At 43.4% G+C, this 280,344-nt stretch overlaps 2 protein-coding genes and 1 pseudogene across 2 annotated transcripts; 2 read left to right on the top strand and 1 right to left on the bottom strand.

Moving 5' to 3' along the window:
* Window positions 1–69,336: 69,336 nt before the first annotated feature.
* On the top strand, window positions 69,337–121,522 carry LMNB1 (lamin B1). The gene is made up of 11 exons (XM_032425206.1): window positions 69,337–70,060; window positions 94,699–94,855; window positions 95,485–95,610; window positions 98,268–98,438; window positions 99,860–99,985; window positions 106,645–106,865; window positions 107,730–107,955; window positions 109,767–109,871; window positions 112,998–113,117; window positions 117,939–118,046; window positions 120,790–121,522. Exons 1-11 carry the CDS (start codon window positions 69,702–69,704, stop codon window positions 120,829–120,831), a joined length of 1,761 nt encoding a protein of 586 aa, XP_032281097.1. The 5' UTR covers window positions 69,337–69,701; the 3' UTR covers window positions 120,832–121,522.
* LOC116645333 lies at window positions 105,511–105,595 on the top strand (annotated as a pseudogene).
* A 23,277-nt stretch (window positions 121,523–144,799) lies between the features above and the next one.
* On the bottom strand, window positions 144,800–274,949 carry MARCHF3 (membrane associated ring-CH-type finger 3). Its single transcript, XM_032425046.1, has 5 exons — window positions 274,719–274,949; window positions 179,451–179,694; window positions 176,439–176,643; window positions 152,076–152,285; window positions 144,800–145,746 (listed from the first exon to the last, which is right to left on the bottom strand). Exons 2-5 carry the CDS (start codon window positions 179,636–179,638, stop codon window positions 145,588–145,590), a joined length of 762 nt encoding a protein of 253 aa, XP_032280937.1. The 5' UTR covers window positions 179,639–179,694; window positions 274,719–274,949; the 3' UTR covers window positions 144,800–145,587.
* Between the last annotated feature and the right edge of the window lie 5,395 nt (window positions 274,950–280,344).

The following is a 280,344-nucleotide window of genomic DNA, read 5'->3' as shown; positions in this document are numbered from 1 at the left end:
ACTGTCCTTTGGCTTGCATGAAGAGTCCCCAGGACCACCTCCAAGTTCAGTAATTCATTAGGAAGACTCATAAAACAGTGTATAGTTATACTCATGGTTGTAATTTATTACAACAGAATACAGAGCAAAATCAGTGAAGGGAAACGGCACATGGGGTGAAGTCCAGGGATAGTGGGCACAAGTTTCCAAGAGTCTTCTTGCTGTGGAGTCACATAGGACATGCTTAATTCCCCCAGCAATGAATTGTGACAACTCTGCTCTTTCTTTACTCAGGATAACAAACTTGTTAACTCCTGGGGAGTTAAAAGAATTCTTTGCAAGTACAGCAAGGCTCGTTGCCATCCTGATATTGGAAGACAAAGATCATGGTCTTGTTCTATGTTTCTCAAACAATTACATGTGCGTTGTATCCTAAGTGATTGCTAGGTGACCAGTCCTTGACTGGTGCCACCTATCAGAGGAGTGATAAGTTTTATAGAGTGAAAGAAATCAGGACAAATTCCAGGACTGTTACCCAAAACTGGGTTTGCCTCTTGGTGCGTGTAGAGCCAAAAGATAGAACCATGCCAAAGAAGAGGAAAAGGAAGGATTTTAGTTGCAACAAGTAAAGGAGAACACCAGAGATCTTTCCCAAAGCAGGGTCTCTCCAAACAACAAAATCAGGGAAGTTTTAAGCTGAGGGTGCATACATATTCATGAAGGAACTTGCACAATGGGGAATGCAGCATGGATTTGGGGCAAAAGTCATCTTAAGGTGACTGAGTCCAAGTCAAGGTCACGGTTCTTACATTCTTTCACAAGATGGCTGGTGGCCTAAAATGACTTTTCTTATGTCAAAAAAGCTTCTTTTTTTCTGGGGACCCCTAACTCTCTCTGCTTACAGGAGTTGCAAGGTTTGAATAATGGGTGAGGTGTGAGCAGAGAAGAACCAGAGAGAACTTTCCACATGCGGGGAATGTATGAACAGAGGCAGCGAGGAAAGAAAAAGCTATTGTGTTTACAGGATGGTGAGAATGTCCTGGGCAGAGCAATATTCTGTTAGGGAATTTAAAAAAAGGGAATCTTAGGAAAAGGGATTCAGCTTATTGAGGACTTTAAATGCTAAAACAAATGATTAAAATAGATAACTCTGGAGAGTTATGTTAATGATCAAAATAGGGTTTCAGAAAAATGTATCTGTCAATAATTCAAATGATGGATTGGAGATTAAGAGATGGGGACGCTTGTTTGGAAAAACATCCAGGTGAGAAGGCCCAGATTAGGATCAAAGCCATGCGAATGGAGACTAGGGAGCTGCCTCTCCACAGTTTATATTGGAGTAGATGAGGTGCACAAGAGAGGCCATGCATGCAGAGACAGGATCTACCTGTACTGGAAAAGAACTTCGTTGTACTTGGTAGTTACCTTTATAAATGAGGTCAGTAACGCACTATTAGAGAGAGAGCCATCATAACCTCCAAGAAAAGTTATAAAACTAAAAAACGTGATAATACAGAGAGGGAAAAGAAAATCAATGTGCCGTAGAGAAAGTAGCAAGAGGTGCGGTGCTTTTTTTAATTTTTATGGTGAAGTATTTTAAGAAAGCCATTTAGTGTGACTATAATCTATTTTCCCTTTCAGAGATGGTTCATTTAAGTACAGCCTAATTAGGAAGGAATAGATAAGGCACCCAAGGTCAAGATCGGACCTGCTTGGTTACCTTATGAAAATGCCTGAATGCGGCGATACCTCAGATCTGATGCGTTCCGAACAGGCTCCGAGGCAATGTGTGGCTGCGTGCTTTTCATGGAAGCAGGAGTAACATTGTTAACCGTGTCACTAACTCACATTTCCTCATGGTGAATCACTCCAGTTCCTGTTTCTCCAATGATTAAAAAGAAAGTCATTCCTGGAGTGCACTATTTATTTATTTAGAAAACAACGTTATCGCCAAGCTTTAAAGATAGGGTGTCTTAAGGAAGCGGTAATCAGAGTGAAAACCTTTGTCCTGCTGCGCTGGCTGAATCCCAAACACCGTCTCTCGCCTCCCCTCCTCTGTCATCACCTTCCACTCACGTGGGGCTTCTTTCTGTACTTCAAACATGCTGCCCCGTCTCACAACTACCTGGGATGCTCTTCCCAAGAGCTGCACACGGTTCACTCCTTCTCCTCATTCAGTTTTTTAAAGTGACTGTCTGTCTTCTCAGGGAGGTGCAGTGGATGCTGTTGGGAGCCCTGCCCACATCCCCCTTAAGAGGCTGTGTGTTCAGCGCCCCCCTTCCGGTGCTGTGGGTGTTTGGCTGCTCAAGGCTCAGGACTTTGTCCTTTTATGGAGGATTGCCCTTGGCTGACCAGAACCTCCTTGATTGGCGGTGGTCCTAGAGACAGTGGCTGACGGTTATGTCCTCCACCCAGGGGAGGGCCATGGCCAAAGACTAAGTGATGAGGGAATCTAGCAGCCTCCTCTCCTCTGGGTGGGACAACTTCTTGGTGCAATTTATTTATTTATTTATTTTTAGTTTTTATTGTTATGTTAATCACCATACATTACATCCTTAGTTTTTGATGTAGTGTTCCATGATTCATTGTTTGTGCATAACACCCAGTGCTCCATGCAGAGCGTGCCCTCTTTAATACCCATCACCAGGCTAACCCATCCCCCCACCCCCTTCCCCTCTAGAACCCTCAGTTTATTTCTCAGAGTCCATAGTCTCTCATGGTTCGTCTCCCCCTCCGATATCCCCCCCTTCATTCTTCCCCTCCTGCTATCTTCTTTTTTTTAAAAACATATATTCTATTATTTGTTTCAGAGGTACAGATCTGTGATTCAACAGTCTTGCACAATTCACAGTGCTCACCATAGCACATACCCTCCCCAATGTCTATCACCCCAGCCACCCCATCCCTCCCACCCCCCACCATTCCAGCAACCCTCAGTTTGTTTTCTGAGATTAATTTTTAAGGATTTATTTATTCATTTAAGGGAGGAGAGGCAGAGGGAGAGGGCGAGTTCTGAAGCAGACTCCCTGCTGAATGTGGAGTCTGACGCAAGGCTTGATCCCAGGACCCCGAGATCATGACCCAAGCTGAAACCAAGAGTCGGCCACTCAACCAACTGAGCCACCCAGGTGCCCCCTTGGTGCAATTTATGATTCAGGGCTTCCCATGGGATCAGGCTGAGACTAGACTTCTAAGGAGTATAATTGCCAGACTTCATCCCCTGCTGTCTGCTACTTTTTTTTTTTTTTAAGACTTTATTTATTTAGAGAGCACATGTACGAGTGGAGGAGGGGCAGAGGTAGAGGGAGAGAGAGAGAGAATCTCAAGCAGACTCCCTGCTGAGTGGGGAGCCTGATGCAGGGCTTAGTCTTATGACCCTGAGACTGTGACCTGAGACCGTGACCTGAGACAAAACCAAGAGTCGGTTGCTCAACCGACTGAGCCACCCAGGCATCCCTGTCTGCTACCTTTTTCACTCTCCTTAAGATCACTGAAGCAGGGGGCACCTGGGTGGCTCAGTCGTTAGGCATCTGCCTTCGGCTCAGATCATGATCCCAGGGTCCTGGGATCGAGCCCTGCATTGGGCTCCCTGCTCAGTGGGAAGCCTGCTTCTGCCTCTCCCACTCCCCCTGCTTGTGCTCTCTCTCTCACTGTGTCTTGCTCTGTCAAACAGATAAATAAAATCTTTAAAAAAATAAAATAAAAGATTTTATTTATTCATTTAGAGAGCACATGCACAAGTGGGGGAGGGGCAGAGGGAGAGAGAGAGAGAGAATCTCAAGCAGACTCCGCGCTGAGCGGGGAGCCTGATGCAGGGCTCAGGCTTATGACCCTGAGACCATAACCTGAGACCATGACCTGAGACAAAACCAAGAGTCGGTCACTCAACAGACTGAGCCACGCAGGCGTCCCTGTCTGCTTTTTTCACTCTCCTTAAGATCACGGAAGCAGGGATTTCCTCCTGAGGCTCTGTTCACAGGGAGCATATTGTAAGATAGTTGGTGCAGCAGTGGTCCTAGGAAGCCGAGTAGATCTAGAATTCGGGATTGGATAAATCAACCACTAGATGGCAATGTGAACCTCATCATTGTCAGACGGTAAAATGTTGGTCTGACTTCCTGGAGGGATGCGCTCGCTGAGATTGTCACCTGTGGTGACTGGGACAAAATACAGGTAGAAGAGACTGCGTTAAGGGGCACCTGGGTGGCTCAGTCGTTAAGTGTCTGCCTTCGGCTCAGGTCATGATCCCAGCTCAGGTCATGATCCCAGGGTCCTGGGATCGAGCCCCACGTCGGGCTCCCTGCTCCGCGGGAAGCCTGCTTCTCCCTCTCCCATGCCCCCCTCTCTCGCTGTGTCTCTCTCTCTGTCAAATAAATAAATAAAATCTTAAAAAAATAAAAAAGAGAGCAAGACTGCGTTAAATCATGCAATGACTCTGGCATTTCACACGTTTCGGGCAAACAGGAAGCTTGGTACACAGGACTGCTTGTACTATTTTTGCAATTTCTTGTGTCTGTAGTTACTTCAAAATAAAAACTTAAAAATAAAGACAAGCAAATGAACAGCCATAGTGTGAAAACATTATATCCTAGGGGAAATGGTAGGCATTAGCAGCATCCTCAAGGACTTACGGATTCAGAGAATAGTTCCCACGTAGTTGCCATTTAATTCAATAGCTTGTCCTTTGCAAAAACTAGATGAATTGTGGCAGATGATAGGGACTCCCAGAAACTCAAGCAATTAGGAGCCCCAACCAAAGTTGCTTGCCTGAGCGTGGTATCGTCACTAAAACAGATTCATATAGCCTTTGGAATGTAGCATGCAGCTGTAACTGGCAAGCACTGCTTTTCTAGACCCATCGGAAAGGTGAATCAGAAACAGCTGGCTTTCACATGGAAGGGATAATAGAACATATTCACGACTTGGCCCCAGGGCTACTTTACTTGTCCTCTGCTCTATCATAATGTAGTCCAAAGGGACCTGGATTGTGTGAACGTTCCACAGAACTTCACACTAGTCAACTGTATCGATGTGACCCTAAGTGAATCTGGGAAGGAGGAACTGGCAAGTGCTGTGGGAGGCTGGCAAGACACACGCCCTTCAGAAGGTGGAAGATAATACTGAAAAGATGAAGGAGCCTGCCACCATGTAAACATTTTTAGGGGCACAGTGTTCTGGGACATGCCAGGACATCTCTTCTCTGCCAAAGGACAAGTAACTGTGCCTTGGGTCTCCTGCCATTAAAAAAGGCACAGAGCCCGCAAGCACTTCGGAGGTAGTATTTATCACATTTGCGAAACCCTGCTCTGACCTGCTTATGGGGGATGAGGAAGGATGAGACTCAGAGCAGAAGAGGGCTCTGTCATGAATCTGGGTGACCGTACAAGAGACACTGCTGTTTGGGTCATATGACTTGAAGGTTTCTAGGGTACCAGACTGATCTGTGGTGGATAAAAATGCTGTGTGAAATATTCAGAATGCCCAAATGGGACAGTTGCAGGATAGACTCGTAGGGTACTTGGGCAAGGCCATGCCATCTGCAGCCGAGAACTATACACCATTCACATAAGAGCTTCTGACACACTCTTGGGACCTGGGAGGGACTCTCTGAGTATGAGACATCAAGCAGTTACGCAATTAGAGCTGCCCACCATGAGCTGGGCTTGTTCAGACACACCTCGTCGTAAGACTGGGAACACCAGCAGCATTCCATCATCAGATGGAAACAGTATGTCAGAGACTGGGCTCACGCAGGTCCCCCGGTTGTGAGTAAGCTGTACAAACAAGTACTTCCAGTGATATGTCTCTCACATCTCTTTCATGAACTTTTCCTTGAACTCATAGCTTCTTGAGGGTTCCCTAAGACCAGCTGATGGAGGAGGGCGAATCCTCAGGTTAATAGGCTGCTACCACACTACAGCCCACTTGGGCTCAAAGATGGTGGTGGAAACAAATTCTGCCAGTGGGTATCTACTTTGGTGCTCCTGGGTATCTACTCTGTGTGGAGAGAAAATGGTCCCCCCCCAGAAAGGTTACGTGGAGATTCATGGGCAGTGGCAAATGGCCTGACTGGTCAGGTAGTGTGCTGGCAAAGAGCAAGATTAGAAATCATGAAGAAGTAGGTCTAGAGAAGCATGTGAGCAGATTAGTGGATGTGGGCAAGAGCATTTGTTAACGTCTGCCAGATCCTATCTGTTACAGACAAGGCACTGACCAGCCAGGGGACAGGAAGAGTCACTGAGCAGATGCCAGCTAGTTTCCGTCCTCAGCCACACCAGCCCTTGCACAACTGGCTTCTGAACAGAGTAGCTGTGGTGGCCGCGATGGGGATTATGGGTGAGTTCAATAGTACGCGCTACCTCTCCTCAAAGCTGATCTAGCTACTGCTGCCGCCACATTTCCAACCACCAGGAATGAAGAGCAATGGAGGTCTCCAGACACAACCCCTTGAGAAAACCAACCAGCTACTTGGTGGCTAAGTGATTATATCAGACCCCCTTCATGCTGGAAAGAGCAACAATTCATCCTGGGCATAACTGTATTTATCATAACCTCAGGAACCCCCTGTTACAGTCAGGGTTGTAGTTTGTTCCAGAAACCCTCCTCTTATAAGAAATTGCACCAGCCAGAATCCTGGAGGACCTGCAACCAGATGGATTGACGGGAACATGAGGAACCATCGGCTCTGAGTGGTACAAAGGGTACAGACTGGAGCAGATGCTTTTGATGTCTTGCTACATCCCCATTATAGGCTGCCAATGGTTCACACCTATGCTATTCCCCAGAGGCTTGCATTTGGCTGAGGGAAACTGCCTAAGTCACAGATGGCTGGGAGGTGAAGCCACTTCCCACCCGAGGTGTTGCCTGGGATCAGCGACCGACTGACTGGTGCAGGAATATAGACCCAGCCCTTTTGCTTCAGAGAGAGTTCACTAAACATTTGTACTCCTTTCTTTATAGTGTCCAGCCCCTGACTGCATTTCTCAGCCTGTCTTGCAACTAGAGGGGGCCATGGGAACAGTGCTCACCAATGGAATGTGAGAGGAGATAAGGTATATTCTCTTAAGGCCAAGATTAAGAAGTCTGTTCTACTTCTTTCTTTCCCCCATCCTCCTTCTGCACATAGATGACCCTACAACACGGTGGGCCATCAGATGAAAGGAGCCTGGGCTCTGAGTTACCTCGTGAAAGGCTACCCATCAGTAATACTTGTATTGGTAAATGACTGAGAAGTAAACTTTAATTGTGTTTAGTCATTAAAGTTTGGGGTTTGTTTTCTTACAGCGTCTGGCATTCTCTAATATACTCTCTGCCTGTGAACTCTAAGGGGATTTCTGAAATACTAGGAAGTTGAGCAGGATGTTTCCAAAGGTCCCTTCTGATAGATTCTCTGGTGCTTTTCCTCTGAAAAATGGCTGAATGATGAATTATTGTGCTTGTAGTTTATTCTGTTAAACAGTGTAAATTATTCTGTTGTAAACATGGTAAAGGTCAAAACCACTGGATCAGATGAACTGGATTCCAGTTCCAGGCTCCTCTCCAGCCTGTTATAGAGTCCTATAAAATATGACCTTATCTCTGTGTGTCTCAGTCTCACCATCTGAAAAATGCAAATAAAATGGACAATAGGACCTCTTAGGTCCTTTCTAGCTTTTGTATTTAGTGATACTCTGTATTGTATTAAAATCAAATCTCTTCACGGGAATATACAGCATTAACTCTTTATAAGCTGGGAGAAGTGGGAGCACAGGACTCTAGTGCTTTAAATAGTTCACTAAACTTAACCTATAATAAACCCTTTAATCGGGGTGCTGGGTGGCTCAGTCATTAAGCGTCTGCCTTGGGCTCAGGTCATGATCCCAGGGTCCTGGGATCGAGCCCCGCATCGGGCTCCCTGCTTGGCGGGAAGCCTGCTTCTCCCTCTCCCACTCCCCCTGCTTGTGTTCCCTCTCTCGCTGTGTCTCTCTCTCTCAAATAAATAAAATCTTTAAAAAAATTAAAATAAACGCTTTAATCATAGAGTGTCTTTTATTATTGGACTTCAAAATTTGGAGATGAGTCAAAGACACTAAGTTCTTTGCTTTTGGCTCTAGATACAGTCAAGTTGTCTCAAACAGCTCAAATATTCCATTCAATTAAGGCATAATTGGGGATGATTTGTTTCAGAGGAGTGGGAGAAGGGGCCAAGTGAGTCCAGTGGGAAATGGCTGTTTTGGCAATGCCCAGAAACACTCCGGGGTACCGGGCTATGACCATGACAGTGATACAGCCCATGCGGAGAAGGAATCCAACATTAAGCTATAGGCTGAATTAAGTTTGGTTTCCTTTATAAACAAATAGGCATGGCTATGTTCCAACAAGATTTTGCTTACTGGTTTTGGTAATCTTTTTGAAAAAGTTAACACACCTAAAGAAAGTCATTTAGAAGGTACAAAATTATTAAAGAAATATTTCCATAAGCTACTACAGATAAATCTTTTATCCTGGTAAATATAAAGTCGACTGACATTCTGTGTCTCTGAATCACATAGATTTTCTTTTTCTTTCTTTCTCTCTCTTTTTTGGGGAGGGGCTGGGCAGGGCGTTTAATTAATCTCTTGATGTTTGCATAGGAAACCTAGGTGAAGCGTAGATAACGAAGGTGTCAGAAAGTTTCTGGGACTTCGACCTTTTACGGGCTACCTTTGACCCATTGTACAATATGCAAATTCAACCTGGGCTGATTTTCCCACAGGTGAGGATGATGACCAATCCTCGGAGGCTAAAGAACTGCCGGATTCAATTCAGGCAGCCTGCAGTTCGCTTTCCTGAAGAGCCATGCAAATTTTTGTCAAATTCGAGGGGTTAGCTGCAGCTTGAGCAATGACATTCCATAGAACACTTCAAGGGAGAGAAAAGGCAGGTGATCTTCTCAGCCTCTTTACCCAGGTTTTGGCTCCATTCAGCTCCCCACAAACCTGTCTCCCTGGGGTTGTGCTGTTTATTCCTTGTACTCCTGTTACTAGTGTAAAGGGCACAAGTACTTCCTTAAGCAGCTAGAGCCAAGGCATTGCTGGCTTTCTCTGGGTCTATGGAGTAATCACAAGTCTCCTTACACACAAATACATCAAAGCACCAGAGGACGTGTTGAAGGATCCAAGACCCAGTTACATAAGGCGTCTTTATGCTTTAAGGGCCACCTACACTTCAAATTTTAGCACCATCTGACCCCCCGCCCCCTTTTGCCTTCTTTTTTTTTTTTTTTAAAGATTTTATTTATTTATTTGACAGAGAAAGACACAGTGAGAGAGGGAACTCAAGCAGGGGGAGTGGGAGAGGGAGAAGCAGGCCTCCCGCTGAGCAGGGAGCCCAATGCGGGGCTCGATCCCAGGACCCTGGGATCATGACCTGAGCCGAAGGCAGACGCTTAACGACTGAGCCACCCAGGCGCCCCCCGCCTTTTACCTTCTATAGCCAATCATATGCTAGCTTATGTTTATTCAACATACACGGGATTTTTCATGTGACTCCTTTCTAAGGCCACTATCACTGACCTCAAGCTCTCTCGCTGACCCGGTAAGCATTAGGCTCTAAGCTGCCTTTCCAGCCCCACTGCCTCCTAGACACACTGGGAGATGAAGCATTTAAAACTCATTTCCCACCATATCAAGTTCTGCTCAAGTCTTGTCCTGGTTTCCTACTGCATGTATAATTTGGTGTAACCTAACCCCAGAATCTCTTAAAACTAAGAAAATTTGCATTTTCCAGGTTTAATTTCCTAGTATCTATTTCATACATCCACCTCTAATATAACTACCTGGAAAAGCTTAAGCTTTCCTACATATGTGCTTTGAAAAAAAAAAAAAAAGAGTTTATTTATTTATTTATTTGAGAGAGAGAGAGAGAGAAAGCAGGGGTAGGAACAGGGAGGGGGACAAGCAGACTCCATGCTGAGCATGGAGCCCAATACCTGGCTCAATCTCATGACCCTGAGATCACGACCTGAGCCAAAATCAAGGGTCGGAGGCTTAACTGACTGAGTCACCCAGGCATCCCATGTGTGTCTTTTTTAATACTCTGCCTCAGTTCTTCTTTGAAACTTTTTCCATATGAAAAATATGTCTGGTGGGTTTTTTCCCCCCTCCTAGTGCTCCAAGTGCAGAGCCATCCACAGCTACTTTTCAGTACACTGTTGTGGAATCAAATTAAGAACTGAAATCCCTCAGGTAAAATTCAAAATCCATTCCATCCTAGTTATCTGACAGGCACTGTTCTAGGGCTAAGGATATAAAAGTGAACACAACAGGAATAGATTTCTGCCCTCATGGAACTTAAATGAGTGGTGGCAGGGCTAGGGTATGAAGATATTAAATAAATAAGCAACATATTCAGAATGTCATATGATATGTGAGCTATAGAGTAGGAAGGGGGACAAGGAGTACCAGAAAATGTTGACATGGGGGGTGGAGTTCTAAATATGGTGATCACAGAGGGACCCACTGAAAAAGTGACATTTGAGCAAAATACTAAAAGGGGGGAGAAAATGAGCTGTGGCTACTGAGCTTCTAAAGATAGGCACCAGACTTGCAAAGGCCCTGAGGCAGAAACTTTTAGCATTCTAGGAGTAAATAGCAAAGACAACAGAGTGAGCCAGGCAGTGTGTGGTAAGAGATGAGGTTGGAGGAACTTAGTGGACCCTAAGCCATTGGGAAGACTTTGGCTTTTACCCTAAACCAAATAGCTGGAGACTTTGCAGGTTGCTGAGTAGAGGAGTTCAGTGATCTGTATTATATTTTCAAAGGATCTCTCTAACTGCTTGAAAGTAAACTGTATAGGCCAGAGTAGAAGCAGGGAAACCATTTAGGTGCCTCTATGATAATCCATGATGGTGACCTGGACTAGGGTAATAGTGAAAGTTTTGGAAAGAGGTCAGATTGTACGGATGTTTTAATAATAGAGCTGATAAGAAGTGCTGATGGGTTGAATGTGAGATGTGAGAGAAAGAGAGAGCCAAGGAGAATTCCTAGGCCATCCTTGAGCAAATAGAAGGATAAAGTTGGCACTTACTGAAATGGGGCAGACTATGAGAGGACTGAGTTTTAGAGGGTGAGGTAGAGGGAAGATCAAGATTTTTATTAGGTTATTGGTGATAATTTGTTTTGTTTTGTTTTATGTTTTTATTTTAATTCCAGTTAGTAGACATACAGTGTAATATTAGTTTCAGGCGTACAATATAGTGATTCAACAACTCCATACATCACCCAATGCTCATCACAATAAGTGCTCTCCTCAATCCCCATCACCTATTTCACCCATCCCCCCTTCTCCTCCCCCCTGGTAACCATCAGTGTGTTCTCTATAGTTCAGAGTCTCTCTCTCTCTCTTTTTCCCTTTGCTAATTTGTTTTGTTTCTTAAATTCCACATGAGTGAAATCATACGGTATTTGTCTTTCTCTAACTTACTTCTCTTAGGATTATACTCTCTAGCTCCATCCATGTCATTGCAAATGGCAAGATTTCATTATTTTTTATGGCTGAGTAATATTCTATTGTATACATGTCACATCTTCTTTATCCATTCATCTATTAATGGACACTTGGGTTGCTTCCATAGTTTGGCTATTGTAGATAATGCTGCTATAAACATCGGGGTGCGTGTATCCCTTAGAATTAGTATTTTGTGTTCTTTGGGTAAATACCTGGTAGTGCAATTGCAGGATTATTGGGTAGCTCTATTTTTAACTTCTTTTTTTTTAATGGGATTTTTAAAAAAGATTTTATTTATTTTTTTATTTATTTGAGAGAGCGAGAGGGCGAGAGAGAGAGAGAGAGCATGAGCAGATGCGGGGCTCGATCCCAGGACCCTGGGATCATGACCTGAGCCAAAGGTAGATGCTTAACAGACTGAGCCACCCAGGCACCCCCATTTTTAACCTTTTGAAGAAACTCCATACCATTTTCCACAGTGGCTGCCCCAGTTTGCATTCCCACCAACAGTGCACAAGTGTTCCTTTTTCTCCACATCCTGGCCAACACCTGTTTCTTCTTGTGTTGTTGATTTTAGCCTTTCTGACAGGTTTGAGGTGATGCCTCATTGCAGTTTTGATTTGCATTTCCCTGATGGTAAGAAATGATGATCATCTTTTCATGTGTCTGTTGGCCATCTGCATGTCTTCTTTGGAGAAATATCAGTGATAATTGCAAATAGTTTTGGTCTTATCCACAGTTTTAATTAGAATGTTCCTTTCTAGCACATCCTGGGTTTTATCTCAAAGTCTTTTTCTCCTAGTACTCTTTAACGCAAATCTCAGAAACCAGAGACAAGTGATAAATTAAACTACATTTTAAAAATTAGCATGACAGAAACTACCAAAAGCGAAGTCTAAATACAAATGACAAACCATGAAACAGTATTTGTAGCTCATACTATAATATTGCATTTCCTAATACATAAAGAGCTTCTACAAAAAGATAAGAAAACAATAAAAACCCAATAGAAAAATCAACAATGGATATGAACAGACGGTTCATGAAAAAAAGCTCATTATAAATGTTTTTTAAACACAAGACCCTCACTATGACTCAGTAGAAAGTTAACGCTATCATTAGATGATTTCCTCCTTATCAGATTGATAAAGATAAAAAATATGAATAACTCAGGCCATTGGCTAGGATATAGCATGATACACGTTCTCATCAACTTCCATGAAGGGCAAATTTGGCAATATCAAGTGTTATTTTATTTATTTATTTATTTATGAGAGAGAGAGACATGGGTCGGGGAGGGGGGGCAGAAGCAGAGGGAGAGGAGAATCTTAAGCAGGCTCCACACCTAGAGCAGAGCTCAACGTGGGGCTGGATCTCACGACCCCGAGATCATGACCTGAGCTGAAATCAAGAGTCAGCCACTTAACCGACTGAGCCACGCGGGCGCCCCAACATCAATCCGCATTTTAAATGCATATTCTCTGACCCAGCAATTTGACTTCTAGCTCTGTGTGTTAGAGATGTAATCATGTATTTATGAAGAGATACATGCCCAGGGTGATATCTTACAGCATGGCATGTAATAAAAAAAAAATCAGATGCAATTTATATATGCAATAATAATAGAGTAATGGTTAAATAAATTGTGGTAACGCCATAGTGAACATCCAACAAAAATAATAAGGCAGTCTTGCAAAGCATACTATTAAGAGATAAATATATTATTAAAAGAATAAAGCAGAGCAAAGAATGGTTGAAAGCTGGTGTATGTTTAAAAAACATATGCGAAGGGGGCGCCTGGGTGGCTCAGTCGTTAAGCGTCTGCCTTCGGCTGGGGTCATGATCCCAGGGTCGTGGGATCGAGCCCCGCATCGGGCTCCCTGCTCCACGGGAAGCCTGCTTCTCCCTCTCCCACTCCCCCTGCTTGTGTTCCCTCTCTCGCTGTCTCTCTCTCTGTCAAATAAATAAATCTTAAAAAAAAAAAAAATTAAAAAAAAAAAACATGCGAGGGACAGAATATGTACATGTCTGTTTAGAACCACATGAAATGTCTCTGCAAGTATGTATGACGAACTGATACATACGATTGCCTCTGGAAAGCAATCAAGTGGCTGAAGAATAACTGTGGGAAGAAGCTTCTTTAACCAACCATTTTAGACAGGGTTTGCTGGAAACAGACCAAGACAAAAATGAGTACAGAAGGTTTATTAGGGAGTGCTCTCAGGAGAGCACCTCTCTCAGGAGATTCACCTGCCGGGGATGAAGAAGGCGGTGCTGGGCAGAGGGAGAGGTTGACCTACGATGTAAGTTGCTGCTGAGGCCTTGGGCTGTCCTCCAGTCAGTGGTGGACTCCAGAGCTGGTTGGGTCCTTCAGCATTGGCCCCAGCTGAAGCAAGGAAACCAGGACTTTGTATCCCGGCCTCCACTGGTAATTGGCCTGGGGCTGCCCTCTGGGAGGGATGTAATTTTGGGAGAGGCAGCTCCCAGTGGCTGATGCCAATTGCCACCAATGTTCCCAACAGCAGGACTGTGGGGTTCTCAGCCCTGAAGGGGGAATCAGGGCAGAATACCTTTGAATTTGTTCCAAAATAACTAAATAGAACAGTTCGAGTGGGGTAAGCAAGGAGCCAGTACTCTATTCTGACAGTACTGGAGGCTGGGACCAAAAGCAGCCTCGTCTGAAGCTGTCTTTGGAGGCCGGAAGCACTCTAAGTAGACGACTCTGACATTGGTTTGACCTCCTGGAGCTCCTGTCTCATCCCAGAGGGTCCTTGCATTCCCTCAGCACCCCCATTCTCCTTCAGGCAACAGAGGAAGAAAGAGAACCAAGCAAAGTAACTATGACTTGAGGAAGTAATTTGCCACTCTATTTTAAATGAAAAAGAGCCATATCTCATCCCCCCCTAATTTTAGTTAAAGATTGTTAGCTATATCAAATTTGAATTAATTACATTTTTTAAAAGATTTTATTTATTTATTTATTTATTCATTTACCAGAGAGAGAGAGAGAGAGAGCACAAGCAGGGGGAGGGGCAGGCAGAGGGAGGAGCAGGCTGCCCGCTGAGCCAGGAGCCCGATGCGGGGCTCGATCCCAGGACCCTGGGATCATGACCTGAGCCAAGGTAGACGCTTAACAACTGAGCCACCCAGGCATCCCTTGAATTAATTACATTTAAAAAAATATTTTATTTATTTATTTGAGTGAGAGAAGGAGAGAGCGAGAGAGCACGAGTAGCGGAGGGCCAGAGGGAGAAGCAGACTCCCCGCTGAGCCAGGAGCCCGATGAGGGGCTCCATCCCAGGACCCTGGGATCATGACCTGAGTGGAAGGCAGACACTTAACTGACTGAGCCACCCAGGTGCCCCTTTGTGCCTCTCTACTTAATGATGAAATTAAAATATTTATTTTAATTACCTGGATTCTTCAACAAACAAATGAGATTGAGAGAGATTTAAGAGACAAAGAAAATCAGGGGAACTGATTTGAATCTCAAGGAAAAAGGGGTGGGGGGAGGCCACTGCGATTGAAAGTTTTGAGATAATCAGGGAAATTTGCACATGGACTAGGTATTAGATTACTGTGTACCAAGAAAGTATTGACCATTTTATTAGATAGAATTTTAAAAGTCTTTATTACCAAGTCATGTTGAATTATTTATGAGTGAAATAGTATAATGTCTGGGATTTTTAAAATTGAAGTATGGTTGACATAAATTACATTAGTTTCAAGTGTACAACATAGCGATTTGATGTTTATACACCTTACAAAGTGCTCACCATGATAAGTGTAGTTACCATCTGTCACCATACAACGTTATTACAATAACATTGACTATGTTTCCCAGGCTGAACTGGGATTTGTTTTAAATACTGCCGCTAAAAAGTGGGGTTGTGGGGTGATGGATAGATAAGACAACATTGATAAAACTGTTAGTGACTGCTGAAACAGAGGATGGACACACAGGATGTAATGTACTATGCTCTCGTCTTTGTTGTATTTAATTTTCATAATGAAAATGTCAAAAATTCATGTATCTGAATGCATCTATTAACTGTGTCATCTCCCTAAATTGTATCATTAAAAAAAGGAAAAAAAAGAAAACCAACACTTGTTCAAATGAGAATTTTCCTTTGGCTTGATATAGTTGGTGGATCATCAGACCTTTGAGTGTTCACGCACATTGGCTGTATTGTACCCTTCTTGACATTCTATCATTGCAATTTCCTGCACACAAGCATTTCATAGATGACAGTCCAGGCTAACGATTGTAGCTATGAAAAAAAAGAATAAGTTTCGTGTTTCCCAGTACTTGTCAGAGTGAAGCCACATGATAGACTTTTTATTTGGTGGCAGAGTCCTATGTGTTGGCATATAAACTGTCCTACTAAATTATTTTATGAATTAATTTGGGCAAGTTGAGGCCGCAGGAATGTGTGCCCATGTTATACTGGTCTGTTTCTTCCATGAGCAAAACAAAACACTTCCTGAAGCCCATTTCCAACAATAATTATGTTCACATGTTAAGCCCTCTGTGCTTTCTGAGTTCGGATCGATTATACCATATGAAATGGTGCTTCTCAAGCTTTTTGGTCTGTAGAACCCATTACGTTCTTTTTTGGTTTGTCTGTTTAAGTTTTTATCTAAATTCCAATTAGTTAACATACAGTGTATTAGTTTCAGGAGTAGAATTTAGTGATTCATCACTTACATACAACACCGGTGCTCATCACAGCAAGTGCCCTCCTTAATCTCCATTATCGATTTAACCCATCCCCCACCCACGTCCCCCCTGGTAACCATCAGTTTGTTTTCTAGAGGTAAGAGTCTTTTTCTCGGTTTTTCTCTTTCCCCCCCCCAATTTGTTTTTTCTTAAATTCCCAATATGAGTGAAATCATGTGGTATTTGTCTTTCTCTGACTAACTTATTTCTCTTAGCATTATACTCTCTAGTTCCATCCACATTGTTGTGAACGGCAAGATATCATTCCATTGTGTATATATTACCACCTCTTCTTTATGCATTCACCAGTTGGTGGATATCTGGGCTCTTTCCACAATTTGGCTATTATAAATAATGCTGCTATAAACATAGGGTGCCTGCATCCCTTGGAATTGGTATTTTTTGTATCCTTTGCGTAAATACTTAGGAGTGCAATTGCTGGATGATAGGGTAGTTCTATTTTTAACTTTTTGAGGAACCTCCATACTGTCGTTCAGAGTGGCTGCATCAGTTTGCATTTCCACCAACAGTGTAAGAGGTAGAACCCTTTACATTCTTGGGGCACCTGAGTGGCTCAGTCGTTGAATGTCTGCCTTCGGCTCAGGTCATGATCCCAGGGTCCTGGGATCGAGCCCCGCATCGGGCTCCCTGCTCCGTGGGAAGCCTGCTTCTCCCTCTCCCACTCCCTCTGCTTGTGTTCCCTCTCTCGCTGTGTCTCTCTGTGTCAAAAAAAAAAACCAAAACCAAAAACCCTTTACATTCTTAAAAATTATTGAAGACCTTAAAAGAGTTTTTGTTTATGTGGGTTCTGCTGATACTATATTAGACATTAAAACCAAAATGAAAAATTAATTTATTTGAGAGAGAGAGTGCATGAGTTGGGGGAAGGGGGAGGGGGAGAGAGAGAATCCCAAGCAGACACCCCGCTGAGTGGGGAGCCCCACACGGGGCTCGATCCCATAACGCATGAAATCATAACTGGACCTGAAACCAAGAGTTGGATGCTCAACCGACTGAGCCACATAGGCACCCCTGAAAATGCAAGATTAATTAATAATAAACTCACACGCTAACATAATGTTTAAAAACATTATAGTTAAGAAAAATAACTATTTGCCAAAACAAAAAGCAATTTCATGAGTGACAGAATCCGTGACTCTCTCTTTCTCTCTTTTTTTTTTTTTTTTTTACAGATTTTATTTATTTATTTGTCAGGGAGAGAGCACAAGCAGGGGGAGCGACAGAGAGAGGGAGAAGCAGGCTCCCCGATGCGGGGCTCGATCCCAGGACCCTGGGATCATGACCTGAGCTGAAGGCAGATGCTTAACGACTGAGCCACCCAGGCGCCCCCGTGCATCTCTTCCATGTCTTGTTTAATTGAAGGCAGCTGGAGTCTCCTAGCTGCTTCTGCTTTCCCTCTGCTCTGGTACTTCCTGTTATGGGGAGTTTTCAGCAAATGCCATTGTAGGCTAGTGTAAGAACAGGGACGAAAAGGCCAGATAATTGTTTGTATTGCAAATAGTTTTGACCTTATAGACCCTCCCCGAAAGGTCTCTAGGAACCTCAGGCATCCCCGGATCACACTTGGAGAACCACTGCTGGACAACATGTGTGTATTTAGAAGAGTTTGCCCACCTGGGAGTTTTATAAAGGGAGCAGACCTCTGAGGCCACTGAGACCCCACAATCTTGGGCTGGTGGCCACCACAACCCAGAACTTTCACAACTACTGCAAAAAGAATTCCTCAGGAAAGGAGCTAAATAGAAAAACTTTACCCTTGCTCTCCTAGTCTGTTTGGGCCGCTATGACAGACCAAGTGTGTGGCTGATAAACGTGAGAAATGTATTTCTCACAGTCTGGAGGTAGGGAAGTCCAAGATGGCGGTGCAAGCAGATAGGGTGTCTGGTGAGGGCTCGTTCCTGGTTCATGTCAGAGTCTTTTCTTTCTGCTGTGTCCTTACACTGAGGAAGGGGCAGGGAGCTCGGTGGGGTCCCTTTCATTAAGGCACTAATGCAGCACTCCCCAAAGTCCCGCCCACCAATACCCTCCATATTGGGTAATTCACATTTAATACATGAATTTGGGGGGAGGAGGGAAAACGAGGGGACACAAACATTCAGTCGATAGACCTTGAAAAATACTGTAACTGAAAAATTTTTAAAGCTTTTTAAAGTTTATTCATCTAAAGATTTTATTTTTAAGCAATCTATCTCTACACCCAATGTGGGGCTCGAACCCACAACCCTAAGATCAAGAGTCGCATGCTCTTCGGACTGAGAGAGCCAGACATCCCTAAAAAGGTTTTTTTTTTTTTTAAGATTTTATTTATTTATTTGAGAGAGAGAATGAGAGGGAGAGACAGAGAGAGCACATGAGAGGGGGGAGGGTCAGAGGGAGAAGCAGACTCCCCGCTGAGCAGGGAGCCCGATGTGGGACTTGATCTGGGGACTCCAGGATCATGACCTGAGCTGAAGGCAGTCGCTCAACCAACTGAGCCACCCAGGCACCCTCTAAAAAGGTTTTTAAACAGAGATTTAAAGTGCACTCATGACACAAAGTGTTTCGAAAGGAAAGGAAATTAGCTTTAAACTTAATTCTTCATAGAAAAGTTTTTGTTTATACACTGCATTATGACTTTTATTGCCAGATATTTTATTTGCCCGACAACTAAAACCTTCGTTTTCCCAGGTAATGCTTGGCACCATTGGTGGTTTTGATCTTTCCAGTGCATTATCTTCTCTGCACTTCTTTTTGTAGGGTGCTATTTATTTCCATTCAGGAAGACATGTTTAAACAATATGTTTTGGTCAACATTCTGCTAGTAATGCATTATATTTTTAAAAATAACTTATTCATTTATTTCTGATTATAAAAGTAAAATATACTTAGTGAAAAAATTTCAGAAAAAAACTCAGCAAGGGGCACTTGTGTGGTTCAGTCAACTGAGCGACAGACTCTTTGGTTTCAGCTCAGGTCACGATCTCAGGGTTGTGAGATCGAGCTCCATTTCGGATTCCTTCCTGGGCATGGAGCCTGTTTAAGATCTTCTCTCTCTCCCTCTCCCTCTGCCCCTCCCTCACCCCTCTACTTGCATACACACACTCTCTCTCTCTAAAAAAAAAACAGAAAAAAAGAAAAGAAAAAAACCCAGCAAAATATAAAGAAGAAAATAAAGATTATATATAATCCCAGCTTCTAGAGACAAGCACCAGCAATGTATTGTGGCTTAGTCCCCCAGATTCTTTTTTTAAGATTTTATTTATTTATTTGAGAGAGAGAGAGAGTGAGCAAGAGAGAAAGAGAGAGAGAGAGCACAAGCAGAGGGAGCAGCAGGAAGAGAGAGAGGGAGAAGCAAACTCCCCATTGAGCAGGGAGCCCGATGTGGGGCTCGATCCCAGGACCCTGGGATCATGACCTGAGCCGAAGGCAGATGCTTAACTGACTGAGCCACCCAGGTGCCCCAGTGCTCCAGATTTTATTCTACATACACGGTGGACAGGTAGATATCTTACAGTCAGAGGTAGCAAACAATTAAAATGTGACCCATTTCCTTTAACGTCTGGAGTAAACTGAAGCCTGTGAGTGACAGCCATTGCAAAAACACATGGCTTTGACTTTTATTTTTATTTTTTTTTTTTTTTTTAGATTTTTATTTATTTATGGCTTTGACTTTTATTAAAAGAGCATTTTATGAATCTAGGAAGTTACTGTTAAACTATTTTTTTCATAATTTACTAAGGCTGTGAAGGGTTAATTTATTAATGCTACTAATCCATCTAGATTTTGAGCTCAGGGGCAAATAAGCCAGAGTTTACCAATTTGTTGGCAAGACTATAACTTTGCAAATGATAGGGCCTGATACACACATCACATAATTTTATACAGATGCTATGCTAAGAGAAGTGTCTGATGAAATCTTGCAAATGAACCAAATATGGTTTTGTAGGTTTTCTTGTTGTTTAGCTTATCACATTAATTATCCTTTCACATATTTTCTCTCAAGTGTTCATCCAGTTATTTTCTGAACAGATGGTCCCCTGAAGTCACCTCATTAAGGGTAGGGTAATTAAGCATGAAAATTATGATATGAAATATGGCCCTGTCTTCCATAAGAGACGCTACAAAGTTTTGCAGGTGGGGTGAATTTAAACAGTGTCTTCAGGTATTTTGTGTTTGAACAGAGTGAAAGAGGCTCATACTTGGCGTAAAACAGGTTATAAAAACAATAGAAGCAGTTGTTCCTGTATTTCCGGTTAGTAAGGGAAGAACTTTCAGAGCTCATTGGCTATCCAACCACCTGTGGTTTTCCGCAACAAATCCTGAGTGAGTATGTCAGATTTTTCTAGGGCTTGACCTTTCTGCATGGAACTTTTGGATTATAAAACAGTTGTGAAGCATTTACTGTTTTGGTATATTTACTATCTTGGTTCTTTATTTTATTTTTTAAGATTTTATTTATTATTTGACAGAGAGAGAGAGAGGGAGTGCAAGCAGAGGGAGAAGCAGACTCCCCACTGAGCAGGGAGCCTGATGCGGGACTCGATCCCAGGACCCTGGGATCATGACCTGAGCCGAAGGCAGACCCTTAACTGACTTAACCTCCCAGGTGCCCCAATGATCTTGGTTTTTAAGTCAGGCATTTGCAAGTTGCATTGAATCTTCAAGATGGAAAGTTTAGTCTAGTCTAGTTGACGATCTGTGCAGGGATGGTCAACATCCTAAAGTGTATTTTGGTATTTGTAGGGATCTTTTTATGCCTCATAAGGATTGGGGGCTGCAGTACTAGTATTTAATGAGTGGGAACCAGGAATGCTAAACCACCTGCAGGGTGTGGAAATGTCTCACACAAGAAAGAATGACCCTCATTTTGTACAATTTCCTGTGTTCCATCAGAGTTAACCCACTATAAATATAAATTAATGGTAATTTGGTAGATTTTAATAATGCAGAGTTTATTGTTGTTTTACAGGAAGTTACCAAAAAACCCTGTAATTTAGGGGAAGATGGTATGGACAAGGAAACCCAAATGAATTAAAGACATAGTCTTTGGGGAGCGCCTGGGTGGCTCAGTTGGTTAAGCCTTCTGCTCAGGTCGTGATCTCAGAGTCCTGGGATCAAGCTCCTCATAGGGCTCCCTGCTCAGCAGAGAGTCTGCTTCTCCCTCTACCCCTCCCCCTACTCCTGCGTGTGTGCGCTCTCTCTCTCTCTCTCAAATAAATAAGATCTTTAAAAAAAAAAGACATAGTCTTTGAATAATTTACTAAATCTGAGTTTCTTCCTTATGTGATGTATGATTATAATACTAAAAAAAATTGGCAGTAAATAAACTGGAAAGGGGGCTATTAGTGCTGATTGAATCATTTCCCATTTTAAAAACACCGTATTTGCTATCACTGAGGATACATGGTGGGCATCCCATTGTGTCACCTGTAACAGTGTTGAAATTATGCAGTGGCATGAAAAAGTATTTTGCAAATTTGCAGTTTGGAAAATGCGACAGCGCTGGTGGGGTAAATTAACGCTCTTCACTTACTCACTTTGGGTGGTGGGATGTGCTACCTCGTCATTTTCTCCACTAAGATGGTATGTTGTCTTGGCATGGTATCCTTACTTCATTTGAATTTCTTTCTCTTATCATTTACAAGTATGAATCACATTTGTTCCCCTGCTGTTTCATTTTTCTGTTTTTCTTGTGTGGAATATCTTCTGATGCAGTTATTTTTCAAATCCAAACCTTTCAATGACAAGCAGGTGCAAGGATCGGACTACTTCATATCTTGTTGTGCTTCACTACTACCTAGAATGGGGTCCCCGGGGGCAGAGCCTCAGCCTTGCTTGGAGCTGGGTAGTCATACAGAATCCACGGCCCTCCCAGAACTACTGAATCACAATCTGCATTTTTGACAAGATCCGAAGGGTATTCATAAGTGCATCTAAAGCTGGAGAAGCACTGTGATAATGTAGCCATGCCCGACGGTTCCTATATGGAAATATTGAAAAATTACATAATATATTTTTATTTTATTTAAATTCAATTAATTAACATATACTGTATCATTAGTTTCAGAAGTAGAGTTTAGTGATTGATCAGTTGCATAGAACACCCAGTGCTCATCATATCACATGCCCTCCGTAATGCCCATCAGCCACCCCTCTCCCCTCCCCTCCAGCAACCCTCAGTTTGTTTCCTAAGAGTCTCTTACGGTTTGTCTCCCATATAATATTTTAGTATAAATTTTGTTACAGGCTGAATTGTGTCCCGTCGAAATTCATATATTGAAGCCCGGATGCCCTGGACCCCAGAATTTGACTGTATTTGGAGACAGAACCTTTACAGAGGTGATTAAGTTAAAATGAGGCCCTTAGGGTGAGACTTAATCCAATCTGGGAACAAAACAGTCGTATTGGCAAAAAAACCCCAAAACAAAAACAAAAAAACAGACACATCTATCATTGGAACAGAATAGAGAGCCCAGAAATAAGCCTACACTTATATGGCTAATTAATCTATGACAAGGGAGCCAAGAATCTACAATGGGGAAGGGACAGTCTGTTCAATAAACGGTGTTGGGAAAACTGGACAGCCACATACGGAAGAATGAAACTGAAACCCTAACCTACACCATACACAGAAATAAACTCAAACTGGATTAAAGACGCAAACCTAAGACTTGAAACCATAAAACTCCTAGAAGAAAACATAGGAGGTAAGCTCTTTGTCATTGGTCCTTATTGCTCCTTTCCCTTGTACTGTTTTAGAAAGTAGAACTGCTATTTATTTTTCTCACTGGTAATCCCTAAAATGTAAATATTTATTTATTATTTGACAAAATAAAAAATTGATGATTTTGACTGACGCACAATTCAAGAACATGGGTGGTTGCCTAGTATTCCAGTATATCCCTCTTGATCCAAGATATAAGAGAATTTGTTTTCTGTACATGTTTGGGTAGAAAGGCCTTTATTTTGTGATAATGTTAGTAAGTCTTGCTTTATTGTATTGTGATTAAAGAATGTGGTCTGGGGCGCCTGGGTGGCTCAGTCGTTAAGCGTCTGCCTTCGGCTCAGGTCATGATCCCAAGGTCCTGGGGTCGAGTCCCACATCGGGCTCCCTGCTCAGCGGGAAGCCTGCTTCTGCCTCTCCCACTCCCCCTGCTTGTGTTCCCTTTCTCACTGTCTGTCTCTCTCTCTGTTAAAAAATAAATGAAATCTTTAAAAAAAAAAAAAAGAATGTGGTCTGTATTATGTCTACTGCTGGAAATGTGTTCAGGTTCTTTTGTGGACTCGTATATGGTCAGGTTTCAATGGGCACTTGAAATGCAGATGTATTACCAACTCTGAGGGAACAAAATATACCACGTTTTATTGAACCTAAGTCACAATGTCTTAATTTTACATTTTAAAATCCCTGATTGAGATTCATCTTTCCATTTTGGCATCTTCTAATTACTCTTGGCCAGATGGCACTCAAGTGTGGTTGTGACTGCTGGCGCATGGACAGACTTGGTCCCAGCTGTGTATGCCATTGACTCTTCGACTGAGTTATGTTTGCTTTGCTGGCTCTGTACATGTTGGGTTTAATTACCATTTTGAATGTGGGTGAAAAGATTATAGTATGTTTTGGCACTGAAACTAAAAGTTGCTGGGCACAGAGAAAAGCTTGGAAATAAAGGCAGAAAGGTATAAACTTGAGGTTGGTAAGGCAAATATTGTCGATGGAAGAATTGCTGTAATTCTACATTTTCTTGCAAAAACAACCAAAGACTTTCTAGAACCTTAAAACAATAAAGGATGGTAACTATGAGTAGATGGATCTGTGTGGCGTTTCATTCTTGAGATACATACAGGAGTATACTTATTGTACACCAAACAGAGCGACCGATTTTAGGAGAAATTGCCAAATCCCTCAAAAGAGGTGAAAGAGATTTCACAATGAGCAGAGGATAGTGAGACTTGTTCATGTATTTTGCAGGTCTACAATTAAGGCATTGTGCCATACTTTGATAGCATTTATTCTCTCCGTGCTACTTAAAAAGTGTTATGTTTCACAATTGATGGCATCTTACATTTAAAGAAATGTGATGCATTGACCAGTCCTACCTTATCATGTTATTTACATCCTCATATCCTTTTTAAAAAATCTATTTGATCCGCTTTCGACTTACAGGTGCAACTAAAGTCTCCTAAGGTAGGTGTGTCTAATTCTGTCTGTATCTCCTATAGTATCTGCTCTTTGTAGATATTACCACATTTTTGCGGCATCTCTATCCATGACTGTTATATCATCATCGTAGATTCCATCAATTAATATTGTCAGTAGCCCTACTTGGTCTCATTTCATGTGTTTTTGGCATAAATTCCTATTCCCTGACATTAAGATTGCAATTCCTGCTTTCTTTTACTTTGCATTTGCCTAGTTTACTTTTGCCCATCCTTTTATTTTCAACCTTGGTGAATCACTTTGTTTCAGGTGTGTTTCTCATACAAACTACAGAGTTTGGTTTTTGCTTTGTGATCTAATCTGAAAATCTGTTTATTTGTAAAAGGTGAGTAAGCACATTTGCATTTTTTTTATGTGACAGGCATATTTTATTTTTCAATGTCCTTTTTTATATTTTCTGTTTTTGGAATTTTAAAATTCTTTTGTGATGTAATTTGTTTTCTTCGCTGTTTTGATAATTCTGATATTTGGTGAAGTTTGCATTTTTGGTGAATTTTCTTTTTTTAAGATTTTTTTTTAAAGATTTTATTTATTTATTTGATAGAGAGATAGAGAGCACAAGTAGGCAGAGAGGCAGGCAGAGGCAGAGGGAGAAGCAGGCTCCCCGCCGAGCAGGGAGCCCGATGCGGGACTCGATCCCAGGACCCTGGGATCATGACCTGAGCCGAAGGCAGCCGCTTAACCGACTGAGCCACCCAGGTGCCCCTAAGATTTTATTTTTAGGTAATCTCTACACCCAACATGGGTCTCAAACTTAGATCCGTGAGATCAAGAGTCGTGTGTTCTACTGTTGGGCCTAGCAGGTGCCTCCATTTTTTCATGACTTTTATAATTTAAAATGTTTAGTTTAGAAAATATATGATTTAGCAAATCATATATCTGATAAAGGAATTATATCCAGAATATATAAAAAACTCTCACAATTCAATTATAGAAGACAAAAACCCAATTTAAAAATGGACAAAGGATTTGAATAAACATATCCCTAAAAAAGATACATGAATGGATAATAAAACACATGAAAAGATGCTCAAGTAATTACTATCAGACAAATGCAAATCAAACCCACAATGAGATACTACTTTGTATTTTCTATGTTATGGACTAAATGTTTGCCTCCTTCCAAAATTCATGTGTTGAAGCCCTAACCTCCTATGAGACTGTATTTGGAGACAGTGGCTTTATGGAAGTAATTAAGTTAAATGAAGTCGTAAGGGCAGGGCCCTAATCTAATAGGATTAGTGTCCTTATAAGGAGAGGAGAGACCATAGCTCACTCTCTTTACACACACAAAGAAGTCATGTGAGCACACAGCAGGATGGTGCCCACCTACATGCCAGAAATAGAGTCTCACCAGGAACCAAATTGGCCACCACCTTGATCTTGGACTTCCCACCCTCTAGAACTATGAGAAATCTTTCTGGTATTTAAGCCATTCGGTCTGTGGTATTGCATATGGCAGCCCAACCTCATACATCCTTGAATAGCTATAGTCACAAAGATAAATCATTGCATGTGTTGTTGAAGATGTAGAGGAATTAGAATTCTCATACAGTGCTGGTGGGACTGCAAAATGATGCAAGCTGCTTAGAGAACAGTTCATCTGTTCCTCAAAATGTTAAATCTACACTTCCTTTAAGACTCAGCAATTCCCTTCCTAGGCATCTACCCAAAAGAAACGTACATGTGGAAAGCACATGTCCATACAAAACTTGCTCATGAATGTTCATAACGGCATTATTCACAATAACTAAAAAATGGAAGTCACCCAGACGTCCATCACCTGACGAATGTATAAACAAATGTGGTATGTGCAGACAATGAAATATTCATCAGTGGAAAGGAATGAAGTATGTATTACAACCTTGAAAATATTACGCTAAGTGAAATGAGCCAGACCCCAAAGGACAAATACCATATGATTCCATTTATGTGAGATCCCTGGGAGAGTCAAATTCATAGAGAAGGAAAGTAGATTATTGGTTACCAGCGTCTGCGGGAGGGAGGGGGGGACAGGCAGAAAATGCGGAGTGATTGCTGATGTGTGTGGTCTTTTGGAGTGACAAAAATGTTCTAATATTGTGGTGATGGTAGCACAACTCTGTGAAGACCACTGAATTGTATACTTTGAGTGGGTGGCCTTCATGGTATATAAATTGTATCTCAATAAAACTGTTAAAAACCAGGGGCCTCTGGGTGGCTCAGTCAGTTAAGCGTCTGACTCTGGATTTTGGCTCAGGTCATGAAATCGGGGTTGTAAAATTGAGCCCCGAGTCGAGCTCCATGCTGGGTGTGGAGCCTGATTGGGATTCTCTCTCTCCCTCTGCCCCTCCCCCACTGCTCACATGCATGTCCACACATGTGTACACGTATGCTTTCTCTCTCTCTCAAAAACATAATAAAACAAAACTGTCAAAAATCAAAAAGAAAAGTTTTTTCTTTATATATATGTATGTATGTTTAGTGTTAGGGTTAGCATATATACATATGTTATACACATACATATATATGTGCATGTGTATGTTTTTTTTTTAAGTAAACTCGAGCCCCAGTGTGGGGCTCGAAATCACAACCCTGATATCAAGAGTCACATGTTCTAGTGACTGAGCCAGCCAGCCACCCCGAAAATTTTTTTCCAATAAAAGACATGATGACGTAATTTAAAGTTCCATGCATTTCAAACATGGGAAAAATATATACAAATAATATGTAGAAGAGAGAAAGGCATAGTAGTATCAGGCTATAGGAATAAGCTATAAGGGAAAACAACATTACTAGAGTTAAAAAGGATCACTACATATTAATATAAGGCTCAATTCAGATAGAAGATATACAAATTCTAAAGTTTTATCCATTTACTAACATAGCAACAAATATAGAAAGCAAAATTTATTAGCACTTTGAGAGGAAATGGGATAATTCCCTATGCAAGAAGGAGATTTTATTTAGTTAGTTATTTTTAAGATTTTATTTATTTATTTGACAGAGAGAGAGAGTGAAAGAGGGAACACAAGCAGGGGGAGTGGGAGAGGGAGAAGCAGGCTTCCCGCGGAGCAGAGAGCCCGATGCGGGGCTCCATCCCAGGACCCTGGGATCCTGACCCAAGCCGAAGGCAGATGCTTAACAACTGAGCCACCCAGGCACCCCAAGAAGGAGATTTTAATATATCTCTCACTAAATGATCTTTCAAGCAGAAAAAAATCATCGGGGTATTAAAGACTTAAACAACATGATTAATAAGCTAGATCTAAAGGATGTATAATCAGATACATTCTTGTCAAGCACATATGGAATTTTTAAGATTTGCTTATGTGGTAGCCACAAAATAAAACACACCCAAAACTATCCAAAAAAAGGTCACAATCTCTGTAACACATATAAATTTTACTGCAATATTTTAAAAACTAACAAATTTCTAAGCTTAAAAGTTAAATCTTGAAGACAGTTCTTTGGAAGGAACAAAAATTTGACTACCATCTACAAGATCAAGAAAGAAAAGGAAGACAATATTATGAATGACAAGGGGGACCTCAGTATAGATGCAGGACAGATTAATAAGAAAGGACAAATTAGGGATGATATTATCCTAATATATTTGAAAACTTTCATGAAATAGATAAATTTATGTAAAATATGACTTAATAAAATAGTTCAAGGTGAAAGAAAGAATCCATATAGTCTTCTATTAAATAAATTGAGTTAGTAAGTTTAAAAGCTTTCCCTACAGGGCGCCTGGGTGGCTCAGTCGATTAGGTGTCTGCCTTTAGCTCAGGTCATGATTCCAGGGTCCTCGGATTGAGTCCCGCATCGGGCTCCCTGTTCAGCGGGAAGCCTGCCTCTCCCTCACCTCCCCACTCATGCTCTCCCTTGCTATCTCTGTCTCTCTCTCTCAAATAAATAAATAACAACTTAAAAAAAAAAAACTTTCCCTACAAAATAAACCTAATAATTTGGTTCAAATAATTTGATAAGCAAGTTTTACCATAAATTCAAATGCCAGATAGTTGTAATCTTATTACTGAGCATAGAAAAAGAATAAACCCTTCCCAAATCATTTTAATAAACTGGTATAACCTTGATACCAAAAAGAAGTATAAGAGAAAAATACAATTTAGCCTCACTCATTAACATAAAGATAATAAAAATTCCAAGCAAAATATTTACAAATTGAATTCAGCAGTATATAACAAATATCTCACAGTGGATTTGGGCTGGACTCCAGATATGCAAGGATGAGCCAACAGGAGACAATGTGTTAGAGTACTTCACCATGCTGAAACATTTGAACATGTGCAGAAAATTTTTTCCAGATGCAATTCCAGATGAAAAGTAAAACAATAAAGCTTTTAGAGGAAAACATATGAGAATATCTTCTTGACCTTGGAAGAGGGCAAGATTTCTTAAACAGGACATAAAATACACTAACCATAAAAGAAAAAATTATAAAATGGACTATATTAATATCTGAAATTTTAGTTCATCAGTAGATATCGTTAAGAGATGATGAAAGCACTTCACAGAGAGAAGATATTTAGTAAACATATATCTGATAAAGGACTTATATCTAGAATATATAATAACTCCTACAAATCAATAGGAAAAGGACAAACAATCCTAGTAGAAAAAATAGGGACATGATGTAAACGGTGACACCACATAGGAGGATGTCCAAATAGACAACAAGCATAGAAAAGACATTCAACTTTATTAGTAGTCAGGAAAATGCAAACTCAAACCATAGTAAGATACCATTACAAACCCACAAAAAAGGCTGATATTAACGAGGCAGAAAACACCAAATGTTGGCAAGGCTGTAGAAGGACAGGGATTCTCAGACATTCCTGGCAAGACTATGTAAGTCAGGGAGCCTGGGTGGCTCAGTTGGTTAAGCGACTGCCTTCGGCTCAGGTCATGTTCCCGGGGTCCTGGGATCAAGTCCCACATCGGGCTCCCCGCTCAGTGGGGAGCCTGCTTCTCCCTCTCCCTCTGACTGCCACTCTCCCTGCTTGTGCTCTCTCTGTCAAATAAATAAACAAAATCTTAAAAAAAAAAAAAAAGACTATGTAAGTCAGTCCAACAAATACTGGAAAATGTTTTGATGATACCTATTTTCTCTGAACACACTGCATCTCCTATACCAGAAATTTCACCCCGAAGTGTATATGCAACAAAGATTCTTATATAAGTCACCAAAAACCATGCACTAGAATTTTCATGGCAGTGCTATTTGTAATAGTCCCCAGCTGGAAGTAATCCAAAAGCCTGTCAACAGTAAAATGAAAAAACAAACTGTGATATGTTTACACAGTAGATGACCATACAGCGCTAAAAAAGATGAATCACTCACATACCTTTTCTCAGGAGGCTACCAGACAATGTGGCTCTAATTAAGGGAGTAAACCAAGATAAAGATATGGCTCCGAGAAAACAAGGATCCAAAGCAATGGACAGATGAAAGGATTCTCCAGAAAAATGTTGACGAGACATCCCAGAGCAAGGGCCGTTCGGCAGACCTGGAGAGCCCCCTACCCTGACTGGAGCCCACTGGGACACTCCAGGAAGTAGTGCTACACAGAGGACGGACTGAATACCTTATATATCTGAACTTATTGAGAAAAGAATTTCAAAACTGAGGGAAAGTTTAGGGTTTGCTGTGACCTGAATATATGTGTTCCCCCCCCCCACCCCGAGTTTGAAATTTCCTTGTTGAAATCCTAACTCCCAAAGGTGATGGTATCAGTAGGTTCGGGCTTTGGAAGTGATTAGGTTATGAAGGTGGAACCCTCACGAATGGGATTAGTGCCTTTATGAGGAGAGACCCCACAGAGCTTCCCAGCTTCTTCACCATGAGAGGATGCGACGAGAAGTCTACAGTCCAGAAGGGGGCCCCACCAGGCTGGTGCTCCGGTCTTGGACTTCCAGTCTCCAGAACTATGAGAAATACGTATCTGTGGTTTATAAGCTGCCCAGTCTGTGGTATTTTGTGATAGCAGCCTAAATGCACTGAGACAGGGTTGAACTAGTAAGAAGCTCTACACAGAGAAGATTGAGCAAATGGGGGGTAAGTAGTTATTAAATCTAGGTAGGGTAGGGAAATAGAGATGAGGCAGGGAGATATGATATACAGAAAAGAGGGAATATTTAAGTATACCACGTGGCTAGCGTTTACATAGTAATAACAAGGAAATACTGGATATTTAAGTACTTTTTTAAAAAGGATTTTATTTATTTGAGAGAGAGAGAGAGCGCGCACGTGAGAGAGCACAGGCAGGGGGAGGGGCAGAGGGAGAAGGAGAAGCAGGCTCCTCGTTGAGCAGGGAGCCCGATGCAGGGCTCAATCTCAGGACCCTGGGATCATGACCTGAGCTGAAGGCAGATGCTTAGCCAACTGAGCTACCCAGGTGTCCCTTAAGTACTTTTATAATATAACTCTATTTGGAGTCAAGGGGATGAGAAGTATGCTTATTGCCAAGTGCAGTGTATATGGGGTTTGTGTGTGTGTGTGTGTGTGTGTGTGTAAGAGAGAGGATAGACAAACTGACAGACTTACCAAATCCATATTAATTCCTCATCACCCATAGCGTGAAATCAGTAGATAGTGTCTAAAATGGGAAATTCAAGAAGAGGTGTTATATGCACATTAGAGACTTGGAGCTCAGTATCAAAAGAATGAGCAAAAATAGTTCAAAGCTCTGGGAAATGGGAAATGGAGGCAGTATGTGAGTGGGGTGACAGGTTGGGAGGTAGGCAGAGCAGGGATTGAAAAAAAAATTTTTAATTTGAATTCAATTAGCCAACATATATTCCTCATTAGTTTCAGATGTAGAGTTCAATAATTCATCAGTTGCATATAACACCCAGTGCTCATCACATCACGTGCCCTCCTTAATGCCCATCACCCAATTAGCCCATCCCCCCACCCACCGTCCCTGAAAAAAATTTTTTAATTTAACTTTAAAAATAAACCTTATGGAATCATTTGACTCTTTATACCATGTATATATCATTTTTGGTAAAAAACAAAACAAAACGTGTGGTCAGCTGTGTTGAATGCCCCCTCACGCACACAGAAAACAGAAAAGAAGTGATTTTTTTGGCAACATGGGTTCATTGATGACCCCTGGAAAGAACAATTTAATTTTACTACAGAAATTAAGGACAGATCTGGGTGCCTGGCTGGCTCAGTCAGTGAGCACGTGGCTCCTGATCTCAGGGTTGTGAGTTTGAGCCCCACGGTGGGGGTAGAGGTTACTTAAAAATAAAATCTTTTAAACCGTAGGTAATGATAAACATTGAAAATACTTAGTCAACATTACTTTTCCGAAGAATGGCACATATTCTCATTAGGGATGTTATTTTTATTTTTATGGGTTTTCTCTCATCTCACTTACGTGCAGAACCTAGAGGAATTACCCACATAAATTACCCACATACTTTTAGTTTGTTATTAATTACAGGTTATCCATTGCCTTTCTCTCTAAAGTCATTTGGTTGTAGAAAACTTCAAAGGATAAATCATGTGTAACCTTCACGTCTTCCCGCCCACCCCGTGCTCACCATAATTCTTTCCTTGCACCTGAGGGCTTCTCCCAGGTGAACTAGTTATGAGTCATTCTTTGCTTTCCGGGATGGGTTCCACTATTGGCCTGTGGAAGTTATGAAGGCCACTGGTCTAGGTGAAGGCTGAATAATTAAGATACACAGTTACAGTTTCCTGCCCTCTTCTCTGCACCAAACCCTTCTTACCTTCCAACCAAGTTAGAATTCCACTGGAGAAGAGGAGAGAAGGAGGGGAGAGACCACACAGGGAGAAGTGGGTGGAAAAAGGCCTCGGTGTTCAGCCTGAGCAAGGAGGGCCAGTGTCTTGGCAGGTCGGCTCCTAGAGGCCCTCCAGGCTCCAGCCAAGTGAGGATGCTTCACTGCTCTGCTGCGTGGTTCACAGGGCACCATCTAAATGCAATCTCCACCTCTGGAAATTCCATCCAGAGCCCTGGACTCTGGGGATGGTGGAGAGGGAGGGCCAGTCCTGAAGGTAACTTTGTCCATCTGCACGCCGGGGAGTAAAACACTTACCCTTTTGTAGGGTGACTACATTAATGTCAATAGTTTTATTCTTTTATTCAGCATTTTTTCAATGAGTTTGCAAATGAAACCCATTATTTTTCTCTGCTTTTAGAAAAATGAAATATTTCCAGAATATCAACACCAAAGTTCGCCAAAAATATTTCGTACTCTTCTCTTTACGGCATTACACGTTGGATAAGGTCGTGAATGGCACGAGGCCAAATGTGATTTAAAATACATACAATTCCAAGGAATGATGAAGTATGAAGTAATTTATTTTGAACTAATAAACTAGTTTCAGCTGAAGTATTTGTAAGATTTTTTTTAAATGACCCAAATATTGTTTTTGAAAAACCTGGAAATGCGCATACTTATAAAGAACTTGGCAAACTCCACGTGCTCGGCTAGACAGATATGAAGACCTGGCAGTTCCAAGCACCGTAATCTTGCACTGACACTCTGCTTGTGTAAAAATGATTTCTGAGGTTTTAAGTACTTACCTAAGCTAACCGTAGATAAAAGGGGCAACAATCTTGTGTTGAAAAATCCTGTAAGGTTTCCTAAGTATTGCTAACACTGACTTTCATTTTAATCTTTTTTCTAACCCTTGGAGAGACTAAAAAGTGAATTCTCATTTTACATTTCAAAGAGTTCGGCTTTATGATGATAAAAGTCGCCATTTCCCTGACAGTCTGAAAGATGGGTCTCTAAGCTTCATCCAAACGCTGTACATTTTCCTAAGACTCCATTGTTTCAGAACTGAAAGAGTAAAGATATTTCTAAATTAAACCTACATTTTATCTGGAAACCAAAAAATGCCTATCATCCTTAGGCCGTTTCCACATTTGCATAGCGAAGCGTAATGGCTAAAACATTAGGGAATCAGGCACCCTCTCCGGCATTTTAAAAGATGCTAAATCATTTTTTTAGAAGAAGATACGAAATGTGACTGAATGCATGAGATTGTCTTGCATCTGGAAACACAGATTTAGTAATATTGGATGGACTCTTCCTTCTGTTGCTGGAACATACCCCTGAGGGCATTTGAGTGTCCCAAGAGTACAGCAGTTGCCTACAGCAAAGCAAAAGCAGGGTTTAGAAACAACTCATGAGAGCATGATTTAGGGATTGTGGCCAGCAGTTATATCAATTTCCACCCATTTTGAGGTTTCCACCAAAAAAAAAAAAAAAAAGAAGAAGAAGAAGAAGAAGCCGGCATGCTCTTGGTCTGCATTAATAGCAGAGCGTAGTGGACAGTTGCTCCCTACTTCAGAAACGTGACATTTAATTCTGGATGTTGTGTTTTGGAAGAAAAAGACACAACTGCCAAGTCCTCGTGGAGAGAGATCAGGAGCATGAAGCGCCTGGACCCGTGTCACACAAGGAAGAGTGAAACAAATTAACCTGAGCGTGGTTAGCTTTGAAAAATGTTATCTCCCTTCTGTTGGCTGCCTTCACGTTTTTGAAAGGTGTTTTGTGGAAGATTGATTAGACCTAGCCCATATTGCCTCCGGGTGTAGAACCCAGACCAAAGAATGAATGTTACAGGAAGACGGATTTTGGCAAAATCTTCAAAAAACCATTTTTATTAATGTTTTCCAAACACGGGAGGAGGTGCTTCAAAAAATACTGAATTGCAGTCTTGAGATCTGTCGAAATAGGCCGGACAACTCTTGGCAAGGAGATTCAAATATTGGGGGGGTTGCTAATGAGGCCGTCTTTAAAGCCAATCAGTGCCCAATATAAGATTTCAGAACTTGGAGCAACAGTGCAGATGTTCTGTTCTCTTCAAGATGTAACTGCGGTATCCCGTATGATAATTTGCAGCGCAATGTTTCCCCTGTGCACATCCTCAGATGATCCCGCACCCCCACACCCGATGTGATTAGGACTCTCTCAAGGCGCTTCTTCATTCCAAGGAGTGGTCCTCGTTCGTGTCTCACCACTGGAGCCAAAAATCAGAGGCGCAACCTCCACCCTTCTCACTCCTGCCTTAGGGACATCCACGTCTAAAGACATGGCTCTAGATTAGAAGGAACTTCCATACTGTTATTGCTGCAGCCAGAAGGAGGGAGTCTGGAATCCAGCTGAAACCGGGAAAATCAAAGCAATTCTCGACTCTCATCTGTTGCTGTCACGTGGCTTTGCTCATCCTGTCCAAGGCTCCGAGGCTGAAACTGTGTCACTAACACAGACCCATCTCTCACTCTGGGCAGTTCTGCAAGATGTTTCAAAGAGCCATGAAGAGCAGTACCTGTCCTGGTCAGTCACAGGGCCTGGACTCCCAGTGGGACAACCTTTCAGACTCAGTCACGCAGCCAGCCCGCCAGGATGCAGGCTAAGTTCTTGTCTATTGTCCCCAGAGCTTACCCTCTATGCATGACACTGGGTAGCCAGGAGAAAGAGATAGAGTTCGGAAATGTGGGAAGACTTGATGCATCCCCATGAAGTTCGGCCAGTAAAAAGGACAAGGATTTCCATATCATATTACCAAACCAAGTTAGGAGAATGGGAGCCACTTTGACCCAAATAACTAGTTTTTAAGTGTCCTCTAGATTTCCTAGCCAACTGGGATATTGCCACTTAGTGGTTAGGGGGGTGGGGGCTTCTGGTTCCCGTCTGCCTGGATTCACATCCCAGTCATGACTTCTTGAAGCCTCTGCTCCTTATCTTCCTATTCAGGATCATAGGAGCATCTGTCTCATTGAGCAGTTGTGCAAATTAAATCAAGTGATCCACATAAGAAAAAGATTTTAGAAAATAATGAGCATTCAGTAAATTCTGGCTATAAGCCAGATGCCTCTCACCAAGGTCCAGGGTGCTAAAAACCCTAAGATTCCCAGGTGCAACGGGGAACACCTGCACAGAGGGCTTTATGCTAAAATCACATAATAAGTTAGTATAAGTTAGTATAAATCCAGTGATTTAGGGGCTAGTTTTCCATAGCATCTAGTTATCTCCTTTTTCTTTCTTTTTTTTAAGATTTTACTTTTTTATTTGAGAGAGAGAGAAGTCACAAGGAGGGGGGAAGGAGCAGAGGAAGAGGGAGAAGCAGACTCCCCGCTGAACAGGGAGCCCCACACGGGGCTGGATCCCAGGACCCTGGGATCATGACCTGAGCTGAAGGCAGACGCTTAACCAACTGAGCCACCCAGGTGCCCCTCCTTTTCCTTTATAAATATCTTTAGGATTCTATTTTTTTTTTTCTCATACTTCAGTGTATCTGTCCTCAGAAGCACTAAGCCTCCTTTTTTTTTTCCAACCTACTCCTTTCGACTGGCCCAGTACCTTCTCTCTTATGACTGAGAGGCACATGAAGGTACGAGGAAGTTAAGGAGAGACAGAAAGGAGGAGAGGGAGGAGGAAGAGGAAAAAGAACTGGAGGGGTCAGAGGGCGAAGGTGGAGGAGAAGAAAGTAGAAAGGAGGGAGAAGAGGAGTGAGGAGGGGAAGAAGAAAAAGAAAGCAGTTTCCTACTTAAAAGAGAGACTGCTTGTCATCTGTCGTGGCCAGGTGCAAATTTTCTGCCTTCACACACAAGTCTTTGTTCCCAGCCCTGATTATTTTCTTAGGCTGAATCCCCAGAAGTAAACTGCTGAGAGAGTGAATGAACACGTTAAGCTTTTTCGGACATATTATCAAGTTCCCCTGCCGCAACTCCTTTGGCCTGGCTTCTGGAAATCTCTCCTTGACTGGATTTAGGCATTCTACTGGCCACTCAGCTTGCCTTGCCCACACTTGTGTTTGCAAGGTTTGGGTGGTATAAAAGTTGTTCCCTGCCACCCACTACTTAAACTTTAAAAAAATCTAGAGACTTCTACGGTGGATGATCATAGAGATCACATTTGCTTATTGCTGGCGTGTGGGGGTTTCTGGTGTTTCACCATTAAATATAATGTTGGCATTTGGCTTAAGGTAGACACTCTTAAAATCAGGTCAAGAAAATATTCATCTTGCACTAGTCAAAATTCTTGGTTTCAAGGTTCTTTCCCATCAGAAACAGAATCTGGATGACTTACTGGAAGAAAATTTCGCAAGGCTATTTGATCACTCATGGACTCTCTGGGAAGATCCAAACTCAACCTATAAAAACAAGAAAGGCTGGGAATCATGAAATTAGGGATTCCCTTGAAGTTTGGGAGTTTTGCTTATTCCTTGAATATCCTATGGGAAGTGTCCATTAATAAATATCAGGCTTGCAAATCAAATCACCTGAAATCATCTAGTTTAAGGACACATCTGATATTTGCACTTGATCTTAGCCAAAAGGCCGAGAAGCGATGACGCATCTGATATTTGAGTCTTTGATGCAACATTCTCACCAAGTGGTGACCCATCCATCTCTGCAAATGCCAGTCATGGTCTTGCCAAGTTTCTTTGACTTCCTATAGCATTTACCCATTGTTTCTCTTTTTATCCCTTAGGTCATCAGAAAAAATCTAATGCATTCTGTTTCCTCTGCCTACAATGCTTTTTTACTGCTTTTATAAGATGCAATCTTACTGATCTTTTAAAAGTAAATTCAAATTTTATCTCTTATAAAAGATAAAAAGCTGGGAAGCTTGATTGCAGCCCAAACCGTTCCCCAAAACTAGTTAGGTTTAGATGCCTCTGCCACCCTTTGCAGATTCTACCATCTCTGCTGTCCCCAGAGGAAGTTCTAACTCACCCCTGCTTCTTTGCATTACCCACTTCTGACTCAGAGTCCTGGGTGAGGGTCTCTGGTTGATCAGGTTTGGTTGGTGTTTGTCCTGTGGATCCCAGGGTCAGGAAAACAAGTGACTGGCTTTTTAAGTGGTTCCCCTTATCCCACCAAGATTCACGAAACTCCATACCCCATAATAGGATGCTGACGCCGGATAGTCAAAAACAGAAATGTCAAAGTCTGCTACCCATCTATTCTGACTTTACTAAACTATTTTACCTGGAGTCAATAATGATTAGCCTTCCAGCACTTGAAATGACCATATGATTTTTTGCTTCAGACCTATTGCTGCAGTAACTATATTTGTAGATTTAGTTGAATCATCTTCCCATTCTTGGAATAAAAGCCACTTGGTTTTGACATTGTATACTTTGAATGTACAGCTGGATTCTATTTGCTACTATTTTATTTAGGGTTTTCATGGTTGGTTAATTCATCGGTGACATAGGTGTGCATGATCCTTTTTAGGGTTTGATACTGATATTTTGATTCCATTATAAAATACTTTGGATGATTTCCCTCTCTATTTCTTGGAGCAGTTTAAACACTTGCAAACACTTCTATATTGCGTATTATGTACTTCTAAGTGTAATGTAGTGTATGTATGCAGTGTAGTGTATTATGTATATTAATTAACTCATTTGATCTCCGCAACAACCATATGAAGTTAGTACCATTATTTTCCATTTTACACAAGAAAAAATTGGCAAAGTGGTTAAGTAACTTGCCCAAGGCCACAATGTTAATCAGCATCAGAATGATATGTTCCTGAACATTAGAAAACTTACCTGTGAAATATATCCAGGAATGGTATTTATTTGGATAAGATGCTCTTTGACAATTAAAAAATAAAATCCCAGAACAGTGGTTCTCAAAGTATGGTCTTCCGACCAGCAACAGCAGCATCACTTGGAAAAAGACCTAGTGAATCAGAAACTCTGGGGTGGGTCCCAGCAATCTGTGTTTTAGATGTTTCTGATGCTAGCTGAAGTTGAAGAACCACGAAGCCAGAAATATAACCATATTAGTCAAACATTCAATGGAACACTGCTGAACCAAGAGGTAAGGGCAGATTCAAAGTTTAGGATTGGAATCTTCAAGAATGTCTTTTGATGTTGTTTGCATAGCTCATCTTCCTTTGGGGAACTGGCTCTCCCCTACAGCAATGCAATTGTGTGATTTTTGGTGGGGTTGCTCAACCAGGACTCTGCTCCGTGGGCACAGAACATTCCAGACATTCCTAATATCCTATTTATCTGGCATTGGTAGGCAAAGGCATGCAACCCAAGTCAGGCCAACGAAAATCCCTTCTGGGCTTTACATTTAGAGCTGTTTTGCTTTTTGCATTATGGAGGTGAGGGCAGATGATAAGTGGGGGATATTGTCTGATGATTCCCTGTCATGTGGAGAAGGTCCACCTGCATAGAAAAGAATAGCTTCAGAACAGTGGGAAAATAAAAAAGTTGAGAGAGAAACCTGACAAGCTTATCTGAGACCCTGGATGTGTCATCCTGAAACCAGCCCTACCCTGCATTTACCAGTTACACAAGCCAACAAACTCTCATACGCTCGGGCTAATTTGAGTTGGGTTTCTGTCATTTGCAACAAACGGAAAACTTGCTGGCACTAGAAGTTAGGAAGTATAGAGAGAGTGTGAACCTATTTCATCACGGCAATATGTTAACTTTCAAATCGACTAGGATTTTGACAACACCAAAGGGCTTACCTAAATTATACTTTTGTACTCCTTCGTACCTTACACATTGTACAGCCGGTTAAAGTAATTTGGCCTTTTTATGCTATTGGCCCATAAACTTGCATTTTGTTTGAACCCAAACCATTGCTTCCATCTGTCCCCAGTCATCTATGACACTTTTGTTCCCCCCACAGCAGGTAGCTGCCACAGAAAATATCAATTCTAACCTGCAGACTCCTTTGGGAATTTGCTCACTTGGGAAAAAACTCAAAAGGGCAAACCTTGGTGGCTCTCTTTCCTCTGTTTGGCTTAACCGTAAGGGAAACCCTAACACATAGGAAGCACTCAATAAATATTTGTTGAATACATGAAATGAAACCCAGGAGAAAATTTTATTAAAATAGTAACTTTTAGAAAATCGAGGATTTTATTTCAGCAGCTCAATTCAGCCTCCATGCATCAACGTGGGGAATGTATTCACTTTGGCAAATCTTAAGTATTTTTGCACTTGGGACCGAGTGCAACTTTGGTAACAGAGGCTGGATCACGGAGCATTTAAGCCTTAGGCCCGCACCACCAGGGCACCTGCGCCTCACGGCCCTGGGCCTGTGGGCTTTGTCAGGTGGTAGGTGAGCTGAGAGCCTTCAGCCAGGGCTACTGATCTCTGACCCAACTTTACCTCCTCAGCTGTCCAAGTGGATTACTGTATTGTCTTGGCTCCTAGCCAAAGCTGGCTTAGATGTGTATTTCTGAAACGTTTATGGCCAGTGAGATTCCTGCCTGAGTTGTGCTCAGCACGTTATTCTGCTGAGATATCCCTAATGGGATGTAAATTCCAATGAAAAATAACCTCAGGGAGACCTGTTCATTCCAGTTGGAGTACTGGAAGAATCCCTGCAAACATTGTTGTGGTTTTCTTTGTGATTCTGGCTTTTTTTTTTTTTTTTTTTTTTAATTGGCCTTGTTAAGAAGAAAACAATTAGGTCTCCCGGTAGATCATTTTTATTTTTTTTTCCAAAAGCAAATTTGTTTAACCTCCAAACGTAAGTATCCTTTGGCTACCCGAGTCCAAAAAGTATATACTTTAAAGAATGAACTCGATGGTTTTTTAATTTTTTTTTTTTATCATTTTAAAAAAGATTTTATTTATTTATTTGAGAGAGAGAGAGCACAAGCAGGAGGGGCAGCAGAGGGAGAGGGAGAAACAGGCTTCTCACTGAACAGGGAGCCCCACGTGGGGCTTGATCCCAGGACCCCAGGATCATGGGCAGAAGGCAGACACCCAACCGACTGAGCCACCTAGGTGCCCCCAGAATGAATTCTTTGAAAAAAATCCATAGAATTGCAAATTTCATATATTCCAGCTATAGTTCACTAATCCTTTCTGGGTATTCTCGACATTCATAGAACAGAAAAATATGTCTCATGTTTAAAATCAATAGTCTAGGGGCGCCTGGGTGGCTCAGATGGTTAAGCATCTGCCTTCGGCTCAGGTCGTGATCCCAGGGTCCTGGGATGGAGCCCCGCATCGGGCTCTTGGCTCAGTGGAGAGCCTGCTTCTGCCTCTCCCCCTACTCATGCTCTCTCTCTGTATCTCTCTGTCTCAAATGAATACAATCTTCAAAAAAAAAAAAAAGTCTGTTTTAAAAAAAAATCAATAGTCTATTTTTTAAAAGATTTATTTGAGAGACAGAGAGCATGTGAGTGGGGGGAGGGGCAGAGGCAGAGAGAGAAGGGCAGACTCCCCACTGAACGTGGAATCTGATGAGGGGCTGGATCTCACAACCTTGAGATCTTGACCTAAGCTGAAATCAAGAGTCCAGTGCTTAACTGACTGAGCCACCCAGGCTCCCCTTTGTTTGAGTTTTGAAAGGACACAATTCCACCTCCCTTGAGTGGTTGAGAAATAAACAGAATCACATTGTTTAATATGGAAATATACAAGTTCCAGTTTGCCAAAATAAAGTGTCTGACACATACCTGGGAGGTTTTGGCATGCCCTAAAGATGCGGTTTCTCTTGTCATTATACATTTACCAAATGATTGTGGGTTTTGATTAATGCAGCAGACACTCCCATTTGGGCATGGAAAGCTTTGAGAATGTAAACTAAAAAAATTAAAACAGCACCTTCTCTTAGAGAGTATTTTATACGGGTATGGACTTTTACGAAATAGAAGTCAGTTCCTTTAAAAACCCAAAGTCATGTAATACCAAGGATGATGATGATGAAAAAAATTCAAAGATGTTTAAGAGCAAAAAAATATATACTTTAAATACAAACATCCCAATATCCTTACTTCTTTACTCCTGTAAACCAGCTGTCAAGCAAAATTCAAGAGTTTAAAACCACATAAACAATATTTTCCAAAACTTGCTGACCCAATTAGCTCTCCCAAGTAGTTGAATCTAATTTGGGGGGTGGGGGATTGTCAGAGCCACCTGGCTCCCTCTGCTCAATCATATCCTATGTTTTGTGACATTGACCTAAACCCTCGTTTGAACTTTCTTGTTCCTTCCATGCGCTCCATTCTGGAAGAGTCCAAAGCATCCAGCCTGATGAAGCAACATTCTATTAATAAAATGGAAAGCTCAACTTTAGGCAATAACTAAAACCTCCGAAATTGCTGTTCTTCTGCTCTCTTGGACGTTCTTTATTCTTATCTTCTCTGGCTCTGCACCTTCTCCTATTATTTGCCTCGGGACACTTGCACACTCTGATCATTCATTTTGGACACACCTCCCTGGTTGATGCTCTCTAGGAGAGATTGGATCTGTGCACTCTCTCTGAGGATGAAAGATGCTCCAGTCCCCAACCTGACCCCAGGAACCCGCAGAACCAGAAAGCCAACCACTCGTGGTCAGCAGGCCAGGCCTGCCCAGCTCTTTCGGGGTCTCCACCTCTGCTCTTAGTCGTGTCTAATTAACCCTTTCAGGCTTTCCATGAGTGACAGACTCCGATCCTCCCCTTTAAAAAGTAAGGCTGAGGCGCCTGGATGGCTTAGTCAGTTCAGAGTCTGACTCTTGGTTTTGGCTCAGGTGTGATCTCGGGGTTGTGATCTCAGGGTCTTGGGATTGAGCCCCATGTGGGGCTCTGTGCTCATGGTGGATTCTACTTGGGTTTCTCCCTCTCCCTCTGCCCCCCCACACCATGTGTGCGCGTGGGTCTCTCTCTCTCAAATAAATAAATCTTAAAAACAAAAACAAGGCCAAAGAAATCACTGTATTTAACGCAAAAAATAACAATTTAAATATAGATTTCCTTAAAATACTTTTTACTGTGTCAAAAAGAGCTAAACGCTATTCCAAAAGGTGTTTAGTGTATGTTGATGACACTAACGTAAAAAAATTTTAATCTCCGAATTTCTTTAGATTTTTTTTATTCACCAGGCTCTTATAAAGCACCAAATGGCAAAAGGGACTCTCTGTCCTGTGCACACACATCTCCATTATGCCTCTCCCCCAATTTTTTTAACATGATATGACCCTAGAAGTTATGTCATCAAAAGCAAACCATTTTAGCAAGAGAAAAAGGTAGTTTTCTGCTTGGGGAGCCATCTGCAAGCCAAGGAGAGAGGTCTCCGAAGAAACCAGACTTGCCAACACCTTGATTTTGGCCTCCTAGTCTCCAACACTATGAGAAAATAAATTTCTGTTGGTTAAGCCACTGGATCTCTGGTATTTTGCTATGGCGACAGTTGCAAGCTAATACAGTATGTGTTCCAGCAATTTCACTCCTAGTCATGTCACCAAGAGAATTAAAAGCATATGACCAGGGGCGCCTGGGTGGCTCAGATGGTTGAGCGTCTGCCTTCGGCTCAGGTCATGATCCCAGGGTCCTGGGATCGAGTCCCGCATCGGGCTCCCTGCTAGGCGGGGAGCCTGCTTCTCCCTCTGCCTCTGCCTCTCTCTCTCTCTCTCTCTCTGACTCTCATGAATAAATAAATAAAACATTAAAAAAAAAAGAAAAGCATATGACCACACAAAAAATTTGTAAATAAATGTTCACAACATTATTCATAATCATCCAAACCCCAAATATCCATCAAATGATAAATAGATAAAACGTGGCATATCCATACAGTGAAATATTATTCAGTAATTAAACAGAATGAATTACTGATAAATGTTACAACACAGGTGAATCTTAAAAATATTAGGCTAAATGAAAGCAGCCAGACACAAAAGGCTACCTATTACATGATTCCATTTATTTTTTATTTTTTTAATTAAAAAAAATTTTTTTTTTTATTAGAGGGAGAGACAGACAGAGAGAGGGAGGCAGATGGAAAGGGAAAGAGAATCTTAAGCAGGTTCCATGCCCAGACTGGAGCCAGACCTGGGGCTCGATCTCATGACCCTGAGATCCTGACCTGAGCTAAAACCGAGAGTGGGATGCTCAAGTGACTGAGTCACCCAGGTGTCCCTATATAATTCCATTTAAATGCAATGTCCAGAATAGGCACATTTATAGTGACAGAAAGTCATTGCCAAGGGGCGCCTGGGTGGCTCAGTCGGTTAAGCATCTGACTCTTGATTTTGACTAAGATGATGATCTCAGGGTCTTGAGATCAAGCCTCGTGTTGGTCTCTGCACTGGCTATGGAGGCTGCTTAAGGTTGTCTCTCTTCCTCTCCTTCTGCCTCTCCCCTGCCACACATGTACTCTCTCTCTAAAAAAAAAAAAAAAAAAAAAAAAAAGCCCTTGCCAAAGATTGGAGATAGGAGGGAATGGTGGCTGATGAGTAGGTTTCTTTTAGGGGGGATGAAAATGTTTTGGAATTAGTGGTGATGGTTGCATAACTAAAAACCACTGAATTGTACATTTAAAAAGACAATTTTATAGTATGTAAGTTATACTCAGTAAGAAATCCAATCTGTCCCATCTTATTATAAATATTATTTATTATTCATCCAATATGTCACCTAGAGAGGAGGTAAATAGCCAATGGTCAAACACATGGTCAGACAAATTTGGGTTTGTATTTTAGCATCAGGAGGCTCAAATTCCTTTTTTTTTTTCCACTTTTTATTTTGGTATAAAATCAGAATTACAAGTAAGTTTCAGCAATAGCACACAAAATCCCCAAATATCTTTCACCCAGATTTCACAAATGTTAACATTTTTATCACATTTGTTTTATCCCTTTTTCTTTGCATTTGTATATGTACTAGTATAACATAATACATAATATAGATTAAAATATAACATAATATGGATATACACACACTTTTTCTAAATTTTTTGAGAATAAGTTGCAGATATGATGCCCCTTTATTTATTTATTTATTTTTTAAAGATTTTATTCATTTGAGACACAGATACAGAAAGAGAGAGAGAGCATGAGCAGGGGGAGAGGCAGAGGGAGAGGGAAAAGCAGACTCCCCGCCGAGCAGGGAGCCTGACGCGGGGCTCGATCCCAGGACCCCGGGATCATGACCCGAGCCGAAGGCAGACACCCAACCATCTGAGCCACCCAGGCGCCCCGATGTCCCTTTATTCTTAAGTACTCCAGTGTCTACTTCCTAAAAATAAGAGCATTCCTTTACAAAACCACAAAATCAGGAAATTGTCATTGATACAATACTACTTTTTAACCTGCAGATCTTATTCAGATCTTTCCAATTATCTGCATAATGTCCTTTATAGCAAGAGAAGATCCTAGAACAAATGCTACATTCAGTTTTCTGTCTCTTTAGTCTCAGTCGGTGGGGAACAGTTCCTCTGTCTTTTTCGTGTTTCCTTATGGTTAAATTGAGATTAGGCATTTGTGGCAGAAATTCCACAGAATTCTCAGTGCATTATATCAAGAAGCACTTTATATCAATTCGTTATTTATCTGGTGACTTTGGCTTTGACCCTTGGATGAGGAGGTCTACCCATTTCCTCCCTAGGAGGGTAACTATTTTTCTCTTGGTAGTTAAGAACATTGTGAGGAGCTGCATGTCAAAAGCCGCCTCATCTGCCCAGTGATGCTAAGGGTGCCAAGGGACTGTTCCCGCCGATGCCAGCTCCCCTTCTCATCTGCCGTGCCCCAGGCTTTGCCTGAGCTCTCTGCCCAGCTGGTGGGTCTGCCCCACTTGCCCCATCCTCTGGATCCAGTTCCTTCCTAGCCCTGATCACTAGGGACATTTTCTGGGCTGTGTTGTGATTTGCCCTTTAGTAAGTGCTTACCTAATGGTCAGTAGACTGCATACTTCTTGGGGGCAAGATTGGGTTTCATTCACAGTTGTGTCTTGGAAGGTGGTAAATTGTGGGTTTTTTCAATGAATAAGTTCTGGGTAAGGAAACACCCAGTGAAAATGATTTGCTTGGGGTTTAATGTTTTTGTCCCTTCCCTGGGCCTTTAGACTTAACTCATATGGAAAAAAGCCCTTTTGAAAGATAAAAATAAAGATGTAAATCCCTCTTGCTTCAAAATCAAACAGTTTGCTTTGGGAAGAGACCTGGGTGACCACATATTCCAATCTTGGTAATTTATAAAAGAAATTGTAAAGATTCCCCGAGATGAACCCGAGCTGGGACCAAAATTCAGGTCCCTGTCCAGGATTTCTTCACAGGGCTAAATTACCTTTAGTCTTGGTGCAATGCTTATATACACGAAGTAGCGTGGACAAATTTCATGACCTTGGCAAATTAAGGTGGCAAAGTAAGTTTGCTCCATTCCTTTTTTTTTTTAATCGAGGTAAAATTCATATAACATAAAATTAACTGTTAACCATTTTAAAGTGTACAATTCAATGGCATTTGTTGCATTAGATTTTTATTTCTTCCTTCCTTGTTAAAAAAATGTTTTAATCTCACATGTGATGTTCCATTAGACCCCTGTTCCACTTAAACTCCAGATAAAGTTATTTTCAGAGGCAGGATGGGTGAAAGTTTGAGCAGAGAAGGGATGAAATCAGTCCTTCTCCCCACCCCCCACTTCCTACCCCATATACTCCAGCAAGGGAGATGCTTAGTTAACCTTTTAGTGGACACTTATAAAGAAAATAAATAAGTCACTCCTCCTTCAAGTGCACTATTTTATTTATTATAGGTTTTCGTTGCCTTTTTATTTTCCCTGTTATGCTTTGGGTACAAAAAAAAAAAAAAAAAAAAAAAACGGGTGGGGGAAGGCCTAGCTGCTTTGATGACAACGTTGGTTTGACTCATCATCCAACTGAAAAGAGCAGGGTGGTGACTATTTAGGAACCCCTGCGGAGGTGGGAGTGGTGGCTTTGTCTCTTTGTCTCTCACCCAGTCTTTGCAGCCCAAATGGGCTCCACCTCTCACATGAGTCTTTCCCCCAGTTTCCAGCCCACTATGGTTCCCCCACTCTGGAGCTTGCTTTTGGGGCTACTCATCTGCTTCCAAGAGCAAAGCCCTGAGTTTTTTGAGTGGTCTTTCGATATATCTTGCTCAGTCTCTACAGTTTGACTGAAGACTCTTTATATTTGAAATCTCTTTGTATTTACTGCTTTGCTTTAATTGGATAAATATGTATTAAGATATAACTGAAGTTCTTTGCCCGTGCATGCAATTTGTCAGACTTGTGTGGCACCTAAAGTTTAAATCCACATGGCTCTTACTCTCTCTGAGAACTAAATTCGAATAGGAAAGATAAATAAGATATGCTTATTTGACAAAGGTTTTTGGAGCTTGCATGATGGTAGGTGCTAAGGATGCAAAGATGAATTGGACAAGGTTTTGGCACTCAGGGACTTACAGTGTCGTGAGAATTGTTACTGTGGGCTCACACGAACACTCATTCACTGAACTCCACCGAGAGACCCCTAGGAAATGTTTTAAATTCTCATTTAGATCAGGGGAAGTTGGTCTTATAAGACATCCTTAGGAAAAGGTAAGCCTATGAATTCTTTTTTCTTTTTTTTTTAATTTATTTTTGAGAGAGAGAGGGAGAGAGAGAGCACAAGCAGGGGGAGAGGCTGAGGGAGAAGCAGGCTTCCCGCTGAGCAGGGAGCCAGTTCGGACTCAATCCCAGGACCCCGGGATCATGACCTGAGCCAAAGGCAGATGCTTAACCAACTGAGCCACCCAGGCGCCCCCTATGAATTCTTTTAATATCTTCTCTTGTAAATAATTCCTTGAAGGATAAAGAACACTAATTAATTGGTGGGAGGGGGTAAGAATCAATAAAAGGATGTTCTAGTTTGGTACAGATTGGAACTCTAACCAAGTCAACACATTTAATCTTCCCCAACACTGCCCCCGGTTTTAGGCCATTTCTTTTGGGGCACAGAAAAGATCAGACACATTCTACCCGTGCCCTGGATGGAGATTTTCAGGTACAGCTAGATATTGCTGTTTCCAGAAGAAAAGGAGGGGCAAAACCTTCAATTCATTTTCATGAGAGAGATCATGAAGAAAACACCACAGGTGCTTACTAGGATTTTAGTTTAATGGGAAACACACCCTGAGTGTTAGACAAAAACAAGATCGCTGCTTTCATCTGAACTTGAGAAGCTGGAGAGTCTCTGGGTATAATGACGCTGCCCTGCCTCACACTAGACAATATGCACCTGTTGAGTTCTTCCAGCGGTAACGGGGTCTATGAGACAACTCAGCCAGCCCAGTGAGGGTGGTACAACAGGATACCGCATACCCTCTGGCTTCTGCCGCAGTCTGCATGTGTTGCTGAGAGTTCTGCTCCATTTCCTGCCGTCTACATTTTTTTGAAATCTCACTACCATCTAATGACTTAGGACTTTTACATCCTGAGTAGGTCAGCATGAGCATTCGTATCTGGCGCTCAACTGGAGAGAAGTCTCTCATTTGGTTATGAGAAACTGAATGGTAACTTTTAGGGACAGTTCACAAACAGTTTCCTGTGTGATGTTGGGATTCTGAAAGGAAGTCGAACAGACATTCTTTTTTTTTTTTTTTTTTTAGCCATTCTTTACTCAAAAAAAAAAAAAAAAGTTTAGTGTTTAAGTTAACAGGCCCCACGTTTTCCTGCAAATTCCTTAAATCATTTTCTAACAGACAGCTTTAACTTACCTTCAAATTCCAAGCACATCAGTTGTGGCTATTTAGAGTTCTTGTACTCCAGCAAGGACAGAATTAGCCAGAACATTGACCCTGTGATCTTCAGTTAACCAGAAACCATAAATTCCATGTTAGCACTGAAGTAACATCCTATTAGACATGTGTATCCTTTTATGTTAAATTGAGTTTCCTCTGGTTACAGGTGACAAAAAAAAGGGGGGGGGAGAAAAAGAATAAAAAGAAGATATATATATAGAGAGAGAGTTTAAGCCAAAAACCAAGGGGTTGAGGCACTGTGGGAGAACTTTGGAGCATCTCCTCAGTACAGGGAAGAGGGGCCCCAGGCCTTGAGAAGGCAGAAGCAAGGTGTCTCTGTTGACCTCGCTGAGCATGAACACATTCAGAGACTTTCTCCATAGAGTGCTTGCTGCCTCAAACATTTCTAGATCAAAATGTCTGCTTCCTGGGAGAGAGACACTGACTGTTCTTTGCTCAGGATTCAGCTCTGGACCAGTCAGTCTTGATGATGGGGTAGAACCAGACAACAGAAGCAAGACTTAGCAGAATCAAGAATCCACTCTTGTGGGCTCCGTGGAAGCTCTCAGAGAGAAGGGGCAGTTCACTGCCACCCACACACCAACTTTAATACTATAACCACATATTACGGTTTAAAGGCAAACTTTGGTTATTTTCCATTGTAGAGTGATGAATGCATTAAATGATACATCCTTTCCTAATATTTTATTTTTGTGACTTTCTTCTTTTTTTTTTTTTTTGCATTAAATGAGGACTGGTGCAGTAATAAGAGGCAGAGGTGTGACCAGTGCAAAATCCAGGATGAATCTGGCATCTCGGTATGTAATGGGAGATATGTGAGAGGCAAAAAACTGGCAATTATTATGAACACACAGTCAAGGACAAATCTCTTATTTAGTTAGCTTTTTAAGTAGAATTTAACTTTTGGGGCACCTGGGCAGCTTAACTGACTGACTCTTGGTTTTGGCTCAGGTTGTGATCTCAGGGTCATGGGATTGAGGCCTGTGTTGGGCTCCGTGCTCAGCGGGGAGTTTGCTTGAGATTCTCTCTCTCCCTCCCCTCCCCCCGCTTGCACATGCCCTCTCTCTCTTTCTAAAATAAAAATAAAGAAAATCTTAAATAGAATTTAACTTTTTAAAAAGGTCCAAAAATATATCATTATTGTGATATGTCACAGGTGTTAATTGGCTTCTAGTCTTAAATGTGTGTATAAACACAGGCACAGATTTGTTTGATATCATCATACTTCATCCCATCCAAACGTTATGCTCTCTACAGTCTTTCTAAATATGTAGATGGAAAACCATAATTAACTATGTCTAAGTTATGTACATGTAATTATAACTGTTGGAGTCACTATTTTGGTAGTCTGTCTTTATTTGAAGTCCCATTTCTTTGTCTCCTACTAATGTCCTAAGTCTCTTCCCCATGGTATATTGGACCTCCTACAGCTAATGCAAGACCCAAGCTGGAAAGATGGTGGAAATGCTTTTCTGGAAGTCCACAGGACAACTCAGTATGCCCGCGGTGACCCCAGAGTGGACAAACACTCCATTACCAGGAAGGAGTTTATGTCAGTCCCTCCCTGTCCTCAGCTCATGGTGTTGTCGGAAAACTACGAAATGCAGACCAAGCATGCACAGATCAGTTTTCTGCCTGGTTAATATATTATGTTCATCTCTAGAGAAGCATATGAGCAAATGTTTCTTCCTCTTCCAGAACTTGATATATATGGAAATCCTGAAAATTCTCATTCTAGACTGCAGCAAACATTGACATTTCCTATGAATCAATGAAGATGTCATCTCTTGAATTATTTATCTCCTTATCATCCCATAAGCTGGTTTTTTTTTTTTTTTTAACAGTTCTCTAAAAAATAAACTCTTGGGGATATTTTCCTTCTTTTCATTATTCAGGAATGGAAAAGATGCCTATTTTACTCCCTCTGTCAACCTCAGCCCACAGACTGTGAAAACACATTAGTCACTCAATTTACACTTCTGAAGGAAAACAAAACAGCAAAAAAAAAAGCACAACACAAAAAAACAAACCCTAACAAAGCAAGCTCTATGGTTCTCAGATCATCAGATGTTTCCAAATAAAGTTTATCAGTTTGCATCTCAACTGCCACACTGAAATTCCTAAAAACCCAAGGTAACAAAGCAAAAGAAAGGGACTTCTGCTCCCGTTGGAATCCTGGTGACGTTCCTGGGGGCAGCCTGGGCGTGCAGCCCTTAGCTCAGCTCTTCCGAGTTCCCCCAAGGAAGCAAGGCTAGTATCTTGTGCAGCCTTTCTTTCTGCCCCTTGTTCTTGAAATACTTTCTGGGAAAGCATAGAAGGAGATCATGGTTTGCAGTCAAGCCGTTCCGGATTCCACTTACTCCTCAGACCCTCGGTTGTGAGGCCTTGACCAGTTCTGTCCTCATTTGCTTCTTCCTTAAGTGGAAAGAAGCAGTATTTGCTCCCAGGACTGTGGCAGAATGGTCCGCAATAGCTACTGTTCCTGGTGGAAGAGAGATTACAAAAGGGACACCCTGCGAAATTGACCGGCGCTCTCCCTGGTTCCACACACACCTGAGACTTGAGTCGTTTTTTCAGAGGATAGTAGCCGTGGGGAGGGGGTCCTACTCCGGCATTCCTTCTCTGTGTTGTGACACAGAGAAATGCCTTGGGATGTGAGCTTACATTCTGCTTCTGGGAGGCTGGAGGACCTGAGGCTGCCAGAATCCAGGGCCTGTTTTCCTTATCTTTTCACCCTGATGTGCTGTACAAATATTCTCATCTCCATGCCAAGTGTGAGGGTGGTTGTTGGCCTGTCGGAAAACTTATGCACAGCGTTTAGACTAGTGTAGGCAGCAGCCCGGGGAGCAGTGGCTGGTACTTCTTCACGATAAATGTCTGATCTCCTATGATCTAACAGATCCTTCTCAGGTCCAAGAGGGGGCACGTACAAGGGTGTTCACCATGGTGGCCAATGCAGAGGCAGGCACTGGTGGGTGCCAGACACGCGTGTCCACCATGAAGTCCTGCGTAATAGACTAGATGTAGACACAGCAAGACCTTGCTCAGGGAATAAAGGAAGAAAGTGAATGAGATCTACAACATGATATCACTTATACAAGTGTATCAATGTATACAAAATGTTTACAATTTATAATTACACAGTAGACCAAATAATATACATTAAATATTCAAAATGGTTGCCTATGGGAACTGGAAATAAGAGTGGAGAATGGAAGGTACAAGGAATGGATGAATGGGTAGATAGATAAATGAATGAAAATAAACGAGTGGATGGATGAATGAATGAATGAATGAATGAGCTGGGGATATGCTACAGAGGAATTGGGGTTATGATTGACCTAGCCCAGGGGCGCCTGGGTGGTTCAGTCGATTAAGCATCCGATTCTTGATTTCGGCTCAGATCATGATCTCGGGATCGTGAGATTGAGCCCCATGACGGCTCTGCACTCAGCACAGAGTCTGCTTGGGGTTCTCCCTCCCTCTCTCTCTTGCCCTTCCCCCCACTCAGGCATGCACGGACTCTCTCTCTCTCTCAAATAAATAAATGAAATCTTTTAAAAAAATGATTCACTTAGCGCGTTGCTTCTGTATTCCTAAATGAAAAATAATTATCATTTTTTTCTGTGTGTGACTTTTAAAAAATTGGGAGGCAACTGTTCTGGGCAATGCAAACATTTCCTTGGAAGCCACCAAAAGTGGGAATGAATAGCAATTTAACAAAAGTTAAATGTCAAACCAGGAGAGAAAAAATATGTATGTAGCCTGTTTTTCCCATAATAATTATAGAAGGCTGATTTTTGTAAAGAGAGACCATTACTTTGAATTAAGATGTTAAAATCACTAGGTGTATTACATTAATAGTTTTAAAGAAATGCGTTCTTCCATATTGTAAGAAGATCACTGGGTGATCTAGGAGGTCTAAACTTGTAGTTTCCACGCGGGTTCGTGAGAATGGTAGGGGTTAGTAGGGAGGATATTTTCCCTTAGCCAATTCTGTTTTGCTTGCCTTACCCCTGCCAACAATGAGAGCCTGTTAGACCCTTCTGATTTCCATCCCCTATTCTCTTCCTGGTCAAAAATATCCGAGAATGGTGTCTACAGTCATTCTGATAACAGTTTGGCTTGTCTTGAAGGTGGCTTTCCAGCGGGGCACTAGGAACCTTGAGGGCTAGGTGGGATTCCGACATGTGCTGACAAGTGGAAAGGACATTGCAGGTGGAGGGAGCAGCATGACTGACGGCCTGGGGATAGAAATGTGCGGGACAAATTCAGGCACCTGTCTAGAAATGAAGAGACCGTACCCTGCCCAGCTGCGGGCTTGACCAGGCTCCCAGGACAGCTCAGATCCTGCGGCTGCTGGTGATGGAGCGCGGGGAGGGCGCTGTCTTACACGGGGAGGGCCCGGAGCCCGCAGCTTCTCACTGAAATCGCATAGATTAAAACAAAAGCCCATTATAGCCAAGCACGGTTTTCATTTTCACTAGATAATTCTTAACTTCCTTCTGGCAGGGCTGCCAATTTCTAGGTGAGGGTGTCCATCTCTGCCAGGTTCTTCTTACTTGTTGCCTTCTGTTTCTTTTCAATGATGAACCTCTGATGGATTTCAAAACCGGGGGGTGTTTCTGTTTCTATTGTCCCTGATATACCTGTCTAATGTGCTATGAAAGGAGGTGGCTAGTTATCCATTAGACAAGAAGAATAATTTCTCGGTTCCCAAAAGGTTGTATTGTTTAGCACCAAGTGCCAAATTCTTAAAAGCGAAAATCCTAAATGCTTTGAAAAATTTGTAACAGTTTTGTTGAAATATCAGTCACATACAATTCACCTATCCAAAGTGTATACACTTCCAAAGGGTTTTGGTATATTACATTCTTAATATATTTTTTTTAAGATTTTATTCATTTATTTGACAGAGAGAGACACAGCGAGAGAGGGAACACAAGCAGGGGGAGTGGGAGAGGGAGAAGCAGACTCCCCGCGGAGCAGGGAACCCGATGCGGGGCTCTATCCCAGGATCCTGAGATCATGACCTGAGCCGAAGGCAGACGCTTAATGACTGAGCCACCCAGGCGCCCCAACATTGTTAATATTTTTAATTGTGATAAAATATATATAAAAAACCTTGGCATTTTTCCCCATTTTTATTAAAATTCAAGTTAGTTAACATACACTGTAATATTAGTTTCAGGTGTAGAATTTAGTGATTCAACACTTACATATAACACCAGTGCTCATCACAAGTGCCCTCCTTACTACCCATCACCTATTTAATCCATGCCCCCACCTACCTCCCCTCTGGTAACCATCAGCTTGTTCTCTACAGTTAAGTATCTGTTTCTTGGTTTGCCTCTTCCCCCCCCCCCATATTCATTTATTTTGTTTCTTAAACTCTACATAGGAGTGGGGTGTCTAGGGGGCTCAGTCGGTTAAATGTCCGACTCTTGATCTCAGCTCAGGTCTTGACCTCAGCTCAGGTCTTGATTTCAGGGTCGTAAGTTCAAGCCCCTCACTGGGCTCCATGTTGGGCGTGGAGCCTACTTAAAAAAAAAAATTCCACATATGAGTGAAATAATATGCTATTTGTCTTTCTCTGACTGACTTATTTCGCTTAGCATAATACTCTCTAGCTCCATCTACATCATTGCAAATGGCAAGATTTCATTTTTATGGCTGAGTAATATTCCATTGTGTATACCTGTGTATACACACACACACACACACACACACACACACACACACACACACCATATCTTCTTTATCCATTCATCAGTCATGGACATTTGGGCTCTTTCCATAATTTGGCTATTGTTGATAATGCTGCTATAAATATCGGGGTGCATGTGTCCTTTGGAATCAATCTTTTTGTATCCTCTGTTAGGTAAATACCTAGTAGTGCAATTGCTAGATCATAGGATAGTTCTATTTTTAACTTTTTGAGGAACTGCCATGCTGACAAACCTTGGCATTTTATGTGTACAATTCAGTGCTGTTAGTTACTTTCATGATTTTGGGCAATCATCACCACAATCTATTACCAACTCTTTCATCACCCCCAAACATGATGCTGAGAATATGGTTATGCTATAATTAGGCCTAGATGGAGAGAGTTTTGTTTATAAAAGAGGGTGTTTAACATCATCATCCTTTGCCCATGGATCCCCATTGCAGGTAATCTGCCAACCCCCTGCTGTCTATCTACACCTGGGCTGGGGGCAGCATCCTGGGAGTCAGTCCCTACCTGCAGGCTGCTTTCTGCTTTGCTCATCTCCACGCCCGAAGGTTGGACAGCTGGAGAGTTTCTTTCTCTTCTGGAGATCACAGGGGTGGAGGAAATGTCACCAGGCACAAGGGCCAGAGGCCTTAAGATACAAGCCCTGCATTTTGCACCCGAGTTGGGGCAACCATTCCCTCCATCTCTGTCCCCCCGTTCCTATTCCCAACTCCCCCACTTACCCATTTTCATGTGTTTAATGTACTTTATTTTGTTTTATCTGTTTTGTCTTACAGAATTGTGAGATGCATCAGTTAATTTGTACTCCTGCCATTTTAACTATATAAGTCATCTTTACCTGGACCCAGATAAAAGGATAGGGTTTCCCTTCCTTGTTTCTAGATTATCACTGAAACTGGCCTTTTCCCCATATATCCCCCTGGATACACCTCTCTGACTTACCTTAAGGAAAAATACACACATGGCTTTTTACTAATGCTCTTCCCTTCAACTACATGTCTTTCGTGAGCAGTATGTAGTTTATAAGAGAAACTGTATTCCCTGGTTCCTCTTTTTTTAATTCTAAGTCACTTTTCCAGAGGCTCTGTATCCCTTAGTGTTCCTGGTTGCAAGTACAGAAGCCGATTCTGACTTACGTAGAAAAGGAAGGGACTGACGACTACCAGGTAGCTCACAGGATCATGGGACGGCTAGAGCCCTAGATCAAAAGAAGCTACCTGCCGAGGGTCCCAGAACCTCTCTGGGAAGGTCATTGTTGCTGCCAAGGAAGGGAAGATTCTGTAGCTGCCACCCCCACCAACACTGCATCTAGGCTGGTGCTCTGTCCCAGCTGCCTTTGGAAACCGGATGTAGCTACAGGAACAAATCTGCTACTCTTCCATGGCTTTGAGTCGAGTTCTGGGGCTGGTGCCTCTGCTTGGCCAAACTTGGCCTACAAAAGAAATGGCTGGTTGGTTGGCTTTTTTGGCATCTAGAGCAGGAGGCAGACCCTGTCTCTTTGCTAAGACTCCTAGGGTGAGGAATTCCCCAAACGGAGGAAGACAGTTCAGAGGGTGAGCAGCCAAAAAAGTCACAGGTGTCCCCTACAGGTAGGAAGCATCTGGAGTTTTGTACGGGTCTGAGTCATAGCTTAATTTTATCTACTTCAGGAGAATTCTCTAAATGGAAGTTTGTTGGTCTCCCTTTCCTCCGGTTAGGAAAATGAAAAGATACACTTGGGTAATTTCTTTCAGCAAGTTTGTTTAGTAAGGCAAAAATTCTGACATCGAAACCTCACGGTATTTTTTTTTTTTTTCAAATTTACACTGCTGTGTTTGAAATACAGTTCTGGAGCAAGTCTTTTTCATAGTAAGCTTAACTGAAGCTTATCTCCAATATTCTAATCATCTTCTTATTCTGAGCCAGTGTTCACAGTTTTATAATTTTCAAAGTTTGTTTTCTACCGCCTTTCATCCTTTAAGTGGGCACTGTTAGATTTTCTTTAAAAAAGTATATTGCTTATATTACTATAAGGTAGGAAGAAAGAAAAAATAAGTCAGAGCAAGAACAAAATACAGAAAAAAGGACTGTTGTATTTGCAACCAAATCCAAGTAACCTAGTAACAAAGATTTTTGTTAGTGAAACATCAGTTTATCCACATTGCATTATTTTTCAGGTACATAGGAAAGTCATAATTCTTGTCTGTTAATAGCTGGTCTGTGTTTGTTTACTAGTTAGAAGTTTCACTCTTTTTATTCCATGAAGTCTCAAAATCTTAATCTGCTTCACTGATGTCCTATTTTTCTGACATCTTTAGTAAGTGACGACATTTGAGTTGTCATTGCTGCCTCATATCAAAGGTACTTCTCACCATTTCCTGTGGCTTTATGCTGAAATGTACTATATTTACTTAATGATCTTATATCCCACTGCTGTCCCCAAAACCCCAGTCAAAGTGGTGGCAGAGACTCCGTGCAGGAACTAGGTGCTTGCCTATCCTTAGACAATTGTCAATTACAAAACAAATTGGATTCCAGACCTAACGATTTTCCTGGGCAGAGATGTTTCCAGTAAGATAACAGGCACCAGTGACAGAGAGCATTGCTGGTGGGAGGGGAGGGGAAGTGATTTGTGCAATTTCCTTCAAAATTTTAGAAATGCGTGGTCCAGGCTCCTGCTGAAGCCTGTTCTTATCTCCTGCTAGGAGAGGCAAAGGATTCTGACCTCCCCAAGCCATAGGATGCAGAAAGAAGCTGGTGCAGTAGAGGAAAGGGAGGCCAGCCAGATGGTGGAGGCACGGAGAGCAGGGAGGAGCTAAGGGTGAGGGTTGGGGTGCTAATTAGCTTTTCTTGTCTCACCAGCCGTCTGTGGCAAGCAGATGGCTACACCCTTAATACTACCCTTTTCCTGGCCAGCACGCAGTAGTGGTTGATCCTGTGGTCATGCAGAGAGTGTGCATTTTTTTTTTCCCCTCTTCAAAACGTGGAAGTGGTAGAGGGACACAAAAAGCCAAAATCTAGGTTTAAGCATTATATGATCTAAGAAAAATAGATCTTATCTCCTTCTATCTTTTGCAAGATGCCCATTAACTAGGTGCCAATTGATGTTTTGATAACATTAGCTGAAAAAACATGTATTCTTTCTATTATAAAAATCAATCCAAACCAATCAAACTATGCCTGAATATCTAAACAATAATCAATAAAATGATGAAAGCCGGCTAAGAAGTCTAAACTCAACAGAAATAGCATGTTGTGTTTGGAGAGAGGTTGGCTTAGAGATAATTATAAAAAGATTCAGGGGCGCACATGTCAGAGGGCCTAACATTGGCTTTTCCTTACATACTCTGTCACTTTCTGTGGGGTGGGAACTGTGTCTTGATTACTTCGTAATTTCTCTAGAGCTGGCCATACTGGTACTCACTGAAAGTTTGTGAAATGGAATCAAATTCTAGTAAGTCGATCGCTACACGTACTATGCAATATTTGTATAGGTATTGACGCTCTACCAAGATAAACATTAGTGAGCATGACAAAGTAAAACAGTTAACATTTTGAAAATGCAGTAAGAGGCACCGATTTTTCTCAGTACTGGTATAATGTTCTAATATGCTAAGTGGAATAGAAGCTTTTAAAATTGGGAAGTAAAAATTCTAATATCTCTTTTTGTAGAGGAAAGGAATAAGTACTTACTTAGCCCTGAATAGGTACCACATACACTGTGTGTACATTAATGTTTTCAATCCTATCAACATCCCTGTGAGGCAGTTCTTCCTCTGGTTTTTACAAATGAGGAAATGGAGCTTTACAGATGTTAAGTAACTTGCTAGGGGTCACACAGCGTGTGACTATGCAAGGTTCACACTTGGATATTCCTTTTTTTTTTTTTTTTTTTTTTTTTTTTTAAAGATTTTATTTATTTATTTGAGAGAGAGAGAATGAGAGACAGAGAGCATGAGAGGGAGGAGGATCAGAGGGAGAAGCAGACTCCCTGCCGAGCAGGGAGCCCGATGCGGGACTCGATCCCAAGACTCCAGGATCATGACCTGAGCCAAAGGCAGTCGCTTAACCAACTGAGCCACCCAGGCGCCCCACACTTGGATATTCCTGATTCTAAAGCTTGTACTGTCCTTCCTTTATCCTACCTGAACCCTAACATATCTCCATTGGTTTCCCCAAATATTCTCAGTTTTCTTTGTCAAGCGATCGGTCAAATCAGCCTCTGAAGTGTTCTCGGTGTTCTTTCTCTTTGCCTGTCCCAATGGCAGAAAGAGATCGGGCATCCAGCTCTTCGACTGCTTAATCTCCTAACTCAAATCATTTGGGGAGTTTAAGAGACAAATGGGAGGAGAAATAGTGTATTTCTGGTGATCCAGAACAGAGCACTAATTCTGATCCTAACATGCAATTCTGTAACTCCCTTCCACCGAATTTCCAAGCTTTCACATTCACTTATGCTTGCTAATACATGATACATGTATCTTATTGTTGTATGTGATATTTATCCTATTGGTTGAACATCTTTTAGATGTCCCAGCATATCTGATGTTAACCAGATTCCATTTGGGGTGGATGATATATCTATGGTTTGCTTTCTCATTGCTTTAGCATGCACATTCAATTTTTAAAATATGCATTTTTTTAAAAAATATGCATTTTTAAACAAGTGGTTCATTTCCTGAAATTTCTTCATCAACAATCGTGACCAAATTTGGAAGAAACATGTGAGATGACATAGTAAACCTGAAACTGAAATAGGCTATTTGTATTTAAGGAGAAAAACCTTTCCATTATATCTTATTATTTATGACTCTTAGTACTATTTTATCAATAATAGGGACTAAAATAAATGTTACAGATCACATTCTTACTTTCAGACAAGAATAATAAAAAAATAAGTTTTCCAAATGGAATTCTTACAAAGTCTTTAAATCATTGTTTTGAGACGTTTTAAGTGTATCTCTTGACTCATGACTACCAGAGTCCTTTGCTCAAAGGAAGTATGCAGAAGTATCGCTTAGATAAGGCAGACTCATGAAAAATGAGAGATTGCTGAAGGCCAGGATACTTAGATCATCCCTTGTTGTATATTGCTCTACTCAAATAAGGGGGCCCATGAACAGAAAAGTAACTGTATTTCATCATCTGCAGTGTCTCCCAAGGACATTCTTATGATTTGGTTGAAATGACAGACCCAAAAGCAATATACTAGGTTCCAAATGACTGCTCTAGATGATAATGCCATAGGAGTTCATAGGAGGAATGACATTTTAAATATTTGGGGGTGAAGCCCACATTTTGGATCCCTTTTACTTTTGAAAAGAAAAGAGCTGGGCTCACTCCTGTGACTTCCCTATGACAATTGAGACCTCTTTTCTCCATTGCTCACTTAGAGTTCAGCCCAATTTAAATCTCTTTCAGGAAGTATATAGTAAATGACAAAAAACTCAGAGGTTAAGCTTAGAGAAATGAAACCAGTTTCTTTTAAATGACAAAGGGTTTCTGAAAACCTCGTGAAGGAGGGGATTCAAGTCACCGCAGGGTGATTTTTCCAAGGGGATGTCACCGCGGAACTTTTCTGCAGTCATTGCTGACATGGTGGGCTGTCTGACCCAGTTACTTCTAGTAGGTAATTGTATACTCGCTTATATGGTTCTGGCTGTAACTCAAGAGCCCCAGCGAGACCAAGGGCAGGAGCCGTGTGCTCTACTTCCTGTCTGTTCTCCACGGCAGCGTCTCCTAACGTTGTCAATCCGTGAGCTCCTGTGATAAACACAAAATTCTCATCTGCCCCCTCAAATCGAAAAAAGCCCCTTAGAGGCAGGAGGATTTCTGTCTTCCCCCACCACAGCCAGTTTAAAAAAAAAACAATTATTTTCAAACAAAGCCTGTTTGGCTGAGAAAATTTAGTCAAAGATTTAAAATAGGTATTATTGAAATGACAGGTACTTTTTTGGCTTTTTAAATATAAAATATAAAATTATAATATTAAATATCCTTTAGAAGTCTCCCTTCTCCTCATCCCCCTCTTAAAAAGTACTTCTTCACTCTTACTGAATTAAACTTACAGTGTGCCTTCAGTTGTTTAGAAAGTTATGATATTAAAAGAATTCAAGTCCCTGGATTGCTAGAGATTGGTATTTGTATGTGATCAATAGAATGATCAGTGTCCAAATATGTAATCTTACAAAGTAAAATGAATATAATAGTGAAAAGCAGAATTTCATAGGTAGAAACTGCTTTTTTAGATTTCTTTCTTTTTTCTTTATGAAGTTCTCAGTTTTGTAGTATTCATATTCCCACATATTCCAATCTTTCCAAGACCAAAATGGGAAAGTTCTCTTTAAGTCACTGGTTTCAGCCTGAACACCTGTGTCTTCATTGCTCAAATACATCTCATATTATTTTCTTATTTAAAAACTTTTTAAAAGATTTTATTTATTTGTTTATTTGAGAGAGAGAGAAAATACAAGTGGGGGGAGGGGCAGAGGCAAATAATCTCAAGCAGACTCTCTGCTGAGCGCTAAACCCGACATGGGGTTTGATCTCATGACCCTGAGATCACGACCTGAACTGAAATCAAGAGTGAGATGCTTAATTGACTGAGCTGCCCAGGCACCCCTTATTTAAAAATTTTTTAATTGAAAAAATAATAAAAAATTTAATTGAAGTATAATTAACATACAGCGTTATATTAGTTTAAATTCATCTTTTAAATCTGACCAAGTCACTTCTTAAAAAAATGACTGTGTACAATTTCTGTCTCCTGAAGAAATCCCACAGGTATTAGAGTCCACAGAATATTTAGAACTCAAGCAACAAGTAAAGTGGAAACTCGTCTATTTACAAAAAATTTACAAAGTACATCTCAGGAGTTTTACAATCTAATCTATAAGAGACCAGAATATGTTTATTTTTACTGTGGTAAAATTTACATATAGTGAAATGCACATGTTAAGTGTATAATCTAGTGAGCTCTGATAATTTTGTCCATATACCCATGAACTTATCATTCCAGAAAGTTCTTTAATGCCCCCTTCCAATCAATTCTCCCTCCTTGGACATCCACTGTTCTGATTTCTTTTACAAAGATTATACTTATTTGTTCTTGAATTTCATGTAAATGAATCATATAAAATGTACTTTTTTCTATTGCTCAATATAATGTTCATGAGATTTATCCACATTGTTGAAGTTATCTGTAACTCATTCTTTTTAATTGCTGAGTGGTACTTATACCATGATTTATTTGTCTATTCTCTTGATGGGCATTTGGATTGTTTCCAGTTTGGGCTATTATAAATAATGCTAGTACAAACTTCTGCAAGTCTTTCAGTAGCCATGTGCTTTCATTTGTCTTGGGAGCAGAATTGCTGGCCTGCAGGGTAGGTGCATTTTTAACTAACAGTTCCTGAAGTGGTTGTACTCTCATAAGCAATATAGGAGAGTTTTAGTTGCTCCTTTACTCAACATATATGCAAATCAGAGAGGTCTCTAATTACTTTTCTATGTCTTGTCTTTCAGAGACTTTAACAGAATACTTTTGGTAGCATTAAATCCCAGGTGTGCCTACTCAACATTCATTAATACATATACTTTATACAAAATATAGAGTCATCTAGTTCTATCGCTGAAAAATTGGGTGTGTAAAGCTAATTTTTTGGTAAATCAGATCACTTCCTGAAGTAAGTCTTCCCCTACTTTGATGTCTAGTTCAAATTCTCTTTTTCCACAACATCCTCTCATGCTGCCCTGGACTATGGGGATTTATTCATTCTCCAGATTTGAGCAGCCCCAGTGATTTGAACTTGTCATCAACGTCACTCCTTTGGACCTACATCATTCATAGCTTGATTGATTCACCTACTTATTCTGTGTATATATTTCATTTCTTTTTTTTTTTCAAGATTTTATTTATTTATTTGAGAGAGAGAGAGCATGTGCGGGGGAATGGGCAGAGGGAGAGGGAGAAGCAGACTCCCCGCTGAGCAGGGAGCCCCACATGGGGCTGGATCCCAGGACCCTGGGATCATGACCTGAGCTGAAGGCAGACACTTAACCGACTGAGCCAACCATGCACCCCTACATATTTCATTTTTACACACATAATACCTTTATTGAGGGAACGAATCACATTTCACACTTAAAAAAATATTTCTTTCATAGGCTACAGTGTAATGCCTTGCATACAGGAATTACTCAACAAAATTTCCTGCTTAATTGGTTTTCTACCTTAGGTTTGCCTTAGGCAAGGCATCAACGCAGTTTAAGTAATTCACTTGTTTTAATTGTATGACAATTTCCTTAATTCTCCATTTTTCTTGACCACCGGAAGCTGGGCCTAAAGTTAATTGTTGATGAAAATCTGCCTCCTTTACCACTTTACTAATTCCTAGTTTAAAGCACCCTCTCCACAGCGTGGTCTGAAATAAAAAGCACACCATAGGAGATTAGGGAGTCCGTCTGGGGTTTCCCTCTAATTCTCCCTGGGGCCTGTGGTTTGCCATTTACAGGTCTGCACAAAGTACCGGATTCATCTTCCAGTCCCTGGAGGCTGAAATTCTTCCAAGCCCAGCTCAGAGATCATCTGTTTCCAAGTGGGGTCTTCCTTCTCTGGTACAGAGGCCTGTCTGGTCCTTGATGCACCTGCATCTCTTTGTTCACACCTCCTTTTTCGTACCTGGCACTTTGAGGCAGAATTTATTTATGTTTGCCCGTCCTCAACTGGACTGTTGGGCTCCTCAGAGCAGGGATCATGTACCTCCGTCACCCGTACTCTGCATGTAGTAAATCCTCCACAAATGTTCGATGAATAAATGCACAGATTCATGAGTAGACGAATATGATTTTTTAGGTATCTTAAACCTTTAAGAAGTTATATTTTAACTTTATGTATGTATGTATATATGTATGTAAGTAAGCTCTATGCCCAATGTGGGGCTTGAACGGATAAACTCAAGATCATGAGTTGCATGTTCTACTCGCTGAGCCAGCCAGGCACCCCTGTATTTTAACATTTTAAATTTTTTTATTTTTTATTTTTTATTTTTTTAAAAGGATTTTATTTTAGAGCTGGGGGAGGAGCAGAGGGACAAGGAAACTCCATGCTGAGCACAGAGCTGGACGCAGGGCTCCATCCCACGACCCTGAGATCATGACCTGAGCTGAAACCAAGAATTGGCTGCTCAACCAACTGAGCCACCCGGGCTTTTAAAAATATGCAAATCTCTGGAGAATTTTAGGTAAGAAAGGGACTGCTTAGGTTAATTCTCTCACTCTCTTTTCATGAGTTAGACACATACTGTTTTTGTTTGTCCAGCATCTGTTCATCACTTTTTGGGATGCATTCCTCATTCTTTATGGAACCCATCCCATGTGGTTTGGTGATAATAGCCTTGACTCCCAATCTCCCTGCCCCCTGCCTATCAACGTGCTGGATTTTGGCCTCGGCCTGGCCAAGGAGGACATAGTAATTGGTTCAGGGCTGAGCACACGACCAGAACAAGCAATCAAATCAGTTTTCCTGAGATTTGTTCTATTGTGAGCTACTAGGAGAACTTAGGCTTGCGGTGCCCAGAAGCCAGCTTTTCTAACTTGTGGAGAAGAGCTTGTATTGGAAAAAAAGTTACTGGTGGAGAAAAGCAGTGTAAAGAGATGTAGGGGACTATTTGATGATGGGGATTTCAATCTCCTAGTGGCCTGGACCAGTTTAGATTTATATTTCAATCACGTTCAAGTTTAATACCCCTCAGATTTTTCATCCTTCCTGAGATTGAGTCTAAGTCCAGGGAGATTTTTTTTTTTAAGTGTCTAATTCCTTTTTTTTTTTTTTATAAGATTTTATTTATTTATTTGACAGAGAGAGAGAGAGAGATCACAAGCAGGGGTAGTAGCAGGCAGAGGGAGGGGGAGAAGCAGGCTCCCCACCGAGCAAGAAGCCCGATGCAGGGCTTGATCCCAGCACCCCAGGATCATGACCTGAGCTGAAAGCAGACGTTTAACTCAATGAGCCACCCAGGCGCCCCAGTCCAGGGAGATTCTTTTTTTTTTTTTTTTTTAAAGATTTTATTTATTTATTTGATAGAGACACAGCGAGAGAGGGAACACAATCAGGGGGAGTGGGAGAGGGAGAAGCAGGCTTCCCGCCGAGCAGGGAGCCCGATGTGGGGCTCTATCCCAGGACCCTGGGATCATGACCTGAGCCGAAGGCAGACGCTTAACGACTGAGCCACCCAGGCGCCCCAATCCAGGGAGATTCTTAACAGCTGTAGGGAGAGCCATCTGCTTTTTGGTTTTGCTCAGTCTCTACTCTGTATTGGCCTTTTCTAGATGTGGTTCTTGTGGTTCCTGAGCTCGTTGGCCTCTGTCACTTCTGTCCACGGTGCTTCTGCTGAATTGTGTACGGCTCCACCATGCCTTGGGTGGGCCTGTTCACCCAGGTCAGTCTGTATCGTCCTTCTCCCACTGATTCATTTCAATCTGTTGGCTTTTTTTTTTTTTAACCTCTTCTACATCTTATGGACATAGGGAAGGTATCTTAGGATTCTCCAAAGAAACAGATTCAACAGGATATGTATATATAGACAAAGAAATTTAAGGAATTGGTTCATGTGAATAGGGAGGTGAGCAAGTCTAAAATCTGCAGGCGAGGTTGGCAGTCTGGAGACCCAGGAAAAGACACTGTTGCAGTTCAAGGCTGAAGGCTGTCTGCAGTTAGAATTTCATCTTCCTTGGGGGAGGTCAGTCTTTTGTTCTTTTCAGGCCTTCAACGGATTGGACCAGGCCCACCCACATTACGGAGGGCAATCTGCTTTACTCAAAGCCCACTGATCTAAATATTAATTTCATGCAAAACACCCTCACAGAAACATCCAGATAATGTGTGCCCACATATCTGGGCACTGTCACCCAGCTCAGTTCAACACACAAAATTAACCATCACAGAAGGTTAGACTATTCGACATTTCTTTTATTGCTCCTATACCCCTTGCTGCCATTTTTTTTTTGAGGCTGCTACCATGGTTCTAGAGAAGGCTGCTCTTGGATTCTGCTCTGCCGCAGCAAGAAGGAAGACAACAGGGAACTTTGTTGTGAGGCACAAACCATCTCTATTCTTGGATCTTCAACTCCTACCCTCAGCTCAGCCCAGGGGTGGGACAAGAGACGGTGACTCCCACAAACTCTCCTTCCTTCCCCAGTCAGGAGGCTCTTATTGGAGAAGAGATGGTAGGGATGTGAAAATGGAATGGAGGGAACTCGTTCAGCCAGACCACCTTTATTTTCAAATCTTTTCCTCTACCTGTATCAAAGCTATTAAGCTTAAAAACTGAGAATGGTGTGATTGTCTTTAGTCCTGGTTTTACAATGCCATCCTGAGAAGAATGGTACTCCAAAATTGTGGTAATGAAGAACACGTGGACATCTGGTTGAAAATTCATTCTTTTATTTTAGTACATCAATTATGGGAGTATCATATTTTCCTTTTTCATCTGCTTTCTTGAACTCAGCTGTAGGGTCAGGAAACAAAGATATTTTAGGTGAGAAAAGTCTCACCTCTGTAGTTTAAATTTAAATGAATACATTTAAATGTTATTGGGTAGGGATAAAACCATCCATCAAAGACTAAAGACTTGATCACGAAAAAGGAAAGCCCTTAACTTTTGAGTAGGGTCAGTTCCAATCAGAGTAGAAACGGCTGAATTATGTATAAATAAACCTTACACTTTGACTTCAGTCTTTTTTATTTTTACCACTCTAAAGGTAAAGATGCATAATATAGGGGGAAGGGGCATACCTTTGTAGGATTTAAAAAAAAAACTGTTAAAAACCAGATGCATAAATACTAATTTAAGAAATGCTTTAAAGACAACCTAGAGGGGAGGTAGGTAGGGGGATGGGTTAGCCCAGCGATGGGTATTAAGGAGGGCACGTATTGCATGGAGCACTGGGTGTTATACGCAAACAATGAATCATGGAACGCTACATTAAAAAAAAAAAAAAGAAAAAGAGAACCTTCATAAGTAAAGCAGCATTATGACCATAATTTGGCATAAAATAAAACTGAAATGCAAGAATGTAAATTGGTTTCTCTTTTCAACTAAATCCTAAGTTATCACTAAGACGGAATCACTGGGTTAAAAGAACTCTGCCAATTCTACTTTTGCCAAATATCCAGATCTCAACAAGCAATTTGGAAAATGACTTTGAGCAGTATGTAAATTTCATGCAGCTTTGCTAAGAGAACAATGCTTTTGAAGATGATAAAGACAGCTTTAAAACTCTTTGGCTCTTTTTAAAACACAAAAATAAAAATCAGAGTTTGAAGGGATGCTGGATAGTCACTCAACCTTTTGAAACATGATTTATTGTTATGCTTTCATGAGAACTGGAAACAGTATTAACTTTGCAAAGTGTATTAAATAGAAACAATGTGGCCTAGTAAAAGACCATGTATTGATTTATTTCTTCTTGCATTTATTCAGCGATCTATTCAGTGATCGTATATATCGAGGAGATACCATTTAGCAATATTTTTCATTTTGTACTTGAGCCCTTGCTAGCCCATTTGTTTGCACTGCATGCTCCGCTCTCTGCCACCTGTCTCTCTCCCTGTACAAATTGGGTTACTGTGAGCTTTCGCTATCTCCTTCCATTCTTCCTGCCTCCCCACCCCCCATCCTAGTCGGGGCGCCTTCCATCCAGGTATGATAGGCATCTTGTATTTTGCTGTCTCAGATCCAAATGATATACAGAAAGTAGGGCAAATGTCCAATAAGTTGTCTCTATGTCATGAGGTAGCTCTGTGCCGTGGGAAGAGTGTTGAAGAGGGAAACAATGTCATGGCAAGTTGAGGCTTGGTGGGTATATATATATATATATATATATAGGCCATATATACATGGCCTAACCAATAATCAGAACATGTGCCCTGACAAGAAAGGGACAGTTTATTTATTTTATTTTTTAAAGATCTATTTATTTGACAGAGAGAGACACAGTAAGAGAGAGCACAAGCAGAGGGAGTGGCAGGTAGAGGGAGAAGCAGGCTTCCCGCCGAGCAGGGAGCCCGATAAGGGGCTTGATCCCAGGACTCTGGGATCATGACCTGAGCCAAAGGCAGATGCTTAATGACTGAGCCACCCAGGCGCCCCGAAATGGACAGTTTAAAGGAAAAACAGGGCAGCATATTTGAAATCATGATTGCCCTTGTAAATGAAGCAGCACTGTCCCCAAACTTACATAGTTACCTCTCTTCTAATTAATTGGGGAAAACATTGGCAGTGATGGGATCACAGGATTTATATAAATGAAGAGGGCTGGACAAACTTATTATGAAAGAACAGGGGGAAAATACTCCAGGTACAGGGTTAGGCATGAGAACAGCCAAGAGAATAAGGGAAGTGTATGTTTAGTCAAGTACCTGACCAAATGTTTGCATGATTTCTTAGTTCTATGGCTAAGAGATTTTCCATTTTCCCCCCATTTTTTAAAATTGCTTTTGATTGGAGACATAGAATTACTACTAGGAAGAATTACTAGGGGTGCCTGGGTGGCTCAGTCAGTTAAGTGTCTTCTTTGGGGTTAGGTCATGATCTCGGGGTCCTGGGATTGAGCCCTGCATCTGGCTCCCTGCTCAGCGGGGAGTCTGCTTCTCCCTCTCCCTCTGCCCACCACTCGTGTGCTCTCTCTCAAATAAATAAAATCTTAAAAAAAAAAAAAAAAGAATTACTAGCCATCCCATATTATATGTCTAAAATTTAATCTTTACAAACCCCCTGCAAGGTAGGAATCATCCCCATTTTCCTATGAGGAAACCAAGGAATAACTTCCATAGTTACACAGCTAGCAATAGCAAATCCTTAACTGTCTGACTCCAGCGTCTTTGTTGTTTCAGATGAGAGGACATAACCTGAGTCTCCTAAACACAATCGGAAATTGAGGGATTCTATCAAGAGAAAGCTTCATGGGCTTGAGAGTAACAGAGATCATGCCTGAAATCACTTCACATCCAGTTTGGACACTTCAAAGGTGGAAAGAAAATACTTAAAAATATTTTTTAAAAGGCTGAGGCAAAGGGGAGACGGCGTGAAAACCAAACCATCCAGGTAGTGGAAAGGGCCTCCAGGAGGTGGGCTTACGTTCCAGGGCTAGGTTCTACCACCTTGGATCAGCGCTCACATTCCTTAGTAATTTGGATTTTCACCAGTAATTTGGATTTTCAAGACCTTCTTAAGTTATTAAAACTGTCTGAGTATTTACTTTTAAACTAACACCCACTTCAAGATGCAAGCCTTTCAAGTCTTTCTCAGGGAGGTATTTTAGGTAACAGGCCAGAAAGGAGAACGATTAATGAGATCATCCTCGCTCAGGGTGCCCAGAAATCCCTCCAGGGCGATATGCAGCCTGGTGCCCTTCACTAATTCTTATGTACACGACTTGATTAATATTTAAAGAACATCCTGGTCTTCATTTCTACCATTATTAAGGTAGCTAACCTGTCATTACTCTACCGATGGGTTCCCACTAGATTATGAGGTGGCCTTCTAGGTTATAGTTAAGGGCGAGGCTCGAGTCGACTGAAACTGTCCGGGTTCAAATGTCGTCCTGTCCCTCCCGGGCAGCCTTAAGGAAATTCGTCTATTAAATGGGCGAATTTTCAAAGGGAAATAATACAGTTCCCCCACCACAGAGCGGCCGCGTGGACGGATAACCCACGAAAAGCCCGGCGCAGGGCACAGTAAATTCCAGCAAACGTTCGCCTGAAAGTGAAAACTCTTCAAAGCGATTAATGGACATTCTACTAGAATTAGTTGTCAGTTACATTTTGGGGGATCATTTTTTTTTAAGCAAGAAGTCATTTCTACTTAAATTTGCACACGTTTAGATTTTGATGCACTGGATTTTAGTGAAGCAAGACAATTTGGCAGCTTGTGCGGGTTCCTTCACACGTTAATGTCACTTGTGACCCCAAGTCAGGGTTTCTGGCTTTTCTGCGGGCTCGGTCGCTTCAAGATACGCACGCGTACGTCAATTTGACAGCGAGGAGGTGCTGGGATACGCCGTTTTCCCTCCGAGAGAAAAATAAAGGATTGCATTTGGCACCGGCACGCGGCGGGTTTTGAACCCCGAACACCAGAGCCCATGACGTAACTCCACAGCGCCCGGGCCTCCAGGCCCTTTTCCGAGCCCCGTCCGCCCGGGCGGGGATAAGGTTACAACGTCCGCGGTCGTCCCGGCCTCTAGGAGCTTTGCGTGTGGCTGTTACGGCCGTTGATGTTTGAATTTCCCTGAACCGCTGGGTGTGGGCGGCGGCGCGGACCCGCCCCGGAAAACCTCGGGGCTCCTTCCCGCCACTCGCAGGCCCGGCCCCTCCGGGGGTCCTCGCGGGGTGGCGGGAAGGCCCGGCCGCCGCTGGGCCCTGGGCCGCCGGGCGATCAGTCCCCGGCGCCCCACTCCGCCGCCCTCAGCGTTTCCCCAGCCACGCCCAGCCCAGCGCGCCAGGCCGACGGTTGCCCGAGGCCCCGATTTTGAATTTACAGGCCCGGCCCCCGAGCCCCGGAGCGCGCCGCCGGCTCTCCATTGGCCGGCGACGGTCACGTGGAGGTGCCGGAGCGCGCCGGCCATGTTGGAGAGTGCGGCGCCACTGCCCGCGCCACCTCCGCCCCCCGCCGCCCTGCTCCCTCCCCCTCCCCCCCCCCCCCCCCCCCCGTCGCTCCGCGCCGCCTGAGAGGAAACAAAGTGCTGCGGGCGGGAGACTCGGCGGCGGCGGCGGCGGCGGCGCGCGGACCTTGCTCGGCCTTCCCGGTCACCCTCGCCCCGAATCTTCCTGAGTGTGTGTGTGAGTGTGTGTGCATATTTTCTTACAAAGGGCAGTTTACGATTGATTGATTGGCAGTCTTCCCCCTTTGCCCTTTGTGCTGTAACCCGGCTCCCGCCGACCCAGGTGCTTCTCCCTTCCCACGCCGGCTTCTCCGCGGGCGCGGGTCGTCGGTGTGTGCCTTCGGTCCCCCGCTTCGCCCTCTGCAGCCCCCTCCGTGTCCCGTGCTGCCCGCGGCCTCCCAGCTCTGCTCAGCCCGCCAGTCGCCCCGCCGCCCGCCATGGCGACCGCGACCCCCGTGCCGCCGCGGTCGGGCAGCCGCGCCAGCGCCCCCGCTACGCCGCTGAGCCCCACGCGGCTGTCGCGGCTGCAGGAGAAGGAGGAGCTGCGCGAGCTCAACGACCGGCTGGCCGTGTACATCGACAAGGTGCGCAGCCTGGAGACGGAGAACAGCGCGCTGCAGCTGCAGGTGACGGAGCGTGAGGAGGTGCGCGGCCGCGAGCTCACCGGCCTCAAGGCGCTGTACGAGACCGAGCTGGCCGACGCGCGACGCGCACTCGACGACACGGCCCGCGAGCGCGCCAAGCTGCAGATCGAGCTGGGCAAGTTCAAAGCCGAGCACGACCAGCTGGTCCTCAAGTGAGTGCCCGCCTGGCGGCCGCGTTAGCTCACATAGAAGGCGGGGGACTCAAGCTCGGGGGGCAGGAGAGCCGGGCCAGGTGCCCACGCCCTTCGGAAGGAGAATCGAGTGTTTCTTAGCGGGGACAGGGGTCGCGGAGGGGGCTCGAATTGTAGCGACGTTCGACCGGGATGCACATTTCCGTCTCCCGGCTACCGAGCAGGACAGAGCGAAGCGCGCACCTGAGGCCGCCAAGGAGGAGCGGCCGGCTTTGGGCCTCGCACCCCGAGATTTAGAAGGATTCTCCGGCGGGCCCCAGGTGCGGGGTGGTGGCGTCTGGGCGCGCGCTCGAGTGCGCGCTCCGGTTTCCGGCCGGACGGGAGACAAAGCGGCTGGCCGGTTTGCGGTGCAGGGATAGCCGGCCGGGGAAGATGGGCTGCCCTCTTCAAGAATGAATGAGCTCTGCGCGGGCGGAGAGAGGAAGGGGAGGGACCTGCCTCCCGCTTCCCGGTCTCCCGGGGGTGGGTCCCGCTTTGGCGCGCTCAGTCTGGGCCCTGTGACATTTTGCAATCCTTCTACGCCTGTCTTGGGCGGGGAGGGAGGGGCGGGGTCTGAACTGCGCGCCTCTGCCCGCCTGGGGCAAGTTGGGTGTTTAAGCTCTTTAGCTTTCTTCGGGGAAGGGTGTCCTTCCTTTCTGCAAAGTCAGGCGCAGGTTCCCTTGGGTGCTTTTGTGGACCTGACGACGAAAGCTGGGTTTTTGCATGTCATGGCCACCGTTCTCTGATCCGCGGACTTCCTACCCCCCCAGCAGCAGTCTCCTCCCCGAGCTTGTGCACCCCTTTAATGTAGTCACTTGGGTCTTTGGGGTACTGGCGACACCTTTTCAGCCCCCGCGTCTGTCATTGTAATTAACGACCGGCCAGGGCAGGGGAAAGGGTTGTTGGAGTGTGAAGTGTTATGGAGAGGTTGAGTTTGTAATTATTACACCTAAGGGGGTCTGAGTTTTCAGTCCGGAGCATAAGGATAAACTTGAAAGGCTTTGCTGAGCCTACCTTGACTTTCGGATGAGCAAAATGGCATAATTATAATCAGTACGCAACTAGTGTTGATGTCATGCTTTAGATATTTGTTAAATTTGCTTCCGGAACTCATGGTCTCCATCCTGCATTGTCCGTTGAAATTTCTGGATATGTTTGACTCTTGACTTTGACTCTGCCCATGAATGTCTGTCTGTATCTATGTGAATGCCCCTGTCTCAATCTCTATGATTTTGTATGTGTGCATCTTTACTTCCCCACCTTATTAATATTTCAAAAATGGTTCATAAATAGTAAGTGCACTTGATAAAAAAATAATTGTAGATTGGCTTATAGTGAAAGACGGGTGACATTCTGCTTTTTCCAGGAGGCAATTGTGTTTAGCCCTCTTTGTTTTTATTTATTTGGGTGTTTAGTTTCATAACTCAGTAGTAAGCTTATTTTTCTATTTCTTGGATTTACCAACCTTTGGAGTCATCTTTTGAAGTGGGTCATTTCACTCAGTCCACTGTCCATTTTTTTTGTACTGTCCAATTTTTGTATTTTTTTGTCACTGAATTTTTTCATATCCTAGATGCCATTGCATGTAATGACTTGCCATTACTGTATGTACCACTAAGAAAAAAACATTAGAACCACCTGTGTAGGATCCATCCTGTTGGACTCATTTCTGTTTCAGAGATGTTAAATGTGACAGATTAAGTATCTGTTATGTGCCAGTCACTGTTTTATGTGCAGAGATTACAGAGATTTTTAAATAAATTTAAATAAATTACTGATCTTATGTTGCTGAGTACAGCTGGGCGATACCCAGCAAATGGATAAAGGTCCTGTTTCATCTAATCTGAAGCATTTTGGTGCTGATGCTTTTATAATCTTTTCAAAAGTTAACTGAGTGTTTTTCACGCCATAACAAGACTGCCACCTGGCTGACTGTAGTTATAAAATGGTATGTATGGAGGGGGAGGGGGAAATGGAGGAAGGGAGTCAAAGCATACACACAGTTACAAGATAAATAAGTACGAGATATGTAATGTATAACACACTGTCTATAGGTCATCATGCCATACAATATATAGGGAAGTTAAGAGGCTAAATCCTAATGGTTCTCATCACAAGGAGAATTTTTTCCCCTTTTTTCTTCTTTTTGTATCTACATGAGAAGATGGATGTTAGTTGAACCTATTGTGTTAATCATTTCTCGGTGTATTTTAATCAGACCATCATGCTGTATGCCTTAAACTTACACAGTGATGTGTGTCTATTTGTCAATTAAAGTGGAAAAAGTGCTATGTATGGGTTGTAAGATGCATGCTAGTTTCAGCAAGATAAAAAGTGAAGAATATGTGTATTAGAATCGATAAAATAATGTCTGTGGTATAATATTAGGTAATAACAGGTATTAGAGGAATAAAAATAAAGCATGGTGGGGCGCCTGGATGGCGCAGTCAGTTAAGTGTCTGACCCTTGGTTTTGTCTCACATGATCTGGTAGTGAGATCTAGTCCTGCTCTGTGAAGAGTCTGCTTGGGACTCTCCTTCTCCCTCTGCTCCTCCCCTTCACATGTGCAGGTGAGCTCTCTCTCTAAAATAAATAAATCTTTAAAAAAAAAGTAAAGGAGGGTGAAGGGATGGTTTGGTTAAGGAAGGCCTGTTTAGGGATTGAAAATTGAAAATAATATCGCCTGAGATATATCCTTTAGTGTGCTGGGATTAAAAAAAATTTTTTTAAATCTGTATGTATATTCCTTTTGTCCGCATCAGATGCATTTTCTTTTCTAACATGCCATCAATTGCTCAAAATATGCCACGTTTTACTTCGTTTGAGGTTTCAACCCTGATATTAAAAAAAAATTTTTTTTAAATATTTTATTTATGTATTTGAGAGAGAGAGCTTATGCGTGAGGGGGAGGTAGGAGAGGGGAGGGGCAGAGGGACAAGCAGACTTCCCACTGAGTGTGAAGCTTGGGATCAGGACCTGAGCCGAAGTCAAACGCTTAACTGACTGAGCCACCCCGGTGCCCCAACCCTGATTTTTTGGGTACAATTTTGTCCCTAAAATGGCCTTTTCATTTGTCTTGTTGACTAAAGAAGACTTTTTAAAGATATGTAATTGTAATATCTTTTACATAACTTTTCTTTTTTCCCCTGAGCCTTTCTGCACTTAAGACATGCTGTGCAGCTGACATCCTAGGAATCAACCCGATTTAGACCCAGTTTCCCCCTAGATCACATATTTTCCTTTCCTTGGTGTCTTCCCTCATTTTGTTGGAGAGCATCTTAAGTAACTTAGAAAAATTGGCAGGATGTAAACTCTCTGAGTCCTGTGTGTCTGAAAGTAACTGTTTTGTCTCATGATTGATTGATAGTTGGGTTAGGTATAGAATACTGGTTCAACGTTTTTTCCTCAGAACTTGGGAATTATCATATTGCTTCATTGTCTTCTAGCATCCAGTGTTGTAATCTCTGTCTGATGCCAGTCACAGTTACTTTTTTTTTTTTAAGATTTTATTTATTTATTTGACAGAAAGATAGTGGGAGCAGGAACACAAGCAGGGGGAGTGGGAGAGGGAGAAGCAAGCTCTCTGTTGAGCAGGGAGCCCAATGTGGGGCTTGATCCCAGGACCCTGGGATCATGACCTGAGCTGAAGGCAGACTCTTAACAACTGAGCCACCCAGGCGCCCCACAGTTACTTTCTTTCGGTAATTGCTTTTGCCTTTCCTCTGTGTAAGCTCTGAAATTTTCTTTTGTCCCGATTTTCTGAAATTGCATGGTGGTGAGCCTAGGAATGGATATTTCCATTATGCATTCTTACTGTTGCCAATAGTTTCTTTTTATTTAAAGCCTTGATCTTTATTTAGCTCTGGGAAACTTACTTTATTCCATACTTTCTGTGCTTTGTTTTCTTTGTTCTCTGGTGGAGATGTTGAACACTTCTGTCTCATAATTTTTTTTCCCATTCTCAGAAATTATTTTGACTCTTCTCTAGCTCAATAGTGACATTGTAAAGGCTGAAGTCATACTTTTAATTCCAAGAAATCTTTTTGTACAGGTATTTCTCTTTCATTCACTTTGTTTCTGTTTTAAGGATGCATTATTTTCTTTATTCTGTCTGAGGATAATACTTAGGATTTTCTTTTTTTTAAATTCTTTTCTGTTTACTGGATTATCTCTTTTTCCCTCCCTGGTCACTTGTTCCTTTTGTTTGGTTTAGTTTTTTTTGCAAGCGATTTTTGTCATGTGCATGATTCTTGGTTGTCACCATTTATAAATGAATGGGTGAGCATCACTGCTTTAGTTGTTCAGGTAGCTCCTTCCCTGCCTTTTCTGATGCAAGGACAAATTAGGACCTCTATGTATGAATGGGCTGTGCCCTGGGCTAACTTGTTGGAAAGCCTGTAGTTAGGGTAAGATAAGCTGAGGAGGATCAGGTGCAAAGCTGTTCCATGAGTTAATGGCCTCATTTTGAGTCTCCCTCACTTTCCCCTGTAGTCCTTCTATGCATGTTTTGTGATATGTACTTTTATATACTCTTCATCTTCTAGAAATTTTTTGGAATGTCTGCTGATGATCCCTTCCCAATTCACTTTGATGCTATAGGTTTATTTCATGTGGCATACTTAACTGCCTTTTTATTAGGGTATAGTGGGGCGGCTAATGCCTATATGTAGAAATCTTGCAAATCGTTTAATTTTGACCAATAATTGAAGTATAATTTGTAAGATGAAAAGGAAGAAATTTTTTGTCTGTTTGGGTCCATTTAATTCTTTTGTTTGATAATTATTTTCTGTTTTTAGTTTTTTATTTAGAGTCTTTATAATTAGTGTATCATGTAGGTGGGTTAAGAAAAGTATACATTCCAGGAGCGCCTGGGTAGCTCATTCCGTTAAGTGTCTGCCTTTGGCTCAGGTCATGATCTCAGGCTCCTGGGATTGAGCACCACCTAGGGCTCCCTGCTCAGTGGGGAGTCTGCTTGTCCCTTTCTCTGTGCACCCCCTTCATGCTCTCTCTCTCTTGTTTTTTCTCTCTCAAATAAATAAAATCTTAAAAAAAAATACAGATTCTAAAATTACTTGGTCCCTTTTTGGTTCCTCAGCACACAAAGCACCTCAAAGACAGAAGAATTCGTGTGGAGACGCTTGGTCCTGCTGGAGAGAATTTGACAATAGCTTCCATACACTTGGTCTATCACAGAAAAACATCTCAGATCTAAGATATAGCTACTCTGATTCAGTCCAAACCTGCTTATATTGATTGGAAACTTTTTTGGGCAACAATTTCTAAGAATGGCGATGAGTGCTATCAGTCAACACTTTAAACAAAAAGGGAAGATTGACATTCAAAATTTCAGTATTAACTAATTATACAGGGAAGCTAGATAAAAGAGAATTAAATTTGTTGGTAGGTAGTTCAGTAACTAATTTTGTGGGTACATTTTTTTTTTTTTCAGTGATACAGGTTCCCAGTTTTTTGTGTAAAATCCTTAAGGCCAGGTGTGTTCTGAAAGTAAAAACACTTTGAATTTTAAAGAAGGTAATGTGCATGTACTGTATAGGATATCCCCAGTGGGGTCTGGGGGGTAGCACTCCATTGTGAAACAGATATTTCTGCAAGGAAAGATATTAATAGTTATACTAAGTGGAGAAAGATGACTAAAAATAGCCTCATGTCCATTTAGGTCAGGTTTTATCGGCAAATGAATTAATGAAAATTTTAGGTTTTAGAAACTCTGGAAGTGCATATAGGAGAATATGGATTTGTGTTTTTATTTTTTATTTTTTTAAAGATATTATTTATTTATATATTTTAGAGGGAGAGCACATGAGTGGGAGTGGTGGGAGGGGCAGACTGGGAGGGAGGGAGAGAGCTTGATCCCATGACCCCGAGATCGTGATCTCAGCCAAAAACAAAAGCTGGACACTCAACTGATTGGCCACCCAGGTGTCCCTGGATTTGTGTTTTTAAACTGATTGCTTTTTATTAAGTTCACTGGATTCATCAGGTTCTAGAAGTTGTCTTTTATTCCTCATTTGTTTTGTGGTAGATTTTAAAACTTGAAAAGGTGCAAAATTAACTCTAAAGTAAAGTTTCTCTTTTGGAGAGTTATGAATTAATTAGGAAAGTGGTGATGGGGGCTTACTGGTATATAACATAATGGATGCTGTAGGGTTGTTTAAGATGCTGAGCCAGTTTTACTGTCCATTTAAAAAAACTAAAAAGAATGTCTCATGAAATAGTTTCATGTTTTATAGGTATTAGGCCTCAAAGCCACTGTTTTCGAATTAATCTTTGAGATAATGTACAAAATCTAATGATTTAAAGCATAATTTCTTGCCTTTTCAAAACAAATGGTGCTTCTTTTTAAATATAATTAAATGAAAATAAAAGTTTATTTTTTGTCCAAAGAGTATCATGTTGACTGTGTTTCTTCATGGTATATATACACCTGAAGATTTGTTGACTTTCTGTCTCCAGTCCCAAGCACCATTGCTTTGAAGAAGATGGATTTGCGGTTGAGGGATTAAACCTATTTGTATATTTCTTTGGGCAAAATAACATTCTTTTGATTTTGCTCTGTTACTACATTTGGATTTGTGTGTTTTCATTTAAAAGTGCATACTGGTACTTACTTGCTGCTAACAAATATATTTGGTACGCTGTCAGTCACAATAGCATGAGATTGGGTGGTATCAAGCAGGAGTACTACATGAAGTTGCAGCTTATTTTTTGTGACTTGGGGCAGGTACTTTAATTCTTTGAGTCTGCATTTCCTCATCTGTATAATTAGGATTAGGAGTGAGTAATAGTTTTCAGAGTCTCAGGAAGAATTAAGAAACTTAAACCATTTTTTAGCCTGTTATTTACTTGTGTCATAATAATGGATGAATTTTTATCCAGCAGTATTTGTATAAAATATTGCTAATATTTTAGCAAGGAATATTGCTAAAATTGTAGCCATTTTAAAGAGTACTGAAATGTAAATATAAAATAATTTTTCCTATTTAGTGGGGAGGGGCATTGGAATTTACTATATATTTGGACTTAGTACATGTATATACTTCCTTTGTTGGCTTTCTACGTATTTTAGTCACTGATGGAATTAAATTGAGGAAATGTCATAGGGTAAACAACTCTGTAGGCTTGTTTTAACATTCTTGTTCATTTTCAAACCTAAAATACTAAATGCTAATCTGCTTTAGGGAATTTTCCTTTGTACATAGGATGATTAGTTGAAAAAGAGAAACCTTCATGTTTTACTTGTCTTTTGTTCATGTCCTTATTTTGCTCTGGTAGAAACAAGTTGACAGTAACACCTGGCCTTAATACAAGAGCTATAAACCTGCATGCTAAAGTTAATTTTCAGGGGAATAAATGGAAGGATGAAACCCCTAGAATTGGTGTTAAAGTCTAGGAAGCAAATCCTAAGTAATTAAACTGTCATAACACTTCCTTCCTGTGCTTTCAAAGGATGTTTGGTAGAGCAAGATACCTGTTGGAGTTGTTGGAATTTAATCCCTAGGTTTAATCCCTTCAACTAGATAATCTTTTAGTGTACCCAGATTCAAGAAAATAAACATGGAATAAAAGATAAAGCATTATAAAAATATGCTGCTGATTCTTTTTTTTTCCCCTTTGCACAGTCTGTTAATATTTGTTCTTTAATTTGTCCAGATGACATCACCTCTGGTATGTCTGAGTTAGAGATCTTTAGAATTTTATATCATAAGTGTGGGTCTGTTTTCATTCACAAATAGTGAGATTGAGGCTGAGGCGTCAAGTGAGTGATGGGAGCCTAACTGAAGTTCCCAGTTATTACTGGGATCTAAGGAAGTTTCCTAATCAGGGTTTTTAACTTCTTTTTTTCACTGTACTTCTGTGGGAAGGGGATTGTGTGTTGGCTGTTATATTTGGGGAAATTAAAAAAAAAGAGCTTTTTTATTATACAAAAATTATGTTTTATGGAAAATTAGAAAAGACAGGTGAACACCAAGAGGAAAATTAAAATCACCCTTAGTTCCGTAAAAAAGCTCTGAAGTTTTCCTGTTAATATCCATATCATTAACAAAAAATGTTTTTTTTTAACAAAATCGTTCTTGATAAATACTGATATGTAACCTTTTTTCATGCAGCACTATTTTGTGAATATCTTTACATGTCAGTAAATATACTGTACTATCATTTAACACATTTTAAAGATATATTGGTAACTTTATTGGTCACTTAGCTTACAGTGATCAAGGATGTACGCTTCACAGTGACTATGTATCTACCCAATTTCTCAGAGGCCATTAGAGCACCACGATTATCCTCTTCTCTCTTGCTGACAGTATAACAGGTTTTTTCTTTTGGTTAACTTAATGGTTAAATGTTAACTAGTTTACTGGTTAAATGTTAACCACTGGGTAAACTAATTACCATTTTGCCAATTCTTGATGCCATCAGCAGCAGATGAGGGTCCATTTCCTGTTTAGAGGAATTTAATTTTAATTTTGGAAATTTTTTCTAGTTCTTGATTTTTTTTTTTTTAAGAGAGGCGTGGGGTGGGAGAGGCAGAGAGAAAGAGAGAGAGAGAGAATCCCAAGCAGGTTCCACACCTAGCACAGAGACTGACATGGGGCTTGATCTCAGGACCCGGAGGTCATGACTTGAGCTGAAATCAAGAGACGTACCCTTAACCAACAGCCACCCAGATGTCCCAAGTTCTTGATCATTTTTATATCATAATGCTAATGTTGTTGGCATAAAGGGGTCAAACAATCAAAACTCACGTTATAATCTTAGGTTTTTGCTGATATTTTTGGTGTAGGCCTAGATGATAAATACTGTTTTCCTTAGCTAATCTGTTTACTTGGTCCTTTTACATTTTAACTGTTTGCCTTCACTGCATTTGGATTTATTGAACACAGAATTAGAACCCTTTTGCTGCTAGAAGAGGTCTTGGATCGTGCAATCTAACCAACTCATTTTGTGGATACAGAAATTGAGACCTACGGAGATTAAAGTACTTGTGCAAGATACAGGACAGAAAGTGCTAACATTGACTTCGTGCTTACCGTGTTCGCCAGGCACGATGCTAGATGCTTCATGGACACTGTCTTTTAAGCCTTATGATAACCCTGTTTGATGAGTGAGGAAACTTGAGGTTCAGAGAACTTAGCACATAAATGGTAGAGCTAGAATAAGTCCTAGCTCTGTCTTCTAGCATTGCCAGAGAGTTTTTACATGGATCATTTCAGTTTTTTTTTAAAGTAAGCTCTGTGCTCAACATGGGCCTTGAACTCATGACCTGGAGATCGAGAGTCACATGCTGCACCAACTGAGCCAGCCAGGTGCCCCCCTGTGCCATTTCATGTAATCCCTACATCAGTGCTGTTCTACGGGTTTACCAACCTGAAGCAGGCTCACCACGCACTGTCATTGCATTGGGACTTGAACCCTTACATGGGACAGTTGATTTTCAGGTCTGTTTGGTTATTTTTGCAAATGGTACTGGATGTGCGTTTTTCTCAGTGATAGTTCATAGTCCCCAGGAGGTAATTTTGGATTTGTCAGTAGAGTGCAGAAATGGAAACAGCTGTTTGAAATACTAATGGACGGCTTCACTTGCTAATAAGGAAAGGGTGAAGATGAATTACTGAAGGTGAATTTACCTTCTTTCTTAAAAAGCTCCTTTCTTTCTTTACTCTCTGCCTTAATAGTAATTTTAAGAGGAATTAAAAGCTCTAAGTCTTTAATACTCATGAAAGAACTGATTTTTTTAAATTTAAATTTAAAAAAGTGTTTTTTTTGAGAAATGTTCTTTTCCTTTTTTATTCAGCACACATTTGTGGAATGGTACTATATGCCAGGCCTTGACCCAGATGCTGGGAATAGATGGGACACTCAGTCCTTGTTATTAAGTTGCTTACAGTCTTGTGGGCAAGGCAGAAAACAAACACTGTGCTATTGTGATAACGTAAATGCAGGACGTTAGTACAGTGTAATAAGTGTTGTGATGGTAGGTATCCACATGGTGCTGTGGAGGAAAAGACTACCACTTAAGGCAAACTAGGAGCCTTTTGAAGTTTTGAAAGATATCCCAAGGGGACTGGGGAGGCATTGAAGTCTGAGCTAAGTGTTGGGAGCTAAGTAAGTACGATTTGGCTGGAAAACATTAGGAGAGGGTGTTTTCCTGAATGGCAAGTAGTTTCATCTAATTAGAGCAATATATATGTATGTATGTGGTAGAGGACAGTTGAATTTTAAGAAATGAGGAGCTTCAAGAAAAAAGTGACATGAATGGATGAATGGTCTGGCCATTCTGTGGAGGAAACAAAGAATAGAGGTAAAACGTCCATAAGGACACTTGGGAAGTTATGAGGTGGCTCCTGAATTCAGGTAGGCAGTGGGAAAGGACAGAAAGTGCATTTAAGAGATGCTAAGCCTGGGAGATTGGGGAGAAGAGTCTAGGCTGACTCTGCTCCTCTGCTTGGGTGCCTGGGGAAAGTGTTGCTCTTAGGGCTTGATGGATAAGGAACTGGTTTAGAGGACCTACTCAGGGTTAGTGGTGAATTAGTGTTGCTTGTTGGACTTCTAGGTGGAGATCTTAGCTGGCAATCTAGAGTACTTTCCTGGAGCTCTGAGAAGAGACTTTGATTGGAGGTATAGTTTTAGGAGCATGGGTGATATTTGCGGATAAAGACAAAAGAGAAGGGGGCAAAGACATGGAAAACATCTACATGGGAGGACTAGGTAGAGAAAGGAAAAACCCACAGTGGAGATGGTAAGTAATAGAGAAGTAGAACAAGGTTGAGTCATAGGACAAGGAGATTTATGAAGGAATGCTAGTGTAGTTTTGGTATGATAAGGCCTAAAAGTATCTATTAACTTTGGTGGCTGGAAGGTTATTGTTGATTGTGAGGAGTGCCTAATGCTAGTAAAGGGAGGTAGGATCAAAGGAAGTGGGGTAATTAAGGAAGGAGTGGGAAGAAAGAGATTGTGAGATCACTTGTTCAAGAATGTTGGCTCTGAAGAGGAGACATTCTTAGAGGTTTATTCAAAGTAGATTCTCAGTTGAACTTTATATCATAAAACATTGGGTAGGGGACCAGAGCACTTATCCGTCTGATAATGCACTTCACCTCTTTTGCCTAAAACACTTTAGTAGCTTCTAGGATAAAGACTGAAACTCTCAGTATTACCCAATTGCAGGGTGACTATGTAAGTTAGTATCCAAATAGGGATACTTATGTGTGTGAAAGAGGAAGCCATAAATTATGCTGGGACAACTGGCATGAATGGAAATTGTCCTGGGCAAACTGGGACATAGTGGTCATCCTACCTCAGAGTTCTTCCCTGCATGAGCTGGCTCCTTTCTGATTCCAGCTTCATCTCTCACTATACTTGGTCTTGCTCTCTCCCCTCACCGTGAAGTCCTTTATTCAACCCTGTTTACCATGCTCCCTCTTAATAGCAACTTCGCAAAAGCGCTTTCCTTTGTTTGGACTTCTCTCATCCTTGGGTTAACTTCTCATCTCTCAGATGTCCACTGTACCCATTTTTTAGGGAAGTCTTCCCTGACTATCAGATGTTTTTAATATGAGCCTTGAAAAACAAACTAACCAACCTAGGACTACCCAGCAGTGTTTATGTGTGTACATAATTTAAGGACTCTTATCAGTTCTCCCAAGGCTTCTCATGAGAAAAGGTTACCTTCATTTATTTTCACTGCTCGTTTGGTATTTATTTCTGTATCTAAATGACATTATTGACTTTGTGCTATGGAAGATGGGGAATTGAGTTCTTCATTCTATTATCCATAATATATTTTCTTCCTGTTATCCTCCTAGTACATTACATTTTAGTTTAGATTGGTTTAGATCAGTTTTTGGTTTTTTTAAAGTATTAATTCAGTGTGTTGCTACAAATCCTTCTTTAACACCAGTTAGCTCAAATGTGGCTTTTAAATATAGAAATGATATTATCGTAATTGCAGGTTGTACTGATTTATATATGACTTTATCTAGTAAAGGGGAACCAGAATATCAGGAGTAGAGTTCAGAGGTAAAGAAAGCCTTCAGTTCCACTTTCAACTCTATTTTGTTATTTTATTTTATTTTAAAGATTTTTTTATTTATTCATTTGAGAGAGAGAGGGCACGAGTGAGAGGATGGGGGGGTGGGGAGGGGCAGAGGCAGAGGGAGAAGCAGACTCCCCACTGAGCAGGGAGCCTGTGCGGGGCTCGATCCCAGGACCCTGGGATCATGACCTGAGCCGAAGGCAGACGCTTAACGGACTGAGCCACCCAGGGGCCCCTTACTATTTTTTATTTTTTAATTGAAGTATACTTGACGTACAATCTTACATTAGTTTCAGGTGTATGACATAGTGATTTCACAGCTCTGTACATAATGCTGTGTTCACTACAAGTGTAGCCACCATCTGTTACCGTGTAACTCCATTTTAATACCATTGTACAACTGTTACAGTACCAGTGCTGTATTCCCTATACTGTACCTTTCATCTCTGACTCATTCATTCCGTGACTGGGAGCCTGTATCCCCTTTCCGCTCAGCCATTTTGTCCATCCCCGCCCCATGCCCCACCCCTCTGGCAACCTTCCGTTTGTTCTCCATATTTATGGGTCTGTTTCTGCTTTTCAACTTTATTTTAAGAAAATCAAAAGTGAGTGCCTGCTCCTGGGGTTCCCTCTCCCAGAGAGGTGATTCCCTTTGCTTTTCTAGTTGGTGGTCTGTTCAGAGCTCTCCGTCTGTCTCTGTTGTCTCAGTTCCTGCAAGCCAGCATGCCTGCTCCTGTGCACTTACAAGCATCTCTCGAGGTAGTTGTAGCCACACTACACTCCTTACCAGGGTTGTCCAAGTCATCTCCTGAGGTACTGATTATTAATTATTTATGTTATTGCTGGTGTTCTGGCTAGAAAACTGCATAGGTTTTGAGAGGGTTGTTCCAACTTTATTTTCCCATTTGATCTGTTACTCTAGTGTCTATAGATGTTAAGAGTTTTCAGGAACACATATATTTATTGTGTTAACGGCAGCCATGCCTGTGTGTGCTATGAACATAATCTCCAACAGAACTCCTTAGAGTTCTGTCCTTAGTTTTTCTTCCCTGTACCCAGTCTTTTGATTACCTATGAAGATAGCATTTTTATCCCCACTTAGTTTTGTCTAATTTATATAGAAAGACTTGATACTGTAAAAATATCAAGTCATTTAGAATCACTTTTTGTTTTGTTTTGTTTTTAATTTTATGTTACTGAAGAAATAGCATTCAGAGCCTTGTGCGCTTCTCTAGGCTAGTAGTGTTGCCTAAACATTGACAGTTTGAATATAGAATTCTAAGTTGTAAAGGATATTTCCTAAGGATTTTGAAAGCATGCTTTATAGTTTTCTAGCTTTTATTGTTGCTAAGAAGTACTAATGAGTGAAAAATTAGAAAGCTTGTAGCATCTTTTTTTTTGGGTCCAATTCTGAAATTTTCTTTTTCTTTTTTTTTTTTTAAGATTTACTTATTTGGGCACCTGGGTGGCTCAGTTGGTTAAGTGTCTGCCTTTGGCTAAGGTCATGATCTCAGGGTCCTGGGATCAAGTCCCCCTGTTGGGCTCCCTGCTCAGTGGGGAGTCTGCTTCTCCCTCTCCCTGTGCCCCTCCCCCCCGCTCATACTCTCTCTCAAATAAATAAAACCTGTATTTACTTATTTATTTGAGAGAGAGAGAAAGCATGCACAAGCAGAGGAGAGAGAATCTCGAGCAGACTCGGCGCCCAGTGTGGAGCTGGATGCAGGGCTCAGTCTCATGACTCCAAGATCATGACCTGTGCAGAAACCAAGAATTGGACACTTAACTGACTTCACCACCCAGGTGCCCCCAGTTCGGAAATTTCTTAAGGACGTTTCTTGGTGTGGATCTCTTTTTCTTCCATTTTGCTGGTCACATGGTGGTAGTTTTCAGTCTGGAAATTCATGTCCATCAGTACTTGGAAACTTTAAAAAATTATTTTATTCATGATTTTCTCCTATTTTATTACTGTCTGAGACTCTTGTTATTTAGATGTTGGACTTCTTAAATTGATTCTTTAGCGTTCTTATTTAAAAAATTTTTTCTCTCCTGGATGTTCTCAATTTTATCTTCCAGTTTTTGCTGCCCTGTTAAAAATTTTTCATAGCTTCTTTGTACTCTCTTGATGTTTCTTTATACTGTCTTGATCTTGTTTAAATTTCATGGATGCTGTACTTCCTCTTACCTTTTCAGAAGTCTTTATTTCCTTCCCAGTTCCTTTGTGCTCCAAGTTAATTTCTTTTTCTATTTATTTAGGTCTTTGCATGTGTCAGTGCAGGGAATGGAAACCACTAGATATCTTAAGCAGAGAAGAAAACGATATGGGATGCAGGTGCTTAGAAAAAATTATTAGAAGGGGTAGAGGTGCTGGAATGATGCCTGGAATGCTGTAGATTTTGGGAGCTTTTATGTCTGAGGCCACCAGTGGAGCCACTGATTTAAAAAAAAAACTGTATAGCTCCAGCTCAGGACCAGGAAGCTGCCCCTGCGGTTGCTACAGACACCTGCTCATGACACCCAGCAAACTGGAGAATGGACACTGGACCACTCCTTTGGAGAGACTTCAGACCACAGAAGTGTCACATAGCAGTGTCCCTTAGGAGTATAGGTGTAAAAATTCCCAAAACGGAATAGTAGCCAACCAAACCTACCACCTTGTGAAAGGACTACATTCTATCACCAAGCGGGTTATATCTTGGGAATACAGGGTTGGTTCAGTCTGTGAGAGTCAGTACTGCAGTAAACCATATTAATAGAACGAAGGGCAACAACCATCTCAATAGATGCATAAAAAACATATGACAGAGTGTACTGTTCTTTCATGATACAAATACTCAAATGAGGGATAAAAGGAAGCTTCTTAACCTGATGAAGAGTATCTATAAAAAATTTATGGCTAATATCATACTTAATGGTAAAGACTGGCTGCTTTCTTCCTAATACCAGGAGCAAGACAAGGATGCCCAATCACACCACTTAGCATTCAACATTGTACTGGAGGTTCTTCTAGCCGGGGCAGTTAGGCAAGAAAAAGAAATAAAAGGGGGCGCCTGGTTGCCTTAGTCGTTGGGCGTCTGCCTTCAGCTCAGGTTATGATCCTGGGGTCCTGGGATCGAGTCCCACATCGGGCTCCTTGCTCAGCGGGGAGCCTGCTTCTCCCTATGCCGCTCCCTGCCGCTCTGCCTACTTGTGATTCCTCTCTCTCTCTCTGTGTCAAATAAATAAATAAAATCTTTAAAAAAAAAAAGAAAGAAAGAAAAAGAAATAAAAGACATCCAGACTAGGAAAGAAGTGGTAAAACTATCTCTGCAGATGCCATGATTTCATAGGAAATCCTCAGGAATCTAAAAAAAACAAAAACAAAACTTCTTCAGTATCACTTACAGATGCATTAGAGTACCTAATTTTTCTCCAAAATCCTACCTGCAAGAAATTCTGGAAAATGGCATTTTTAGCTTTCCAGTTTAGGAAAGCAGAACTGGGAGGGTGGAATGGACGTTGGGTGAGTTAATCCACAGTGAGAGTTTTTCTCAAATGTTTGATGACTGTTGGATGTACCTTTATATTCAGGAATGGCTGTCAGAATCTGATGGAAAGCCATGTGCATGAGTGGGGCTTCTTGACCAAGCTTCACTGTGGGTGCAATGGCAGGATCATTTCATTGCGAACCCCCACTGTCAGTGTTTTTGTCTTTATGGGGTTTAGCTGCCCAGCTTACTGTAAGCTCAGGGAGGGTGAGAGGAGATATCAGCACCTGTACAAGTCCTCCGAGTTCCCCTGTTTTGGGGTGTGTCATGTAACTGCCAGGTCTAAGATTCTGCTTACTTTCCTTAGAGAGTAAACCTTTCATCTTTTGCCATGGTGGATGAGGGTCTTTTGGCCCAGGAGCATGGTATGGAGTAGTTGTCTGCTTCTTAATAGATTTTCAGCTAGTTCTACTTAGGAGTTACCAAGGTATCTCTTGTTATCAACAGTATCTGTAGTATAAAGTAGGTTACTTCTCAGGTATCCCTGTGTCTGGCTTAGGATTCAGCACTCTTGTGTTGGCCAAGCTCATTTTCACTCATTCATCCATGCTCAGCTTCCACAGTTTTGTTATTTCCTCTTCACTTTTTTCATTATGGATTTGTGCCTTTGCTGTTTTAGTTGGGTTTCTAGAAGGGGTAAAAATGGAGTTGTGTTTAATGTGACATTTTTATCCAGAAGTTGTATCACGTACTCTTGCAGCACTCTGTACTTTCTTCTCTTTCCTAGCACTCATTGAGAAAGTTGCTGACAAATTTAATGTGTTGATTAAGATAATTCTTAATGATTGGTTTCCTTATGAGAGTGGAATCTCTTTGTGGGTGGGGTTAGTGTCTGACTTTGTTTCCTTTTGTATCAGTACATTTTTCTAGCACTCTCTAGGCTCTGCTAAGATAATTATTGACTTAGTAATTACCATTTTTGTAGGAGGCTATTTTCCTATGAGATTGGGTTGCATGAAACCCATGGAGGAGCAGTAAAATAACTAATCATACTATTAATTTCTAACTCATTATTCTGGTTTAATTTTCTTCGAAGTATTGATTACCTCTTCCATATATTAGTTTGTTTATTGTGTGCCTCTACCCACCAGAAAGTACCTTCCATAAAAGCAGGGACACCCAGCATTCAAAATTAACATGCCTTTTATTATCTAGCCATGGTCCAGACTTAAAAAAAAAAAATAAACTTTCAATTTTGTTCAGTGCTGGTTTCCAAGCCCTCAGATCAATGTTCTGGCACAGAGTTGTGGTTATTGGTTGTTTTTTTTCCCCTAATAAGTCATTTTTTATTAGGATTTAAGCTCTAAGCGTGCCCTGTAAGCAAACACAGAGGTAACTATATATGAGAATCTCTTTTGTTCAAATAAATGGTTCTGTGGTCCATTTTAAGTCTTATTTAGTATTTTTCCTCATTATAATCTGATTTCAGTTAGGGTTTGCCTGATTCTGATTAGGTTGTTGCTAATTTGTTGACTGCTCAGTTTATTAAATGGGTAGCAGAATTTTTTACCACCAGAAATTATCCATTGCAGCTTTTGAGTTTGTGCAAAAGCATCTTAGTCTTTTTACTAGTGCCAGAGGAGACCCTTGTTAGTAGAAATTGTGATCATAGGACTTTCTAGAAATTTTGTGTGTTATATTTATCTTAATTGCAGGGAAATTCATTAAATTTCCTCAGTAAAAATATTGTGGATCACATTCCTTTTTCCTTTGAAAGGGAAGATACTTTGGGGACAGAATTGAAGCTGGTGAATGAATGTTGGAGCAGATGCATATGTAATATGCATTTTGCATCCATTATTATGAAATAGTTTAGTTTTAAGACAGAAGGTTTGTGTTTGGGCTTATTAATAATCCTTACCTTAAATTCAAAGTGAAGTTTATTTATTTATTTTTTTAAAGTCTGGACCATGGCTAGATAATAAAAGGCATGTTAATTTTGAATGCTGGGTGTGAAGAGAGCCTCAGAAGCTGGATTGATAGTCACTGGAATAATTGCTGTAGTGTTGAGTGGTGTTGAGCTGCCACCAGACAGCTGTTCAGAAGAACCTTATGGGACCTTGAAGCACAGAGCTCAAACAGCTGGGTCTGATCGGCTCGGCTCTCCACATAGAGTGGGTCTCTGCAGAGGGATTTAAAAATCACTTGTTTTGTGGTTATGATTAGAAATAACAGTTTCATATAGAGTGATTTCTGTTATGTTATCTGATTGCAGGTGAAGAACTAAATGGCTTTTCCCTTTCACCGCCTGTAATTTATTTGTTTTTTCTAAATAAGAATGGTCCTGAAATGAAATGTTAGTGCTGAGTTAAGAAAGGCAGCTAGACAAAGAAAGGGTGTTGTTGGCATGGGGTTCTTGTGTTCCTTTTTCATTTTTCTTTATCGTCTCCTTTCCATCTAGGATATTACAATATGTGCATTAGGGAAAAGTCTCAATCTGTATTTCTTGAGAGTCTATTCTTTTATAAGATGAACGTGACAATGTATAATAGCTTCTAGCAATTGCTAGGAAGTGATCTAAACAAGCAGAGGGTTGCATAGTATTTTGCTATAGAATATTACGAGTGGAATTTAAAACTGACTTGAGAGTGGTTTGTTTTTGGTTTCCTTAGGCTGTTCTTTTGCCTAACATGTTAAAGCAGTAATAAAAAACCCCACATACTTGTATTTCTATTTTTGATCTCTAGAAACATGAATATTCCTTTGTCTAGTTTATTTTTTTTCAAATTTACAGCTTTTAAAAAAATTCTATATTCTTAAGTCTATCAGTATTATAACTTGGATGGATTTCTCTAAGAACACACCTTTCCAACAGATTTTAGCAGGCATTTATTGAACTCTTGTCTGCTCTTTGATATATGCAGTATAATAATTGGTAAATTTCATGGAAATGACATTTAATATCCAGAAACGACTTTTATATACCTTTTTCTTAGAAGGTCATTATTAGACCAACTAAGAGGTCATCTATAATTTAGGTCTTTTATTTTGAATTGCTTAATATAACTCTTCGTACTTCTATTTCTGTAATATTTCAATCAAGGAACAAGGACAAAATTACTTGAGAAAATACTGAAAATTATGGCAGTTGTGAAAGAAGGAAACCAAACCCAAGCATGTGATAGATAGTTCCTGTCCTGAAAATGAATACAGATGCTTTGTAGGTGATACAGAGAAGCTGAGCTCCAGGATTTCTTCTGTAGTTACGCTACTGGCCAATCTAGACAGTTCATTCAGCTGAGCATTTGTGATATAAACTGACCTGTGTGACCAACGAAATATTAACAGAAGGGCAGTAATTTGCCATTACTTAAGTAAACTATTTTGTAATAAGTTTCAGATTATGTTCCAAGTATGTGTCCCTCTAAGTTTACTTTTTGATTTCTGTTCCATACTAGTTACTTGTTCCCTGTTTAAGTGGCTCATCTGTTTTTTCAAGTGTTTCTACAATAACAATATACTTACTAATTCATTTTTAAGTAGTTACTTAAATCATATGCTTACTAGGTCTTGAGTGGTTTTCTCTGTGTTATGTATATGTAGTATGACTTTATTTAAAATGTGCTCTAGGGGTGCCTGCCGCTCAGGTCTTGATCCTGGGGTTGTGGTATCAGCCCGGTATCGTGCTCCCTGCTCAGCGGGCAGCCTGCTTCTCCCTCTGTCTTTGCCACTCTCTCGCTTTCTCTCAAATAAATAAATAATAAAATCTTAATAAAATAACATATGCTCTACATTTATTACCTAGTAATGTGATGTGTTTCCCCTAAGAGCTACATTGAGCATTCATTTTCTAGTGATTCTGTAATCGAGTACATTTTTGTATCTCCCATTTCTTTATTGGTGGGGCTTTTCGGCATTGGGTACACTTAGGCAAATGAAGGATACTCAAGGAATAGGAGACTTGTCCAAATGGAAGGGGTAGTGCAGACATCTAAGCAAGTTCCAGTACTGAGTTCCAGAGCCAGGTAGTTCAGTGCAGAACCCAGGGTTGAAATTATAATCCTTAAGACAAATCAAGGTCAAAGAGGTGGTAGGCTGGAACACCAAGATGACGAAAGCAGTGAAGTACAGTGGTGTTGCTGGTTGTAGGGGGTGGTCGGGAGTAATTCAAAAAGTGGCAGTTAAGCAGTTGTATTTAGGTTAGCCCTGTAGGCCTCTGGAGGTTCTAGGTATGGGTCCCAAAGGTTAATGGTACTAGGTTCTTTTGGGAAAGTACATCCATGTTCTATCCTCCAAGCTATGGCTGTTACTCTTGAGTCACTACTATAGAATGTTAACAGAAATGTAAGTATATCCTCTCAGGCTGATTATTTTTTTAATGGTCAGATATTTGGGGGCGCCTGGGTGGCTCAGTCGTTAAGTGTCTGCCTTCGGCTCAGGTCATGATCCCGGGGTCCTGGGATTCAGCCCCGCATCTGGCTCCTTGCTCGGTGGGGAGCCTGCTTCTCCCTCTCCCACTCCCCCTGCTTGTGTTCCCTCTCTCGCTGTGTCTCTCTCTGTCAAATAAATAAATAAAATCTTTATAAAAAATATAATGGTCAGATATTTGATTAGATCTGGTTACTTGTTATGACTGGTGAAATTTAAGTTTTCTTGAAATGAAAGCTAATTATTTTTATTAAGGGAGGCAATTCTCGATTAGAATGGAGTGTCAGTTACATTTTATAAAAGTTTTCTTGGCCGCATTTGGAGTTTCGGTTCTTCTGTAAGCATCTACTGTAAATGGGTATGTTTTCTGACTTAAATTCAGCAGTGTGAATATTTCTAGCGTTAGATTCACATGGTGAATAAAAATGAAAACACAGGTAGGTCTCTTTATCTGGAGGTGTGGGAATAGCTTAGGGTAGGTAGGTCAGCAACACTGAGCAAATCCAGTTAAGAAATACTGTCCAAGAAAAATGCCACCAACCCCTTAAGCGATAGCTTCTGATAACTTTGGATTCCTAAGTTGCGCCTTCTTCCAGGACATTGTCAAATGTGACTGTGTGCTTAGGTGGTGGCTGCAGCCAATTAGTGTGTTGTGTATGTTTTAGGATGTCATTTCTGCAGGTGTCTGTACTTTGACCAAGTGCTGAAATTAAATCAAGACTTCCTGTGTCATATGTAATGAATGAACAATAATAATACAGTTAGGAAACTGTGACAAGATTATGTAACTTTCTGCATGGCCCCAGGTGTCCTTGGTATTGGCAACTTATGTGCCATATAAAACTCATTGATTCATAGCTTATCAGATGGAGACTTGCATGTAGTCTTAATTTTTTTATGGTAATTGGTAAGGTGATAAGGAGGGCATCTAGGTATGTGAATTTTAGAGATTATAGAAGTATCACAGTTATTTTTTTTTCCTCTAGAAAAAAACATATTTTATATAGCATAAAAAAGTGGAGTAACTTTCTGGGGAGTGTATGGGGGAATTTCTTTTAAGAATTTCTAAAATAGGGCGCCTGGGTGGCCTAAGCCGGTTAAGCGTCTGCCTTTGGCTCAGGTCATAATCCCAGGGCAGGGAGTCTGCTTCTCCCTCTGCCTGCCGCTCCCCCTGCTTGTGCTCTCTCTCTGACAAATAGATAAATAAAATCTTAAAAAAACAAACAAAAAAACAATTTCCAAAATAGTCATTATCTACAGGTTGTCTGTGTGGAAGATTGAGGATAATAATACATGGTCCTTGCCCTGAAACAGTTCTGTCACTTGAGGTAGCTCAGTACATCCACAAATGTGGGTTTGTATGAAAAGTGTAAGAGAAGTATGTGCAAGGTGCAGAGGTAGTAATTTAACTCTCTTCCTCTTCCTTTCCCTCTTGAGCCAGGGCAGATAAAGTTAGCAATTTTTTTTTTTTTTTTTTTTTTAAAGATTTTATTTATTTGACAGAGAGAGACACAGCGAGAGAGGGAACACAAGCAGGGGGAGTGGGAGAGGGAGAAGCAGGCTTCCCGCCGAGCAGGGAGCCCGATGCGGGGCTCGATCCCAGGACCCTAGGATCATGACCTGAGCCGAAGGCAGACGCTTAACGACTGAGCCACCCAGGCGCCCCTAAAGTTAGCAATTTTAAGCACATTTTCAACTTCTGATTTATATCTGCCTACTTTGTTTGCTGTGTGATGTGAAAGAGCTCTAAGAAAGAATTTATAATAGAATAATTTATATTTTTACAGATTAACAGTTGCATAAGCAGCTAAGAACTTGACATCAAGTTTCAACTGGTACCATTGGGTGGCTCAAGGTACCACAAATTAATAGCATATCCTACTCTCATCCCCTTTACTCCATCACTTCTTAGTCTTTTTTTTTTTTTTTAAGAAGGCGCCATGACCACTGTGGGGCTTAAAGCCATTACCCTGATATCAAGAGTCTGATGCTCTACCGACTAAGCCAGCCAGGCACCCCCACCACTCCTTGGTCTTATTTGGTCTTTGTTGTTGTTGTTGAAGAAATAACCATGTTCTAGTTATGTAGGTGCACCCTCTTAATTTTGGCTTCTTGTATTTCCTGTATTCTTCAAGATGTTGCACGGTATCTTTTGCTTGCATTGTGACATTCTGAATTTTGAAATGTGCATGTTTTATTATCCATTAAATCAGTGATACCAAATAGAATATGCAGTAGCCTCTAAAATTGATGTGGTTTTTAAAATTCTGTATTCTTCCTGGTGGGCTGTTTGGTTTCTGGGAAGCACAGGTTGACCTTCTTGCCAGGAGGTACCACATTTGGAAGCACCACATTATGATCTGAGATTTAAATATTGGATAGTGGTGTAGTAGAATTTTTTTTTTTAAAGGTTTTATTTATTTATTTGACAGAGACACAGCGAGAGAGGGAACACAAGCTGGGGGAGTAGGAGAGGGAGAAGCAGGCTTCCTGCGGAGCAGGGAGCCCGATGCGGGGCTCGATCCCAGGACTCGGATCATGACCTGAGCTGAAGGCAGACACTTAATGACTGAGCCACCCAGGTGCCCCTAGTAGAATTTTTTGTACTTAACTTTTGTTAAGTAATTTTAAGCCAGTAGCTTTTGTGAATATTGTGTAATACTCTGTGAAATAAGATTTTGTTTTAAATCATATGTTTTATGACATGTATTCCTGCCCAGCTCTGCTCATTTATGTAGTGGGACAAAATTATTCCTCACAAGCATTGATTCTGTTCTAATGAGTTCCCAGCTTTAGAAGCCAGCCCTCGTATGAACTGGACATTATCGTTATAAATTAATGACTCTATGGGATTGCTTTTTTTTTTTAACAGCTCATTTCTCCCCGCCTCCTAAACCATCTCCAGTGAAAGGATGCCATCTTGTGGTTTTGAAAAATACGGGATTTAAGAAAAAAAATTACTGATAGGACTGCTGAGATTTTATGTATATTATATAGTTGTTTTATGATGCCAAAACGAGTAAGAGATGAATACTATTAATTCTTGTCTTTAAATTATATGTGCTTATCCTTTAGACAGTATTTTTCTTCATTTTATTTGGATAGTAAAAGATTATTTTGAAAATTTCTGTTAACTGAGAGTTCCTCTTCTAGCACATTCTCAGTCATCAGTTGTAGAAATGCTCTTCTACAATAGCAGTTTTAATTAAGAATTGTCAGAATTTTGGTATTAAGGCTCTCCCAGTGCCACTAATTAATGATAACAGTTGTTTGGAATGAAAAAAATACTGTCCTTTAAACAATTATTTGTTTAAAGAATTATTTGACAAAATATATCCAAAGGAAACTTCATTCTATAATACAGAACTACATTTAATAATAAGGGATATTTTATTTTTCTGTTTGTTTATTTAAAGATTTATTTATTTGAGAGAGCTTGCTCGCATGTACGAGTTGGGCGAGGGGCAGAGGGAGAGAGAAAGAATTTCCAGCAGACTCCCTGCTAAGTGCAGAGCTCGCCACAGGGCTCCATCTCACAAGCCTGAGATCATGACCTGAGCCGAAATCAAGAGTCGGATGCTTAACTGACTGAGTCACCCAGAGGCCCCCAAAAGTGGTATTTTAGAAGACAAAGAAACCTCAATTCACACCTCATTTTTGTAGTTAATAGTATAAACTGAAATGATTCTTCCTCAAGATATTAGGAAGGCCCTTATTTGTAAGTTGGAGAAATCTTAAAATAACTTCTTATGTAAGAAATAGAACGTATTTTGCAAGCTTGGGATCAGTGAGTTCTTATGTAATATTAAGGGAGCTTATATAAAATAAAACAGAAACAGACTCAAATACACAGAACAAATATGGTTGCCAGAGGGGTTCTGGTTGGGTACAGTAGGTGAAGGGGATTAAGAGGTACAAACTTCCAGTTATAGGTAAGTCACAGGGATATAAAGTACAGCACAGGGAATATGCTCAATAATATTGTAATACCTTTGTAGGGTGACAGATGCTAACTGTATTTATCATGGTAATAACCATTTTGTAAATGTATATAAATGTCAGATTGCTAGGTTGTACACTGAAAACTAATATAATACTGTATATGAACTATACATCAAGTAATTCTACATGATAGAACTTTACATTCTATACGAAGAAGAATACTAAATTTTTCAAGAATTTCTACATGATACATCAAGTCATAAAATTGCTTTTTAAAATAACTTCATTTTCATTTATTTAATCTCATTTTGTATCTTGATTTATGTCTTCTGTACATCTTGGTTTATAATATTAATTGTATTTTAAAATAATAAATTTCCATTTCTTCAAAAACATTTCTTACTGAAACATGTAGTGAGTGTCTCTTTATAGAACCGAGAAGGGCTTATGTTCTTACTCAGAGACGACCAGAATTCTGGAACATTGGCCCAGTAGACGTCTTTGATCTAGATTCATTAGTAATCATGAAAGGGAAATCATTGAAGGATACGGTTGTTATCCACCAAAACTCTAGATTTAATGCTCCCAAATTGCTCCTCTAATTTTAGTAGATTATGGCAGCCTTTATTTAAACTGCATCTTCTTTTGTTTCTCCTTCGGCAGGGAGGGAGAAGGCTTCAAGTCAGGGGTATAATTTGATGTCTTGCACTTTTTCAAATGTCTCACAGTTATGCTAAGAAAGAATCAGATCTTAATGGGGCCCAGATGAAGCTTCGAGAATATGAAGCCGCACTGAATTCTAAAGATGCAGCTCTGGCCACTGCCCTTGGTGACAAAAAAAGTTTAGAGGGAGATTTGGAGGATCTGAAGGATCAGATTGCCCAGGTAAGGCAAACTCTGGTATTGAGCCGTGTTGGGAGGTTAATTGCCCCATCTAACTGGGTCGATTGATTGGATTTTTGAATTAATTTTAAAAATATTTTTTATTTAAAAAATTTTTAAAAATTTTTTATAGCTTCCCTGAAGGATAGTCTTGAGGCAGTAACATGCAAAGCATCTTCACCTCTCAGTCATTTTATCTGGGTCATGCAGATCTTACTGCTGCTCTTCCTTTCTCTTGTGTTTACGCTCATTCTGTCTTCCTCTCAAAACCTATTTCTTTACTGTACCAAAATGTAAGAAAAGAAAGGAAAAGAAAAAGTCATACCATTGCTCTACATACAGGAAAAAATGAAAGTGGTAGCTAAAATCCTTGGTGGGTCTTTGTTCATTACCTGTTGCCATTTACCAGATCTGAGAGGTGTTTTCGTATGGCACTCTTGGTGGGACCAGCATTTGGACACACAGTTCTGTGATAGAGATTGTAATAAGAGACTCTCATACACTGATAAAAGAAACAAGATAAAAGATACCGAAATTTTAATTCTTGATTTGATTCAGTCCATAGGTGTCTCTTAAATTCATTACTAAATAACTGCTATGTGATTTTTATCAATTCTTTCTCCGCATATTAGTTGGAAGCCTCCTTAGCTGCTGCCAAAAAACAGTTAGCAGACGAAACTTTACTTAAAGTGGATTTAGAGAATCGCTGTCAGAGCCTTACCGAGGACCTGGAGTTCCGTAAAAACATGTATGAGGAGGTAACTATATAATTTTACTTTTTTAAGGAGTGGAGGGATCCTAAATGCTTTGTTATAACTATGTATGTAAAAAATGGGAGAAATTTTATAGGTAAATTATTCAAGGTACTGCTGCTAAAAGGTTGTATATAGGAACTCAGGCTCTTAAAAAGATATGATTTCACTTTATCTGATTCGTAAGGGCTTGGTCATAGCAGTTAATTACTCTCAACCTGCTTGAGCATTTGTATTAGTTGTCTATTGCTGCCTAATAAATTACTCTAAAATTTACCAGCTTAAAACCACAAATCTTTTATTATCTCACAATTTCTGAAGGTCGGGAATCTGAGAGCTGCCTAACTGCATGGATATGTTTTAGGGTCTCTCATGAGGTTGCAGTCAGGCTTTCGACCTGGGCTGGAGGAACTGCCTCTGAGCCCATTCACAGGTTGTTGGTATGAAGACTCAGTTCATCGTAGGCTTCTCCATGGGGCTGCTCATGGTACGGTTTTCCCGAAGAAGGAGTGATGAGAGAGAGAGAACACAAGACAGAAGCTTCATTACCTTCTCTAACCTTTCTAACCCCAGAAGGGGTGTACTGGCACTCTGTCACACAGACCAGCCATGATGCACTGTGGGAGGGGATTCTACAAGGGCGTGGCTGTCAGGAGGCAGCCATCACTGAGGCCACCTTGAAGGCAGGCTGCCCACAGCACTTCTGGTTACATGTGTATATTTTAAAATATCGTTCACATGCCTTAGCCTCTGTGGTCAAGCCTTGGCAGGTAGCAACTGTTGCCAAAAAACAAGTAATAAAATTGAAGAAAGGGGAATGTATATCTTCTCAAGATTGAAGAGGATTGGAATTAACCCAGGGTATGGAACCTGCAGTTAAATACTTAATGATTTTAGAAGTAATATAATTTTGAAAACAGCAACTAACAATGATTTAAAAAATGGGGAATTATTATAGAACTTAAAATTTTTTTTGTTAATTGGAGAAAAAAATAATAAAATAGAAATTTGCCTATTTTTATAACTACATGCTATTAAAACATGTAGGTATTGGGGCATAGTGCACTCACTGGACAAACAGACTTTGGACAACTCTCGAGTCATTTATTTAAAAATGAAATAACCAATACCTGCTCTTTGCTCTTGGAGGAGTGGTGATGATCAAAGTGGAATATTTTGTGCAGAAGTTCCTTGCAGTGTAGTGAATGGTATCACATAATTGTTAACTACAGTTTTGCTTTATAAATGGAGACATTTTTATATTAAGTTGACTTACATTTTTGTTTTGTTTTGATAAAATTGCCTGTGATATATCATTACTTAGTTTTTATGCTATGTGTGGACTCCTGTATCTTTAAACCAAGTGTAGGGTATTTTTTTGTTTGCAAGTCACTGATTCTATATAAAGTAATAAAAATGGCACCAACAAAAAGTAATTGAATATTTTTAGGTTGCGTAGCATCTTTGAATATTTTGGTGTTTGCCTTTTTGAGAATGAACTTAAAATATTCCTCTTTTTTTTTTTTAACATAGAGGATATGATTCTCTTCAATAAATATACTTCAATTCCTTAATATGAACAGTTAAGGGGGTGAGAAAGAGGAAGAAGAAAAACAGGAAGAGGAGGAAAAGAGGTAGACAAAGGGCAAAATCATTAGTAGGTGCTCAGTATTTGTTGAAATAAACCTTTTATTTGCATGATTTACATGTCATTTGCTTCATTAAATATCTGTGAGCCCTGGGAGGTTAGTAACAGAACTGGAATTTGAACCCTGGTTTTTGGATTCTGTCAAGTGCGTTTTCCTCTGCAATGAGCAGTTAAAAGAAAGATGAAGGAATGCCTAGGGAGCCATATGCAGGAAGAGGACGCAGAAACAAACATCAGTGGGTTATATCCCCCTCTTGTGGGCTCTTTAATTATTGCCATTAAAGACAGATGTATTTTCAGAGCTAGAAGCTGGAATGGAAATTTTACTCTTGGACTTGTGTTCCTAGCCATTTTAGTTTGGGTAGTTTCTTAAAACATAAATTGAAGGATTATGCCTACTATTTCTGTTCTTTAATAGTGAATAGTCATATGTACTTAAGAGAGTAGAGTAATATTGGTAATAAGTTTTCATATCAATTGATATTGATACCTTAGCACCAGCTGTTAAAATACTGCACATAAATTAGCTTGCCTTGCCTTTTGCATCTTAGTATGTTTAAGAAAATAGTTTTATTAAGCATAAATCTTCTAGTTAGTTGTCCTGAGTGGCAAGTTTAACTTTTCATGGGCATTTTTTTCCAGAGACATCCTTGGGATCATCGTTACACCAGTTTAGAAAAATGACGACTGTTCAGTGTACATAGTTATCCATGATTTCATGGTACTTCTGTGAGGCTTCCAGACCTTGTCTTGTCTTGGGAGAAATACGTAGCTATGCCGCTGATAAGAAACAAAAATCTTAGGGCTTTAGGTGCTACCCCCACTTCTGTCCTTGGTTCCATCTCAGAAACCTTCTCATTTGAAAACAAAGGCAAAAATTGGTCTGTTCACATGCCTGCTCTGGGACAGACCCGGGGAGGTGAGTTAGAACACTTCACGTGGCCCTGATGTCATGCAGACTTGTACTAGGGCAGCCACGATAGGTAACTTGGTTTTCTGTTATTTGTCCCCCCAGGAGATCAATGAGACCAGAAGGAAGCATGAAACCCGCTTGGTAGAGGTGGATTCTGGACGTCAGATTGAGTACGAGTACAAGCTGGCTCAGGCCCTGCATGAGATGCGAGAACAGCATGATGCCCAAGTGAAGCTGTACAAGGAGGAGCTAGAACAGACTTACCATGCCAAAGTGAGCGGTCTCCCTGAGCGCCGGGAACCCTTACTGCGCTCACCCGCAAGCGTGTGACTCGATGTCCGCCTGCTCCCAGTTTTCTTTAATGAGTCCCCCTAGAGTCTCTGAAAATAGAAAATGGACTTAAAAAAAATTTTTTTTCTGTAAAGTAAATGTTACTAGAAATTATTCAAAGAAAGTAGGGTTATTTCACTCTTATCAGAGGTAAGGGTTTCCTTTTTTGTCTGATTGATCGCTTGTGTCATGTCATAGTAGTTAAACCCAAGCCTCTGAAAACACTTCTTCCCATGGCACGTTGTAGTCACGCTGTCCTGCACATCCAGTTAACGGTGAGTGCCAGACCGCGCCTCATCTGACTTCGTGGTGTCATTGTACAGAGCTTGTGAGCGCCACACTTTAGGCTTCTTCGAACAGAGGCCAAGTGGCAAGTCTCTGATATTTCTTCCTCTGCCACTGTTATTCACTTAAAAAATATTCTAGAGACTTCCCACGTGTGTACATGCAGATCATGCAAAAATCTAACACCGAGTATAGGCTTTCCTAGTAAACGATTTTATCCCAGTGTATTAAATGTGGCATGATTTGATTAAAAAGAGTTTATCAGTGGAAGACTTAGAAAAATTAAGGTCATAGAGGTGTTGAAAATAATTTCTATTGAATGGCCCCAGACTATTGATATTGCGTTTAATCTTAACACTTTATGAATTAATTGGCTAGTGAAAGGGAGGGATCTTTGAAACCCTACCCTGAATTGTCTAGCACTTACTCAGTGCTAGGCATTGTGCTGGGCAGTGAAGGAGCTAAAGTCTAAGGGAGGATTGGTCAGTCACGTAGACTGTGGCCCCACAGAGAGCCAACAAATGCGCCTTGGACACACGCAGAACGGAATGTTAGGGGCATTTGGAGAAATAGGATGTTTCTATCTAAGGGGCTGTTCTTTGCTTCTGGAAAGAAGTGTTTCTATCTGGTGGGACATAATCTAAAATCTAACAGTACTTTCTGTTTTTGGCTTTATCTTCTGTAATTAGATTTGTTGGGTTAGAGATATGTGATGTTTATTTTCCTACAGACGTCACCCACAATTAAGTTGCTGCTACCCATTCTCCTTAGTTGCAGAATTATCTGACACATTAGAGATATAATGGGTGCAATATTTAAGTAATCAACTTTGGAGAAAGACCCAGGTGTAGTACCATTGTTAAGCTCATGTATTGGGAATTGAGCCTCAAGTCAAAGACTTTAAAGAGAATCTGTACCACGTCAGCAAACTTCATGATGCTTTTCCTGTTTCATCAGCCAGTTACCATACCAGGAAGGCTTAGGTTTGAGATGAAATGCCTTGAAATGAATCACACTTCCTTTTTCATTTGTTTGAAGTCACTAGATACGACTGACTATTGGTTTGTTTCTTCTTTTAGCTGGAGAACGCCAGGCTGTCATCAGAGATGAATACTTCTACTGTCAACAGTGCCCGGGAAGAACTGATGGAAAGTCGTATGAGAATTGAGAGCCTTTCATCTCAGCTTTCGAATCTACAGAAGGAGGTAAGTAAGCATCTTCCTTTAGGAAGAGTCTAAGTTGCACGTGAAGGCCACCTTCCTCACTGTCGTCTCCCTGCTTTGCTCTGCTGATGTCACTTTTCAGAGAGCACAGTATTTTCCTGCACTCTGGTTGCCCGGTGTTTTCCTGATGTTTTCAGTTTGCGTTGTATAAACGTTCTTTGAGCGCAACTGTTATTCCTAAATTAATAGATTACCCAGAGCTCAGGAGGTTTCCCTTGGGAAGTAACATGCTGGCTTATTTCTGGGGCTTACCCCTGGACCCAGATTTCCTGACCCATCTTGCAGGCTCATCTGCACACGGCGCTGTTCCTGACATACTCCTTTTTCATCACATTTGGAAACCATAATAAGAAAAACATGCAAAAATTATTTGTGAGTGGTAAATGCTTTGCTATTCTAGACAAATTCTCTTAGTGTTTGAATTCCTTACTAATCATAGGGTCATGGGAAGGTAGCATTGATTGCATATTAAGAATTTAGTAACTACTTCGGTCATCAGTACACCCGAGTGACAAATGATTGCATCGCTGGATGTGCCGACCGAGTGTCTGTAAGTATTTGATGGTGCAGTCTAGGTGCAGCTTGGGCAGGTGTGGACGCTGCTTGATACCGGTTTAAGTCTATTGGTAGTGGTGATGTGGACACAAAGTACACAGACACCACCTAAGTACTCAGAAGGCTTTCCTAATCTACTGCTCACCTTAATTACTTGGGAAGAATCTCCAGCTTCCTTTTCCCTTCAGGGAGATTTTTGTTGTTCTAAATTTTCTGTGTAAGAATAAACTTTACTGTTGGATCCTATTGGCTAGTATTTTGTTGAGAATTTTTGCATCCATTTCATCAGGGATATTGGTCTGTAATTCTCCTTTTTTTTTTTTTTTTTTTTTTAAAGATTTTTTTTATTTATTTGAGAGAGAGAGAATGAGAGCACATGAGATGGGGGAGGGTCAGAGGGAGAAGCAGGCTCCCTGCCGAGCAGGGAGCCCGATGCGGGACTCGATCCAGGGACTCCAGGATCATGACCTGAGCCGAAGGCAGTCGCTTAACCAACTGAGCCACCCAGGCGCCCCGTAATTCTCCTTTTTGATAGGGTCTTTGTCTGATTTTGGGATCAAGGTAATGCTGGCTTCATAAAGTGAGTTTGGAAGTTTTCCTTCCATTTCTATTTTTTGGAACAGTTTCAGAAGAATAGGTATTAATTCTTCTTTAAATGTATGGTAGAATTCCCCTGGGAAGCGATCTGGCCCTGGGCTCTTTGTTTTTTGGGAGATTTTTGATTACTGCCTCAATTTCCTTAATGGTTATGGGTCTGTCCACGTTTTCTATTTCTTCCTGGTTCAGTTTTGGTAGTTGATACATCTCTAGGAATGCATCCATTTCTTCCAGATTATTTAATTTGCTGGCATAGAGTTGCTCATAATATGTTCTTATAATTGTTTGTATTTCTTTGGTGTTGGTTGTGATCTCTCCTCTTTCATTCATGATTTTATTTATTTGGGTCATTTCTCTTTTCTTTTTGAATGAGCACCGGGTGTTATACACAAACAATGAATCATGGAACACTACATCAAAAACTAATGATGTAATGTATGGTGATTAACATAACATAATAAAATAAAATTAGAAAAAAAAAGAATAAACTTTATTCTTTTTTTTTTTTAAAGATTTTATTTATTTATTTGACAGAGAGAGCGAGACAGGGAACACAAGCAGGGGGAGTGGGAGAGGGAGAAGCAGGCCTCCCACAGGGCAGAGAGCCCGATGCGGGGCTCGATCCCAGGACCCTGGGATCATGACCTGAGCCGAAGGCAGATGCTTATTAACCCACTGAGCCACCCATGCGCCCCTAAACTTTACTCTATTCTTGATTAAGCTCTTCTTTTTGATTTTTCTTTCTCTTTTATTTTTAGTAAAATGTTTTTCTGATTATAAAACTGAAGACATTGTAGGAATTTAGAAAACAAGGCAGACAGTGAAGTGCATAAAATAGGGTAATGTAAACAAAATTAAAATAGAAGCTTTTACATTGCCTACCACGTATACTTTATTATTTGTAACATAATTTAAAAGATTATTTTAGATGTATTTTGTCCTGATAGTATTGTGAAGTTTTCATGTAGCACTAGAGCTGGAAGGACCTTTTGAGTTCACTCACTCAGACACAGACCTAGGTGAGTATAATTACTTGCCGAGAAGCTGCAAGGTGATAGATGGGTTTCTCTCTTAGTTGCCAGTTTTTCCCTTTACCCCTCACTCTCTTCAAAGATAATCTTTTTTCCATTGCACCTTTCTAAAAAATAGGCCCCTGTGTTCTTACTCTGAGTTGACATTTACTATTCTCCATTTAATAAATCATACTCTAGTTATCTCCTTTCCTTCAATTTCCCTTGTCCCTACTTTTTTTTTTTTTTTTTTTCTTTCTTGGCTGCTGCACATTCCCCTTGATGATGCTAGCTATAGAGGTTTTACAGACTGGGGCGGGGGTGCGGTCTGAGACTTGCCTGCAGTTAGATAGTGAGAGGCTGGGAAACTTGGTAGCCACGTTTCCTGACTCAGGTTCAGGGCTGTTTCCCTGTTGCCTTGTAGGTTCTCTTCCCATCCTTGCAAGTTTTTTTGGTTAACTTCTGGTTAGTGGTATTTAAGCGATGTTAGGCAGGGCCTTGGGGGTTTCCAGGAGCTAAGACCTTACGAAATAGGAGAAGCACCTTCTTCAGCCAGAATAGTTTTAAATTTCTCTGTCTTTGGGGAGCTGGGGGGAGGGGAGAGGGGATGTCCTTTCCTCTATTCATTACTGATATCAGATTTTATGATAAATAATATATCTTGAGGAGTATCTTCATTAGTTGGTAAACTTCGGCCTCTTAGATCATGAGAAAGAAAAAAGCCACCCCTCTCGATATTATCCCATTGTATATCTTAATAGCATTTGGTGTTGGGTCATACCAGTTTCATCATGCTGCCTCTTAGGACATACAGTTTCCTTTTGGTTATGTGACTCACGTTAGTGAAGTGCTTCTTAAACTTTATTTAAAATAGACATAACCTTGGGGCACCTGGCTGGCTCAGTCGGTAGAGCGTGTGACTCTTGATCTCAGGGTTGGAAGTTCGAGCCCCATGTTGGGTATAGAGTTTACTTTAAAAATAAAAAAATCTTAAATAAATAAAAAATTAAAAAAATAAAATTGGCATAGTCTTTAAAATGCTGACTCCAGAAAACATTTTTTAATAGTATAGAGATGGTAGCAGTATAATGTTTTGGAGTTAGGAATTTCATATATTGCTTATAGCATTTCTGTTGTTTCTGTCTGGATTTCTGACTGGCCAAATTAATTGGTTGGTCACAGTCTGTTTGGCTTGCGGAAGACTCTTCATAGGCACTTTGAAAGCACCTCTAAGTTTTGTTTTTCTAACACCCAAACTGGAAACTTCTATCGTAGCTAGACCATAATAAACTAGTACAATTATGTTACTTACTATAAAATAAGAAAACCAGGACTGTCAAGTTAGTTATAAGATACTTCAGAGTGAGAGGTGGGATCTTACAGATAACTAGTTAGACCTCTTCATTTTTCAGGTGTGCTACTGGCTTAGTGAGGTTAGTTACAGTCTGCCCAGAGTCTCAGAGGTACTTGTTGGCAGACTCGGGAAGAAGGGTCTAGGTCTGTCTCTCACGTCCTATTCTTTGTATTTTCGCTACATAACAGGTGTATTGAATTGTACTGAAAGTACAATTCAGATATTTCTAAATGAGTTACAGTAACTTTAAAACTTTTTTTATACCTAAATTTTGTTTTTCGCCACTTACAGAACTCTGTAACATCAGAGGTAGACAGAGACGTTTTGGGGTCTACAAATCTAGGCTCAGATGTTACCTCTGAATCTTGGGTCCTTCATGCCTTTCATCAACTCTCCTTTAGATTCCACCTTGTTGCTCCTTCTGTCTACCTCCCACATCAGAAATACAGTGAAGAGGTTGATTGAAGGAGAGGCATTTGAACTTAAATTTTAGTAGAAGCCTGTGAGAAAAAAAAATGGATTTCTTAGTTTATAGCATGGTTTTTGCAAATGCAGTTTAAGTGTAAGTTCTCGAGGCAGGAATTATGTTTAGGATCACTCTTAAGATGAATGCCTGCTTCCGATACAGAGTGTCAGATGCTACTCTGTTTTTAATTGAGTGATTATTATTCTTTTTTAAAGATTTATTTATTTATTTATTTGACAGAGAGAGAGACAGCGAGAGAGGGAACACAAGCAGGGAGAGTGGGAGAGGGAGAAGCAGGCTTCCCGCTGAGCAGGGAGCCTGATGCGGGGCTCGATCCCAGGACCTTGGGATCATGACCTGAGCCAAAGGCAGATGCTTAACGACCGAGCCACCCAGGCGCCCCTGAGTGATTATTTTTAAATAACCTTTTTACTTTGACATAATTCTGGATTTACAGGAACATTAGAAAGACAGTACGGCAGGTCCCCTCCGTCCCTCCCGTAGTTTTCCCCCATTTTAACCATCTTATGTTCTCATGGTGTATTTGTCAACACAAAGACACTACTTTTGGTACATTACTATTAACTAGACTCTAGACTGTTGGGATTTTACCACATGTTCAGTTGCTCTTGTTTTTCTTTTCCAGGGTGCCACATGTCTTCTCTAGTCTCCCCTGGTCTGTGACAGTTTCTCAGGCTTTCCTTGTTTTTTTATGACCTTGGGAGTCTTGAGAACTGGCCACTTATCTGTGTATTGTCCCTCAGTCTGGGTTTGTCTGGTGCTTTTCCCATGAGACTGGGGTTATGGGTTTTAACTAAGTGCCCTTCTTGACACATTGTATCAGGGATCACATGACACCCACAGGACATCACTGGTGATACTCACCTTCATCACTGGTGAAGGTAGTGTTTGCCAGGTTTTTCCATTGTCACATCACCCTTTCTCTCTTTCCGTACTCTGTTCTTGGAAAGCAGGTCACTGTGTCCAGCTCACTCTTGAGGGTTGAGGACAGGAAGTAAGCTCCACATCCTGAAGGGAGTATCTACATTTATTAAGTGGAATTCTCTGAAAGACTTGTCTCTTCTTTCTTACTTAGTTATATTTTATTCGTCCATTTGTTTATATTAGTATGGACTCATGGATATTTATTTTATACTTTGGGTTATAATTCAATACTACCTTCCTTTATTGGCTTAGGTGGCTCTGTCAGAATGCCTATTATGTCCCCCCTTTTTTGAGCACTTCTTTATTTATAGTACTATAAGATGCTCCAGGCTCATCCTCTGTTTTCCCTGCTACAGCCCTGGAATCAGCCATTTCTCCACGGAGCCCTGGTTCTCTTTACTGGAGAGTGGTCCATAGCATTTAAGGTCTGGACGCCCAGTGCCTCGCCGGTGCTGGGGTGTCATTGCTTCTAGGCCCTCTTGTGGGTGGAGCTAGGTAATACATGTGGTGTGCCAAACCGTGTTTACACACACTCTGTAATTCTATCTGTGTCCACTTGTATTTATATTAAACTAAACCCATCGCTTCTCGGCCTTTTGGCTAAGATCAAGTGTAGTATATTAAACTAAACCCACGTTCATACAGGTGTTTCTGACTAACCCCATACCACAGGGTTCATTTTTGGCTTTCTTGCTTGCTTATCTATCACTTTTTGAGAGTGAAAAACCTGTTTTCTACCATCCTGTTTACTTATTTGTTCATCCCCAGTATAGATGTAAAGCACTTTCAAAATTTTAAAGCCATACCCCTGTGAGAAATACGTGTACTAACTAGAGTGTAGTGTATCCGCACAGTGCAGATTCTCCTTTTGATGTCTAGTCTTCCAGGTTTAATTTTTGCGTTGTACATGCCCTTTCTCTCCTGCTCTGATGCTGCTACTTGTGATTCTAAGGGCCTGAGCTATCCGTCAGTCTTTTTGAGTTGATTACTTTTCTGAGGCTACTGAGATGAATTCAGTCTTGGGAGAAACATGGAAGAATAATTACCTAGCGAGACACAGGGTTTCTCAGATGAACTTTCTGGCGCAGGTTGTGGATTTCTCATTTTTTAAATACCAAATACAAAGTTTCTAATTTACAGTGATATCTTACTGTAAACATAGAACAGTGTGTTGTATATAGTCTCTGCATGCTGACTGAGCATGAGCGCACAGCATTCTACAGGGGACGCTATGCCTGAGTTACTAGAACCCGTTCCTGTGCTTTCTGAAGAGTCCCAGCAGTTCTCCACAGCATACTTTCACCTGCCCTTAGGTTTCTTTAGTCAGCGTGTTTCATTTTTAGTTAATTTATACTTTTGAGTGAAATGGCTTGTAGGGGGCTAGACTTGACTGTTACTAAAACTATAGCTTTTAAAATTTTGTTTTATTTGGCCAAATACAGAAAAATTATATGTACATTTATGACACTTGCATTTGATAAATTTATCTCTTTCTAAAGTCTTTTTATAAGCCAAAGCTTTCCTGAAGTTGTATTTTGTATTGGAGAGATTTTGGTTTTTAATTTCTTAAAATCTAAGTCTCTTTTGCGTTCTAAAGTTAGAGATTCCTTCAGGTTCTGTTTGTTTTCCCGTCCAGGAAATGGTTTAAAAATAGCTGCTTTGTATTAGTGCTGGAATGTTCCTAGAAAGTAAATGTGTTCCCTTGACTCTGAAGTCTAGAGCATGTTTGGAGAGGATTCAGGAGCTGGAGGACTTGCTTGCTAAAGAAAGAGACAACTCTCGGCGCATGCTGTCTGACAAAGAGCGGGAGATGGCAGAAATAAGGGATCAGATGCAGCAACAGCTGAACGATTATGAACAACTTCTCGATGTAAAGTTAGCCCTGGACATGGAAATCAGTGCGTACAGGAAGCTCCTAGAGGGCGAAGAGGAGAGGTAAGCGCCTCAGGTGTCCCTCTACCTCACAGTCTGCTTCTTGCCCCCACCCTTTTTATTTCAAGAGTAATAACTAGGATTGGGCCTTTGCAAAAATTTTATTTTAACATTTAAGGCAATTTCAGGCAATTTCAGGCAAAATAAAGTATTTTCTCTGTTATTTTTTAACATCTAGGTGTAGAGGTAAATAGATATGGATCATATTTCTACCAAAACAACAAAAAATATTGTTTAAGGAATCTTATTAACATTATTTTAAATGCTGGACTGTTGTAAGATATGGAGTATTTTTCTTGAGCTTTTGATTATTTAATATTTTGTAAAATACTTGGTTTTCTGAAAGAGACGTTATAGTCACTTTTCAAATCTGGTTAGTGTATAAATCCTTTGACACCTGTTCTTAGAAAAAGTTTCTAAGGGAAAGTGTCTGATTTAGAATGAGAAGCCATTCAGTTTCATTGTTACATACATTGTGATTGTAGTTTTATGAAAAGAAAACACAGGTATGAAAAAATTAGGAAAAGTATACTAAACATAACAGTGGTTGTGGTAGGGTGGTGGTAGGTGGGTTGGTTCCTGCCCCCGTGTTTTCCACAATTCCTGCATAGTGATTATATTCTGTTCCTAGGGAAAACATTCAAATTATTACTTTTTTAAAGAATAGTGTGACGCACATGCTAGCACAAATAAGCTTATCTTAGTTAAGAAGTATATTGGCCTCGTCCAGCAGATCTTCAGTAATGTTTTGCTTTAGAAATGCACGTGCAGGAAAAGAAACGCATGTGCAGGATATTAATGTCCTTTTTTCTAAAGTAGGAAGGGCATAAGTGTCTTATAAATGGAATGTTTGTTTTTCCCATGTAGATTGAAACTCTCTCCAAGCCCTTCTTCTCGTGTGACAGTATCCCGAGCATCCTCAAGTCGGAGTGTGCGCACAACTAGAGGAAAGCGGAAGAGAGTCGATGTGGAAGAGTCAGAGGCGAGCAGTAGCGTTAGCATTTCCCACTCGGCCTCAGCCACCGGGAACGTCTGCATTGAAGAGATAGATGTTGATGGGAAATTTATCCGCCTGAAGAATACTTCCGAACAGGTGAGAAACAGACCCCCCTTTTCTCCAGGAAGGCTTTGCTGACTGGTAGATGATTTCGCAATTGCCTTAATGCCTCAGACTTTATTTGGATTCGTAGTCTTCACAAGAATGAAGTAAATTATATTCGTGAAGTAAAGTATACCTTAAAATAGGAGGCAGAGGAGATGGTACACTTAGTGGTTTAAAGGTTTTCTTCCTTAACGTTTCTTTACAGAGCCAGAGCTTTCTTCCACACTTGGTCATTCTTGCACAGTGACCTTCCTAAGGATGAGTTACTATTAGTGCCCGCCGTAGCCAGACTTGTGGGAAAGTTGGAGTTGTGAGTATAAATGGGAGGTACTCTTCCACAGCTGTTAACCTCGGCAAAGGAAGGGAATGCGAGCCCAGACTCAGATATGTGCAGGGAGTATTTTTCTCTCTGAATAAATGAGTGAATACTAATGATTTAATTTGTATGAAGAATAGTATGGAGCCCTATCTTGAAATTATTTGTTTAAAAGTAAACAAAATATTCATAGGGCATTCTGAGGTTTCGAGCTGGGGTCTTTGAGAGTTCAGTAGTGAAGGTCCTCCCTGGCTAGGCATCATGGAGCTGGAGGTCGTGGAGGGGGGTGTGAGATGATGCTGGAAGTCAGGTCTGGGGGTTTGTGGAGGTGCAGTGGGATGGATGTCACTTTCTGAAGCATGTGTTCAGGATTTGTCACATGTTGTTTGTGAAAAGCATTCCTTTTCTCCTCTGTCTTGTGTTTGGATGAGTAAATAATTTGGATGGGCAAAGGAAAGCTAGCAGTTCACGTACTAAAGAGAATAGGCTCCAAGCCCTCTTAGTCACGGACTTTAAAAGCCGAAGAACAGCAGTAGCCTCTGCTGCTCCATTGTTGTAGTTTGGCTGTTTTCAAAAGGCATAACAGCCCTGTGCTGAGTAATTCTAAAGCTGGCTTTCAGCCTGGTTTATTCTTGTCTTTGAGTTAGAGGTGGGTATAGATTAGTGCAGCTAGTTGCTTTAAGTACCCTGCACCTTTCCTCAGGTGCCCGGCAGCCCTTGGCAGCTTGGGGACCAGAAGTGATAGCCATCACTTGGGACTGGTCATTGCATCACTGACCCTTTTTCAGCCCCTTATGCTTTGAGGTAAGGGAGTTAAGTGTGGGCAGAAGTGGGATAGGTGCAGAAGAAAAGGGTTATATTTTCTTCCATCGGTTTTTAAGCTTATTTGCCTGTATTTTTTTTTTTTAAGATTTTATTTATTTATTTGAGAGAGAGCGAGAAAGAGAGACAGCACGAGCAGGGTGAGGGGCAGGGAGAGAAGCAGGCCCTCCACTGAGCAGGGAGCCCGAAGCGGGGCTCGATCCCGAGACTCCGTGCTGGGACTCCAGGATCATGACCTGACCTGAAGGCAGACGCTTAACCAACTGAGCCACCCAGGCGTCCCTTTTGTGTCTGTGTTTTTAAAGCTTAAAGTAATCAAATATTAGATGTTTATAATTGTGATTATGACTGCTAGATTGTATTGTAAATATCATAGACCCACCCAATCTAGCAGTGAATATGGACCATTTAGTTTGGTTCACATCCCTTTTCTTCCAGTTTTGTCTTTTTTAAAATTAAGTACCTTAATATTAACACTGCAGCATGTTGAAGATACTGTTTTGCTGAATGACAAAACCATGTTTTCTTTTTATGGTAGGAAAATAGGAATCCGGGAAAGACAGCCACAGAGCTGTCTTAGCTTAACCGCCTGTGTAAATTCATTTGATTAGCCATCAGTTTCTGTGTACTCGATGTGACCTTGTTTTACTCTGTTTATGAATAGGATCAGCCAATGGGAGGCTGGGAAATGATCAGAAAAATTGGAGACACATCAGTCAGCTACAAATATACCTCAAGATATGTGCTGAAGGCAGGCCAGACTGTTACAGTAAGTGAATTTAATCATCATTTAATTTAACTTCGCTGTCTTAACAAACAGTTAAAGTGATTCAAGAAAATTTTTGGCTTAAAGAGAAGCATTTTAGAAATGGGCATTAAAACATCTTTGACATGATTAGGGAATTACAAGTGCTATTAAAGATTTTAAAAATTCTGTCTTATTGAGAGCGGTAATGGACTATTAAAAGTGAAAGTATTGACCTTTGAATTCTTTTTATTTTGTCTACTCCAGTAGATATAAAACAGCTGTTTCTTGACTGATAATTGTAGCCCAGTCTGATTCAGGAGATACTGCTTGGCATAAAGAGCTGTTAGGAGGATAATCTATTAATGCTAAGGTATGCCTTAACACAACAGTCGTCAGCCTTGGGTGACCCTCAGCATCATCTGGGTAGTGTTTTGTTGTCCAGGTCCCACCTCACCCTTAGTCACCATCTCTGGTGTTGGATTAGGGACTTAACGTTTTGAATGAAAATTATTAAGTGATAGGTCCTGATGTAATGAATCACTTTTTAAAACATACTATTTTAGAGAGGGTAACATGGTTTTTACATAGTGTTTAAGTTTCTAGATTTAAAAAGAGATGGGCTTTGTGGCACTCTGACTCTATTTTGAGTTCTAAATGGTTCACTGTTGCTGTGTTCTGAAATGCCACGTCTTTAATAGTCACTAAATATCATAGCATACTTTTTAGAGAAGTAGCTGCATTGAGCAAATACAAAATTCCTTTACTTTTACTTATTAGTAAATAGATTTTGCAAACAATGTGTTGACTTTGATATAGATGTGAAAGAAGTCCACATTTTTATTCCTGAAGGATATAGAAGTGACGGTCTCTTTTTATCAGTTCCTTTTAAAAAATATTAAACACATATTTTAAAGTTTATGATTGATACACATCTTATTTAGTGTTTAAGATCAAAGGCTCAAACTGGTTAGGACTTCTCTTTTAAATAGTGTGTCATAGAGCTTGATACCACATTGTGAAAATATCAGATGCTAATTTTGTAATGGTAAAAAATGGGAACAAATGTCCTAACCACGCTGTTCTTTCTTCTCTTTAGTAATTATTACGGTGAGAGAAAATTGTTCAGTCCTATTATGTGTCTTATGGAAGCTGCATAATGTGGTGGAAAGAATCTGACATTTTAATTCAGAAGATTCAGATTTGAGTGTGCTCTCTCTCTCTCTCTAAAGTAATGTGAAACCATTATGCCAATCATCTGCTTTTTCCACTAGATATAGTTCCTCAGGGACCAAATAGATATATATACTATAGGTCTAGTGGAGAACTCAATTACCATGTGAAATGTAATCCTTTTTTTTTTTTTTTTTTTTTTTTTTAGTAGCTAACATTAAATGTGATAAGCTCTTTGGAACATGGTAGTGATAAGTAATCTTACTATAAAATTGTACCAGGCAATAGCAAAGATCAGTTTAAAACTCTAGAACACAAATAAGAGAAATATATGTATATATTTAAAATTTTCTTGCAGGGGCGCCTGGGTGGCTCAGTTGTTGGGCGTCTGCCTTCGGCTCGGGTCATGATCCCAGGGTCTTGGGATGGAGCCCCGCATCGCCTCCCACTCCGCCTGCTTGTGTTCCCTCTCTCACTGTCTCTCTCTGTCAAATAAATAAATCTTTAAAAAAAATAAATAAAATAAAATTTTCTTGTAGCTGCATTAAAGAGAAGTAAAAAGAAAGGTATGAAATTAACTTTAGTACTATATCTTATTTAATGCAATGTATCCAAAATACTATTCTTTCAACATGTGATCATTATAAAAAATTGTCAGGTATTTTACCTTTTTTTTTTCGGACTAAGTGTTCAGCCTTACGGCTGTGCTCACAGCACAGTCTCACTCTTGGCTAGCCGTATGTCAGATGCTCAGGGGCCACGTACGGCTGGCATATTGAATAGGATAACTCTGGAGCATAATAGTTTTAGATTAAATTACCCAGTAAGGTTACCGACATTTTATGATTATTATTAACACTAAACCAATTCTGTGATTCCCTATGAACCATGGTGAAAAAGTGTTGCTTGAAATTAGGAAAACACTAACATTCCACATGACCTAACAGCCTGGATCCAGTTGCTTTTTGTTTTATCCCAGTAAACGCTCCCTGTCCCTTTCTAGTTGTAATGCTATTTCTAGTCTTCCTGTTGCCATCATGTGGCCATTTATATTGTAAAATAATTTATGGGGTGTAAAACTTTTCTATTTTCATATGGTCTTTTAGAAACCTCAAGACTGGTGGTAGTACCCTATACATGAGGACACTGAGGTTGGTAGAGCTGGAGTGATTTGTCCAGGGTTCACACCTAGGTTTCCTGACTCACATTTTCTCCACTCCGCCAGTACTCTTTTGCTAATAAAATGCATTAAAAATATAGCAGAATTTCCTTGCTTATGAGAAGGGAAAAGTAATTATTTGTTGGCCTATTTCAGTAGTAGTCCTGTTTATCATTAATTAATGGGTTATTTGTTCATTCCCTGCATGCGTTCTGGAGTTCAGTCTCAGACACTCCTGGGGTATTGTGACACTGCCCCTCGTTGGAGACATACCAGTTTCTATAAGAATGTTCTAGATGGGCTGTCTGCTGCAGATTTTTTGAGAGGAATTAGTAGGATCGCCTCACTGACTGCTGTTGGCCGCTGGAAGATACCTTTGGAAGAACGGCCCATAAAAGCCCTAACAGGGTGCTGACAGGGAGAGCTAATCCTTGCTCAGTGAGCCAGCCCCGCTGTGCGGCTAATCCCCTGTTCTTCACAGCAATCCTGTTTCTGTCCCATTTCATGGATAATGAGAATAAGGCCACTTGCACACGTTCAGCTGACATGTCGAGGGGCTAGGAGGTGAATGTAGATAATGTCACCTCAGATCCCTAGGCATCAGCATTCCCATTTATCGGATGGGGAAGCTGAGGCCTCGGTAGGTTCTCCTGGACACACGGCTAGTTCGTACAGCAGGTCTGAAGCTGGGACACAGTTCTGAGACTTAGAATCAGGGGTTCAAGTCTCTTCGTTACGTTGCCATCACTAGGATATGGGAGGGCTGGGATATGGGAGGGCTGGGTTCTGGGTGAACTGATGTCCTTTCTTTTTTCTAGATCTGGGCTGCAAATGCTGGTGTCACAGCCAGTCCTCCCACCGACCTCATCTGGAAGAACCAGAACTCGTGGGGCACTGGTGAAGATGTGAAGGTTATATTGAAAAATTCTCAGGGAGAGGTAAGGCCGTTTTGTCAGGACCACTCCAGTGTCTGTTCCACTCGAAATTTCCTTGTGCAAGTGTGATTTCTTTTCAGAAGTCACATTGAAATGTGAAGTGACTGATGGCTTACACCAGACCAAGGCTGCTGAGTAAATCAAAGTGAAGCCGACTTCACGTTTTAGGAGTGAAATGGGAGGGTATCGTGGAGCCCTGAACGTGAGCACAGGCTTCGGTTTCTGCCTCCCCTGCCCGCTGGCTTTGTCATTTCTGGCAAGTTCCTTCACCTCTCTTAGTCTTCTCATTTTAAAATGGAGGATAATAATAAGACAAGTCACAGAGCTGTGATAATACTAATGTAATGAGTATAATATAAATGAGATACCCATTGGGAAACGCTTGGAATGTATCTATCTGGCCTCTGGTAACTGTGTTATTAGCTATTAGCTATGGTCCTAGCTCTCAGAATGTTTGTGAAACTCTTGAGTTTGAAGATTTTGGAGTGTACATCTGCTTGATGGTTTTGTTTTCAACCTATCAGTCCTAGATTCTTATCAAAGAACCTTCCCTACCCTCACCGTCACGTAAAGACAACCCGTGCCCTGTGCACACCAGCCCCCCCTCACCCCCCCCCCCCGAAATGGGGCTCTGTGAAGGGGGGAGTGGATGCAGGCCAACTTGCAGCTGCCCCTTCAGGTTTCCTTCTCTGCTGCCGTGGTGCCAACTGCAGACCTCTTACCCTGTCTGGTGTCTGGCCCATCGGCCTCTCTCACTAGAGTCCTAAGCACATCAAGGGCAAGGATCTATTCTGATTTTCCCTGGCACATAATAGGCATTCAGTAAGAATTTCCCTGGCTAAAAAAATGTTAAAAATTAAACACAGACCTTCCCTTAAGTTCAGAGAAATAAAGTAACTAACAGGATTTGCCGTGGGGGTCCGAGGTGTTTGTGTTCCCAGTCCTCTGCCTGGCGGCCTTCCCATCCGTCCCTCACTGGACGCATCTGCTGGTCCTTGGACTGCTCTTCATTCGGAGTCCTTGTCCACCGGTGAGGAGTTCCCTTGATCTCAGGCCGAGCCAGGAAGGGAAACGGCCTGTGATTCTTTCACCGTAGACCTCGGCACAGTTGTGTGAGACTAGGGGGCAGCTCTGGGGAATTCACCCCCGATACCTGGCCTGGCTCTCGGGTGGGGGCGTCGTTGACGCATGCCGTCAGTCACTCGCAGGCTTCAAGCTGTTGGGTCTTCCTCCGCTCTCTCTGCGGAAGCCCTTGCTTGTTTCTTGTGTTGGGCGCATTGGGGTCCTTCCCCATCGCTGCTGCCCCCTGCACCGACCGCAGCTCTGGTGCTGGACGCCCCCCGACGTCGGCATTGGTGGGATACGGGGCTCCGGGCACGGCCTGTGATGAGGGGCTGTGTAGACGCAGCAGGCTTTTGTGCGCCCTGGGATCAGTCCTCATCTCGCCCTTTGTTTCTCTGGGGAAACGTATGCAGGTTACGAGTGATCTTGTAGGAGGGGTTTGCAATGTAGCAGGTTGAAAAGCCCCCAAAACATCTTAGATGGAGTGGCCTGTGAACAAGCAGATACCACGAACGGGATGGAGCTTGAGGTGGTGGTACACTGACGTCTCCACAGAGCCGACTAAAGCTCAGGTTTCCCTTCATAATGTAAACCCTTGAATATTAGATTATTTGGTTGGTTGGTTTGTCCGTTGTTTTTAACCAACTTCTGTCTTCTGCTTGCTGGGCTCTATTAAGTGACTTCGGTCAGAAATGAGGAAAGTATCAGGAATACAGTTTTTATGTCTGTGGTTGTCAGACAAGTCACATTTGGTATTTAGTCCTTTAATTCTGAAACCATGTTCCTTAGTAGGTCCCAGGCCATATTTGCAAAAATCCAGAATCACCACCATAAAGACCATTGTTCTGTAAGATTGTAGATAATTGGCTTAAGTCAGTTTCATTTTTTACGTATATTTTCCTCTTGCTGAGGCATTGGGAATGTCAGAAAATGCACTTAAGCTGTCTATAATGGGAATATATGGGCTCACACAACCAAAAATCCAGAGATAGTGGACTTGATCCAGTGGCTCACCCAGTGTCCCCAAGGTTCTTCTGTGTGTCTGTTTTCTGAGTGTCTTCCTTGGTCGATGCAGGATGGGTGCTGGATGCTCCTGGAGGTGCATCGTTCGAGGTTGGCTTTTTGTGGGCAAGAGCCTGGTTCCCTGTGAGTTTCCCATCCTGGACTTTACTTGTAGGTACCAGCTTGGGTCACAGGCTCACCTCTAAACCAGTCCCTGGGAGGGTTTAGAGGACAGAGTTAGCTTGAGCTGCCTTCTCCCCTCCAACAGCTGGATCCTACTCTGCTCCTGTGACTCATGTGTCCCATCTCCATGGGAGAGAGGGGGACCCAGCTAAAACTGGGGGCTTTGACAAATGAGGATGGGGATAGTGGACGACTAAAAACAGCAAATGTTGACTTGCTAAAATAGAATGTTTTTCTTTTTTTCTTTTTTTTTTTAAGATTTTATTTATTTATTTGCCAGAAAGAGAGAGAGGGCGAGTGTGAGCACAAGCAGGGGGAGTGGCAGGCAGAGGAAGAAGCAGATTGATGTCCTGCTGAGCAGAGAGCCTGACGCGGGGCTCGATCCCAGGACCCTCAGGTCATGACCCGAGCCAAAGGCAGACGCCTAACCGACTGAACCACCCAGGCGCCCCTAGAATATTTTTCTGTGCGGGAAATAAGAAAGCAGTCTCTCTGTACCTTCTGAAATATAGTCATAAATGAAACTTTTGTATATGTGAATGACTACTTAGGTGTACAGAGATATCATAGTTTAATGGTCGGCTCCTCCACCCACAAAAAGCTCTGATCTGTAGGTAACAATTTGCTGATTTCTGTGGCGTAGGTATCCCGCACTCCCCCCGTGGGGACTTCAGGCTGTCAGCATGTCGTGACTGAGCAGAGTTGGAAGAGGTGAACTCATCAGCTGGTGCTGGCTGGCCTCGGTGTTCTCCTGAATCCTGTCCCTTTATGTGCGCAAGGCCTTAACAGGGACCCACAGATAATACATTTTGTAGACAGATCATTTATGTGGGTCTTTTAGGGCACTTGATAGGGCTGGATATCTTGCTGAGAGGAATTTTTTTGATAAAGACATTTATCTACTAGCGCCTTGACTAATAACAATTTCCTGGGCCTCAAACTCCCAACAGTTTTTGGATCTAAATTGGTTTTATGATTTTTCTATCAATTTCTAGACATTATTTAGCGTACTTGTTTTTCTGTACAGGCTTTCTGCATTAGATTAATTGGTTTTTAAGTGTCATCAAATGAAAAGTGCTTAACAACATGCTTACATTAAAAGTAGTTAAATGGAATTAATTTATGATTAACTTTGTTGGGCAAATTGCTTTTTCTGAGTTTTGCATTTGAGGACAATGTTCTTAAGTCACATGCTTTAAGAACCCGCATTTCCAGATGAGGTGTATACACTTGTCACCAGCTGCCCGAGCTGGAATGTAAGATTCTCTAGCAGGTTTTCTTTGACTTTTCTTGCCTCATTTTAGGATGAATTATGGAAAGCTGGGTACTCTGAGATCTTTATGAGAATTCCTTTTTCTGTTTTGTGTGCCGCCATCCCCCAATCGATCTCTTACTTCAAAGCATTATAATTGAACTAAGGATTCACATGCTTTTTTGTCAGTGTGGGTTTGGTCACAGCAGGCTGGTATTTGTGAAATGGCTGTTTGTGTGTGTAACCACTGACTGAGCTCCCAGAGTTGAAGTTTCTGGCTAATGGAAACTCTCAGAATGGTCCATCTTCTTTGGCCATGCAACAGTAATCAAAATTCCCCAGAAAATACTAGTGTACATCTTGCTTCCTTTGTAAAATATATCCTTGGACATATTTTAAAATGGAGCTCTCATTTGTACGACACGGTGTTTTTGGTTTTCTTTCTATGCCATTTTAAACTGGCTGGTTGTGTGTTAGATTCCAGATAAGCTTTTACTGATGCAATTTTAGCATCTTTGTTGGTGGAGTTCTCTTTCTTGAGTGACCCTAGGATTTGGTACAGAATAAGGTGAGCAGCTCTGTGGCAATCTGCAGGACGCACTCATTTACTTGCTGCCAGGTCATCAGGTCAGCCTTCTGCTCACACAGAGACTGTTCTGCTGCATTGTGTAAGTCCAGGAGCATCACCTGCATGTGAGCCTTTCAGCAGGGGATGGAACTGGTTACGTTCTCTCGTGCCTCCAGTGAGTGATGGGACTGTTTGCTGCGTGGAATACACGGGAGCTGCTTCACTAGCGTGTTGGTAGTAGGGAGTGCTCATCTGTCTTGATTCCATTTCCCAAGAGGAACCAGTCGCTGAGGGTGGACTGTTGTCACCATGGTCCCCAAGATCACAGCACTTGGCCTTCACCTTCATTTTATTCAGCATTTATTTAGTGCCTTCTTTCTGCTAGGAGCCAGGATCTTGAAGCTGAATTCATGCTGAGTGTTATAAAGAATCCGGTGTGCTATATGGTTCAGAGAGTTCTCAGGAGCAGAATGGGATCAAAAGCTGGGGAAACGTCACAGCAGGTGTTTCACGCAGGACACCAGTAGTTCCCCTGCCGGGAATATTGAAAATCTAAGAGCTGCTACCAGTTATGCAAAATTTCCTGCTCAGTAGCTACAGCTATCGATGAACCACTTTTTTCTTTTTAAAAAAATAATCCCTAATGTAGGAAAGGTGCGGTTTCTAAAAGCTAAGCAAAGAAAAGTTCCCTCTCCCCGACTGCCTTTGTGATTTTTAAGTGTGGTTTTAACTTGAGATCGAGCCACTCTTGTTTTAGGAGGTTGCTCAGAGAAGTACAGTCTTTAAAACCACCATCCCCGAAGAGGAGGAGGATGAGGAAGACGCGCCTGAAGTGCTGGCAGAGGAAGAACTTTTCCACCAGCAGGTATTACTCTAATATTTTTTTTTTCTTTTTTTTTTTTTTTAAAGATTTTATTTATTTATCTGACAGAGAGACAGCAAGAGAGGGAACACAAGCAGGAGTGGGAGAGGGAGAAGCAGGCTTCCCGCCGAGCAGGGAGCCCGATGCGGGGCTCGATCCCATGACCCTGGGATCATGACCTGAGCCGAAGGCAGACGCTTAACGACTGAGCCACCCAGGCGCCCTTACTCTAATATTTTTAAGTTTTATTGACAGAATTACATAAAAACCAAAATCAGTAGTGAGTTTGGTTTTTTCCCCCTGTTACTTGATGAACCACGTAAGTGATTGGCCAGGTGGGTTTAGTTCGTTTTTCCTGAGGGGATATTCAAGATAGCGCAGTAGAATACTGGAAGAAAACGTTAGCACTTCTTTTAAAACATTTGTTTTCTTATGTCACATTTTAGTTTTGTTTTATAATGTACCTAGGACTTGTACATCTCTTATAAATAAGTATATATGGGCTGGAATGCATGCTTAAAATTATTGAAGAGTTCTGTGATAGAGAAGTTTAGATCACTAAATTAGAGTATCTGCATATAAACTTTAAAAACCAGAGTAATGTTCAACTGCAGTGGGAAACAAAATTCTTGCTATATTAGGTTCCTAATCATCTAATTACAAGATAGATTTTAGCTGATGCTTGGGCTTTTGAGAGCCCTTGAAATAAACTCCAAATTTGATTTTAATTAATTAAATTGGAATTATTAATAAGTAATAAGCCTTCAGTTTATGTTCTCAAGCTGTTTGAGTCAGATGGTTAATCAGAATTCCTACCCTTATCCTTCTAAGACTTTGTCTGTGTGTCTGCAGATTTATAAATCTCTTCGTTTTGCTTCATTGGCCCCAGTCCTACTCCCAAAAACATTCTCGTATGTGGTTAGCCGCCAGGGTTGAGAACCACCTGAAGTGGGTTGTATGAGGTAGAATGAATTTTTGGATACTTCCTCATACATTTTGGAGGACTATTTAAGAACAGATACTTTAGGCTTAGCTTGAACAAGAAAACAAGGACAAGATCCATTTCCTGCCCTTACTGGGAAGCATCATAATGCCCGAAAGTGAAGTAACAGTGTAAGAGATACCTCAGGGTACAAGTGGCTCAGAGTAGGGGCTGGAGTGGGCAGATGCTGGAGAGCTAAGGCCGCCAGGAGAGCTGACAGGATCTCTGGGAAGTATGCTTGCCCAGTGTTTGGAAGGACTGGCAGTTGCTTGGGTAGCGGGAGACAGCCCGTGGTGTTCTGCGGGTGTTCGACTTACCTGTTGGCTGCCTTAACACACACCCCGAGCCTTAGTGCCTTTGAACAAGTAGTTCTCACTTGCCGTGAGCGGTGGTCTGACTGGGCTCAGCTGGGCACTTAGCTCTTTTGCTCCACGTGATGGAGAGTGAAGTTAATGATGCGCTTGCCCCCAGCTGCGATCGTGGCTGGGGCTGGAAGGTTCTCCTTGTTTCTCTCCATGTTGCTTTATCTTTCGGTAGTTTAGCCCAAGCTTAATTACAACATGGCGGCTGGCTTCCAGGAGGGTGAAAGAGAGCACCAGATCTCTTAAAGGTTAGGCCCATGTTCTCTTAGCCAAAGTGAGTCTCGAGGCCATCTCCGGTCCTAGTGAGGGTAGACAGTCGTCAGCTCTTGACGGGAGGAGAGGCAGAGAATCTGTGGTGATCTTCCATTCACCGCAGGGGATGTGTCGGGACTTACGCACCAAGCATAGGTGTCCAGTTGTATTGGAGGGTGCGTGTCAGGCATCCCGGAAATGGGGAGCTCGGGGTTAAGTGTGCAGTCGGGACGCCTGGGCAGAGAGCTCCTGCACACTGGAGCCGAGGAGGCGCCGACGCCGAATCCGCAGTTGACTCTAGCAGGGAGCCTGCAGAGACACGGAGGGACTGTGTGAATGGAGGTTCATAAGGACGTAGTGACAGAACTTGAGCGGGGCGAGAAGGAAACGAAGTCAGATGTGTGAGGCTTTTAGCTTTTGTGATCAGAGTAGGTAATGATTTCAAGGTTTGAAAGAGGGAGGACAAAAGGGTAGATATTTTGACTTTGCATTAGAGAATGGGTCCAGTGGCCTTTCGAATTGATTAGAAGGTTTTTTTTGTGACCTTCAACAAGCCAGTTTCAGTCCAGTCCGGTGGTAGGTAGGTCACAAGTCAGACCGTGAGGCTTTAAGGAATTAGTGGTAAAAGAGAAGAACGGAGGGAGCCATTTTGACTTCACATTTGAGGACGAAGCCAGAACATGTGCTTTGGGCTGCGTAAGCGGAGGACGCAGCCAGCTGGAGTCCCTGATGTGGTTCAGAATGGAACCCGCTGACCTCCTGTTTCCCAAGTTATAAAAGGAGGTTATTTATTGAACAGCCTCTTTCAACTTCAGCTGCATATTATAATTACTTAGGGAGCTTTAAAATTACATATAAATAGATACCACTTCCCCATTTAAATGAGAAATTCTCATTTAGTTGATCTAGGGACCTAGATCAGATTTTTTTTTTTAAGCTCCTCCGGATCTGAATATGCAGCTGGGGTTCAGTGTCACTGTTCTGGAATTTGTTGGAAGCAGTCTGTAAGAGAAGGTTACAAAGGGTAAGTGGGAATGATAAGGGTTCATTTGAAGTCAGGTAATACAGATTTGTCCTGTCTCTGCCTTAGTTGAAAGTACTGTCATCTACTTTCATAGCACCGATTTTTCTTTCTACTTTTCCTCATCAGGGAACCACAAGAGCATCCAATAGAAGCTGTGCAATTATGTAAACTTCTCAAGTCAACGGTCTTCCTCAAAATAAAGAAGTATGGTAATCCTTACCAACATGCAGTGCAGAGCCTTCTCAGAAGCACAGAATATTTTTGTATTTCCTTTATGTGAATTTTTAAGCTGCGAATCTGATGGCCTTAATTTCCTTTTTTGACACTGAAAGTTTTGTAAAAGAAACCATATCCATATACTTTGTTGCAAGATGTGAATTATTGACACTGAACTAACTGTGTACTGTTTGGAAAGGGTTCCTCAAATTTTTTGACATTTTTTTGTATGTGTGTGTTTTTTTAAGTTCTTACGAGAAGGGGACGGGAGGGTAAATAAACCACTGTGTGTCTGGGCATAATCTGAAGATTGCTCCATCTAGATTAGCAATCTGCTCTTGATTACTCTCTGCTATATATAATGGTGCTGTGAGGGGGGTCATTTTTCAATATATCATACTTTTGTACTGAATTTTTTTGTAATAAACAATCAAGCCTACAAAAATTTTTTTTAATAGAAAAGAGAAATTTTGTAAGAAGGCAATATTAACCTAATCATCATGTAAGCACTCTTGGATGAAGGATTCCACAAAACTTTGTTTTATGGTTACTTCTTCTCTTAGATTCTGAATTCATGCGGGGATGGGGGGGTGGGAGGGAAGGGTTTCTCTTAAAACGCATTAGCTGTGTTTTTAAAGATAGTGTAACTTGCTTTAATTTCCTATGTTACATTAACAAATAAACGCTTTTTTAATATTAATCTGCTGTCTTTTTTAACTTTAAAAGCCCGATTTTGGGGGGAGAAAAATACTGTTTTTGCTTTTCATAAAAATAATTTGGCTTCTTGTTTAAGCTAGTTGTTTCTTTAAGCTTTGGTAACGAGGGAGATAAATAGAGAAATACACTGTTCTGGTGTCTTCCCCCCCACCCTTTTCAGTACTGTTGTCATTAATAATGGTAGTAACAATAATAAAAGCAGTGATAATAGCTAATGTTTTGGAGCCAGGCATTGTGCTCAGTGCTTTATATTTTTGAGCTTATTAACAATAAGACCTTTCAAAATCTCTTTAAATAGGAAAGCCAAATGGGAACAGGGACAGTGGCAGAGGACACTGAGGAAGACATTCCTCTTAAAGGAAGAAGATGGAGATAATACCTAGAATCTAGTTTTACTGTCTTGTAAAGTAGAGAAGAGATCCTGAGTAACAGGTACCTTCTAGAGGTTGAAGGTTTGAGGGCTCTGACCTAGGTAGGTGTGTGCTGTGGGGTGGTGTGGTTATGTATGGCAGTAATTAGGGTGTCATTTGTTAGGGGTTTAGGGCATTTTTGTCTTGTGATTGCTTTAGCCCAAGTGTGTTCATCTTGTAGAAAGTGGGAATGTCTGGACCATCCCTAGAACGGACAGATGATCAATTTCGGAAGCCAACCCAGAGTCAGTGTTTGGTTTTCCCTTAAAATATTCCTGCAGGAAGCGGCGTAAAGACTGCCAGCTTTCTCCTGAAAATAACCCCCAAAGTCTCAGAATTCCTGTGCTCTGCAGATTTACTGCAGACTCTGGTGCCATCCCAGACACAAGATAAATGCCGGGGAAGATATTCTGTCTGGTGAAGCAGATAAAATGATAACTTCTCAACCCAGATTTATCTTCGAATGAGAATAGCACTGCAGCGTATGGCCAGACTCGGCTTTGAACCGTTTTGCCACAAGATGGGGTTCTTGCCATCAGAATACACTCGGGGTACTTTATCGCTGGGTAAATTAGGTTCTGGAATTGGACGCTTGCAGGCGGTAGGCATTAGGAAGCATTGGCAGCTGTACTCGGGAGGAGCGGTGCACGCTCTCTAGCCACCCAGATGGCCAGCTAGTGAGGGAGGGCGAAAACCCAGGACCCTGGTAGCACGACGTGTGGCGTCCCTGCACGTGTAGCAGGCCGGAGGTTGTTGCGTTTACTCAGTCTGACCAAGTTTAGACTAAATTGAGGTTTTCGGAAAGCGAGCAGTACTTGCACGTGCGTCCCCCGCCCCCGCCCCAACATGAGTGGCAGAGGGTCAGAGCCCCTGCCGCCTCCTGCATCCTCGCTGTCGCCACATCCATGGAGCTTACGGGTACATTTCTGGATTATTCAACTATTTTACAAGCACGAAATTTCCCCTTATTTTATCTTTGGTGTTCTGGTTTCACCACTATTTAGACAGGGATTTCTTTTTTTTTTTTTTTTTTAAGTAGGCTCCATGCACAGCATAGAACCTACTGTGGGGCTTGAACTCAGGACCCTGCGATTAAGACCTGAGCTGAGATCAAGAGTCGGGTGCTTAACCGACTGAGCCGCCCAGACGCCCCTAGATGTAGGATTTTTTTTTTTAATTCCTCTTGTGTGTAGGTCTAGATATCTGAGTTCTTCATTAAGAAAATTTGGGGTGTTCTTAATTTGTTGAATATTATCTCTTTCCTGTTTGCTGTTCTTCCCTTTGGTGATTTCTTTTAGATTTATATTGAACCTACTCTCTTTCCTATCGTTTAGATTTCTCTGTGTTGTATTCTCAGGAACTTCTTTGTATTTATCTCACTAATCTTGTTCTCAGTCTCAATTTTTTTTTTTTTTTTTATCCTTCTCATTGAGTTTGTAATTTCATTGACTATACTTTTCATTTCTGGAATTATCTTTGATTCTTTTTCAAATTTGTCCTTATTTTCAACTCTTTGTTTTTCTTCCTTTTAAAGAGCCATTTTAATCACACTAGTTTTATGGTTTCTCATCTATGTTCCTGAATCCTTGTGGAGATCCTAATTTTCCTGTTAGCTGCAGAAAAAGGGATGGTTTGCTCTTTCATGGGGTTTTTAGGATTGCGAACTTTTCTTCAGCAAGGTGGTTTATTTTGTGAGTGGTTTGTGTACCTACCGTACAGAGTAATTTGGGAGTTTCCTGTGCCAACTCCCCAGTGATTCTAGTGGATTGGACTATGTTGCTGTTCTCTCACCTTGTGGTGGTGAAAAATGCTCTCGGCTGCTGGTGCATGGGTCTCCTTGCTTTCTCACAGGTCACTTGCACCTGCTGCCCCCAGTCCCCATCAGAAGTTTGCCTTCGCTCTGCATCGGCGGGCTTGCCGTAGTGGGAGGTGTGGGGGACGGTGCTGAGCCTTTTGCAGCCGGCTCCATTCTGCGTCCTGCCTGCGCATGGAGATAGTGCCGTGTTTCCTACCCCGACCTCCACCCCCACTCTGAATTCTTGCTTCTTTATGGCACCTGGGCAATTTTTGTTCTTATTTTAAGCTTGGCTCTATATTACAACAAAGATTTAGTTACAGTTTATCAGTTTTGCAGTGAAAGAAGGGGTCCTCCTTGCCTGGCTTATTTCCGCATCACACATCAGTACAAACATAGACACACTTACTTGCATATGTGTACGTGTATGTATTTTAAGAGAGATCATTATTCTAAATCATGTTCCTTTTGGTTTCAGTTTCTCACCCACCATCCCTTTCACGAAATCTTAAATTACAAAGAAAGTTCTTTGAATGCCCTTTCTTTTCCTGGCCAAATCACATGTTAAAAACAAAATGGGAAATTAAAAAGCGTCTTTAAATAACCTGCTTGTGAATCACTGGCTTCTAAACAAAACGCAGATCTTTTTAGTTCTGTTGCGTGAAGGAGCAGCGTGGATGTGAATTCTAGGAGGTACCACCAGAGGAGAATGACTTAAGCCTCTGAAACCGGGTTCTGGTATTTCCATGATAGTTACCTGGGAAAACCCAGAATTCTGAAATGGGGAAGACTCCTTCCGTCTCCTGCCAGAAAGAAAAAGGCACAGAAGGACGCGATACTTAATATTCTGTGTTTCTGCCATTTGCCTGTCTCACTCATGAGACACTCAGAACCACAAAAAGGAAGATATTTAGGCAAAATACATGTACAACTCGCAGAAGTTGTATTTCAAGGTGTTGCTGGGAGAGCTTCTTGAGAACATGCAATTGGGGAGAATCCGGAATCAGTGGGGAGCAGTACGGGGGGTGGACGAGGCTTTGCTGTTCCGGAGGGGCAGGCAGAGCGAGGGTGGAGGACGCTCACAGAGGCTGACCAGTGGCCGGTGTGCCCTGGAGGCTGGCCCCACACTGAGAGCACGAAATCCCCGCCCGCCCTCCCTCCTACTATTCTGTATTTTCCTTCACTTTTAACGGCACAGTAAATCCTGTCTTTTGCTGACTTTTCTCCAGAGGCACAAATGCACCTCTCAGTGTAAGGAGACAGCCTGTTCAGTAGGTTAATTACAACGATAAAGCACATACTCGCCAGACTTACACGTGAGTGCTTCCTCCACCAATCTGAATTGGAATTCTCCGCTCGGATGCCGGCCAAGCTTGCTCTTAGAAAAACGCAGCTCTTTTTTTTTTTTAAGATTTTATTTATTTATTTGACAAAGACACAGCGAGAGAGGGAACACAAGCAGGGGGAGTGGGAGAGGGAGAAGCAGGCTTCCTGCCGAGCAGGGAGCCCGATGCGGGGCTCCATCCCAGGACCCTGGGACCATGACCTGAGCCGAAGGCAGATGCTTAACGACTGAGCTATCCAGGCGCCCCGAGAAACGCAGCTCTTGTTCGGTGCGATAGCTTTCATCCCTCCTTTGGCTGTGTATTGCTTCCAATGGGCCCTGTTCGGTGGGTCCTACAGATTTCTCTGCAGTTTTTAATGCCATTTTCTTAATCATTGGTGTTGATTTCTTTGATTTAGAATAAGAAAATCCTCACTTGCCTTTTAAGCCTTCCTTCATGGGGTGCTGAGCCCACAGTGTGGGTACCCTCATCCTCTCGGCCCCCACAGCCTCCTCCAGGCTTCTGGATTTCCCCACACGTCCTGCGTGGGGGGCACAACCCCCCACAGAACTGTACTAGCACGAGATACCTTCACTGGTATATTTTTTTCCCCCTCAGTGTTTGTGACACAATCTGGATAATTCTTTTCAAATGGCCTAGTTTGTTGAATGCGCTGGAGTGTTTCTGTGACCGCCTTCCACACAGGCCTGTGTGCTATGACTTAACTTTCGCTCCCACAGTTAGCTGGAGTGTCCACTGTGTCCCCAGAGGGACGTGGGTGACCTGTGCTCAGTAGGTCCCATCTGGCAGAAGGTGGCTGTCTAGCCTAGGGGCTGAGAGCGGTCTTCAGAGGACGTGTTCATTGTCTCGTTTCCCCAACTCTGAGTCCCAGAACCCTTGTCTTCTTCTTCCCTTCTTTTCCCCCTCCCTCTACATCTGAGCCAGGGAGATGACCGGCTCACTCCACCCTTCACCAAATGCTACTTTTTGAGTTAGCCTCTGACGGCTGGAACATTCTCTTCCAAAGCCTGGGATTGTGACACGCCCCAGCCTTCCCGCACCGCGTGCAGCCAGCTTAGGCCGCCTTCCAGTCAGTGTCAAGAGGGAACTGAACCCAGGCTGTCTGTGTGGGGCCAAAACTTTCCTATGATTCATTTTCCCAGTTGCCAGTTTCTTTTACGCTCTTGTCCTGCTGAGAGAAAAACTGGGCAAGTGAACCTTAGAAAAAACGAATAGAAAGCGATGCATGCGTTGAGAGCCCGTTGCATCACCATCATCAGTCCCCGCCACAGAGGCAGCCAGGGGCTTGGCCTGCACTCAGGGCTGCAGGGGGTCCCCAGAACAGTGCTGCTGCGTACAAATCTGGGAGGGGGTCCTTCTGTGCAGAAGGAAGGCGTTGGGCACAGAGGGGGATGTTTGGGTGACTCATGGTGGCCTCAGGCTGGAAGTTGCTGCCAGACCCTGCAGCAGGGCCCCTGGCTGGGGGAGGCCTGGGGACTTGGGGGGCCCGGGTAAGAGAGAGCGGCAGGCACGGGCTTCTGGAAGTGCAGTGCTGCCCCTCGAAGGTTACCTCACTTAAAGTTCGTGGGACCGCACCGGCTAAGTGGTACCCTCGTGCTGCGGAGGGGCGCACTGGCCCAGAGGTCAGCTCGTCCATTCCCTGGGGGATTCGGTTTTGCCCCGGCGCGGCCTGAACTACGAGAGGAGAGATCCAGTTGTTCTCAGGGGAACTCAGTCGTTCACCCAGGTCTGTCTCTGACGGCTCTGCCTATTTTGTCCCTGGCGGCTGTCAGAAAATAACTTACAGAACTAGTTTACAAATGAAAACGGTGTGATTCATTGTCCAAAATGGATGGGAACAGTTCCAACTGTCAGATAATCCCCAAATCCCTATTTCCAATCTGTTGTTTCGAATGATCCGCAAACGAACGGCGGGTGTAATGCGTACTATTTGCACGGTGCCATTTATTTTTTTATTTTATTTTAATTTTATTTTATTATGTTACGTTAGTCACCATACAATACATCATTAGTTTTTGATGTAGTGATCCATGATTCATTGTTTGTGCATAACACCTAGTGCTCCACTCACTACGTGCCCTCTTTAATACCCATCACCAGGCTAACCCATCCCCCCACCCCCCTCCCCTCTAGAACCCTCAGTTTGTTTCTCAGAGTCCAGTCTCTCATGGTTCGTCTCTACCTCCGATTCCGCCCCCTTCATTTTTCCCTTCCTACTCCTAATGTCCTCTGTGCTATTCCTTATGTTCCACAAATAAGTGAAACCATATGATAATTGACGTTCTCTGCTTGACTTATTTCACTTAGCATAATCTCCTCCAGTCCCAACCATGTTGATGCAAAAGTTGGGTATTCATCCTTTCTGATGGCTGAGTCATATTCCATTGTATATATGGACCACATCTTCTTTACCCATTCATCTGTTGAAGGGCATCTGGGCTCTTTCCACAGTTTGGCTATTGCGGACACTGCTGCTATGAACATCGGGGTGCATATGGCCCTTCTTTTCACAGTGCCGTTTAGAAAACGCTTCCATGCAGATGAGCTGACTTAGTGAGGACCCCACTTCCCACAGCTCCCCGCTCGGGCGCCAGGGCCCTTCCCGGAGCTGGCTGCGCCACAGGACACATTTTTCCTGATGTCAGGGAGGTAATGAAGTGTTGGGATGTCAAAGTCTCCCCTGGGGGAGAGTCACCACTAGGTAAGCTAAACAGAGGTGGTGGAGACTCAGCAAGTAGTGGAAAGCAGGCTGGGCCTCAGGGAGGCAACCTGTTCACAGCGTATCTGGGGACAGGGGAAAGTGTCCCGGGGCGGGTCAAGTAGCCCCACTTTTCCTCGGGCGGTGGGGGCAGGCTCTGAATAACAGGAATGATGATTGGAACTGGTGATTGAGCTCTGATAAGAAAGGAGGTTAAAAAAAAATTTTTTTTTTTTTTAAGAGAATTAACCATTCTGTGAAACATGCCAACTGTAGTTCTGGGCCATGTTCCAAGTTTGTACTTCCCCACATGGGGCGGGGGTGGGGGGCAGACAGGCTGGGAAGAGAGGAGGAAGCATTGCTGTCACCTTGGATCTAGCTTTGTGAGCGGGAACCCCTGGAGAGAGCAGCGTTCGGGGACCACGAGTGTGGTCCTGAGAAAGCTGATGTTCCTGCTTCTCCGTTTCCCAATCTGCACCCTGAGACTCAAAGTTCCATTACAGGGTGTTGATGGGAGAATTAAGTTAGATCGTGTAGGCAGATCACACCAAGTTAGTAGGTCTAAATAAATAAATAATAATTTAAAACTAATGATTACTTCAGAATTTTTTTTTTTTTTGAAGATTCACTTATTTGAGAGAGAGAGAGCAGGGAGGAGGGGAAGAGGGAGAGAGCATCTCAAGCAGACTCCTGTTGAGCGTGGATTCCCCATGCGGGGCTCGATCCCACGACCCTGAGATCATGACCTGAGCTGAAACCAAGAGTCGGATGCTCAATCAACGGGGCCACCCAGGTGCCCCCAGAATTTATGACTCGGGGTATTGGGAAGGAGGGTGAGATTTTCTTTACGAAACGGCAGGGCCATCCGTGGTTCTTAGTGTTGGAAATCCACACGTGGGAACAGCGCTGGTCAGAGTTAACATTTCTCCCCGTCAGCTCAGTAGTTAAGCGAGGAAAGCCATTGAGAACGCTGGACGCACCAGATTTTACTCATTTCGTGAATAAATACTAATTTCACCAGACGTTTCTTGAGCGCTTACTGGGTGCTGTGCTGTGTCTAGGCCCCGGGAAGACCGGGTTGGGTAATCTTGTCCTGACGCTGATGGAGCTCACGGCTCCGCCCGGGCATCAACCAAATACTCACACAGGTACATGAACCCACAGCTGTGGGACGGAATCACACAGCAGGCCCGGCGCCACTGGTCTCCTATGGGGAAATGGCCATTGGGAAGTGTGTCTAGTTGGAAGCTGTGTTCCAAAGACAAGCTCTCACCCTGGGAGAACTCAGCTGCACAGACCTTCACGATCATGATGGGTGTGATTTTCACTGTGTTCAAATTCTTTTACTTCCTCGTGGGATTATTGGAGTTTATTTGGAAACCGTGGCCAGCACCTCTCACAGGATTAGCCAAGGGGACCTCAGGTGGTACTGAAGGGCCATGTCGCTCTAGCCCTGGGTCAGTCCGGTCGCCAGCCCAGGGCTCCCCTGGGCAGGTGGAGGCAGAACGGTGAAGAGTGATCACATCTCCAGGCGGCTTATCGCACCAGCAGCGGCCCGCAGCCGGGCCCCTTTCCCTGGTCTCCCTGATGGTCTTGGACCTGAAATTTACAGGCACCCGATTCGTTCCAGATCATTCGCGTGTCCCGACCTGCGGCTTGCCTCCCCCGCGCGGAGGTGCCGCCTCCCTGTCAGGTCCCTACCCGTTTCCCCGGGGGAGCTCTGTTGGTACCTGTCACAGGCTGGCCTCCTCCGCGCCTCTGCCCCTGCTGCTCCAAACCAGAGAAGACGGTGACAGTCAAGGTGCCCCACGTGCTCAGCGCTCCAGCGGGACAGGGTGAGGATTTTTGGAACACGTCTGGCAACCACTTCCAAGTTTTCCGTCGAGACCCAGACACTGAGAAAATCCGAGCCAGTTGGCCGACGCCCTCCCTCGGTGCTCTCCCAGTGCCCGGGGCGTGTGCGCTGCGTGGACGCGGACGCGGAATGCCCACCTGCTGTGCTTCATTCCCCGCCCCCCCCGACCGGGGGGGCTGGGATGGCAAGGTCTCGCCAGTCCTTGAGGTTGGCTGTGGTTGAATGCAGGTTTTCATTTAAATAAAGGACAGTTTGAGCCTTCAGCTGGGGAAGGGGATTGAAGCCTTTGGCGGACTAATGCGGAGTGTGGACCCCGCCCTGCACCCCGCCTAGCCGTCCCCTCCCCTCAGCACCCAGGGGCCAGAAGTAACTGTGCATCTTTGGCCATTCTACGCCAAGATGCTGGGGGGGGGGGGGCGGTGGGGGTGGGAAGCACTGAATTATGAAATAAAGCGAGGCAGGTGGGGCGCTCTTGTCCTTGGCACGCGCATCCTGAGTTACAGTCATGAGAGCAGACCTCATGTACGGGGGGCCGGCGGGGGAGGGCTGCAGGGCACCCTCCTCTTCTTGGGCAGTTTGTTGTCCGGGCTCGGCAGGCGGCAGCTGACCTCATGCGAACGGCGTTGGGTGCTTTCTGCCGGAAGAGAAGTGAATAATGTTCCCTGATGCTGTTTCTGTCGGGGAAGCGAGGAGCCTGACGGGATTCCAGAAGGCTCTGTGTGAAGGGGCCGGCTCGGTTCCAAAAAGCGCCGGGCGGAGCAGGAAATGTGCACATGTGTGCGACGCATTCATTGACTTGTTCCCGTGGCAGATTGTCCCCGTCTGGGGGCGCATGAGCCCTCTTGTGCTCAGAAGAGCCACCAGGAGGTTGTGGGGACAGATGTATCCTCTCCTTATCTCTGCTCCCCTGACCCCGCTGGGGCACACGGCCACTTCTCCCCTGAATCCTCCCTGGGTCCACTGTGGATTCTCATCCCTGCTGCCTCCTTCTTTTTCCTCCGCAAGCAACCTTCTTCCAGGCACCTCTTCCTTGAGTGATGCTGCCCCCAGCCACAGGGAGCTGTCTTTGGGAGTGTGGGAGGGGAGAGGGGACGATGCGGTTTCAGAGGACTTCACCTCGATTTGGACCATGAAAGGAGCTGCTTTGTCCCAGATTCTTGAAATGCTGTGTGTGTGACAGGAATTTTTTAATGTGCTTGTGTGCACACGTGTGTGTATGTGGGCGTGTATTTTCTGGTTCAGAATAACTTCTTAAATTGGTAAGTTGTCTGCTGAGAGAACTCGTTTTGGTCCTCTGTCTAGGTGTTCTTTTTTTTCTTTTTAAAAAGATTGTATTTATTTTAGAGAGAGAGAGAGAGAGAGAACATGAGTTGGGGGAGGGACAGAGGGAGAGGGAGAGAGATCCTCAAGCCGACTCCATGCCGAGTGTGGAGCCCCACTTGGGGGCTCGATCTCTTGACCCTGAGATCGTGACCCGAGCCAGAATCAAGAGCTGGATGCTTCACCGACTGGCCACCCAGGCGCCCCTGTCTAGGTGTCCTTAATTCATTTTGGACCTTCGAGAGGTTTGATGCACAAAGCTTTCTCCTTTTGGCCTTTGGGTGGCAAGTGTCTGTCGTGCCCTGGGGCACAAGGCACATCCTCTTGGTCCCCTGTTGGGATGGACCCCCAGGGTGGCCCCTCCGCCGGCCTGCCAGGGCTCTCGGCCGCGCGCGAACCATCGGGAGGACCGTTGCCGGCCCGAGGCTGGGGAAGCCTGGCTCGGGGCGGACGCGGCTGCCCGCAGGCAGCTGCCCTTGGCGGTCGGCGCATCTCCCGGGTTTCCGGCCCCGACCTTGCGCTGCGCCCGGAGAACACAAGAGCAAGCTAACGGACACCAGCCCTCTCACCCCCAGGCCGAAGCAAGCCAGGCGTGTGCACGCGCACCGCGGCCACGCGCTTTAGTAAAGCCGAATCCGGGCTTCGGGGGACCCGTGGCCCTGTCTGTGTTTGCAGAGTGCGGTGGGCTGGCTCGGGGCCGCAGCACTCGGTGCCCCGGGGCAGCCTCGCTGCACCCTCCTGGCTCGGCGGGCCGCGCGGTTTCTAAACCAGAGGCTCGTCCGCGACGGGAAGGCAAGCATCCATCCGGCCCAGAAGCGGACGCGTCCTTGTCTGACCTCCTGCCGGTCCGTGCGGTCTGCCCACGGCCCGCGCTGGACCACCTGCCTCTGCTGCGGCGTGGCGGACACCAGCACGGTCGGCCGTGGCCACATACTGAGGACAGTGACTGACTCTGAACCTACGGCCTCTGGTTCACACGCGTCCCTGGTGTCCCGCGGGCAGGGGAGCCTCTGACCCCCGCTCGGCTGGCTGCAGCCGCCCCCTCCCGGCTGCCTGGTCTCAGCTTTCAGACAGCGCTTGGGTCGGGCAGCTGGGCCCAGCTTCTACTTTTTTTTTTTATTTTTAGATTTTATTTATTTATTTGACAGAGAGTGAATGAGAAAGCAGGAGCAGGGGGCAGCGGCAGGCAGAGGGAAAAGCAGACTTTCGGCAGAGCAGGGAGCCCGACGAGGACTCGATCCCAGGACTCTGGGATCATGAACTGAGCCGAAGGCAGACGCTTAACCAACTGAGCCACCCAGGCGCTCCCCAACTTCTACTTTTTATTTATTTAATTTAATTTAATTTATTTATTTGACAGAGAGAGACACAGTGAGAGAGGGAGCACCAGCAGGGGGAGTGGGAGAGGGAGAAGCAGGCTTCCGCCGAGCAGGGAGCCCGACCGGGGGCTCGATCCCAGGACCCTGAGATCATGGCCTGAGCCGAAGACAGACACTTAACCGACTGAGCCACCCAGGCGCCCCTAAAACAATTTCTTAATAAGATCAAATATCCAGGGTTCACACTTCCGTGTCTCGTGATGTTTCTTCCCTTCCCTTTGGTTTTCTGAATCAGGATCCAAACCCGGTGCACATGTTACATGTTTTGATAGATGTTGTAAGCCTTCTAGAGGAATTATCTGGCCCCCAGTGTCAGTAGAACCGCTGTTGAGAACCCCTGCTGTTGGTGGAATTAACGGTTTCTTTAATCCCTCTCGTTCCTGTAAATCTGTGGCTAGATAGCAGGGCTTGATCAGATTCAGGTTCGGTGATTTCGCAAGACCATCTCGTGGATGTTTCTGGAATTCCTGTTGCATCCCGTCAGGGGGATGTGTGAGGTCAGCTTTTCTCTTCTGTGAGATGTGAAGGTTGATCTGTGGGTTTTGTTGACGGTCTGATGCTTTCATTCTCAAGTTCCCCATCAGTCAGTGGTTTTAGCGTCTCTTAATGATCATCAGGCAGATTGATTATTTCGTTTAGATTTTGTCATCATTTTTACATTTGTTCGGTGGAAATTTTCTCTAAAGAACTTTGCTTCATCATTTATACCCCAAGGTACAGTACACACAAGATACATTTTAAAAAAGCACTTATGAGAACAATGATTCTGTTCTTCAGTATGCTCCAGAGGTGACTTGTGTGTAAGTATCATTATAAACTCGTGGATTTTACTGTAGATGATGTGTAACATTTCCTGAGTCGTTCTTCCTTTTTGTGCCTTCCTTTCCTTGTGCCTCCTCGGAGATCTGCTTCCTTTTAGTAGGAGAATGGTATTCAGAGACCATAAGCAGGTATGCCCAGTTTTTGAAGACCTCGCAGGAATAGTGATGAACCTAGAAGAGACGCAGGTGCACGCAGAGGGACCCATGTCTTCCCCGTGGGGGTGATCACCTGCCCCTGCATTTTTACCAGGTGCATGAAACAAATTAAATCCCAACTCTTCCCTCTCCCACAGTGCATGCTTGAGGGTCCCTTCCCCCTCACAGACCTCACCCAAGTCTCATTCCTCATCCTTCTCATCTGGGATGAAGGAGACCTCCCACCCCTGTTGAATTCTTCCCTCTGCCCCTGCAGCTGGCCCAGCCTTCTGAAGGAGGCGTCTCAGGCCGAGGACTTGGCGGCAGAGGGTTCTGCAGGGCTTCCGAGGTTGCTCTGGCCAGAGCTGCCCCTTAGTGTTTGTCCTGTGACCCCGACGGGGTCATGCCACCCCTTCTAGAAGGATGCGTGCCTCTGGGGAATGTCTGCTCACGCACAGACCCCGAACTCAGGGTTGCTAATTTTGTGGTAAGATGTTGCCCACAAAGACAGAGTCCTGTGCTCTCACCCAGACAGCAGGATAGATGGAGAACAAAGAGACCCATATGACAGAATCTTAGACCCCTTATCATAGACCCCTCTCCCCCTAATCTATCTCTGTGGTCTGGGGCCAGGCTTACCAGTAGCCCCTAGCTGCTGAGAGGCCCTGCAGAGGGTGGGGGGGCTCTGAGTGGTGTCTGTGGACGTCACTGAGCCGCCTTGCACCGCTCAGCTGCTGAACTCGAGGCCTCAAATATAGCCGGCCCTACATTTACTAGGCAGGGGAGGGGAAAGGAAAGTAAGTGGTGGGAAAAGCCCAGTGACATTTCTGAGCTCAAAATGGATGTTTATATGATAGCAAAGTTAATTGCAAATTGCCCAAAAGCCAGCCTGAGCTTCTAGACTGTTCCAGTCTTTTTAAAGGGCAGGAAAACATAGCCCGGGTTGTGACACGGTACGAGTACTACCCTCGGCATCACTGGGGGTGTCCTCGTGCCTCGACGGATGGCGCTCCCTGGGCGGTGATGGGTGCTCCGCGGAGGCCCCCTCACAGCAGCGCCCACGCATTTTCTCACCCAAATCTCAAGACTGACTTCGAAAAAATCCTAACGTCAGCAGCCGTTAAGCCCTGTCTGAGAATAAACTGCACTTCTTATGTCTACTCAGTGTTTCTTATTTGCAGCTGCGTTGAGAGTCCCAGCTGCCTCCTTTCTGTGAATGGAGGGGGGAGCAGGGAGCCTGTGGGTAGCCCGCGGGGCCCTGTCCTGTCCCGCCGAGCCCATCCCTGCTGGGGCAAACACGGGGTCCCTAGGAGTCAGGGAGCCAGACAGGGTGACCCCGAACGCTGGAGCAAGAGAAAACCTAATTTCAACATCATTGTTTTTCTTGCCAGTGGCATCTAGCCCAGCTCCCCGCTCTACAGAGCAGAGGTAAAGTAGCTGAATGGAGCTGGGGCACCAGAGCCAAGGGTGGGGGGCTCCTTCCACGCCCTGTGCCCACAGCAATGCCAGGGCTCTAAGAAGGACTTTTCGAGAGGCGCTGGTGGCAGACAGTATGGTGGCCTTGCCCTGACTTGGCCCCCTCGCCGCCTTCCCCGCTCCACCCCAGAAGTGCTGAAGCAGTGGGAGGGTGGCTGGCGAATCTGAGGAAAGAAGGCACAAACCAAGGAAAGGTGTGGGGGCAAGGAGCTCGTCGCCACAGCTGGGGGACAGCTGGGGGACAGCTGGGGGTGTCGTGTCCTCTCCCGTATGGTACTTCTAGATGGATCACGGCCTGCTTCGTCACCTCCCAGAAGGCAGAGAGCAGTGCCAGCCCAGTGCCACCAGCTTGGTGGGGTGACGTCAGGGCGGCCTCGCGTCCGTGCTGGCCCGGTAGCTGCGTGTGACTTCCGTGCAGGCCGCTCTGCCAGCCACACGGAGGTTCCCCCGCTCTGTGCTCAGAAGGCACGCGGCTCGCAATCCAGGCCGCTCAAAACGGTCAAAATGCAGGCATGAGAACACGGTGGTCGGGACGGGGGTGTGGGATGCTCCCCGCGGGGCACGGTCACTTGCTGAGGTGGGGCAGGGGGACAGTTGCGAGTCCAGTGGCGGCGCAGAGCGTCTCCCACCCTCTCCGCTCCCCTCACTGTGGGTGCACACCAGTGGCCTAGGGTGTAGGTGCCCGGGGGAACGTGAGGTCGCAGGAAAAAATAATGAGCGGTGAAATAAGGTGGTAGAATTCTGACACAAGGTTACCGTAAAATAAATATAAATGGATAGGGGTGCCTGGGTGGCTCAGTCGGTTAAGTGTCTGCCTTCGGCTCAGGGCATGATCTCAGGGTCCTGGGATCGAGTCCCACATTGGGCTCCCTGCTCAGCGGGGAGCCTGCTTCTCGCTCTCCCTCTGCTCCTCCCTCCTCTTGTGCTCTCTCTCTCTCTAATAAATAAATAAAATGTTAAAAAATTGCAAATGGAGAAACCCACTAATTCAAAGATAAGAGATTTTCAGGTTAAAAAAAATATTTAGCAGTATATTATCTACAGGAGACATAAAGGAATAGAGAAATGTTTAATATTAATTCAGACAAAAAAGAATTTTAAAATGTCAAGATGGACAAACACAATATTAGAATACTATACTTTGGTAAGAGGAACAATCTATTAAGAAGAGATAATGATAAAGATAAGTCTGTAAATATTGCCGCAGATACCTAACGCAGCTATCAACAGGATTAAGAGGAGAAATAAATAAATCAGCAATTGTAATCAGACCTTCTCAGAAACTGACAGACCAAGCATGAGAAAAGGAAAAGTTAGGAAGACAGATGTAAACAATTATTACACTGTAGATTATTTATTTATATATAGGTATATGTATACACATTTACAAAAATCAACCATGTACTAAGCCACAAAAAATGCCACAATTTCAAAGAATCCATATCATTGAAGCCATAGTTCTTTGGCCATAATGTAATAGTACCTGAAATACAAAAACAAAAGAAGAACACTCCTCACCCCATGCTTGTTTGCTGAAAAGTCATTTAGTAGTGACTGTTACATCATTTAGTAGTGACTATCTGGGGATAAAGAAAGGAACATAAGAGAAATTAAAAAATACTTATAACTGGGGGCGTCTGGGTGGCTCAGTCGGTTAAGCGTCTGCCTTCGGCTCAGGTTATGATCTCGGGGTCCTGGGATCGAGTCCCCCATCGGGCTCCCTGCTCAGTGGGGAGTCTGCTTCTCCTTCTCCCACTCCCCCTGCTTGCGCTCTCTCTCTCTCTCTTGCTCACTCTCTCAAATAAATAAATATAATCTTTAAAAAAAGACAAATTTATCTTCTAAAAAAATACTTAGAACTGACATTTAAACATTGAAAATGTACAAAAATTGTGGTAAAGAAAGTAGTACCTCCAGGAGAATTTATAGCTTTAAATCATTTATCCAGAAACAAAGACAAAAAAAGACTGAAACAAGAAGGAATTAAAACACAGAAACACAAAAGAAGGAAGGCCTTAATAATGGTAAGGCTAAATTCAAGGAAGCTGAGGACAAAGAGGATGAGAGAAAGAGAAGATTAAGAAAATTCTGAACTTATTCTTTAAAAAGATGAATGAAATGCACTATTAATTCAGACTGGTTAGGGGGCGCCTGGGTGGCTCAGTCGGTTAAGCGTCTGACTCTTGATCTTGGCTCAGGCCTTGATATTAGGGTCGTGAGTTCAAGCCCTGGGTCGGGCTCCATGTTAGGTGCAGAGCCTACTTTAAAACAACAATAACAACAACAAAGTCAGACTGGCTAGACAAAAGAATAAAAAAGAAGGTGGAAATAAAACACACTAGGTGAAGAAGGAAATCAGTAGTGAGTGAGTGAAGGTGAGGACCATCCACGGGCTGCACCAGAGTCTGACTGGCATGAGGCAGTGTCCCCACAGAGGGGTGGCCTGGCGTGGTGTGTCAGAGCCGGAGAAAGGTGAAGGGGACGTCTCCACAGGGGAGGGGATGTCTGTAGAGACAAGAGACTGGTTGCCTGCAGAGAGATTGATAACATAGGTAAATAAAGGGCAAAAGAAGCCAGGTTTCTCATGGTAGGGGAGGAAGCTATAAATATGGCAATGGAAAAACAATGTTGAACTCTGTGCCATTGGATTGGAATTGGTGCTGTTGGTGTGAACGCTTGATTTTATATATATATATATAAATATATATATATATGGAGAGGGATAAACAAAATCTTAAGTAAGGATCCAGGATTGAAAGGACAGTTTAACAGTAGCATCTCTTACTGCACGGATGAAAGTAGAAATTCACACAAATTTCTCAATTTCATTACTGGTAATTATATTTAATTATTATTACTAATTCAGTTTGGTGTATTTTTAAAAAATATTTATTTATTTATTTTAGAGAGAGAGAAAGAGAACGAGAGAGCACACACACATGAGGGGGAGGGTCAGAGGGAGAGAATCTTAAGCAGACTCTGTGCTGAGCATGGAGCTGACATGGGGCTCGATCTTACGACCCTGAGATCGTGACTTGAGCAGAAATCAAGAGTCAACGCTTAACGGACTGAGCCACCTAGGCACCCCTCAATTTGGTATTTAAAATAATGATGTAAAAACTCACAAAGTCCTAGAAATAGAAAGGAAACAGAATAACTCAACAAAATTATATAAGGAAAACATATAGCGAATATCGGTGGTGGAGAAACTCTGACCCCTTGTTTTTTTTTTTTTTTAAAGATTTTATTTATTTATTTGAGAGGGAGAATGAGATAGAGAGAGCATGAGAGGGGGGAGGGTCAGAGGGAGAAGCAGACTCCCTGCTGAGCAGGGAGCCCGATGCGGGACTCGATCCCAGGACTCCAGGATCATGACCTGAGCCGAAGGCAGTCGCTTAACCAACTGAGCCACCCAGGCGCCCTCTGACCCCTTGTTAAGATGAACCCAGCAAGTGCGCGTACTCTCGTCGATGCTGTGGGAAAGTCAAAAAGGCCTGGCATTGCACCTGGCCAGGAAAGAGCAGGCTTAGAAAGGAATCAGCAACCTTTAAGAACTAACACAGGGTTCAGCAAAGGTGTTAGTGCAGGATAGCAAGTGTTCTTATACCAGCGCTAGCCAATGAGAAAACAGAATAGAAAATAAGATACCATTTACAATAGCAACACAACTATAAGATATTTAGGAATTAAAATAGCAAGGGACACAAGAATTTTATTGACAATGACTCAAACTCTATTTCAGGACACCGAGAACACTTAAATAAATGGTGTTATGCTATTTTCATCATATGGGATGGCTACAAATTATAAAGAGGGCAATTTTCGTGAAATTAATGTATAAGTTCCCTATAGTTCCAATCAGAATTCCATCAGGACCTTTTAAACGAGTTAACAAAAACCGTTCTAAAATTTATGCACAAGAATTAAAAGCTTGTCTATAAATAACTGAGTCAGTTTTGAAAAAAAAAAAAAGTAGAGTGAAATTGGCAGGGGATAGGGTTGCTCATTCCACTACATCCCGAACGTCGGGATGAAGCCTCAGTGAGAAAAACAGCGAGGTGATGCCGGGACACAGATGGGGACTGCAGAAACAGACCCGTGTCTACAGGGAGCTGGGTGTAGGACAGAGGTGACAGCCCAAGCGAATGACGGAAGGGGAGATTGTTTCGTAGACGGCGATCGAAAACTTAGGGAGCTGAGGGTGGATCCCTGTCTTATGTCAGGGGCACAGGTGAACTCCAGATAGATCAGAAACCTAAGGGTGGTACATGAAACTATAGAGGCAGAAACTCTGGGAGACTGTCTTTGTGGTTTGGGAATGAAAAAGGACTTCTTATATTTCAATAAGACCCCCCCATCAGAGCACCTGACAGCAACCAGATTTGGTGAAGTCCAGCTGAAGGATTTCTGTTCAACGAAGGACACCAGGGACACAGTTAGGAGGGTGTTGATCCAATGACAAATGGCAGCTCGTCAAGTGGACGAGGGAGACTAAGGAGGGAAAGATGGCCGACCCAGGAGGAAAAATGAGAAGTGTACATTTGCACAGATACAAGTAATGTCAGATTGGCCAAAAATGAGCAAATAAAGAAGAGCTAATGGAGAAAGGGCAAAACTCAGCCACCAAGGGGAGTGTCTAGCATGCTGTAGTCCTTCTGGAGAACCACACAAACTTAGTGAAGTTCACTATATCACCGTCCTATAGTCCAGCATTCTTTCCCACTCATGGATACCAGTCCAGATGACCCCTCCAGCGGGAGGGTGCCCGTCAGGGTCCTGTTGGCTGGGTCAGAGAGTTGGAGGTAACATGAAGGGAACAGAGAAGTGAAATGGAATCCCAAGCACCGTTAGGAGCACGGACCCAGACACAGGCAGCAACATAGATCTTAAAAATGTAGCGTTATGTGGGCTGTGAAGTGGGGAAAGAATGAGATTTATGGCATAATCACTTTTAAGAAACAATTTATTTATTTTTTATTTATTTGAGAAAGAGAGCGAGCGAGCACGTGCATGCACAGGGGGGAGGGGCAGAGGGAGAGGAAGAGAGAAACTGAAGCCGACTCTGCCCTGAGCGAGGAGCCTGAGGAAGGGCTGGATCCCATGACCCTGAGACCAGGAACTGAGCCAAAACCAAGAGTCCCACGTGCTTAACTGACTGCGCCACCCCGGCGCCCCTAGCATCATCACTTTTATGTAAATTAAGACATCTGCTCACAAAACAGTATGTTTTGCAAATATATATATATATATATATATATATTCAGTTTATGTATCAAGCCTATTAGAGTGGGTGCCTCATGAAGGGCCACGATGAGAGTGGAGAGCAGGGATGAAGGGGGGACTACTCAAACTAGAAGCTGAGAGGCATCGTAGTGTAGTGGTCGAGGGCATGGACTCCAGAGCCTGGGTCCGAATCCCAGGTCTGCCCCTTACTAGCTCTGTTACTTTGGGCAAGTCACTTAACCTCTCAGGTTAAGTTTCCCCATCTATTAAAAGGGTTTTGGTAGCTAATCTGCAAAGACGGCCCCATACAATTCTGCCCCTCCCATCAGGGGGCGGGGACGTGTCACTGCTTTGACCAATAGGATGCAAGGAAGGGACCACCGGCCCTTCCCAGCCCAGGCGTGACGCAGGACAGAAGCTTCTTCCCTCTTGGAGTCCTGAGCTGCCATGGGAAGAGAGGGGCCCTCGAAGCCGAGATGCCAGGTGGAGACACAAGGCCACGGGAGGAGCACTCGACCCATCTGAGTGTCTGAGACGGCCAAGTGCGCCCAGAAGACGCCCTGCCCACGGACTGCCCAGCTGAGCCCTAGCCAACCCAGGGAACAGCGAAATGTAATGAAATGGTTGCTTTTGGGGTGGTTTGTTAGGCAGCAATAGATGAGGTCGTTTTCAAAGTGCTGCCTAGCGCATGGCTCATGGGAGGGGTCTGGCTCTATGTATGTACTCGTGGAATAAAACAGAAGGACCCATAGAGGCTGACGGTGATAGAAGTTGTCAGGGATCAGATGCAGGATTAACTCAGTTCTTTGCATATGATAAAATAAAACCTCTGACGGGGTCCATATATTCCTTTCCTAAATAGGGTGACTTTGGACCCGGTAGGTGAAAAGCATGTCCGAAAAGGAGAGTTTCTCAAAAGCAGCAGGGCTCTGTGGCTGGTCTCCTTGTATTGTCTTTGTGCACAGACTTCAGAGCCTCTGAGAAGGCACTAGATGTATGAGCTCCGTGACTCATGAGTCCCTCATTTCTGGGAATACAGACAACTGATAGACTATATTTGTTTTCCTCTGTAGCACTAGATCCAGAACTGGCAAAAAAAAAAAAAAAAAAAGTTTTTTTTTTTTTTCTTAATCTGGGATGAATTCTCAATTAGCCATAGCTCCAGTGTCAGGAAATGCAAGGGTAACTGAAATCTACGCATGATTCAAAGATCTCAATCAAGTCAGTAATTTCAACCTCCAGAAGGATCTCTTGCTGTTCTTTTTATTCCAAGCACAGTGTGCTCAATAAATATCTGTTGATTATTTAAAATCAGTCCCTCTTCTTTCTGAAAAGGATTTTAAACTATCTGTGTATGGTCCTTCAGATCATTTATGAAAGTCCTTTGTCAGGCCCCAAGCTGGGGCAGAATAACGTAGATATCGGCCACGGTGAGTGGAAGGAAGGGGAGGGAGGGTCCCTGTCATTCGTGCATCCACTCCTGGGAGCTGAACCTTACAAATCTTACAGGGATTGTCCGAGGTAGGCATTGCCCCCATTTTACAGAGGCAAAAAACTGAGGCTTGGATAGGTGGGCTCCCTTGTCCAGGGCAGAGCCGGGCTGGTTCTCTCCCATGCCACTGCACTGGGAAGCAGAGAGACGGAATCACCCCATAACAGCTGAACAACAGGGGGAAGGCGGTAAACTCCTGGGCGCTGAGAGCTTTGTAAAGCCAAGAAAGGTGGACTGTAGGACATACTGGCCCATGCATTTCTGCCCGTGCATTCCGACACATTTTGGCGAGGGCGTGCAACTGCCCAGCCATTGCTTTGGAGTGCCCATTTCTCCTCATTCCAAACCTCTGCGGCCCCAGGCCTCTTGTGGCAGCCTGCCGGCCTGTAGACCCTCCCTGGGCCTGGCCAAGGCCAGGTGATGTCCAGCCAGGTGCATCCCGGTCCCCACCTCTGGTCCTAAAACGATCCTGAGCCCTGTCCCTACCCACAGGCCCACCTGCTCTCCTACGAATGGCTCCAGAATCACAACCTACATATCTCCTCCAGCCCGAGGGCTTAGAGCTGTGTGGCTCATCTTCCGGTAGCTTCTGGGAACATTCTGGATCAGAGAGGAAAGGAAGCATGTGCTGATTTCCTTTCCCAGGTCTCTCCTCCCTGGTGAGAGCAGACTGAGGGTGAAGTTTCAGGTCGCGCTGCTCCGTCAGCTGGGCAGCGTGTCAGGGAAGGGAGAGACAGCCCCGGGCGGCCGAGCCGGGGCCAGGAGGGGAACAAAGAGGCCCGGGGAGGACATGGAACCTCCAGCTGGCCACTGGCCAAAGTGCGGGGAGGCAGGCTGCTGTTTTACTCCCATTTCCTCCTTCGGCTCCTCCGTGCCCGCAGATGAGCTACTTCCACTAAAGATGACATAACTGTGAGGACAGCCCAGCCGAGAGGGACAGACCACGGACGGTGCTCAGGCACGGGGAAGTGGGGCCGGGCCACGAAAGACAAATACAAGTCACTTCCAAGTCGTGCCATTCATTTCTCCTTTATTGGATTTTCCAGCTCATCTGAGCTTCTGCTCAGTCCTCTGAGCTGTAGAATTTGTGCGAACGTTCCGGGTTCTCTGGAACCCCCAGAGGAGAACACAGAAGCACGTGGGGGCACACACACCCACACACACGGGGCAGGCAAGAGCTCGCTGGGCTTGTTCCAGTTGTCCCTCTCCCCCTCCGGCTTCACCGTGACATGTGTTTGTCTCTACCGAATATCCGCAAGGGAAATGGTTGGGTTAGGATACGGCCCGGAGCGGGGGAGAGCAGGCCGCGGAAGGAGTCGATGGAAGGGAAGCGGCGAACCCCCAGCGTCCTTCACCCGCCCCTCCTCGTTCCTTTCCCTGCTTCCTTCTCGAGTTTGAAGCAGAGGTTCAAGCGTGGCCGAGCCGCTGGTGAGGGCTCGGCGCCTCTGCACGGGTTAGCAAGAGGCACCCTTCTTCTAGGGCGAGTGCAGCCTGGCTTGGCGACAGACACAAGGCCTGGACTGTGGCCCCCGCCTGCCCCTGCCTCTTGGCTGGTGCCTCGTGGTGCACGTATTGTTGTTCCTTGCACTCCCTAGCCTTGAACGACATCAGGGTTCAAGCGCCAAGAAGGGATGAAGAACTTCATCAACATCTCAGATGCGTCCTGGTGCTGATGGAGCTCAGAGTCTCGCATGAGGAGGACCCGAGCTGGTGGCCTGGGACGGGTGGCACCGAGGCTACTCTTAGCTGCCAGGAGCGTCCTGCCCCCTCCCCCCCCCCCACCGCCGCAACTGACTCCTTGCATGTGGACTCTGCTTTATTTCCCAGGGTGGGGATGCAAATATGGGGGAAAGAGGTATGGCACAGACCCAGTACCCACGTGCCCCTTCCCAGCGCAGGGGCCCCAGCAAGCTGCTGGGCACCTGTCTGCCTTTGTTATTTTGAGTCCCTATGTCTCGTCTCATGAACCAAGAAAGCAGGCATTCCCTTGCAGCCGACTCAACAGGAAATGATCCCGGGGATCTCCCACTTCCTTCATTCATGGAAGAAGCCGGGAGGATAAAGGCTACGGTCCTCCCATGAATGCTTGTGCCCTTCCACTGAGAGGTGTCCCCGGTTAACCTGACGGCTCAGGGACCCAGGCTGGGGGGGATGTTATTTCTCCACTCTACTCGTGAATGTCACTCACGAGCCACGAAGTGGACCCCCCCCCCCCCGCCCCGGCTTTGGAAATTTAATGTGTGAGAGCTGCATGCAGCCAGTGGTGTCCACATTTTAAAAAGGTTGACTGAGAAACGGTGGATGGTGGTGCAGCTAACGGCAGCCTGGAGGGTGAAGGGGGCGGAGGAAACAGAGGGGCTGAGGCGTCTATTAGGGGAATGGAGCACCGAAGGGAAGCGCGGTGGGGAGGGCATCTATTGTCACCAGCCATAAAGCACATCTGAGTTTCATCTGTTTCCCTCCGCCTGCTGCATGGGGAGCAGTCTGTGAATGGGGGGCTCGGCAGGCAGAGCTGATACCGCATCAGCTTGATCAACCTGCAGCCGAGAACCCTCACCCTCCTCGCTGCCTGGACCTTTGCACTTTCCGCTCTCCCGCTTGGGGAGCAGAAGGCAGACGCTGGAGTGATATTCAGAATGTGGGTCATGTTCTAGAAATCTCTATTTGAAGCATTCCCCAACGCTGGGCTCCGCCTTCTCCTCCCGGGGCGTGTGGGTGGGCGGCAGGCGGGCGGACAGGGGAGCCAGCAAGTCCTTTCCTGGGGTGACCCATGTGCCCCCTGGTTTCAGCGGGACGCAAACGCGGGGTGCAGGCTAGACCCTTTCCACTGTGATGGATAAAAGAGGGACATGAAGCCCTTAGGAAAGGTCTCGTTCAGCCTGTGACAGAATTGGCTCGTGGTTCCGGGAAGGCACTGTGTGGGACTCATTTTTTTTTTTTTTTTTAAACCAGACAAAGGGGCTGTAGTCTGCTAGGACACGCTTCTTGCCACATCTACCTGTCAAGCTAGAAATCCAATAGAGCAATGGGACTGCTAATTGATATGCAAAACAGGTCCAGGGTTCCTAGAAATGTCTAATGATCCTCTGAGGTTCCTTGCAAATGCAGAATTAAGACATGAATTACACGGGATGGGAGTAAGAACACCAACCTTTTTACTTGCTCTTTTTTTTTTTTCTTTTAAAAATCTTTGGGGAAACTTCACCGGTTTTATAATTTCAAAAAAAAAAAAAGAATATTGCAATCAATGGGGTTTGTCTTTCACACACTGGATATTTATTATTAGAAAATAGTTTTTATCAGCCGGCAGTACCAAACAAGTTGAAAGGAGCGTGCTTCTCACCATAATTTTTTTTTTCTCCTCAATGAAATTTAAATAAACAGCTCACTGTCGGAGAGTCGCCACGCCTTTTTTTTTTCCCCTTTAAAAACGGAATAAATGAAGTTTAGTACAAAACGTCCTTCAGATATGCCTTGTTCTGCAGTTGTTACGCTGTCCCCTTGAGTAAGAGAGAAGAAGGAGATGAAAAAAGACCACTCAGGTTATCAAATTACCCCAAAGAATCTACAGTAGAAACCGGGAAACAAATACACTCACCCAAAACCAAACCCGTCCAAACCAAGAAACCAGTTTTAACATTGGCTTTTCCATGGTGATTATCATCTGACTTTAATATATATCTATATCTATATATATATTTGAAATAGTAATAAAAAAGGAAGCATTGAATTGCATCTTTAGCAGGACAACCTTCCTCATCTGTCAAAGAGGTGTTCGGGAAACTCCGTATAGTATCTGCTCAGTAAGCACGTTTGGCAGCCCAGCAAGTATCACGTGATTGCAGCATCCATGATTCCAAGTGAAACGGCGTTTGCTTTCTTTGGGGTCGAGTCCGTTGCTCGGGGCGCGGTGCTCCCACAGCTCTGGATGTCCCGAGACCCACGGCTTCAGGAAGGGCTTGGGGGTGGCTCAGTGCATGGCCCCAGTGCAGAAACGTCCGGAACCCCGAACAACGAGTCAGCCAACCAGCCACACGGACGTCAGACAATGGTCTCCTTTGAGTTCCTCTTGACAGAGTGGAGGCCCAGCAGGGACTGCTGGTTAGAAGGGACGCTGACAGACTTTGGGACGAGGAGAATCACTCTCTGATTGGTCCGACGCCATTCGTTGTACAATCGACAGTGGTACCTAAATGACACCTGGGGTCAGGAGAGGAAACAGAAGGGAGGGTTTCAGGTCAGCGGAAGCCGATAATCAATCCAAGAAACAAACAGGTCATTGAAAACAGCTCCGAATAGCTGGCGGCAGGAAAATGAGGCAAGGCCCCCCCGCCCCCCGCCCCGGCCACACCTTGCCGGCCGGCAGCTGAGTGGTGGGAGAGAGGCACCGACCAGAGAACACCCCTGTCTGAACAGGGGCAGGGCTCCTGGGTGGCTTCCTTTCTTCCCCCTCAGAGTGGAAACAATTAGGATATGACTAGGAAATGAGATTCCTTCAGAGGCTGGATTTAGTTTGGGGATAGTAGCGTTTGGGCCCCAAAGCATCAGTTGTGAAGCAGGTTGGCTACAGACAGCCAGGCAGAGTGGGTACGGCGCTAACCTCGGCCATGTGTCTTTCTGGTCCTCAGCTTCCTCTCTGTTAAATGAGAGGGATGCTTGGGCGTCATGTCCCCTCCTGCAGGTTGGACACTGCACAATTCAACATTCAGGAAGGGTACCCTTCGAATTGTGCCATGCACAACTCTTACAACTGTACCAGCGGAGCCCCGATAGGTGATCCCCGACTGCCCGCAGCTCCGGCGTTCTATGGCTTCCAGTGGGATAAGCTTCGGCATGGGCACCAAGTCCCTGGATAAATTCTTCCTGAGCCTCAGCCTGGGGTAGGATCCACTTCCCTGGGCACCTGCAGTGCCTCGTGCCTAGCTCAGCATGGCATCAAGTGCTCCGTACGTCAGTGTATTTGTGTCTCTCTCTCCCTGCTCCAGAAGCATCTCGACAGCAGGGCTTGGGTTGTATTCATCACTGCATGCCCAGCGCCTATCATGTGCCTGGCGCTTAAGAAGTTGCTCAGTAGAGTTTGCTGAGTGAATAAATATCCTCCGCTTTCTGATTGCAACCCTGTTTCAGATTTAAGCCTCTCTTATATAATCTACATTATGAGCAGTAAACTGATGGCCAATGGTGGCTTAACTATGCCGAAAAGTACTTGCTTCTCCTGTAAATATCCTGGAATGAGATACATCTGTCGTTCGTTTTCGAGAAGGCTGGCGTACGGCCTGGGTGGACTGCCCGGAAAGTTCAGTCTGTACTTCTGAAGATGCGCGGACTGTCTTGAAAAATGGGGAAAGGTTCCAGTTTGAAAGCATGCAGATGACTAGGTAGGTACTGGGAAGGAAGGTGCCTATGAGCTTAGGCTGACAGATGACCCGGCATGAGCTGTTTAATCATCTGGGGTGGGTGCATTGGGCTGACCCCAGGACAGGGTCCCTGGTGGTCAGAGAGAGAGGGCTGACTCCATGGTTGGAACTCAGCATTTCTGGAAGCAGAAGAGACCACAGGCCCTGGATCAGAAAGGGCTTATTGGTCCTCTGGCAGGATCGCGCAATTCAAGGCCGCTAGCTTAAATTTCCGAGGCTAGAGAGCAGATGCCACAGGCCGAGTGCCAGAGAGATTTGGGTATGAAAATATAAGCTTTTAAACTCACACAGATGTGCTTTTCTCCACAAGGCCCTGAACATGCCAAAGTGGATCAGGTTTGGGTTGTATTTTTTTTTCGCCAAGCTTGATTCTCATGTATCGATTCTGTCACGCTACTGCTTGGTCTCCTCACCGAATGTGGGCGAGGCAGCCGGGAAGGCCTGCCGCTCGGGGCCAAGAGCGGGTAAAAGAGTGGAAGGCAGACTCGTACTAATGAGGAGCTTTGGCAGTCCAAGAAGACCGGAATCTGGAGATCTTCTAGGAAGGCTGGGTTTCAAATCAAGAGACGCTTTGTCTGTGTGTTAAGGAGCTGTGCATGCTGGACCTCCGGGTAGGCCTAGAAGTGGCCGCGGGTGCATGCAGGGTGCGCCTTTTCCAGTGCTCTCGGGCCTGGCACCCCAGGCCTGGGTCCCCATCCTCTGCCTAGTGGCTCCGTGACGCCGGGAGGGTTGCTTGCCACGCCCAAGCATCCGTTTCCTTGTCGGCAAAACGTGAAGAGTGGTGTCTGAGAGCGCACAGAAAGCACTCAGCACCGTGCCTCACACACGGTAGTGTTCTCGGCCTGTTATTTTTGATGCGTTAAATACGGAAAAGAAGACAGTTTTGTGGATGCTCCTTCTTAGACACAGAGGAAGTGGGGGGACAAGGAAAAAAAAGCGCTATTTCGCTTGCTCTCAGCGTGGCTGTGGGTCACCCGGGAGCTTGTTAGAACATCAGCATTCTGGGCTCCGCCCAGACCTAAGGAATCAGAGCGTGCATTTTAACAAGATCCCCAGGTGATTCGCAGATCCTTGCAAGCCTGAGAAGGCTGCTGCAGGCAACCCGGGGAGTCAACGACTTAGGGGTCTCCTGGTTCCTTGGCCAGGAGGCGCGAAAATCAGCCCGCTTGTTCAGACAAACAAATGAGGTCTTATTATGCATTCATCTATCTTAATTGCCGTTAACCATCACAGTCTGCAGGCAAATTCAATCAATGAGAAGAAAGCATCAGATGAAGATGACTCCTTATTGGGGAAAATCAAGGAACTTGGGCCTAATGCAGACGGGACCTCAGGTTTGCAAATGCCCTGGGCTAATGCTGAGCCTGGGCCAGGAGCTCCAAGACACTCCCTTACCGCAGTGGAACAGAATAGGAAAAAAGAAGGGTTGACTTAGAGGAGTAAAGAGGCAGTGAGGGAAGAATAAACAACGAAACAAAAAGAAGCTAGGACAATTGTAACGTTGGGAACTTGGTTTAGATATTTCTTAGATGTCCCCAGGAGGAGAGGCAGAGGGAGGGAGAGGGAGAGAGAGAATCTGAAGCAGACTCCATGCCTAGCACGGGAGCCCGACACGGGGCTCGATCTCATGACCCTGAGATCAAGACCTGAGCCGAAATCAGGAGTTGGACGCCTAACGGACTGAGCCACCCAGGCGCTCCTTAAATGTCTGTGTTATGGAGAGAAGAGGAAGAAAGAGCACAGGGCCACTATTCTAAAAATGTTTCTTTTGGGATGGTTTTCTTGAGGTGTATTCATTTCTTCATCCAAAGGATATTAACGTGGGCAAGATCCACAAAGAGCTGTAGCCACGTGGACGGGGCAAGGAAGGATTACATTAGCATCCACCTGTCCCTGGCAGGGAGGTGACGGGCTGTGGCCTAAGGTCTGCTGTAAAGTCACAGCAGGGGGTGGGAAATCGCATTACCTATTTTTTATTCTGCCCTTTCTCTCCGGAGGTTATGGTGTGATTGAGGCCTACTGATGGGGCCAGGGCCTTGTCTTCCCAGAAATGGCCCAGCTCCCCGATCTCCGGCTGCACCGAGCAGGCGGGCTGTGTGAGAGCAAATGGGCCTCAGAGAAGGACCGGACACGGGGTCACCCTCAACACCCTCAGGCCACCGTGGGCCGTGTGGGCTGTGGCTCAGCCAGCGTGCACACGGTGACCCTCGTTGGGCAGCGTCCTCCCGGAGGTCTCCCGACTTTATAAGGAGACGTCAGACGACTACCCCATGGGGCTGGGAGTCAGCCAGAGGAAACAGGTCGCTCATTCATTCCATTCCGGGCCTTAACCAGTTTCCGTGCTGGGCGCCGCTTGTTGCCTCGGTGATGTAGTGAACGCAGGGTCTCCCTGCAGCACGGCATCCCGGTCCCCCCACCTGTCAGCGTGGGGCTAATTATAAGTGCCACCAACTTAGGTGACGACTTAGTGCCGAGTGTGGACTCAGATGATGTCTGTCCCTGGACCTCAAATGGTTTGTGATGTAGGCAGGGATGTTTCCAGGGCACCCCTCCCTGGGCTCGCGGGTCCCAGATGCAGGCTTCCACACGGCAGGTTCCAGAAGGCCCAGTTCCCTGGGGGGCAGCAGGGCCGGGCACGGACTGCAGAGGTGCGATGAGGCGGGGCTGTGGGTCCCCCTTCCCAGCGCTGGCGGCAGGGGCCCTGCCAGGAAGGCTGGGACTGACACGGTGTTTGTTTATCTAAGACATTTTCACAGCATATTCTCCGGGAGCCTGACAGCTTGTTTACAATGGGTTTCTGCCGGAGGGCACTTTCCAAGTGCTGTCAGCTCCTGAGTTACGGCTCTTGCCAGGGCGGCTCAGTACAGCATTTATCTGGGAGGGACTTAGCCCGGATTCAGGAACCTCTGGCTCAGGGGCTCTGCAGTGCGGTGTCCACACCCATCAGAGGGGAGAATGCCTTCCCTCCCCTCCAGCGGCTTTGCCTCTTGTAGCCGGCTGGGCGTCCAGAGGAAGAAAGCCCCATGCCTATTTTGGGTGCTCTGATAAACGTTCCTGAAGGTACCCCACCTAGTCCTTACGGTAGCCCAGTGACCCAGGGGCTGTCACCATTCCTCCACTTTCTGCATAAGGGGAAGGCTGATCAGAGAGGTGAAGTACCCTGTTTAGAGTGACACAGCTCTTAGGATGCTAAATCTTGGGTCCGACCGCAGGGCCTTTGGATTCTAATGCATGTGCTTTCCACTACGCGGCCCTGCCTCTTGGAAATGTTTCTGGAATGAAGTATGTTCTCAGTCTCCTGAAAGAGCCCACTCCAGGCACCCCTCCCGCCCAAGCCCCCTTTCATCTGAGATGGGAGATGAAACGGTCACATCCGCTTTCCCCGACGAAATCTTTCCCTTTCTTCCTCCCCCGGCCGCCTTTTCCTCTTTCGTAATAGGTGAACGTATGCTTTACAAAGCAGGTTTTCCTTTTAAAAGGCCTTGAATTGGTTTGAAAGCCCAACACTTAGGTTTACATCTTCAACCATCCTTCATCCTCCATACACGTCTAAGAAAAATCGTAGACTAGCAAACCTGTAAACATGGTAAGAACTGACAGTTATTTTCCAGAGAACTTTCCTCGGGTGTTCTCTCCTTTCGGTCCCTAAGCAGCCGGGAGGCTGGCGGGATGGGCATTGCTGTCATCCTCACTTTACGGATGAGGATGCTGAGGCTCAGAGCCCTGGACTGACTTTTCCAAGCTGGTGCAGCTGACCGGGAGTTAGTGCTAAAGGTGATTTGATTTCTTATTCTAACCCTCTTCCCATTCCCACCGCCTTGTGACGTGTGAGTCTGCTTCATTGCTTGATTCACAGTGAATCAGGACCCACTTGGGCAGCAGACTTTTAAAGGAGGCAGTCATACTTCTGCTGGTGGTGGGGTGTCATAAGGCTGGGAGCAGAATGCCTAAATCCACCAGGGGACTCGGAGAGAGTTCGAAGCATCAGAACGCCCCGTCTTTACCAAGGCTGGAGCCACGTCCCTCTTACTGAGACTGAGGTGTGCCTCTACTTACCCCCCTGACCCCTCCCCCCCGCCCCGGCCGAGGGGAGGTACAGAGCTGAAGAGTCACAGGACTAACAAGAGGGAAATGAGCTGGCGGGGGAGGGTTACGGTCGGCCGGGCAGGAGTGGCCCTTGCTGGGACAGGGTTTGGAAGACAGAGCGAAGGGGCACGTGTGAGTGAGCGCTAGAAGCTTCCACATGCTGACACCGTGCTACGGGGTAAGAGAATGGTACGCTCTGGACAGGAAACATATATTAAGTAACCATGCCACGTGCTCAGATTAGAAATGAGCAGGCACAGCAGAGTCATGCCAGGAAGCAGGGCGCCCGGTTTCTGAAACGAGTCTAGAGGGGGGTGACGTTCTTCCCCGCAGCTCCTGGAGGGAAACAGAAAGAGTGAGATCAATGCTGTGCCAACCGCTGCCCAAGCACTCAACTCTCTTCAGGAGTTAAGAATGAAAAAAACAGACGGGTTTAAGAATCCTGCCTCGTATACAGCAGGCACGCTTATTGGGAAATGGGTTTCTTTGGTGGAGGCTTCTCAGCTAGATAAATTGGCGTTTTTATGGGCAGCGGAGTCAATATCCCAGCACACAGAATAATCATCCGGCAAAACGCCGCTCCACGTCCAGCCGAGACTTTAGGCTGGGTCCGGGAGTAAGAAGAAAAGAAGCAGCAGCAGGACAGTGACAGCCACAGCGGCCAAGTGCATCCTTCCTAATCCGCTACCATCCCAGCAAAAGTGGGGAACACACACTAGAGAAAGAAAACGCCGTGCCTCGTCGCGGATCGCGTCCCAGAACCCTGGAGGAGGGAAATGGCTTTGATTGACGGGCTCTCAGGCGCTGGGGCTTTTTCTTTCCTTCACCTGCTCTTCCCAGCAGCACGCCCGCACACCCACGCGCACGCACGCGCGGGCATCACCCCGTCCCGCGCTCCGGCCAGCACCCGCAGATCTGCCTTCCGCGGGGCAAGCGGGCCGGGCTACAACCCGGGGGAAGGCTGCACCAGCTGGGAGGCTGCCGGCTCCAGTTACCCCGAGCCCCCGGCCCCGGGGCCATACTTACTAGTGTCCAAAAGAGGTAAATAGTGAAGAGTGCCACAGTGAGTGCAATCAGTCCGACGGCCTCCAGCCGACTACTAAAGTGCAGGTGGTCCACGGCGCCCCGCAGGCAGAGCCAGCCCGAGATGGTGGCCAGCGGCGTAATGAACAAGAAGCACACCATGTCTCCAAACAGGGTCCGCTTCTCATGCTGGGGGCCCGGGTTTCGGAGCCACTGCCGGGGGGGAGAGGGGGAGACGGAGAAAAGCAAGGTCACGGTTAGAGGCCGGCGTGGAGCGGAGACACAGCACTCTCGAGGGTGCCTCTGTCTTCCGAAACGGGACACGGGCGCTTCGGACCTTTCTGAGATCACAGGGAAGCATTAAGGGCTCATTTCCATATCCCGCCTCCCCGGATAACAGTGATTATTGATAATACTTTAACATGACGACAGTGACGATGATGATAAAAATCGTGATTTTAAAGTGTCTTTGCTGTTTTTGAAAACAGTTCAGAGGTTATTATTTTGAACACTGGCCCTACGGGAAGATAGAGAGGATATTATTTCCAGAAGGTAAGAGTTGAGATACGAGAAGTGCTGTCGTGTGGCCAAAGGCTTCCAGTGTCTTGACCCTGGGAATGTCTGCAGGAAGGGGTTAACTCAGCAGGCCTGGGTTGCTCAAATCGTGCATGTTCCCCAGAAAGACCCGTTTTCAAGATGGGCTCTTTGGAGATGAGCTCTGAGTCCTTGCAATATTTTGCTTTTATGAGTGTCTCTGTATGCCTGAGGCCCTGGGCCGTATGCTAAGAGTATAATGAAATCATTTATGCCAACAATGTGATTTATGCTGAACACCTATGTTCACCGTGGGGGGCTGGAGTCTGAGGAGCTGAGGGCAGACAGGCAGGCGCTGCATGCCTATGTGACTGACCCCAATAAACACCCTAGACCCCAAGGCTTGGGGTGGTAACACTTGGTATGTGTTGTCACAAATTGTTGCTGGAAAAATTAAGCAGATTTGTGTGACATTACTGGAAGGGGACACCTGGGAGCTTGCGCCTGGTTTCTCCTGAACTTTACCCCCTGGACCCTTTCCCTCTGCTGATTTTAATTGGTATCCTTTTGCTGTTATAAACTGTAACCATGAGGAAAAGAACTTTTCTGATTCCTGTGAGGCCTTCTAGTCAATCATAGGAGCCCAAGGGTGGTTTTGGGGATCCCCCACAGACTGAGACTCATGTGACTCTATGAACTCAGTAATGCCCCTCCCTGTGTTAGGACCCTGACATCCTAACTGTACTGCCCAATTTTGGGGCTGAACCAGCCCCAAAAAGGGTAGTGAAAACTTTGTGCTTGTTGAAAGACCGGTCATGAGAATTCCTACAGGATGGGAAACAGAGTTGCTGTGCTCCCACTTAGGGAATTGCTGAACGCCTGCTGAAATGTTTTCCATAATCCACTCTGGGAAAAGTCATGCTTACATATTGGTGTTGGTGCATAATGGTAATGAGGCCTGGGGGCTTTTCTTCAGATTAGCACTGGAGCATGTCTCCCAATACTCCCATCTCACTACCCCGTGTAGTACTAGCCGAGGCCAAAGGGTTCAGAGGAGGGGCTCAAGCACAGTTGATGGGGTAGGAAAAGACGCGGGCTAAGTGTCTTCCATCTCGTCCCATAAGCAAATGGGGGCTTTGCGGTGCCACGGCTGGCCCCCGGATGGGAGCATTACGGGCTGCTGAGCAGACACTCCCGGTGGCCAGGGCTGAGTTTCCCACACAAGCATTGGTGGGAGGGAAATGAGCGTGACAGGGGACACAGGACGGGGTGGTGCACAGTGGAGGGTGAAGGGGAGACCATGTTCCAGGGCGGGAGGAAGAGACAGAAAGAAGAGCTGAGGAAAGGGCAAGCGAGGTGAGAACAGAGTGGCGTGAGGGCCAGCAGAAGCCTCAGGGAGTGAGCAGAAGAGACAGGAGGGAAAAGGCAGGGAAGAGGTTTTCCGGGAGGTGCCTGGTCTTGAGTGTTTGGCTGAGGCAAACGCTAAGTGACCCGCAGTGCCCAGCACACCACTTTCCAGGGACCACCCACCTTACAAGTGTGCGGAGAGGCTGAAGGAAGTCAACCTCAGCTCAAAAATGGACCCGAGTAAATAGATCATGGGGAGATGACGTGTTCTCTGAATAGAAATACAGCAATAGAAAAATTTCACAGAAATACCTAAGTGACCAAGTGCAAAGGACAGTGACCCTGCCACGCATTGTCATGTTACCCCACACATCTCAGCAGCTTCAAAGAAATTCAACAAGCTCTTATTAATTTACATTTTCTTGCCTAAATACTGGGACTATCGCTATGACGTGGAGAGTAGAAATCGGGCGTGATTCTCCTAACTTTATGGAGCAAGGTTAAATGATTGCTTCATGTGATTTAGGGGTCAAAGTGAGGAGAAGACTCAGATTTCTCTACTTTTGCTCAGATGTTCTATCTGTAAAATATTTGAAAAATATTAAAATTATAAGACATTCAGAAATCCAGATCCTTAAACAATGTTCCCCAAATTGCAGCAACCTGATTCCTCTTGCAGATTTTCCCTGGAAACAGATCTGGAAGCCTGGCCTACTTTTCTCTGTGTCCTCACTTGCTGAAACATAGTAGATTCTCAATAAGTATGCAACAGATGTAAGCAGACAAGCTGAACTTCCTGGCAAAGACTTTCCCCAATTCCTTCTGCTGGAGAATTCTGAATACATTTTATGAAAATTAATTTAGTATTTTATTTATCTATGTGGCCGTTGACATTACCCAATGAAATGACTCAGGTGTGGAAGGAAGTAATTACAAATCATTGGTTATCTCCGTCTGGTGTAAGATAAATCACAAAGGCGAGATTAGCATTACTACTGGTTCCCAGTTTCTCATTTTCTAATTGTTCTTTGATTTTCTATATTCCTGAAAAATTTCTAGGCCTTTTTATATGTACATGATCATCTAATATCTGGATTCTGCACATTATTAACTATATATATATGTATCTTTTTGGCTTAGCTTACTCTTTATGTTATTTACTCCTGGGTCATATTTATGTATGAAATCATTTGTGTTTTTTGTTTGTTTGTTTGTTTTTAAAGTAAGCTCTAAGCCCAGTGTGGGGCTTGAACTCACAACTCTGAGATCACTAGTTGCATCTCTACTGACTGAGCCAGCCAGGTGCCCCAGGTATGAAGCTCTTTAAATAGGTAGTATTATGTTAAAATCTGTGACTTCTTCAGAACCCCAAATGTTATTTATCTCTTACACAAATGCAGGTCCCATGAACAAGACCACTGGCAATATCTGTTGATGAATAAAAAAAATTGCTCTTTGCCAAAGTATCCAAATAAGTTGATATGGGATATTTACACAAGCAGAGTTTATAACAGAGAAAATCTGATTACACCTCAAATTTCTAGTGAAAGGGGACTGTCTAAATATATTACAGAATTTATTTAGAATACCATAGAGTAATTTCAAATGATAATGTACATTTTATATTTACTGCCGTGATATATTGCTGAGCAGGAGGAGAGTTCTACTGGACAGAATGTATTGTACGACCCTGTATAGGTAATGATGTATTTACAAGCACATAGACATTTACACCTACGTAGATGGAGTGGATTTACATAGACAAAGACCAGAAGGATTCCTAGCAAAATAGCGGCTACTCTTGGTGGTGGAATCATGAGTCGTCTTTAATTTTTTTTGCTTTGTATGTATTTTCTTGCTTTTCTCAAATGAACATGGATTACCCATGTAAATAAATATGTATTTATTAGTTGTGTACAAAACATCGGGAGAGAGAGTGAGGGACACTGAGAGATAAGGAGAGAAGAGGGAATTGGGGAGGGAGGTGTCCAGCTAGTGCTTTGTGAACTACAGCAGGAAAAACAAAAAACAAAAAACAACAGTACTGAGCTATGGCTGGGACAAGCTCAGGGCTAGAAAGTTGAGTTTATTATGCACCATCTCATTGAGGCCTTGCAATAATGCTGTGAAGCACGTGCTCACATTATCCCCATTTTACAGATTCGGACACAGGGGAGAAGAGAGTTTACTAATTCACCTAAGGATAGACGGCAAGTGGGTGGTAGAGGTGGGATTCAAGCCAGCCTCACTTTGCTGTTTCTTGCTTTCCATATTTACATTTTCTTTCTGCACCAAATGGCACTTGTGTGTGTGTGTGTGTGTGTGTGTGTGTGTGTGCGCGTGCACTAGATTTCTGGCAAATTTTCAGCTAGGTGGGATACAGTAAGTCCTGCTGTTTTACTGGTTCAGCAGACAGCTGAAGGATTGGCTGGCCAGGATGTTATGGTAATTTTAAAAAATATTCTTAGGCTACTAGTCTGTTGTATGTTAATTCTTTTACCACATCACAATGAGGTCTAATGTCTGGGCTTTAATCTCAGAGACATTGTGGCCTAATTCATAATAGACAAAAGATTGATCTCAATTATTGTTCAATTTGATTTTTTGCTGTTATGCCTTGTGCCTCTCTAATCAGTTATACTTATTATACACAGAGTATTAGACCTATTCTTTAGTAGCATCTTCATTTCTCATATTTGTAATACAGAGGAGGCCGGGGCAGAATGGCAGGTTGATTTGTGTGTCCGTCTTGCCACCTGACCTGAGGTGGACGCTTTATATCACTCGAATCTCACACATCCGGCATTTACAATGTTCAATCAATGACAGTAGCTTATGTTTACTCACACGTTATGATATGCAAAGCACTATCTTTATGCTACGTGAAGTAACTGATTTACTCTGCAATAACCTTTGAAAGAGGTACTACTATTATCACCAGCATTTTATAGATAGGGAAACTGAGGCACAGAGCAGTGAAACGACTTATAAAAGATTGGCCTTGGCTTTGATCCATGTTGTCTAGCTCCAAAGACGGTGCTCCAAAATAATCTATTCTATCATCATTCTTAGTTAAAAAAAAAAAGAAGGCGGCAGCAGTGGGTGGTGAGGGGATGAAGTGGGTAGAAGGAGGCGCATACCTTCAATGTGTTTATTGGTGTACGAAGTTCCCCTGGGTGCCTGATACTAATTTATCCTGCCACTTGTGGACAGCTTTTGCAACTAGAATATCGTTCTTGAAGGCGCTTTAGTTTAACATTAGTCTTCTGCTTAGACTTGGTGGTTAGCTGTGCTTTAAAAGCCAAGGTTGATGCTTGAGAGTACTAATTTGTATGGCATCGCTCACCTGGCCAGCTCACCCACGCGGCGGCCAGGGGATCTGTCGGCAAGCCGGGCACCCTTCCTGCCTTCTGTTCTCTGGTTCCATCAGAAACATAAAGCACAGAGACTGTGCCATTGAGAGCCCTGGCAGTGAGCTGCCTATTTCTCTGTGGTGATCTCATTCCAATCACTAACCCATTCCCGAACCAGGAGACTGATCTGATGTTGCAAATAGGTACAAAAACCAGCCCAACAGTCTAAACAAAACAGACCCCCCCCCCCACCCCACCATGGCGATCAGCACCATAGGGCCAGAGACAGCAGAGGGAATGTAAGCAGCATTCCTCCAGCGACAGAGTCATTCACCGGCCCTAAGTGTAACATCCAAGGTGAGCCGGGCACAAGTGATGCCTTCCAAGGTGGGCTAACTGTGGGTTCAGATATAATTACAGTGTCAATTTGTTAAGTCCCTTACTTAGGGGGTAGGGGTGAAGGGGGTGCAGAGTTCTAGGACATTAGATTCTGTCTCCCAGGCTTCGAGCTAATTGGCTTAAATCCTCAAGGTAGACAGGACCGTGTGCAGGTCAGTTTGTACTGGAGCCAGATTAGACTCTGGTGGCTAATAGTTCTGACTGATTACAACCTTCCCCATGAATCTCCTTAATGAGAAACCATCATGAGAATGGAAGAAACTTACAGAAGGGATGACAACTGATAGAACCATCACAAATTTATGGAGAGGAAAAGGAAAAAGAAGGCAAGGTTGCACCATGGTTTCTCAATGGGTTTATCTGCTTGAGTGTCTCCTGTTAATCTGGCACTTGGCAGAGTTATTAACCAAGGGCTTACCTTCCTTGGCATGGGTCTTATTTTCGAAGCCCAACTCATTTCACACTAAGCTGTCCGCTTGCCTGGGGAACTGAAAGGTCAAAGGGGCAGTGCAGTGATCAGACGGGTATGTGACGGGTCCTTTGCATGATCTAGAGATTACGATGAAACATGAAAATCATGCATTTCCATTCACTTGAGACACAACAGAGAACAAAACCAAACAAAGTCCTACCGATATTTTAAATCCCTGAACTCCAGTCTGTCAGTGAATTTCCAGGACAGCTGAAGTCGCCCAGAAAGAAATTCTGATTCTGGGGGAGCTGAAGGAGATGCTTGCTCTGGATATCCATTTAACCAGGATTGCAGAAACGCATCTCAAATGAAAACTTCACAGAGGATTTGCTCGTGATCCTAAAATGTCCTTCTCCAGCCTTGGCCTCCCTCCAAAGCTCCAGATGTGCGTATTCAACAGCCCACTCAACATCTCCACTTAGATGACTAACAGACGACTTAAACTCAGTCTGTCCGAAACAGAACTCTTGATTTAGCACATACTTTTTTCCACGTCTCCTCCATCTCAGTGAATGACATCACCACCCACCCAGTTGCTCAGCCGGCCCTTTCCTTTCTGTCTTACACTCCATACCTCGCCTATCGGCACCACCTTCAGTTGGTATCTGGAATCTCTGTGCTTCCTTCCACATCCCTGGCTGCCATCCCTGCGCCATGATCATCTCGTCCGTGGGAGGCAATAGCCTCCCTGCTTCCACTCTGGCTTCCCAATGGTCTGGCTCCAAAATCAGTTGGGTTAATTTGAACATCCATCCATCAGAGCATGTTGCTCCTTTGCTTAAGGCTCTCTAATGGTCAGAATCAAGTCCGTACTCTTCACCTAGGACTACAAGACCAGACCTCACACCTGCCTACCTCTCTGACCATGTCTTCTACTCTCTCTCCCACTTCATGTCCAACCTTTACCTATGCCTGTTCCCATACGGGGGGGAGGGGGCAGGCTTTGCCCAGATTCTTGCACAGTTGGCTCCTTCCGATCATTTAGGTCTCAGCTCAAATGGTACCTTTGAATTGCAAACACTCCTTGCGCCTACAAACAGTGCTTGGCTACATTTTCTACAGAGCCCAAGACACTCTGAAAAGATGCTCTTTGTTCACTTGCTTATATTTTGCTCCCTACTTCATTGAGAGCTCTGTGATGACAGGGACTTCATTTCCATTCATCCTTGTATGCCTCCATCTAAGAGCAGGGCTGGAGCACAGTCAATGCGTTTAATGAAAATGAATGAATAAACATCTGGATGCCACTAGCCCTGACCGGAAAATTGGTGAGGAGACACTTTTGTTGGTGGGTAGACATCAGGTCCTGAAGTTCACTGCGTTTAGCCTTCTGGAGTAGAGATCCTTATGTATCTGTCTTTTAAGGTTTCGAAGAGAAATATCTACACGTTATTTTGTTGCTACAAGGTGAAAAACCTGTAGTTTCTGTTCAAGTGTTTTTGTTTTTTTTTAAGATGTAAATAATTGTGGAATGCCATCTGTTTTTCCACAGGTCATGAAACAGCATGAGAAATCCAGTAAATTATTCAAGGTCCTTTGTACTGTTTTTGTCACAATTCCAATCTGTTTTTTTCTACCTGAAAACTACGTTGAACTACACGAGAAAGGGATATTGTCACATGTCCATTTAAAAATTATACAACTCAGTTTCAACCAAAAATATGCACTGAGTGCCTGTTATATGCCAGATATTTTCACGGCATTTCATAACAGCAGGTGGTGTTATTATTCCCATTTTGAATTAGGATCTTAAGCCCCAGTGAGGTTAAGCTATTTGTTCAAGGTTATGTGGTAGAGGAGCCAGGGTTTGAGATCTCCAGCCTACTGTTCTTTCAACTCTTTCCCTCAGCTTGCTTTTGCACTACATAGAATCCTACAAAATTTTTTTTTCCTTAAAAAAATTTTTTTTAATTGAAGTGTAATGGACATAGAGTGTTCTACTGTATTATATTAGTTTCATGTATAACTCCATGAAATCTTGATCCTAATTTCTGTTTGCTCCCACAGTGGGTAAGGTTGGGGAAGTAGCACCATGCAGGGGCTAAAATGAGAGCAGAGAGGCTGCTTCCAGTGGCCCCCCGTTAGCTCCCCTAAATGCTCATCAAGTTTTTTCACCTCTTTGGGGGAGTAAAAAAAACAGGAGTCTCCCTCACAGGAGTGAGGATGGTATGGCTTTGAGGGGAGTGGTGAAGGACCCTCTCTCTCTGCCTCAAGTTCCCACTTTTGTTCAAGACATCAGGTTCAACTAGAAAGCGTGTGCCTCATCTTTCAGCCCAGAGCTCTTCTGAGCCCAGGCTGGGCATTCACTGCTTCCTAGACATCTCTCCGTCTGTGCAGCAATGTGTCAAACTCGACTAGGTCCACCACGGGGCCCTGGGTTCACTGGCATCACCCAGCTCCCACCCATGTTGTCCCACAGCACCTGCTGGCTCCTGTCAATACCCTCCACCCCATCCTGATTGTGCCTCTCCTCATCCCCGTGCCCCACAGGCAAGCGAGCCATGCGTCCTGTTGGTTCTTCTGGAATACATCTTGAACACGTTCACGTCTCTCTCTCCAGGGCCACTATGCTTCCAAGCCAGCCTCGCCTCTCACCTGCAATTGCCTCCTCACCCTCCTGTTCCTGGTATCCTCGAATCCAGTTTCTCTAAAGCAGCAAGACTACCCTACTTCTCTCGCTTCAAATTCCCCGGTGGCTCCCCACGGCACAGAGTCTAACACCTCGCCGTGGCCCACGAGCCCTGCGTGATGTGGCCCAGGTTGTTTGGGGTCCAAGGGTAGGATTCGTGGGATCTGTGATTTGGGGATGGGGATTTTCACAACCTCTAATTGAAATCTAGCATCTCATTGAGTTATGGCGAAAATCTTACTGGTATGAGCAGTACCTGTGGCTTTGTAATCAATGAAAATCACAGATATTTCACATCCCGTTACATTGTGGCAGACATCGTGACATATTGCTACCTCAGAGTTGGTTATCAGATCTGCCACAAAATGTGTTAAAGAAGCACTTAGATTTTACATCACAACTTTGGTGTTTTCAATACTTTGATAGCTGTATTAGAGTGTAATGGGTTATCGTTGCATTCCAAATGGGCCATCCATGCATTCCATGATTCTGAAGGGATCCACAGGCTTCAACAGAGCACCAGTGGGTCCGTGAGGCAAAAGTTTAGGCACCTGGAATCTGGCTCCTTTGACCTCTCAAGCCATGCACCTTCTTGGTGTTTCTTCCTGATTTGGGAAATGCTGAGCTGGTTCCTGCCTGAGGGCCTCTGTGGGGGTTGGTCCTTCTCCCTGGTACACTTTTTCCCACGTCTGGCTCCTTTTTGGGTCACTTCTCTGCTCCAAGGTCACCTCTTCCGAGAAGCCTTCACAAACCACCACACCTTCTCTCACCAAGTTATTCTTTACGACAACTTGGTTCTTCCTTTATAAGTTTTATCACTATCAGAAATAACCTTTTCATTTATTGACTTATTTATCCCATGTCTGTCTCCCTAGCAGGCAAGCTCTATTAAGATACAACATTAAGAACATTCTGGCCTGTTCGCAGTTATATTCCCATTTACTAAAATACTTAATCTGTGCTTGATAAATATGAGCCAAGGAAGAATATGAATCCTTCTGACTGGAGGATCACTTGGAGCAGAAACAGGATGAGTTTAACTGAGATACATACATACATACATAAGACCACTCGCCCTGACTCTGCTGGTCAAATACAGTACAGCAATTTCTGCCACAGACACATGCTTACCAGTGGTGCTGGCATTCACAGCTGTGATTTGGCTGAAGCGTACGTTCAAGGGCACCCTGGAGATTTGTGATGGTCCCTGGAGGATTTAGGCCAGTAAGCCAATTAATGGGCTATAATGCTCCATAAATACCATATTTGTGTCGGAGACATTATAATTTGGCGGTGGCATTATTTAAACAAATGCGACGCACACCCACACCAACGGTTTGAAGTTTTCCAAAGATAAGATTGGCGGCACAGCAGGACTAGATGGCAAAATAATTTTATACATTATCACAACCTCAGATATAAGCAAAATGGGAATCATTTTGCTCTAATTATTTTAGATCATCACCGTGCAGACATGATCACAGCCAAATGGAGATTGCTTATCCAAAATATGGAAGGATGCTGCAGAATTATGTGGCATATGTGATCAGTGGAAAGCCAGAGACATAAGAAGAGGAGATGAAGAAGGGAGGCTAGAGGGCAAGGAAACAGAAATTTCCAGAAGAAATTGATAATTGGCATGCATCGTGCCAAAAATAGAAATGATTTGCTCTGGGAGGTAATGGCATCATACTGTGTAGTTTGTTATCAACAGGATGCCACCAGCAGCCCCAGGTCCCTGAGCCCTGCTTCATTTGGCTCTTATGGGGCCCCCGGCTGGCACCTGACACCCCCTCGCTGGCCTGCTGTTGGACCCCAGGTTTCTGAAGCTTTGAATAATTACTTCCAGCAGAAGGCCAGGATCACGGGGCAAAAGGTGCCAGGACAGTGTACCAAGTAAGAGCCCCAATTGGAACCCTGGACCAAAGAGGAGATTCTGATGAATAATAGGAATAAGGATAATAAATCTCTGTTTTGATCATTGGGGATGTTTAAAGGAATATATATAGAGAGAAATCAAATTCACAGCCAGGTCCTCAAAATGGGATATTTAAAAACCGGTGTCCCTCAGAGGTAGAGTAACGATATGAGTGTGAGCACCCCCCTCCCACCCGTCCCTCCTCCTCGAGCGGAGTGTGGGGTAAGGGTTGCAATGAAACATGGAGCACGTGCAGGATGGAGGACAGAAGAGACAGTCTCACCAGGGCCACCTACTGCCAAAAAGGATCCCAAATAGACAAGATGGCCCCGCTGACCTTGCTGACATGAGGTACCTCCTAGCAATGACTGGATCTGGAATCTCTCAAGGCTCCACTTCAGGCAGTGGCCTAAGTCCCTGTGCTGCAGTATTTGCTGATACCTTTTTATTTTTAAATCTCCCTGTCCTCAAATTTCAATGGTAGCCCCCTAGCCTGTAAGCCATTTGGATGGTGCTACCCACTCCATGGGCTCACTGTCGAAGCCGTTCATGATTTTCAAGATTTCGGACGTGTCCTTCCCAAGCCTCCTCACATCTAGATTAGAGAGTCTCCGTCTTTCTGTCCAGGCCAACTCAACCACCTGTCTTTATTGCTCCCCTGGACTTTTGGGACACCCTTCGTTGGGTACAGGGCCCTGAGTATCAGAATGCTAGGCAGAACTATGCCGTGGTGGTATTTGATGGCATTGCTTCTCTTGATTAGGGTCACTGTTTAGGGACCATTTTGCTACAAGGCTCACAGAGCTGTCTTCAGGGAAGACATTCTTAAGGGGCAGTTCAAATGACATGGGTCACGACATCAAGGACTGGCATTTATAACAGGGCAAGCAGGAGTCCGGCTGGATGAACACAGGTGCTGTCTGTGGGAAAGCTCCAGTCCAGCTGGGAGACACACGGACATTTTTAGCTTGAGTGATCCAGAGACATGTGCCCCCAGTAGGTCGCCATGCAGAACCAAGCCAAGCATGGAAGAAGCTGAGTTAATAACTAGCCCAGTCCCGTATACGTGCGTAACTAAATCACTAGCTCTCCCTTCAAGACTAGCAAACCATATGCACGACTGTGGCACCCGCAGAATTATAATGCGGCCTCCTCAGGGAAGAGGGAATTTGCCGCGAAGTGTTGAGAAATTTCCCTTACTTCTCATGTGCAAAACATTGTAAGGGGGCAGGAGACACTTTTGGAAAACTTAACATGTTCCCTCGCCGTTTACATAACTGTCTTTCCAGATCAGGGGTCCTTGACTAAGGTGCAGAGCTCTGGAAAACCTGAGAGCCCTTGGAGACTGTATTTGAACACCAGATGTCTGCGCCTTTCAGGGGAGAGAGTTCAAGCTTTTATCAGCTTCTCAAACAGATCTGAGGGGAATAAACACTCTTCTAGAGTATTTCCTTAAATTGTCTTGAGACACTGCTTGGTTCAGGTCACCTTTCTGAGCTTTGAAAAATTTAAGAATGGGGGCAGTAGTAGGATTTGACTGTGTCCGAGAATCCTTAATTTCTCCTTAGATGCTGGTTTTAAAAAAAATTAACCTAGGGCACAAAATGTGATATTTAAAAAATTAATTGTATGGCTGCTGGACAGCAGAGCCACGAAAGCAACCAAATTAAATTAATGGGCTTAAAGGAAGAAAAGGACTCACACTGAGCAAATATGGAAAGCATTCAGACAATATAAAAAAAATCAATGTGCATATGATTTCCATACAATAAAATAGAAAAAAAATGAAAAGGGTTTCAGCTCATAAACTGTGATAGGGAAGGGGCAACACTTGAAGAGGAAAAAGAGCCCCTGACATCTCTGTACCAGTGTCCTCCTTTCTAAAATGGAGACACAAATAGAATGTCGAGTGTCCAGAACAGGGGCACAGGGCAAGCACTCAGTCCATGATAACTAGTAGGAGTTGTATATTAAGGAGGGTATTGGGAAGGGATCAAGAATACATAAAATAATAGCCAGGAAGATTAAGATACGTTTTCTGCAAAATCTGAGACTAGACCTTGCAAACGTTACACTAAGTGAAGCAAGCCGATCACAAAGGACCACGTATTGTACGGTTCCATTTATAGGCAAATCCATAGAGATATAAAACAGATTAGTGGTTGCCCAGGGCTGGAGGTAGCAGCGGGGGGAGGACCAGGGAGTGAAGGCTGAAGTAGGAGATTTCTTTTTTCAGTGATGAAAATGTCCTACAGGAGATGGTGGTGATGATCACACACCTCTGTGAATGCGCTAGGTGTCACCAAACCGTACACTTTAAGTGGGGGAACTGTATGATACATGAATTAAATCTCAATAAAGCCGCTTAACAAATCTGAGACTGGAAAAGCCCGTTGGTAAAAACACTTCGAAGTGTCTTGTAGATTCCGCTAAAGAACCCTTCCACCCAGCGTGAATTTTGATTGGTGTTCCTTTTGCCTGGCCACATCTTCATCTAACTGGGTTATTTCTCAGGTATGTATCTGCAGGTATGTCTCCCAAAGAGCTGAAAGTGTGTATATTTTGGTGTATGGATGACTTCTGGGTTTCAACATTAGAGTCGGAGACTTTAAGCAGATAGGTCGGTGTTCAGAAAAACATTAGAGCGATTTTATTCCTCCCGTCTCTCATGCCTTTTCTCCCGGAATCTCCCACTTTTCATGCAAAGATCAAGCCTTTGGATATAGGAAAATAGGAGTGGAGGCATTGTTTTCTAGGACGGTGGATATTTTCCCTTCATCTCCCAATTTCTGCTTTTACTAATTCTTCCCAGATAAAAGTCCTTAAATGCCTATAAATCCTATTTTTTTTTAAAGATTTTATTTATTTATTTGACAGAGAGAGACACAGAGAGAAGGAACACAAGCAGCAGGGGTGGGAGAGGGAGAAGCAGGCTTCCCGCTGAGCAGGGAGCCCGATGCGGGGCTCGATCCCAGGACCCTGGGACCATGACCCGAGCCGAAGGCAGACGCTTAACGACTGAGCCACCCAGGCGCCCCATCCTATAAATCCTATTTTACAATGTTCCTGCTGCAGCCACTTGCCAGCATTTCATATATGCTGTATTAGCCATTTTCCCTCCGCACCCCAGAAGATTTTGAATCTCACTGTCTATTCCAACCTCCTGTTTCTAATAGCATTGCTGGAGGTGAAGTAATGGTCAAGTAATGAGTAGAAAATATTTCCTTTTCTTCTTTTAATCTGAACTCAATCTTCACAAGCAGATTTTTATACATTTTCCTAAGTGGTGTACCTAAGAATTAAACCCATTTTTCAGTGAACTAGAAGCTTCAGATGAGTTTTCTCTCTCCCTCACATTATACACATACAATCTAACTTTCCTCTCGCACGTCCGTTGTGGTGTAAATCTATCCCTCTAACTCTGTAATAATGGATTGCAAAGAAATTTCATCAGATGATATCACAGGGTCCTGTCTGAGAGCATGCAGGCAGGCAGTTGATGAGGGACAGAAAGACACAGTTAGTGAAAGATGAAGGAGGGAGAAGCCAAGGCACCAGAACCGACAGGGTCTTTCTTATCTTTCCCCAAATCTGCTGCACCTGTCACGAAAGGGAAGCAAGGGAAGCAAAGAAATGAGGCAGTTATGCCAGTAATTCAAGAGAAAAGCCAGTGTTTTCCTTCGTGCGTTGCAAAACCAGTTTTACCAACCTGAAAGATCTAGAGGACAGTCCTTAAAGAAGTTTACATCACAAATGCGGACAGCCACATTATGAGTGATTAGCCTTCACAGCCGTTCATGAAAGGAGGGAAAAGGCTCTTAACACTATTGCGTTCATGGGGCTTTCTAATGATCTCTCTCCCTGAGGGGAAATCTTGGAAGAAATTGGGGACCAAATGACTCAGTAAAATGAAGACTCAAATGTGGAGAAGGAGTAACTAGATGAGAAGAAACAAAGAAAGGGTGTGTAACGTCCTTGGAAATGAACGATCTCTTCAGCTCCTACCAGGTCAAGAGCTTGGGCTACCTTGGACTTGGGGTGGGGGTGGGGCGGGAAGGGGCACAGAGAAGCAATGCCAGTCCACTATCCCACTCTCAATCTGACCCAGCTCAGGTCTGTGTGGTTTCTTTCAACACTTTATCTTTAATTTTTTAGACTATTTATTTGAGAGAGAGAGTGAGTGCGAGAGAGAGCGAACATGAGCTGGGGGAGGAGGGGCAAAAGAAGAGGGAGAAGGAGAAGCAGACTCCCTACTGAGCAGGGAGCCCGACACAGGGCTCGATCCCAGGACCCTGGGATCAAGACCAGAGCTGAAGGCAGATGCTTGACAGATGGAGCCACCCAGGCGCCCCAGACAGACTTTATTTTTAAGAGCAATTTTAGGTTCATAGCAAAATTGAGTTCCCATATGCCCCCTACCCGCACAGCTGCAGAGACTCCCCCATTCTCAACATCCCCACCAGAGTGGTGCATTTGTTATAGTCGATGCACCTCTACTGACACGTCATTAGTGGCCAGGGTCCAGAGTTTATGTTAGGGTTCGCTCTTAATATTGTAATTTTATGGGCTTGCACAAATGCAAAATGACATGTATCCACCATTGTTCAGAGTAGGTTCACTGCCTTAAAAATCCTGTGCTCTGCCCATTCATTCTCCCACCCCCTTACTAGCAGCTTTAGGTTTAACAGGCGAATTCAGTGTTAAGAGGAGATCAGGGCTTTAATCATCAGTACATCTAGTCTCTTAGGAAGGCTGGCTATGGGTGGAGAAGCCCTTGGCTCAGTGAGTGCTTGTGTGCGTCCATGTCAATGAACAAGTGAAAACAAGTACTTCTGGGGCGCCTGGGTGGCTCAGTCGGTTAAGCGTCTGCCTTTGGCTCAGGTCATGATCCTGGGATCGAGTCCCACATCAGGCTCCCTGCTCCGTGGGTAGTCTGCTTCTCTCTCTCCTTCTGCCTGCCTCTCCCCCTGCTTGTGCGTGTTCTCTCTCCCTCCCTCTCTGTCAAATAAATAAATAAAATCTTAACAAAAGAAAAAGAAAAAGAAAAGAAGTACTTTCGAGCCAGGATGGAAGAAGCCAGGTATGGTTGGGAACATCAAGGACTAAGGGGGTCATGGAGACCTGGGTTCTTCTGCCTTCTCCACCTACTAGCCCTGTGGCTGAAAGTACTTGAGATCTCTGAAGAGTGACTTACCATCTCAAAGTCTCAGCTTCTTTACCTACAAAATGGGATAGTATCCATATGAGGATAGAGGCATGGGAATCAGATGGTTATATGAGCACTACAGCATGCTCATCTAAGTTCTCTTTTGCCTAGGAAATGGGTAAACAACTTAAGAAGAAAAACCCTTTGGGATGTGAAATCTTGAGGCTACAAATAGGTGGACGCAAAGTGAAATTAAGCATTTGCCCCTGGATTTGGGTGTCACGTCAAGATCTGTGCCTCTTCTGGAAAACGAAGTTTCTCCCGTAAACAGGCATATAGCGAATCACTCTGCGACTGAACAGCCACTGATTTCCCACTGCCTAAGTGAAGACACTTCTCGGCTTTGCTCATTCGAATACAACTGTTCATTAGGCAGCGTTTAACTATAATCATGTACTGCTTGCAATATTTCACACCATTATTTGTTTAATAATGTGTATTCTTTCTCTGGAGTTAAAAGTGCCGGCTATTGACACAAAACTGAAGAGGCAAGGGGAAGGGTGGCGGAAGCCCCCAGTGGGGGGCCGTATGCAGAGTCTGTAACGCTGCATCTGAAATCTGTAATCAATGTCTCCCTTCTTTTCAACCTGAAACGTTGTACCTGCACAGGGCAGTTCCCGTGGCAGGACTTAGGGAAAGACGATTTCCAGATTTAGTCATTCGGTGACACAGCAACGCTCCTCTCTCAGACTCCGCTTTACAAAGCTCTCCTGCCAGTTGCCCAGGGACAGTTTCACCTCCACTATCGCCACCCCTAACTCCCACATAATGGCTTCTAATTGCCTGCCTTTCAAAGAAGTGGACCTCTCGGTGGCCATGCTCGCTGTCCTATTTGTTCTTACACTGGGAGTTAGCTAAAAGGGTCCGGAATCTTGCAGGATTATTGGTCTCATTTTGTTTACTGCCTCTTATTCTTGGCCCAGATGGGCTTAAGGAAAACCCGGCTCAGTTTTCTCCTGTATGAGAGAACATCTGTGGGTGAATTAGTGAAGACTACAGCCGTTTTCTGTCTGTCTCCACAAAGACATTGTTCCTTGGAAAGGTCTGTCGCTCACAAGATGCTAAGGTTTGTTAATTCTAGGTGGTGGAGATGCACCTGTTTGAGACATTATTCTTCATCCTCCTTTGTATTTTTAATTTATTTTATTGTTTTTGAGAGAGAGCAAGCGTGGGGGGAGGGGAGGAGCTGAGGGACAGCGGAAAAGCAGACTACGTTGAGCACAGAGCCCGATGCGGGGCTCGATCCCACGACCCTGAGATCATGACCTGAGCCTAAATCAAGAGTCGGACACTTAACTGGCTAAGCCACCCAGGCGCCCCCTCCTTTGTATTTTTTTTTTTTTTTTTTTAAGATTTTATTTATTTATTTATTGGAGAGCGAGCGAGAGAGAAACAGCATGAGAGAGGAGAGGGTCAGAGGGAGAAGCAGGCTCCCCGCTGAGCCGGGAGCCCGATGTGGGACTCGATCCCAGGACCCTGGGATCATGACCTGAGCCGAAGGCAGTCGCTTAACCAACTGAGCCACCCAGGCGCCCTCCTTTGTATTTTTTAAAATACAGAATGAAATTTAAAAAGTTGGGTGAAGCAACTCTTGGCGTTTTGTGTCTTTGCATCCTCAGCGAGCCAGTGGAAGGGAGCCCTGCTAGAATGCCAAAGGTCCTCTTCCGAACATGGATTCTAATTTGTATTTCAACCCAAGTTCAGTACAATTTAAAATAATAGAATCTGGTCATGTAATTCTTTTTATGCATGGAACTGGATTTTCCCTCCAAATTAATCCTGTACCAGCAGTGGATGGGCTGAAAACACAGGCAACAAGCAGTGAGCTCCCTTCCATCTGGCACGGCCACGGGAACACTTCGGTTGGCTTGCTTTTTTAATGAAGTGATTTTTAATGAAGCAAGCTGTGAATTTAATAGACACCTTAAAACACCTTCTATGTAACTAAGCTTTAAGTAACGGAGCAACTGCCAAATTAGCCACCAGAACCAAGACGAAAATTCAAGACAGAACAACTACGGGTGGAGGATCTCAGGACTTAGGGCAGCAGGGATGTCATCTCGCCGGCTGGCTGCAAAGATGGTGCGGCTAGCCCAGGTGCAGGCTGGCAGCCTGTCCAGAGGCCTTACCAGAGGTTAAGGAAGTGTCTGGGCAACACTAAAGGGGGGGCTGGAAGTGCAAGGTACCGGAACTGCTGTTGTTCTGACCCCGTCCATGCTGATGCACCGTCTCTTCGTGTTTCATCTGCCTTGTGATTCTGAACCAGGCATCTCAGCTCACTTACCATGTGGGAACAATAGGAGGGAGATGCATAGGTCCAGACTATACTACCCTGAAAGAAAGATGCTGGGAGGAAAAAAAAAATGCTTGTAGTATCAGAAAACTCTGACAGGTGGGAGAAATCACCCAATTTTGCAATCTCAAATGTAAATGGCAGGCAGGTAATGCAAGAAGGTGAAGAGCGCTGGGTGGATGGAAGCAAGAGGCAAGGTCTGGATGAACTGGGAGTGCTTATCCTACCTACAGGCATTCAAATTCCTTTGGAGAAAAAAAAAGTGTGGGGGCGCCTGGGTGGCTCAGTCGGTTAAGCGTCTGCCTTCAGCTCAGGTCATGATCCCAGGGTCCTGGGATCGAGTCCCACGTCGGGCTCCCTGCTCAGCGAGGAGTCTGCTTCTCCTCTGCCCCCCCCCCCATGCTCTCTCTTTCTCTCTCTCTAATAAAATTGGATAAAATCTTTAAAAATTAAAAAAAAATTTAAAAAAGTGTTGAAGCAAAAAGCACACCTGTGTGCATGAGTGAGCAAGCCAGTTTGTGAGCTCTGCTTTACTTGGCTGGTGAGGAGCTAACGCATAAAGAGAAGTGACTCGTCCAAGCTCTCACTGCAGGCCGTGGGCGGCCAGCCCAATGTGGGATATACTACAGTTACAAGCCAGTGGCCAGAGTTGGCATGTTAAGCCCTGCTTGGCAAAGTCACCGGCAAGGATTTCACTCAGCCGGAGGCTGTGCTATCCACAACTTAGACGTGCAAGCTTCCTCAACACACTCCCCTCTCTTTGTCTTTCATGCTGCAAGTCCTTCCTCTGCTTTGTGAGGCTGTAGCCTCGCCTGGAGCGGGTCAGAGGGCTGCCTCCGGTTGGGAGGGACCAGGGAGCCTGGGGGCAGAGCGAGAGGAACCTGTGCTCACCGGCCCTGAGCTCAGGTGGTGGCAGTCAGCCTGGGTGTGAGAGGGAGAAGTGGGAGCTCCTGGTGGTTTCAGCCAAAGCCCTCCCACCCTACTCTACAGACGCCAGGGGGTGACCTTTTCCATTTCGTCCCTCCGGAACAGGACCCGGAATAGGAGGGAGAAGCCGAGAGCAGCGCATGAGACTTTCTTACTTCTTTCTCACCGAGGGAGTCTGGCCTCACGGAACCGTGGTAAACCTGTGTCTTCATCTACCGAATGTTCAATATGAGCTTTTCTACCCAGAACTACGGTGCCCTGTTTGTATAGTGCCTGGATTCCTCCTAAAAGCTTGGCAGAGGCTAGCTGGGCCCGAATCTTTCCGATTCGGCCCCATCTGCGCTACTCCCAACCACACTTTTCTAACTCGGGCCAGAGGTTTCCTACGGAGTCCTGGAGTGTGTGTTTTCTCCTCACTGCTTGGTGTGCCCACAGGGCTGCAATCCCCTGCCTTTCTGACAAACCTGACGGAGGACCGGCGAGTGAGTACTTAATAAGTACTCCTTTGTGCTGTGTGGCTCAAAGCTGGGTCACTGGTGTGTCTCCTGGAAGACCTCGTCTAGCCGTGTCTGGCTTGAACCGTAAGGCCATGGTGTCGGCTTCTTAGATTTATAGCCACAGGCCCAAAGTACGATATACAGTTTGCAGCTGGGGGAAGGGAGGATGTCCATTCATGCACTGACTTAATGAGCAGGTGCTTCTGGATTGCCTATCCCATGCTGGGATCATGGTCCCGCTCCCTTCCTTACTAGGCTGCGCTCATGAGTTGGCGTGAAGTGGGGGAGCTTGCCTGCCCGCCTTCGAGGAACGGAATACGTGATACGCACGCCTGGGAAGCTCCTTGAATCCCTTTATGTCAATACCCTGATGCTACAGGGGTTTGCTGAGAGGAATTTGCCTGCTCCGAAACCAAAAAACCATGTTTTTACTTAAATGGATATATGAAAAATCAAAGCCAAACCAAACCCACTATAATAAGAGTCAAGCAATGTCGCTACCTAAGCCTGATACATACTTATTAAGAGGGTTTGAGGGAAGTCTTAAATCTATTAAATAGCAAATGCCAAGGTACAAAGTGGTTTCCCCACAGCAGTTCAGCTCGGCTTCCTGCTGTGTAGCTGGAGATTACACTGAATCCAGGGCACACTTTAGAAACATTTTCCTCTAGTGACTTAAAATATATATATATATATATATGTATCATAAATAAAAAGTCTAGGAAAAAAAAACCTTAATCCTCCTCTCTCTCGCTTTACATCCCATTATTCTGAGTAACTGATATGTGTGAAAACATTCTCAGTTTCAGTTTAGCTAAACCTCTGAGTCACAGGGAACAGCTTTTAAATTGTTCCTACCATTCTTATCAATCAGCTGGGTCTGTGTAAAGGAACTAGGAATGTGGAAACCTAATCACTCCCTCTGTGAAAAATCACCATGTCTCCCCGATCAGAGGAAGAGCAGATCTTAGGAAGATCTCCCCCCAGTTTTGCACCATTTCCTGGCTATTTCATTTTAATCAGGATGGTGCTGAGCTGATCTATTACTTCATAAGTCTCCCGGGCCAGGGTGGGTGTTACTGATACATGTCTTAGGAAAGCCCAGTGCCAGATACTCCCATCAGTGGAAACTCATGTTGCAAGCACGATGTTTGCACATAATAAGATGCGTTTCCTTGGCAAACTGCTCCATCAGATATGCAATCACCGCGGTAGGCGGGAGTCAAGGCACACATTTTGGGGAACGCATCATGCTACTTTTATTGGTTTTCTGTGTTTTTCCCTTTGTTATAAAAGAATGGTATCAGAGTTCAATTTACAGAGAGAGATGAGGAAAACTGAAAATGAGCAGGAAGGAGCCCATAAAACCACCCAGGCTGGTCATTCAGCGAATCCTTTTATGGTTAGTGGATGTCTATTTACTGCGTTCTACCAGGTCATTATTCTTGGGGATAATTTATCTGACAAATTGCTACTGGGTAAATTTTCCATCATCAATGAAAAAGACATCGGCTTCAGAGGAGAGAAGTGCTGTCCGTGGAGGTGTGAGATGTATGTGTGTTGTATCCGCTCTTCCTTTTTGCTACATACGGTGTGAATACTTCTCTGTCAAGCTTTGCCTGACTGACACAGACCTTAAGAGATTTACATAAGCTGGACTAGAGGAAATTCACCCACATCTGAATAAACCGATGATCACAAAGTAGCTCTCTTGGGTTGAAACTAGCCCTTGTTACACTGGCTTACTGAGCAGCAAAAAAAAAAAAAAAAAAAAAATTTAGGATATAAAATTGCCAATTAATTTACCAGAGGACACTAAATGATTTAGTGTGCCCATGGAGGCAGGTAGGTTCGTAGACAGGCACACACAAAATCATATTATTGAGGTATAAATCACATATTGAGAATGTCCTCATTTTAAGTGTGGAACGTATTTTTTGCAAGTATTTATAGAGACTAAGGATATCATGGAGAGCCCCTAGCTCACTCTCCCCCTGTTGCAGCTCTGAGAAACTGAGCTATGTCTCACAGATGGGCATTGGTTAAGTGAGGACGTGGTGTCCATGTTGGAGGTGCTAATACAAACTGGTCCACTGATTGGGCCATTATGAGTAGAAACTTGTAGACAGAAACTCTGGGTTTCTGATCTATGAAAAATGAACACCCAGCTGCTGGCCGCAGAGAGTGCAAGAAAGGAAGGAACGGGGCAGTGTCTTCCCAACGGTGGTGATCAGGAGGATTAGGGCTATGTTGGATGAAGGACTGGGGGTTTCCTGAACAGAGGGAATTTGAGGTGTGGCAGTGATTCTGACCAATGTTAACATCTGGGTGCTGATAAATAACATTTATAAATGACTTTTTCAACCACTTCCTCTGGCAAACAAGAAGCTATTATTGTCATATTGATTTTGAAATTCAAAGTTATAGAATTTTAATGAGAAGGCAGATCCAACTGGTAGATACAGTAATGATTAAAGCAACTGAAAGAGTACAAATGAGAAATAAAGTAACAATACTCTCAATGCTTAACCCAAATAGGCGGGTTTTGCTGATTTTCCAAAAAATGCTTGGTTATCTCGAGATAAAAATATGAAGCAAAGCTCAGTGTGAATAAACCTGCCTTTTGGTAAGAGTAGAAAAGTCAATTAGTAATGTCATTTGTTGAAAAATCTGCCTGCACCTGGTTCTCATTTGTCCTCCAGCTGAGAAACCAAACACAACTTCTTTTTATTGCTTGTGGTCAAACAGCAAGTTCATTTCGCCATGGGATGATCAAATGGCCAGCCTCCCCCGGCTTGAGAAGGTTTGCCTTTCACTTTCAACTTGTTCAATCATCATTAACTCTGAAAAATGTCACATTCCATTTGTGCAATGAAAATTTCACCACCGGTGACCGTTTGGGTGAAGTTTTTGTAGGCGAGGCCCTAAATCTTACAGAGCGCCTCACACATTCTCAAGGTCATTTGCCTCAATTCCTTGTGTAATGTTGGCTGCCTAAGATCCCAGAGTCTGTGGCCAAGCATAGGCGACTTTGAACCTCTGTGTGTGGGTGTGTTTTCCTCTCCACGATGGAAGGGGTTCACTGGATGATTCGACACAGGCGAGTTAGTTGGATAAAACCGACATGTGCATGTGAGCACACACATGTGCGCGCGCACGCACACACACACACTGGGATTTTTACCAAGCAAAAATAAGAGTCTTCTTTACTGGGGAGATACCAGTAGAGACCACTGGATTGTAGCCCTTTTAAAGCAGAGTTGTGTTTTTGTTTTTTTGTTTTGTTTTGTTTTTACTCCGGGAAGCTAGCTTCCCTGGAGAAGGTGCAATATCAACTTGGGGAGGTTCCAGAAATTTCTGGAGAGGAGAAATAGGCTTCTTTTTCACTTTTGCCTTTGGGCTTGAGAAATCTTCGCCTCCCTTGTTTATTGTTTAATTATACTCACCCTGCCCCCAGCCCCCACCTCTGCAGAGAAGTTCTGAAATGTAAATCCCAGGGAATGTGGCGTGGGGCCAGATTAAAATAGGAATTTCTGATAGTGGACGTCAAGCAGCAAGACTGCTAAATTAAGAGGTCACTCGATCCAGAGTCTTAAAGCAGAAGGTGTACTGAGGCAAGTCAAATAAATCTCGTGCCATTTGGCAAGTATGTCATAGCTAAAACAGGCCCCAGTTTACAGGTCCTGATTAAATTTTCAAGGTCCAACAGGAGAGCAGGTATATGCAGAGCTCTCTAGAGCCGTAAGTGCCAAGGTGCTAACGTCCTGTTTTAAAGTCTCCAAGAAGGGCGTCTTGATTTCTAGCTTTAGTTTAATGCCAAAGTTCTGCTGGGTCAGCTGCTGAAAGAAGGGGGAGGTTATCAGTGGGTCTGGATTAGAGGCCCATAATCTTGGTCTCGGTCTCTTTCAAAGGTTAGCTCTGGCTCATAATATATTAGAATATTTATTGTTGCTAACATCCAATTTTTAATTGACTAGTAGAAATTGAGGGTAGGAGAGAGGGCAAAATAGTCTAATGATATTTTCGGCTGCTTCTAGCTAATACAGGACTAGACCTTTGGTCTAAAGGAGAAATGTGTGGCTCCTAAAATATGAAAGAGTGTCCTGCCATTTTAATGGCTGGGTTGAAATGCCTGCATTTTAAAGAAAAGAGATTCCAATGCTAGGTTATTAGCTGAAAAAAGCTTGTGTATAATTTCCTAAGAGAGATTTTTTTTTTTTTAATTCAAACACTTGGATATGTACTTGGTATTCTAAGTGCTTTAGAAATCTTACCTCATTTAAGCTTCATAGTAATTTCAAGAGGTAAAATTACTTACCTAAGGTCATGGAACTTACTCAGACCCCAGAAGAGTAAGTCAGCATCCATTATCCTGTGCACCTCTATTTTTTCATAGAGACCTCTCAGGCTACGCAACCCAAATGCCCACTTACCTGTTGCTTCAAATTGGGCAGATGGTGTGCAAAGAGAGAGTGTTGGATCTCTTTGTTCCATTTCGTAGGGATGGAAAAAGGGGAAGCAGCTCTGTCAACTTCCCCACTCTCCTGTCTCCTCATGGAGATCACCTTTCTACTGCTGGCTTCGGAGCGAGCGTGTGAACTGTTTCTGTGTCTCTCACATACACACACGCACACTCATGCACCCACACACACTCACGCACACTCACTCACACTCACGCACACTGCTATTGCTGTGCTTCACTGAGCTGCACCAGGTTTGTGATCCGGGCATAAAAGGAGACATCATTTGCTCATTAGAGCTAAGTTTTCAGGACGTGCCCCAGTGACTGACCTCCACTAACGGCCTGGGTTTGCGCTCGACTGCAAACCTGAAGTGGCAGAGTTCACAGTAGCTGGTGTTTGAGGACGACAGCCAGTGCTCCAGGCAGCTCCGATGAATTGTCCCCAAGGTCCCCGTGCATTCGCAGGGGGAGAGCAAGTCCTCTTGGCTGCTGCCCTCGTGGCAGATCCTGCACATTGGCCGGTCATTGAAGGGGCTGCAAGAGAAGGAGGGGCATCTGCTGGTCACCAGGCCCGAAACCGTCACCACGAGGATGGTTCTCTGGCTCTGTGTCCTTCAGACCTTCCTCAGGCAGACACCTGCTTTAACACCCTGGATGGACACTCCGTGTACACGGTAGTGGAGGGCGGGGCGGGCCGGGGTCCTCAGGCACCTCCTTTTGACAATATAAAGAAGGAGGGGTGGCCCAGGGCCGAAAGTGGGTGAAAGTGAGCAGCATGTTATTGTTGTCTTGGACATGGATGTTGTTCAGGCAAACTACCAATCAAGAAATAAGAATGATTCCTCACCATTAAAAACGGAAATTGTTTTGAAATGACATCACCTGCAGTTTCTAGGCAAATTGTGCCTTTTGAACCAAACCAGGACACTTTCAAATACTCAGAGGTTCTTTTCATTTCTCCTTTCATTAGGGGGGGACAGTGAGGGGAGGCAAGTTAACTGGCAGCCAACTCTCGAGCCATAACACGGAAGTGTTGTCTGAGCCAGAGTACCGAGCTGAGGGGCAGGTGATCCTGTGAACTTCCCGAGGACGCTAAGGATACTATGCTGAATGCAAGTAATGACTATGTCCTAGGGAGGCAGCCTCAGTCCAGAGCTCTGCCATTAATCTGGAAAGAAAAGCCAGCCCTGCACGTTCCGTGAGGCACACGGCGTAGTAGTTGATGAGGCAGGCTCTGAACCCCAGGTCTGCTGCCTCCCATTTGGCTAACTTGGTTCAAGTAACGTCATCCCTCTGTACTTTAGTTTTGTCCTCTCTAAAACAGGGGCAAAGAATGGTGCCTTCCTCAAAGGTGACATAAGGATGAGAAAAGATGGTCCAAATCCGAAGCTTAGAATAAGGACCAGCATGTAGTAAATGTGTCGTTAATGGTGACTATTTTCACTTACAGGAAAACTCAGGTCAGGGAAAGTCAAATGATGTAGCGCTCATCAGGGAAGTTAGTGGACAAGGAAGGGCTCAGACTAAGATGGCCTCAGCTCCCCGTGCATCCTGTGTCTCGGGAAAGGACCACTCCTTTCTGATCGACATTATCGTGTATCGCTTCTCATATTGTCCTTTATTGGGCACTCAGTTTTAAACTATGTTATCACTGTATGTGCCCACCTGGGGACAGCCCCTCTACCTGGCATGGAAGCACTGCTGTTTCCCAAGGGCCTTTCTGGGATGATCCTGGGAATGAGTGAAGGCTAAAGGGGGATTAAAAGAGGAAAAGACTTCCTTCCTACTTGCCCAGAAGGGGGACCCACTCAGGGCTGGGAGAAGAAAGTTGAAGGAGTTGACTTTTTTTCTCTGATTATTCCTGGCTCCTTCATTCCCACTGAGCCAAATGCATGTGAAAGTCGAAAATCATCTGGTTTACATGACCACGTAAACATGTGAAAACCCCTGATGCATGTGCGTGTGAGCACGTGCACACGCACACACACACACACGCCCCGGCTCACAGGTCTAAGTCATCTTAGCTCTGTAGCCTGTTCTTCCTGATTAAACAAGGTGTGTGAAGGGCTGCCAGGGTGACGGGTGCACGCACAGTGACCTGTCTCAGTTCACAGATGAGCAATGATGCTCATCGCCGTGTCGTATTCTGAGTCTTAACCAATTGTTAGAAGCTTTTCGAGAGGTGGGAAAATACATATTGACTTTTTTCTACTCGATCCCTTAGCGAGAGCTGCACTGATCGGCAGCAGAAGATGCGTGGGCAGCGTTCACAAGATGCACGAGGGTGTGAGTCCATGTCTGGTGGCCACCATGTCCAGGCTGGGGCGACAGAAAATGTTGTGGTGCTGCCAACAGTCCTGCTGCAGGTGCGTGTGGGCCTGGATCTCTCCCGCAGGGTTTGGTTGAGTTGCTCAGACCAAGGTAAGCAGTCAGTGTGCGAGTGACTGGTCTAAAGCTTCTGGGTCAGAAGTGGTGCTGGTATCAGAGGACAGGTCCAGTGTTGATAGGCATTGTACATTAATTGATCAGAGTTGTCCCTACCTATCCTGACAGAAAGCTGGAGAAGCCAAAGAGCATGTATTGGCCGGGCAGCCCGTGGCTCTCAATCTGCCATTGGACAGCAACAGCGCAAGAGAGACCTCCAGGGACAAAGAGCCAGCCTGGACGAGCCATCTCTGGGCTGGTCGGAGCCTTTGGCCTTGCTTTGGTTCCTCATTTTGGGGAGACAAACTGTCGCAGTTTGAACAATTGTAGGGCAGGGTGTGTTGGGAAGGATCAGGAGTTGGGGGGCCCATGGGGCACAAAGGAGGGGGCCACAAAAGAGGCCCCCAAGTGGGGACGTGCCAGAGAAGAGACTCACCCGGGATGAAGCCCCAGACGATCTCCCATCAGGCAGTGCTGATTGGCACAAGCACCAGGAATGTCCCTTCAGAAGTTGTGCCCACAAGTCCAATCACTTCTGGCTCTGTCACCTGAAATCAGGTGCCTCCTTCCTCCCATGCTCACAAAGGACCACCTTTGTTAGCGCCTGGCAACAAGAGTGTAATTACCATAGCAATGTCCACATAACAAATGCAAGGAAAGACACCCTGTGTCTTGTGGGATCTTTCCCTGCCTGGCTCTCTCTGCACGTGTGACCTGAAGTGGAAAACTCAACAACGGGAGTTTTAGCTTTATGCCCCATCGCTATAGAAATGGCGAGGATGAGAGAACTCGGGTAGCACCTCGGCTCACCTGACACAAAAGACCTGAGCGCTAATTACGTTCCCTCTGGCAGTTTCCATCTGACCGAGAGTCTTCCGGATCAATTACAGATTCAATTATTTTAATAGCGGTACTACCTCTGGGTGGCGAGAGTCCGCACCACCGTTGACAGCAGCTGCCCGTCCTTGGCCGAAACTTGCATGACATACTGCGGCTGCCCAGTCACTAGGCTGCCACAGTCCTCCACGGTCTTCACCACGGGCGCAGCCGAGCTGGTGCAGTCTGGCAACACTTCGGGCAGGTGACTGCAGCGGCTGGTTGTCATGGTAACAGACAGCAATTACTCGGCTAATGGCTTCCACATTCATACAGGATTTCCATCTAGGAGAGATCAGAAAACAGTTTACTTGGGCAGGGTGGTTAACAGAAAACGGGGGAATTACAGGCCACCCACCTCATCGTGTCATTATTTAATATAAATAACAAGGGGAGCCTAGACGTGGCACATTATCTGGTTACCATGTCATGCACACACGCGCGCGTGCACACAGAGCCCGCGGGAAACAGCGGATGTGCTTATGAGCCAGGTAGCGAGCGTGTCGGTGTACATAAACATTTCGGAGCCCTGCTCTTGGAGAGGGGAGGGCGCGATGGCTCTGGAGCCTGATCTGAAGAGGAGATAAGCAGTTCTCCTGCTCTGTTGCCAGAGAAGCAATAAGTCTTTGTTGACACTCTCTCAAAGTTACTAGAATCATTATTAAAACCATTCGCAACTCTTTTTTCTTGTAAGCAATTTATTCTCCATTCAGCTTCATTCTGAGATGCTAAGATTAAAAACAGAGAGAAAGAGGGGGAAAAAAAGACTCTGGCCAAGTAGCAGCTTCTAGGACAATATTGGCCAGAATGAATCAATTAATGTCCACCTTTCTGACTGCTGCCATATCTGCGTCCCATAATACAATTATCTACTTAATATATCTTGACAATTAACTTCCTTTAAAAACTTAACCTATTTTGGCCTTGTCTTAAATGGTTATTCATGGGAAGTGATTAGTTGGATGAGCTTGTTACATTTTTTCTTAATGGACATCACAATCAAAACATTAGAATTGAGTCTTTGTTAGTGGAATACTGCATCATCATAGAGGATCACACAGGAGAATGCAAGAAATGAGGATGGACGAGACCTCCACACCCTGTTAAAAATAATCCATTCCCTGACATACAGCCTGTCACAGAGCCTGCAAGGAATTCTGTCCCCGATCGGGGTGGTGTGGGCTTGAACTGGACCTCAGATTCAAAGCATTCAGACCCACTGGTGTGTGGACCCACTGCATCCAGTAGTAAGTCTGTTGGTGATGCATGAAAAATAGAGGTCTTTATAGAAACTCATAGGAGTTGCATCTCACTTTTAGAAATAGAGTTGTTTCTGCCCAGCCTGCTCACCTCAAGCTCCACGGAGCCCAAGACGGCCTGGGCTCTGTAGGGAGACACAGGACTGGCTGATGGGCTGAATTCACATCAATAAGCAGACTGGATGCTAAAGGCCCCAAATTAAAGTAAATCCATCCCACAACCCCAGGAGGATTTTTGGAATTCCTCAAAGGATTGTTTTCTTCTAGCTCTTTCTCCCAGTTATTATTGGGAGTCAACAGTACTTGACTCCTCCGGGTCTGGCAAACAGGATCTCCCCGACTTCCAGAACAATGTGCATCAACTGGACATTCTTAGAATGAGAACACAGTGTTTGCAGATGAACTTGAACTGACGCCCTCCCTCCCAACACGCGCATGTCAGGGAGGCCTGACCATCGGAGACAGTTGGACGGGAAGGGAATCCCCTCCTTGCTGCCGCGGTGTCTGGCTGGCCTCACTCTAGCATGTTCCCATTCCTGTCCTTGGCTGCCACCAATCTTCTCCGCGTTTGTGGTCTGCTCTCTGCCGGGACACCTTTGGAGCCTGGCCATGGGGAGGCGGTTACGGACAGCAGCCCTGGTCGGTGGCCTGATGTGGAGACACAGGCTAGAGCCGCCTCTGCTCTGTCATTGGCACCACTCTGGTGGGCTTCTCAACCACCAGGCAGTAAGCAGACAAAGGTACAACTGCATAATTAGCTAGTTTAGTTTTGCTTTTTAAATAGGATTTGTTGCCTTTCTTTCTTTCTTTTTACATTGGCAAAGCCAGAAATGTATGTTAGAGAAAGTACAGAAAAGTACAAGGAAAACAACACAATTCAGTCATAATCCCACCACTCGGATAACCACAGTAAACTTTCGGGGTGGATGTCTTTCTAATTTTTGGCAGGGTTGATAGGGTGGAGTTGATTTGTAGTAGAGGCCAGATTTTTTTTTTTTTTTTAAATAAGTGAGTTAAGGTAGCTCTCAGGCCACAGAACAAAAGGATGTTCAAGATCCGACTTCTAAAACTGTCTAATCCCCCTCCCCTGGCCTGCTCTTATAAAACCCCATTGACATGATTTTAAATTCTCATAATGCCTCCCAGTCACCAAGTGTAACTTCCTGGCACAGCTCTCTTGCTTCACAAGGCAGCCATAGATTAAGAGCCAGGGGTGTGTTGGCAGGAAAAGCAGACACAGTGACCTTCTTGCGGCATAGAATCATTATGTCTGGATGCACTCTGAGAGTCTATTTTCGGGTTTTGCATAACTTCAACTCACAGCACCAAATGCTCCCTCCCAGTGCTTGATGGAACGGGAAGGAGGCGGAGAAAGGATGCTCAGAGGGAGAAGAGGAGATCAGGGCTGTGAGGAGTGAGGCTACCCTAGTGAAGGGACATCACTCAGGCACACGATGTCCCCAAGTTCATTCACTTACAACCCAGATTAAGTTCTCATCAAAGGAAGCAGTTCTAAATATATGACCCAAATCTACAATAAAATGCCCTTAAAACAATTCTAGAAGTAGAGTCCCCTTTAAACTTATTTTATATCTGTAATTTCACTTCTGGTGAAAATTTCATTTCTCTTCTCAAAGGCAAAAGAGATATCACAGGTCATCTGATCAGTTTATTCCCTTCACAGTGGGTGCCGGGCACAGAGTTGAGCATAAAGGGACAGAGGGCTCCTCTACCTTGCCTCCTCCTCTTGGGCCATCTCTTCAGAGCCCTGAACCCCACTTGGGACCTGCCTGACGGGTCACTCCGGTCTGGCACTCACTGAAGAACACACCCGTGTATTCGCTAACTACCATGCATCTTGAGATACCAAGCCTGGCATGCCCATGATGAGTTCCCATGCTTCTGAAAGACCACGTCTTGAATTGCAAATGGGGTGGAAAGGATACTGCAGAGCATAGGCACCTGAGGTCATGGTGGGAAGGGCTGAGTTGGTTCCCACCCCGCAAGAGTGGATCTCTTCATGTCCTCAGGTGGAGGAGGACAGATGAGAGCACCGTTCTCCCCAGTCTCGGTCAAAAGGAAGCCTGGAGGCCTGCACTAGGCCTGGGGCAGGAGTGGGCCTCTGCAGGCCGCATGCGCCAATTGGCATGCATATGTTGCACCTGGGGCAGTAACAAATGGCCTGCTGCATTTCCCTGTCTCCTTCAGAGCCACCTGGGAAAACAGCGGGCTGTTGCTGTGGATGCTAGAAAGAGCTGAGCTGTCGCTTTGCAGCCTAACTGGGCTTCCACGGATCTTCCTGCAAAATTTCAAGCACCATTCGACCGCTTTCTTATCAACACTGCTGCTCTTGTGGGCGAGTGTCTTCCCAGTTCACCCAAGAATTCGGCTCTCGGGATTTCTCGGGACAAAAACACAAATGCCGGTGGGGAGGAGGGGCGTGTCTCTGTAAACTCAAACATCAGATTGCACTGGTAGGACAGGTCCTTTGTTGGCCAGGCTTGACTCCTTGTCTAATTGCTTTCTGAGGCTGCAAATGAAACATGATTTGGCACTGGCCAAGTCCGGCTGTGCACAGCGCAAGGCATGGCGCTAGGTGGACGAGAGGGAGACAGTAAAAGAGGAGGGAGAGGCTCAATGAAAGAAAGCCTGATGAGACCATTGTTAAGATACAAAAGGCCTGTCTGTTAAACTGTGACCCCTTTAAAGGACAGAGTACAGGTTTTACCAAAGCAAAGACTCAACCAGGCTGCAGCTAATCGTTGCCGTGTTTCTGCACAGTCTGCCTTTGGTAAGTGATTTCCATGGGAACATGGCTGGCACCATGAGGACACATCCGAGGATGTTGGGGAGGTGATTTTGGGGGGGCTCTGTTCACCTCTGCTGCCCCCTAGCCCCAGCAGCCCCTGGAACCTCCCTGAGGATTGCAGAGTTAGGGGAGAAAGCTCTGTTCTCAGAGGCAGGCCCCCCAAGCCTGCACCTTGGCTCAGCACACCCCAGGGTCACTCAGCTTCTCAGCCATGGTTGAGATTTCTTGCATATTTGGAATGAAAGTACTAGTACTTCCTGAGCCACTTGGTCAGGGTGTTGGTGAGGCCTCAAATAATACATGTGAACATGCTTTGTGAACTGGACTGAGCCACGTGCAGAGAATGCCACATTAACCTTCATTCCTGCTCTTTTTGTAAGCTGAGCTGCATCTTGTTTCTGTCTTTGAAAACCATCTTCCCCCATGGCTGGTGAGCTTCTGCCAGGCTGTACTTCTGGATCACGCTTGAGCTCTGACCTTGTGCCACTCCATCCCACTGGCAGGTAGCATGGAGGCACCTTCTTCCCTGTTCATCCACTTCTCCTCTTTCTCCTCAGCCCTGTCTGTTCAGATCCCTGAACACAGGTTTTCACTTGTTCGTGAAAACGTTTAGTGAAGGCACATGGTGAGAACCTGCTATTCTGTTGGAGATCTTTGGGTCTATATGTTACAGCAGCCACCGTGATCTTAGCTTATCTAGCACGTGATAGATATACTAGAAAATAAAGTGCAAGCCACGCCCGAGTGCCTTTGCAGGCCTGTTTCCATCAGAACTGTATTTTCAGTGACAAGTCAACTTTAATCTCTTAGATTTAGGACAACAAGGCTGTTTCGGGGAGGGATCTGTCAAGCTGGCATCTCTGTTGGGATGTACAAATTACCATGGGGATTAAAAGTAAAAATCAGAGCGTCAGAGTATGTGTGTTAGCCGCACTGACCTGGTCCGGCAGGCTGCCTGGCAGCAAGCGGACTGAGCAGGTCCCAAGCTGGGACCCTGCAGCAAGCATGGACCTCCAAATTTGACCCTCATAATTCCAGAGATTTTTTTTTTTTTTAAAGATTTTATTTATTTGACAGAGAGAGACACAGTGAGAGAGGGAACACAAGCAGGGGGAGTGGGAGAGGGAGAAGCAGGCTTCCCGCTGAGCAGGGAGCCCAATGTGGGGCTCGATCCCAGGACCCCCGATCATGACCTGAGCCGAAGGCAGACGCTTAACGACTGAGCCACACAGGCGCCTAATTCCAGAGATTTTTAACAAGTAGGCTCCTCAGGTCTCAATATATTCTAGAAAGGTCTTCTGTCACCCGCCCACAACCAGGGCTGGTCAACAAAGCAAAGCCGAGAAGCAAATTTATTCATTCTTTCATCCACTCCAAGAAATTTTTTTTTTTTTTAAAGAAATTACTGGATATTCCTTTGAAATTTCTGATGGTGCAGAGTCCGACCATTTCAAGTCTGGCTTTACATTTCCCGAGGAGCGTTCTGCAGACCCTCTTAGGGGCTGCAGAGCCACGAGGACACGGCACCTTTCCACTAGCCATCATGCCCTTGCTTACTCGGGACACTACCCTAAATTTGGGGGAATGGCTAGATGTCTTTCCACTCCCACAGAGGTGCACATCATTAACACTGGTCCAAGATTCAGAAGGCTGACCTTAGTTTTACATGAGCAAATCTGCTTCAGGAAGCATCTCTAAAATGTCCCTTAGCCTTCCTAGAGGGGCTGCATACGCAGGGAGCAAGGCCTCCCCAAGGAGACCAATGAACGGGCAGTACACGTCGGTTGGTGATTGAAACGAGGGGTAAAATTAAAATAATGGCCTGTCCAGGAACTTTCCCCTCTGAGGGAGACTTGCAGCCTCTGAATTCTAAGAACAATCTCTGAGAATACGAATGCTCTTCGATAGAACATTTCCCTGGCTTTTGAGGCCTGTTATAAGCAGACAGTGCACGGCATGCCTGATGAACTGACTTGGAGGTTCCTGAATGTGCACAGAAAATGAAGGCGGGTGGGAAACCACACACTGACCTTCCTTTTCCAATGAAAATGGAGCAAATGACTAATTTCAAAACCATTAACATGTAAAAGCTGCATATTTCTTCTGAGAACAGGGCACAAAGGCTCTCCAAGGAGATTGCTGGGACATGATTACCAGCAACATTTAAGTTTTCAAAAACACGCCAAGGAGGCTATTCACTCGAATGTGTAGCGGCAAAGTAGCTGCTTCATTAAACTTAAATAGTCTCGGCAGGGCTGTGCTTACAGACCCACGCTACCAAATTATACGTTTCTTTTCTGGATGCTTCACTGACCTCATTATGTGGAGCAGAGAGTTTGTCATTCCAAATAAAGTGACCATCCAGGTCTTTATAAACATGTCCGTCAGGCGCTTCATGAGTCTGCAGACTGCAACCCTGGCGGGCCCAATGGATTAAAAAAAAAATACACACAAAAACTTGTCTTTTTGTTTTCTCGTTATTCTCCGCTTATGTGAGCATTGTCATACTTGCAGAGCAGAGTAAGCAGGTGAAATGCTTATTTCCGAGCATGAAGGTTTTGATTTGGGGGTAAAGACATTTTCTTGAGGAATGTGTAAACACCAGTGAGGAACCAAGGGGAAAAAAAAAATCCAGACTAGCATAAGGCCAGTTGGATCCGCAGAGTTCCAATCTCACAGCGTACTGTTTGAAAGTGATACCCAGAGTTATTTATCATTTCCCGTCCGTGTTATTATTTTTGATTCTCAGCCACAAGAAGCACCAGAAGTATCAGACTAATCTTTTTTTTTTTTTTCATTTAAAATTACTAATTTTCTCTTTAGGCAGGTAAAATCCTCTAGTTCTGCTGAAGGCAAATCAAGTAACAATTATCGTGTTATACATATTTTTTCCCCTCAAGAAGTACTCATAAAATTAATTCGGATTTTGGAGGCTATCCATTTTTTCATTTAATTTTAATTATATAGATGAAAATGGCAATTAAAAATCCCACAACTACCCTGTGCATTCAAAGACACAGCGACAGCTGAATTACACTTATAAATAACAACGGGCTCCCGCACACACAGCCCTGCTGAGCAGGGATGGGGGGTGGGGGTGGGGGAAGCAGAGCTCACTGATGAGTTCTGGGGACTGGGGAGCAATCGGGACACGTCAGAAAAGTTGAAACGACAGGTTTAAAAACAACAGAGGGGAGCAGGCAAAACAGAGTAAGACGTTCATGGGACATGATTTGGAGAAAAAGTGTATTCAAGTGATGCTCGGCGTGCCCGGTACCAAACAGCTCCCTGTATAGCATAAGGAAAAGTGTAGAGGGTACAGCATGCTGTCCAGGATCTCTGATAACACAGGGGATGGACATTTCAGCTATAATGAGGGAGAATATGCTCTAAGAACCAGGAGCTCCCAATCTGTTGCTACGCTCAGACCCATTTTCTGCCAGCATCCAAGTGAATGCCCACCATTAAGGAATTTGATGCGGGGTTCAGTCCCAGTTGTACCTCACTCACCCTCTTCTGTGCAGACAGCCCAGTACTAGGCACACAGGTTTGCTAAATTCCTAACGGCAACCTCCCGCATCCGCTGTTGGCTGATTTTAAGCCGGGGTTCCTTGGGGCTTTCCCCATCTGCATGTCACCAAGACCACGGGGAGGCTGCAGTCTTGTCCTTTCCCAGGGCGGTGTCCAGAGTCTGCATTCTGCCAGGTTCTGGGGGCCCAGGCCTTCCTGCAGCGCCTTCAGGCCCTTGAGGGCCCAAGAGACTTGGGTGCATTGCCCTTGGTTTTGGCACGAGGATAACCAAAGTCGCTCAGCTTGACAAGGAATTAGGCAAGTGCGGCGTAAGGATGAATGCTCCTTGGATTTTGCTTTTCAGCCCTGTCTTTGGCATTAGAGATGGACTCCCTATCATATGCCTCGGATTATTAGAAGCCCCCAAATCCCACGGTGCTTTCACATGTGGTCGAGTGAGGTGTCCGGGTCTGTGGGTGTCTTTGCGTTGCTTTTGTACATGTTTGGCTTTGGGGTCAGGAGCACTCTGGGAGCCTTTCAGGGGGCAGTGTGGGGAGAGGGGCAGAGCCCTGGCTTTTAACTGCCACCCAACGCTTAGCAACGGAAGACAGCTCCTTGGCGTTGAGCCTCATTCTCCCTGACGCTGGGGACCGGGATAGGTGTGTGCCTGGCATATGCAGGGCACTTTGTAACAGGCAGTGCTTAAGACTGTAGGGCAGTGGGGTCATCTTACAATAGCCGGGGGCCACGGTGGGGACAAGAGGCTCCTTCTCCATCCTACCTCTGGATCCCCTCGCCTGGACCATCCCCTCTATAGTCCCCCTCACTACCTGCCCATCTGCCCTGGTAAACGTCTCATGGAGACAGAACCGCTGACATCTGCTTTGACAATCTTATTGTAAATATAGCGACAAAGCATGAGAACAGCCTCTGGAATTACTCTTCTCAGCCCTTAGACTCTGTTTCCTGCCTTTCCACTACACACACACACACACACACACACACACATCCTTATATATATGTGCAGAGATAAACCATAGGTTCTTTTCTAGTGCTTCCCTAAAATAAATGGGTCTAGTCTTTCAAGGCAAGATCCAACAAAGCACAAGAAAAAAGCAACACATAGCCAAGGGCTGAGTTACCTGAGATCACTTTATCATGTAATCTCTTCCCAAAGTATATCCTTGGTTCTTTTTTTTTTAAGATTTTACTTATTTATTTGACAGAGAGAGACACAGCGAGAGAGGGAACACAAGCAGGGGGAGTGGGAGAGGGAGAAGCAGGCTCCCTGCCAAGCAAGGAGCCCGATGCGGGGCTCGATCCCAGGACCCTGGGATCATGACCTGAGCCGAAGGCAGATGCTTAACCATTTGAGCCACCCAGGTGCCACTGTATGTCCTGGGTTCTTGGGCACCATGATACTGGTGGGGAATGAGGCCTCTTTCTTCCTTACTTCCTACTGACCTCAGTGCAAAGCATTCAATGAACTCCTTCAAAGGAACCTCTGAGGAATTAGTTCTTCTCATCCGAGCCCATGCCCCCTTCTTGCTGTTGCTCCTTTGGCTGCCTGGCCCAGCTCACCACGCATCTTGACGTCAGTCCCCACGTCTCACACAGCCCCCACCTGTCGGAGCATCACCTTTATTTTATTTTATTAAGATTTTATTTATTTATTTGAGAGAGAGAGAGCACAAGCAGGGGGAGCAGCAGGCTGAGGGAGAGGGAGAAGCAGACTCCCCGCTGAGCAGGGAGCCTGATACGGGGCTCGATCCCAGGACCCCGGGATCATGACCTGAGCCGAAGACAGACGCTTAAGGGACTGAGCTACCCAGGCGCCCTGGAGCATCACCTTTAACTGGACTTTTTCAGTGTGAGGACCAGCCTGCTCTGTCCCTGAGCCTCCGAGCAGCCCTGTACCTGTGATGCCTGTCAGAAATAGCCCGGCATGTTGGCTTACATGGAGGGCTGTTTCCACCAGAGCATCCCTGAAGGCCCTGCAGCCGCTCAGCAAGACCATGCTGAATCAAATATCTGGTCTGTTCATTTCTTTGTATCTCCAGTCCTGCCAGAAAGAATGGGTGAGTTTCCTTAACCTGATCCAGCCTGTTTGACAGAAACAAAACAACTTAATACTGACACGGAATTAAATTCTTATCTAAGATAAAACAGCCACATATTGTGCAGAGGTCTACTTTTACTTTTAAATTTTCATCTGATGGGTTTTCCTTCAGAACAGACCAAAAAAAAAAAAATTACACTATTAATAGCAATAGTGTGAGTATACTTTTCTATTTTCATAGCACTATTCATTTTCATTCTCTAAGTGCTTTATAAATATAGTGGGTCTTTACTGCCTTCCAGGGTGAAAATAACAGTTATACCGCCATGGAGCTCATTCATTTGCTTTACAGGCTAAAAAAATCTCTAGTGTGTCACAAATTAACAAAATGTTCCTGAGGACTGTCTTTTATTCTTGAATCTCCAATTTCACTAATAAATGTGAAAAACACATATAGCCAGATAAGTCCCTGGAGACCCACCACTGCGGATGCTGAAGAAAGCAAGTTATTCCAGCTAAGATCAGCATTCACTTTCACACCAGAGACTATTTGTTACCCAAATCTCCTCCAGTTGCTTGATGTAAGGCAATGGAATCGGTTTCTAGTGACTACCCTCCCCATCTAACAAAATGAGTTTTTAAGGAAAGAGTATCTTCAAAAAATAAGAAAAAAAACCGTAACATTTTTGATCGTCAGATAATGACCTTTTTTTAGTCACAGCCCCATTGGATCCTACTACCACCTCTGAGAGAGATCTGTTATTCCTTTTCTTAGTATTTTTACCATGAAAAGTTCCAAACAAATAGAATATTAAGTAAACTGACATATACTCCAGTGTGCCAATCTGACAATTAATCAAGATTTTGTCACACTTGTGTCTTCCTCCCTTTCTCCCTCCATTTCTTCCTTCTTTCCTATTAATATTTTTTTAAGATTTTTATTTATTTATTTGAGAGAGAGAGCAATCGAGCGAGAGAGAACAAGCGCAAGCTCGGGGGAGGGCAGAGGCAGAGAGAGAAGCAGACTCTCTGCTGAGCAGGGAGCCCGATGTGGGACTTGATCCCAGGACAATGGGATCATGACCTGAGCCGAAGGCAGACGCCCAACTGACCGAGCACCGAGGTGCCCCCAAACTTGCTTTCTTGTGGTATCATTTAATTTGTTCCTCTATCCCCTGTGTTTTCTGTGAGCTTATAGATGGGCTCGATTGAGCTCAAGTTCACCTCCTAGACGACAACAGCTCATAGGTGACACTGCATCACATCAGGGGGCACCGAATGTACTGGGTGGCCGTCCCACTTTTAGTGGGTTCAAGTGATGGCAGATGATTTCTTCAGTGTAACGTTCCCCATCAATATTCTAACGGTCTAATTATTGCATGCATTGATGACAGTTGCTTAAAGCAATTATTTCACTTGGGGGGCTACAAAATCAAGGCGTTCCAAGTTGAATTTCCTTTCCAACTTTAGTAGCAGGAATTCTCCTATAATGAACAACTTTCCCTCATCAACCAGTGCAATCTGCTTATGCTGAAATCCAACGTGCACAGAAAAGGCATGATCACTGCTTAATTCTTTCCTTTGATTGCCAATTTTCAGAGTAAGGAATTGGTGCCTTAGTTACAAGCTATAGTAACTGAGTTGTTTTGTTATTGTTTTGGTTATTCTTCAAGGTCCACTTGTTTTTACTGAAATTAAAAGAGAAATCAGACTGTCACCCCATAACTCACCCTGCTGGTCTAGAGGACTGGACTTGTGATTCAAGTGGACACAACATAAATCAAGGGCATGGTCCCTGCCGTCCAGCACTCTCGGTAAGAAGGCCAGGCACTGTTTCTCTCACCTGCTTTGGTGTCTGACTTTGTCTTTATGGTTGATAGAGTCTTTCCTTAGGCTGAACACCCCTCCTAGACAGAGGGCTTCTGCATTGATGAGTTTCTGAGGAAAATGAGAACAAATCTAAAATATTCCCTCTTCTCACTTGGTGTCACTTGCCCCTGCAGGCTTCCACTGTTGTGTGGTTGACTAGATTTGTCTGAAGGTGGCTGAGTGCGTGGACGCAGACTGGCAGAAGCATGGCGCATCAGACTGATGGGGTGAGGTCACCGAGCTTGTATCAGCTGGACCTTGTCTGTGACTCACCAGGAAGGCATTCTCACCCAGGGAAGCCTGCAGGTGCTGTCTGGCACGGCCACACCCTACTCCAGGGTTGCAGTAAATGACCCATTAACACGCTGCGCAAGCTTCCTCTGGGGGAGAAATCTGTCCATGTATGAGAAACAGCTCCTTCTTCTTCTTCTCACATAATAAGGGTGAAAACATTTAGGCCATCCATGGGTATTCCCCGAAGAGGCATGTGTAAGTCCTCTTTAACAATGGCTGATGAGTGTCTCTGAGCCTGACAGGAATCTGGGGTCTTTCCTTTTTTGCTAAGAGCTGAGACATTTTCTGCCCATTACTGCTTTGTTTTACTGACAGGCATCTGTCAGTTAGACATTAAAACAGAGTGATAATGGGGAGAGAATATGCTGGCTCCGTCCACACACTTCAAGAGGGAAGTGCTCATGAAAATGTGTATTTTGGGAAACCTAGATGCTCATGCACCCATCTGCATTTCCATTTAGTTTGAAATTGAGTGTAGAAGAGTAAAGCAGTGAGAAGAGGAATAACAGGGAACCAGAATCAGAGGAACTCCCTAAGTGGCCCTGTAGACGCCCACTTTGTGTGGGGATCTTGCACTGAGCAGGGGGTGGGGGGAAATGGGTTAGGAAATGCATGCCAAAGAGGATGAACAGGATGGAAGCTTTTTTTTCCCCCCCTGTCTTCACTGGAACTCACTGAGAGCTGCTGAACCAAGAAACTGGCAGAAAACATCTTCCAGGACTCTGTAAATGGAGGACTTTCACACATTCTGAAAAAGCACAAATACCCTCTTTTGAAATAGAGGTGAAAAGGGAAGTGCACACTATAAATAAGCTAATAAAAGCAATTCAGTTCCTACTGAGAATCTTTCTAGTAAATAGTTCTCTGTCGGAAGGTAATATTGTTACGCAGATATCTGGACCTCCAGTAGTATTTTCGGGTCCTGACTTCTTGGCTAATGCATATCTTCCAGCTCTCTCTCTCTCTCATACATGCACACATTCCCCATATAATACCATCTTAATTTCGTCCAATCCAGTAAAACGTCAATTTATTCAATTAATGATTATAATATAATACCATCTTTATGCTAACAAGTCACCATAAAATCTTACTATTGTGGACTCAGCCACGGAGCCTGCGGACTATGGGTGTGTAATCCCTACTGCAAGGTTCTCATATGAGCATGACAGGAAGAAAGCAGGGGCCATAACATCCATGGGCAATAGGCAACTTGATCGGCACAGAAGCCAGCGATCACTAGCCTCACCAGTAAAAAGGGTTAGATTTCTTTCTGAAACAAAGCCAGAGAAGCTCTTTCTGCTGCAGTGATTTCGCATGTGAGATCTGGCGTGGGCCACCGCTGGCTTGAATTCTGGCTCTTCTGTCCCCCCCAGCTGGGGATAAAATGGTGCCCATTTCGGGGGCACCTGGGTGGCTCAGTTGGTTAAGCGGCCGCCTTCGGCTCAGGTCATGATCTCAGGGTCCTGGGATGGAGCCCCACATCGGGTTCCCTGCTCAGCGGGGAGTCTGCTTCTCCCTCTCGCTCTGCCTGCCGCTCTGCCTACTTGTGCTCTCTATCTGTCAAATAAATAAAATCTTTAAAAAAAAATGGTGCCCATTTCGTATTTGAGAATTAAATGAAATAATGTATATGAAGGGCCTAGCACAGAGCCTGGCTCACAGTAAACACTGCCAACTGCAGTTCCTGGGCCTTGTCCACAGCCACCTCAGATGTCTCCAGGGCACACGATCACTTTCAGTATTTCTGTTCAAGCCCACAGACATTTATTACAGTACTGATGCTAACACGGACAGCCACCATGTGCCCTGAGAGGCAGAGTAGGGGGAGCAGGAAAAAACCCATGAGCCTGGGAATCATGCACATGATTTTAAACATTGGCTTTTGCCACCAGTTACCAGGGTTCAGTCTTGAATAAGTTACTTAATTTCCCTGCATGTCAATGTGCCCATCTGCAAAAAAGAGACAGTCACTTCCTTACACAGTTGCCGTGCAATCAGCCGACAGGGTATGGAAAGTGCCTGGCCCAGTGGTTACCCACTCAGCGGTCTCTGTCATTATTATCAGAGTATTATCTGTGTCTCTGGAGAGGGACAGAGTCGGGCCCGATGAATCCTGCCATTAGATGGTGTGATCCTGAGCTGGGGCAGGTGGACCGGAACTTGCCGGGGGAACACTGGGCTGAGACAGAACACACACACACACACACACACACACACACACACACACACACAGAGGCATACTAGGAATCTAGAGAAATTAGGTATTAGTAGAAGGTGAAGTATGCAGAGAGTATTATCTTAAAACAGCATCAAGGGGTGCCTGGGTGGCTCAGTTAAGCGTCTGCCTTTGGCTTGGGTCATAATCTTAGGGTCCTGGGATGGAGCCCGGAATCGGGATCCCTGCTCACCAGGAAGCCTGCTTTTCTCTCTGCTTCTGCTCCTCCCCCCACTCATGCTTGCTCTCTCTCTCTCAAATCAATAAATACAATCTTTAAAAAAACACACAGCATCAGTACAATACATGACACAAAATTGTCTCCCTTTGTTTTTGCTAGAGGGCAAATAGGAGAGTCTGGGGGGCCAGGTGGGCCACTACTGCTCTTGGAAACTTCCCTTTTTAACCCCCTTGGTTTGCCCGAGAGCCAGCTACCATTCTGGCACCAGAATGAGGTAACTACTCTGAAGCATTTAGTATGGATGCGGAGGAATGAATGGTCTTGTTCTTTTCTGGGGAGGACGTGTCTTTGTGCTTTCCTGAGAACAAAGGGGAAAATCAAACTGAGTCTGTCATTTTGATTCTATCTGTTGATGCCAACACTCCTAAAACCAGGCACTCACTTTATCTTGTTTACACAGAGCTTAGCACAGGGCCCACTTAGATGCTTACTAGGTACACGAGGGAGAAACGCGTGTTCTTTTAATAAAACAGGGATATGCAGAAGGGGAGATGCACTACTTTTTGGATTGTAAGGATCTGGACACTTGAAAGAGGTTGAATACACTGCATCATGCTTTTTATTAAGTCCTACTTTCAAGGTGACATAAAATTCCCGTCCTGTTTGCTAGGGGAGAAAATGCAACCACAGCTAATCCATGATGACAGTGTGTACGGATGCAAACGAGGCATGCTGCTTTCTCTAGCTTGGCCTGTTCATAAATTGGACTGATTTTGTAGATTTACAAATGATGATCACTATGGTAAATTCAATAACAGAATTTTCTGCTCTAAATGTAGCATTCTCTTCAGTATCTTTTTATAGCCCTTAAGTGGCTTTTGATGTACACAAAACTAGAAGCTTGGAGAATTAAAAATTACGCAAATAATGAAGATGAGTTCCTAGGTGAATTACCCATTACTGTGGAGGTTTTTGGATAGTTTCATTAAAAAGAGTAAAAAGGCCATCTAAAGATATTTGTGTATCTACAAATGATTGTAAAGTCATTCTCTTTCTTTCTTTCCAACTCTCATAAGCCTCTTTTATTAATTTCAAGGAATAAAGCCCCAATCTGCTTCAGTAAACTGCATTATTTTTTAAACTACAAAAACATATACGCGGTTTCTCTACATGAACAATCTTCTTTAATGGCAATGCAGTCATCGGGAAGACCACATTAAAAGGTACACTTTATAGATCTTCCCTCTACCTTCTAGCTCCTCTCTACCTACTTCTTCTTCTTCTTCCTCCTCCTCTTCCTCTTCTTCTTTAAATAGTACTAAGACCCAATGCTTAAAATTAAAAAAAAAAATCTAACTCCAGTACAGTTAACATACAGTTTCATGTATACAATATGGTGATTCAACAATTCCGCTCATTGTGGTGAGTGTACCCCTAATCCCCATCAACTATTTCACCTATCTCTCCGCCCCCCCATCCACCTCTCTTCTGGTAACCATCAGTTTGTTCTCTATAGTTAAGACTCTGTTTTTCAGTTTGTCTTTTTCTTTGTTCGTTTGTTTTGTTTCTTAAATTCCACATATGAGTGAAATCAGATGGTATTTTTCTTTCTCTGACCGACTTATTTCACTGAGCATTATATTCTCTAGATCCATCCATGTTGTTGTAAAGAGACCCAATACTGGTTTAGTGGGAAGAACCCTGAGTCGGGCCCCGGAGGCGCTGGGTGCTCTGCCTCTGACAGGCATGGGGACCCCAGCGTGCTGTTCACTTTGGCTCATTCATCAGTAATACATGAGAACTAAATCAGCCTCAGTGAGCGACTCAGGGTGTTGTCAGAATAAAATGAAGCAGTAAATGCGCAAATACCCCAAGGTCAAGGCACTCGCAGCAGTGTGGTCAATGGTCATCAGTGGTCTCCAGCACCGTCCTCCCCCACCTTGGCGGCAGCCACAGAGGTCAACAGTGGAGAGACAAAATGACCCACACAGGATACACTCTCTCTTTTTTCCCCCACATAAATACAATTAACATTTGGTTAGCTTGTTTCTTTTTAACCAGAGACATGCCAATTTAGATTAAAAATCCATATACTTAACGTGAGTCATATCCTTGCTAGAGAGGACGAATCTATAAACAGGAGTTGTAATGACCAGCCAAACTTTTCTAAAGCATCATTTATCATTCCCGTTTGGAATTTATATATCCAAATCACCTGGCCATCAATTGTATATTTAAGCCATGTGGGCCTTATAAGAACTGGTGGGTATTTTCTCTTGTTTCATGAATGAGGAAACCAAAGCAAAGCCAAACTTTTCTAAAGCATCATTTATCATTCCTGTTTGGAATTTATATATCCAAATCGCCTGGCCATCAATTGTATATTTAAGCCGTGTGAGCTTTATAAGAACTGGTGGGTATTTTCTCTTGTTTCATGAGTGAGGAAACCAAAGCAAAGGGATTTTATGAATTTCCCAGTCCCCTAAAGATAGTAGAAGAACTTGATAACTCCATCTCTGACCCCAATTTCTGTGCCTTGCTCCTACAATTGTTATTTAACCCTGATGAAATGCATACGTGACGCAAGGTGCCCTTAGTTATTCTGGTTGGGGTGATAAGGAAGACTAAGGCAAGAGGAATAAAAGTGAAAACCCCCTTTCCCCCCCAAAGTTAGAGTTAACAAAGTTGGTGATTTCTCCAGTTATGACAAGCATATTCCACAAAAAACTTCAGAGTTTCCTAAGGCACTGAGTAGGATTGAATGCTTAAGGGGAAATTACATGATCTTTTGATAAGACTCCAATTTTGAAACAGGAAGAATTCTTGGTATTTAATGCTTGGGCAAGACAGTGTGTAATGGCTACAAGATTTCATGATTAAGTTTTATAATATGCAGTTGCAGTGGTTATCACTGACATTGATGCGTACCTCAGATTTTTTTCAATCTGCATTTTACTGACTTAGAGGAGAGGAGAGCCTAATTCTCAGCTCTGTTGGTTTGATTCTATTGAACTTTTTTTTTCCCCCTAACCTGGGAGTTAATGTGGAGGACAAAAAGGAGAAAATACGAGAAAACTGAAAGCCGAGTCACTTTCCTGAGTATTTCCAGAGTTTCATGCTGCAGATGAAACTTCTTTTCATATCTGTGAGTCATCACATATTTTCTGGGTATCACAACTCACTCACGTCCCTTTTTGTGCAATGATTTAATTTTTCCCCACAGCACTTTAAAACTGTAGGCAAGAAAGTTCTGCGGGCTGTCCTACTGAATTACAGAAAATTAGAATCTGGTTTGAGGGAAATAACTTCACATGTGCATTGCAATGAAGAAAATGTAATAGTTTCAGTTTTTCAGAGGCCAAAATAAATAATTTGCCTTATTTCTTGCAAACCAGAAAAAAAAAATACAGTGATCTCCTCTGCTATTATGATCAGGTATCTGGGGGATAGGCGAGAAGTCTAAGACTGTCCTTTCTTTGAATAAAAGTGAATTCTGTGGATATATTAGTTCCTAAAATTACAAATGCCTCTTTTTCTTAGCCAAACTTTTCTAAAGCATCATTTATCATTCCCGTTTGGAATTTATATAAAGCTTATGAAGGTTGCCAGAGGTTTCCCCTTTTTTGGATACTGTGTAATGATAACACAGGTATAAATTCCAGTTAGTGTTCAATTCTACAACAAACATAACCCTATGCTAGGGTTGGTTATAACGAGTGACCTCCAACTGGAACTCTGTTATTATTAATTTTTCACAGACAACTCCATCCTGTTGGGTATATGTTCCCTACAGAAAAAGATTAGGACCAGCGTCTCACCCATATAACCTCCTCGCCCCTTGTGCCCTTTCTCATTTGAAAGGAAGGCTTCCCCAGATGGTATAAACTGGCCAGGCGGGACAAAAGATCTCAGGAGTGGCTGAGATGGAAGAACCCATACTAGCAGTCCCCTGGCTCCTACCCTGTTTCTTCATTTCCTTCTTATCCCCTAACCTTTCCTTTATCAACCTTGTAGAATGATCAACCTTCAGTATGACTCCTTTTGGAGCATGATACAGTATTCATAAATAAGAGAACTGCACTTATCTTGGAAGAACTGGAAGACATTCTTCGTGCTTTGAAAATAATGGTTATAAATATTTAAAAAAACCAGTTGTAATTTTAACAGTCAGAGATTCTTCTGGACTAAAGGTACTTAAGACCCATATGTGAGAATTGCATAGAAAGGAAATCCACATACTACCGATTCCTGTTATTTGAGGTAGTTATGTCCTATAAGTGGCTGTGAATGCTGAATTAGCCAATGCTGAACCACTGCTCCTAACAGAAATACAGGGGTGGATTCCTGCAAGGCTCTGGTCCTAGCATTTCTGTCAATTGATCAATACATAACCTTAATTCATGTGTGTTTGTTTAAAGATACTTATTTAATATGTATTGTTGATTCATTAACATTACACTCAGGGCCCATAAAACTATAACTCATGCCTGAATGAAACTTATCTAACACTTTTTTTTAAAGAGATTTATTTATTTTAGGGGGGGGCAGTGGAGGGAGGGACAGAGGGAGAGGAAGAGAGAGACTCAAGCAGACTGTGTGCTGAGTGGGGAGCCTGACCCGGGGCTCCATCCCATGACTCTGAGATCAGACCTGAGCTGAAACCAAGAGTCAGCCCCTCAACTGACTGCGCCACCCAGGCGTCCCCAGTACATTTTCTTATGTAAGTTAGATAATGAAAGTTATCTAACTTCTCTTTTCTCTGTAAGACATATTATAGCCTTCCTGTGTTTTGGAACACTGGAAAGCACATTAGCACTTTTGCCATTTTTAAAGAACAAAATCACCCGCAAAAAACCACAAAACTACATTGTGAAAAGGACACTTGTTTACTCTATGAGATCTGAAACAGCTGAGCATCGCCTTGCTCGACCCGAACTGGGAATACATGTGTCAGCTGACTCAAATTTTTTGCCACTCTATGCATGTCTGCAAATCACCATGAAAGTGCTCCAAGTATTGATTTTTGGGTTACAAATATGTTTTAGCAAGTAGGTGAATTCTCAAATATGGAATCTGTGAATAATAATGATTGAGTGTAGAAATTCTACCCTTATCCATTAGCAGATCATGCTTTATCTCCCTTTCTCCTTACCACTGATACAGCCTCAATTAAAGTGATCTTTCATGCTAACCAGTGAGAAATATTTTTTTTTTGCTAGATGGCCATTCTAATTGTCGTGCAGCTGTGCATTAGGTTTTTGCTCATTTGTTTTTGTTTCCTTAAAGTAAATCATCGTTAGAAGCTTTGATTTTCAAAAATTGATGAATGTCACTACGAGTGGTGGAAAATATAACCAGTCCATAAAATTTCCCCCAATTCCCTATTTTAGAAAGAAAACCAAGCTTTGAGACTGAGTTATCACTGAACAGATACAGAAGTTAATTTTTGTAATTCAGGTGAAACCACCGTTAGTGCATCACAACTGACTCTGGTTCAGAAAAGTTACACTGAGAATTTTGTAGGAAAATGCTGAACGATTACTAAGTACTCTGGAAATGGAGAGATCTGAACTGAAAGTGTGAAAAATGAGGCCTGTGTCCTCTTAAGCCCCTTTGTGCTGAGCTGCATTTCAGGGCCTTCCTCACACAGCAGGTAAGATTAGAAGTTCAAACCCATTTTTTAAAAAGTTGTTGCCTTCTCTAAACTGTGGAGAAAAATGTTGACACAATCCACCCAACAGGGAGGTGTAATAAATAGGGAAAAGAAAAAAAAACGAGTGGGAAAATTCACACTTGGTAGAAACAGTTTTCAGAATTGTGCTTGGGTTTTCAAAACTTTAGCCAACGCATGTGTTAATACGTGATAATAATGTCTGACGGAATAGAATCTGAATAAGGGGGGCGCTGACTTGCGTCTAGGTGCAGGGCAACATTAAAGTAAGATTCTGGCAGAGTCACCATTTGCATTTGGAGCCTAACCCCAGGAAAGCACACGTCTTCACTGGTTTGTGGGTTTGTTGGTGAGAGCTTCATGGAAGCGCCTGGGGGCCCTTCTGCCACCAGTCACACAGAGCCCATCACCACTACTGTTTGCCCCCAGCCAGTGGAAGAGGTCTGGATGGACATGAGAGTTGAGTCTTGGAAGGGCTAAGCATGCAGTGACGGTATCTTGGACAATGAACAGATCATGTTAGCTGGTCTTGTAAACAGCCCTGTGCAGTGTCGGCCATCACTGCTGGCTTAGAGAATCATGGCACTGGGGCTGGGGCTCCTGGGTGGCTCAGTCGGTTGAATGGCCAACTCTTGGTTTTGGCTCAGGGCCTGATCTCAGGGTCGTGAGATCGAGCCCCGCATCGGGGAGTCTGCTTGGGATTCTCTCTCTCCCTTTGCTCCCCCCACCCCCCAGCTCTCTTTCTCTCCCTCTCAAATAAATAAAGAAATAAAATCGTAAAAAAAAAAAGTACATTAAAAAAAGAAAAAAGAATCACGGTGCTATCTGAGACTCAAGGTTGCAGTCTTTCTGCCTTGTTTTTGTTATTACCTAAAATTAACTTCATACCCCCATGACAGTGATCTTAGAGACTGAAAGGATGTCTTCTTGAGCATTTTGAGCTATCTGATCACATTGTGGCTTTTAAAAACTGGCATCAGTCTCCACCATTCCCTGTGTGCTTTGAGAAGCAGTAAAAACCTTGAATCTCAACAAGGCCATGGTAGCATTTACTGATAAGACCTTAACTTCTTCGGGGATCTACTAGTTATTTTAGGCCAGGAGTGGGCAAACCTTTTCTGTAATGGGCCAGATAATAAATATTTTAGGCTTTGCAGGTCATATGATCTCTGTTTACAAAGACTCAACTCTGCATGAAAATGGCCAGAGACAATATTAAATGCACAGCCTCGCTATAAAAAACTTTAAACAAAACTTTATTGGGTGCCTGGGTGGCTCAGTTGGTTAAGCAACTGCCTTCGGCTCAGGTCATGATCCTGGAGTCCTGGGATCGAGTCCCGCATCGGGCTCCCTGCTCAGCGGGGAGTCTGCTTCTCCCTCTGACCCTCCCCCCTCTCATGCTCTCTCTATCTCATTCTCTCTCTCAAATAAATAAATAAAATCTTAAAAAAATAAAATAAAATAAAAAATAAACAAAACTTTATTCATGGAAAATGAAATTTGAATTTCATGTAATTTTCACATGTCACAAAGTATTAGTCTTTGTTTTACTTTTGTAACATAAAGTAATTGTAAGAACGTAAAGACCATTCTCCTGGTTCAAAAGCAAACATAGGTCCTGCCCGAAATGGGTTTACCATCTAAAGTGATGACTATAGGGGCACCTGGGTGGCTCAGTCGGTTAAGTGTCTGCCTTCGGCTCAGGTCATGATCTCTGGGGTCTGGGATCTAGCCCCGCAACGGGCTCCCTGCTCAGCAGGGAGTCCGCTTCTCTCTCTCTCTCCCTCTGCCCATCTTCACTGCTTATTCTCTCTTTCTCAAATAAATAAAATCTTAAAAAAAATAAAGTGATGACTGTAGACACAGACATACAAATAAAACACAGAGAAATAACTATATACCACACAGGGTAAGAAAATGGTACAGGATAAGTCATTTATATTAGATGACATTTAATGTCTCTGTACAATTTACTCATGATTGTATTTTGCAAAGCATGTCTTAGGCTACATAAAGCCACTGATAAATCTACATGGAGAAGGCAAATCCTCAGAGATTTGTATGAGAGAAGTCCAGGTGGTCATTGGCTTTCATTCTAACTCTGTGACAATCTCAAGACTTTTTTCTTTTTTTTTTTTTTTACATGTTTTGCAACTTCCTCAGAAATACACCAACCTCGGTGGCTGGGTAGCCCCATCTCTCTACTTGTACTAACAGCACTGCACTATTGCAAGGTTTTTCTTTTCCTATGATTTACACCAATAAAGGAGAAAGCATCTCTTTGTCTTTGAAAACATTGAAAAAAAACATTGTAATGGAAGATAGAAAAATAATACTGAGCGTGTGCTATAGAAAAAGCATTACTGCAAGCGTCTGGCCTGTGTTATCTAATTTAATCTTCCTAACAATCCTCTGGGGGTGGGACTATTTAAAAAAAAAAAAAAGAGTAGTGGGGCGCCTGGGTGGCTCAGTCGGTTAAGCGTCTGCCTTCAGGCTCAGGTCATGATCCCGGGGTCCTGGGATTGAGCCAGATGTCAGGCTCCCTGCTCGGTGGGGAGCCTGCTTCTTCCTCTCCCCCCGCCCCCCATGTTCTCACACACACTCTCTTTCATGAATGAATGAATAAAAAAATCTTTAAAAAAAATGAGTAGTAGTTGCAGAAAGTGATGGCACAAAACATTTCCAGGGCCAAGGTCACACAGCAACGTGGTGGAACAGAATCTGAAGCCAGGTATTAGATTCTTCAAGCCCCGCTCTCAAGCGCTCACAATCCTACCACCCAGTGGCTCTGTCACTCACTCGGTATTCCTTTTCCAAGCTACCGTGTCACGCGCATGCGGGCCTGCACGCACACGTGTGCATGTACAACAGTCCTCACGCCTGGGCGGTCCTTGCCCATCTCCGCACCATCACCTTCCCTGTTCCAATCCCTGCGTGTGCCCAAATGTCTACTTTCCCACTACGAGCAGGGATGTTGACATGGGAAGCCACCCTGAACAGTAAGGGCATGTGGGGCTAAAACTCAAGAGAGTTTTGTTCTGGCTCAGGAGTGAACCATGTGATCCTGTGTGGATCCCTGCACCTCTGGGGAGAGGGTTTCTTCATCTACTACCTAACACCTCTCCATGAAAACAATCACATGACACAGCGTGTGTGGAAATATTGTGTGGTGTGTAAGGAAGGGGTGAGTGTTGGTTATTGTTTTCGTCATACCCGGCCTTTACCTGGTCCTCTCCCCTCCTTTCCTTACTCATTGTGGAGAAGCAACACATACCACTATCCTAGTATTTCCCAGAATACCAGCACCTTTTGTTGCTCGCCCTTCTTCTGAGTCATTGAGGAGACAGGCAACGGTCAACAAGACAGAGTTGGTCCCTGCCTTCCCCCGGGTCAGAGAGGATAAGACAGATGTCCACTGGAGCCAGTGTGTATCGTCCCACTGATGCCTTTCCAAGGCCACACTCAGTGTAAGCCATGCGGATGGCTTGAAACTGGCAACGGTGCAGGTATTTATATCATGGAAATAAGCAAATGCTAACTCACACCTCCCTCCCCTTTTCCCCAGAGAGCTGGTTGCTGAGCATTTACCAGCACACCATTGGCTCGAGAAGAATCTGTACCAGGACAGAGGAACATAGAGAATGGTCTGGAAGCATACAGAGAGGTACTTATTGTGGCTGTGGGGGGTGGGCACAGGCAATCAGAGAAGGTATCCCAGAGGAAATGAGGTTTCAGCTGAGACCTAGGCAAGGTCTAAATTACAGGAGCAAACCAGGCAAAGGGAAGGGAGAAGAGAAGCCCAGGAAATCCAGGACCGGGAAGTTCCTTCAGGCTGTGTAGTGCAAAGGGACAGGGGAGGAAAGGAGCAAAATGAAGCTGTAGAGGACAAGAGGTTCAACTTGACCCTGAGAGCAATGAGTGGCTACCTGTGGGCTTTGAGCAGGTGGGGTCAAGGTTACGAGTGGGTTCACAGTCAGAGCGATGGCATCTGAATTCTGGCTCTCCCAGCTGGGCACTGCAAGCTTCTTACCTCAACTGAACCTCACCTGTACCAGGAGGGTAATTCTAGTACTCAGACGCCCTGGCGGGTGTTTGTGAAGCTGCCCAGAAAGTGCTTAGCGCCTGCTGGCTCCTCAGAGTTGCGGGCAGACATTCAAACAGAGACCAACCAACCACGGGGCAGGTGCGCAGGCTCTATAGGGAGGACCTGTTTCTGCAGCCGCCGCCCACCTTCAGACCCTGGTATTCTGCTAGTCTCAGACAGTGTTTCTCATACCCTGGGTGGTGGCTTCTCCTTGGGTTGTCCAGTCAATTTAGTGTGAGCAGCACTTAAAGAAGACATAGAATTAAATGGAATTATGCAAATTATGCCAAAAAAAGCCAAGGACTGAAGTCCATCGTGCTTTGCAAGGTAACTTTTGTTTTGTGTTTGGGTGTACTGGGTTACCATGTAAAATTTATTCCTGAGGAAGTGTGGAAGCTACTCTTCATCAGGAACCTTCCTGAGCTCTGGGGACTGGGAGAGGGAGGATGAGCAAGCGAGGCCTGCGTAGCTTTCCCCTCTCTCGGAAGCTGGAAATGTCTCAGGTAGGGATTTACTCCCCCAGGTCTCCAAAGGCTTTTTAGCCTCCAATAAAAATTGATGCTCCTTGGGCCAGGGTGGACCCGAGGCTTTATCTGCCATTGAGCAGCCGGAGTGACTGACAGGCCCTGAAAGTGACCCGAAAGCCAAGAGCCAGGGAGAGAGACGATACCTTAGTAGGAGCAGTTGCTTGTCTGGGAGGCAAACAGAGGGATACTAAGTGCCTCCTGCTGTCCCGTTGGTAACCCCAACCCCAACCGTCGGTCCAACTCAGTCACTAAAACCAAGCAAGGCAAGTCACTGCCCACTGGCTTCGTGCCTGAGGGAACTCAGGAGTGAAAGTGACATTTAGTGTGGTGTGTCCCAAAAAGATAATTCTATATGTGAATAGATTTTAGACTAATTTACTTTCAACATATGTCAAAACATATCCAATTTGCCCTTTGGAGTTGCAGAAACCGTTTGGCATTTCTTTTTCCTCTGCAGTGTAAAAAATGGAAAGGAATGGCAGATGCCTGGTCAGTGTTTGGGAGAAAAACAAATGCCATACCACGCGATGATCTTGTTTGCTCGGGTCCTTGGGGCTCATTCCTCAGGCAGAGGCAATTGGCACTAGATTAGCTGCCGACGTGTATTGACAAAGGAATTCATCCTCGCCACTGGTGTTTTTTAAAGCCCATTCTTTCCAGGAAGTTGCAGCAGAACATCAGGACTCCTTCACTTTTGCCTTTCTTCCTTTCCCTGCTGACCAAAATGGCTAAAAATAACCTCATAAACCCTTGATTCTACTGAAGAAGGTGAGGGAGCAAAAGAACAAAAGAACATGATTTCCCCGGCGCAGGCAGCCACTGAAACCACAGATGTTAGAACATCGCCTCTTATGGGGGTTGTGGAGGGTGCATGCATATATGCGTTCGGGGGCGTAGGCAATGTGAGAACAGGTACCCTTAACATGACAACTGTGTATCTGGTCAGGGAAGACCCCTCCATCTATGATCTCTAGGTACCCACTTGGCTTAGCTGCATTTTCCCACTAGGCTTCTCACTCACCAAAATCCTCTTTTGGGGGAGGAAGAAAGCAGTAAACACTTCCTACATCAATAAAACAATGCTGAGCCAGGAACTGTGCATTTTCATTCCCTAAACGCCACTGGAAGCCCCTCTCAGTGGGACCCTGGGTGGGTGAGTGTGTGGCTATGTTGGCTATCTTCCAGGGAGTGCTCAGTCTGTTAATAATTGAGCGCCCGCCATGTGCATCAGACTAGGGCTTGTGCAGAAATGCACAAAGGAATAGAGAAAACTTTGCCCTTGTTATCCTTGAATGAAGGAATGAATGAGAGAACGAAAGGTTGAAAGCAGCCTAGAGTTGGTGGCCATAGATGTCATTATGTCTGTGTCACCCGTGACACAGGGCCACAGCATGGAACTTGGTGATACGTACAGAAAGACTCCAGTGTGCAAAGAGGACACACAGACCACAGGGAACTCACAAACATGGATGGACCTCCATATGTCGGTGGTGGCATGACATTAAATATCTGGCAGGATCAGACTGAGGAAGGTATTGCGATGGGGGCAGATTTCTTGGCTAGGCAGCACTCGTCATGTGTGTTTTTGTGAGTGTGTGCCTTTGTTGGTTTGCAGCCATGGAGGTGGGAAGGCAAACAAGATGGGCCTGTAGAGTGGAGGGAGGATTTTTCCTTCCATAAAGCTTTATTAAAAGGAAATCCCAGGGAAGGAAAGACCTTAAAAGACAATGTTTAGGAGGCAAACATTATAAATGCATTCAAATCTTAATGCCAACTCCTTCACATACATCTGTTAAAGAAAACAAGGCACCAGACAACTCATAAATAAGAAATTTCAAATTAATCCTCCCTAAAGATTTAATTATCCTGTTAAACTGACTTCTCATTAAAGATCCTAACACACAGATTGTTTAAACCAAAAAATATGGCAACAACACAATGGTCACTGTATCTCCAAACAACATTTATAGGGGTTTTGATGGAACAGGAAATAGAGGGTGTCATCTATGACAAAGTGGCAGATCACATTCCATACAACAAGAGTTCTAGAAAGGTTGAGCTACCTTCTGAAAGACATAAACTCTTTTGTTTTAGCAATTCTGGACTAGGGAGCTAGAACCCCAGCTATTAAAGGAAAAGACTCCCTTTCTCTCCATTCTAACAACACTTCATCCAAGACTGAGCCCTTGATAAGGTAGATTGCCCCAAGGAGACCCTAGAGGGACAGACACATGGCAACTGGACCGGTTCCCCTCGCTTCCCTTCTGGTTCTCAAGGGCATCACAGAATTCTCAGCATACAAGGGCAGATGTTATTAGAGACTTGGGATCAGAAAGCAAAAGTTCATATTTAGAGAGGATAGTTAAGTTGAGGTTAAGTGATCTGAGAAGGAAGGGGTTGAACCTTATAGAAATTCCTGGGATCTCAGGGAGAATCAGCAATGACCAAGAAATAAGAGGTGGCAGAAGTAAAGGAGAGAGATTCCATGATCCTATAGGCTCATCTCAGAAAGGGGTCCGAACTGATGAAACAAACTCTGTACATCCATATAATGGAATGCAGTGTCATGTGTCCCAGTCTGACCACCCCCGCCTCACCATTCCAGCTCACTCCCTCCAGTACCCGAACTCCCAACAATCTTTCAACTCCCCTGGGACATCTAATCCATCTAATCTTCTACCTTTTCACTCTACCTCACCCTCTTGATGTTCCTTCTTCCTTCCTGAGCCAGTTTAAACCAAAGGTCCACCATTATGATCCATCTCTTTGCACGCACCCACAACTTTTACCTCTCTTGCCTGTCTATTCTCTTGACAAAAGCATGATCTAGTTCTTTCCCAACACTCTGCTTATGTCCTTGCTGCTGAATATGACTGGGGAAAACCACACAAATGCAGTGGATGGGAATTCATGACCACAAGACTCACTGAGCCCCAAATGCTGCCCAGCAATTGTTCCATTCCTTTAGACAGTCTCACTCTCCTTGATAATTATTTCACATTGACATTTTTCCCCTCAAACCTTCAACACCTCCTCCCCTATCTTCATTCTCAGCTGATGACCTTGCTTCCCATTTCACCGAGAAGAGTGAAGCTATCTAAAGAGCACGTCCACGGACTCCCACCACTCCATCTCCTCCGCTACTGCTATCTGTACTTGTAGACACAGCCTCTCCACCTGTCTCCATAAATGTACCTCCTGTGTGCCTCCTTCTCCATTTGTGCACTAGATCCCCACCCCTAGCAGGCCCATCTACTCTACACAATTCCCTGTAGCAACTCTCCCCTCTTGAACATCATCAGTTTCTCTCTTTCTGGACCATTCCCAACAGCATACACATATGTAGTTATTTCTCCCACCTCAAAAAATCCTCTTTTCTCCCAGTTCTGAAGCTAACACCTCATTCCTCTGCTCCCCCTGCAGCAAATCTCGTCAAAAGTGGTTTCTTTCTGTCCTCCCATTGTCTCTCTTTTCCAGCTTTATTAAGGTATAATTAAAGTATCCTAATGTGCACATATTTAAAGTGTACAGTTTGACTGGTTTTGATATACGTATATACTGTGAGAGCATTACCACAATCAAGATAATGAAACTATCCATAACCCTCAAGAGTTTCTTTCTGTACCTTTCCTTCTATCCTACACCCATTCCAATGAGCCTTCTGCCAGTACCACTCCAAAGAAACTGCTGGTCAAGGTCACCAATTGTCTCCATGTTGCTAAATCTAATCAATCCTCAGTCCTCTTTGTACTTGACCTCTGCAGCATTTTGACCTAATATTTTCTCCTTCTACCTTGACATGCTTCCTTCACTTGGCTTTCAGGATATCACACTTGATTGGTTTTCCTCCTGTCTCCCTGATGCTCTTTATTCCTCCCCTTCTCACTATTGTCTTACCCTAGAGAACCCTAGGATGCTCTCCATGGTCCTCCTTTCCTCTCTGTCTACATGCACTTCTTTCATAATCGTCAACCGGTGACAAGGTTAATCCCAAATTTCTACCTCCATCCCAGTCCTCTCTCTTCTCCATACTTGTATATCACACTGCCTGTTTAACATCTCCCCTTTGCCAATATAATATGTCAAAAGCTGAACTCCTGAATCTACCACCTCCAACAAAAACTTCCAGCTTCATCTCAGTTGATGGTATCTCCATCCTTCCAGATTCTTCAGCAGCCAACAGATAAGTAATTCTTGACTTTTTTCTTTCTGTTACCACGGCCACTAGATCCTTCAGAAAATCTACTTAATTTTACTTTCAAGACAGAGGCAGAATGTAACCACTTTCACTGCCTCCACTGCTTCCAGCTTGGTCTGGGCCACTGTCATTTCTTGCTTGGTTTACTACAATGGTCTCCTAATCTTCTTTCCCCCATGGTCTGTTTTCCACAAGGCAGCCATATTGATTCTTTTAAAAATGGAGCTAGGTCACATCATCCTTTGGTCAAAACCCTCCAATAGCTCCCCATTTCTCGCAGAATAACAGCCAAGTTCTTCACAATGGCCTAAAGGGCCCTACACATTCTAGTCCTCCCCCCCATTATCTCTCTATTCCATCTTGATCTCCTACCACTCCAGCCATAGTGGCCTCACTGCAGTGCTGTACACATGCCTTGCACTAACTGTTCAGTCTGGCTTTAAATGCTTTCTTCCTGGCACAGTCACTTCAGAAAATAGTCTGATAGTTCCTCAAAAAGTTAAATATAGAGTTACCATCTGACCCAGCAATTCTACTCCTATATACCTAGTAGAATCAAAAATATAGGTTCCCACCAAAACTTGTACATGAATGTTCAAAGCAGCATTGTTCCTAAAAGCCCCAAAGTGGAAATACTCAGTGTCCATCAATGGATGAATGGATGGACAAATATGATATATCCACATAAGAGAATATTATTCAACCATAAAAGAATGAAGTACTGATACATGCTACAACCTGGATAAAACTTATAGACATTATACTAAGTAAAAAAAGCCAGACACAATATATGATTCCATTTACATGAAATGTCCAGAATGGGCAAAACCATACGGACAGAAAGTTGATTAGTGGTTGCCAGGGGCTTTGGGGAGGGGCCAATGGCAAGTTACTGTTCATGGGTACAGGGTGTTGACGGGGTTGCTGGGTTGATGATAATGTTACAGAATTAGATAGTGGTGATGGTTGTACAACTTTATAAATATACTAAAGCCACTGAACTGTACATTTAAGAGAATGAATTTTATAGAATGTGAACAATATCTCAGTTCTGTAAGAGCTTTCTCCCCAGATGTCTTTCTGGATTACTCTTTTACCTCCATCAAGGCTTTGCTCAAATATTTTCTCAGTGAAAATTTCAAACACCCTACCACCCTCCTAGCTCTTCTGATCCCTTTCATCCTGCCTTATCTTTTAATCCCTGTAGTATGTGTCAGCTTCCAACATGATCTATATTTCACTTACTGTGATAATTGTTATTTCCCCATACTGAAATGGAAGCTTCTTGAATTCGGAAATTTTTGTCCACGTAAGTGGACAAGCAGAATCTCAAATAGTGCCTTGTGCATCAATAAATATTGACTGGCTGAATGAATAAATTAATACCAAGAAGACATTAAGATTGATATGCAGAAGAATACTGACTCATATGAAATAGTCATTCTTTTTTTTTTTTTAGATTTTTTTTTTAATTTATTAATTCGAGACAGAGAAATACAAAGAGAGAGAGAGAGCATGAGCAGGGGGAGAAGCAGAGGGAGGGGGAGAAGCAGGCTCCCTGCTAAGCAGGGAGCCTGATGCGGGGCTCGATCCCAGGACCCTGGGATCATGACCTGAGCCGAAGGCAGACGCTTAACCATCTGAGCCACCCAGGAGCCCCAAGTCATTTATTCTTAAATGACGAAAGTGGATTACCAAATGATATATAGTACATACAGTATGATCCCTGAATTAAGAAATAGAAAATGTATTATGCATAACTATCTAAGAAGGATACAGAAGTTACAACATAAACAAATTCAAAAGCAAGCTCCTGCATTTTCTCCAGCTAGACTCTTTTTACGAGTGGGGGAGGGAATCAGCAAGGCAGAGAGAACCTTAAATTTTTATCTCCCTTTTCAAATTTATTATAAAAGTGATGTATTCTCATGGTAATATAGATTGACTCATTAAAGGAGGGTATAAATGGAATCATAACACCTCTAGTTCATAAACTACTCCTAGTCCTGATAACCACTTGCAACAATTCTTGGTTTATCAAATTTAAGCACTATCAATTAACTCCCTGTTTTTAAAAAATTAGAAATCTAGCCCACTACCTTTCCCCCCTTTTTCCTTTCCCTAAATTTTGTTATATTTTTTACTTTTATATTCTTTGCTAACTTTATAACTTTAAATAATAGTCCTAAATATTTCTTTTTTAATTCATCAATTTATTCATTTATTTATTTTTTTTAAAGATTTTTATTCATTTGACAGAGATAGATACAGCGAGAGAGGGAACACACGCAGGGGGAGTGGGAGAAGGAGAAGCAGGCTTCCCGCAGAGCGAGGAGCCCGATGCGGGGCTTGATCCCAGGACCCTGGGATCATGACCTGAGCCGAAGGCAGACGCTTAACGACTGAGCCACCCAGGCGCCCCTAATTCATCAATTTAAACCAGTATTTCTTAAGCTCCCCCTGTTGTGTAAGTTGAGGAAACTGGCACCATTTTACCTCCCTCTGTTGCTCCTCTCTTCCATCTCTCACTCAGATTGTCTCAGTTACATCCTTAGTTTCGCATTCTTAGGGTTTATGACTTAATTGTCTGTAATCACTTATCTTCCACAGATTGCTTAGAAATAAATTCTACGAAAGGGCATTTTAATATAATGAATCTCTAGAGAGAGAATTCACTTTAGAACAAGTAGTGTGATTGGACACTGACAGAAGGAGATGTGGGGTTCCTTAAACCATACTTCTTGAAAGAGAACGTACCTCAAGGTGTGTTTTAAAATTTTTATTTTTTACCAACAGCTCTAAATCAAAACACATTTTCATTTGCTCCATAGTTGGACTATGTATTTCTTATGGAGGCTTTTGTTTTTCCTGACAGTTTGAATTGCCTTTATTTTTTCTTCTTGTTGACAATAGTAGCATATTTTTCACCTTAATGCTAAGATCATACAGCTGGTTAATCAAATCATTACAGAAAATCCACATTCTTCTTGAAGTCATGCTTCCTGTTGCTTTCTGACTCATGTTATAACTCAGACATACTGTTTTCCAAACATGCCACAACCCTAGGATTTCTTTTCATTGTACTCTTTGAGATTAGGGTCAATATTTTCTTGGATGTTCTTCTTTCTCTCTTTTGGGTTCTCTCCTTCCTTTGCTAGAGAATATTCTCAAACAATTTTTCCCCCAGAGATCTTTATTCCAGAGATTTCTAAAATTTTTGTTTTGCCTTTATATTGATAACTTAATGATATTTAAATTCTAGTTTTCAAATCTAGTTTCCTCGGAACTGTGAATTCATTTTTCTTATGAGTTGCTGACTGGAAATAAAATGAAATAAAATCCCAGTCCAATTCTTATTTTTTTGTAAGTAACCCCCTCCCACCCCACTCTGAATACTATTAACATCTACTCTTTCTCATTTATATTCAGAATTTCATAGAGTTTTGCCCTTTTAATCTGAAGTTCTGGGAAATGTTGTGTTATTTCTTTAAATACTCATATTTCTCTCTTGTCTTTGTTCTCATTTTGGAGCTCTTAAGTAATCACATGTTGGACTTCTAGGATTGGGTGTCCATGCCCATTAAATTTTCTTTCATATCTTCTTGTCTTTTTAAGATCTAGGATATTTACTTGACTTTATTTTAAACTCAGTAAATGAATTTTGAAAATTTCATCCACTGTATTTTTAATTTCCACGGTTTTTTTCATTCCTTACTTCCATTTATATAGTTACCTCTTACAACTTTATGGATACAAAATACTCTTTTTATTTAAAAATTTTATAAATAGAGAAAATAAACACCTATCTATTTATAATTCAGAATTTTATTTTATTTTAAAGATTTTATTTATTTGAGAGAAAGAGAGAGAGTGAGAGAGATCACAGAGGGAGAGGCAGATTCCCCGCTAAGCAGAGAGCCCGAAGTGGGGCTCAATCCCAGGATCATGACCTGAGTCCAGGGCAGACACTCAACCGACTGAGCTACCCAGGCACCTTTGGAATTTTTTTAAAGTTTCCATTTTGTCATTTGTGCTTCAGATAACTTTCTTATTAAAAGAAATGAGACTATAGAGATGAACTGAAGTGGCCTTTTTTTTTCCCAACCCCTACCCCTACTCTCATTCTCCTTCCCTCTTTCTCTTTCCTACCATCCTTCACTTCCTTGCCAGAGGCAACCACCATTATAAATTTTGTGTGTTTTCTTTGAGTCCATGTTTTAATATTTTTACTACATATGTCAGTATCTATGAACAGTACCTAATACTGTTGTATGTGTATTAAATTTGTACCATAGTATACATAATCCAAAAGCATTTTGTTCACCCAATGCTTTGTTTAAAATCTATCCATGTTGATACATATGGATCCCGTTTATTCATTTTTAAGTGCTGTGAGCATCCCTATGATCATTCATTTGACAAATACTTATGTGCACCGAAAATGTTCCTGCAACTGTTCTGGTGGCTGGGGACACAGCATTGACGGAAACAAAATATGAACATAGTATATTTTATCTTTCTTCCATTACCAGATGTTAGGTTTTGCCATGACAAACAACGCTTCAGTGAATATCCCTGTACCGGGCTTCTGTTGCAAGTGTTTCTCTAGCAAATATTTCTAGGGGTGGAAGTGCATGTTCATAGACCACATTTTCAACTCTACCACGTACTGCCAACTTGCTCTCCAAAGTGCTGTATTAGATCACATGCCCAGCAAGCTGAGCAAATTCTCTGTTCCATTCATCCTGCCCAGCATTTGGTAGTCATACTTCTTTATTTCTGCTTTTCTGATGGCTGAGGAATGGTACTTCCGTGTTTGAGTAAGCATTTCTTCTAACTGTTAGTAAGGCTTAGCATCTTTTATATTTATTGGTCCTTTAAATCTCCTTTGTGTACTGCCTGAAGGTATCTTTTGCTCCTCATTTTTGTAGTCAGTTGTTTGTCTTTTTCATACTGATTTGTAAGGTTCACTATATATACAGTCTGGAAACAAAGATATTTTCTGTTTTATGTGTTGTAAATATAGTTTTGCAGTCCAGGGTTTGTGCCTTCACTTTATTTATAGTGGCTTTTGCATAAAAGAGTTTTACTTCTTAATGTAATCTTTTCCTTTATGAACTGTCCTTTCTGTGTACTGATTGAAAAATAATCTCCCCTCCACAGTCATAAAGATACTCTCCCCTGTATTTCCTCTTAATGATTTTAAAGGTTTGTTTTACACATGCAGGCCCCTAATTCATCTAAAATGACCCATCTGTACAAGATGAGGCATTAATCTACCTTTCTTTTTTCATAATGAGAGCTAAATCATTTATTAAATAATCCTTCCTCTTCTCCCTTATTTAAAAATAAGTGCCTTGTCTACCCTCTGCCAAGTTCCCACATATATTTTGATGATTATTTCTGGGGTTTCTATGACGTTACAATGAATGGACCTGAGATTTTAGTCAGATTCTTTTTTTTTTTTTTAAAGAGTTTTATTATTTATTTGAGAGAGAGAAAGAGAGAGAGAGCGCCCAAGTGGGGAGGAGGGGCAGAAGGAGAGAGAAACAGACTTGCCAGATGCGGGGCTTGATCCCAGGACCCCTGGACCACAACCCAAAAGCAGACGCCCAACCACCTGAGCCACCCAGGTGCCCCTTAGTCAGATTCTTCTAAAAAACAATTTCCTTCTGCTCCCTAAATTTCCCATCTTTCCCCTAGTCTCAGGACTTCTTTTGTCTTCACATTGACCATCTTTTTAAACGGACCTCTTTGTTTAAACATGAAGAAACGAAGATGCAGAGATCTTAGACTTCCTGTTCAGGTTCACACACAAGGTAATTAGAAACTACCAAGCTTGGACTAGGATCATAGCCTACTTTCCAGTCCTGTCTCCATTAATGCTCAGTCCCCTAAACGTTTATATTTTCAGTCAAATTTTTACTTCCACCAGTAGCTGATGAAACTGCCCATTTCACCGAATCTTTGCAAGACTGGGTTTCATTTAAACTGTCTTTTCACATTCACAGCTTCAGGATGGTGGTTCGTTATTGGAGTTTCTTGACATAAATATTTAAATAAATAAATATGAAGCAAATAAATACTCCTTTAAAACTTGATCATGTGTTTCTTGGCCATAGTGATTTGTCTTTCTGATTTGTCTACTCTCATCACTTCCCCAATCTTCAATTTCACTGTTGCCTTTTTCTTAGTGAGTTCTGTGTATATAATAAAGATATTAACTCTTTGTTATATGTATTTAATTTAAAAAATTGTGTCAATTGTCTTCTAGTTTTGTTTATAGTCTGTTTGACACAAACGCTTTAGAATTAAAACTTGAGGGGTGCCTGGGTGGCTCAGTCTGTTAAGCATCTGCCTTCGGCTCAGGTCATGATCCCGGGGTCCTGGGATGGAGTCCCGCGTCGGGCTCCCTACTCAGCAGGGAATCTGCTTCTCCCTCTCCCTCTGCCCCCCAACCCTGCTTGTGTTCTCTGTCTCTCACTCTTGCATTCTCTCTCTCAAATAAATAAATAAAATCTTAAAAAAAAAGTTAAAACTAGAACTAGAAATTCTTCTCTGTGTTATCTTCTATTATTCCTCTACTTAGAAAAATCTTCATTCCAAGAGCAGATAAATATTCATCTGATTTTCTGTGACTTTTATGATTTCATAAATTCTTCAATACATTTATAACTTATTTTGGTGTATGGTGTGATGTCAAAAGCCAACTTTCATTTTCTTCAAATGGTTTACCAACTGGTTCAGTCTAATTTATTGATAACTTCTTCATTTATATGCACCTTTTTCTACAGTAAATCCTTATACATACTAGAATCTCGCCATAGGTTCTGCTTCATTAATCTATATTTGAAAAACATCACACTTCAAAGTTATTAAGGCTTTATAATTCATTTTAGTAACTGGTAGACATTTCTTGTCTTCCACATTTTACTGATCATTTCTGTTTGTTCTTCTTGGGTTTGCTGTTTTTTTAAATTTGAGTCACCATTTTAAAGTTGAATTTTTTTTTTTAAATGTATTTAATCTGGAGAATAACATAGAAAGTAATTACATTTTGAAAATATTTAGTCTTCCTATCTAGGTACATAGAATTGATTTCAGTTTTATTTCCCCTAGCAAAACAGTTTTCTAAGTACTGATTTATTGTTACTGAATATTTTACACTTTAGTAAATGGGAACTTTCCCATTATATTCTACAAACAGTTACTGCTCATTTACAGAAAAGCTATTGATTTTGATTTATTTTGTATATAGGTTTTTACTTTTTATTAAATTTTTAATATTTTTGTTGATTCTCTTGTTTTTAGGTAAACAGATAATGATTATCTTTTTCCTTCTTTCCACAGATTTCGGTTTCTTGGGTGGGCTGTGGCTTCCAGCAGAATACTGAATGATCATGGTGAAAAGGGAGTCTTGCTCCTGCTTTTAATGAGGTATTAGTTTACCATTAGTTTATTATTCTTTCAGTTTACTATTTAGTGTGCTCTAAGTTGTCTCTCTCGCCCAGCTGCTATTGATTATATTAAGACATATGTTAGTTTAAGAAATGGTCTAGTATACTTACTTATCTTGAATTTTCAGCTTTTTTTTAAAAATAAGAGTTCAGGGCGCCTGGGTGGCTCAGTTGGTTAAGCGACTGCCTTCGGCTCAGGTCATGATCCTGGAGTCCCTGGATCGAGTCCCGCATCGGGCTCCCTGCTCGGCAGGGAGCCTGTTTCTCCCTCTGACCCTCCCCCATCTCATGTGCTCTCTCTCTCTCATTCTCTCTGTCTCAAATAAATAAATAAAATCTTTAAAAAAAAAAAATAAGAGTTCAATTTTTTTTATTCCTAAAAGCCCACTGCTTTTGTATTCTGTATTTTTTGGTTTTTTTTTTTTTTTGTGAATGAATTCTTCATACTCCATTTATTCTGTGTCCATCATTACTTCTGATCTACTCTGTTTATCACTACTTTTAAAATGATTTATCTTTGAATTCAAAAAGGGTCTTATGACTGGGTGGTAGAGAAAAGGGGAGGAAAGATCAAGGGTACTGAATAATCTTCTGGTTAATAATCAAATGTGACAGATTTTTAAAAAATGCCACTTGTTCACTTGAATAGAAGTTGATTGATGACTGGCACATAGAGGAGAAAAGTTGATAACTACCAATTTGGCTGACTTTTATGTGCAAGATACAATTAACTTAAAAACAAACAATCACTAAAAAAATAAAAAACACCTCAAAAAAACAAAACCCCACAACAGTAGGATTATTTCAAAGAGACATAGAGAGGATCCAATTCTAAGAGCTCCAGTGACTAAAGGTGCAACAATCTAAGCAACCAAATAAAGTAGTATTGCGCTATAAGCCAAAGTATAAAATCTGAGTCCATACTTAGACAAGTAAGTGACTGAATAAATAAATCAAGGAAGGGGGAGGGAGAAAAGACACATCTCCTTTGCAGAAGAAATCCAAATAAGTTATGTACACCCTCAGACCTCAAGGAGGTAGAGCATAACTCCCCGTTCCTTAAGTGTTGGCTGAGCATGGTGGAATTCCTTCCAGAGAGTAGCTGAATGGAAAGAGGGAAGAAGAATAACTTTACAATGGAGAAACCTGGCAAACACCACTGTCAGCCAGGTGATCACGTTCAACATCAACCGTGTGATAAGTCCATATGCCCTTCATGTGTGATGACATTGGTGCTTGACTTCTGTGGTCTTCCTCTTGCAAACTCATAACCACAGACACATCCTTGTTGAAGGACATTCTACAAGATCCCTGACCAGTGGGTGTCAAAAACAAGGAATGCGTCTGAGAAACTGTCACAACAACCCAGAGGAGCCTAAGGACACATGACACCTGAATATTAGGTGGGATCTTGGGCAGGATCCTGGAACACAAAAAGAATGTTAGGTAAAAACTAAGGAAACATGAATGAAGTATAAGCTTTAGTTAATAAGAATGCATCAGTATTGGTTCATTAATTGTAACAAATACGCTATACTAATTTAAGATGTTAATAATAGGGGAAACCGGGTGTGAGGTGTATGGGACCTTTTTTTTTTTAACTATCTTTGCCATTTCTCTGTAAATATAAAACTGTTCTAAAAAATAATATTTATTTAAAAAATAATCACATGGTAAGTAATCACAGTTGACAATTCCTGGGTGTTCTTAAAGCTGTGATGACTATATACTGTGGTGGAAAACAACTCAGGAACTAACAGACGGCTAGCCCTACTTGGTATTCCAATCAGCGTCACTTCCGGGACTGATTAACAACGTACCTTTGTCTCCTAGGTGATTGTTTGGTTATATTTCCACAGAGGTACTCAGTTATACTCTAAAAGCTCCTCTGAGAAAACAGGAAGAACAAATGGACATAAATAGCAGCAGGATGGCCTGACTTAGAGTTTTGGTGTGCTGTGAAGTCAAGCTACGTGATATTCCTTGATAGTTATCTTTTAAAGGGTGAGTTGACCATAGATCACTTTGGTGTAGCCTGGTTTTAGCCCATCTGGGAGTAAATCAGGCAAGAAAATGAATTACTGCAGTTTCCACGAGGTCCTAAGAGTTTTCATAACTTTAGAAAATTTCCATAAACTAAAAGTTGGCCTAAGTGGTACCAACCACTTAGAAATTGTTCTTCAAATTGTTTACAGTCTCTGCCATTCTCTCCATCGGCACATGATTTATTAATTTTGTGTCAGAGATTTGAGTTCAGGCTGCATAAATCATGAATAAAGATTAGTTTAACAGTCACAGTGCCCCCTGGGACAATGTTTCAAGTGAAGAAAACTCAAAATTGTCACAATGTGAAAATAATACGACAGCTGTATCAATATTTGCAAATTGAAGTGATATTCAATACCCTTTCAGAGGCAGAGTATAAATCTTATTTCTGCTCATTTTATGCAAACTCTAAAACTTTCCTTTTTAATTTTGTATTAATATTTTTCCCTTGTGAAAATGTTTTGAAAAACAAGTCTAAGATCATCCTGACCTGCCTCCAGCTATTAAGCAACATTAGACACTGACCTCTTGCTACTGCTTTGATGACTTAAATACTTCAGAAAAACAATATATTGCTAGGCCCCCGAGCCACTTACGGTAATGATATTTTGCCATTTTTCACACATTAAAAAAAGAAAGAACTATCTGGTAGCATGGCAGATACCATGGTTTTAATATTCAAAATTTATCACCTTGTTTCCACTGGCTTATTCCATCTGACTCTTTAACCTTTATGAAACTCTAATTGTCCATATACTTAAACATGTAACTGTGATTTGGAAAAAAAAAAGACCAGATATTAAATACTCTGGTTAGAAGCTAAGTACTCCCCAGAATGTATTAAAGGTGGCTAGTTTTAAGGAAAAATGGCTCATTATTCAGGTAACTCAATTTCCTATTACCTATATTATTCTCAGGTAGCTGATGGTGTGGTTAGTACAGACAATAAGATCATGTGTTAGAGGCTATTCCGGCTAGGACTTCATGCATTTAATGGCATCTCTGGTTATAAACATTTATTCTAAATGTCTGAATCGTGGGTGTGCCAGATGAAGAAAAGAGAGAAATACAGTAGGTACAAGGGAGCAAACCAATCTGTTACCCTCAATTCTCTCTCCACTTCAGTAATGATATTTTGTTGGAAAGCTTTCAACACGTTCTCTGGGTCAGAAATGAGGAACATTGATCTACAGGCAGGCTTGGCATGCAGGTTATCAAAATAACATTTTAGAGAATCATTAAAAGGCTGAATTCAATATGTTAAATCCCTAATCAGAGATGCCAAAACTCAGAGTCAGACATCTGTCTTGGACAAGTGACCACCACAAGGCTGATGAGAGATGGTTCATGGAAAGGTCAGGAAAAAAATGCCAACAGTTACACTTACTATTATAAAAGTGCATTACTTTTTGTGGTAAGCAATACAGTTTATTCCCTTTTTGTCCTATGCTGTCCCCTATTCATTTGAATAACTATGGTATGGAATTAATTTCATTAGCTAGTATTGGGGAATGAACCAAAAACCTGATTAAAATTCAAATTATGATCCCATCATGATGTAGTCTCCTCTGGTATTCTGTGACCCTAATAAGAAATTATGCCTCATCAAACATACATAATTTGGCTTGAAGTGACAGTAGTGGGAAACCAAATTTATCGTCACAATAAGTTGTCTGTGCTGAATATTTTCATTTCCTAGTGCAACATGCATAGAGTAACCCTAGGTCCCCAGGCAATCATCTCGTCATTTGGGCTCACTCTGGGTGGAGCTTGTTTATATCCTATAATCACATCATTAGCAGTCACGGCTAAATATAAACACGAGGACGGACGGATGTGAATGATTGTTTCACAACTCCAGTGATATCACTACACAATTATATTGACAGGCTCGATAGTGACAGCATGAAGCTACCATGGTTACTCTTCCATGAGGTAAACAAACAGGCATCCGAACACGGAACATGCATACCCTGTGTAGTTCTTTGTCCTATGGGGCAGAGTGGGTGGCAGCATCACCTGAAGAAACCAGGACCGGTTTATGCCATGAGCACGGCAGTTTTGCTGCATGTGTAAGAACTGAGGGAAGGGAGTTCTGGACAAACTGCCAACATCTTAAGAACTCGTGTTCCCAGGAGGCACACAATATGCGTCTGCCGGTGGGTTCTGAAATTCAATTAACTGTCCCGGTGGCTTAGTCATTTCACTTCCGTGGACCTTACTTCTTCATGTGGAAAATGAGAGCGTCAAGGTCATATAACAAGGACCCTACAAATGTATGCGTGTTTGTGCATGTGTATTAACTACGTGCTTTCAGGAACAGCAACAATAGTAGAACTAAGTATGAACTTGTGATTCCATCATTTATTACCAAATCCATTTTGTTATTTTACTATTTGTTTAAAGATTTTATTTATTTATTTTGAGAGAGAGAGAACATGAGCGGGAGGGGTGGCAGAGGGAGAAGCAGACTCCCCGCTGAGCAGGGAGCCCGATGCGGGGCTCAATCCCAGAACTTTGGGATCCTGACTGCAGCCGAAAGCAGCTGCTTAACTGACTGAGCCACCCAGGTGCCCCATTTTGTTATTATTTTTTAATAACAAAAGATTTCCTTTCTGTCCATGTGACTATGGGCAAGTTAGTGTTCTCTAAGGTTTAATTTTCTTCTATATAAGTTAAGATAATAATAGCACCTATCATTGTTTATTGACTCTTGTGAGAATTGCCCAGGTAGCGAAGGCAATGTTTAGCCCGGTGCATGGCACAGAGTAGGGACCTGACGCACTTTTCACCTGTTTTCTAGCCCTTTCTGTTTATTAAACAAGCGAGCAAAGACTGACTACAGGTATGACTGTCCACGTAGAAGGGAAAGTGTTTTTATGAACTGTTACAATTTTTTTTGTGAAATAGTTATTTAGAGAAAAAATATCTGAATTTTGGAAATACGTTTTTTTAAACACAAATAAGGAGGCCTAAAAAAATGCAATTCTCTTTTAAAAGATAAACTAGGGTAATAAACACATTGACCTTGGTATTTTTGTAGGACAAACCTAGACAGTATCAGTAGTAATACCTATATAAGCCAAAATAGAGGTTTGACCAATCTGAGGTAACTTGTCCAAGTTATCAAGGAGGCACACAGTCCTTAGGATGTTACTGCTAACTATTGGGCAAAAAAAGGGAAATGCCACCTTAAAAAAGAAAATTAAAAAACCAACCAAGTACCTGCATTTTCTGCTTGAGTAAATGGCCATAAAAGATGTTTGCTACAGAGATTTACTTATTCGTTTGAACTAACAAGAGATAAATTTGATCTAAGACACTAAACATTTTTAGAACAAGAAACTGACAAATTTAAACTTAGTTTTTAAATTGGTAAATCTTGCAAGAAAAAAATCTAGTGAGTTTTTTAGCAGTGGAAGAAGAGCAAGTAGAGAATCCTGATTCTTCCTCAACTTTCCTTTCTGTCAGGAAAACCAAAGAAAAATACAGTAGGATGTCAAAATGTCAAGGATACTGGTTTCAAACTCTTGAAGCTCATCAAAATAATTCACCAAAATTTTCTGTCATTCTCTCTTCTCCATGGAACAGAGAACATGCCTCAGGGTAGGATCAGAGCCTAATGCACCTCTCTAAAGAGCACTCCTAATTTGGGCCCTATTTTCAATATTTAATGCAGAATTGGACTCTTTCACCCCTCCCCCCATTCTAGCTGAGGGGACTCACTGAGTGGGCTAGCTGTTTGCTTGGGCTAAGTGGCCAGAGATGACAAGCCCATCCTTCAGTTGATACTTTATAGGGTATTTGCCAGAAGGATCTGGAACTAGGGTTAGCATGACCTCACCCAGATACTGCCAGACAGTAACCTCTGCCCTCCTCCCAGCTTCCCCTTTGCTATGCCTCATGCGTTGTTGGCCTGAGGGTGGAACTAACACCATAGGGCAAAGGGCATAACACACACAGAGGGGAGGGTAACAAGAATTGCCTCAATGCAGTGTTTGAGTCAGTAGTCTGATGTCATAATGCTGGTTAACCTGAGTTTCCCTCGTTGCTCTCTTTGCTATCTACACCTAAACACAATCCGTTTCTTAATTAACTTACTTACCGGTATGATTTATTCACCTCCTGACAGACTGCAGTTTCTCCAGATTTAGGAGCTAGGGAAGATGCAATGCTAGCTATTCCATAAAGGCCCTAAGTGCAGGTGCAAAGAGAAACATTTACCAAATGGTCTTTAAATTGAAATCCTGAGACCGGAGGGTTTCTCTTCCTTATGGTCCATGTGTTTGGAAAATTAAACTTAAAAAATGATTTTCTGGGATTTTAAGATGTGCATCTAGTGCGCTTTCTCCTATTGTCCTATTATGGTTGTTTGAGGCTGGGGTCCAGAGACAGATGCTTCTTAATCTGTCAGCCCATAGGTCTGATACGTCTCCTGAACATGTGGGAGGCTAAGGTCAAGTTCTGAAAGGAAGAAGGATGTTTCCATGTGAGGTTAGTAGAAGCAGCCAAGGCAGAGGGCAGCATGGTGAGCCAGTTTTGAGTCCAGGCTTCTGAGCAGGTGAGCCAGACTAGAACCTGGTGAGAGAAGGTTCACACACTGCTCCTCCTAACCAGCCCCAGCAGGAACAGAGGATGGGGAGGAATGACCTTGTTGGGAGCAGAGGATGGTGCTGATTGGCAGCTAATGGAATGGGAGTCTCCCTGACTTCCAAAGGGAGAGAGGGAGCATGCTCCTGGTCAAAGCAAGGAGAGGGGATTTACATTCTAGAACTAACCCTGTGTTTCCTATGATGACTTTTTTCTTCAATCACATTGGAACACATCTTTTTTAAAGCTTCCATTTGTTGAGCAATAAATATGGGCTAGGAACATTGCCAAAGGCTTTACCTACATGAGATCATTGTCCTCAGAACAATTCTATGAGATACGTGTCTTTAGGACCCTACCCCCAAGACTGCAGATGAGGGAACCAAAGCTCCATATGGTAAAGAACAGGCCCATGGAAAGAATTCCCAATTTTCATACTGGTCTGACTACCTCTTTAACTCGAGCTTTTTTTTTTTTTTAAGATTTTATTTATTATTTATTTGAGAGAGAGACAGAGATAGTGAGAGCCCAAGCAGGAGGAGAGGGAGAAGCAGACTCCCCACCTAGCAGGGAGCCCGACGCGGGGCTCGATCCCAGGACTCCGGGATCATGACCTGAGCTGAAGGCAGACGCTTTAACCGATGGAGCCACCCAGGCACCCCTAACTCGAGCTCTTTAAATGCTAAACTGTACTGCTGTTCTTTCGTGAACCGAGGCACTGATTTCCACAGAAAATCGGCTTTCAAAAGGATAAACAATAAAAACTGCCAAGATGTTGAATGGTCAAGGATTCATTCATAGTCATTGCCCACTTATTAGAAAGGAACATAAATAAATGCTGTTTTGGAAACAGTTTTTAGCTATCACTGCCAAGAAAAATATTTTTTTTGCTTGAAACTTTAGTTTTATTAACAGCATATTAATATATAGTATGCCGATAATTATATAGATAATTAATTAACAGTATATCAGTACTAATGCTGGTTGAAACCTACAAAGGGTTTGGAGTCATATAGATTCAAGTTTCCATAAATATGAGGTGAAACTCCTACAACAGTAGAAAAACAGTGAGCCAAGGAGAGATGGAAATCACTGAGTGAAAATTTTCTCTCTACCGGTGTGTGGGTCCAGGTTCTGGGCTTTTCCTGGCACTGTCCTGCATTGCTAGTCAAAGTATAAGATGGTGAAACTATTGGAGAAGAGAGTTTGGCAGTTTCTCATTATGTTAAACATGTATTTAACACATGGCCCAGCATAGGACCTATGGAAACACAGGTCCATACAAAGACTTGGGCATCTTCATTCCCAATAGTCCCCCACAGAAAACAACAGGTGAATGAATGGGTATATACATTTTGGTGTATTCACAGAAGGAATACTCCTCGCAACAACATGGAATGAACTACTAATCACACACACCGGCGCCATACGTGGACCTCATAATTGTGTTGAAAGGAGCTGGACACAAGGACGTACACAGTAGGAGTCTGTCTGAAATTCTAGAGGCACAATTAATCAATAGTGCCAGAAATCATATCACTGGTTGCCTGGGGCAAGGTGGGTATACAGATGGGAGAGTGACCGCTAAGGGGCACATGATTCCAAGGAGATGGAAATGTTCTGTGTATTGATTCGAATGGCGATTCCACGGGTGTGTGTACACATTTGTCAAAGGCATCCAAATTACATGCTTAAAATATTTTATTACATATAAATTATACCTCAATACAGTTGATTTAAAAAAAAATAAAATGACTACTGGCTTAGAAATGAGTAGGCATTAGAAAAACAAAAATTCCTCCATCTCGGTTTCTCTCCCCTCAGATGTTTTCTGTGTCTCATGCTCATTTCAGGAAGTTTATATCCTGTTATTTTTCCTTAGTTGCAAGATTGATTTTTGTTTGTGAAAGCCAACTGGAAAAAAAAATTAGAAGACTTTAAAATAAAGCTATTAAGGATTTTTTAAACAACCTTACCTGGATAATCAGATTTCCTCGATTGTTGAGGTTTTACTACTTGGAGCTTTCTTAAAATGCTATTTCCTAAAATGAGTATTTACCTCCACATGCCTTAAATAACGTCTACTGAGCACAATTTAATCCTCTCTGAACGCCTCCAGGTCATCACTATGAATATCAAAAGTTGTAATATAGCAATGATTTTGGTTTGTTATGGCACCTATGACTATTTACTTCTATGCTAAGTGGCCTCAGAACACTGAGCTTTTTATGCCCTTGTGTTTGCATCTTATTCTTTACTGTGTCTTGTTGGGCTGTCAGCAAATATATATATATATATATGTATGTATTTTTTTTCCTAGAGTCTATTTGTCTCCCCATAGAAAATGCCTTCCTCTCTTCCAACCTTCTAAGATAATCAGACTAATAACTATATAGACAGCAGTGGTCCCAAACTATTGATTTTCCAACCAGCACTTGATTGGTTTCAAGTAAATTACCTGGAAACTTGTCAAAACTACAGATGCCCAGGCCCCATCCTTTGTGGTGCTAGTATGTAATTCAGTATATATCATACATTCTTTTTTTGTTATGGAAATATGTTTGTATATATTTAAACTGGCACTGGAAAACTATGGCCCCACAGGCTAAATCCACTTTGCTGCATGTTTTTTAAGAAGTGAAACAGAATTTACATACCATACAATATACCCTTTCAAGTGTGCAATTGAGTGGTTTTAGTATTTCACGAAGTTGTGCGGCCATCACGCTTTCCCCAGCCCCTGACAACCACTAACCCACTAATCCACTTTCTGTGTCTATGGCTTTGTGTATTCTGGACATTTCATATAAACGGAATCATACAATATTGTGGCTTTTTGTGTCTGGCTTCTTTCACTTAACATTACCAAGCTTCATCCACGTTACGGCATATATCAATACTTCCTTCCTTTTTATGGGTGAGTAATATCCCATTGTATAAATAGGCCACATTTTGTTGATGCATTCATTAGTTGATGGACACTTGAGTTGTTTTCCACCTTTTGGCTTTAAGGAGCAAGCCTGCTGTGAGCATTCATGTACAAGTTTTTATGTCTTCCATTCTCTTGGGTATATGGTAACTCCATTTTTAAGTTTTTGAGGTACTGCCAGACTGTTTTCCAAAGTGACTGTACCATTTTACATTCCTACCAGTCATGTGTGAGGGTTCCAATTTCTCCATATCCTTGTCAACACTTGCTGTTTTCCATCTTTGAGATTCTAGCTATCCTGGTGTGATGTGGCATCTCATTGTGCTCTTGATTTGCATTTCTCTAATGACACATTCCATGTTGAGCATCTTTTTGTGTGCTTATCGGCCATCTGTACATCTTCTTTGGAGAAATATCTGTCCAAATATTTCATGTATTTTAAAATCTGGTTATTTGGGGGTTTTTTATCGTTGAGTTGAAGGTTATTAAAAAATATGTTCTAGATGCTAGGCTCTCTTCAGATAAATGATTTGCAAATATTTTCTACCATTCAGTGGAGTGTCTCTTCACGCTCTATCTTGATAGTGTCCTTTGAAGCACCAAGGTTTTAATTTTTAATTATCTATTTTTTGTTTGATTGTCTGTACTTTAGGTGTCATATCTAAGAAACGGTTGCCTAACCCAAGATTGTGAAGATTTATACCTAAGTTTTCTTCTAAGAGCTTTATAGTTTTAGCTTTTACATTTAGGTGTTGCACATGTGAATTTTTAAAAAGCTTCTCATGTGATTCTGAGGCACAACTAGTTTTAGAGAGTAAGACTAAGTAGATTTTGGCATCCTCCAAAAATTTCTTTAAAAGGAATGAGCTTTGGTGTGCAGTTATTGTAACATATGTGTTGGATGATGAAAGGTCTTTTTATCTACTTTCTGGTTTTTTGCTGTATTACAGATGGCTGAGATGTTCAGAGAGCTGATTGAGGAAAAGTGTGTATTATTGTTTAGGTGTATGGTTACTTTTTAGTACCAACAAACTAAAAGTGTCCCAACAAGTTTAGGAGGAGCTCCTTACAAGTTCCAAGTTTAAAATACAAACTGTCACCTTAAGTCAGTTTCAGTGTATGGTGCCCCACAGTTCTGATCCACGTATTGGGAAATGTTGCAGAGAAAAGAAAGCCAAAATCAGCAGCTGGGACCTAGCTTCCAACCAAAGAAGGATAGCAGGATTGTCATGTTTCTTTCCTCTGCAGAAAGAAAACTGTGTAGATAGAACCACAATCCATCAATTGCCAGTTGACAGCTTGTTCCAGAGACCCTGAGGCCAGTGGTTCTCAAACTTGAGTGAACATCAGAATCATGAGAAGAGCTCGTAAAAACCCAGATTCCTGGGCCCTACTCCCAGAAATGCTGCTGCAGTAAGCTGGGGTAGGGCCCTGAATTTGCCTTTCTAATATGCTACCAGATTATGTTAATGATACTGGCCCTGAGACCACACTTCGAGGATAAATGGGCTGCCCATCCTGCCCTGTTGCTTCCTGAACATTGATCAAGCAAGCATTAAGCCATAAGACTCATCTGGGGCTTCTCCTTGGTCATGAACATGCTAATAGCACACTAAGGAAGTTAGGAAGCCATGAGTATAGTTTCCAAATTTGGTTTAAAATCTTAATCACTGACAGCCTGATTTCAGGTTCCAGGAGTGCGGTCATTTTTCCAAATGCCATTTGGTCACTTAAAAAAGTGTCTTGATTTCCATAAAAGTAGCAGGGGTTATCTAAGTTACATTGTTTTTCTTAAATTTTTTGATACTTGATCTTATTCGATGCATGTGGACACACTGGCCACAGTTAGGAATGCTATACCGAAACATCCACTGTGTTTGTGATAATGGATTTGACCTGTGGCCAAATGGTACCCTTGAGAGATGTGGCTGTGACGTTGACAGATTGGGTCTAAGTTAAATTCTGATGAGCTGCTAATGAAATTTTATCAGTCCCAGGATGTCTGCCAGCTGAATTGGGCAAAGGAGTGACTTTTCCAAATGGCCTGAGCAATCCACATTTATTCTGTCACCTCTATTTCCAACGTTCTCAAAGGTAAGCTAAAAACTTCATTTTCGTAGTTCCTGCCATTTTCAGGACCGTAAGTTGAAACCTGAGAACCAAATGTTAAGCTGCATTCCTGCCTCTTACAAATCGGCGAGAACAGAGCTGAGCAAACAGAAGGGAGTTGACAATTTTGCTGATGGCACAGAGACAGAAAGAGACCTCAGCTTGTTTGGCTATTCAGTAGAGAAGATAAGTAGGAAATGTTTCTGTGGATAAATTGCAGAGATCCAGCAACAGAGAGAAATCTGACAGACTGGCCACAAGAATACATTTTGCATTTAGGTCCTTAAAACGGTACTGGAAGTCAGCTAATTACTTTTTGAGAGAAGCGGAACATTTGCTTTAAGAAGAAGAAACAGAAGTTGTATGTCAAACCCTGCACACAGCATCCACGCTCAGCTCTGCTCTGCTGTCATCTGCACACTCCCCAGCCCTTGGTCTCCCAGACCCCCCACAGGAGGGATTTGGTATTCAGCCCTTACCATGCTCCAAGAAGGAAGGACACGTTTTCTTTTAAATAGACTGCAAACCAACCCCAAGATAAGCCAGTTGTCCTAGCACCCATATGTCCACAAAAAGAAATGTGTGTGTAGTATTTTAATCCCAGGGAGTGATACTAGTCACTAGGCTTCTAAGGAGTTTGACTCTGTTATCCCTTCCTCCTCTTTTCTAGATTACAATGGCCATAACTGCATTTGCAAAGAAATCACCCTAACTAGCCAGCTACTTCATTAAATTATCACATGATTCCTATTTTATAGGGACAAAACACTTGATCTCCGTGAACCAGCAACTTAGAAACTTAGGAGGCAAATTAGAGCAATTACTAATAAATTATACATGTGGTAACTAACAATTTGTCTATCACCTAGAAATATGAGGAAAAAATGCCAGACTTCCTGGTCCTGCAATTCTGAGCTGCTCTTTCTATTTTTCCCTTTCCGAGACCAAAAGCTCTCATTACCCGCTCCTGTTCCACCATGACTGTTGCCACTTTCCAGAGCCCAACATTCAGAATCACAAAGTCAAGAATACAACGGCGGGATCGGCATTCCGTTTGGAACGGAGGGTGTGACTGCTTAAAATGAAAGGACAAAAAAACTAAAGAAGAAAACAAACAAACAAACAAACCCAAACCAAGAAGTGAGTTTCACATCAGCTTTCCCTAAGTAAGTTCACAGAGGAAAGAATGGCAGGAGGTAGGGACAAAGTGCCTCCTCATTCATTATCACTATTCACGATCACTCCTCGGTGTCGTTTCTGGGAGAGGCAGTTTGATGACACTGGAGGAAGTTCTGTGTTATAAATCATCTGTAGTTCTGGGGGAGGAGGTTGCGATTAGGTCAATTAACAAGATGGGATCTTTCTCTTCTTTCCTGCTTGTCTCACCCAGCCCTCGGGTGTGCCGTTCAACATGAAAGGCGTTGATGTCATTCATTAATTGAGGGCCAGGTTCCCCCATCAGCATATTCCTCCCACCTGGTACAGTCTTACTATCATCCACTTACATCCCCCGCTGGTTTCATCTTCCGCGGCTGCCGTCAAAATGTAAGTGCGGGGAGACAGGCTTTTACAACTGTATGCTTGAATTTATTGGCCTCTCGTTTGAGTGAGGGGAAAAAAAGTATCCAGATCTTAGGGAAAGGAGGTCCAGTGTCTAGGACAAGATGTAAAAAACAACACTGAAAAAAAATTTGTAAATTTAAGAAGATTTAGATACCAATCCCAAATACCCTCCAGCAATGGAGAAAATTTGTTTTCTGCTTGATTTATATACTGCATTTCCCCCCATACCCAGTGAAAATTAGATACTTCTTTTTTTTTTTAAGATTTATTTATTTATCCTAGAGAGAGAGAGAGAGAGGGAGTGTGAGTAGAAGGTGGGGTGGGGGAGAGAATCTTAAGCAGGCTCTATCCCACGACCCTGAGATCATGACCTGGGCTGAAATCAAGAGTCTGTCGCTTAACCGAGGCACCCAGGTGTCCTTAGATACTTACTTCTTTACATCGCATGATACCGTGTCAGTTTTAAAATATATTCTCTTTTCATGTTGAATACAAATGATATATTTATAATCTCATATTTGCACTTTTTACTTGGCAATTTCAGTATTTTCTCCCCACACTCTTTAGTCATTTTTGCCATCAGCCTGGGTATAGGACCCCATTCCATGCCACCATGTCTCCCTGGAGAATCACATGGCCTGTAGCTCCCTTGAGATGTTAGGGAGAATCAAGAGTAATCATCCTGACTGTTTTCTACTCGTGCATTGAGCAGAGTTTAAAACAAGACCAACCTCCTGTGAATGCCAAACTCCTTTCTAAATAACCATGGATGCTGTTTCACAACCTGACCTGCATAGTTCTCCAGGCTGCCGGGGTGGGGGTGGGGGCGGCGGGTGGGTGGTGACTACCTGTGTCCACATGCTTGCATGCTAGGTCACACGGAGTGAGTAAACACATCTGCAGCAGCCTGTCATTGGTGGAGCGCTGAGTGAGTGCCAGCCCTGTGGAATTCCACTTCTCTGGGGCTCCTGCCGGGTGGAGCAAGTGTGAGGAAGTAAGGTTTCCACCTGCAGGGGATGCATGTGCACAGCTGGTGGCCCGGGGCGGGGCGGGGGGGGTGTCATACTGCTCCTGATGCCCACGGCGTCTGAGCCTCTCACCTACCTAGACACTAGAGTAGTCTAATCTGGGGACTGAAGGAGGTCTCATAATACTAAGCAAAACTATTTTTTAGGGTATGGGCCCAGAATGAAAGAAGATGGATGGGGAATCCTCCTCCCAAGAGGGTCTGATGAGTGGGGATGATGGTTTGGGCCCCTGGCCCCCACCTTCCTCTGTCAAGGCTACACCCAGTTAAGGGGGACAAAGTCCTGAAATTGCCACCCAAGGAGGGAGAAGCCTCACCACTATGTTCTTCTGAATTTTGGTTTTTTAGCTAAGAGAGCATCTTGCTTTCCTCCATATTTTGGCTTTGTTATTCTCTGGATAATCAGAGGGGGAGGGTAAAATAAGTAACCTTTTTATAATACTCTTGCTCTTATATTTTGTTCAAAACTCCCTGTTACCAAGGAAATGGTTAAGAGCCTTAATTGAGGGTTTTCACATCAAAATCATTATGTTGATCAAAGGTGGCACCTTTCTAGCAGTGTTCATCTCATGAACTCATTTAAAAAGAGATTTGAGGGAGTCCTGACCAAGATTTCAGGTCACCACATTAAATGTATGGATACATTTGGACAATAAGAAAAAGGGTCTTTTTTGGTAACCTGCGGTCCATTTATTAATTTTTACATATTCAGTCACAGTCTGAGCACTTTATTCCAGTAAATTCATTTTTATCTATGACTTAAAAGTCTTAATGAAAAGTTAAGTTCATGTGATCCCTGAAGTCACTGGCTAACAGAATCCTTCTTAAATCTGTTTCAAAGTAGAATACAGTAGTCCAACCATGAACTTTACTACCACATCATGTTTTCCCATACGTAAGTTCAAATTCTGTTTCCACTGGTATAATATTCTGGTGAAATTATACCAGAACCTAAAGCTGGGATCCTATTTCCTCCTCAGCCACATTGGCCAACACAGTAAGCCCGACATGCTGGGAAGCTCCTATTGCTAGCCTGGAGCGACGCGGAACGTGGGGATGAGGAGGCCATTCTCCCGGGTATAGCAAAAGCAGAATCTGTTAGCTGACCGATGGGAAGGGCAGAAGGCTGGTAAATCGTGAGTCAGGATCTGTGTGGGTGAAGTTAAAACCCAGAACAGCTGTACTGGCTAAAACTCATGGTTCGAAAGTCAACGTTCATGTGGATGCACTTGAAAGGAATCAAGGGAATGTAAAGACCGTTGAGTCAGATCAGTCTTCTCTAACTGCCAAATGTAACTCATTTTCTCCCCATGCCCTATCACATCCCCGGTAGGCATTTCCCAGTGCTTATTTTGGTTCCTTTTACTCCCTTTGGAGTTATCTGCTGTCCTTACGTCCCTTTCTCCCTCCAGTGGCCCCCCAGGGTGAGGATCGAACAAAGTTCCTTCAATCAGGGGTCCACTGTTTTGTTTTTTTTCTTCTTCCCCTTGGATAACTTTCTCCTACTTTCTTCTCTTTTGTCATCCAGGCAATGACAAAGGAAATACTACCCCGCTATCTTCATGGGGCTGAGACACATGTTCGTAACTCTTTTTTCTTTCTGCTCATGATACGTTCTTGAGAAGTCCTCTCCAGGACCTGTCTGGTGGTCCATACGCAATATGCGGTAGCTTGTGGGTAACATTATCCACAGCTCAGTGGGGTCTGGGGACAAAATCTTATGCGACTCAATCCATTTTGTTTTATATTTTGCCAGCCTTGACCCTTGGCTACCCACTGCTTTCTTGCTAGTTTGCCCTGCTTTCAAATCCACGTCCAAGTCCAGCCGTCCCTTAACTCCTCTGCTATTTGCTATCCAGATCCACTGCCTTTGCTTTGGGTCAGAGCTTCCTTATAGAGCCATCGGAACCTCTGTTGTGGGATTCAGCCCCTTGGTGATTTCTGCGAGGCTGGCCGTTTCCACAGGTGGCCCCTGGCTCCTCGCTCCCTCAGGGGATCCTTGCCCCCCAGCCCTGGGCAGCATAGAGAACACATCTATCCAGCCCTCTGCCTGCTTACCCAGTAGGCAGCCCACGCGTCCTGCTTGGGTATATGCCTGCAGGAGCGCTTTCCTGACTGGGCTTACACACACTGGCCCAGACTGACTTCTGGTCTCATCCTTCAAGGCAACTTCCAGAAGCTTTTAAGAGAAAGGCAGGTCTGTGTGTTCGAGTGCCGACGCCTGCCGTAAACACCCTGTTTGTTATCTGGCCACATTGGGAGGCAGGGAGTTGGTTTATCAGCCTTGGCCAGGCTGCCACCCCACCCGACATAAACGGCACATGCACTTCTAACAGCCGGGCTCTGCTTTGGGTCTGAGAAAAATGGGCAGGGCGCCTGGGTGGCTCAGTCGTTAAGCGTCTGCCTTCGGCTCAGGTCATGATCCCAGGGTCCTGGGATCGAGTCCCACATCGGGCTCCCTGCCCTGCGGAAAGCCTGCTTCTCCCTCTCCCACTCCCCCTGCTTGTGTTCCTGCTCTCGCTCTCTCTCTCTCTGTCAAATAAATAAATAAAATCTTTAAAAAAAAAAAAAAAAAGAAAAATGGGCAGATACAGGGGGGCTGTGGGGTTCACAGGAAGTCCGCTGAGGACACTGTCTCAGTGTACAGTGTTTTTATGAGGCTGGCAAGCCATGGCTTTGTTTTTGGTTGTGATTCTCTAACTGATCAGTTTCCTCTCTTTGCATTGGCTGCTGGAAAGCTTAGTGCCAAACCTAAGGGTCTCCTGGTTTGCATGAATTTGAATGGATTTTTTTCTGAATGGATTTGAATGAGTTTTTACAACACCCTTACTCACCAGTCCATTTTATGTCTTTATCTTTATTTTGCACTTTCCCTTCCCATCTGCCTCTAATTTATATCTCCCTGCCAGCCACCTTAAACCCTTACTGAATCAAGGTGGGACATGAATAAACAAACACATAAAATGAGGTCATCTTAGGGGAAAAAAATAGTCTCTTTTACATAGTCCGTTGGAAGACAAATTCCTGGACAGCAGTATCTACTAAACATTATCATGTACATATTCATGACACAGAAATACCAGTTCCCGTAATTTATACTACTGATACACAAGTGTGCAATATTTGCTTGATTGTAGCATTGTTTGGAATAGGAAAAAAAAGCAAAGGAAATGTCCAGGAATGGCTAAATGCATCATGCTGCATGTATACAGTGGCACACCATGCAGCTGTCCAAAAATGAGAGATGAATTTCCATGTTCTAATATCAAGGATGCCTTCAAGGTAGTAAGTGAAGAATAAAGCTGGTATGGTACGGGTGGGGAAGGAGAGGAAGATACATTTGTTATTTAACTTCCTTCAATCCCACCACAAATAGCATGAATACTAAAGAGAGCTTGTTGCTTGTTGAATATGGTATAAACAAAAATGTCATCCTTAGCGCGGAGGCTTTCTCATAATTCACCCAGTATTAAATAACAGGAATGAGGAAGCAGAATTGCAGAAGCTTAGGGAGCTCCGTTCTCTGATTTAGCATAGGCTACAGAGTGGGTAAAGAACTATAGAGGAAAGATGAGGGTCTGGCCTTTGAAAGAGAAAAGCTTTGGCAGGTGAGGGTTGTCTGATGGGCATTTTGATGTGAAATGCAGTAAATTTTCACACTATCTCCCAGACCCTCAGTAAAACCTACCTGTTTCCCAATACTTTTGCAATTGGATTTGTTTTAGAGGGAACGTGATAAAATGTTGCATCCAACCTAAAGGTCGGAAAGGGCCGGGGCAGAGGTGGCCCTGAGTGACCGACTCCATCTGGGTCACCAACAGATAATCAGGTCCCATGTGCAGTCAGTTCTGTGCATACTGGGAACTGCAGCTTGAAGACGAGGAAAAGACCAGAATATGGACAAAAGTGCATACCCCAAATCAACTATGCAAAAGCAGTGGTCTGCTTTAGTAAATACCGAGATTAGCCTTCATACCCAAGATGACATATATTTAGAAAAAAAGGTTAGGGGCGTCTGGGTGGCTCAGTCGGTTAAGCATCTGCCTTCAGCTCAGGTCATGATCCTGGAGTCCTGGGATTGAGCCCCAAGTCGGGCTCCCTGCTCAGCCGGGAGTCTGTCTCTCCCTCTGCCCACTTGTGCTCTCTCTCCCTCTCAAATAAGTAAATAAAATCTTTAGAAAAGAAAAAAAAAAAGGTTAAAGGATCACAGGAGAGAAGCTAATCCCAGAACTTAACATGTGCCGCAATCATACACAACAGACACGCAAAATGCTGGTTCTGACTATATTAGTTGTAATAGGAATAGCTTCTTCATCTGAAAAAAGAGAGTGATGTTGTGTTCCTTAAAAATTCCTCTTCCTGCCTGCTTCAGCTCTGTGCATCTCAGCCCCTTGTCCTCACACAGAACTGCCCCCCTGCCTGATTGACTGTTGCTATGTGCGAGTCTGTGTCTCCTGGGACGACTGCTACCACATCCCGCGCGACCTCCCCCATGAGGACCTGCCCAATGGCGCAGACCCCGTGAATGGGCCTCAGGGGCTTCCAAATCCCTGGGATGGTATGCAAACTATCGAGTGTGTACATTTTTCTGGGGGAAGGGCCATGGCTCTGATTCAACTATGATCCCCTAAATATCAAGGACCTCTGATGGAGAAGCCTGATAATGGAGCTCTTGGAAAAATCTCATATTGCCAAGGCCTAGCACAAAGCTTGGCAAACACTGGGTACTTAATAAAAAAAATGAAAGTTCACAACGATTGAAGATACAGAATACGCCAGATGTGGAAAGGTTTATTATTATGATCCCTACTTTATATATGAGGAAAATGAAGTCCCAGTTGCAGATCCCTGTTGTAAGACGTTGAACCCTCGACGTTCGCCACTCTGTATAGATGCTGTTAAATGAACAAATGGTGAATGACATGATGGGTGGTCGTCACTAACACCTCCACCGTGCAGGTAAGGAAAAGGAGGTATCAGCACGGGAAGAGGGGAGTTGGGTCAAAAACTCACGTTTTACCTGTCTTCCAGTTCAGTGTGCTCTTCCTCATGGTTCTCTAGCTGTGCTTGAAAGAGTCTTTATTCCTTACAGACATGAGAGTGAAGTCCTGTATCCTAAATGGAACTCAATTCCTGCATCTCTGAATGCGGGACTCTGGTGTGTGATGATAATCTTGTTCATCAGTAGATGATGTTTCACACTCAGCAGGGACTGAGTCTGGTCCAGGGGGCAGAGCTACCCCTTGGCCTCACCACATTATCTGCCTTGAGAATGTGAGCCCAGGATGACCAGATCTCCAGAATTTTAAGAGAAACCAGAAATGTAGATTTTTTTTTTTTTTTTTATGTGGAATTTCCTGGGTTTTACATGTTGACAACTCACAGAATTTTTGAAAACACAGTCAAGGCCAAACAAAATACATCAAGGGCTGGGCGGGCCTGTGGGCCATCAGTTTGCAAATGAAGATTTCATTTGGCCAACAGAAATTCTGGCCCAGCCAGGCAGATAAAGTAGATGGAGGAAACTGTTTTTCGACTATCTGTAGATTTGAACTAAGCTCTCCATGGCCCCGAACCGAAAATCGGGAGCAGGGAGTAACAGTTATGTGTGTGACTCTCTCCCTTAAGCTCCCAGTCAAGATTTCTGCTGCACAAAGAACCGTTCTTGCGCGCACTGACACATGACTTCAGCATTCTTCAAGCTGGTTGTTGGCGTGCAGTGCCCTGCTGAATCCGCAGAAAAATCCCCGGCTCGCCGCATGTCCTCTTGCATTGCATGTGCTTCTGCGGGCCTGCGAATCAGCCTCCAGCAGGGAGCAAATGACTTCTTCCAGGACTGTTCTGGATCGTCGCTGTCCACTGAGAAAGAAAAGCTTCTCACAAGAATGGAAATTTTCTCCTAATAGGAAGCCCCTACTTTTGCCCTTTACTCCATGAGCACGAGTAAGGAGATGCAAAATGCCAAATAAACGTGGATCCCTTTGGGGATCAACTACTCTGGGACAGGAGCGTCGGGGGCCCTCAGCCTGCTTTCCCCAACAGTACAGCCTCTGAAGGTGTGATGGACAGAGCCAGGCAGAAGCATCACTTAGAAGGCCAGACTTTGGAGACCTTTAGGAATGAGTTTCCGTGCCAGTTGTTAAGAAAACTTCCTGGAGCATTCTTGTCTTTAAATACAGTAGTAAGATGGATGCAGATATTTAATGTACTTTGCAAGGCTTTGGGAAATAATACTCAACAGTGTGCTCTTCACACTGAAGGTGCTATATACATGTTTAGTTTGGAGAGAGATCCATGTTCGTGCCTGCACCTGATTTCCCTCCTGCCATACCAGCAAACTGGGAATTTTCCAACCATTTTTCTTTAAACAACAACAAGAGAAAAACATCACATCTGATCTGTAAGCCAACAGTAACAGAGCGCTAAAGTGTGGACAATATAAAATATTATGTTTGGAGTGAAGCTTCGTTCTTCATAGGCTGCCAGGCATGCTCATTTTAATTTTATAAGGAGAACACATTACTTGACTATTATGGTATTTAGAATCCCTATGCTGGAGTAGTCCCAAAGTCTGCCGTGAAATAGCTAAGGCTGCTTCCAAAATGTACTTCCTACTTTTGTTAACACTGTCCTTTCCTTTTTTTTTTTTAAACTTTTTATTTAAATTCAATTTAGTTAACATAGAGAGTATTAGTAGTTTCAGGGGTAGAATGCAGTGATTCATCAGTTGCATATGCAACTTCCCTTTCAAGTCGTCTCGATAGATTGTGCCTTCCTCAGCTTCAGATGACCTCCTCAGATGCTTCAATACCCAGCTCCAGCATGTTAGGAGGACCACCCATTGATAATGAAACCTGGTGCCACTGTCCAAACATTCGTACTGTTCAGGTTTAAAAATTGTGAACAAAAGGGTGCCTAAGTGGCTCAGTCAGTTAAGCATCTGCCTTCGGCTCAGGTCATGATCCCAGGGTCCTGGGATCGAGCCCTATGTCGGGTGCTCTGCTCAGTGGGGAGCCTGCTTCTCCCTCTGGCCCCTCTCCCACTCATGCGCGTATGCACACATGCTCTCTCTCTCTCTTGCCTTCTCTCTCTCAAATAAATAAATAAATAAAATCTTTTAAAAAATTAAAAAAAATTGTGGACCAAGATCAAATTCCTATTTTAATGCATATCCCAAAGAAAGAACCTGTGTTCGGTTTCTCCTTTTCTATTCCCACTTTTTAAATTCCTGACTATATAAGAACCTGCAGGTTAAACAGAGGCCAAGTGAGAATGGCTCTCACAGGGAACAAACAGGCAGCAAAGGATCATGAGCTTTTTCTCTCCTGCAAATCAATGTGGTTCTTGAGATGGAGAATCTAATTATCCCTTAAACTGTCTCCCATGTCCTGATCCACAGGGTTTGTTTCTTGTGCCAACAGTTAAGGTAACCTGTGAGGAGAGCTGAACAAAGAGGTGCGTTTTCTCTGCATAAGGGATCAAGGTGCCCACATATTCTCGAGTTAAAGGCTTGATATAATTTGGAATTGGTTTTTTGTTTGGATTTTATTTTTGGTCGAGTAAATAATGACAGTTTGAGTGAGATATATGTATAGATCCTTATTTTTAAATTGAGATAGAATTCACCTGCTCCACGATTCACCCGTTTAAAATGCATCTTAGTGTATTCACAGAGCTGCGTGCCCATCACGGTAATCAATTTTAGAAACTTGTCATCATTCCCAAAAGAAATTCCATACCCATTAGCAGCCACTCCCCACTCCTCTCTTCCCACAGCCCCTGGAAACTACAAATCTGTTTTCTGTCGCGATGGGTTTGTCTGTTGTCGACGTTTTAGATCGATGGTATCATGCAATATGTGGCCTTTTCTGTCGATTTTTTTTACTTAGCATATTTTCAGGAGAGAGATACACGTCACAGACACATGCACAAGAGCACGGTCTGAATGCTCTGGAAGGACCTGGACAGCACTCTACTTGCTATTCGCTTTCTCACCTTCTTCAGAGAGTTCACATCACATCTCGATGCATTTGGGAAACGGAGCAAGTCTTGCTGTGTCTCTGACAAATCTTCACTTGCCCATGGACGGCTCCGTGTCAAGTTCTTACAAGACTTCAAACTCAACATGTGCAACATGATCTCCGCAGTACCCCTTTCCAACTATAATACTCCTCTTCTCTTATTCACTTTTGTTAATGATAAAACCTTCTGCCCGCAGTGACTTTGAAACCTAGTCATTCTTCCCTCATACAAGTTTCATTCCTCCGCTGCTGTGCTAGACACGGGTTCTGCCCCTTCTGCCCCCGTGGGCCACCTGCTGCTGCACCCTCGGGGACGCTCCCTGGCCCAGGCCCCCATCACAGCCTGCCAGCTCCAGTCTCTCCTGCACCACGGCTGAGCCCCAAGCTGAATGAACGTGAACGGCCCTGTCTTGAGGCAGTGATGGGAAAAGAGGAGCAGGGGGAGCTGTTGGTTGGCTCGGACCCATGCTCATCCCAGGATAATGAAGAGATAGTCTGTCTTCTTCGTGCTGGAGGGGGAGCCGAGTGCTTGGTAGCTCTTCCCTAGGCGGCCTGGGCTGCACCTGAAGAGGTTCTGACTGACTCATTTTCCAGTCCCCCAGCTGCTCCTAATGTATAGTTCTGGGGTCTAACACATTGCAGCAATGGCATCGTGTAGGAGGACAAGCAAGGGCTCTCACGTCAAGAGACCTGGCTTCCAACTGTGATCTACCAAAGGTTAGCTGAGGTACCTAGAGCATCTTAACGGTCTACCCTCGATTTTGTCATCTGTCACATGGGCTAAATACACCTTCATGGAAATGTTCTGAATGTTAATTAATTCAGATGTGAAGTATAAAGTAGAATGTCTGGCACAGAGGAGTCGCTCAGACAGTAGGGGTTGGCATGGGATATACATGTCCTGTTCTGAATTGTCTTTGTCGCATCCCTAATATGCCTGGGCAACAACAGAGAACCAATTTGTTTGAGTCCTTTGGTGAAAGGTAAATGAGTCAGCTGGCTGAGGGAACTCTGGACCTTACAACTAATTCTGACATAGGCGTACAGGTAGACCTCGACATTTTGTGCTGCTGTAGTTTCTTGAAATGTAGGAAGGAGTGGTGGTGCACACAGTGTGGTGTGTGGAGGGCCAATGGGTCAGAAGCTGGGAGAACTCAGTGTGCTGTATGATGGGAAGAAGCTTCGCCTGTCTCCACGTGGGCTCAGCCTGTCGTTGCCACCCTGTTCCCACAGTCAGCTAGACCCTAACCAGAACGTTTTCTCCTCCCCAACTCTTTGGGTAGATTAAACTGAGATACCTGGTAGCCACGGGCTCTGAAATGCTTTTGCAAAGTCTCATTGACAATTCTTAGCTATGAAAAAGGCTACTTGTGGAGTTAGCTCTGCACACCTTCATTATCTCCCCTCTGCAGGAGCAGCCTCGGATTAGGAACCATGTAGAAGAGTCACAGAGCTGGATCGCACATACACTGCCCAGCAGTTCCTCCAAGCCCTCAAAGGGAGTTAACCCTGGCTTCCCAAGAGAGCTGCTTGTTTTCTAGTAACAAAGTGACAGATGATCCCTTCTGAAAAGCTGGCCTCAGGACAGGAGGGGAGGGGGGTAGGCAAGAGATCTGGCAGGGCCCTGGTGTGTCCCCATCCCTATCTGAGGACAGGAACCAGCCCTCTGCCCATGACCAGGCTTTGTTTTGAGTCTGTGAGGCCACCGGCCGGTCACTTCCTCAGCTCAGGATTGTGTATCAGAAACAGCGACGCAGCAGCTCAGAACTCTGACTTAGGGCAGGGATCTAAATATGGCAGGGCTCGAATTCTCTCTTTCTGGTATCAGCAAAGACTATCGGAAGTGTCAGCAGGCTGAGAATGCAGACCTCGTGGGGGAGCTAACTTTGGACTTGGAACAGCAGTTTCCTCGGGGCCCCAAATCCACCCTCGCTGCCAACTTGATTTATGACGCCGGGGTCAGCCCACTGAAGCTCATACAGCCAAGGAGCCGTGTCCCTCCAACTTCCTTTCCAACTGGGCCCTCTCTGCATCTCAGACACCTCATGGGCAGCAAATCAGAAGAAGCACAGGATGCAAGGGCTCTTAGAAGATGCCTAAACGAAAGCAATGACCCAAACCAGAAGAAAGCCCTGAAAATCTATGGGACTTTACCTTTCTCCTATCTTTTATCTATGTCCAGCTTCCTTTATGGTTCTCATTTTTAATCAGTATTGGCTAATTCCTCCCAATTCTAACACTGAAAAGTTGATCAGAACATGTGACACCTGCTATCGTACCACAAAGAGAGAGTCAGAGGTTATCAAGGTGGGGTCGAAGCAGGGTAAAACCTGTTTGTGAACTACAACAAGTGACTCTGGATGGAACCCTATCACGTTAGTGTGGGGCCTTGCAGTTCTGGGGGGTTGGGAGGGAAGAAAATGCGAGGGTTTCTCAGGCCACGGGGATGCTACTGGTCATTTGAGTGACGCAGTTCCCTAAGAAGGGAATGTGTCACCCTCTAAGGAGGGCGGTGGCTCTGGGATGGGTAGGTGCCCTGACGCGGGCACAGGAGGTTGAGAAAACCCGGTGATTCTCTATATTCAAAAAAGAGGTTCTAGAATAGACCAAACTAGAGTAAAGTTGCTTGGGAAATAAACGGGACAGGAACACCTTCTATGCCGAAAGGAGCGACACCGGCCCAGCAGGGGTTAGGTCCAGCCGAGGGGCAGCAGACTGGGAGAAAGTGCAAGAGGCAGAGCCGAGTGGATGGGGGAGGCTGACGGGGGACCCGAGGGGACACAACTGCTGCTCCAGGGCCTGCAGGTTCATTGCCAGAGCCCAGCCCAGACCTCAAGGGGAGAGAGAAGCAGCCAGCAGAAACACAGGCCTTCTCAGAGCCAGTCATGGTGCTTAAACATTTTGGCGTCATGGGTCCGTTTTAGGATCTGAGGAAAACTGTAGAGCTACTCCCCAAGAAAACACATTTCTGCTCACACGATCCCACCTCCCCTTCCGGGCTTTCACAGGTCCCTGCAGGCCACGTCCCAGACTGGGGGTGATGAAGCCCCGGCCCAAAGGATGCCCCTCTGCCCTGAATGAAGAGGAATGACAGCAGGAAACACTTGCAGGATTGTTTAATCCTTTAAACCTCTGGCTAACTAAGTCGAATAATATGAGAGCTGGCCTGAAACTGGTCTGAATAACACATAATTTGCAGCAAAGATGAGTTAGGCACTTAAGCTTTCAGGGCATGTGAGAGTCCAGTGGAAAGGTGGGGACTGGGAGGGCGGGAGAGAGGGCCCAGAGGCAGTCCTGAGAAAAAGAGGAAGAAAGAAAAATGGGGAAACCAAAGGTAGGGAGGGTTTGGCAAGGAAACTGTCCTCCTTGGCACCCCCAGCTGGTGGCAGGAGGATGTTCAAAACAATGGGGAATGGCTCTGGGTAATGGGGCTTTGCTCTTGGGGACCACCCTTGGCTTTTGTCATATGCATTTCGTACTAAAAATTAAGATACATGGTATTTCTTTAAAAAAAAAGAAAAATATGTATTTGTAATAGCGAGTTTGTACTTAGATTGTAATGATGCCTTTTTTTTTTTTTTACACAAGGCATTGTTACTTTTCATCTAATCATTTCATTAAGCCACAACCTGATTTCTGAAAAGATGCGTTTTGGGAGGTATGGGGGGAAAAGTGTTGCAGCTCCGTTTGCTATTAGTAAATTATGTGATAGGTTTAATCCAGTGTTTTTTATATTAATACTAGAGCATGCCTTTTTTGTATGGATGAGTTTTCAGTGGTGGAAGGAAGGCTCTAATTCTGAAAATACACAGTGGTTTTTCTTTTTTTTTTTTTAAAGATTAAATTAATTTATTTTAGAGAGAGAGAGTGCACGAGCAGCGGGTTGGGGCAGAGGGAGAGGGAGAGAGAGTACCCCAAGCCGACTCCCAGTGAGTGAGGAGACCAAGACAGGGCTCAACCTCATGCCCCACGCCCCTGAGATTGTGACCTGAGCCGAAATCAAGAGTCCGATGCTCACCTGACTGAACCACCCAGGTGCCCCTGATTCTTTTTTTTGATGGAAGTGTAGTTGACATACAGTATTATATTAGTTTCAGCTGTACAACATAGTGATTCAACATTTACATACATTAGGAAATGACCACCACTAGCTACCATCGGTCATCATACAAAGTTGTTACAATAGTATTAACTATATTCCCTGTGCTGTACTGTCCTTGTGTCTTATTTATCAGTGGTCTTGGATTCAGCTTTGCTGGGAGAGAGCCTAATCTTGAGAGCATTTTTTGTGGATGACTCTTTGGCCCATGGGTACAGAAGACACAAGGAGATAGCAAGGTAGACTGACTGTTTAAGGAAACCTACCTTCTTATAAAGAAAGGGATCATTTAGAGCACTAGCAGAACATGCCCTGAATGTGAGTCCACTGCAAGCATGTCTAACGGTAGTAGGATTTATAGAAATATGCTCATTGCGTAACGTTCCACAAGGATATGTATAGCATACTGTGATATATGCAAAATAAGGAGCACAGAATTAGGAGTCAGAAGAACTGGAATCAGGCAGATTCAGAAACTGTAAGGCACATGGTCTTGGCAAATTATTTACCATTTCAGACAGAGCCCAAGGATCCTCCCTATAAAATGAGACTTAAAAGTGCCTGCTACCTACCTAACCTGACACGTACTATCAAATGTGAGGGGTGAATGAAATGTCAGAAATTAAAGCATTTGAAATCTCTAAAGGACCATATTAAGTTATACCATTATTATATAAAGCTAACTAATTTTTTGAAAACTTAAGCATATCTAAAAAATTTTTTTTGAGCACCTACTTTAGACAAAGCACCATTCTACGTGTTGTGAATTACAGAGGCGAATAAGCCCTTCAAAGAGCTTTGTTTGTGATTTTGAAAATTAAAGGGTCAGATTGAAAGCTGAGAACTCAAAAGATTTTTCAAATATTCGAAGTTGGATGGATCTATATCCAAACAGAAAAATAAACAATTTCATTTAGATAGGTCCTTTTAAATAAAATGAATATTTGAAAAATTCTAAAATAAGTACAATGCAGTAGATACCTAAGAATCAATATTGGTAAACCTGTCTTGAGCAATATGTAAAGTAAATAAATTTGAGCTGAATCATGTGATGCTTTTTTTGGTTTTTAATCTCCAAAGGCTTGCTGACCTCTGCTGACATGCCATTATTTAGGAGAGGCACTTGCATTAGTAGTCAGGTTCTCTTTACAAACAGAAGATGGTAGGATACATATAAGCACGTGTGTCCTTAGACTCTAATAAAATGATAACAGAAGGGGAAGGATGCAACAGGGACGCAACTGGGAAAGGGGCATCAGGGAAAGAAGAAAGATTTCAACAAATGTCTGGAGGTCAAAGAGAGGCTGGCAAAGAGCAGAGCCGATGATGGTTAGTTTTAGGTTCAACTTAGGTAGGGTAGGACGCCCAGCTGTCTGGGTAAACGCTAGTCTAGACGTTTCTGTGAAGGTATTTTTTGTAGATGGCATTAACATTTACAATCATTTGACTTTAAGTAATGGAGATTACCCTCCATAATGCGAAGGGGTGTGTGTGTGTGTGTGTGTGCGTGTGTGTGTGTGCGTGCGTGCACATGCGTGCGTCTTAATCCAATCAGTTAAAGGCTTCCGTGGCAAAAACTAAGGTTTCCCAGAGAAGGAATTCTGCCTCAAGATGGTAACACAGAAATCCTGCCTGAGTTTCCAGCCTGCTGGCCTGCCCTGTGGATTTAGGACGCCAAAGACTGCAACATCATCTCTTATCTGAATTTCTAGCCTGTCTGCTGATCTATGGATTTTGGACTTTCCAGCCCCCACAATCATGCAAGCCAATTGCTTAAAATAAATCTCTCTATCTCTGTCTCTCTAACTGTATCTGTGTCTGTATCTGATTTTGTATCTATCATCTCTGTCTCTATCTCTCTGGTTCCGTTCCTCTGGAGAAGAACCCTGGATGATAGACAATGAGAAGAGCCTAGAACATGTAGGAGAAAACTCTGGGAAGGTGGTAGGGTGGGAGGGAGTGAGCAGCCTGGCAGCTCACGGGCTCAATGGGCAGCTGCAGCTCGGACTGGTACATGCACAGGAGAGCTGTTCCCTCAAGTCTTCCTAAGGTTCACTGAGCCTGCAGACACTCCTCACGCTCCTCTGCATCCCCTGCCTTAGGTCCATGCACTGTGCCAGAAACCCAGAATTTTACTTTTCCAAGTCAAATTGTACTCTCTGTAAGACAGTAACATTAGGGGAAGCTGGGTGAGGCATATATACAGAGAGTATATTTTTTGGGTAACTTTTGTCTAAGTCTAAAATTAGTTCAAAATAAACCATTTAAAAAAACCATTTAAAAGAACTAGATAGAATATGTGCCACACAGTAGAGTAAAATCTTGTCCTCGGGCATTTTAAGCACTGCCCCCCCCCCAAAAAAAAACTTCTAACTCAAATCTAGCGCCTTCTCAGTGTTGTTTCTGGCTGGGGATGGGGGGAGTAACATGGCTTTTCAATTTAATCATTTCTGACACTATTTTATTTTTTAACTGGTACACGTATCATTTTCACAAAAACTTAAAACAGAAGGGTTTGTTTACTTAGACACGAAGAGGAGATTTTTTTTTAAATGGAGTTAACTCCCCCTCCCCCGCTCATGCGCACACACTCTCTCTGTCTCTTTCTCTGCCTAAATAAATAAAATTAAAAAAAAAAAAAAGCAAAGGAAGTTTCTAAAAACAATTTAGTAACCCCTTACCCTCCCTAGATGCTATGGATCTTGTCAGCGGATGAGTGTAAATATCAGCGTACAAATGGACCAAACGCTTCATTATTTGGGGCACACATTCATCTTGAGCACTTCCCTTGGCTGAGGAGTGAGATTTGTGTAGTATTCAGTCTTACTGTGCTCTAGCAAACAATAAATTGTAATACACATAGAGGAAATAAATGTTTTACTGACAGCACCAGTGTGAATATATTAATCACAATACGTAAAGCACATCAGTGATAATTGTGAACAGGTTCCTATTATGCTCTGATCCTTGGTGTCTTCTGCAATAATATCAACTTAGTAAGAATGAAATTTAGCAGCATGACGTTGTCTTCTATTACAGCGTTTTCTCCTCCCTACATTCATTATCACTGTATTCTTTTCCTCGGCAAATGTATTCCACGGCCCGAGAAAATGTCTAGCATTGTGAACTCGCCATATGCCTAGCAAGCAAGAGTCCCCAAAGATAGTTCTATGTACTTGCTGCCTCTGGGAATCGACATGCAGGGACTGCCAACTGGGTCTTCTTCAGGCCATGTGGAAAATACAAAGTTGAACAAGTCGCTCTGGCTACAAATGCTGACAGCTCTGGGGAAGCAATTTACTGGACAATATGAGGGAAAGCCATCCTGTGCGTTTAGTTAATGCCAAGTGATCAGTCACAAAACTGCTGGGTGCCCCCAGGGTATATGGCACAATCCAAACCTGTGATGGTCTCCCCCACCCATCCCAGCTTCTCTTCTTCTCTCACATTCTGATAACTCAGCTCTAAAAAGTTCACCTGCAGTCAAATCTGTAGCTGGAAACAAAACAGACCTCTTCCCCTCCAAACCACCAGCATCCTCTTTATTGAATTTTACCATTGTGTCCAAACTAGTATCCATGAGAAGAATGTCGCATTAGCCTGATGGAACACAAGACCTGCCTGCCTAATGATGCTGTAGAGCCTTCCCCGGTACCTCCCAGGACACGTGCTCAGGGAAGGAGGGGGCGCTCGTAGCTCTGTGGCTGATAAGCACAAAATGGACATTTCCCTAAAGCAACATCAGACAGAAAATCATCATTTTCCATTTACTTACTCTCACTCCTCCTTCCTATTTTGTTAAAGTGGAGTTGTGGGTAAAGTACAAAAGCTCCACGGAGTTGAGTGCCTTTGGCTCAAAGTTTTCCTTAGTCAGGAACACTCAGTGAATTCCTACCTAAACACTGCGAGCAACTGGTTCTTGGAGGTTACTGGCTGGATTTGCAGGTCAGGGCGCCTCTACGGTTACCATGGAACTCTGAAGGTTACCAAAGGGCATCAGAGATTCCACGAGTCACTGATTTTGTTCCTTCCTGTTTCTGATGCCCAGCTGATTCTAAAGCCAACTACCATGACCCACAATAGGCCACAGTAGGACCAGGCCTCCAACCCAAATAGCCTTTGAACTGATTTTCCTGTTGAGCACAAAGGTGTCGACCGCAGCAAAAGCCAGAAAGCACTCAGACACATCTCTCCTGCATTAGGGCTGGGGCTCCAGGGCCAGGAGTGGAGACCAAACTCATAACCCCCTGTCGCAACCAAACAAAAGCTAGATGATAAGAAGCCTTGCTTGCAACATGCCGCCAGTGGTCAGAATCGGAAAGCAAGTGGGTGAGTAGGTAAAAGAAATCAGTTACTAGGCAATTGAGAGTTTGTCTAAAGCTTGGAACTATCCCACTTAAAAGATGTGCCATTTTCAGGCTCCTAGGACTCAACATGATCCGATGCCATCAGCACCACGACACCGGTGACTGCCTGGGGGCTGAGAAATGACTCAGTGGCCCAGGGATTTTCTGAGCTTATCTGCAAAGCTACTCTAATCTCCCCTCAATATCAGGGCAGAGTCTTGCCAAGCAGCCAAATGCTCACTTTAATCATTTTTAGTTAAAGGAAGAAAAAAATAGAAGTTCTGTATATAAATAAAAAGCTCAACCCATGGAGATGGGGTCCACATCCCTGTTCCATTTTTCTCGTTTCCTCTTGGTGCACCAACAGCTGAGGCAGAGGAAGCAAAATGACACCTCAGGGGACTTTCAATCTACCTGAAATCTATAATCCTATTGAAATGATCTAAAATGGTGTGCATGTAACCTTAAACATCGACCTCTCGGTGACTATGATGGGAGTGCAAAATAGAACAGCCACTTTGAAAAATGATTCAGCAGTTTCTTAGAAGAATTAAACATACACCTGTCATTCAACTCAGCAATCCCATGCTTAGGTATTTGGGTAAGATAGATGAAAACACATATTCCCACACACACACAAAAAATGGTATGTGAATGTTTACGGTGACTTTATTCATAATAACCCCAATCTGGAAATAACACCGGTATCTTCCACTAGGTGAAGAGGTACTGTAGTACATCCACACAATGAAATCCTACTGAGCAATAAAAAGGAACTAGCCGCTGACACGCAGAACAACATAGATGGATCTCAAGGGTATTATGCTGCGTAAAAGAAACCAGACTCAAAAGCCTTTGTGCTGTATGATTTCATTTATATAACATCCTGGAAAAGGCAAAACTGTAGGATCAGAAAACAGGCCAGTGGTGGCCAGGGGCTGTGGCTGGAAGGGAGAGTTGACTTCAAGAGGGCATGAAAGAAATTTTGGGGACAATGACACCATTCTGTATCTTGGTACACTAAAAAAGGGTGAATTTAGTTCAAGTTATACCTCAATAAACCCAACCTGATATAAAATCTCAGCATAAAGTACTCAATGATGAAGAAAGGCAGACTTCAAAAGAACTGATTAACTTCCCACCTACATCAAGATCTGGAGGCCTTCTCCCAAGCTGGGTCTGGTAGGGCTCAGAAGCCAGCCACTCAGTTACCTTTGGACACACAGTTTAAATAAAGCACTAATACATAAATCAATAGGGCCACTGTGCCAGCATGCTACCTCAAGTGAGGTTACTCATTTAGGATGTTTTCCAGCCTGCTTCTTAATGAGAGAGCTTCTCACATTCTGACTTTAAGGTGCTGTTTATTTTGTGGGGTGGTGCCTTGCTTCTCCTCGAGTTCTAACTGCTTGGATGCCCCAGGTTACATAGTCATTGGAGTCAAACAGTTATTTCACACTGAGAATTCAAGCCTGCCCTGTGTTATGTTTTCTATAAATGAAGAAATAAGTGAAAAAATAAATGAATAAATGAAGCAAATTAATCTTAAATAGCCCAACTGGACATAACAAAGAGAAAGAAGGGACTTGACCTAATTCAGTGATACTCTTTCAGATTCCTTATACAAAATTATTTTTGGCAGAAAAAATATTCATATCCTGTACACTCAAAGGTTTTTGCTTAATTTTCCAGTGGATGCCATGACCGTAATATAATATACTACCTCTATTTTCAGTGGTTGTGATTTGAAGCTAGGCTTTATTTCTCCCCTGTCCTTCTCCCCATAGAAAGATTTATTGAGAATCCACTATATGGAAATAAATGCTAAGGGCAGATGGAATGAGAAGCTCAAAGATGGAGGCTTTGGGCAGCCCTACTAGAGTGACTCAAATACCTCCAGGGGAAGGCGAAGTGTGATGTGTGATCAACAGAGGCAGAAATATGGTGCTTAGGCAGCAAGGGGGGAAGGGAAACTGGATCCGTCAGGGAAGGTGGGATTCGAGCCCCTGAAGGATGAGGAAGCTGTGGGACTGCAGATCTTCCAGGCTGAGGAACAATTTGCATAAAGGGCCTTGTGGGTGCAGATATGCTTAAGCCAGTTTTCATCTGGCATCCTGGAGCCTGAAAACCATGGGTATTAAATTGCGGGGGGGAGTAGGGAACTTCACTGTCTAGAGGCTTCGGGCCTTTCTATTCTCCAAGAGTCCCCCTGCTCCCTATTCTCTCACACGCTAGAGGGCCACATGTTTAAGTCATCTATCTTGTCCATGAAGCCACTTCAGTGGGGACCCTGATCGCTTATGGTTGATTACTGTACTGGGTTATGAGAGTCAAGTGGGGAAATCAACAGGAAAGGGACAGGAGGGCATGCTGGTGGTGGCTTTAAAAGGAGTTAGAGTACTTATTCCTCTCCAGTGGGGTATGGATCTAGGATCTTTAATCACCTCAGGGAGCAATGTTCGCAAAAACACTGCTAATGAATGCATGAGAACTTTCATTGTGGCATTATCATTAACAATAAGGGAAGGGTAATCATCCAAATGTTCATCAACAGGAAAACACTGTCCTCTTAGCAAGTGTGGGAATGGGAGTAAGAAGAGAATATCCTCCCTAATCAATAAGCTTGCTATTTCTCACCACCACTGATTCCCAAAATGAAAGGGCCAGGGGCCTGAGGGCAGTCTTGCCTGTGGATTCAGATCCTGTTTTCTTTCTGACAGAAACGGTAGAATAAACTATTTAGTTTATTTTCCTAAATGCTAGTTTACCCAAAATGACTGGACACTCTATTTTTAGTAAGATTATCCCTTTTTCATATCTCTTCCCTCTCTCTTGAGAAACTGTTAGATCAGCAATAACTCTCTGCACCCATTTAGTACATCTGGTCAACCCAGGCTTGACTGCTACCACTCTTGAGGAATGACCCATACATAGCAAAGAAACATGGCTAGTTATTTTAGAAAATGATCAAAATCAATAATCAGCTGACTGTTTATCATTAGCAAGAAGACACTGAAGCACTTCAGTCCAGAAACCCATTGGAGGCTATTGGCAAACTAAGAACAACTGAAACAATATTAAGAGGAAAAAAGAAAAAAGAAAATTCGCCTATTCCCAAAAACTCTCCTGACTGGCATCATAATCTCTTCCATGGCAGGAAATAATATATCCCACAACATGGGAATTCTTGGGTCTGGATGGGTTTCTTTTCTTTTACTTGGTGTAGCCCACAAAGTAAGTTGCAAAACTTGATGGGCAAGGGAAGGAAGGGGGGGATCATGAAAGTGGAAAAGAAGCAGCTTCCAAGTAGCCCAGGTGGAAACCAGTGAGTTGTAAAACCAGGAATCTATCAGGCCCGGCTGCTGATCAGAAAACCGAAAGCGCTAACTTGTGGCGAGCCAGAATTCTGCTCCAGTAGCTGAGAGCAAAGCCCATGGTTCCTGTTCCCTGCTGCAAACCACTCAGCGACTTTCTTCAACTTTAGAACGTCCTCCAGCTTGGATCAGGGGTGAAACCAGAGCAGCTACCCTAAATGGGCACTTGGCTTCGCACCCACATGCTTGTTTCTTGACTTGGCTCTCAGCAGACTCAGTGCAAACACTCAGCATTCCATGGCTGAGGCCACACACGGAAGCCATCAGGTGGGGATGGCCACAAATGTACTTTCACACACTGGGGAGAAGAGGGGGAAGGTCAAGAACAGGGTGGGGAGGAGGGAGCTTCATGAACGCTTTAAAATCCATGCCAGGAGGAAACGAACTGATATTTCCATGGATATCAACCTGAGAAAAGCTGTCTTTTGAACAAAAGTCTCCCTCGTTCCCCTGCACTACTCCTTCCTTGCCAATCCCAGGCCGTGCCAAAACAAATTGAAAAGCTATTAAGATTTGTGGTCAAAAGAACAAGCTCCAAAATATTTGTGGATGTTACCTAAAGAGGCCCCACAGTGACAGACTGAAGTAGAAAACTAAGAACTGAAAGATGAGTACCACATGCCACAAGACATCAGGAGGAAAAAAAAAACCCAGAGAAGTTTCCAGAAAGTACCCTCTCAGCAACCCCTCTGAAGGAGAACTAGCATATTGAACTTTCCACATAATTGCTTTTCAAGTCTGTCTCCCAAATAATCCCTCAGTGAATACCTAAGTCAGCAAAACAACTGGAGTTTTTGTATTGATCGTGTAATACTGACAGGTCTGTGAGCTATAGGCCTTCATGGGGGCAAACCCATAAAGTATTGCCAGTTGGGATGAGAAGTTTTTAGCTAATATAGATGATGTGGAAAATGGGTCCATTTTCCTTCTTTTTCCAGCTGGCAGACTTTTTTTTTCATAAATAGTACCTATTTTTATGGCAATTATGCCCTGACCAGTTTTCAATGAGCCCATGAGAGCCATCCCAGCACAACCTCCTGAGTAGCCTGCACCTTGGGGACACGGAGCCTCCTTACAGGGTGAGAACCTGGATAACCTGACCTGCATCTTGGGCCTCCGAGCTTCAATCCTGGTCCTACATGCTACTTTCTCACTGACTTTCAGATCAGACCCTCCTTGTTCTACTCCCAGGCATAAATGGACCTTGCTGCCATTGAGGTTTCTGGCACCCAGTTACCTGGTGGTCATGTCTCCCAGCTGATTCGGTCCCTGGTACTCTGGCATCTGGCACTTGACGGGGTAGCACAACCCCTCAAAGACTGAAGTATTTTCAAAACATGCTGTTTGTTTCCAGATGGTCAACTCTTCTATAAGTCAAATATGCAATCTAACTTGTTCAACAAACTTACCAAACACCTATTACTGTAAGACTGTTAGTGCTGAGAGTCCAACAGATAAGGCACTGACCTCACCCACAGAGAACTTCTGCATTACTAATGGGCCACAGTGGGTGGAAGTCAGCCCAGTCCATCAAGGCCATGTCATGGCACCAAAGCAAATAATACCAATGTCCTACGGTCATTCTGAACTGCATAGTTTTCAAAGGGCTATTACATATATTTTAATACTCATGATCTTAAGTCAAATTCTCATTAGGTAATTGAAAGAGATCCTTACAACATCATTTAACCAACTTTATTTGTGCTATCTCTCTTCCTCTCCCCTTTGCCGTACCTCCCTCATGAACCTCCCCATCCCCAAAACTTAGGAGGCATCATGCTTCCATTCCTTATGACACATATGAAAATCATTAGCAAATCTTGTTTGTTCTTCCACCTTGAACTTATATACTCCCTCCTTTCCCCACTGCTGTCACCTTACCCAAGCCATCATCTGATTTTCCCTGAATTATTCTCATAGCCTCTTAACTGGTTCCTCTGCTTCCACTTTTGCCCACGTCCAATCTGTTCTCCACCCAAGAGCCAGTGACCCAGGGGCCCAGAGCATGCAAGCAAGCTATGGTGGATTTGGTCCTGGCCACTTTTATTAGGCCTAGAATAGTGGGCAGTGATAGAACATGCAGGAGGATGAGGAATAATTTGGATTTTGCTGTGCCAGTGACCTCACACCATCCCTCCTCTTGGAAAAGGCAAGAATGGATGACTTTATATAAGGCTCACAAATGACAGCTGTCATCATTTGGATGCATGCCACTTAGAGACATGGCAGAATGGACAGCACACATAGTGACACATTCCGGGGGGTATGGAATGAGGAACAGAGGAAGACCACGGATGAACTGAGTAGACTTGGTGAAGCATGACAAGGCACAAAAAGATGTGAAGAATGAAGCTGGGAAGCCAGTGAGGTCTCCCGGCCACCAGAAAGATGTTACCCCTATCACGAGTGATGAAACCAGTGAAGAATTCCCTCCACACAGCAGGGCCTTGAAGGGTAAAGAACTGGCATTATCTCAGCCCCGACACCATCTGTCTGGTGATTATCAGAGGACTGAGCGGTAGAGGTGAGTGTTATATTTAAAATGTTTATTAGTTTGCACGTTCCTTCTCTTGCACTTACTGTAAGTCTGGCCTATTTACAACTGGCAGGGTTTTGTGCCTCAAAGATGTACTGCCTGTCACTATTCTTGGTGTCTCTTTCATTGAAAATAAACTCATGTTGTATTTGGACGGGCAGAGAAACTACACCTATCAAAGATCTGAAGGGATGAAACAGGCAGAGAGATGATGGAAAGAAATTTCACCAGCTCCAAGCTGGAGTCCACTGTTACTATGCTTCATCAGGGTTAGTTTGTCTGTCTGCTTTCTGTATCGATCTAAAAACAGTTGGTTATTTGAGCATCCCGGTGCTGCACGGACAGGAAGACCACCATGGCAGAGCGGAAACCGTCCACAGGCCATTTCCCAGAGCCTGGACAACCATGCCCGTAGGTGAGACAACATCACTTCTGAGCGACTCGAAGGGGGTCGGGCCCATTAGCATCCCTTTGATATTTTTAACACACAGTATCCGAGCCCTTCTCTTATCACATTTTGGGGTATGTGAGCCCGGTCGCTACGAGCCCACTTCCTTTTATAAATCAGGCCTTAGTGAGGGGAACTGATGTCTTCTGAACTGATGCCTAGCTGTTACTACAATGGAGGACGCTGGCAGGAAACTCTGCCTGGAGGGAGCGATCGATAACTGGAGTAGAGAGAAGAGGGCACAGCACAGACCGCAAGTCTCCCTGGACTGAGCAACCTGAGGACAAGGACAGAGATTCTGTCTTGTTTGTCTCTTCAGCCCCAGAACCTCGAAGGTGCTCAGCACTCACTAAACGCTTGTTGAATTGAACGGACAGTTGTAAGAAAAGAAAAGAGCAGAGCCCAGGCATGGAAGGAAACTAGAAAAATTAGGGTTTGGGGGTATTAGAGGAGTAAATGACTCTGGTGGGAAATGAATGGAGAGCAAAAAATTTTTTAAATTAAAAAAAATAAATAAATGGAGAACCTAATGTCAGAGAGGATTCCGGGAAAACACTGCAGGTGTGCGTACGTGCTCACAGACACAAGGGCCCGCACACGTGGGCACACGGGCACGGTCAGTAGCAATGGGGAGCTCGAGCTCTCCACAGGGACAGAAGGGCAGAAGGGGTCTTGCAGGCGCCCTGTTTGTTTTCGCCCCTGCTCCCAGCACAGGGGGAGGGAAGCTGGGGCAGCTGAGAGGTAAACACCAACTGGAGGCGGCACTCGGGCCAGAAGTATGTCCACGGGCAATGTGGGCGCAGACACTGGATCTTATGGTTCTTTCCTTTTCCCCAGGAACAGAAGCGATCAGCCCTCTTCACTCATTCTGAAGGAGATCCCCCCTGATCCCATTTCCTAACATAAACCAAAGTTACCTGACAATCCACCTTGTTTTTATCATCTATATATAGCGACGAAGGAGGTGTTCTCTATAAATAGGTTTGCAAAACCGGGCTGTACCTTTTGCAAACATTAAAGTAGAAATGGCCCTGACACAGATCAATAATGCTTGCCTATTTCCCTGGGCTGCTCTGTTTATTTTTAGCCCCTACAAAGAGCCCAATATTTGTAGGAAAAAACTCGGTATCACCTTGAAAAATATTATCAACTAATGACCTGGGCAGAAAAAAAAATTTTTGCATTTACTTTATTCCTATCACTGCTTTTTTTAAATATAAATTCAGACTCAGCAGGAATTTGTTCTACTACCTCATTACATAGATTCAGGCCTTTGGGGAAAGAGATCATGAAGCTTATAAAATTCCATACCTCCTTTATTACTCCCTGTTTTCTTCCATTTGCCAATTTATCTAAGAGTTCAGTTCTGTATTCCACAGGCAAAGAATTGCATGTTCATGCACATAAACCCAAAGAGTGAGCTCTGGTTGCTTAGAAATAGGAAAGAGGATGACCTGCTGCCTCACCTCCCTTTACTCGTACATTTTCATTTAATCCATGAAGGAAACAGAGCTGCAGACCCCAATGAGGAGCATCAGGAGGTTCAGTAATATAAAAGGTGCATTAGAAAAAGCACTGGAAGCTGGAGCAAGTAATTGGCACTTGATTATCTACAAGGGTTGCCTTACCCATCTCTCCGTTTCCTATAGAGTTTAGCAAAATGCCCTCACACAGTTGGTGTCATTTAATGTCGGTCAAATAAACAAGTTTCTCCTAAACGCAAATAGTATTGTGATTATTTGTTGGACACTGGAGTCCCCACTGAACTTGTGGATTCGTTGGGGGCCCAGATAGAGTTGCATCCTTAGCAGCGAGGCTGAAGTCTGTAAGACACACGCTCAGCAGGTCTTGATTGAAAGATCAGATTATGTCATTGTATTGCCCCGAATAAGTCACATAACTCCTTAGGGCATTCTTGTCCTCATCCAGGGGCTTTATTAGAGTCTGTGACAACAGCTATTCAGTGGGCATGTGATCACCCTGAATTCTCGACAAAATTTTATTTGGCAGCATGTATGTATAATTTTTCCCAAAGAGGATACATACCTTTTATTGTCTCAAAGACTCTGTGGCTGTTCCCTGCCCCCCAAATTTAAAGATTTAAGAATCTTTAGTCAAGGGCAGTAGTCTCCAAAATTACTGGATCATGAATCCCAATACTAAAATGCTTTTGAGCATGCATGCCATGCTTACGTGCTAGATATGTACAATGTATTATATTAGGTACATTATAAAACAAGCATCAAAATCACCAAAGCACAAGGTAAATATGAAAAAAACAATACTTTATATTCTTTAAATATATTTTCTTTAAATATATCTAAGAGTACACACTATCCCGTACTAAACAATCATTATTTTATCAAGAATAACATAAATAAATATGCTTCATGTTTGAAAAGCTAGATTAATTATTTGTGATATGTTAATTTGAATGTCTAGTCCCAAGTTCAGTTTATTCTCTGTAGCTGGGTTGTAATAGCTCTCACAGTTTTAAGCAAAAAATAAAATAAAATAAATAAATAAAAAATAAAAATAATAATAAGTAAATAAAAAATTAAAAATCACAATGTAAACATTTCCAAACACTGTTTTCCACAGTGTTCTCTCTATACTAAAAGTTTCTTTAAAATTCAGTTACTTTCTTATTTATTCTTAAAATGACACCTTTATCTTGAAAGGACAAATTAGTTATGCTTCGTGTTTAAAAAAAATGACCTCTAGGTAGCAAACTACTGAAGATGTTTATTATCACAGAAATGGTTAACAAAATATGGAACCCTTTCCTTTTTATAAAAAAGAAAAATGAATGTAACTTATCTCTAAGTTTGACAACTCAATTATTTTTCAATAAGATAACCAGCAAACCTCTGTGAGGTACAAAAGATTTTCATGGTCCCTTCTCAACTTAATACAAAATATTGTATTGCTTCAACTATACTGTATATTACAGGTTTGTGTTCTATAAAATTAATTATGAAGTATCCTCCTGCAGCATTTTGTATACCTCTGACTTCAACATCTTGGCTGCGCTAGCTTTCTTATGAATGATGCAGTGAATGAATTTATCTCTTGTAACCTCACCCTGGAATCCTTTTCTAAGAAACAGCTGCTTCTCAAGAGGAAACACTACTTGGTTTTTCTCACAAAACATTTTCATAAAGATTGTGAATGAATCTCATCTAGCGGTGGCTCACCAAAAAAGAGCACTTTTCGTGTATTGCATTGGTGAAGCGGAAACGAGTAATTACAATAGGCTAGATCTAACAACTTAAAGTGTAAAACAGGTCTTCTGCCCTCCATAACCTGTTCTAATATGGTATTATGTTTCCTCAAGATTCAGTAATAGCTTCAATAATACTTTTGCAGCACTTTGTGACAGAGAATTTTATTTTTTTTTTAAAAAGATTTTATTTGAGAGAGGGAGCACGAGAGAGCGAGCACGAGCGGGGCGGGGGTGGTGGGGCGGAGGGAGAAGCAGACTCCCCACTGAGCAGGGAGCCCAACACAAAGTAGGGTTCTATCCTAGGCTCCCAGATTATGACCTGAGCCTAAGGGAGACACTTAACCAACTGAGCCACCCAGGCGCCCCAAGAAACTCATTTTAGATAGATAGTTTTCAGCATAGTATCTTATCTGGTCTTATATTAGGAGGAAGAACAAGTGTTTATGAAGATATGTAGCTTTTTTACTTCTGCATACAAGTAAAAACTTCAAAACAGGCTTCAGAACACCATTTAATTGAGTGTAATTTTATAAAGATTAGTAGGTGAATTTAAACATGGTTAAAAAATGCAGGGTTTATTCTCCATATTTTTCTAATTGTGGCCTTTCATATTATCATTAGGAAAATTTTCAAGGCAAAGCATACACTTCCTTCCGATATGTTCATTCTTAATGATAGTACATGTAAATCTATATTTCGTTTAGTCATCTTGAGGGTTTTGAAATTGGGGGCTTATATCTTGGCTAACAAAGGGCTTGTCCTAGAATAGAGTGTGAACTCCATTTTTAAACTGTTCCCTTGTTCTTGCTTCCTTCAAATTCATACTTTGTTTTTGTTTTTGCCAGAATCTTTTTAAGCTACTTGCCTTGGTTTTTTTTTTTTGTTGTTGTTGTTGAGGGCTAGTTTAGTTGAAACTAATTAATATTATGCAAATTAATTTAACCTGACATGTACAAATACAACACTGCCTGTTGAGGGAAACCTACCTCTCCCTCAGAACATAGGGCCTTCTGACCTAAAGAACAGGGGAGGGTGCAAACATCAATTCATACAATAGTAAAACTTAATTTTTCTTATTTTTGGGGTATAAAAAATGAATAGAAATTCTAGTGGTTTCTTCCCATGCTCCAATGGTTTATCTTGCAAACTCCACTTCGGAAACCCCAACGTGGATAATCTCTAGTGCCATTTCCAACTCAAAAATTAAAAATTAATGGAATTTCTGCTAGAAGGGTACTGGCTGTCATTGTTTGAGTGCTCAAAGAACTCCTGGATAATCCCCAAACTTCTGTTTCCTGGCAGCTCTGGAGAAACCCTCCTTTCAAAAACCCAGTGAGTGAGGAATGAAGGCAGGTCACCCAGGTGAGTTCTCTCCTGCTGCCACCTAGAAGAGAGTCTGATTGAATCCATCCAGAAGAACTGGGTAAAGTTGACAAGTATCTATCTCCCCATTAGCCTACATTCACACACCCCTCAGATGGACTGGCAATTTTCAGCCTCAACAAACATTAAAGTGTGTGATTATAATGTGTTGCAAAGCAAAATTATTCAACACACAAAAATTTCCCTCGGAAGCCTTGACAGCTGCAAGTGGGAGGGACGGGACAGGGTCATGTGTTTTCATGGTTGTTCTGGACAGCTCTGTTTTGTGTGGGAAGAAGAAACAAATTGTATTCCATTATGTGGAAGGGAAAAGTCTTCTAAATTTAGAGTCTTTTATCACCTGGATTATTTTCTTTGAGCCTGGTTTTCCACATTTGCCATAGTGAGGTGCAGGAGCTTGGGAAGTCAGTATGACTGACTGCATCCAGCAGTAACAAAGTCATACACTGGGCAGTGGATGAGACAACCCAGTCCAAGGGCCAAAGCCTCTTTCAAGAGTCTGAAAGGACAGTCATACACATCTTGGAGAAATTATTTATATACAGCAGCAAGATCTGGTTACCCATAAGTAAAATCTCTTAAGGCACTAACTTAAAGCAAGATAGGAAGCTTTTTAAAATAAAGACAGGACCTGGGGCTCCTGGGTGGCTCAGTCGGTTAAGTGTCTGCCTTCAGCTCAGGTCATGATCCCAGGGTCCTGGGATCAAGCCCCACATCGGGCTCCCTGCCCTGCGGGAGGCCTGCTTCTCCCTCTCCCACTCCCCCTGCTTGTGTTCCCTCTCTCGCTGTCTCTCTCTCTGTCAAATAAATAAATAAAATCTTTAAAAAAAATAAATAAAGACAGGACCAGAGGATGATCTCCCAAATCTGTCCATTCAAATTTCCTCCATTAAAACTAGCTTCTCTCCTTTTCATCAAGAACTCCTAAGCAGCAGATTCCAAAGCCCCCAATTCCTTTCAGAGGTCAATCACTCAAAACCAGAGAGTCCTTCACAAAAGCTAAGGATAATTCACCCTTAGGAAATGAGTTGATTGGTTATGTCTGTGTTTGAGGAAGGGGTGTTTATCTCTTTTGTTGGAAAAAAAGTTTTATTAACAAAAAGACAACAAAAATAATCCAATCTAGGTTGTTCTCTGTATTTTGGAGATTCCACCAACATTATCATCGGAGAGACTAAAGATAATAAAGGATTATTTGTCTCTCCATTAAAATTATAATACCCTTTTCATTAAGTTTTTTTGGAAAGTGACAAGATGGCTCTTACAAATGAAGTTTTTATTTTTATTTTTTATTTGTTTTTTTAAAGATTTTATTTATTTATTTGAGAGAGAGAGAGAAAGCATGAGCAGGGCGAGGGGCAGAGGGAGAAGCAGGCTCCCCGCTGAGCAAGGAGCCCCTCTTGCTCCAAAGGCAGATGCTTAACTGACTGAGCCACCCAGGAATCGCCAAATGAAGTTTTTATTTGTGCTACTTCCTTGCACACAGGTATATAAGCACTGATAGTGTATTTCCTATACAAAGAGACAGAAGTTATTAACTGTGTGAATCCTGACTGTGTTTCTGTTACATGTTTGCATACTGGATTCCCCCTCTTTTTTTTTTTTAAGATTTTTATTTTTTATTTTTATTTGAGAGAGAGAGAACACGAGTGGGGAGGGGTCGGGGGCAGGGGCAGAGGGAGAAGGAGAAGCAGACTCCCCACCAAGCAGGGAGCCCGATACTGGGACACTGGGCTCGATGGGGCTCGATGGGGCTCAATCTCAGGACCCCCAGGGATCATGACCTTTGCTTAATCAGACTGAGCCACCCAGTAACCCTCTGGATTCCCTTTCTTTATTCTCTTATGAAACCAGGACTCCACAACCTAGCACTCCTAATCCCCCCCAGCCCCCAAATTACTTCTTCTCGCACTTAACTAGGAAACCTACTGGTTACTCTTGCTTGGAATTTGTGATCAGACACATTGTATTTCAGCTCTTGTATACAACACAGATAAAAGAAACAGCCTAAATAGGGATTTAAGCAGCCAGCTAGTCACTTGGTGAGTATTCCCCTTACAACTAAAAGTTACCAACCAGACAGTTTTACATCTTGCTCCCTATAGAAAGGAAAAATAAACAGGCTTGAAAGATGAATAGAATCATACAGTGTTAATACCAGAACGAGATCACAGAAATAATCCAGTTTTCCATTCCTTTTCCAGAAAGGAGCCTGGTGCCTTGCTCTATGTCTACCTTTAGTCAGAGTCGGGGCAGGACTAGGCTCAGGGTTCCGACTGGGGTGCAAGCAGAATGGGGGGCCTGGCCATGCGGTCATTTATGCTGACATCAAAGAGAAATCTCATAGCAGAAACTAAAAATAGATAACCAATTTCCTAAGATGGTAAAGAGGTCCACAAGGCACCTGAAGTTGTAAATATTTATTAGTTATTCATACATTTTTAAAACTAGAAAAGGGATTTTTTTCCAAAGGTTTCCAAAGCAAAAATCTGTTTTACACGCTCCAAAATATCTTCCAGGATGTTACCGCCAACCCCTGTCAATGGACATTCTGTGACAGAGGTCTAGAAAATGAGCTCACTCCATAGCTCACAAGCAGCTAGCTTCATCAGGGGTGAGAGCCAGGGACACACAATGGCACAACCATTCTCAACTACCACATCGCTTGTGTTTTCTCCCATCAGAAGCCAATACCTCTTACTGCCAAATGGAAACCATTCCCAAAATTTTCATTCCAGAGAGATTTCTGTAAGAGCTGTGCTTCCCACCCCTTTCCCAGCATTCTATCCCTGGATCAGGTATAAAAATCTAGCCTCTGCATTTAAGCTGGAGAAGGAATAAAGAGTAAAAACCCTGTCAAAACACTTACTCCACTGAGCCTCCGCACCACTCACCTCCCCTCTTGTAAGTTATAACCTGCATGAAATAATCCTCATTCAAAGTGGAGGGTTTTAATCTGCATTAATGACCTTTGAAAAATGGGAGCCCAGGAAGGCCGCTGAGATTCAAGAAGTGAGACTTTGCACGCAGAATACATGGACTCTGTAAGCCGGGCTACTCCTGGGAAGGACTCTGTGCTAGAAGTGAACGAATACTCGGCACTCAAGCGACGGATTCAAATTCAATCATCTCGGCATGCTTCCACCTACTCATCCAAACAACTGCCGGCTCTCTGGGCTTGTGTTCAACTGCCTTATGTAGCGGGAGGGGATGGTATCTCTCTGAATCCGAGGCTCCATCTTGGACTGCTCCCTGCCCTCACCCCCCCCCCCAAATAAGGTATGGTCTCTCATGGGGGCAGACGCAGGAGAACACAGTTTTCCTTCCTAGTCTTTCTTAAACATTAGAATATGCAAATGTATGCAAATTAGGCACACTCTGTGGTGAAAATTCCCACCTATAAATAATAAATCTTCCTCCTACTGCTCAAAAAAGAAGAGGAAAGGTAACCGGATTTCCTAAAAGTGTCCCCCCACATCCCCACACCACCTCACCTTCAAATATGAAGATAAATGAGATTTTAAGAGAATTCACTTTTAACTAGTTGCTCACTCCTAGTTCATGATTTCAAACACCAGGTAAATCTGTAGCTACGACTTTGTACAGCTGAGTATTACCTTTGCCTCCCGTTTATACTTTTAGAATGTTAAGGCTGCCATTTTAATTGGTATTCAGAGTTCTGCCAATGTGCAAATCCAAGCAGTTCAATTATTTTGCCCAACTGGGAAAGTGAGTTATCTAGAAACAAATGGGAATGACAGATTAAAAGGCTATCCTTGCTAATACTTTCAAATTGGGCTAAAGTTAGTTATACCCTGTTGAGTCCTTCCACTTAGGATGAACAATGCAGCAAGCATGGCGAGACATATTGCTTGGGCCTCTAATCTTAGCCGTGACATTTCCTGTCTCATGTTCTACCATCAATAGTGACCTACTTGCTATACCATGTGATTTTCCAACTGGGGCTTTTGATGCTCACACATGGGAAACACAATTATTTTTATATTTAGCACAAAGTGTAGCCATGAAACATTTCAAATGATTTCCAGTTCAAGATATCCACACTAATCTTATTTTGTGGTAATCTTTTTTGCTTTGTCATTTAGAAACATAATAGTTGCGACATGTTAAAAACAAAGCTATCACCTGCTTTTCTTTTTTTTTTTAAAGCAAACTGTGCAAATGCTACGTTCTGTCAGTATCCAATAAACTGAAAATTAGCAAAAAGGAAAGAATCATGTCCTAGTTACTTATCTTGTTCGAGGAACTGGAAACAAATGAGTCTTGTTGAAAGTGATAGAAAACAACACTGGTGTTATTGGGGTTTGAAATCTTCAAGAAGAATGAAAATAACTTATTAGTGATCATAAAAGAGTAGACAGAAGCTAGCACTCAGAAATGGAATAGAAGTGTACAAAAGACAAAAATACAGGATTTATTAGGTAAAACTACAGTCAAAACTAAAAAGTCACCACATACAATGTATAATAAGATTATGAATGTCCAGCAAGGAAGCCTTACAATACACCAAAATATGTCTGACCAGTAACTCAGGAAAGATTTACTAGGCAAAGTAGAACTGCCACGCGTTGTTTTCAAAATTAAAAAGAGAGCCATCTCTACAAATTTATGCCTGTACGTATGCATGTTACATAACAGATGACTGCTCACAATTTTAAGGCTTGCTAACTTTGATCCACGAACCCTAAAGAAATGAACAAAGGATCCAACACTCTAATGAAGAGAACTTGTTCCCTGTCACTTGTGAATAAGCAGATTCCCCAAACTTAACCCAATCTCTAAAACAAATGCCAGGAGTCTGCAATACACCGATTTCAGGGAGTCTCCTAAACTCTGTGGCTACACCAGCTCAAAAGCAGCTGCTTTTGTGAATCATAAAGGACCTTTCAAAGCACAGTGTGTTCACACATGGAAAAGCACATGTTCTACTTTGCCTCTGCCAAAGAAGCTTCATTGCCAACACCCTCCCCCCCAAGTACTTGGGAAATATTCCAGCAATATGTGTGTACCCATTATGGATTCTTTCTCATTGCTACTGCTTTTGCTATACATTTTCTATAACCTCATGCTGTTTCCCACCCACACAGCTTAGAAAGCAAAAAAAGAAAAAGAAAAAGAAAGAAACAAAGCCTTTGTCAAGCCATAAAAGGGCCAATCTGCTGTATATGAAAACTACCCTGTCAAAGGCAGTCTCTCAAGAGCTTATGTAGACCATGCACCCGCCTAATTTAAATAATAATGATATGTTAACCCAGCCCTTTGATTACTCATCTCCTTGTCACCTGGGTCCTGATGCGCTCTTCCCCAATTACACACCCAAATCTACCCAGGTTATAAAGTGAGGAAGGGGTCCTTGCCAGGACATACAGGGGAAAAGTACCATGTGAACAACGTCAAAAATCCTCTTCCCTTTCTTCCCCCTTCAGTTTTTTCTGACTTGTCTCTAATGCAAAACATAAAAACAATCTGGAAGAACTAGATGAAAAATTACTGTCAAATATAGATGTATTTCTACTCGCCATAAAATTTCGATCTGCTTCTAGACGTCTGATACAAGGAGTTTAGCTGCAAAGTATATTTCATAGTAACGACTCTAACAGGTTTTTGTGATAGTGGGAAGCCGAGAAGGCAGACAACGGTGCCAAGCGGGTTTAGACTGATATCCTGCGCAGAGAGAGATGCCATGGTTGGCAAGGTCACCTGGGGAAAGATCTGGTGAAGATGAGCAGATCGGAGGGGAGTGTGAATTTCCTGTCAAGGGGGGAAATGGTGATTTATTTGGTCGAGTGGTAAAGTCACACTGGAAGCCTCAGAAAATAATGGTTCACAACGTATTTAGCAAATGACACAGCAGCCCACAGAATGACAAAGAAAGGGAAACACAAAAGCACATATTTTATTTGGAAGGTCCTGAGCTGAAAGCCAAAGAAAAGGGACTTCAGGAAGGCACTGCTTCACTTCTGTCAATCCCTTCCAAATTAACATGGGAGGTAAAGCTATTTTTCAATTTGCACCTTCATAATTACTTCAGAATAATTAAGAACATAGTTCTAGGAATAAATTATTTTGATAGATACATGAGTTCAAATGAAAAATTACATGTAAGCAGAGAAAACAATTTTAAGTAAATTTGCCACTGCAAATTATCAAGCAATTATAATTCTTCCAATTTACAGTTTAGCTTTATATGTCTACCTCCATTTTTTAAGGGTTTACGCCTAACATTAAAGGAGTTGGCATCCTTAAAACTATAATCAGTATAAAAACTGCAGCTAAGAATACTACTCAAATTTTCCTCTTCTACCAAGCTCTCCCTAAAACCTTTATGTAATACTACTATGGCAAGTCTACCTTTTCCCCAAAGAATTCTGATATCTATCTCTTATTTTGCCCTCAGAGAGATAGAGAAAAGAAGGTTTTGTTAAGTTCTCAGATTTTATAGGAGAAAAATCTAAAGTGCACGTACTCAGCTCAGTGGCAGTTGTCATCCTCCTTTAGTCCTCGTGTGGGAGAAAAAGGCAGCCTGTGGATTATCAGAGGTCAAAACGCCTAAATATTCATTTCTTCATTAACTTAGTCACTTGATTTTTCATTCATTTTAAATACAGCCAGGGTCTCTGTCTTCGTGGGACTTATATTCTGGTAGGAACAGACAAAAACAAGTAGACAGGCAGGTAGGTAAGTTATATAAGATTATGGTAAATACGATAGAGGAAAAAGGAAAATGGAGCAGAAACAGAGGATGGGGGAAGGGCTCCCCTAAGTAGACCAGTGGGGATGGTCCTGGGAGGGGACTGTGAAGGGGAGCCCTGAAGGGAAAGAATGGAGAGCCACAGGAGCTGAGGATGTGTGATCCAAGCAGAGGACACAGCATATGCAGAGGGTCAGAGGTGAGAATGAGACCAGTTTATGTGGTTGGAAAACTAGTGAGGGCAAGAGGGTAAGTAATGAGGTCACAGAGATGGGCAGGGCCCAGCATGCAGGCAAGAGTAGTCCTGGGCAAAGAGAAGCCGTGGAGAGCAGGGAAGGGACATGGGCAGATGAACCTAAGTCTAAATCCTAGCTTAACAACACTCAGTAGCTAAGTGAGTTCAGTAAATGACTAGCTCCTCTTGGATGCTAAATTCCTAATTTATAAAAGGGCACTCAATAAATCATGGCCAGTTACAATCATCGGTAATTATCATTACTGTTAATGCTATGATATGTAAATAAGGTTAATAAAAAATGTTTACATTCAAGTGGACCAATACAGCAAAATAATATATCTGAAATACAGAATTGAGAAATCAGCAAATTGTTTTAATCTTTTTTATTCAGTAAAGATCATATACTTATTGAGTACAAATAGACATAAATTAGTACATTTGAATTCATTAGGGTTTATTGTGATTCTAATCACAATAATTATTGATCTTGGCTCATTTCTCTGGCCTTAATTAGTCTGCATTGTGGTTCTTCTCTCCCTCAAGCAGTGATGGAGAACATCTTGCTAGTGGCTGATTTAGAGATGGAGCATGTGATACTGTTCCCATCAATGAGATAAGAAGACAGGACTTCTCAGACTCTTCTTAGTACAATTTTAATCTCCTTCAAAAGGAGACCCTGGGAGGGGGTGGTCCATTTCCTGTGCTCTAAATATTGTCATGCCCATGAGTGACATCTGAACAACTGCAGCCATCTTGCCAAGATAAGAACCAGTCTTAGAGTGAAGTGGTCCCTAAGGATGACAGTGGCAGAGAGATGAAAGGAACCTGTATCCTTGATGAGGTAATTGTGCCACTAAATCAACTCATCCTGCTGTCTGCCCTACTTCTCACATGAGATAAGATACTTCCCTTACGGTGTAGGTCAATATGAGTTGGAGTCTTGTGTTGTGTGCAGAAGGTTTCCTAGCAAGTGGACCACATCACCTTTATAGGCGCATTTCCATTTGGAAACATCACTTGTTTCTTTGTCTCTGGGAAGCTCCAGGAATGGAACGAGGACTTCTGAATCTAGCTCAGTGAACTCCAAAATTCTGGATATGGGGTGATACAGCATTTTAATTTACAACACTGGGATAGTCTCCCGGAAAAGCCCAAGGGGAAGACACCCCAGATATCACAACAGGAAGATGAGGCTTTGGCCTAAGTAGCTGGTACCAAAAAGTCTATCTCTGACTTTCTCTATCTGTTTAAAAACTTTGACTTTCACCTTCTACCTGCCTAGTTTATATGTTTTTCCCTGAAGACCTATGTGAAGCACACCCCTCAATGGGCTTATGTTCCATAAGGCTTCCAATTCTGAGCCCTTACCCAATTACAAGAATTTCAACAGGGACCACATAGGACTAGTCCAGATCCCACGGCACAGGTCAGATACCAAGGAAGCAGAAGCAGTTTCACACTCCATTGGGACAAGATGATCAAGGGGGCAGAAGCACTCCAGAGAAGAGGTGCAATATTATGATTTATAATCGGGAGACAGACCTGCCTAGAAAGGAAGGGGGAAATATCATAATCATAATAGGACACTTGGCTATTTTTGTTTCAGCTACGTAGAGTTATTTTAAAATTGAAAATATTAGGGACCAGTAAAATAAAATACCCATCTTACCAAAAAAGCATGGATGCTAACTGACTGTAGAGGGAAAGGTCAGAGTGTGATTACTACTGGGAGAGCTGCTGGTGGGGGTTGGGAATGAGGTAAAATAGAAGACCACATAAATGTCTAATGGTTCACAATAAGCAAAAAGCAGTATGGCTTGAAACCAAATTAGCCATTCCAGTCTAATACGTATTTTTCCTATAAGAAAATTATAGAATTATAAATTTAGTCCGTAATGGAGAGCAGAAAATATAAGGCACATAGATTTCATAATTTTGTACAGTATTTGAGAAACATTACTTATCAAATGGGGTGGACATTATAACTGGTGAAAAGTTGCTAAGAGACCATAATTAAGACAGAATAGCAAATGGTGCCTTAGCTCTTGAAAGGGTCACTATCAGGATTCCACTTAACATCTTCATTACTGACCTGCTGCGAAAATGGAAATGCATTCAATGTAAGGATGGTGTCTAATTGTGAGATGCTGTCAAGGGCTGGAAAGTGGTAGAAAAATGTCTGCAGAGGTTAGAAACAACACAACTTAAGTAGGTAAACCAGACTAAACAAGCTGAAACACGAAAAAACAAAAATTAAGTAAAATAAATGAAGGAGAGAAACCTGAAACTCACTGGCCAGAGTTTTTAAGGGAAAGGAAAGTGACAACTGTTGATGTTAGCTAGAAGGCAATGAATGACCCAGCCTCAAAAGAGAAACAGTTAGAACAACAGATGATGAACTTATCAGCAAGAGATGCATCGGTCCACATGTCCTGTCTGTAAAGACATCAGGGAAGCCCTCACCTTCTTTTCCCTATTCAGCGTATACTTGGTGGGGTATTTGTAGACAGGTTCATCTCCTTGGTTGTCATGAATATGTCTCTTGCTAGCACAGGCTTGTGATATTATTTCTTAATGACATAAAAAGTGAGCAGGGAGCAGTAAGAGTGATTAGGTAAGGGGGGGTGTCACTGCAAGTGTGGGTAAGGTTGGTAAAAACTGAGGGTTTGCGAGGCTATTTGCTTCCTCACTGTGTTTAGAGTGTGTAATATCCCAGAGAGGAGAAGCCGCATTAACTGGGGTCTCCTTAGCATCGGAAAGACATACTGGCATGCTCTAAGAAAGTCCTTTGAAGATGGTCAAAAATGTGGTTAACTCCTGCAGGGAAAAGATTAATGGGAACATTGATTCTAATAGGGCCTTTATAAAGTAGAGTTCTTACCTGAATGGAAGGGAAAGAGAAAGTTAAAGAGAGGAAAACATGAGTGGGGGGTGGGACCACATGAAGGAGAAAAGTCAAAATCAGGGAAACTTAAGGACGAGAACTTCCATGGCTGTGAGAACCTCAGTTTATGTAACATATTCACAAAGTAGAAGAGGAAGATTTGCTTTATGAGACACTGAAACACAGACCTGAGAAAATGCCAAAGGAAAGCAGCACAGGGAGAACCTCCATTGGTGGCAGGGATTCGGAGGGGCTCCACAGACGTCTGCCTCCCCCCTCGTGGAGCCACCCTCACATCCTCCCAGCCCCCAGCACCCAGATGAAAGCAGAAGCCTTGGGACAGGCAGGGGCAAGTGCTCCTCACTTACAAGATCCAAAAGAAACCAGTGAGTCCATGACCTCATCTAGGATTGCTCATCTTCTCTGTTGCCTTGAACATCTAAATAACTTTTAGATGTAATCACTCCGGTTTCTAATGATATTTTCTTGGCAGGTAGGAGAAGAAAGCAGCTATGTTCACTGAGGCTTAATCTCCCAGATGAGACAGAAAATAGGGGTCCTTGATCTCTTGCAGTCATTTGAAGTGCATTAAGATCTAACATAAGAGGGCCATCCTAAAGGCCCTGACCTCGGGCAGTTACGCTTAATTTGGCTGTTCCATAAACTCCACCTGGACACATGGTCCATGCAGGAGCTCAGTAAGCCACTCGGAGGTAAGAACTGAGGTAAGAACTTACCTAAGCCATCAGATGACATCATGTACATGACTGTGTAGGGGATGCTTCTTGAACAAAAGATTTAGAGATGAAAAACACTATAAAAGTCTGTCTCTGAAATTAAAAATCTGCTGGAATTTTAATTTTTTTAAAAAAGCTTCATTCACAAATGTCAAGTTTCCCCATTATGCTCAGCTTTGGTTATCTGCGGCCTGTCGGCCCAGCAACCATCTTGTTGCTCCATGGCCCCCAGACCTCCCACGGCCAAAGCTAGCCAGATGGCTGCCCTGGATGGCAAAAGAAACCAGTACATCTGAGACTTCAAAAGATATGCGACTCAGGCTGCCCCAAGCCTCAAAGTGGGGCCCAGGAGTTAGCTGCCTGTTCAAGATAGGATACAAGGAGTATGAGAACAAAAAAGGGAACCAGGGGACATGGCCAGACTAGTGGAGGAGCAGGTGGAGTTGGAGACATTCCTGAAGACGTCACAACAGGGAGGTAGTGACAAGAGGAGGAAAGGCAGGAATGGAGTAGAGGAGAACTATGAAGATGAACAAGCAGGAATGGATGACAGTTATATGAAGTGCTGAGACAGGGGCTAGAGCTGGAAGTCTGGCACTAGGATTCAGTTATCAATCAACTGATAGCAATCAACTACCATTTCAACTGGTGGTGAGTATCCCTGTGCACATCCTTTGAAGGCCTTGCAAGTGTTCACCTGTAATTCTTTGTAGCCGCTAGCACACTTAGCAACTATCTCTTATATACCCTTTCTTGAGAAGCTACAAGATGAGAGGTATGGGCCCTGCCTTCCAGGGGCTCCCAGTCAGGAGGGGATGGGGTTACAAGAGATGGTTCGGCTGACAGTGTACAATCAGCCCAAAGAGGGACATGGAAAAGCTTCCCAAAGGCGCTAATACTTGAAAAAGAGGTACTACCCACGACAGGTACTCAGTTACTGTTTGTTCATTAATTTTGATTTGTAATGATTACCCAGAAAATCGTTAAAGGACTAGGAGCTAGTTCTTATCACCACTGTTGTTTTGGGTTTTTTTTTAGGATTTTATTTATTTATTTGTCAGAAAGAGAGAGTGCACAAGCAGGCAGAGGGAGAGGGAGAAGCAGGTTCCCCACTGAGCAGAGAGCCTGGTGCGGGGCTCGATCCCAGGAACCTGGCATCATGTCCTGAGCCGAAGGCAGAGGCTGAACTGACTGAGCCACCCAGGTGCCCCATCACTACCGTTTTTATTACTGTCAATGAAACAGATAAATCTATCCATTTTAGTGTCTAAGGATATAACCTGAAAAAATACTGTACCTTACCTTTGGCTGAGATGGGGAGTGCACTTAGAATTTTTCTAATTATGAGGCATCTTCTTGTTCTACTTATCTCATAGCAAAAAGTTTTAAAAGCTTTTGAAAAGATCACATTTTGCTCACTTGAAATATGCCTGTATATTTTAGCATAAAATATACTTGGCAGCTGCTAACATAATCGGATGGCTACGCCTTGCAAAAACTTGATTTCTTTTTAATCAAATTTTTAGAACCATACTGGGTTTCTTGCCAGTGCTACAATAGTGAGCAATAAATACATCATTAGATCAATGGTGTTCTGATGATGGATTACTCCAAAGATACTCTCAGCCAAGAAGAATAAGCCCATAGTCTCATTGTGCAAAGATTAATAAAATATTGTTTAAAACACAGATACTGGCTTAATATAACAGGGAAGAAAACATTGCAAAATAGAACACAACAGCCTGCGTTGATAATGTAGCAATATTGATCACGGATTTTCCTAAGTACTCTAGAGCAGCCACACGATTATATATGCCTCTGATTAGACCCAGAGATGAGAAGGAAAAAGTTATAAAAAAGGAAACCAACCAGAGGAAGGCCTGCTGCTATAATAAATTATTTAAAGCAAGCAGGGCGAGCAGGTTGTGAAGACAATATAAAACAGAATCCAATGCCCCCAAGAAACCCCAAACCATCAGCACCTGTATAAATTTCTTACTACTCTGTCTGGTATTTTACTGGAGGTGCTTCTTTCCCACCACTCTCCCCATCCCATCTAACCCCAACCCTTCACTTTTTGTCAGTTCTTTTCTCAGAGCTTAACATTTGTTTTTCTTCCATAACCTAGGATGCTGTCTTCAGTTATATTCCTCAGCTTGAATCTGAAGAGTGTCTGTCTGCAAGGCCACAGATGAGTGCATCTGTCACTTCATTCATCTGGATCTTAAATTTCCCATGGAAACTATAAGCTTGGAATACCTAATATGACACACTTATCAACATGACTGAGTATTCTCCTTTTCTTTTTTTCTTATTGTTGTTATAGTTAAATCCACAAAGCTCAAGCTCAAGTAAAACTTCTATAGCTCAGTGACTGTTCTACATTAGAGGATGTGACTAGGCCCAAAATACTATGAAGTGAAGGTCGAAGCCCGATAAGGGCATGTTGGAGGGAAAAGAGTCAAAATGGCTAACATTTAAGTATTAGGAGATGTTAAAGGGGCAGACCGACTTGAAAAGTAAATATTTTATAGGTAGGTTTTGCCATGGAAATAGGAGTGGGGAAAGAAGGGTAGAAAACTAGAAAAGCCTTTGTCAAATTCCTTTTACCAAAGAATTTTGTCAGAAGTATGCCATGGCCAAAAAAAAAAAAGAATTGTTGCTTAGAAACTTGCAGTGACCCATGGCCCAGTTTCAAGAAAAGTAGCATTCTAGTTCTAGAGTTTTTTAAGTAGGCACACAAATCTCATTGTACAGTCAGGGGCTGTGATTATACATTAGGCTTTTAAAATTTTCTAGGTCCATTCATCATGCAGAATCTGGGCAAATGAAATATAAACAACTCTATTCTGCCAGCATAAAAACATTACTAGCAGCATAAGAGGACTCAATAGGCAACATCGTACAAGTCTAAAATAATGAGTCCAAAGAATTCTACGTATAGGTTTTGCTACCATTGTGCTCTGTGACCTTTAGCAAATTATTTGCCATTCTGGGTCAAGCCTGGGTGGTTAAGGTTAGGGTCATTGAACCAATTATCATATATGGTGGTAAACTTTATAAAGAAAATTGTTCCAAGGTCACATTTAATATAAAAATAAATTTGAAGAAAGAGGTAAAAAAAAACAAACTGTAGATGATATGAATGACTAAGCATAATCCTATCGCCACGATGCTAAATAAAAATAATTCAAATGCAAGGCCAATTTCTCAGTTATTGGTGTTATCTTTGAATGTGAAAGACAGGATCTAAATATTATCATTCTTTTGTGGCTCCTGTTTGCTCATCTGTAACAAAGTGGGAAAAGGATCATTGTACTCAAAGGATTGTTAAGATAAGTGACCTATAAACATGCCTGCCAAGTGTTTCTTAAAACAGAAATTGCTCCGTGAAAGTCCCAGTAATGATCCAGTGGCCTGGAACAATCCAAGTTCAGTGTCTCAGCCTCTCCACGTCCTTTTGTCATCAGGTGTGTAAATATTCCAGGCACTTCTGACCTCTGAGACGTCATTAGGTTTTTTTAAGTACATGGAGGTACAAAGAGGGAAGGGGCAACAACTTCTGATAGATCCTTTCTCTTTAAAACCTTACCTAGAAGTTTTAAATTGAGAATTATGCCAGTCTGAAATGGGAGAATAGAGCCTGAATGTCAGTATCCAACTATAAATAAAAACTGATAGGCAATCATTAATAAGTCCAAATTCCCACTGATTTGAAAAAACAAGTAGCAAATCAATTTTCAACCTATCTCTCCACAATGCTGAAAGATCTATCTATCCAATTAATAGGGCAGCTCAAAATACTTCTACAATGAGCCGCGGAACATGGGAACACCTAGGTCTCTGGATAGTTGGCCCAGGACACTTTCCTGACTAAGAGGCAGATCAGCTACAACCTCCCAAGGAGATCCCCGATCTTGGGTAAATCGGGTACTAGTCCTGCTGAAGTTCTAATCTCCAAGCCTGGAATGGCTTTGGAGTCAAAGTTGGCTCCCGAGGACTGAGATTCTTCTATTCTCCAGGGAGAAATGTCCAACCATGTGAGTTATGACTGGCAAAGTCCCCTGAGAGCACCCCAGAAACCCACTGGACTTGGAATACAGAACAGAGGGACTAAGACTGGGGAGAGGTCTTAAATTACCTTGCTTCTCCAGAGACTTCCTTAGACTTGGGGCTAACCTGCAATAGAGATAGCTGAGGATTCCAAAAACACTTCTGAACACAGAACCAAAGGTGCCATTGTTGAGGACAGAGTGTTAAAGAATGTTGCCTATAAATTTCATAAGCCTGGTAAATGCCATCTGGAAATACCAGAACAATTACTTGTTAAATTAACCCACAGACTATGATCATCCTTTTATATCATAAACACCATTCCACTGTTTCTCAAAATGTGGTGAAGGGAACCCTGGGATCAGAATAACTTGGAGGGTGCTTGTTCAAAATACAGATTACTAAACCCCACCCTAGACTCCTGAATCAAATACCGGAGAACAGAGTCCAGCCCTCAAACTGAATTTGTAAGGACCAACCTAGTTGATTCCAATGATCCATATCAAGGCAGGAGAATTATTTTGTCTTTGTAGTCCATCAGAAATTTAAATACACTCACAGATTAGAGATAGGCATATTTTCCCCAAAATGTTTTAATTGCCATAAAAATGAAAACAATACTTCTTGTGATGAGTTCTTAAGAAACATTCCAGTTTATTCTGCCCACATATAATAAATAATAAACACCATTATTAAAATGTAATTACGAGCATAAAATTATTGGGAAAAATATCAACTATGCTTCTCAAAAATATTGCCCTTATTTTGTCACCAGAAGTAATTATGTTATTAAAGGAATTTATACTTTTTTTAAGTATCAGTCACTTGGCTGCAGGAACTTATTAAGCTGTTATACTCCTCCCATACCCTTTTAGTCATCAGAATTTTTGTGATAAAGGTTTTTTATTATTTCTTAAACTATAAATTGTGAACCATTGCAACCGGTGATTAGGCTGAACATGAATTTATATCCAGGTTATAAATTCCTAAAAACATGTTTCATTAGAATTACTAAGGCAGTCTTAACTCTAGTAGATTAAATAGCCTCTGCAATAAAGCTCTGTTTACTTCTATTAAGGATTTTTTTTTTTTTTTTGGTGCAAAACAATTCAGTTTTAATGCATTCTCTTAAGAAGCAAAAGAAAACAGTTTCTGATATACATGCTACCGCAAAGCAGTAAACCAATGTTGCATGGTAATGTGACAAGCACCACATTTCTTTTCTAGAGGGATTTCATTTTTTCTCTTATAAACTCCCTTTCCCCAAACCATGGCTAAAATTATTTCACAAAATGTAGTTTGCCATTCCTGAAGAGTCAAACACTCCTTTTCTTCCTCACCAAATCACAAGTACAGGCTGAATATTGAATGAAAATAGAACTTGAGAGGCAGTCTTTGTTTGTAGCATGTTGTTCCTACTAAGGGTTGCCCCCTACCCACGCTCCACCCTAGTGCTCCAACTGAAGTGACTGAAGTGTACATGTTATGTTTTAACAGATGGGCCGGCTGGCGGCTGCTGGGCTATAAAACAGGAACTCGGAATCTGCACCGAATGGTATTGAACTAAATGCTCGTAAAGTTCATGGACATATACACTGATCCAGACAGACCAGGCAGATTCAGACATGCATACACACACGCTCATCATACACCCCATAGATCGGAGGGTCTATCTCCCCCCCCAGAGCAAGTTCAAGGCTGTTTCCCCCTCCATATATTTCTTATTCACCTATCAATTTTACACACACACACGCACATCTACATATGCATATACAAGCATGAATAGTCATATCTCTCAACGTTTTTATATATTTTCACAGATCAAAATATTCCCAAATTGTGTACCCCAAGTCTCTAGGACGCTCAATAAGCTCTCATTCACATCCAATAAGAATTACAAGAAAATATTATATTTAATTTTATTTGGTCCACACATAATACAAACTACATGTATGTAACTGCCCTCAGAAAAACCAGCTGCTTTGAGCCCTTATCATTATGACAGAGAGGGGAAAAATGTCCCAGACTGAGTCACAGACGAAGTGTCAGGTTTAACCTTGAATCCTGTGTTGTCAGTTCCTGTCACAACTTCATCACTTAAACACCAACCGACCAGCCTGGTGGTCCCTTTCACGGTCTCGTCTCGGATTCTCCCGGGCTCCCTGCACTGGGACAGACAGCAGCTCCCCCTGGTCCTAACGAAGTGCTTCGGACACAGCTTGCAGGTGATGTGGAGGTCCGAGCACCTCATGAGGGATGTGGATACAAGTGCTAACAGAAAGTAATTACTTTACAAAGTTTAATATCCGTGCTGTCAATTCCTCTCAGTAATTGCAAAGCACTGACGCCCCCTTACAGAACCTAGCTAGTCACTTAAGTTCTCTGACCGCTGAAGACCCACCCCAAAGACGATGGTCGCCGGCTCAGGCTACGGATCAGACACCTCCGCCGGGTCATCGCGCCGCACCGCTTCCCGCGCGGGGTTAATTTTTCAGAAACCTGTCCTCAAGCCATCTAGGAACTGCACGGACGCCGCCCCCAGCGCGCGTGTCGCCGCCGCAGAGGGCGAGGGGACGCGTCCCCAGGCCCCACCTAATGATGGCAATTATAACATGCCAAGTTGGTGAGAACGCAGAGCCGCGTCCCGGACCGAGTTGCGACTCTCTGAAACAAGTTCGGGAGTGGGGATACCCGCAAGGAGTAAATCCCACCTGGCCCTGACCTCCCCACAGCCGCCACGCTCGGACCGACGCACCGACGCCCGCCAAGACCCGTCCAGTTCCCCCCCAACCCCCCGCTCGCCGAACAGCGCCAAGAGGAGCCGCTCGCCTCGCGCGCGGCCACTCACTCACCCTCCTCGCTGAGTCCGGATCGCAAACCGACGCCCCTGCTGCGGGTCCTGAATCCCAAGTTGCCGCGAACCGGCGACTGCTCTCGCCCTAGCGAACCCCGCACATCGGTTCGGGCAGGTACCTCCGAGGGAGCACGACAAGCCCGGCGGGCGCCCCGGCTCAGCAGCCGCCCGGAACGCCTTGACAATTCATGGACCTGCTCAGCGAATGAGGCGGACCGCCGGGCTGAGGCTACCGGGCTCCGGAGGGAGGCGGGGCCGCGCGGCGGGCGGGGCGGAGCCAGTCCTGGGCCGGCCCCCGCGGGGGCGGGGCGTCTTTAACCCGTGACTGGCGGAGCCCGCAGCCAATCGCGGTGACTCCAGGAATCCGGGCGGCCGCGGGCCGGGCCGAGCGCCCGGCTCCGCCCCGCCGCCGCCGTCCAATCGGTCGCAGCCGAGGGCTGGCGCGGAGACGCGCCGGCGGCGGGGAAGTTGGCTGCTGTGGGGAACCGGGGCTGCGGACTGGCGCTGTGGGGACGGCTGCGCGGGGATCCGGGTGCCTCGGGAGGGAAGTGGCGGCCCCAGGAGGCCCTGGCTGAGAGAGGTTTGGGGCCACCGAGACCCCTAGGGGTCGCGGCGTGTCGGCGAGCTGTGGAGCGAGAAGCCTGGCCGCCTCGCGGACCGACTCCGGGTCGACAACGCCCACACCTGGCGTCCGCGGGAGGCGCCGAACTTGGCGGCCCCGAAGGAGCCCCAGCAGTCGGGGGAAACCGAGACCCAAAGAGGGTGAGTCCCGGGCCGCATCACCCTGTCACAGTTGGAGGCCCGGGCCCGAAACTGGGAGCTCCGGGCTCCTTGGAAAAGGTTGTGGTTGCGGTTTGGTGGTTCTCTCCGAAACGAAACTCCGACTCTGCGGACCTCCTGGAAAGTTCATTTACACGTCCCCTCCTCAGCCCCGCTTTCTTACCACCAGCGGCAGGGAACCCGACCAGGCGCCTAGGCTCCCTTCCCGACCCGAAGCGCCTGAGGCACCTGGGCAGAGCCCGGGGGTGGAAGGGAGGCTCGGGCGCTAGACGGCGCCGGAGCCCCCGAGACCCAACCTGGGGCCGGGCTGCCCTGTGGGGAGGCGGCCGCAGCGCGGCTCCTCCTGCTGCTGTTCCTTGGGTCCGCCAGAGGGCCCGGACCGCCCATCCTCGCGGGCAGGAACACCTCGGAGCGAGCCCCATTGGTCCCACGATGCACGTTCGCGGCCCCTGCCCCTTCCGAAGTGCCTGGACCGAGCTCCGGGAGCTCCCTAGCGGCGGGCACCGGAGGAGCCTGAGCTCCCTGGGCCGGTCGCGGCTGAAGAAGGAGGCTCTGTGGGCTCTGGGCGGCCAGGTCACTGCCGCTCCTTTTGTCGGCGGATAGGCTCTTCAGCCCGTTTTTAAGCCCTTACCTTGGCTGCAGCATACACACATACGGAGCTGTGGGTGTAACAAGCCAAAAAGCAAAGGGTTGGGTGTTGCTTTCCAGGCTGAGGCCTAGAATCTTAGCAAGCCCCAGACCGTAGCTTTGGGTGCATAGCGGCCTCTGTGTACCTGGAACTGCGCCTGCCATCAGATAGGCACTCAAACCATGTTAGTAAAAGGAAGTTAAGCAAGGCAGGAAAAGGGTCAGGCCGTCTGGTGCCCCGACAGCTTCCTCACTGACCATTGGCCCCCTCAGATTCAGAAGTCCTGAAGGTTTTAGTTTCTCATGTGTGAGGGACCAAGGACCTTTACAGGTGTTATTTCAGGGCCAGCTTGGCCCTCCAGAGGACCTCCTAAGGACCTGCTCAGCTCTCCTGAGCAATTTCTGATGAGACTGCCTGGCAAGACGGAAGGCAAAAGGCCTATAGCTGAACAGGAAGTGAAATGGCCCCTCCAGCAGGGAAGGCTACAGCTCTGAGGTGAGCTCGGGCCTGGTTTGAGTTTCAAGTGGCACCTCCTCAGCTCCCTGTCTCAGTGGGGAAAGGCCCATAAGGAAGGCTGTCAGGCAAGAAAATCTGGGTCTGGACAGTCCTTAGTAGGCCCTGAAAATTGATATGTGATGCAGAAATTGCATGTATTTAAACCCCTCCTCATTTAGTGGATCAAAAGACGGGTACAGGCAAAGGAGTCCATTCCATTCAGTTGCAACAGTTGTTTACCATGCTGCTTAGAGAATGGCATTTGCCCATAAGGAATTAGCTGTAGACCACCTGAATGGAATACACACCAGGTCTCTGCCTAGGTTGGGATGGGAGGATCAGGGGAAAAATATATTTCCTTGGATTCTTTTTTTCCCCTCATCCTGAATATAACTAGAGAAAAAGTTTGCCAACAGTGTTTATCATATTAAAACACCCTGTGAAGGTTTTTCACAGATGCTAGTGATTATTTTAAAAATCACCTTGGTAATAGGAGCCAAACATCGGCTGTTGACTGTACTTGCTATATATAGTATTTATGTTAGATGATGAAAAAAGGAAATAGGAAATTTGTTTTTATGAAATAAGTCAGAACTAAACGAGAGACTTCCGTTTCCTGATTTCCAAGGTTTTCTGTTTGTTTCATACAGACATCATTGTCCATGGGTTCTTGGACAAGTAACTGGTCTCATTTTCCTTTATCGAATGGATGACACGTAGGAGACAGCACATCTAGACTCATTCACATTTTCTTTTTTTTTTTTAGTTTTTTTTTTTTTTAAGATTTTATTTATTCATTTGAGACACAGAGGTAGAGAGAGAGAGAGAGAGAAAGCATGAGCAGGGAGAGAGGCAGAGGGAGAAGCAGGCTCCTCGCTGAGCCAGGAGCCCGATGTGGGGCTCGATCCCAGAACCCTGGGATCGTGACCTGAGCCGAAGGCAGACGCTTAACCATCTGAGCCACCCAGGCGCCCCTCATTCACATTTTCATACCATCTTCTGTTTTAATTGGTATTTGACAAGAGTTTATCCCTCTGGCACAGACTTACTCCTTTGGCTGTCATTCTCCCAATGATCTCTTGAGTTTCGGCCATCTCCATATTCTACAAGGGAAAAGGAGATCTCTTACTTGTGTAAGAACTCATTATAGTCCTATCTGTATGAAACAAACAGAAAACCATGGAAATCTGGACATAGAAGTCACCTGTTTAGTACTAACCTGTTTCACTGAAGGAAATTTCTTTCCCTCAGAGGAATGAGGAAGTTTGTGGAATGGCTTGGGAATGAGAAGTTTGATGTGAAATCGTGGAAGCAGGGCTGGTCCATTTGTGGTGTTGTGGGTGGTGAGCAAATTTGCCTTCAGGCACTGTCTCTCATCTCTGACATTGAAACAATATTTTGGAACCTTCTAAATTTCAAAGGGATGTGACTGCTAGGAGCCGTGAGTTCTGATCTGAGCTTGGAGTGCTGCTGGCAATCACTTAACCTCCGTTTACTCTTGCTTCCTCACCATAAAACCACAGTGGCAGAATTGGCCCCCTCTGTTTAGTTGCTTAAGGGGGACACGGTGACAGTGGTTACAAAGCACTGCAAGTGCATGACATTTATAGCAGTAGTGACTGTTGAAGAGAACAAAATGATGTTGAAATAGGAAAATAGTGTGGACAGAACAATTCCTCTCTATACTTGGAATTTCTATTCATTTTAATCTCATTGGATTATTGTCCTTTCATTCTATAAATGGAAATGAGGAAAAAGGGCCCTCACAATCCTTGTTCTTTGATAACAAATGTTTTTGGAAGCTTTGCTTAAGTGAATACTATTTTTCCCTCTTTTTCCATTTCCACCACCTCTCTGAACATGCATTCACTTTGAAAATTATTCAGAATTTGAACAGGCTGAGCTAAAGACCTTAGCAAAGAAATGCAATCAGAAGCAGCAGATTCTAATACCAGCTATGCTGTAGGTTCGTTGTAAGACTACAGGCAAGCCATACAGGCAACCTTCCCATACCTGAGTTTCCCAACTATGAAACTGCAGTGATACTTCTGACTAATCTCACAGAGAGGAGAGATAACTCGTGATAAGGCTCTTTGAAATATTAATTGCCATATAGAGGACAAAATATCATGTAGGCGATTTTGCAAACTCAAGTATGGTGTTAGTTTGCACACCACAACTAGGAGATGTTTTGTAACGGAGGGATTGCTCTGGCACGATGTCTGCAGCCAGGGTGCTCCCACCCACAAAACAATGATGTCTCATGCATGTAAATGACGGTGCACGTGCCCCTTGTGAGCGTTATTGCCACAGGTCCAACCAAGTAAAAATGTGGTCACAGAAATGCATGGGAAAGGGAAACCCCCATTCTACAAAAACATGGGATTTCCTCGTACATGCCATGGAAGAAAAACTACACTGAACTTATTTATTTATTTATTTTTTAAATCGACGCCACTATGAGTACAAGTCTGATGAAAGACTAGAATGGTCTTGGAAAAATGGCCTGATACATAAAACTACACATATTGGCCAAAAGGCCACTAGAAGAGATTAAAAAATACTCTTAATTTTAAAACTTCATAACAGAACGAGTAACACTGAGGAATTTGGAAAGGGAGGGGTCCATGTACTCCAGGGAGGAAAAATAGACTCCCAACCCTTAGAATAGTAGGTATTCTAAGAAAGGGGACAAAGAATATGGGCTCTAGAAACACGATAGACTGAAGGTTGGATTTTCTTTCATTGCTTCCTAACTTAGAGACCTTGGACGAGTGCTGAGCTTCTCTGAGCCAAATGGGGTAGGGATGAAGAGTGTTGAGTTTTCCTCATTGGCTTGTTATAAATCTCAACTGAGAAGCTCTCTGTAACTCTTAGCACAGGGCTGGGCTCATAGTGGGCCGTCTGCCAATGACAACAATTCCTAATATTTACTGAGCACTCACCATGTGTCCTGCACTGTTCCATGTCTTTTCATCGAATTACTTGATGCTCATGATCACCCTCTTATGTTACTACTGTCTCTTCTTCCTCAGAGTTGCTATCTTCGTGGAGGGACCATTCTAGGATTCATATCCTGCAGTGGACTAAAAGTCAGAAGCCTCTTTTAGTAATAGTATTTTAAACTAGCATTGCCTGTTTTCCTGTGGAAAGAGCTAATCCAGTCTTTCCTGGCACCTAGGAAATCAGGCTGCATTGAGCACTTGGTAACACATACATTATAATAAAGGGAATGAGGGATTCAGAATTGGGGACAAAAAGAACCATAGAAAACAAGTAGTGCTTCAAAACCCCAAACCACTTTCCAGGTCTCAGACTGTAAGCTCCTCAATTTCGGCTTCTAAACAGTGTGCTCATCATCTGGATTTGGGGTTTAATGGAAGTTAGTTCCCTGGAGGCAGCAGTATGGGAACAGTAACTGGCTAAAGAAGGAAAAAAATGGATTATCCCTTAGAAATGAATTGTATCATTAGTTATTATGAATACCCCAAATTATGACAGATTCATGTGTAAGTATGCCAAGGAAAAGTAGCCGTGAGCTATAATACACATAATCGTTTATTACCCAAGAGAATTTAGGTGCTAATGTGGATGGTTTTGCATCTGTGAGATTCTGAAACCCACAAAGGACTCCAAGATATAAAGCCAAATAAAACATAATACAGAAGGAAATGATTTTGATTATGTAACATTTATATATAGCATTTCATTTTACATTTTC

Source organism: Phoca vitulina, unplaced genomic scaffold (genome assembly GCF_004348235.1).
Source record: "Phoca vitulina isolate PV1807 unplaced genomic scaffold, GSC_HSeal_1.0 scaffold32, whole genome shotgun sequence".
NCBI lineage: Eukaryota > Metazoa > Chordata > Mammalia > Carnivora > Phocidae > Phoca > Phoca vitulina.
This window is presented reverse-complemented; position numbering and strand designations above follow the sequence as displayed.

Bases quoted from the DNA above. Each gene is read 5' to 3' on its own strand.
- LMNB1 (XM_032425206.1), top strand. From the start codon at position 69,702: ATGGCGACCGCGACCCCCGTGCCGCCGCGGTCGGGCAGCCGCGCCAGC. The intron at 99,986-106,644 runs GTAAGTAAGCAT...TTGACTCTGAAG, and splicing joins TTTCGAATCTACAGAAGGAG to TCTAGAGCATGTTTGGAGAG. The intron at 106,866-107,729 runs GTAAGCGCCTCA...TTTCCCATGTAG, and splicing joins CTAGAGGGCGAAGAGGAGAG to ATTGAAACTCTCTCCAAGCC.
- MARCHF3 (XM_032425046.1), bottom strand. From the start codon at position 179,638: ATGACAACCAGCCGCTGCAGTCACCTGCCCGAAGTGTTGCCAGACTGC. The intron at 176,644-179,450 runs GTAGTACCGCTA...CTTCTCTTGCAG, and splicing joins CGGACTCTCGCCACCCAGAG to CCCCTTCAATGACCGGCCAA. The intron at 145,747-152,075 runs GTAAGTATGGCC...TCCTGACCCCAG, and splicing joins TTTACCTCTTTTGGACACTA to GTGTCATTTAGGTACCACTG.